The following is a 288,358-nucleotide window of genomic DNA, read 5'->3' as shown; positions in this document are numbered from 1 at the left end:
AATTTATTTAAATTTGATGAGGGAAATACTAGTGATCAAACCCCAGTTTCATGATATCACAATGTATCGATGGGCTGCATGGTGGTGTGGTGGTTAGCAGCACAGCCTCATAACAGTTGCTGGCTGGAGCTTCAGGTGGGGGAGGTTTGAACCTGGGGGTCGGTAGCTTTTCTATGTGGAGTTTGCATGTTCTCCTTGTGTATGCGTGGGTTCTCTCCAGGTACTCCAGCTTCCTCCCACCATCCAAAGACATGCATGTTGGGTTAACTGGTTACTCTAAATTCTGCCTAGGAGTGAAAGTGTGCGTGAATGGTTGTTTGCCTCTTTCTGTGTTGGCTCTGCGATGGACTGGTGACGGGTCCAAGGTGTACCCTGCCTCTCACCTGCTAAACGCTGGGATAGGCTCCAGCTTCTCCACAACCCTTAATGGACAAAGCGGTATAGATAATGAATGAATGAACAATGAATCGATTCAATGGATAATGATTCGATGTTAGCATATATAGCAAGTTTCATTTTGATTTGATTCAATTCAGAAGCCAGCAAAGGATGTGAGACCATATACCATTTATATCAAATCACACAAAGCAGCTATAATATGAAAATATATCATTTATGTAATAATTCATCATGATCAAACTTGTGATTTACTTCTCAGGTAAAACGCAGCTGCTTATGATTCAATAAGACACAATAAGATATTATACGATACCATACAGTGCAATGCAATACGATGCAAAACAATATTTTAGTGTCCCCACAAGGAAATTTGTCTTCGACTCAAATACTTTAACAATAGCTGCCTTGACAATATCAATACACCACATAATACAGTACAATAACACACTGTCACATACAACCATCCACACAGCAGAAATCCTGCAACATACTCATTCAGAGTAATAAATAAAAAGTAATAAAAAATAAATAAATAAACATTATACCTTTACATGACCCCCACAGCCCCAAAAGAAATATTGCACAAGCTATGTGGCCATAAAAGACATTATTCAAAATTTTGGTAGAAACAGTGAGAAATGACAAAAATTACAACAGGTTATGTGACGTAGAAATACCTGATTAACATCATTACTTAACGTGTTGGGACTTTCTCCATCTACTGAAAACCAGCCCCTACATGACAGCCAACATATTTCACAGTGTGTGTACAGTTACGTGTCACACCAGCATAAAAAAAATACATAAACAAAGGTAAAAGTCAATTTCTGGACTACAGAAGAATTTGCCAGTATTTTAACATCCCTCCTTGGTTTCTCCACCTCTCACCACAAGTGGGTTCCTGACATCGTTTCTTCTCATCCTTGTGTCAATACAATTCCCTTCCACTTGTCCTGCTCACCAACTTCTCTCCGCAGTGGCTTAGAAATTTTGATTGCTTGTTGTACTGTGACTTTCCCAGCCACTGCCTCATACTAACCCACACACACACTTTATCTATTGTACCCTCAGGTCCCTATCCTCCCTTGCTTTTTTTCTGACCATATACACCCCCCTCCTCCACCTGACTTCCTCTTGCTCTTCCTCTCCATCCTCTACTCACTTCAGTGCCTTTATGATCGGAGTGACAGGCTTTACAATATGTCGGTGCACATCTACCTCAACTTTAATATTTCAATATAATGCCAATGCAGGGGGCGTGTAAGACCTGAGGGATTGACTTGTGCCTGTTTTGTCTTTTTCTTCCACTCTGAGTCTCGTTCTCTCTCGTATGCCCTTTACAGCCGAGTCAAAAAGCTAAACAAACAACCACAACTGGTAATTATCATAGAGTAAACAGAGCAGAGTTGGATTTGTGTTTTGTCACAGCTAAGGACAATAAAGTCATCAACCCCGAAATCTGAGTTGTTTTTTAAACAGCTGAATAAAAAATAAAGGCAAGCAGTGAAGGAATGTTAAACATTTAACAGTTCTAAGAATTTCTAAGACCCTTTTAAAGGTTGAGTTTCAACTAGCCGATAATGAGCGAAGATGGATCAAGTGCAAAACGTCTAACAAACAATAAAAAATGCTAAGCTGAAAATGAGTTAACACATGAAGAAATGAAGATATACACTCACTAATTACTTCATTATGTTGTTCCTCCTTGCTACTACCAGGTTTTGCCTCCAAACTGTCCTTAATTTCTGGTGGCATAGATTCAACAACGATTTGGAAACCTTCCTTGTGGTCATAAAAGAATGGACTACACATTCTTCTCTGACCTCTGACACCAACAAGACATTTTGGTCCAGACAACTAACTAATTTTATGGTTAAAAGAAAAAAATATATATATTTAGGCTCAAAACTATGGTGTACACAATCTGATACTTGTTTTCGGTCCCCGGGTGGAAACAATGATAATACACTAATGTACTACAATAATTTTCGCATATCACACAAAAAAAGGTGAATATACAAAAACTATTTGTAATTGTTATTTACAGTTAGTTACAGGGCCAAATAAAGACCCCAGGTTAAAAAAAATGGACTTCTCAGCATTGTTTTTTTGGGACGGACTTTAAAGGGTTAAATCCTTCGATTCTGATGCTCAATTTGAACTTCAGCCAGCTTTAAATGCTACATGTTTAAATGCACTGAGTTGCTGCCATGTGATTTAGCTATGTGGTGTTACCAAGCAATTGAACTGGTGGACCTAATAATATGGTCAGTGAGTGTGTACATTATGTGGTGTAATGTTGCTTTTTGAGATTCTAAACTGCATCTTTCAATGCAGTATTTATGCTGGAGACATGGATTCTCTGATACCCATCATCTATCTGTAGCATAAGCAAATCTAGAGAAAAAAACAGAAACAGAAAAACAGTTAAATCTTATACTGGCATCCTAGACATGAAAAAATGAGATCATGTGTCAGGCAAATAAATAAAGATGTTTGCAGTAACCCAATAATGAGACATGCTGATGGAAGATAATGATGAAAAAGCAAATATGCTCTTTAGTCACGGTGCTTAGTCATCTATTGTAGATATCATCTGTTATCAGGAGTTTCCTCCAGGGGATTTAACCGCATTTAGCTCAAATATGCCTCAGAGAAATCCCTAATAAATTTTAATTCGCTTTGTTACTGACTTTAACTCAGATACCATTCTTGAAGATGAGCTTTGATATCATTTGTTAGCAGAAGTGAAAGTAGGCCTAACAGGTTATTTTCTCTATGAAATGCAGCCTTTAGAGGTGTTTTGTGTCCAATTTTCACTTGGCACTAAGGAGGACCTGTTCAATATTCAAGTTACACTTTGCATGCTAACATGCTCACTGTGATTGAACTAAAACCCTGATGTTTAGCTCTTGTAATGATTACAGTATTTAACTGTTTTGTTTGAGCAAATTGATATTTACTAATTAGCACTAAAGCACTAAATGAAAGATGCTGACGGAAATATAATGGATTCTGGGGGTCATCTTCAGGTGTCAACACTTTGGCTGAGTAACATCTATCTTCTTGCTTTTATTGGAACCTCTGTTTTAATTGATTTGCAAAATGTCTTTATTTAATGTTTATTTTTTTAATTGCTATATATGTTTAATTATTATGTCCTTTTATGTTGTTTTTATTTGGTAAAGCCCTTTCATTTGTTCCATAAAGTATCAAACAAGCTAAAATGTTGTATGTGCCTCAAAATGCATTTAATGAAGTGCTATATATTAAATATATGAAATCCATAAAATACAGTTCTATTTTCAGAATTGTTGCTAAAAGGTGACAACTAACGTTACAGATATATTTTTTCAATGGAGCCAGTTTTATATGTGTGAATAAGCAGTGTGTGAAATATGAGCTGACATGAGACTGGAGCAGTGGGGTTTCAGGGTTTGGTGGGTAACCCTCTGTTAATAAAGCAGATTCAAACTTTGGACAGTAGATTGCAGCAGCTACAAGATGAGTTGCACTTGTGTTATTTGGTATATTATTGGTCTTTCTGTGTGTTTACTCTGCAGCGTGACTAATGGTTAAAGTTTTTCTTTCTTTTGGGAGATGAAGGGCTTTTTGTGTTTGTAATACCAATTAGCTCTTTTTCACAGTTCATATCTTGTTTAATATTCCTTCAAATCAGTAAACAGAGTTGTGTTTTAAAATTGGAAAGGGCTCAAAGCTTTAATATAGGAGTTACCAGATATCTAGAATACATGTAAATCACACAAATTCTGACCAATGTTCATCCTGCTGGACATTGTAGTGACACATATTAATCAGCCGCCCCTCACTAACTTCTGTCTTATCTTGGCCACCCCACTAAATATTTCCTGGATACACCCCTGCCAGTCTGGTATAAATAAGGTGTGAGTATATGTCAGTGGTAAAGGGACAGATGGAAAGAGGAGCAGAACATATAAGAAAGATTCTGTCTCCAATATTAGAACGTAGCCTGAGGATAATGGACGGGACCTTGAATGGCTGCCCTTTGAATTCTTAATCCAGAAGACAAGAGGCCTGGATTAATCACTGAGGGAAGCTGCCTCAGTGACATGACAAGTTGATTTGATTTACATTAACAGGGGGACATGCACATTTACAGAAGTAAATAATACGTGTTCACATGAACAGACATCTCTGAAATGCATTGAACTGGCTGCATTAGCTGAGTAAATAAGTCCTTTTTAATTGTTAATTTGTCAGATATATAATCATATTAACACTTTCTTGCAAATAAGTGCTTTGTACTACTTAACATCAATTTCATGATATTTTGCCATCATCAAGGAGGACACGAGTGGCCTAAGAAACGGAGTCCTGGTCAGCATTAAAGACTAGTTGGCAATTTGTCCAAAGTGATAAGATGTAATTTTCAGGCTAAATATGTTCATTCAACATCTGAGAAAGGGGTGACCATAGCCAAGTTTAATGGTTAGCTCACATAAAAGTACTCAGAGACAGAAGATACAGAAAGACAGTATTTTATTTAGCTTCTGAACTTTTTCTGTGTAAACACTTTAATCACAGGTACTCATCTCTCACCACAGAGATGATCCCAGATGTATTTTCATCCATCCATTGTCTCTGCCTGCTTACCACATTGCAGGGTCATGAGAGATTTGAGGCTTTCATAGCTACTAGGTGAGCAGCTGGGTACACAGGGCAGGGTAATGGTACTGAGTTATTACAATTAATTGCTATAAATGTAAAATAACTTCTTAGAATTAAACTTATCTTGTTAATATTAATGTTTAGACAACGGTCAAACGGTTAAATTCCCTAGTATACATTATTGTGCTCCAGACTGGGTCAGGTCTGTTCTGTTTTAAGAATTTTAGAATAAAGACTTCTTTACTGTCAGCCTGCACAACATTTAGCTAAGACATTGTTGCTTCAGACATGCAGTAAGTCTTCTGTCTGTGGTTAACTCCAAAGCAGTAAGGTGATACCTTTGTCGCCTTCCCTTCAGTTCATCCAGACCTGGGCTTGATCAATGCTTTGGCTCTGTATAGACTGGGACCGGTGTTCTTAGGCGTCACTGCACTCATTTGTGTCGACTACACCCCCCCCCCCCCCCCCCCCCCCCCCCCCCAGAGACATCTTCTAAGAGAGTAATTACGATAGTTAAAAGACTCACTGGTTCCTGATAAGAACATGCTATATACTGTTTTGTGTTATTCAGTCCTTTGCCATCTTTTTTTCTCCACCCATCTCAGTTTCAGCAGTACTTTCTCTCCACTGTGTGTGACCTCTGTGACAAGATAAGCAGCAGCAAGATCACCATTCACTTTCACTCAGTTGTTAAGCGATCAAGCATCGAGATGACATCATTATGCACTGAAATATTAGCCGAGCCCGACACTATCTGCACAGTCCCACATTCCTGTCACTTCGCCATGGTCCCTTTTTGCATATTCATTTACGGTGTAATCTTCTTGACGTGTACCCGAGGGATCCAGGAGGATAACCTCAAGAGTTCATCTGTGCCTGTGTTTATCTGGGCTGCTGCATGGGGGTGGGTGTTGGGGTGCAGTGCGGGCGAGCCAGGGCTCAACTGGGTGTGTGCATACATGATTTATGTAGCTTATGCACAGAAGGCGAAGATAGAGATGACCTTCCTTGAGTCAAAGCTTTCTCAATATACAAGAAATGTCACACTACAACACGTAAGATGCACTGCTTTAGAAATGCAGTGTTATTCTTTTACTTATAAGTGCTTCTACTCCAAGAAAATGTCAGCAGGTCTATATATTAAAAAATGTCCATTTTGCTATCAGTCTGTAACATAAAAAGCTCTTGAAAAGTTTTACTTGCTGCTAAAGATGCAAAAGATTTTTAAGGATGTAGCAGCATCAATTCGTTCTAGATAAATATTAAAAACAGGATTATTACAGGATGAATGGTTACTGGGGTAGAACATATCACAGAATAAAGACATTTCTTTTATATGTTTCTCAGATCAAGATAAAAAAAAAGGGATCAAATCAAATCCCAAGTGCTTTATTAGATTTCTTCGAGGATGTCTGCAAGAGGTGAACAGTAATTATCTGCAGTAGTTGCTTACGGCACTTCCTAACCAGAGCAATTAAACTACACAAAGGCTTGTAATAGGGCTGACTATACCTGCAGTGTATGCATGTGTTTTGACAAAGTGAATGTGTTTCCAGTCGCTCCCTGTAGCATTTGAATTACTTTGACTATTTAAAGTAAAATTAACCGTGAGCTCTGTGATGAAGTTTAACCTCATACAGAAACAAGAGAACATGCAGGAAATGTTGCATTCAGGTACTGTAGTTGAGACCTTGTCCCAATTGGATCATAATGCACTGATTTACAATAACTGATTTGTGTTGTCTTTTATAACGACACAGATTACTGAAAAAACATGATGAACAGGTTTCAGATTGCTCTTTCTGTTCACACAAGCCAGCATATGACAATTACAGTAACCTGTTGGGCTACTTCACTTCACTGTCCTTGTGTTCCTTTATTTACATTTACCTGCATCTTTTTAAGCCTACTTAACCACACAATGATTTAATGTGAATGAGGACGACAGCTAAATGTAGATTAAAGCCTTCTTCTTTACTGACTGTTTAAAAGAAATATCTTCATAAAGAAGTAGGATTTTCCTTAAGGCGAAAGTAAATGCCCTTTTGTTTATACAATTAAATTAGTTATGCTGTATTAAATGCTATTGTTTATTTGACAGTTGTATCATGGCTGTCAAATACAGGCCATGTAAAGTGTCGACAAAGTGAAGACGCAGGCAGCATGTTTCCTCAGATAAGATGGCAGTGCGGAGGTAGTAGGTGACATGTTTATCCTTAATTTATGGGTGAAATGTGTGTCTGTGTATTTATTTATGTACCCTGCTGAGACACAGCTAGTGTTAGTGTCATTGTACTATGCATGGAGAGTGTGTGATTTTAGCTTTTTAGCTTAGTGACATTATCTCACCATACATATTCCACTTCAGGTTACCTTTTTTTCTGTTGTGATATCACCACCATTCTCCAGACAGCAGCATGTACAATGAGATTGCTGTAGAGGAGAGATGAGCTTGTGGGTTGGGCAAGGATGAAGATCAAACCCTCCAAATCTATCTGTCAATCAGGAAAGGAGTCAGAAGCGACAATACCACCTTTGCTGCAGTTGGCGAGGACATCCCATTGCTGGCAAGTCAACCCATCCGCAGCCTGGGTTGAACCTACACAGCACAGCTCTGTCTCACAGGCAGATGGAGGAGACAATGAGGAAGTAGCTTTCAGATGGCTTGACCAGGATAAATCAGTCAGCTCCCCAGTCAGTACAAAGTATGGTGTTACCAGTCCTTACTGTACCAGCAGTTGATGTGGGCTATGAAAGTGAGCAAAATCTTGTCCTCAGTGGTAAGCAAGATGGACGGGCTGGCAAACTCTTTCATCAGGAAGTAGCTGGGGCTGCCAAGATGTCTGTCAGACGTAGGCCTTTTCACTACAACTGCCACTGCAATCTAACAGCTTAGGATACAAGCAAGAGAAGGCTCGGTTGGTGCTAGGGCTGGGAATCCCCTGACCAGCTGGTGAGAGCAACAGGCACCCAAATAAGAACGTGAAGAAGTAGAAAGCCCAAAAAGAGGTTAACATGGGAATTGGAAGGCTGAAGCACCTCAAGGTGGTCGGCAGGCCTTGGGAGAAGCAAGACTCCCTTGTTCTGGTCAAAGGCTTCCAAAGAAGATCAAAGAGCCATGATGGTGGCAGAGGTGGCAAGAACTGAACAGAAACACCTTAACATCGAAGCAGTGTCCCAGGGCCAGCAAGGAAGCTGGACATCATGGGTATGTCTCACAAAAGCCCCTTTTTAACCGAGCTGGTTTCAGTGCTGGTTCGGCGCCAGAGCCTGCCTAAGCACCGGTTCTTTGGCTTCATGTAGGTTGTGTCAGCGGTTGGGGACAGGATTTCTCAGCCAACAGAAAAGCAGTGAAACACTAAATCATCATTTTCAAACCAGAGAAGATGTAAAAAGATTGTAAAAACAAACATCCAAAGAGGACATCCAGTGTTTCCTGGCATTGTGGTCATTCTCTGAAATTCAGCATAAACTGGAGGGGGCCAATCAGACAAAGGCTGCTTTCAGACATCTCAAGAAGAAGATGCTGCAGCAGGCTATGAAAGAACCATTAGCCAGCTAGTAAATTACTTTAAAAAGCTGAAAAAAATTTTAGGGACCATAAAATAGAACTGGAATGTAACAGCAACAAGCGATGCCTCTCTCAAAAAAACAACCCATATTTTGAATGATTAAATTCTGTTCTCAGAGATCACCCAGCGGACCAAACAACCTGGGCTTTGAACTCCACCACAGCTACGTCCATCCTCCTGCACCTTGTAGACGAGTCTATGGTGGAAACCAGAAACGCCACTGAACCAGGGGCTTTCTTGATCGATATGTTATGAATAGAGTGTGAATATATATGTACATTTCTTTGAGAGTATGATTCCTGTTCACTCAAATGTTTCAATGCAGGTGATCACAAAATGGTGTGTGGTGGGAAAGACTTCTAACTTTTTCCCTCCAAATTGCACCCAACAGGTGTAACCTATCTGGTTTATTGCAGATTGGGCAGCTTTATAGTTGGCTTGGTGTCCTTAGGGTGTGGCTTCTTCCCTTCTGGGGGTTGGTTTGCAGTGGACGTGGCTGGTCTTGTCAGAAGATCTTAATTTGCAGATCCACCATAAGTGTCATCGGGGTTACCCGTGTGTGTTACCTCAACTGCTTGCCTTTTCCGCGATATGGGATGCATAAGGGTGGGGCATCAGAAAGCTGGGAAAGAGCTGACTGAGAAAGCAGAGAAAGGCCGGTTCTGGCTGTGGCTAATGAGGAAGCATAAGGGGTGGGGGAGGAACAACATCTAGGGCTTCAGCAGGGCGTGGCAGGGAGAGATCTCTGCCGTCACTCCAACATCAGGAGACATACTTAGGTTAACTCCCTATACATTTTAATTTATAGGCTTTTCAATATTATTTTCAATTATAATTATTTAACAGCTTTTTTTATAATGATACTACATCAAAAGTAGAATCAGTTCCCAATGTGCTTTTTTGCATTGAGAAAAAAATTGCAAGTTGTGTGTGTGTGTGTGTGTGTGTGTGTGTATATATATATATTTAATCTGTGTGCGTGTAATCACCAAATCCCGGGATAACTTAGAGAACATAATGTGTTCTTTTAAGTTATCACGATATTGGGTGCAAAGTCTTTAGCTAGCTTCAAAGACGTAGTAGCAGACTGATACCTGTGGACATAAGAAACCTATCCTTTGATAACATAAAGAAAGGACCATGTGTCAGATGTCACACAGCAAGAATCACTTCTAGCAGTTTGGACAATTCCAGTGATGTGATGAGACCTAGCAATATAGTAACCATAGCAACCACAGAGAAGATGGGACACATGCACCATGTGGTCCATCTTCTCTTCCTCTGGAGCATCATCTGCAGCTGGATTAAACTCAATCTGACTCACCCTTACTAAGAGTAGTAAGTCACAATTACATGTTTAGTATGTTCGGTTTTTGTCTGCTGCAGATGTTTCCTGATGTTTTACAGAGTTGAAGTTGCACAAAATGAACGATTACCACTTTGGTTGAACTCTAGTTTCTCTAAGATGAACTTATGTAAACTTGTGCAGGTTAGTAGCTTACTGAGTGGAGTTTTTTGAGTGGCTAGAGCATGATGGAAACATCTACATTGTGCTGAGTGTTTGTTTTGTGTAAAATGTGATCCAATGATTTAAACGTCTCACACATAATGTTGCTGTTTAAGTTTTTTTTTTTTTTAATACTAGAGGGAAAACAAACATATTTTTAGTATCAACTGCACTAACAGAATTTCTTGATTGATGGTAGAAATCCTTAAACAGAAAGGCCTAAAAATGGTGCTTCATTAGATACTAGATTTGTAGCTTGACTTTTTCTGAAATGAATGTCATGGAAGACAAGATGGACGAACCCATACATTTTAATAAGACAAATAATAGAAACTTCAACAAACTCCAATAAAAGACAAAACTGAGTGATATAATAAATAAGCAAACTGCACATTTCACACCAAAAAATTGCAACTCAAAGTACTTTCCAAGGATAATAAAAACTGTATATGCCAGTTATGGGTCTATGTTTGCAAATGACTGTGGCAAATCTGCTTAATTATGAAACTAATTCATTTAAAAACAGTGTGAGGAAACAAACAGTTTGGATACCAAAACGAGCAGCAGCCAGCAGTTTTAATTAATGATGTGACAGCAAGTACTATCCCCTGTTGAGTGTCCTTGTGCAGCATCTGCATGCAGTTGTATGTTGCAGTGCATTGGGTGCTGTATTGGGTGTATTCATTTGACAGTGTAATATGAACATTCATTTGACCTTTCAAAAAAGAATGGCCATCTAAAATAAATTGTACAAGGAAAATAGGAAAAAAATTAAATAAATATGAATTTAAGAACTTACGTTTTTAAAATATCAAAACTCTTGAAGGGGCTCTTTGGACTCCCTCAAAAATATTTTTCATCTCAAGGAGTTTATCCAAATAAGAATCAATTTTATAATAATAATAATAATAATAATAAATAATAATAATGATTTCAAATTCTCAAAATAGACCTGAGTGTGTTGACCTCAAGAAACGACTGACTCACAACTGTTGCTGCTACTAGCTAATATAAGATGGAAATACCTGACAGGGGAATTTAGTTTGATGCTAAGACATGTTCCTGAAACCTTGTTGCTATTCCAAATGGCCTCTCATCCCTATTTATAAACTGCTGTCCTGCTGGCAGCACCTGCCCATGTCCACATACCACGTCAATTTAATAAGGCACGCATAAACAGCCTGCTATTATTCATCAGCGAGAGGCTAAGCACATGTAAGAATCTGTGTGATTTATATTCACAGTCACACTCTGACCCACAGGCTTTTATATAATTTTGGTGAAATGGGTCTGGGCAGCTTTGATCTCTGGCTTTTTACACCTCACTGCACATCACTTTGTTTAGAACTACCAGTTTAAAGCATCACACTGCAAACATTAAGGGTTAGTTAATTAATTACAACCTACACCTCTATTCAATTTCTGAATGTATGCCATCAAGAATTTCACATTAATTCACTGATGTGCTCACATTTATGATGCTGACAGTAAAATTTGGGATAAAAACCATTGTTTTCCAAACTGATGCTCAAATGTAAATCTTCACCAAGCTGATGCCTTCAGAGGTTTTGAAGTGAAGCTGTTATTTGTGAGACAAAAAACTGACAATACTTCACAAGGATCCTCTCTCTCCATAGCCTTAGCATTATTAAAAAGCCTCTAAGGCAGCATGTAGTCCAAAATGTGACAGACAAGTTCTCCTCTGAAACTATAGCTCTACTGATTGTTCCTTGATAGACAATTCAGCTCATTCTTCAGGTAATAAAATCTACCTTCCTCTGCCACGTAAAGCAGAGCTGTGATCATAGGCCAAGAGTTTGAATCGGTCCCAGAGCCTGCCAGCTGCCTGGGTTCAGCAGGATCAGATCACAAAAGCAGCTTTAAGGGCTTCAGACAGGAGTTTGACGTGTTCCCTGCACAAGAACTATGAGTCCAAGTTTTAAACCTAGTGATTTTAAGCAAACTGAGGAATTCTCAAAAACATGAGAGCTTTTATTTCTTAGCTGGTATTTCATTTCTACACAGCAATCTCCAGTAAGGGCAGAGAAAATCCACAATATTTCAGATGTCTGGAGCAGAGACAGAACAAAAAGGTGTAACATTATATGAAAATTAAAAACCAGTAAGGTTTCTGCCAGGTTACTTGTTTCTTGATCGAAGAGTTGCCACATTCTGTATTTTATTTTGCTGACTCATGACTCGTCTGCTCATCTTCTTCACCTTCATTAGCATTACTTTCTCATGTGTCTTGAATTTTGTTTCCTGCCATTATCTCACACCAGGCTTTAGTTGGTAGTTGCACACACCTGCACCATGTTGGTCATCACCTCCCAAAACATATATATATATATATATATATATATATATATATATATATATATATATATATATATATATATATATATATATATTACCACGTTTCCTTTGTTTAGTGTCAGACACTTGATGTTCTCTGATTTTCTATGCCAAGAAAAAATCTCTCTACTTTTGACCTATACTGTCTTTTTGGTTTATTTATTTATTTGTTTATTATTTAATAAAGTTATTTTTTGCCTCCTGTCATATTTATCTTGCAGTTGGGTCCCACTTCAACCAAGAATTTAATTCAACCACTTTTGACTTTATGCATGCTTACATCCTTTTTACCTATAGGTTAATGTTTTGAAGTGATATGACACTCATTAGTAGATACAAATTCTCACACAAAGGCAGCATAAAACAACACAATGAACCCAGTAGGAAAGAAATACAAAGGTGTTTTAAGCTCCACCAATTGAAATATCTATAACACCAACGTGGTTGTGCAACATAGTTCAGATGTAAGTTCATGCTCAGGATAACTTTTGAAAGTCGACATACTGCAGATGCATAATCAAGAATGATTTAATCTTTGAATTTGGAGAAATACTCAACAGTTCAGTTGCCAGATGTATCAAACTATCGTGGCCAAGCAGATGAAAACATGGAAGATGGAAGTCTAAAACTTCTTGGTTTGTGGATGGATGAAGTTGGAATTAAGACCTTTCAAGAGAAATCCTGCAAAGTTTCTGCTCCTGCAAGTATGCAGTCAGGTGTTTTTCTAGCATTGCTGTTATGTGTTTTTCATGTAAACAAACTGACCACTTGTTTTTCTCTGTCATGGCCCAGATCCTCTGTAGGTGCCCAGTCCGTCATATTCATCATAAATATTGCTGGGATGTCTTGTTGAATGAAGCAGAAACATTAGCTGTAGGTTTGTATCCCTCTGTGAGCTTTAATCTAGCCACAAAATAGCAGAAGCTAACAGAGGACTCTAACCGACTGAATTAAAGTGATTTATAAACAATTAACCAAGTGACTGCTGAAAAACTCTGGGAGGATTTGACCAGATTTCGTGACATATTTTTGTAATTTACTTAACCTTTTAATTCCTACTGCAGCGTAAAATACCACTTGCCATTCATACTATGGTACTTAAAGAGTTTACTTCCTCTCATTTTTTTTTTGACTTTACAAGAAAACCTGGAGTAATTTCGATCAGTTTCACAGTTTGACTAATTACAACAGACAAAAAACGTAAAGGATTTTCCAGCAATCAAGAACAAACTAATCACACACACTCTACAGTGAAATAACTTCACCACAATACATACACCAGAACATACATACATAGAACTAATGAGGTGGAATAAAAGCAGCTGTGTCAAAACATAACTGACTACATCTTATTTGCTGTCCAAATTTACCATGTTGTGCTTAAAAAAAAAAAAGACTTCTTCCTACATGCTCTACATGGAGAAAGGTGCATACAGTAAATATTAGATCAGGATTGCTGCACTCAGATTAAATCTGTGATGATGATGAGAACTTTCAAGGTTCTCCATGTGACCTGGTCCAGCTTCAGTTCTTGCTGTTGACTCATTTTGACTGGAATTTACAACAATTAAACAAGAGGACAGACTGTGTGCCACCCTGGAGTTATTCTGTTCTCATTTAAATGCCAACATGTGCATTTTTTCCCTCTTTTCTTTTACTGCTTTTAGTCATCCCACAAACATAAACTTAAAGGTTCACCTTTTAAATCATTACCGCATGAAATTCCTATTTTTGCTTCAATATTCCATCATTAATGCAGAGCTATTCATATTAAACCTACTATTTCTGTTCATGCTACATAGCTGTTTCCCTCAGAAGTCCATCCCCCAACAGCTTTGAGAATAAAGAACAATGGCATAAAGAATACAGCGAGGCTGTTGATGTATGCGAGTGAGAGAGGATTATCCATATAAACCGCTTTCTTCCAGCCATATTAAATCACCTGGCATTCTGTGGCCAGTTGCTTAAGCTCCTCACGGGGCTACAGGCAACTCATAATGGTATGAGCTCTCTGGCTGAAACCTCCAGTCTGACGGTCCTTTAATAGTCTGCAGGTTGACACTCAGAGGAACTCCAGCACTCACTTTGGAAAAGACACCTCAGTTGCCTCGATGAATGAGGGTGCGGCACATTATGAAAAAGCCTGCAGTGACATCTGAGCGAGGGGAAATCATATCATTTTAAATGAGATGTCAAGATTCATGTCAATGACATCTAAGATTGGAGAGCCCATGTTCTGTGGTAGAGCATGCAGGTTAGAGGAGTGCAAAATCTGGAATATGAACTGCTTTGTAGAGGTAAATCCCAAACTAGTTGCACTGAGTGGACATGTATCTTAAAATTTTATATTACAGTGATCATAACCTTAAGCAAAACCAATCCCACAGTGATGAGAAGGCAATTCTGCATTCAAGTCACTGGAAAGCATCAGAATGGCCTTTATTACTTGAGTCAGTGGCAATAAGAAAGCAGGAGAACTGTTAAAGCTGCTGCAACTAACATTAAGAGAAATGGAAGAAATCAAGCTGCTGCTCACCTAATTGCATGCAGAGATAGGCCGACAGTTCAGGAGCAAGGGCTGGAAATCCTGCAGGGATATTACCAGGCTGCATGCATCTCATGAGCAGGATCTATTTAATATCCTTTGGTGGAGAGAGGATTTGAAAGATGTGGGGCTCATCAACTACTTATTTTATTCATCAGACTTCTGCAGCACTTTTTCATTTTGGACTATAGAGAAACTTATTACCAAGGCTCTTGCTAAAGGCCACCTAGATTGCTGAAGTGAACGTCAGCAGTGGTTTGTCTATGCAAGCAGGAGAAGTGGAGCTAATACAAAAACTCACACAAGTGTAAAACATGCATACATGGATCCAGCTATATTTGTTGTATTTATGGTAGCTGCATACAGTAACAGAGAGTAAATTATACAAATTGCATATCTGGTTCACAGCTCTTTAGCCTTCAGGTGGCAGACCGACTGACCTTTGATCCCAAGTTGTGGAGCACAGCTTTCTGTTTTAAATCACTAGTGTGCACCCTTACAAGTTAGACAGATACAATTCTTTAACCAATAATATTTTTAGTAGATTTGAACTTTTCAGTGTGAGGATAGCCACAACACAGCCAGTGAATGTTCTCCACAGTAATAGTCATGTACAGTGCAAAAGGTTTATTTATTTATTTCTTTATTTATTTTTCAAAGTGAGATTGTGTAAACTATTAAAGTTGTCTTGAATCAGCTGTAAAAAAACACAAAAAAGAATGATCTATCATCCTTTTTTTCTTATTTCTTGGTTACTTTGTCAAGGTTCCTTTTTCATGAAAATATTTATTTTAATGTTTTTGGCATCTGGGACATTTTTTGTTCAGAATGCACCTCAGTTTCAATTAAGAACAGATGGTAAAATGTTGCAGTTGATGCTGCAATGCTGCATAATGAATATCAGTATGGAATCAAAACAAGTCAGATGAACATTACATACATTTCTGACTTGAAATTTTCAGGTTAGAAATGTATGTAATGCTGCTTTAATATCAGCCCCACATAAATTATTCAAAATTATCCAGGCTTTATTTTTTGTTGGTGCAACCACGGATCATTGATTCTGGTCCAAATAGATTTTTCAACATTTTAGGAAGATATTTTTAAATTAATGAAATTTAAATCCACTCATCTGCTGTTAATGAAGCTAATTCTCTTTCAGTAGCCACATGCTTCATTTTCTGCCATAACAACCTGGTGCCCCTGCTGTAAAACAACAAGAAATGCATCAGATTTTAAATTAACTGTTACATAGTTTGATATGTTTTGTCTTCAGGCAAGCATTGTCCTGAGACTTTCTGTTCTGTCATGATCAGGGACCTAATGGTCTCCAGAGCTCTTACCAGACAGCAGCTATTGTTTCTAGTTTACCTTTCCTCACCTCCATGTCTAAAACGTTGCCGCTATGCGACCCTGTAAAATTGATTCACCGCCCTTTTGCTGCTGCCTTTTTATCCCCGTCCAGATGAACAACAGCTGCAGCGGTGGCCAGTGGAGCTCGGAAATAAATTCCCTCCATTTAAAGATTATTGCTATCAGCATTGACTCAGTTCCTCGCCATGTAAAAGAATGCCACTGCCTGTCCCGATTAGAGCCCTATCTCACTAAGTTTTCATTCCAGGGCAATAAAATTTAATAAACTTAGCTGTCAGTCACTGGTTATATCCTATCCTGCTAAGAGAATGTGGAACTGGCAGTTTAAAGTTGGACAGATAAACAAGCTGTAATATTGCAGGTGTGGCTTATTAGGTGGCAGGTGTTGTGGCAAAGTTGTCCTGTGGAAAAGATTAATGTTTCCAGTGGTGCACAAGATTTTACTGGACTGTACGCCAACAACCACAGATAAAGTAAAACAAGTCATTTAATCATCTGGAATCATCACAGATGTCAAATTGCCATCTGTGGGTTTGTCAGATAGTCTGCTGATGGAGATCTGCTCAATTAAAGAACATTTATGAGGATTTACAGTAGAGATGTGAAACTTTATTGGCATTGATTCCCTTTTTTATTCACCTGTTTGACACAAACAGAAAAGAAAACTTCCTTTTTATTCAGATTTTATTGTCCCTCAATAAACTAAGACTCAAAATAAATGAAACCATAACATTTGAGACCACCACCAAGCAGCAACGTTTAAAAAGAACTTTGATATAACCAAAAAATTAATAATAATAATAATAATAAGGAGCAGACCACAAACCAGCCCTGCAATGGATCCGAAGGATGTGACCCCTTTGCAGTGCTGGTTTGTGGTCTGCTCCCATCTTGTTTGTATGTACTTTTTTTTTTTTTTTGCTTGGTTTTTATTAGACTCCATTTTTGCCCATATATGACCCATTTCAGATTTTTAATGACAGTCTGAACAGCACAAATATAATATTTTCAAACCCAACCCAGTCCATTTTAATATGTGGCACTAAATCGGATCCATATCTGCTGTTTTTCAGTGACCTCAGTCTGACATGGCAGGATTGAATATAAATAATAAACGGAGCTATATTGTATCATAATTTTCTCAGCTCTCGTTGTACAACTTCAGTATTTATTCACATGCAGGTCACTTCATTGGATCGACTGAGTCTGATGTCGGTCACATTAAAATTGTATTGTGAACAAATAGATGTAAAAATCAAATCTTAAAAAAAAATCTGAATTGGGTATTAAGACCTGTAGTGCATAGTAGCCTCTGACAGCTACATTTATATTTAAATCAGTATAACATTGCCTTTGTCATTTCCACTGGACTGGACCATATTGCCAAGCCTTTACGGTGTTGGGTTGTGTTTAAAATACATTTTTACTTAAATAACCAATTATGATGAGCCGTTCTTGAGTACAACAAACCTTAGTGTCTTTTTGGAAAAGTAAACATGTCAGTGAACAATATAAAGATGGGGGGTATAGTTGGATTTCTTATGCAAACCTAACCCCCATTTACCTTGAAATACTAACAGAATACTCATTAATCTGTCTCTGAGGTTGTTTTTTAAAACCAAAGAAGAGAAAATCAAAGACAAATATGTATGTCAGTGAATTGACCTGTGTCAAATGTTTCCATCTAAATCTGCACTGAAACTGGAACACGGGTTAGCATCCAGAAGTCTTAACTTGGGTTGAGCATTTGACATTTTGTCAAAGTGAAACACTTTCTCTGGGTTCACCAGGTTACACTGTGTGTAAAAGCTTTCTCTGATTACGTTCATAATCGCTTTTCTCTGGGTTGCATGGTTTCCTGAGTGCACGTACATGTACACAGTGACATGCGGTCAGGCTGCTGTCACACTCTGTACAGACTCACATGAGTAGTCGTGTCATGGGGCGTCTTCAAGAGACCGACTTTTCTGTGCAGGAAAGACTTGCAGGTCCAGTTATTTTACTGGGACACTCCAGAGATTCCAGCAAGTCTTCCAATCAAAACGACCAAATATGTTGTTTGATCATAACCTTAAAATATGACATAAAGCTGCATCCTTTTGAGAACCATCTTTACAAGAGATGAATGTTGTATGAGTGTTTAAACATCACAACAAACTTCACAAGTATTTTTCTTTGACAAGACACCGAGTTTGAGTTTGCATGTTCAAGACTGACATATAAGAACTCCTCTGAACTATGTTCAGTCCAATATACGCCGATTCTTAACTAACACTTTAGCCTAAACCTGGTTAGGTTTAGGCTATGATATCACTTGTAGAGTTACAGAACGATCAGTTTGAATACTTTCTTTTTACAAAACCACCTGCTTGTATTGTGGAGATGACACATTAGTTCTGCTAGCATGAAGTGGTGGTCAACCTAGCTCATTGTAGACAATAGTGTGTGTGTTTGCATTGTTTTGAACGGTGGCTGGGAAGTGCAAAACAACATTACATAGAGGTAAACATGGTTTCTATGATGTAAATGCAATTGTGAAAATGTAAAACTGTTTCAATTTACAAAACAAAAGTACAATGGAAACACAATTACAAAGATAGGTGTTTCACCAAAATCTGTGACCGTCAATATATGTGACCACAGGGGGCGATAATGTACATTTCTCTGCACCTTAGAAGACGAGCAAAATCTTGAGCACACTATGTATTGAAGTCTAAGTTCATTATAATGCAGATACAAGTCACATATTCGGGCTATCAGAAATGTTGACCTGTCACCCCCTTTAATCTGGACTCTTCTAACATAATGTGACCCTCACATAGCCAGGATCACAGAGGGCGTTTACATTTAATATAAACATGGTTTCTATGATGTAAATGTGTTGATATTGTTTTCACTTCCCAGCCACAGCAGTTTTGGTTTTTCCAGTCATTTAAAATGGTTGAGGTTACGCCAGGGTTCCTCATTGTTACAGCCAGTCATGCCACTCAGTCAGTCATGCCACTCACAGACAGTCACTCCATTCCATCCTCACTTCCCTGATCAACCACACCTGTTCCTGATCCGCTCATCAGCAATAAGCCAACCTGTCACACCTGTCTTCCTTTGTTTCTCCAGCCCTCATATACACCATCATTCCCTGTCGGACCTTAAACGTCACACCTTATGGACTCACTCCCTCTCCGTTCCCGGATTCCTCAACCCTACTACCTCCTCCAGTACCGGTACCAGTATGTTTATCTGCCGAGTACTATTCTGTAAATAAAACCTTGTTAACGCACCCTTGTCTCCCTGGAGACTATGTGTAACACCCATAAAGTAAAAAAAAAAAAAAAAAAAGAGAGAGAGAGAGAGAAAATGATTCAAGGATTTTATTAAAAGACATTAAGAAAAGTGGCTTGTGAACTTTCCATTAGGTTCAAGAGGAGCCAAGTCAAATCATGGCAGAGTTTGCAGCAATCACTTGATTAAAGGCTGTTTTAGAGCTTGCTTGTTGCAGCAGATCTTTTCAAATCTGGGTTGCAGTTGTGAGACGGCCACATTAAGTTCATTTTCAATGTCTAACTTTGATCTGTATTCTGTCTTGATTGAGGCCACAGCAGAAAAACCTTTCTGGCATAGGCATAGGTAGGATGTGGCGAAAGGAAGAAGGCCAGGCCAGGGTCTCTTATCTAGCAGTAGATGTTGAATCACAGGTGACATCAATGAACTGTTCCTCCTCTGATGTGCTGAGTTGACAGGTGTTGTATGGCGTTACATCTCAGCCAAATACATTGAGAAGCGCATTTATGAAACCAACAGCACGTTTCTTAATTGAGAGAGCGCACTGCTCTCTTCGCAGGAGTTTTTAAAAAATCGTGGGGCCGTGAACGCATCACAGCGAGCGTAAAACACGACATCCCCCCTCCCAACTCACCTGTACGCTCTGGAAAACTCGGCTCGTTCTCGCTGTTCGGTGGGTGTACTTGTCAGTTGGGGGCGGTAACTCTTCTAATTAGTCTGATTGGCAGGACTTTGAGCTCACATCCGGTGACAGCAGGACTTGACTTTATTTTTTTTAATTGCTCCAAGGTACAGAAACATTAACAAACATGACAGTTTAAACTGAAAATAAGTGAAACTCTTATGGGACCATCAGGAAGGTTTTAAATAACATAAAAATAAATAACATAAAAATAATACAGAGGTAAAGGTTGACATATATACACCAGGACAAGGACTCTGTATAAAAACAAAAGAAGAAGAGCAGGAATATGTGGCGTGGATTAAAAAAAAGTAGAGGAAGAAGAGGACAAAGCACATAATATAATACATAATATAATAATGCTAGTACATCTTGTGTTTTCTAGTCAGTATAAAATGGGTAATTAAGACCAAGCCAACTCTACTGGGCTGGGTGTGGATCAGAACGATTAGTAACACAATTTTACAAATCATGTAGACACATCTTGCCCAAACAGTGATCCATTTACTACCATTTATGGTTAAAGGTTAAAAGAAATGACCCATTAGCTTGAGATACAACCAAAGATATTAGTTTTTGACATATTCATTTAAAAACCAGCCATCCCTGTAGGAGGCTGGCTGACTTTGTGCAAAGGTGTTAAGATACAGAAATTATGCTTTTCAGCAAAGGTGTTTCATACATTTAACCTGCTGAAATTACATTACACTGCGCTGTAATTATTGGCTTCAACTTCCAAAGGCAAATAGTGTTTAAATATTACCTGTAGCATATTTAAATTCTGTATATTACACTGAAAATGGACAAAACAATGCAAAACACTGTAATTAACTCACTCCAATGGGTCAAAGTGCAGCAGATTTCTGTTTTGCAATAGAAATTTAATGTCAGTAAAACAAAGAATGTAATCTATTTTGGGTTCGGACCAGCCAAACAGACAGTTTAAAAGACGATTTGGATGCAGTTCAGTGTTTGGAGTGAAGACTGTCAGACATAAATCTCCCAGAGCTTTTCAAATGCAAAAAAGAAAAAAAGAAAAAAGAGCATTCTTGCCATGCAGGTCATTGTCAGAGAAGAGCCTTTTGTTGAAGACGCCCTTCCCAGGGGTAGCGTGCAATGCATGGCTCGCAGGAATCTCACTGAATGCAAAGAACAGAGGAATAAAAAGAAATGTAAGGCGGTATTTTCCTTTGTTAATAGGGCTGCTATTTCTGAAGACAGTCAAAAAGAAAAAAAAAAGGTCCTGCTTTGGTGATTTTAACATTGCATTTGTAACTGTGTTATCCGGCATGAATGTAACAGGGAGAGTACCAATTTTTGAATTGTAAAACTAACTATAAATAATACAATATTATTAGACAGGAGGTATAGAGAGTTAAAAGGGAAGCGCAGGGGCGAGGCAACAACATATATTGTATACTTCTTTATGGCATAGATCATAGGTTTCTTAACAAATTAGCAACAATAAATTGGAATTGCCCTCATAAACACAAAGGATTTACTATAGTTCGGTCTGCAAGGAATTAATCTAAAATCCATTAAACTAATATCAATCTTATGCTTCATTATATTTCCATTATTTCCAACATCTACATTTCTCATAGCCAGAAGTCTGCTATTACTTAACCTCTTTACTGTTGTATTACCTCTGGTTCCCGGTCCTAGTTTTTCCCTTGTAGAATCCTGAGTCTGTATTTTTTTATTCATTTGGAGTATTAATGCATCTGTTTCCTGCTGTGTCAGCACATTTCTTTATTTAGCAATAAATCCTCTGGTCTCATGTCCACCTGTCTCCTGCCTGGTCCTACATCCACACCCACACCGCACCCTGACAGATAATGACCTAGAATCATCTTGTACCTTTTATGTATGACTACTTTATACCTCAAGATGAGTTGGCAATTCAATGCAGCCACCAGCCTAACATGAAAAGCAGAAAAAATATTTTGGTTGCGATATTTTTTACACCACTTGTCAGTAATCCTTAAGTACAAATAGTCAGTCAATGAATGAAAGTAAATAAATTGATGGCTGTCATGCAGCACTCCATATTCCATCCCTCAGCATCAGCATAGACAAACAACCATTCACACACACACTCTCTCCTAGGGAGAATTTAGAATAACCAATTAACCTATCATGCATGTCTTTGGACGGTGGGAGGAAGCCGGAGAACCCGGAGAGAACCCATGCATACACGGGGAGAACATGCAAACTCCACACAGAAAGGCCACCACCCCCCAGGTTCGAACCTCCCCCCAGCCGAGGCTCAAACCGGCGACCTTCTTGCTGTGAGGCTGTGAGGCTGCGATGCTGCGATGCTAACCACCACACCACCGTGCAGCCCCTGTCAAACAGTGACATCTAGTAGGATAAATTTCAAACTTCAAGCAACTATTTGAAATATGTACCTATTTAAGATTAGGCTTAAAACCTTCCTTTTTGATAAAGCTTATAGTTAAGGCTGGCTTAGGTGACCCTTAGCTATATCTTTATACTGCCACAGCTTAGGCTGCTGGGGACCATCCCATGTTACAATTAACCCCTCCCTCCAATGTCATGTATAAATAAATTGCATTATCATCCTTTATTTGTGCTTCTCTTGTTATTTCTTAGTAGGTATCCCTGGTTTAGAAACATGGCCCTTGTTGACCCCTCTTTCTTGTCTTCTCCACCCACAACTGGTTAAGGGCCACCCTTAGTTCTGGTTCCACTGGAGACTTAGTCTTCCTTGTGCATGCTCAGGATGGGGAATTGATTGGTTCTATACCAATAAAGCTAAACTGTATTGGAATGAACTAAATCTCCCCCACTAACCTTCAAACTTTGCTTTTTGGTTTGTCACTTTTGGCTTCCTGTAAGACATGATGCAACATGACCATCCATTCATTCTCTACACCGCTTATTCCAATTCAGGGTCATGCAGGAGCTGGAGGCCATCTCAGCAATTAACAGGCATGAGTCAGGGTACAAGCAGGACAGGTTGACAGTAGTGCAACGTGACAGAGGGAGAAATAAGGCAACCAGCAGTGAATTTAAGTAAAAAAAATAATTTTTTTAACTAATGAAGACATTTATAATATTTTACTAAATTGATATCTATTTCTACCAGGAGTCTTCAGAAATTTTAGAAATTCAGACTTCAGAAAAAACCTTTAAATCATCTATTTCTATAAATGGCATCTTTAACGTGATACATTCCTTTAACTCCAACCTTTGGCACAGCCCATAAAGCTGCTACTTAAAGTTTCAGACAACTCTAAAGAAAACCATCAACACAAGCATTTTAAGGGACTCCAATATATTATCTCAGAAGCTATTTGGCTTTACCTCTTCCTGCATTGTGACCCTCGGTCACACACAAGGATCTCTTTACAGCTCACTTCACATTTCATCTGCGAGTCGGGTACATAAAACAGACCGTTACATGTGCTCTGTTTGCTGCAGCAACCGAGGCATAGAGACAGGAAATCATTGCCATCAAAACGACTCTGGCAAAGGTCAGTCAAATCAGGGAAATGAAATTAGTCACCTTGAAGAAAAGCAGAGACTCTGTCACACATGTGGACTACAGGACAGGAGGAGGATGCACTCACTAAGTACCACAGGGTGTTTACTTGCGGATGAGGCGTGTAATCAGGCCATTCATGTTTCTTTTTTAACATGACAATAAAAAGGGATTGAAATGACTAATATACCTGATCAGATGTATTTGGAGGAAGATACCATAACAGAGTACTAGAAAGAAAAATCAATCCATTAATTCTTTGTTGTGTTTCACACATCACTGTTGAGCTCCACAAGACATTTGGTTAAGCCTGCTTCTTAAACTTTAATACTCTGATTCAGCCTTTGCTGTCTCTCCTGTGCTTGTTCCAAAAAAATAAATACAAAAACGTCTTTGGAAATCAAGGCTGAATCGTAGATTTCTTTTTCAAACCTTTGCAATTTGCAATTGCTTTTCCATGACGTCCAAGCGATCACAGGAAACTACAGCAAGGATTGGAAAGGTCACGGCTGGCAAATTTATTTCTATTGTTGGAGACACACAGAAGCTGTTGGGTCTTTTCAGTGAAAGGATTCATTACTTGAATAATCCATTTGGCTGTTAGCGAGGTCTCATTATGTGAGGTAACAAAGGCTGCTGCCATATTCACTGAGTTATTCAGTGTTTGCACTTGTTGCACTGCAGGAGGTATGAAATAACACACAATAAAGTCAAATGCTAAAGAATTATACCTAAAATAACAAGTATATTTACAGTATATTGCTACTGATATTTAGTGTTTATGTCTGTGAAGTGATTAATAGCTTAAACTGCTCATTTCTTACATTTGTCATCAAGGTGACATAATAACTCAAACTTTGACAGTTATCACAAGTAGTTTATAGTATTATTTCTCCTCTTTTATAATACCAGTTGGTGTTATATTATTCATCATTAGAAAGCCTGATTAGTCACCTTTTACAAAGAGGCATAACTTGTAAGGATCGTGCTTCTGTAGAATCCGAAACACAGCTAAATGTGTGGGTAGTGTCTTCCCACATCATTTCCATGTATAATTTCATCCATTTTCAGGGGGCTTGTGGATTTGGAGGAATACCACCGGGAAGCAGTGGCAGGGTCAGTGTTGAGCATGATAGCTAACATTCAGCCAACAAAATGAACTAACTAAAGAAAAGGATGAGGAACAGGGAGAAAAAGAAGAATTCGATGAGGACAACAATTGTAAAGATGGTGGGAGCTTTAGAAGAAAAGCCGAGTTAGAATGTTGGGCGTGTTGGATGGCTGCAAACATCTTTATAGCAGTGTATTACCACCACCAACCGGTGTCTGAAACTGATGTCAAAACACAGAAGTACACTCTGAACTCAGCACTGCCCACTAGTGGAGGAATTGACCATGGCAACGTAAAAGACACGCGGAAGTATGAGAGCAGAGCAGACATACCTATGTAAAGACACAAAGGAGCATAAATGCACCTTAATCAGGCTTTTATATGAAGTTTAAAACAACGGGGTTTTACTTAAAACAAATTTGATGGAGATGTGGCTTCATCAGTTTGTCATCCAGGCACCAAAATTACAGATTGTTCAAAAAAAGACATCAGTCACTGGTTTGTGGATTATTGTTACACAGCCTTGATCTAGACATTTTTCCATTTTTAACTTGTGTTTTTTTATTCTTCTTTTCTTTCAAGCAAGAAACAAAAATATCAGACTACTAGAGTAACGACTAAGTTGTCCACATTCTTGCTTCCGATAACATGCATCAATAAAGATTACAAGAAAGAAAGAAGCAGGATAACCTGCTTCCCTGATGTTTTCTTCACATGTGAAAAATATTAAACTCAATCTAATTGTAGATGACATTCCTGAGACAGTTGTGTCACACAACTTGTGTGTGTTATCTTGGTAAAATCATAACACACTAAAAGTATAGGCTTTGGTGACAATTTCGTATAAAATTGCTGCTTTAAAATTTACCCTATACAATGTTTTCCACACCCATTGTACTTTTCTATTAATTTCTCTCATATGTATGCCTGAATACATGGTTAGGTTTATGACTCACTGACCACTTTATTGGCTAAACCTTGCAAGTACCTGTTTAAAACCCCTTTGTCTTCAAAAATGCCTTCATTCTTGGTGGCATATATTCAACAAGGTGTTGGAAACATTCCTCAGAGATTTTGTTCCATATTGACATGGCAGCATCACACAGTTGCTGCACATCCATGATGACAATCTCCCGTTCCACCACATCCCAAAGCTGATCTGTTGGATTGAGATCTGGTGACTGTGGAGGCCATTGGAGTAAACTCATTGTCATGTTCAAGAAAGCAGCTGGAGTTGATTTGAGCTTTCTGACATGATGCATGCTGGAAGTAGCCATGAGCAGAAATGTCAAGTTCCACGGTTTGAGGGTGACAAATAAAAAGCTCTATCTCTTCTTTGTTTCAACCTGGACCTCAGGACAAAAAGAAGCAACTGCAGACAGGATAGAAGGGATCGACTCCAACTTGACTAGAGGCTGTGGCAATAGTCAAGTCTCAATGGAATAAAAGCGTGAATAACCTTCTCAAAATCTGGGAAGGAAAGAAAAAACTTGACCTTAGAAAAGTTGAAAAAAACTGGTTCTGATCACAACATTTACTTGTTTGTCCAACAGAAAGAAGTGTCAAAAATAACCCCAAGGTTCTTTATAGCGGTGTTATTAAAAGGGCACAGGGGACCAAGATTAGTTTCCTGGATGACAGTCTAGAGGCCCAAACAACACAACTTTAGTTTTGTTTTCATTTAGTCTGAGAAAGTTTTGTGCCTCAAGGGATGGACATGGTCCTCAGGTAGGCAGTGGTATTTAAGCCATGTCACATTGGTACTAAGGGGCCCAAAGTGGGCCAAGAAAATATCCCCAACACCATTACACTATCAGTAGCCTGAACGGTTGATGCAAGGCAGGATGGATTCATGCTTTCATGTTTCCACCTAATTCTGAGCCTACCATCTGAATGTGGAGCTGAAATGGACCAGGAAACGTTTTCTGGGAGGTCTGATTATTATCAATTAAATTTATTTCAAAACAGAAGACAAAACACAAGATAAACAAATTATACAAATATGTATTTGTAATAATTTAACAGCCCAATTACTTAATAATTTCAAAATGGCTATGTTGAGTAAAAAAGCAAGCGCAAACATCTGCATTTTTTCTGTGCTATGGCCAGAGCTGCAGACAAGTCAACAAAAGCAGCTGACAGGCAAAACGAATTAATTTTAATGGATGTAATAATAGTAATAATTATTTTCGTTTAACAGAATAGTTTACTTGCGGAGAACATGACATTTCAGTGAAGAAGAGTTTTATGTTTTGGGTTCAAGTAAATGTGATTTCTCATTAAAAAAAAATAATGATGCCTGCGTATAACAGGCCAAACCTACTGCTTAATCACCAGACTGTGTGAAGAGAAAAGTTGTGGATAAAACTGTTTTCATTAAGGCTGGTGTGACAGATGAGTACACCCCAGAGAAGGAAGTAAAATTCAGAGTCTAGGTTAAGACAGGAATGCAAAGTGAAGCATTTTTTGGTGCTGTTTTCCTTTTTAAACTAATCACATCCCACTTCCCTGCACAATTTTCTCACCTACATCAGGATAGATCAACATCCACTTATCAGCTACCATTTGATAAAAACCAACATTCAGTTAGAAAACCTGATTCCCAAAGAACATCACGGAGCAAAAAAAATTCTGTTTATTTGTCCGTTATTCTCATGTTACATTATCTTACTGTATTCAATCAAATTCAACTCAGCTTTACTTTTCTAGCTTCAATTAACAACATCTCAAGGAACTTTTATTGTCTAATTTGATCCAATTCACTGTGTGCTCCAATTTAAACAAATCATATCATATGAGCAACAATAATTCAATTTATAATAAATTATTGATATAACCATTTCATTTAAAAATGGATGTATGTAAAGAAACCAACAGATCGCACAGAGCCTTGTTGTTGATTCAGTCCCTCATTCTGAGCATGCATGGGGCGACAGTTGAGAGGAAAAACTTCCTTTTAACAGAAAGAAAAAATACTGATAACTGTAAGCCAGGGATACCTAACAGTACCTGTATCATGGGACATCCCCCAGCAGCCTGAGCCTATGGCAGAGTAACTAAAGGGGTGACTAAGTGTCACAAAGCCAGTCCAGGTGTGTTGGAGCAGGGATACATTGAAAACCTGCAGGGCTGCAGCCCTTGTAAGACCGAACTGTGTAGCCCTGGTAGAGACAATATTTCGGAAAGTAATATGAGGTTTGTGATGAAGCTGCAGTTGCTTTGGTCATTCTATAAAATCGACCATGAAGAAATTTTTTAACCCATAAAGAGACAAAAGAAAAATCTAAAATGTGGATTTCTTTTACTAGACTGAAGAAAAAATAGAGCAAACTGATTTTACATGGACCCAGAAAACAGGCATAGAAAAAAAAATTAACATCGCCTGCCCTGCTCACCTTCAGCTGCAATATTTTTAAGAAGGAAAATGCCAGCATGAGTTCGCATTGATTTATTGCAAAAACAAAGGTTCACTGGGAGTGTGCTGAAGTCCTTGCTATAATTTACCTCCATGTTGTGCCGAAGCAATATTGAAAAACAAGGTGCTTGTTTGCCAGCAACATCTAACGGAAGGTTTTGTTATCATGCTGCAAATACAGGGAAAAAGAAACAAGAGAAGCTTAGCATCTTATTTACAGCTTATTAGCCAGATATAGTGAGGGCATGACTTAATTCACGCTGTGTGGCTGGCCATCTTGCCTGCATCCAGGGACCTCACTGCAGAATCCTGTCATCTTTTAACACATTATATGTCTTTGCACTTTTTTCCTGGCGATGTGGCAAACTCCTTACTGGCTCCCCAGGGATAGAGAATGACCAACTTTAACTAAGTATCCTGTTCAGTGGCCCAGAGTTGCTATTTAGGAATGTAGTGTAATGTCCCTTCTGGCACATACTGCCTCGCCAATTAGAGGTCAGAATGGAGGTACTTGTGCAGAGCAACACTCTGGATGGATGTTGTCATTGTTTAAGGATGCAGAGCAAAGCAAAAGAATAGGTACAGCTCACTGGAGGTGCAAGTCCAAGGCTTTTAGAATAGGTCACGTCTGAAAAGAAGCACCTAACCTACACACTCAATTCTGTTTGACAGGAAAAGACAAGTAAAATGTATCCTGCTGACATAACATTATTTCACCATTGTGCCAAAAAAAAAAAGGATTAAACAGGCAGCTACTGTGCTGATTCTTTATATATGAAAAGAAAATGTTTTAGGGTGAGAAATTTTGTTCACTGCTGTCTTGGAAATCTAAGGTCTACTCTCCTCATTAATTTGTATTGCCCTAGCACTTGTTTCTGATTCAGTTGAGAGGTTCACCAAGTTTATAGTAATTTAGGAATCCCACTGTAGGGGTTGAGTTATAGTTAAGTGTTGTACTCATCCTTCATTGTGACAGTGGTTTTTATTGTTTGGTGCAGAAAAAAAGAGACAAAATTAAGATTACTGAGCATTAAGGTAAGTTTATTTATATAGGACATTTCAAACATAAAGTAATTCAATGTGCTTCACATAATAGAACATATGGAGAAATACATACAATGCAGAAACAATTAAATCATGGTAAGACATCAGTGCACCAGGATTCACATGCAAGTGAACTGAGATCCCCAGTTTTCAAGTGGATCAGAGTTTGCATCCTTCTTCAGCAGACAGTGCGCATTTACACTGCTCCAAACAAACCATACCATATACAGAAACAGGGTTTGTTTAAACCGGACGAAACAGCACCATCGTAAATGCAGCCTATGTATTGTGTGTGGTTTCTATCTTTGTTCCATGAAAGAAGTTAAAAGCATGCTAATACCTAGCCAAAAATGGGCTAATCTAGTACATCATTTGCAGTAGATTGCCTCTCGCCTGCAAATTGCTGGGAAAGGCTCCAGCCTTTCCACAACCTTGAATTGGAATAAAGTCACATACTGTCACATCTATCAGATGCTCCGCAAGAAGCAGGAACTTTTTTCTTGTTCTGAGGCCATGAGAACAAAATTACATCAATTTGCTCTCGCAGACATGAATGGGGACAATTCTCAACACATCTGAGGTAGATGTTGTTAACGCAGAAAGAATGAAGCGGAAAGTTGTGGTTTCCACATTAACCCTGATGAGCGGCTGAATGGATAGTTTTAATGAACAGCTGTTCAAGGTCATGAGAAAGAATGTAAATGTAAACAACACATGGGATTTAAAGATACAGACACTGCCACATACACAACCCTATCCTGCAATGGACAAAGTTTCTCATTAAAAATTAAACAACCTGGTCAGCTGTTTAATGCATATAAAAACACAGGCATCCCCCCTGGAGAAATCCCTGCCTTGTCGCAGACAAAGCTTCTTGTGGAGTATGAAATGACTGGAGCAATATAAACCTTTTCTTGTTCTTGTGGCCTCAAGAACAAAAACAAACTTCTTGCTTCTTGGGGAATTTGTAAGAAGTGGTATAGAAAATGGATGGATGGATGGATGGATGGATGGATGGATGGATGGATGCATGGATGGATGGATGGATGGATGGATGCATGGATGGATGCATTGATGGATGGATGGATGGATGGATATATAGATGGATGGATGGATATATAGATGGATGGATGGATGGATGGATGGATGGATGCATGGATAGATGGATGCATGGATGCATGGATGCCTGGATGGATGCATGGATGCATGGATGCATGGATGCATGGATGGATGGATGGATGCATTGATGGATGGATGGATGGATGGATATATAGATAGATGGATGGATGGATGGATGCATGGATAGCGGATCATTAAATTTAGAGATGCTAGTTGCTTCTTAATGATAAGCTGCGGCTGAGACGACAGATGATCTGCTGAGCAGCTACATTTTTCCTGCTTGGTTGCTTGGATCAGGATACATCCCACTCTGTGATGAGTACATAGACTCTGTGGAGTGCACAATATTTAAAATTCTGGCCCTTATTGCACTGTAGCTTCTTTGTCTTGCTCTTAAAAAGTAAACTACAAAATATTTTCTTTTTATTGTTAGTACTTATTATAATATTGTTTAAATCTTTGTCATGATAATAAAAAAGATACAGATAATGAGGCTTTAATGTGATTTTGTTTGCGGAAATTTCTTGATTGACAGGTCTTCTTTCAATTTTGTTGTCCCCCCTCAATTAAGTGATGCTAAAGTTAGATTTTTACAGCTCCTTTAAACATCATTTCATCTGATTCTACTAATGTTTGGTCATTATATGATTGGACCAGATAGATTTGTGCCAAATCTGAAGTCCATTGGTGATGTTAGGGTAGCCAGGTGATTCCTTAGGTATAGAATTTACCCCTTTGAGGTCTTTACAAATGGCTAGAAGCATTGTATATTTTATTTTGTGATGTTTGTGGCTTATGATTGGTTTTCTGCCTCAGTTTGTATTATGTTGTTGATTTATGTATGTATAAAGCTATGCCAAATATGTTATAAATTCCGGCCACCAGATGGCAGTGTCACAGGAGTTCAACTCTTTCCGCGACACTTTGCCAGGAGCGGCTAGAGATGCATGGAGAGTGATTAATGGTGTTTTCTTTTATATGTTCTTCTGTGAATGTCCAGACCCCACTGCTGTATTTTCACGAACTTTTTATTGTTATTGCTCTTATTGTTTTGCCATCTCAGTGCAGCGTTGAGGTTGTCATTGACAATAAACCGCTGCAACAGAACCCCAGTAATTATGTCCTGTGAAGTAATGCTTTCCCTGGGCTACATTAGAGAGCAGTTTAAACTTAGCACATGAATGATTCAGTAAAGATCAGAATGTTAATATTATCTATTTATGTTTTTACACTTCATTTATATGAAATTAAAATGAGTCTCTCTAATTTTAATAAGCCTTGTGATAGCTGATCAAATCCACACTTGTCTATCAATTGAGACTCTGGCACTTATATCAATCATATGGGTGAACGTGGCACAAAATCCTTTATCTGTCCACTTAAGTTCTTTAATTTCACAATTCCATTTCAACCGGGGGAGGTTGTGGACAGATCAATGTGTGCAATTAGACACACAGAGCCCAGCAATTAGCAGTTGTGCTAATGTGCTTTAATGGATTTTCTGATTTAGTTGGAGGAAAGCAATACTGTACAGCTAAATCTCTCACCATCTGCCCTCAGTCAGCATCTCTCAGTGAAGTCGGGAAGGAGCAAAGCACATGGTGGAACAGCATTGTTTAGAAATGATCATATCTGCAGAAGAAAAGCATTATTTTATATTTAAACATGTTAAACTGCATTTTGCTTTTATAACAAAGAAGCAATTTGACTTTGAAGCAATCTTTCAATGAGTCAAAGCTTCAGCGTTGGCCATCTGTCTGTCACGAGGTGTATATAGCTCACTTGTGTCTACTAACCCTGCCAGTATGTGATTTCTGCTGAATACAAAAGGCACAGTGGGGACAGATACACTGCTGGACTGGGAATATACTTTAACTCATCACTCTCTGCAGGTGCATTGGTGAGGATACGAGTCAATATAATTCAATTTGAAGAAATCTGGTCAACATGGAGAACATTGCAACTGTAAAGAGAATCCACCACATCATGGTGCATTTTATCCAAACATTTCTAGTTTTTGTTTTTGTTTTTTTTTCAGTTATACTCTTACATCATCACAACTACACACCAACATGTTTTTGAAAGGGTCTCAAACAATATCCAATGTAGCTTTTCTAATCAATTTTTAATCAAAAAGCTTTCTAGTTTCTAATGAAACGTACAGACATTATTACTATAACCAAACTAATCACTTGAGTGGCAGTTTCGTTCTCAAATACTTATATTTCCCTTGTTTTTGATGTTGAGGAAGTGCACAGCTGAATCAACACAGCAATGTAAGGAAAACTCTGAAGGTTAAGAAAAAAAGTAAAGAATGAGTTGTAAAATTAGCTGGTAGCAAGTGAAGCACCCTTTAAAATAACTCTTCTCAGAAGTCTTGCAGCTGAGTTCTAGACTATGTAATGATGGGCTACCTCCTTCGTACTAGTGAATAGACTATTACGACAGGCGAATCATGAAGCAACAAAAGCACGAGTAATCACTCTAGTGCACTTGTTGATGCCATTGATCGGGTTTTGAGGTGATATGCCAGAGACAAAGATTCTTCAAAGGTTAGACCTAAATCTCTGAGAATGGGCTTCTGTGAGAATCCGAAATCACCTAATTGCTATTTAATTTCAGAGGTAACACTGTCATGTCGTAAAATGAAAGTTTCAGCAAGGTAATTGCTGCTTTTCAACAGCTGTTTCATGCTCGTTAGGCTGTTAATTAAGGAGAGCAACTAATGGACCACCCTCTGGGTTTTTTACTCTGGCCGCTCTGGATGTCCGGTGCCTGGCGGGGTTGGCGACTGGTGATCTTGGCCCGCCGGGGCCTGTGCCCTGTGAACGCATGGGGCTCTGGCTGGCGCTCTCCTCTGCCACGCTCTGAGTGGGACCGGGGTCGTCTTTGGTTTGGTGTGGCTTGGGTTTGTGCGCCGGGATTGCTGCTGATGACCCGGATCTCTGGGCTGCCCTAGTCTGCCTCTGGCCTCTGTGGAGGCGTGGTCGCACTCCTTCGCACTGATCACTCCTCATTCTTCATACTCTGCATGACACACTCAGTTGTCCAGTGGGTTTACACACTAAGAGATATTTTTGTTTTTTCTCGTGAGTGTATATCTGGTACTTCAGTTGTTGTTGTTGTGATAAGTTTGTGATATGTGTGTTTTTTTTTCTTCTTCTTTTTTATTATTTAAGAAATCTCAATGAGTGTCAGCTCTGTTCTTCTGTAAAAGCCGAGGAAATTTTCTGGTGTGTTTCTGTAAATGGGTAGCAGTCTGTTGTCCGATGTTAGGCTGGATTGAAGGGTCGTTGCCTTCTATCTGTTGTGTTTTTGTCTCCTCTTTCTTCTTTCTGCTTTCCCTTTTGCTACTTTTTGTTGTCTTCTTTTTTTCTGTCCCCTCTGGTCATGTCTAGCAAGAATACATAGAATAATAACTAAAAGTAAATAAATAACAGTAAATAAATAAATGAATCATTTTATCAAGAGGAGCCTTATATCCATAAACCTCCCCTTGGCAAACCAAATTTGTTCACCACAACACAGCCACCAGACCATCATTCAGCTTGCTATGATGCTGGACAGGACAGGTTTATAAAAAATAATAATAATCTTGCTGCATATATACTCTGGATTCACCTTCATTCAGCACCAGATCATTGTGAACCCACCTCTGTGCACCCAATTGAGATCTCTGGAGGATCTGTTAGGAACCCAGTTGATAACAATTCTCACATGCATATATACATACCCTAAAACACAGAACAGGTTCCCTTTATAGCTGTCATTTTCCTTGTGTATTTAAAGCACAATGACAAGCAGAGGTTTGATGTTTTTACCTTGAAGAGCCCTTTTTTAACACAGGTTTACTGACAAAGTTAATGAAGAGCAACACTCATTTATTTAGACTTGGCTATACCTTATGAGTGTGGTATAGTACTGTACAGTTTGAAGCAGATGTGGAAAAAAGTTATAAAGTAAAAGTGCTTTTACAAATAAGCTCTGTTTATAACTGCTCTGTGTTATCAACCTCAAAATCTGCATTGATGCTTTTAAGTTAACTTGGATCCATTTTTTTCAAGGACCTCAGCAGGTACATGTTATAAACATGTTTTAGTACAAACTGGATGTAGGTTGGCTCAATCCTTCTGTCTCTTCATTTAATCCCAGACATCCAACAATGTTTAGATCAGGGCTTTTGTGCAGACTACCCATCACTTCCAGGACTCCCTGCTCCTCTTTATTCTAAAGATAATTCGTAATGACGCTGATATGTTTGGAGTTGTTCCAAACCTTCCTGATAATATTCCATGATGGATAAGTACATGCTTATATTATTCTCAGCACTGCAGACACTATTAATCCTGAGCAAATCCCTCCATTTTCAGAAATGCTTCAATGTTTTCTGCAGATACATTATTGTGTTGTTCTTCAGCCATTCAGCCAACAAACTGCCCTTGCTACAGTCAAATATTTCAAATTTTGATATAAATCCACAACACCTGCTGCCACTTATTTGTACTCAGTTCTCATGTTTCTGTACTAAATGGCTATGCCCTTATTTATTTATTTATTGATTGATTGATTGATTGATTTAATTTGATTTACTTTGATATTATTTGTTTTTGTTGTTTTTTTTTTTTTGTTTGTTTGTTTGTTTTTTTTGCCAGACCACTTTTGGCCAGACTTCTCCAGACAGGTTTATGTCAGTTCTGAAGTGGTGGCACTGCTGGACATCTGGACAAGATACAGCCCATAATATTGGATGTTTCTCAGCATCATGCCTTAAAATCCAAGTCTGGTTTAAAATTTTTACCCATTTTGCTTTCTTAGTCCTTTTTGTTAGTTCTTTTGTTTGAGTAATTAGTAAACTAACTGTTAGGTTCTGGTTCTTTGTTGTTTAGTTTATTTGTTAGTATTTGTTAACCCTTGATGGAGATGGAGACAGGTTTGATTTGAAACAAGTGAAGCTTGATATGCCACTATAGATTACCTATCCCTGAATTTCCACACAATGTGTGTGGGGGGGATTGTCTGTTCCGATAAACCTTCCACTGTCAGGCAGTGATTAACAGGTATTCTCCTCCTCTGTTTTGCCTTGTGAAGAAGCAACGTACCTTAACAGAAAGTGAACACTGCCTTCTGGCCCTCTGAAAAAGCATTGATTTTTACTTTGCAGCACCCAAGGTCAGCGCGAAGAGCAAGCCGGGAGGATCTTATCACCTTAGAAGTACAGGCCTTCCTCCCAGTCTATTTACTAAAAGGAAAATAAACACAAATGAAGTTAAAAATAAAGCTGTCTGACTTACCATGACCTTAGCAAAATAATAAATGAGGCACTGTAAATGATGTGTGCTGCTTTAAATAAAAAGAAAACTGCACATGTTTGATATCACATATCTTTTCATGTAACTGTTTCTGTTGTGAGCAAAATATATTTGTATTTTTAGATGGTTCTGGGCCTTTAAGCTGTTTTTTTAGACCTCAAAACTCAGACTCAGACTTAAATATAGATTTGTTGAATCCCAATAAACACAAAATGAAAGACAACTTTATGATTACAATGTATAGTATGAGCCTTTATCCAAAATTCACCAGATTTCACAATCACAGCCCATTGTGCCACTTTAACTGACAACATATTCATTCACATTAAAAACAAGAGTAAGTGGCCTGTTAATTAATGACATCAGTAATCACTTATTGGTTTTTACAGTTTATGAAACTAAATGCAGAAGAAATCAGCTGGATAAAAAACTGTCATACAGGAGACTGAGAACAGAGAACATCATAAACACATGCAAGAATGATTTGCTAAGCCAAACTGGGAAAGTGTATATGACACAAATGATGTTGGCAAGGCCTATTATAATTTTCTTGGGATTTTCATAACATTGTGTAGTAAAAATTTTCCACTTCAATGATATACCAGAAAGCAAAAATATACAGATCGACTATGGATCACAAAATGCATGTGAAAAGAAAAATGCACTCTATAAAAAAATCATAAAACAGAGAACTAAAAATAAAGATAAAAAATATTAAGACGAGTTGATCAATACTAAAAATGCCAAAATACTAAGTAATAACAGAAACTATGATAAGGAATATGGGATATATTAAATGGCGTTATGAAAAATGGATCTAAAGTTACCCTCCATATTTAATGGAGGATACTGCTAAAAAAAAGTTAATTTGATTGATGCACCCAGTGTATTGTACTGTAGATCTTTAAAACATCATTCATACATCATCAATCATGACATTTTAATAGAAAAAAATGGAACGGTATGGGATTAGGGGGGTTGTATTTTACCGGGTGAGAAGTTATTTAAGGGACAGAAACTCATTTGTGAAATTGGGAGGAACTACATCGTTATTCTTGGACATTGCTTGCGGCGTCCCTCAGGGGTCCGTCTTGGGTCCAAAGTTGTTTATTTTATCTATTAATGATATCTGTAAGATCTCAGAAGTATTAAAATGTGTGTTTTTAACAGATTATGCAATTTTTTATTTTATTTTTTATTCTAGTGAGAACTTACATTAGTTGGGGAGAACTATAATGGTAGAAATGTTAAAAATAAAAAAGTAAAAAAGTGGTTTGATGGAAATAAATTATTGCCTAATTTAAATAAAACTAAAACAATGTAATTTGGTAATTATGAAAACACACAAGTACGGATATAGATAGATGGTGTCCATCTGGAAAGAGTTCATGAAAATAAGTTTCTGAGGTTAATAATTGATGATAAAATAAGGTTTAAATAAGGATAAAATAAGTTGGAAATCACACAAAAAACATGTACAACACAAATTGCCAAAGCATTTCAGTTCGTAGTGAAGAAAAACATGTAAATCACTCCACATTCTGTGTTGCTCACTGATGTTACCATGTTTAAATTACACTGCAGTAGTTTGGGAAAACACATAAAACTATTCTACAATAACATTACATACTTCAGAAATGAGCACTGGGAATAATTCACAACACCACTTATAGAGATCACAAAAAATCCACTATTCTTAAAATCTAAAATGTTGAAGTTTTATAATCTGGTTAACTTTCAAACAGTACAAATCATGTTTGAAGCAATTCACAACCTGCTCCCTAGTAGTATTCAAAAATGATTTTTTTCAGAGATGGTGGGTATAACTTAGGGAATTTTTTTAGTTTTTTTTTTTAAGTTAAATTTAAAACTTCTGTGTGCTCGTACAGCAATAAAAACCTTTTGTGTTTCTGTACGTGGAGTTAAGGAGATTTAATAAGCTCATGCTTCTTCCTTCTCCTTTTCGAATGTGGTGGTTAGCAATGTTCCATGAAATATGTAATAAATCCATGTAATATCCTAACATGTACAAAATAAACATTTTAAGGGGCTGCACGGTGGTTAGCACCGCAGCCTCACAGCAAGAAGGTTGCTGGTTCTGGCCTCGACTGAGGGGAGGTTCGAACTTTCTTTGTGGAGTTTGCATGTTCTCCCCATGTAGGCGTGGGTTCTCTCCAGGTAGTCCAGCTTCCTCCCACCGCCCAAAGACATGCATGTTCGGTTAATTGGTCACTCTACATTCTCCCTAGGTTGTTTGTCTCTGTGTTGGCCCTGCGATGGACTGGTGACCTGTCCAGGATGTACCCTGCCTCTCACCTGCTAAAACGATGGGACAGGCTCCAACTAAATAATAAATGAACAAAGTTTTAAAGGTCCCATATTATACACTTTATTCCCAATCTGAGACCATTCATTAATATCTAAATGAAATATTTCCGCCATGGTATGGACAAATCGACCCTCAGTTTGAGTGCAGCGGCTTCTCTTCACCTCCCTCTTTTTAGCAGCTTCAGAAATGGTGGGTGGAACCCTGGTGGAGCAGCTCAGCTGTTGGCTCCGCCCATCGCATCGCCCGTCATGAGGTGATTGACAGGTTAATTTTCAAGCTATCAGACTAATAAGGCCGAAACGATAAAATAACTGCCAGCTCTTACCTCTCCAGCTGTGTCACGGACAGTTGGTATTGAACCTGGCTTCAGCTTCAAACGGTTGGCGAAGCCTGCTTTCCATGCCCCCATGTTGTGGAAACAGTCCTCTTTGAAATGCTGGCCACAGACATGCAAAACCTTTGGAAGTTTTCCGGGTACATTTCCTCCAAAAATAAAATTAATCCACTCAGTCCTCGTGGGTTCAGTGGATGGAAGTAAAAAAACGTTTTCGTGTTCATTTATGCAGCCACAAACAGAACAGTGCTTCTGTCGCTTAGCCATGTCCGCTAACGAGGGTTGCCGAAGAGGGAAAAACACTGGGCGCTAGGTGATTTTTAGAGGGCGGGCTTTGAGAGCCGGTAGACGGGTCCATCGCTCTGTGGGGAGTGGTTATTGTCCCTTATGACGTCATAACGTACACGCTTTCAAACAAGCTCAATTCAGCGCTTACTTCCCTAGAGGTGGAGCAGGGGGGAGAGAGAGCGCCTGAAGGAGTTTCACACTTACGGGTCTCCTACACATGCGGGGGGACCAGTATGACTGTTCCAAAACCATTAAAAAGTGAATTTTGCATAATATGGGACCTTTAAGGTCAATACGAAATTTGACTGGATGAAGTGTTGATAAAAAAGGGGTGATGTGGGCTGTTCTGGGCAAAAGTCTGGCGGCAGAGTTCTGCGCTAACTGAAGGCTGAAGTAAAAGAAGTGAAAACAGAATTACAATAATCAATACAAGATGAGATAAAAGCCTGAATGATCATTTCAAGATCTGATTTTCACAACAATCTCCAAACTTTAGAGATAGTTCTCAAATAGTAAATGGTCTGTATTTATATAGCGCTTTTACCCACATTATACATCACATTCACACACCGATGGCGGAAGCTGCCATGCAAGGCGCTCAACCACGACCCATCAGGAGCAGTTTGGGGTTCGGTGTCTTGCTTAGGGACACCTAAGTTCTCCAGGCTAGGGTTGACCCGGCAACCCTTGGTTACAAGACAACCATTTTTCCCACTGAGCCATGCTATTCCCAAATGGTAAGAACTATTTTTGGTCAGCTGTCGGGAGTGGCCCCCCCAAAGACGTAGCTTGATCAAATACAACCCCAAAACCTCTGAGGCTGGTTTTAACAGACGAATCCTGAGCACCAAGATGGCTTTGGATCAAAAGAATGATCAGTTTCTGTTTTGTTTGATACAAACAGTTGTTTCCAAAACCTAACAGCAATTAAAATAGTTAAATCGAGTTAAATAGAATAGCAATGTTCTAGTCTTTTAGTTATACACTAACAATAAATCCTCATCTCCTACGTCTGCTTGCTTCCTGCCTCTTTCCCCTGCAATGGGTCCTTCCTCCACCCTCCACACACCCTGGCATAGGCCCTTTAACAATATTTAACATCTTTCTTCGATTTCCCAACAACTAGAAACAACTCTAACTTCCTAATCCTTGACATTTACATGTACAACTGAGCAAATTACACTAAATGTAATCTTCCTTGATCACGTGTATCTGCATATACTGTAGCTAACAGGCTTTTCCACTCTTCATCTGCCCTTTTTACCCATGCTCTGTGCTTGCTTTGTACCATAAGTGAATTATTTGCCTCTCAGAAACAGAAAAAAGCAGAACTGAATTTTTAGTGGATTGTAAATGGTCTGAGATCAGATCCGTGATCATCCATAACACTGTTTTGATTTCACTGTGGAAGAAGGAGCTGAAGTTACAGTCAATATAAATTTGAAAACATATAATTACATAAATACAGACCTAAGCTTAAACATGTATGATGTAACAAGTGGCATCACTAGTACACTAGCAGATGTACTATTTAGACTAAAACTAGATATATTCTGCATATTCACTTTTCAGCCAAACAGGTAGATTCCAAACATCTATTAAACATCTTTTAAATGTCAAATTTGCTCAGTGGGGATTTGCATAACATTTAAAAATAAAATCAACCAATCAGCACCTTTACATTACCAGCCTATAGATTCACAATACAGTTACTTTCAACACCCATATTGGCTATTCTACTGGGGCATCTTTGCAATGTCAATACTATCTACTTATCCAGCTCTTGGTTATGTTAAATGTCAAATTATTCTTCTAAAGACAAACTGATCAATACCAGTTTTCATCTGGTTATTTCATTTCTTTTTTATTTGTCTTTTGTTCTTATTTCCAAGGAGCGAGACTTCTTCAAAATTCTGGGATTTACAAGTCCAGTGTGTCCCATCAGATAACACCCATTGACAAAAAGACATTATTACCAGTTTGCAACCTGTACAGAGTCAGCATACCCCCACCCTGCTGCTGCCATAATGGCTGTCATATACAGGTTGTACTTAGTAATTTAATCTAATTGCAGTGTAATGTAACTGATACAAAGCATGAGGGAAGCAATTCTAGGGGGAGAGAGGCGTAATTAATGAGTTGATTACTGGCACTCTTGATTGACAGGTCTTAATCTTGTGAAGTAATTGGTAGGTGTTGTTGAGAGGTGTTGGGTGTGGGAATGATTTGTCTATGACATGTGGACTGTACACACAAGGTGAATGAAAACAGAAGGGGCTAAAAAAGCAGCTCCAGCCCTTGTTATAACTTTTCCACTGATAAGCGCTGGCGCACAGTGTCCATACAGTGAGATGCCAAAGCATGAAACAAGACCACACGTATTTGGGGGAAAAAGGCATCGAAATGGATCCATGCGTGAAACTGAATTTTGAATGAGAAGTTATGTTTGCTGTAAGGAAGGGGCAAATAAGGAGTTGAATAAGAGATTGAAAGTGTATCATGACACACTGGCATTCACAGATTCTAGCTCTTCCTCTTGAAGAGAGATATCAGAGTATCCTGGTATTGATCCTTGGGAACAGGGATCAATATGAAGCCATTGCACCTCAGTATGTGTTGCCCAGCAGCCTGCCTTCTTCTGAAATGGGTGATCATTACATCAAAATGGATAGCAACCTGCTTCTGCAAATTATGTGTATGCCCAGTGTGTGCATGCAGAAGGCTGCTGAGGTGGTGCCTGCATGCAGTTCTTGTAAGTTTAAATTGCATGCTTATTTATAGATATTATATGAGTATTTAAGGTGTGTCATTGTGTGTGTGTTTGCTGCAGAAGTGGCTGACAGGTCCCATAATCGTGACAGGATGCAGGTAGCTCCCATGAGGCTATGCATGCTGACAGCAGCTGGCCAAGAAAAAGATCAGCTGGCGCTGGACTTCCAGCACAAAGAACTCACACGGAGCTTCGCCTTCATCTCTCTCCCTCCATTTTCATATATGTTTACTTTATTCCCTCCGCCTTTCCTTGCAATTTATTTCAGCTTTTTATAATAATGTTTCTCCATTTTCTTACTAACAAATAATATAGAAACATTCATTCTTGTCATTGAGGACACACACATATAGATACCTTTCAGGGGCGCGACATCCTTAGGCATTCTACTTTACTTCCGCCATTTTGAGTACCAAACACCGGAAGGGAAAGAGGCTCAGTGTTCGGTATAGATGGATATTCCTCATTTTAATCAATGAGAATTAAAAAGATACAACGAAAAAAAATAGCTGTTATTGGATGCAATCCTTACGGAGTCACTGCAGAAGTTTTCCAACCGTTACCATCAACTGATAAGCTATCAGATTTTTCCTTTCACGACATTTATATCTACCTCATACACAACCCATCTTCGTACACAGGAGAAAGTCTGACAGCTTTCAAAAGTATGCTTATCGATATTTCACTGGCTGGGTCATTGACTCGAAAATATGGCATCTCAAAGACAAGAAGATCTTTTTGCTGAAAGGAAAGGTAAGTCGTGTTCTGGTGATCGACTTTATGTAAACAATAGCTAATTGTCTGTAGCTGTTAGCACTGCACAGGAGGAGGCTACAATATAAATAATCTACCGAATTATAGAGCAAGACTGATACGTGATGTAAGAGTGATGTTAAGGTCCTAAATTAACTATTTTAGAATTACAAGCGGTGGGTGAACAAGCATTGAAACTCACCTGATACTAAATGTACACTGCACAGACGGCTACTTGCAGTCGGCGTCTAGTTAGCCCTCCCGATCGCTAAAAGCCATCTCTGACAAGATTCTTTTTCCTTCAGTAATCGATAAAAAGATACATCTCGGTGTCCTTTCTTTTTGTCACACCCAACTGCACAGCACTTTGACGGCATCTCCGATGACCTGTGTGTTTCAGATACACAGTGCAGGCACTCAAAATGGCGGCGGCTAGAGTTCGAACGCAGTGGAATGCGTCTGTGATGTCAGCTGACACGTATGAATATGCAAAACACATGAAAAGAAAAGATTATTTTTGGAGTTTGAGTGAGGGAAGATGGGAAAAACTGTTTTTTTGTTTTGTTTTGTTTTTTTTCTTAAACAACTCTCATTGTCCAAAGCGAGTTTGCTTCTTTTTGTCCCGCCATGCTTGACAAGCTAATTATTTTACTGCTTGTCCCACAGTTTTTTTTAGCTTTCAGGATTATCTCTGGATTTATTTATGATAACATCTATCTGTGGCTTCCCAGAGTCCCTCTTAAATATTATGTGTGTTTAGATAATAGATGGACTGGTGTCTTGTTCAAGATAGCATGCGAAAAGAAAGTCTGTACTTTTTTGTAACTGTCTTATATGTACACTACCGTTCAAATGTTTGGGATCACTTCCCTATTGAATCCCATGGCAAAGTGACCCCAAACTTTTGAACGGTAGTGTATGTGGTGAATATGTTCTTAGTTTAATGGGATTTCCTTTTGTTTGTGTTATTTTTGACTGTTTTAATCAATCAAATCATGAAACTGATTGAAGTTGTTTCAGGGTTCCTCGTGAAGTCATAAAGAAGAGTCTTGTGAGCCTTTCATGAGGCTCAAGAGGACCTGAATCAAAGCAGAAATCCACAGCAGATTTAGTTGACTTATTATTTAGTTTTTCCATCATTATTTACATTTTGGTCAAATGGCATCGATGGCTGGGTTTCATTTGACGTCACAGCCACATCGCAAGGTGCACATCACATGAAATGGTGGTGAAACTGGCTCAACAGACCAAAGTGTGTATCGCTAGAAAATGTTTTGTTTTTTTTTGTCTGTTCCAATCATTCAAACCATAAATATTATCAAAGTTATTTTAAGGTTCCTTTTGAACAAACCAATAAAAAGATGTTGAGAAAGTAGCTTGTGAATGTGTTACGTTTGCAGTGTAAGTTAAAGGTTTGTAAGTCACTTTACTCCATTTGGTTGGGCTCCTTCTCTGTTTGCTTCTGCGTCGTTGTGACTAAATTAAAATTCATAAAGTGATAAAAGCCGTAGATGCTATGTTTTATTGTTGTTCCCAAGTAGGAAGTTGACAACATGTGAGATGAGCTAATTTTAACTTCAGTTAATGTTTTGCTTCATTCACCACAATGTCCTTGTAATCAGTGTCCTTGGTTTATTTTATTTTATTTTAATGATGGCCTAGGGATTTGATCTACTTTGCTTTATACAGCAATTGGTTAACTGAGACTGTTTTTAAATGTGCTTTATAAATAAATTTTACTTGACTTGACTTATCTTTGTCAAAGGCAACATGGCTGCTTCGAAGAATCTAGGCCATAATAAAGTGAAAAAGGCTAAAAAGGGTTTGTTTATGTTAAACAAATGCAGTAATGATGCTATAAAAACACCAACATGTGGACTTAGAGGAGCGGAAACAATGCAGGATTTGCCATGAAGAGTTTTAATACCAACTGTAACCCATCCACACACCAAAAATTTATAGGCTTCCAAAGTTTTCCACGATTACCATCTGCTTGGCCTTGTAGAAGCTTGTCTAAAGCAATAGATAGTTCCAGATAGGGCTGGGTTTAAAAAATCGATTCATCAATTTGAATGGATTCAAAATAAATAAATCCAATATTTATTCATAAAACTTGGAGACTGATTTTTTTATATCCTCTTTTTCAGTAACGTAACCCTACTCTCGAGAGAGTACCCAAAGGATTTAAGTGTTCGGTGTCTAAATATGAGAAAAGCCTCATCATTTGGTTTCTCTAACAGCTGTGCCTTGTTCTCTTGTATTTAAAGTATGATTTTTGTGTATGATGTTTGGCCCTGCAGGTAAGCAGCAACAGATTTGTCTGGCCATTAATACACCGACTTACCTGGAGAATAGAGGGAATCCACAGCAACCATCTCCCTGGGAAGTGCTTGTTGGCTGAGTTTGGTCTTGGCTGCAGCACTAAGCTTGAGAGGAGGAGCAGACAACCAACATATGCTTGTCTGCCTGTTCTACCTACACCTGCAAACCCTGCAGACAAGTGTTTAGAATCACAACCTGATGCTTTATTTCCACTTTGTCTAAGTCTGAATTTTAAGGCAGCTTTGATATTTGGCTCACTTATGGGTTTCAATGCATGCATGGATCATGTTTATTATTATGTTTGATTAAACATTTAGGAAAAAGATCTAGAAGGGAAAAGCAGCATTGAGCCAGTAAGGCCTTGCTTATTTTCCCCTGCTGCTTGCTGTTTCTATTACTCAAGCTAAAATCATATCGGTTCATGTAGAATTATTTCTTTAATACTTTTTTAAAAAACTAAATAATTAAATGCACATTTCTTCCCACAAGGATCTAGCGTTAAGCTAGCACTAGAAGCTAATTTAGAAAAAGCATCTAAATCTGCTGCTACACACAAATGATGTGTTTTTGGTTTGTTTCTTAGTTTTAACAAATTTTTTTCCCCCCCTTTTCTGTATCACACCAAATTGGCTTGAAAACAAGACACTACCCAGCAACTCACTTCACCACTGCTTCCATCTCTCGGTTTTCATCTTCGGGAAATGGGATACACTTCCCCCCTCATTTGTCCAGCGTCTTTTGCCAAAGATCTCTGAAACAGAGTGGAGAGAGTCCCCACGGGGGCGAGCTGAGCCTCAAGCAGCTGCGCTCTGCCTGCTGCAACGTTGGTTAATGCTCAGAAATGGTAATGGCCATGCTTTGTTTTGCAGTTGCAAGATGGAAACAGTAGATATAAACTAACTATAAACGACTGTTTTAATGAGAGTGAAATGCTCCAGGTAGTTGACTACTCTAGTTCTTTTTCTTTCATTGCTTTATCCCAACATGTTAAACCCTGGAAAAGGGAGAGTCACAAAAATACACCGTTATGGACAAGTCTGTAAAATGACTTTATAAGGCCTCGTCTTTGCCATTAAATATGACCCATGTAAGTTTTTCTGAAGCATACTGACATGTAGTGCTGAAATGATTCCTCAAGTAACATAAGAATCTTCAACAGATTTTCTTTCATGCTTCTTTCACCCTTTCTGCCCTATTGGCCCTTATAAGGCCTGAAAAAAATTACAGACAGTATCACCTACTATTAAAGAAAGAAAAACAATAAAACAGGACCGTGGTGTTTTTTTGTTTTTATTTATTTATTCATTTATTTTGTTTGTTTGTTTTATTTTCCAACTGCTTCTCAAAGTTTATACCCTTATGTTCATGCAAGCATTAATGTTTAGAAATTATTTTGTTGCTAAGGGTGATCTGTGTGCATTGCTAGCATGGTGTTAGCAATTCTTTGTTTTATTGCACTTTACTCAGACATAGAGTAGATGGATACTGTCTAAAGTTAGAGGCATTTCAGTCAAAAAAAAAAAAACTTGCTGCCAACTGTAAAACCGAATTAGCTTACCACAACAGCACACAGTCAATGCTACTGCATCTCAGCAGAAAGCAGTCAGTTTCCGCACAGTCTTTGAATGTGTCATACTAGCTTTTCAATGTAAATCTGGCCTGTTGGTTGTGATGGACAGTGGTAAAGAGCATGTTAGCTGAGGCTTGGGCTGGGTGGTATGGTGACTTTTATTTTTTTATTTACATATTTTTTTTTTACAGATATTCATTCAGGAGTGTTATTCAGTTACTCTGGCTCCATCTTCTTTCTCACTTTTGCTTTGTTCATCTCTCCCTTTATTCCCAAAATGTTTACTCCTAAAGTCAAGCAAAACAAAATCTAAAGAGGTATTGATGGTTATCATATTTAATTCAATTAAGTTTTATTTGTATTGCATCAATTCACAACAGTCATCTCAAGGCACTATACAGACATAATCAATTCAAGCCAACTCATTGCGATCAATTACAGAAATTACTAAACAAAATGTAAGAATTGTGAACACATGACAAAGAGGCAGAACTCCACATACATTATTCACTCCCCAAGTTATTATAAATCAAGTTATAATTTGTCTAATATTAAACAAAATTGTCATGACAAAATACCTAAACATACATGAGCAAGAAAAATATTATATAAGGTATATAAGGTATGGTTATAAGGTAGAGGGGGGGGGTGGTTCTCAGTGTAACAATGTGATATGCACCAAAATATAGTGTGACAAACGTGAGTGAATTTGCAGCTTAAAGAAAAGGTGGAGATGAGCTCAATTTCTGTCTAAATTCAATACATTTTCCCGTGAAAATTCGAATGTACCACCTTTTATGTGATAGTGAATGCATCCCATCAACACAACTTGGGTCCCTGTGGATTGTGGGAGTTGTGGTTTAATGTAACGTACGTTGCTGCTGATTTGTGTGAAGAAAACTACAAGTCCCAGATTTGACAACACGGAAGTAACAGCAAAACACCGCCAGGTTACAGAAAGCCTTTGCAGAGGAAAGATGTCTCATGCTGGGAAAAAGAGGAAATTGGACAAAAGTAGGCAGGACAGCCTCTATTTTGATAGTTATTCCGATGTGACTATCCACGAGGAGATGATAGCAGACCACGTCCGAACTAACACCTACCGGATGGCGATACTTAGAAACAGTGAATCAATTCGCGGGAAAGTTGTGCTGGATGTGGGTGCTGGCACCGGCGTTTTGAGCATGTTCTGTGCGCAAGCCGGTGCTAAGAAAGTGTACGCCGTGGAGGCCTGTTCGATAGCCGAACAGGCTGTGAAAATAGTGAAACACAACAATATGGAGGACAGAATCGAGGTCATTCGAGGAACAGTAGAGACTGTGAACCTCCCGGAGAAGGTGGAGGTGATAGTGAGCGAGTGGATGGGTTACGCTCTTCTGCACGAATCCATGCTCAATTCCGTGCTATACGCGCGCGACAAGTGGCTGAAACCCGGGGGCATTATTCTTCCAAGTAAAGCCGAACTCTACATCGCACCCATCTGCGACCCTGTGGCGGAGGACCGTTTACATTTCTGGTACACCGTCAAGGACCAGTATGGCGTCGACATGTCATGCATGTGCGATTTTGCCCGGAAATGCATCATGAACTCTGACATCACGGTCAACACGGTGACCGTGGAGGACGTGCTCTCCCACCCGGCTTGCTTCGCGGAGCTCGACCTCTACTCGGTCACCACGGAGGAGCTGCGGGCGGTGAAGGGTCACTTCAGGTGCGAGTCGTTCGGCTCAGCGGCCGTGAACGCCTTCTGTGTTTACTTCACGGTCACTTTCCCCTGCCCGGACAAACCGCAGGCGCTCGTGCTGTCCACGTCCCCGTTCAAACCAGAGACTCACTGGAAACAGGCGGTGCTGTACCTCGACTCTCCGATGGAAGTGGTGCAGGACACCCTGATAACCGGAGAGATTAACATGTATCCCTCGGAGGAAAGTGCCAGACATATATGCATCCATGTTGACTTCACTGTAGGAGAGCACAAGAGACAATCCAAGACTTTTTCCATCCCTGACTGGAGCTCAGATCCTCAACCTTAATGTGACACAACCAATTTACCATCATATTAAAATGAACTTGGACTGATGTCTGTTTATCATGATCATATTTAAGAAGTACAAGATCACATTAAGCCTCACCTGCAAAACTTACCTGAGCTGCAGCAGATATATGCAATGACTTAAGAGTCTTGACTCATTTCTATTGGCCAAGAAACTTTCAAACAAAAGCATCATAGTTACTACAGTTTGATGTGAATAAGTTGGAGTTTTTGTTGTTTTTATGTTTACTGTGCATAATAAACAGTTACTTGGAAGCTGAAATGTGCACCTGTAGCAGCATCTCTGGGATTTTTTTTCTTTTATCTTCATAGACACTACCAACCATCTCCAATGTGTCTGTTGGTTTTTAGTGACTATTTTTAATACATAATCTTGCAGTGCTGTTGGACATATTGCATTCGCATAGGAAGCAAATATGTGTGCAGTAATAAAGAGATTTATACAGTAGCTTAATGTGAATATTCTCAGACAGCCCACTGCAGCGACATGTCCACTCTATTATTACTGTAATATTCCATATACATGTGAATTTACACCATTTATTTATTGAAGAAACATGAAGTAAACAATGACATGTAATTCTTACTTACACAGATTTGATGGTTTTGGCACATACTGTCATTTCTGTGTCATCAAAGATTCAATCATTAGTGATTTATCTGATATTTTAAAATGTAGTTTTCAAGTAAATCTTTATGAAATAATACCATCAATAATTACACCTCTGTCTTTTAGCTGCTGGGAAAATAAGAATTACATAAGTTGGAAAAAAAAAATACCAGATAGTCAACTAAGGAGTAGCACAATCTGTTGAAAATCATTCTGCCACATGTTCAGTTTTATTTTTTTCTAATTATTCTATTAACTTACTTTGCATCTTGCCACAATTAATCTCTAAGTTGAAACACTTTTTTTACGCTCTTTAGAGCACCATCCCATATTGAATTGGTTTATTATTAATTAAAATAAAAACTATATTTTTTTAGTTGGCCATAGAGGCATATTTACAAATATATGACAAAATAAATGTAAACAAAATGTAAAAATATATAAGTATTTTATTACAGCCCACCTCTGAAAAAAAAAAAATCATGTTTTAACTGAAGGCTGGGATCATAATTTGATGTAATGTAGGAAAAAAAAAAATGGTGTTCAGCTATTTCTGTAGGTGTATTTTTCTTATGGAATATTGTGTTACCCGCAGGTCAAAGCAAGGACGACATGTTGATTAAACCTTTATGTAACAGAAGTAGATGCTGTGGACTCTGCTGGTTGTTTCGCTGAAATGAAGCTATTAGATGTTAAAAAAATCTTTTTTTTTTTTTTTTATGTGTGTCTTTAAAAAATCCAAAAGCAACGATTAAGCCTATAAAAGAGTAGATAGATAATTGAACTTTGTCCTTTTTTTAACCTTGTTATAAATGTATGCTTTAAAAAAACTACATTAAAAACACAAAACAAAAAAGAAGCGTGGTCCAGAAAAGTAAATTGATGCTTTTAAATTTTTTTTATATCATTGTCTTCTAATATTAATTTTATTAACATTTTATTTTTAGAAAAAAAGCAACACAAAAAAAACTCAAAAAGTGGATATATTGATGTCTTTTTCTTCCATTTTTTAAAATGTATGTCTTAAAAAATAATTTGACTACTAAAAAACTCCTTTTGCACTAAAATAAAAGATTTTCAAATGATTTTTTAACTTTATTATATACACCTCTTTTGGTTTGTTTTCTTTTTTTAAGAACGTCATATTGAAAAGTAAATGAAAATAAATGAAAAACAGCTCGCTTCAACTTCAAATTTCAGCTGATCCGCCTCTCTGACAGGATTTTTGGTTTTCATGGCATGTTCATCAGATTCGTTTAAAATGTTCTCATATTATAAAACATATAAGCTACAGTTAAAAACTACAAGTCCATGAACTGAGGACAGTGTTTGTTGGTTGGGGAAGAAGAATTCAGTTCATCGTGACATTGGGTATTTTCCCCTCTGAACTCCTCATTAATCGCCTGGTGTTAGTTTAACATTACATACATCTTTAATTTAATCTGTAGACACGATTTAAGACGTTCTAATAAATTGTTAATAGCATATTTCATCATGAACATGTTACTATAGGGGAAGCGGTGGATGAGGACACAGCTTATTGAACATAGAATGGAGGCGCATCATGTGTTGTATTTACTCCTAGATCTACAAGTATTATGCACTTTCTTTTATATTATTATATTATATTACAGTGTTCGTTCATGAAAGGGAAACAGAAGCTGTTTACTGTCTCGTACCATCCTGGTGGATGGTGTAGAACGTGTTGCATGAGATATTGGCTTGTGGTATCAGATGTTATCTCTAGTGACATGTATATATGGCTTCATGGTGTCAGAAGTTCACGGTTGCCTGGTTAGAAGCTGAGGTCACTCTTCATTGCAGGCTGTATTAAAATAGGTGGAGATTGTATCTATCCTTCAGCCTATCTTTGTCAGAAAGCTACAGAGAAGATCCTCGACTCTCCCCTTTCTATATCTCGAGTATCAGCTGCCATCAGGGACGAGGTTTGGAAAACGCCATTGTCATTTCAGTAGATTTAAAACTTGCTTATCTCTCTATGAAACAAGGATGGAGTCAGTATCAAACCTGGTGGTACAGTGGCCCTCAAGTAAAGACCATAACAAGAAAAGAAAAAGCACCGAAGCAGTTCAAGAAACAAAAATAAATCTTACAGAACACTGTATTTTATTTTTAGTGCAAATCCACACTTAGGTTCTGTTTCTAAGTTTCTGATGTGCTCCCGTCTCATCAGTCCCCCTTAAACAAAAATTCCCTGCAGCTTTCCTTTAGCTGATTCCCTCACCACCCACTAGGCATGACACCATATTAGGTTTATGGCTTCCAGCTTCTGTTTTGACAGAAAAGAGCTATTTCATTGCTAAACTTTAGACCAGGTTCCACGGTTGCTTATGTACCTTCCTAACTAAGTCAAATGGTATGGAAATAAGCAGGAAGCCCACATACGAGCCTTTCAAATTCTCAAAAGTATTGAGAAAATAAACTCCTTTATTTTATCCTTCAGCACAGAGCGCATCATTGTGTGAAGGAAAGGAGATTATTCCGCCCAACAGTTCCTTTCAGCCACAACTTTCTGGTCAGTAATGCTCAGTTATGTTTTTCCAGATGTACAAACTGTGACTGCTGTAAATAAATGTGAAGACAACATGTTTAACCTCTGTCTTTTTTTCTTATTTTGTTATGACAAATATTGATAAAGTTATATTCTTCTGTATATTAATGTACGATATGGCATCCACTTTATTAGGTCCACGTTGCTAGTGGAACTTAAGAACTGCCTTAACTCTTGGTGGCATAGATTCAACAAGGTGTTTGAAACATTCCTCAGAGGTTTTGCTCCATATTGACATGACAGCATCACACAGTTGCTGCAGGTTTGTCGGCTGCATCCATGATGAGAATCTCCCGTTCCACCACATCCCAAAGCTTCTCTATTGGATGGAGATCTGGTGACTGTGGAGGTCACTGGAGTCCAGGGAACTCATTGTCATGTTCTAGAAAGCAGTTGGAGATGATCTGAGCTTTGTGACGTGGTGGGTGCATTATCCTGCAGGAAGCAGCCATCAGAAGATGCTACACTGTGGTCATAAAGGGATGGACATGGTGAGCAACAATACTCAGGTAGGCTGTGGTGGTTAAAATGGGAAGAGAACATCCCCCACACCATTACACCAGCAGCAGCCTGAGCTGTTGATCCATGGCAGGATGGATCCACGTTTTCATGTTTCCACCAAATTCTGAGCCAACTATCTGAATGTGGAGCAGAAATGGAGACTCATCAGAACGTTTTTCCATCTTCTGTTGTCCAGTTTTGGTGAGACTGTTTGAATTGTAGCCTCACTTTTCTGTTCTTAGCTGACAGGAGGCACTGTGGCTCATCTGCTTCAAGGTTGGATATGTTGTGTTCAGAGACGGTATTCTGCATGTCTTGGTTAAAACAAGTGCATGTCTAAGTTCCTCCAGCCAGTCTGTCCATTCTTTTTTGAACTCTGACATCAACAGAACATTTTGATCCAGAAAACCGATATTTTCTCTTGTTCAAATCATTCTCTGTAAACCCTAAGAGGTCATTTCATTGACTATTTGATCTTACCCTTTAATCCCTTAAATCTGGACTACATGTGGCTTTTATTTATTTGTCAGAGCATAGAAAGTCATTTTAGGTCCATTTTTTAGGTGATGTATTTATGACTGTATTCTAGTTCTAACACTTCTCTAGACTTTGTTAACTTGTGTAACATCAGTAAATGTTTTTATTTCTCTGTTCTTAATGTTGATATGATTTTCTTTTACCTCCCCTGTAGCTGTTTTACTTAGGATGCAGTTTGAATAGAAATCTTATCCAAATTTCCAGTGTGAGACAATTTAGTGAATCTGAATTTCTATCTGTCTTTATCTCAAACGTCTTGAAATACCATGATCTAAGCTGTCTGAGGGTGAGTGAAACTGGTTCTTGCTCTGGTAAAATAAAGAATATATAGTGAGTCTACTGTTATCATTTTGTTGTGTAAGACACTTCTTTTTATTTCTTGGAGAAAAGCAAATCCATATAGTATCCCCTCAAATGAAATCCTTCTTTTGCTGCTGGCTTAATGTGCACCTGCATCAGCTCAATATCTCCTCAGTGTCCACAGGTGCATAAGAGAAAAAAAAAAAAGCCCTGAAGGCAGAACAAAGAAAGGTGTCCAGACAATGGAAATGTCAAATGCAGCCCAGGCAGCCACTGTTAAGTCAGAATCACACTCTTGCATGCGTGGCCACTCTCGGCTGGTAGATTCTAAACTAATTGTGATCCATTCCTGCCTAAAATGATTCAGAGACCATTAGAAACAAGTGTTGAGACTTGAAATGGGATTATTTGTGTTGTATCACAAAGCAATTTAGGAGCCAATCAATAGACTATGTGCTTAATCTAACCGATTTCAAGACTGTTTCACTCGCGAACAAGACTGGGAGGCAGCAGAGCACAGAAGTCATTGAACAGAGATCACAACATCTGCAGCTCTCTGGAGGTTTCTTCGTTAAGATGTTCAGATGAAGCAAACAGGGATATCATGCACTAGCTGTATTCATCCAGCTTTCTTTTCACTTTTCTATCCAGGTATGTATTTAAGTTTACTGTTGTTCTTAACGGACATTGTGTAGGAATTACTCCCATCTAACGCTGGAATTGTGTAACACATTCTAACGTATACCGCATTCTAGCCCCTCACTTTTTCAAACATGTATTGCAGCAACGGAAGCCGCCATGTGTCAAAAAGCCTCGACAACACAGATGAAAGCATGTCATCTGATAGTTAATAGAGAGTTCACTCAGGTGAAGAGGTTCATGATTTCATAAATATTTCTAACTGTGTCCCATCAAACTTGAGATATTGTTCCTCTGTGTAGAAGATGAGAATGGTTCTCACAGAGGGAACGGATCCCGATGGGAAAACTGGCCTCGATGGATAGCCTCGACACAGCACCAGATTTTAATCCTGCTTTACCGCAACTGAAAGCCAATGTTTACCGGCTTACCATGACTATGAAAGCCACTGAAACCATGTAAACATACACTTCTGTACCAACAAGGCTGGCATCTTTTAGCAGGATCTGCTGTTATGCTGTCTATGGTAACAAGTGAGTAAAGTTTATTTATAAAGCACTTTTTACAAATAAAAGTCAAAGTATGTACCTAAAATGGGCGCAATAAAACCACCTAAATTTATAAAATAAATAACAACCATCAACAAATCTTTCCCGAATAAAATAGTTTTCAACTGCTTTTTGAAAGAGTCCATGGAGTCAACCAAAGCCAGGTCTCCGTGAAGAGTTCTGCACTAACTGACGTCTGTTGAGAATCGTCTTATTGAAACAAGTGAAAACAGAATTACAATAATCAATACGAGATGAGATAAAAGAATGAATGATCAATTCAGGATCGGATTTTGATAATATTTCCTAACTTCATTGATAGTTCTCAAATGACAGAAACTATTTTTGGTCAGCCTTTGGGAATGACCCCCCCACAGACAGAACCTGATCAAGCACAACCCCAAGGTTTCTGAGGCTGTTTTTTTAGTAGACGAGTGCACGGCACCAAGATGGTTTTGGATTAAGAGAACAACACTATTCAACAAAACCCGAGTGAAAAAAGTTAGCTTTAGGCTAATTTAACCAGTACCGTTGACTTAAGACATATCTTATGTTGCCATGGTTGTTAAGTCACTTCCTCCACTAGAGGGCAGTGCTAAGTTCAGACTTCACTCCCACGAGCTGACATCAGTTTCAGACACCATTTGGCAGTAGTAATGCATCACTATATAAAGTTTTTTCCAACTGCCCAACACACCCTAAACACTCGAATATTGTCTTTCTTCAAAAGCTTTGTCAAACGAAACTGTCTGTCCATCTGCGTCGAGTGTAAATGGGCCTTTACTTGTTGAAGAGAAAGCTGGCAACTTCAGCATCCCTTTTAAAGTATTTCTCCTTCTTGAGCTCCTTCCACCTGAGGAAGGCTAACCCAATGTTGATCCTCCATTTTTGTCTCGCCTGGTCACGCTGTTTTCTAAGTGTCTTTTGTCGCTTTTTTTAGGATGGTGAAAATTGGCCCCCGTGCTGCTGCTGCAAATGTATGGTCCTGCATTTTTGTGAATAACAATTTAAAAGATTCTCCAACTTGCTGGGGTACTGAAACCTTTCTAGTTTATCTTCTCCTCCCGCATCTCAATCACTGTGAGCTGGCTTGCAGGGATTCTGCGCTGGTGCTATTTGACCCTTGCTGGCAGTTTCAGAATAGCAGACTGTCATGATACTTCCTTTACTGGCTTACCCGTCATATGTATGAACAAATCTAAAGTTCTTTCCTTATGAGAATGTGTCAGATCATTAACAGAGGTCATAATACACCAACGATAACACATATTTACATGCATCGATTTTGGCCAGTAAACATTAGAAAATGTTACATAATGTACCTTTGAATTTATGTTATTTCCCAAAACAAGTGTCCCTAACATGGTTTTTCTTTTGTTTGTTTTTCTATGACAGTCACTGTCTTGTCCTCCCACTCTCTTACCTATAGCACCATCGTCTCACAATTAAAGGAATAGTGCACCCAAATATGTGTTTTTTAGCTGCAAACAATACAGTACTATTACTTAATTGTGATGAAAAACACATATATTGTTGATATTTTTTATTTATTTTAAAACAAAATAAATTTGTAAATTATTTTTTGGGTAAAAAATGACTTGTATAGGGTAAAACCAGATTATGTTTTTCGTGACATAGAGAGGTTATCTAGTCACGAGAAAATAATAAAAAAGAAAAACACAGCCCCTCCCTCCAGATGCAAATAGATAGGTCCTCCCCCTGCAGGCATAGAAAGCCACGCCCACCAACGCATATGAAGGGATGTGAGCTTATATGGTGTAGATTTGCTCAGACTTCTATTCTTTCACAGAGCTTCTGCAATGGTACGGATTTGTGCTTCTGAGGGGTGTAAAAGAAATACTGGACTTTATTCTTTACCTGATGATCCTCTTCTGGCAACAGACAGCAGTTCAGATTGTACCAGCAGCAACTTCCAGCAGCACTTCCTGCAGCTGCCACAACCTGCCGCGAGTCTCCACAGCTTTCCAGAGCTGCTGGAGCTGCTGACAGGCCAGCGTGACAGCGCTAATGGCTCAGACTGATACAGTTTAGGACACCTTGTTCATGTGTAGCTGAGGTGATTCAGGAGGGGAAAAGTCTTCCACCTCAAAGACCGCTCTGTGGCGTAGCTGCTTTATGAATCTCGCTCTGCATCTTGCATGTGAGCTGAGCTGCTGTCTGTCTCTCCGCTTGCTAATCACCCCACACCTCCCACCCCAACCCTTGCAGTTTCAGGCATTTTTCAAATTCAGGAATGGGTGGAGTTACGCAAAAAATGGGGTGTGTAGTTACCCTTTAAGGCCTGTTTATGCTCGACCTGGCCTGGAAGACAGATATGCAGATGGACAGACAGTTTCGTCCATCTCCTACATCGTTTATGAACATAATTTAATTAGTTTTTGGGGGCCTTGCAGATACATCACATGACACAGCAAATGAAGCAGTACCACTGGAAACTGCAGGGGCAGTGTTGAGCAGTAAGCAAGATAAGTTTATTTGTATAACGCAGTTCAACATCAGGGTGATTCAAAGTATTTTACAGAGACATTGAAACATCATCACAGCAGAAAACAAGAAGCATAATTCACAGTTAAAAACAAAAGATAAAGGAAGGAGAAATAACATCAGATAAAAACATGATCAAGTTTAATAAAAATTAAACTTGTAGCATAGCATAGATTATAGTATAGCTAACATGCAACCAGCAAAAGCATCAAACCAGAGAAGAAGAAGAAGCAGCAGAAGAAGAAGACAACGACGAGTAAACAATTGTAGAGATGGTGGGCCACCATATGGCCGGAGCTTCTGAAGAAAGGCTGTTTCAGTGTGTCGGCCATGTTGAGATGTTGCTAACAACTTACCAGCAGTGCATTGCTACCACCAACCGTAAGTAAAGTAAATAAAGTCACACACTGGTTATACATGGAAGAGCAGAACGCTATAAGTATGTTCTACCAATCAGAGCACACAGCCTCATCCCTCAAGAATTCCAAGGTATCTCAAAAGTCTTACATCTCTACTTTTTTTCAGAGAAAGTTTGGTGGTGAGGGAAAGTTTTTAACCAGGTTATGTTGATGGAAAGGTATTTTTTAAAATCCCAGGTAAGTGAAGAGTCTATAGAAATGGGCAGTGTTTCTAAATTCTCGCTGGGAATGAACATGTCTCTGTGTGTTGGCCCTGCAATGGATTGGCGGCCTGTCTGGGATAGATATACAGACAGGTATAGATAGATGGATTATAACATATTAAAGTGGGCTGCATTTAACTGGACTTGTATTGAACTGACTTTTGTTGTAAATTGGCAACCTCATCTCAGCAGAAGATGGTTAAGTGGGAACATTTGTCCCACTACAATAGTAGTTTGACAATCCAGGCTTATTAACTGTATGATGAGGTTTTGTTTGAGTTATTTTGTGTACCCTAACCCTGTATAAATGAGTATTAAACCAGGTAGTCTGTGGCCAATCACAGTTTATGGTTTTCTTACCCACAATATGTAGTTTTTTCAGAACTCTGCTGCTTGAGTTTTCACTAAGATCAAGAAAGTGGTCCACTTCAGTCCAGCTCTGAGGTCTTTACACGGGCTGCCTGTCCGTCAGAGGATAGGCTTTAAAGTTTTGTAGCTGGTATATAAAGCTCTAAATGGTTTATTTCACATTAATTAATTTAAATACATCAGTGACATCTGGCATGTGTAGACATCATGACAATGCGAGCATTGATGTAAGGTTCTTTGTTGACCCCTCCTTCCTGTCTTCTCCACCCCCAACGTCAAAGCCGATGGCCTTTCCCGGTCCTGGTTCTGCAGGAGGTGTTACTTCATTTAAAAAGTATTTTACCTGTCCACTGAAGAAGCTTCAGTGTGAATGGATTACAGTGAATTGGATTTTATTTTTAAATATGTTTTAAGATTGTGAAGTAGTGCTATAGAAAGAAGTTCAAGTCAACTTTATTCGTGTAGCACCGATTCACAACAAAGTCATTTCAAGGCACTTCACTTACATTATCAATGCAAACCAGTTCATCTAAATTATTTCAAATTAGTGTTTGTACAAGCCAACTCATGAAAAATAATCGCCTTGTTAAGGAAAATAAAACTAAAGTGAAACATGATTTATGGTGTTACAGTCTTGAGAGAAAAAACTCAAATAATTTAATCATGACTGAATAAATTAAAGTTAGAATTTTGAACCAGTTATCTTGCATCGTTATTTCAGACTGGCTAAAACTCTTGTAAGACCGATGGAAAACTGCGATCTGCTTGTAATTCACCACTAATCTTCCTTTGAGACTCAAACAAGATCTCCCAGTGTCTGGTTTGTGGCTTTTCAGTGTGAGTTAGCCCAGCATCCGCTCCAGAGGTCATGTTTGTGGGTTGTGGCATTCTTCAGTTGGGTTCAGCCTGTCCTCTTGTTTCCAATTTTTTTACAGTTCATAGCAGAGAAACTGGCCTTTATTTTCCAGTGTTACAACCAGTGCTGCAAAGTCATTTTGGTTTCATCCGTGAAACTGGAAGACTTAACAGCATGTTTTTCTGGATGTGCCTTTTAACAGGCTCTGACTCTTGTCATTCTCTAAACTTATTGATTTCTAAGCATCACAGAGTTCTGACATAATAATCAATGATGATTTTCAGCATTTTTTTCTTTTACCTTACTCACTTTGAAGAGATGTCCAATGTGATGTAGTTAAAATGCAGATGCAAAAGTAACATCCCTAGTATTTGGCTTAGTTTGAAGACATTCAGTGTAAAAATAAACAATAATCGCCTCAAATTACAAATCAATGAAAAGCACCACTGCAGGAATGAGGTTTTCCATGCCTGTCCATGAGCTGTCAGTATTTGCCAGGACGGGAACACAGCGTACAGTCTCTCACATCTGTGTTGACCACAATCTGAGCCGTCTTGGCTTGTTTTACAAGGCTTCTATTTCTTTGAGGCATTTAAGGACAATATTTAGTTTGACACCTGTCTCAGCATCACTCCATTAATAAAAAAATATATATAAATAAATAAATAAGTACTATAGAAATGTGATTATTTTAAAAATCACTTTTCTAAATTCAGCTGAATTAAATCAAATGAAATGTTGTTTGGGATTAGAGTTCATTTTAAGAGTCCATTTCAGTCCTTTCAACATTTGTTTCTTGGATCTGATTTAGGCATTTATTTAGAAAATGGGAAATTTCTCAACCTTTTAAAAACCATAGATCCCCCTAATTGAGGGAATTTGAGACTTTGAGGACGTTCACTGTCTACACTAAAGCCTCTTTCATTTTTACATGTTGTACTGTGTTTTGATACAGATTTAGAGCTAGCCGCATCACTCTGAAGGTATATTCATACTCATCCTAAAAGTGTTTATTATTATTATTATTATTATTATTATTATTATTATTATTATTATTATTATTATTTAACCAAGTCTAAAACATTTTTTTTTTATTTGTACAAAGTGCTCAAATAGACTTTATTTTATTTTATTATGCATATGCAATTTTTGAGCAGAGGCCTAAAAAATAAGCACAGAAGTCAAAGGGTTAAAGTGTTTCCACAGCTTTTTTTCTCTCAGCTGCTGCTGAAATTTGACTGGACTTTAGTTGCAGGTGGTATCCAATCGTAGAATCTCATTCATCCTTCCATGGTAATCACACCATGAATAAGCTTATAGGATTCTATTCCCACAATAGGTTACAGTAAACAATATTTCTGTCAGCATATCCTGTGAGGACAAACTGGGAACATGTTATCGACAAAAGCTAATTTGGTAGAACAGCAGGCCAGACCGTTTGTCATCATTATCATTAGCGACGAGAACCGACCCATGGGCCGCCTGCTGAAGCCCAAAATAACTCCATCCCAGTGTACTGTTCGTCCTTATATTTGTTCCTCGACAGTAATAAAAGCCTACACTTATTTAAATGAGAAACAGTATTTATTCTGCCCCTGAGCTGAAAATCTCAGCAGAGAAAGCCACTGCTTATCAGAAATGCATCCAGTTGAAAGCACTGAGGCGTGACTCTATGGACGGACACACACACACACACACGCACAACACAACAAGGACAGATCTGGACGTCGCCTGTTAAGAAAGTAAATCCAAAATCACTCGCTGGAGCACGTAAATCTGAACGGGATGGCCCCGATTCGCAATCAGCCAGAGGCAGACGACTCTCAGCCTGCAAGCAAAGTACAAATCCACCAAACTCCACCTCCCCCGCCCACTAATCCATTTTCAATCATGCACTTTTTGGATTATACCTCTATGTAATTCTTCTCAGGTATTGTTTTATAACTTAATATAATATTTCAATTTAGGCGAGCTGGGTTATGGGTTTAAGACACGGTGCAGGATTGGATAAGCGGCAGAGGTCTGCGAGGAGCAGATTGGAGCCGAGTGTTAGTGGCAGGCTGAAAGAAGCGTGATAAACCTTTGACTCAAAGTGCAAATAGAGCAGGTGCATAAGAGGGGGAGACTGACCTGATTCAGTCTTTTGGAGGCAGCCATACTGAAATACCAACCTGGTGTTTGTCCTGAGTCACCTTCTGAGGGAAGTTTAAATGCTTTTCATTGTTAGAGACTGAAATTAGTTGACTTGCCTTTTGCATACTTTCACCAGTCCATTTCTCTCCTCACCTCTTTGAAAATGTTATCCCTTTCCAACATTGCGAATTCACAATTGTATTATAAATGTTTATTTTATTTAAAAAATACAGAAACCCTTCAGTGGCATTACATGGTAGCTGTTTTTATCCATAAATCCATTTTCTACTGCCTATCCCAGGTTGGGTCAAGAGGGCATGCAGCTAAAGCAGAGAAGCCCAGACTTCCCTCTCCCCAGCAACTTCTTCAAGCTCAGCCAAAAAGATCCAAAAGCATTACCAGGCCAGAAAGAGGCAATAAACACAGGGGATTCCTCCCAGTGCGACATGCTCAGAACACCTTACAAGGGAATCATCCATGAGCTGTTTATATTTATGAAAAATAATCTGAATAAACTGTTATTTTCACCAAAAAATCTAACTTTTTCCCAAACCTGATCACCCAAAATTCTACCAAAGTCTAAACATTCTATTCAACTTAAGATATAATGTTGCTGTTTACATCCACTTTCAGTCATTGTTTAGTTTGGCCTACTCATTTAGAACCATGTGATTAGGTTTAGGCATTTAGAACTACGTAGTTATGTTTAAGCATTTAGAACGACATGGTTAGGTGTAGGCTTTGAGAGCTATGTGGTAAACTTTAAGCATGTAGAACTAACTGGTTAGGGTCAACATATTATCCAGTTGTGTACTTCAAAAATAATATTTTGTAATGAATAAAGTACATTTTCCTATTTATTCCTGTTTGTACTTCGATTTTGTTCCTTTCCAACCTGATCTCAAAGTAGAATGTGTAATATTTACATTAGTCTACACCAATGATCCTCCCAGTGTGTTGCAGCAGGGAAACATCAAAAGTCTGTAGGAGAGTGGGCCTTGAGGACCTGAGTTGGGGATCCCTAATCTATACCACTAAATATCAAAGTCTGACAATGAATGCCAAAAAATGTACGACATTTACTGGCCAATTTCTTAGATACATATGTTCGACTGCTTGTTAACGCATATGTCTAATCAGCCAATCACACAGCATTTAGTCATGTAGACATGATGAAGACAACTTGCTGAAATTCAAACTGAGCATCAGAATGAGGAAGTAAGGGGATTTAAGTGCCTTTGAACGTGGCATGGTTGTTGGTCTGAGTATTTCAGAAGCTGTGGTATACTGGGAAAACTACACACAACCATCTCTAGGGATTACAGAGAATGGTCTGACAAAGAGAAAATATCCAGTGAGCAGCAGCTGTCTGGACCAAAACGAGAATGGGTAGACTGATTGGAGATTATAGAAAATGAACAGAAACTAAAATATACACTGGTTCCTAGCAATGTGTACAGAATTCTATTTCTGAACACAACACGTCCATCCTTGAAGCAGCTACAGCAGCAGAAGACCACACCGGGTGCCTCCTGTCAGCTAAGAACAGGAAACTAAGGCTACAATTCACACAGACTCACCAACACTGGACAACAGAAGATGGAAAAACTTTGCCTGGACGAATGAGTCTCCATTTTAGCTGACAGGGTCAGAATTAGGTGGAAACAACATGAAATCATGAATCCATCCTCCCGTGTATCAACGGTTCAGGCTGCTGGTGGTGTAATGGATATTTTCTGGCCTACTCTGGGCCCCTTAGTACCAGCTGATCATGATTTAAACACCACAGCCTACATAACTATTGTTGATGTCCATCTTTTTATGACCACAGTGTAGCATCTTCTGATGGCTACTTCTGGCAGGTAATGTCACAAAGCTCAAATCATCTCCAACTGCTTTCTTGAACATGACAATGAGTTCACTTGACTCCAATGGCCTCCACAGTTACCAGATCTCACTCCAGTAGAGCAGTTTTGGGATTTGGTGGAACGGAAAATTTGCATCATGGATGCAGCCGACAAACTTACAGCAACTGTGTGATGCTGTCATGTCAATATGGAACAAAATCTCTGAGGAATGTTTCCAACACCTTGTTGAATCTATGACACCAAGAATTAAGGCAATTCTGGAGGTAAAAGTGTCCAACTTGGTACTATCAAGGTTATGTCTCCTTACTCATTTCCCTTCAGACATGTCTTACTGTGTGATGATGTAGACATTCAGCTTCTAAGTATTTTAGTTGTTGGTTTGGCCACAAATGCTTTCAAGGAAGATGGAGGGATGGTTAGAGTCATTAGTCCATTGGTTCATACTGTAGAGCCGTGTTCAGGCTCTTACAGGTTACAACGGGCATACATAGTGGGTTAGGGTTAGGGGTTATGGATTGTGAAGTAGGTTAGGTGTTAGGTTTCCCATCATGCAGTGTGAATGCTCCCCTGTGCAACAGGCTAGGGACAGATGGCTGTAATTTCTGTGGTTTTTTTCTACCATCCTGTTCTCTCTCCACCACCTCAGTGAACAAACATTCTTCCAGCAACATTATCCTTCATTGAACAAGTGCAAAAATTCAATACCTCTGCGCTTGGCGTCTGCCAGACAAGGGATGTGTAAAAACAGCTTTATCCATCAATTTTCTAATAACCATCACACATGACAAGACGGGGGAAAAAAAGCAAGGTAACACACATCCATGGGGTTGAGATATTGGAAGAAGGGTGGCGACATGATCGTGGGTCTCTCATGTAAAGAGCCATCGGCTGAGTCTGTGGATGGTTGTGCTACATGTGGAGCGTCTGAATAAAAATCCTTCCCACATTCAGATAGTCTTTTATTCTTGTCGGTGACCTCTACACATCTAATTTGAATCAATTCTTCCTTCACATGTTAATATACACATATTTTCTATAACTGGTCAAGTACTTTTTATTGGTGCCTGAATTCATTTCTCTGTGCAAATGCAGACTGCTTAGTGTTTTTGGGCCTTGAAGGAAAGAAAAAAAGAGCTTAGCAGACTGAAGATGAGCTTCAGAAATGTATTGTGAGTGAACATTTTATGCTCCGTCATTGTATCCAGTCAATAAAGGGGAATTAAATGTGTTCTTTGGGAGCTCTCCACTGTGCTCTCCTCTTTCTTGTCGCTGAGTGAATTAGAAGAAGAGGCTCATGCCAGGCAGTGCCCTTGGGCTCAAAGAGGAGAGAGGGGGGGGCAAGAAGGTGTCTCCACAGCTGAAGTAGTTTTCACTCAATTTTATCACACAACTGAAGTTAAAGATTAGTTAAGTGCGATATGAACTCTTCCTGAAGTAAGCTGACTTTATTGGGGTTGATCGGGTTTATTGATTGATGCATGACTCAACCAGGACTCAGCTTTGTTTCTGACTCTCATACTGCTTTTGAAGTCCATTTTTTGTATGTAAAGGCTGAACAACTGACAAAATATTGGTGGTTTAATAAGCTCTACAACAGTGATCTCAAACACCAGTCCTCGGGGGCTACTGTGCTGCAGGTTTTAGATGTTTTTCTGATCAAACACACCTGATTCAAATTAAATGCACCCAACAGCTGCGGGATAGTGGCCATTGAGGCCCAAAGTTTGAGATCTCTGCACCACAATGATTTGCTTACCCTTTAACGACAAGATCTACCGCTGGAAAAAGTAAAATGTTCTGTTACTTTAATGGATTTTATTAACGCTTTGTGGAAATAAACCTGCCTGAGCCATCTTTACCTGGTTTGGGTATGTAATGCCAAAAATAAGTGTTTGTTGTCTCATTACTGTTTCAAATTTGACCATTTCACTACAGTTACTATACCATTAATAATCATCTCGCCCATGAATAAAAAAATAATTGATTCTTATTATTGATGTCAAAAGGAAAAGAAAAAAAGAAAAACAGAAAACAATATTTCTCTTGCTTTTTAGTTTGTGTGAACTTTGCAGGATTAAACCCACTAATGTGGTCAGGATGAACCATTCATCCACAAATATTGATAAAAGCTTCATATTTCTATAACTTTTAACAAGACTATCATCAACTTCAGTAGCTACTTACTAATATTCAAGCTGGTAAGACCCTCCATTTATCACGGCATATCATGAAAATGTGTTTTACATTATTTGGAACTGAAAATAATTGCAGTAAAACTTCCTACTAGCTTCGCAAGCTGAGGTGCTGCTGCAGCTCTTCCGCATATTTTAAAGTATTTGCATTTCTAAGGAATAATATGTCTATTTGTTGTAAAAGACTCTCAAGCCATTTAAAAAAATGTTTAAATGCTTTTTATATTCACAGTTAGACTCTGCTGGGTGCGGGCTCCAGCAAAGAATTAAACTTCAGGTGAAAGTCAATTGACAAAGACTCACCGCCTCATTGTGTCTGAGAACAGCGAGCGAGCACTTGGACTCTTCGGCGCTTGATTTTTACCAACTTTTTTTCCTTAAAACAATCCTAACATTTGAACTCTATAAAAGGACTTTTCAATCTTCTGTGCACCCTCCACCTGTGCGCGAAGTGACGCTGGAACCGGGAGCTCTCCTCCATTCTCCGGGAGCAACGCAGACAAGCCGGTTGCCTGCACGCCGAGTCTTCCGTGCCAGCGCCGCGCTAAGATGTCCCGTTTCAAAGCGGATTTATTCATCTTCAACAGGCTGCACGACTGGCCGTTTTTTGACGGGATGAAGCACTAAAAACCAAGGTGAGGTGGCCGATTTATTTTAATTTAATTCGTCTCCAAGTAGATAATGGAGCGCGCAAACTTTTAACGCTTCCTGCCACGCACGCCGAGTGGTCAAATTGTGCGTAGATTTAGGAAAAATAAAAAGATATATACTAATAATAATAATGAGGCTTTTTTTACGTTTAACTATGTGTGTCATCACCCTGTACGGCAATGCATTCTACCTTTCCTGTGCACCGATAGGTATACTAATAAAACATTTGGTATACGCAGAGGAAATCAGGCTGGAATGTTATTGTCTGTAGATTGTAGAGAAAAGCTGTTTAACGCGTTCCTTGAGCAAACGCGTGCATAAATCACTTGGGCACAGTGTGAGAAGGACACGTGGATGCGTTATGGGGCGCACAGGCTTAATTTCCATATCTAAATGAAACGAGTATGTCACGCTGTCGCGATTATCAAAAGAATAATCTCTGACGCGTAATTCCGTTTAAGACTGCCTTCATTTATTTCTTTTCTGATAATATCCTTGAAAAAAAATTGCACAGGAGACGGAGGGTGGGGTGGGGGATGCTCCTGGTCTTTAGAGACTGAACGAGGGACTTGGAGAGATTCAGTTATGTGGATGAGCTGTCAAAGCGCGCGCCAGGTGTCATGACCCGACTCTTCTCAGCATTTTTTTTGCTCTCACTGTGTGATAATCAGTGATTTGGGCGCATGGAAGCTCGTTTAAAGAGATGGAGAGAAAAAGATAATTCCACAAAGACGAAATTAAGACATTTATCCAATTTAACTCGAGAAAGTACACAAGAACGAGATTCCTGATGTTAAATGATGGTAGTCATGACATTCTCCTTATTTTATTGTCCAATTTTCGAACGACTGATTCTTTCTTTTACACTTTTCTGTCTTTAAACGACACATTTGTCAATCCATTAGTGTTATTAAAACAAACTTAAGGGATTTTAGAACATCTGGACTCCACTTAACATTTTTCTTTTAATATTACTGATATTAATTCGTTTTTTCCCCTTGGAGGCCACTAACCCGCCCATGTGTTGGGGATTTTTGACGCTAAAGGAGCTTCAACTCCTCCCTTCAGAGTTTGTCCCGAAAGAGGATGGAGCGTGTCTGCAGTGGGCTGGGTGGGTGGGTAGCTGGCGAAGTTGGACCTAAGCTGGAGGGGTGGAGTGGAAAGAGACCATAGGTGTGCATGCGTGTGTGTGTTTGAATGTGAGAGGTTGGGGGGAAACGAGCTGAGTGAGCGTCTCATCGCATAGAAGCTCGGAGCGCATTATCTTTCCCGTCATCTCCGTCTGGGCGGTTGGTGCTGCGCCGTGCCAGGGAGACTGTTAAGAGAAGATGCGTTGATGCGAGCGGATATTCTCAGCAGCCGAGACTAATTGGCGTGATTCATGTCCCCGTTGAGTGGCTGAGACCTATTCATAGCAGGGAAGGAGAGGAAAAGGGGAGTAAAGGAAATAGATCCGCACCCAGGAGTCTTTTGGAAATTATGGACTTCTGAACAGGACGAAAAAAGAGGATTGCACGCCTGCAGGTCAAAGTTTCTTTTTGCTGTTGTGGGTTTATTTTTCTTTCTTTGTTTCTTTTTTTTTCTTTCTTTCTTTTGCCGTGATGGAATGGCACACGGGGGAGAGAGGATGATGGACACATTGGCACCACAGCTCTTGTCCAAAAATCCTCCCGTTTCTAGCAGGCGCCGTGCTGAGCGAGCTCCTCAGGACGGTGATCAGTCATTGGTTTTGAAGAGGCAGGAAAATCCTGCTCTTTGATTGAAACGGGAGCGCAGGGGATGGTGCGCGCAGCTATTCCACAGAGACCAACGTGCGTGCTCATCACATTCCCGGTCAGAAGCAAGTCTTAAAGAGCTTCATTCCTTGAGTCATTTTCATTCCTCTTCTCTGAACTTGTTGAGTAGCTTTAAAAAACACAGCCGGGACAGGGGTGGAGTATACCCGGTCCAAGAGGGGCAACCAAGACATGTAAGTTTTCCCATTGTTGGTAAAGTTTGTGCTTCCACTCCTGGGTTAAAGTAGAAGTTTCTTGGCTTTGGGTTGGCTGCAGATAAAACAGCGTGTTGGCTTTATTTACCTTGTCTGCAAAATCTACTTGTGCAGCTTTAAAATAAAATATTCGGACTTGTTAACATGAAGAAATGAGGCTACCTCGAACGCATCCAAAAAGTCTTCCTGAGGTCGTTATTAGAGGCGCCCCCTTGTGGAAACGCTTTCTAAATCTCCTCCTACTGTAGCTATAAAGCCTAACTACATGTGTGAAATGCATCAGCCGATTGACCCGTGCCATTATACCAGCAGCAGGATGCAGTTAGATTTGTTTTGGCGCATGCTTTATGGAGCTTTCTATTCAGAAACCTGCTTGGTTTCAAGTCCAATGAGCTTGACCTCAGGCAGTCTGTAAAATCTGCATGATTTTACCTTGGCCTTGAACTGAATAATAAAACGATGCTTCTAGTGGTAACAAAAACAGGTTTGCTCCTGAGCTCAGGGTTAAGCCAAATACTAATTGAAAGATCAGTGTTCACATGTACAGAAAAACCAGATTATATGCACCATCGTAGAGCCAACATCTAGACTTGAAGTCCATCGTGGCATCTCCCAGTTTCAGTCACTGGAATTTCTTTTTGTGATTGGAGGTTGATCTATTTTTTTTTACTTGTGAAAAAACAGCCTGTTATCAAACCTTCACAACAATATTGTGAAATTTGGAGATCTGCCTACATTGATGTTTTCTCTTGGGACCAGAATGGATGTTTTGGAGCATTCAGACATGTCACTGAAGCTGCAGAAAAATGTGCCAGCAGCCTTTTAGGAAAAGTGTTTTTAATAATGCATAAAGTGTTCCTGTGTTGCATGAAGCATGCTTAGTGGCGAGGAGAGGGTGCCCTGTTTGCTGCTGAGCAGCCGACGCCTGGGGATGTTCAGTCGGGGTTGGAGGAGCAGCGGTTGAACGCTGAGACATACAGAGACCTGACATCCTGCAAGCTCACATGTGGCTTTTTAAGATCTGAATTCTAAATTTACTGTTTATCATGTCAGAGGTGAAAAACAAGCCAATTTTGCATCCTAATATTCCACCAACCTTTGAGCAGCACTTCACTGAATTCTCCTTGAATCAGCCCAACCTTCCTGACTCACAGCCACTTAACCAGCTGTCAAAGCTCCACACATTCGCTACCTGTCGTCATTATTAAAAGATCACAAGCCTGCCAATTGAAGGTGGCGTCCTTTTTCCGAGGTGGGGTGACAACCCGACTCAGAGACGAGCCCCAGGGATGCATTATAGGCATGCCTGGTGTTTTGTGGCGCCGCTGGCTGTCATGTTTGCAGGACCACAATCCTGCTCTCCGGATGTTTATTCATGAGGAGAGGAAGCAGTCCTATTGGCAGTTTGTTAACAGGAAAGATTAGGGATTCTGGAAAGGCAGGCAGAGAAATCTGAGGAGTGAATAGCAGACGAGAGGCCTTTTTTTTCTGAAGCCAGGCCAGATTCTATCTTTATCTATCTTTTATCTGTTTCTGACTGTCTGACCTCCCGTCTTCCTCCCTTTCTCTTTCCTGTACTCTTGCTTCTCTTTTACTCAGGCACTGGTTGGGAATATGAAACAGGTGGAGTCAGGAAAGATGAAAGCAGGAAGAGACAGGACAGGCGCAGGTTCAGATTTTGCCCTTGAAAGTGCATAAAATGTGTGAAATTAAAAATGAAAAGAGAGAAAGTAGTCTGAATTTGTAATTATTGCACCGTACACCAGCCTAAATGACTCCTTTAAATTTAAACTGAACTTTATGGCTCAATAATGTGACTCCCTGGAGAAGGTTTGAGAGAAATTAGGATGTGACATTTCAACGTGGTGCGTCCAGCGTGAGAAAAAATGGTGCTTTAGTTCACAGGGCTAAAAATGCAGTCTGGAGTGAGTCTAATGAGAAAACGCTGAGCCCACACAAAGCACTGCTCAAGAAAAAAAAAAATCAGATATAAATATGAGTAAAAAACAGGAAATGAACTTTAAATAAACAAAGAAGAGGGAGAGCCATGAAAAGAAAAACCCAAGGATGCGTTCCTTCATTATTTTCTTTGATGACATGTTTTACAAGCGAGTCCCACCGGTATCTGCAAGCCCCTCTTTTCTCCTGATTTGGATAAAACATGCAGTCATGCTCGAGTGGGCTCAGGGATGAAATAAAAGTGGACGCCAGGGGTTTCTCAAGTCTGGCTGCTGAGGTGAGCGGCGACCTCATTGGCCCCAGACAACCCCCTTCCCAGTTCCACCTGCTGTAAAAGATTCATGGGTTTAAATATAAAAACTTGCATGTTTCAGCACTGGGTTGCAGTCCTGGTCTGCAGTCTGTGCTTCAGAAGCATGAGTGTTTTTAAGTCAGAAACCTGCATAAATGCATCATATTTAGTACAAATTATTTTAAATCATAGCATACAGACTATTTGGGGGGTTTCTAATCCATGTTATTTCTGTCTTGTGTGGCATTTACTTTTTTCTCCACCCTTAAATCTCTGAAGTTGTTTTGTCTTCACATTCAGGATCTTGAAATGTTCTGTCTGTTCACCTCTGCAATCCAAATCTAAATGTACTTCATTTTCACACATGATGGAAGTATTTCTGTTTTTTTTTTTTATTTATTTTTTTTATCCTTCAACTTGCTTTTCTTCTATCATTTTGATAAAAGGTTGTTTTCTGTGTCATGGTGTCACAGCACTTTGTTCCACAATCCTGCTGCTTCCTTCTCGGATCTTTATATGCACTGCAGGTGGCCTCTCTGTTTCGAGGCTTGCCAGGGGTTCAGGCGTTGCTGTGAATCCTCTGAGGCTCTGCTCGCCAAGTCTTCTCTTGATTGTTGACAAGGAAACATACGCTGGAGACTCTTGACTTGATGTGCGGTTAGAAAGACATATTTTTTTTTTCGGCTCACGTGTGAGACCCGTGTTCTTTGGACTACCAACATGTTTTCAATTTATCCTTTTTAAAATGCACCCACCCGATGATTTTCACCAACCGACTAAGTCTTATTATCCTTTAGCTCTTAAATAATTCCAACTGAACAATTCATGACTGACATTAATGTAGTATCTATTATTTGATCACAAATGTGCAACTGTCTAATACTTTTTATGGATTACACACACATATATATATATATATATATATATTTTTGCCCCAAAATTCTTGTGGTTTATTACTTTGAAAATATATAAAAGGCATTTCTGTTCAAAAATAGCATCTTGTACCTTTATGGTTATTTTACTTCTATTCATGGTTTTATTTCCTCATGCTGGTGACTATGTGTGTAAAAGACTTAAGGTATCACTGATGTTTCTTCATATTGTAATGAAACTAAGAAATAGCAGCTCTGATTAATTAAAACATTCATAAATGTAAAAACAGAGAATGAGGCAGGAAAGGAGTCTGTCCAATTCTTAGGCGCTTCAAAGGGAATATTTAGTCTGAGCAGCTTTATTTTTTAATACACTAGTCTTCAGAAATTGTTCTCCAGGCTTCTTAAAGGACTTTCCAAAGTTCTTCTCTGGATGTTGGCTGCATTTGCTTCAGTAATGTTGAGGTCTGGGCTCTGGGGAAGATTCATCCCTCCATCAGACCTGTTGCCACTGATTTACAGTCCAGTTCTTGAGTCATGTGATACACCTCAGCCTTTTCTCCCTGTTTCTCTTCCTTAAGAATGGCTCTCCTTCCACAGAGACCATTTCTGACCAGGCTTCAGCCAGGTGTAGATTGATCAACACAGCATGCTGAGATAACTGTTACCGAATCACCTTGTTCGTGCTAAAAATCCTATTTTCTGCCTTACAAACTGTCTTATTGTTCATGTTTTTAAATGATAAAAAAAAAAAAAAAAAAAAAAAAAAAAAAGATGGGTCTTTGACGAGTTCCAAAACTCTACTCACAAAAAGTCTCCAAATTTCAGTGTTTAAGTATTAAACCACAACATGATTTTCTTCAACAAGCTGATTAACTGCAAAGAAAACCAAGACGATCTGAATCAACCTCTAAATGTTCTGGTTCAATGACCCGTTGTGTTTAAACCTCTTCATCATACTGTTCACATTTAGACATCATCAGACCAAAACACCAAACACATGACAAGTTATTGAGACATTGACATTTTTATGTGGTGGTATACTCACCACTGCTGTTAGCTTTTCTTTCAGTAAATACTTTTAGTTGAAGGAGTTACCGCAGCATGACTCTACTTTCATGATATCAGTGTAGCATCAATCAAATAAACTGTATAACTCACGAAGTAAACTGAGTAATGTTTGTGTTGACACAACTCAAGTTCATCCCTTTATGCTTTACTGACCTCTGGAAACTGTCAGGTGCAACAGTAGGACTGATAATGAGTAAAAAAGCAAAATTAAGTGAAACTTTGAGAGACCTTCCAAACGCTAGAAAACTATTGCTCAAGACAATTACAAAAGATTACAAGAAAGTCTGCCTCCTTGGGAACAAGCATAAAGAAACAAGGTGTTTGCACGAAACTGTGAATAACAGCTTTAAGAATGTTTAAATTGATGTATTTCAAGATGTACTCATTAAAAATGTAGATGAATATGTATAAATGACCAGGACAGCTGATGTACCTTATTAGCATTTTTGTGCACAATAATTGAAAGAAAGCCGATATTTTAAAGATTTAGTTTGTGCATCTGAGAGTCACCTTCCTTCACCTCCAACTACCTCCCGCTGTTCCTGAACGTGTTTATTACTCTGTGCTTACAATGCAATATAAATATATTCCTGTGCATGGAAGGATTTCATTTCCTGCAGCCTCGCCTCCTCTAATGTCCTCAGACCTTTATCGATGGCCTGCCCGAAAATCAACCTTTTTTCTTACTTAAAATGCACGTCCACACTTCATCCATCTGCTCTCCTTTTTCTCTCCTCCACCTCGTCTCCTCGGGGGCGATGGAGGAGGGAAAGGCTGCCGGGTCCAGGGTGGCGGAGAAGTAACAACCCTGCTTTTTTCTGATTGTATTGCTTGTTATCGAAGCACTTGCCACTGCTTGTTGTCTCATTACCCGCGACTTTACCCACAGGCTGCACTTTGAGCATGCATGCACACACTCAAGCACACTCCAACACACACACACACACATCCCGGCCATCTCCTTCGTCTCCTTCTTAACACGGTAATATTATGTCTCTTAATGGGAACAGGGAGCTCTGTGCCAAGAGTTCCTCTGGATAATTGGCTGCTTTCTCACCTGCTGACATCTCTGCCGTTGACATTCTTACATTTTACATTTAAGTCACTTCATTTCTTCTCTCCACCTTAACCTCTTCTTCCTGCCTCTGTCCTACAACTAACATTACTTGCACTTGCATTTTTCTTTCCTTTCTACAGATTCTACATTGTCGTTTTCGGCTAAATTCAATCCCACTTCGGATAATGGATGCTCATTCTCATTCATGTGATTCTTTTTCTCTTGCGCTTGAATAAATGCTGTGAAAGGTTTAAGGTATCTCACCTTTAACTTTCCCTGCACACCTTCTATTTTTCCATTAACATGATTAGATGTTTCCCCTCTAAGAGTGTTAGTATGCCAATGAGGTTCAGTCCCTGACCCGTGCTGCTCCCTAAGATCATGATTTCTATTCAGACAGGATGAAATGACTGAATGCCTTGGTGTGAGACATAGAAACAGCTGATATGTACTGCACTATTTTTGCTAGAAAGCACTGAATTTACACTTTGAGAGGAAAATAGGAATAGCCTCATTGCAACATGCCCATATGTACATGTGATAAAAATATAAATTCAGCTCTTTCTTGCTTTCTCACTCGTCATCAGCTCACATTAAGAGAAGGAAGTAATCGTTTCAGCCCTCATCAGGTCCCAGGTCATCTATTAGATGTGAATGAAATCCAGAATGTGTTTATATTTTGTCTTTCTCAGCTGCTTTTTATGCACCCTGATAGCTCTGATTACTTTTAAATCCCTAGTAGCTGATGCTACTGCCAGAATGAACTAATCCTGTGATAATTTGCACCATTTTAATATTTTTGCAATAGCACCAGTTACAGTGTGAACTCCTGAAGTCGAGGGCATACAAGCTGATTAAGTTGCCTGAAAATTTCCACACATCTGTCTCTGCTGACATCAGCTCTGATTTCCCATCTTTCGCTCTCAGTCAGGTTGATGTTTGATGGCAGAAAGCTTCCCATAACTCTTGCTTTGGCCTTGGCTACCTGCCTCGCTGCAGCTCACTGCTGCGATATCAACATGCTGGTTGCAGACAACCTCATTTAAAAGGTCAATTCTAAAACCAGATCTAAGAAGGTCAATGGGATAAGCAGCAGCAGTTAAAAAAAGTAATTTAACACAGATGTGTTTGAGCTGGCATTTCCAAAGCAAAATGTCTAGTTCAAGAGAGAAAAAAAAAGAAAAAAGCAAAAACAAGAGCACAACCCTCAGTGGTTTGGCAGTTATAAATGGAGATTTATCTCACATATACCGAGGGAAATAAATCACTGTGTGTGATTTACTGCTGTGGCTCCAACTGTGGGCCGATCCACCACTTAGACTGCTTTAACATTAAAGTGTTGTCACAACCTGGTTATAAAGGACGGTTTTAACCAAAATAAATAACTAAATAAATAAAAAAAAATAAAAAAAGAATGATTTTTTTTTCACTTTTTTGCTGATGAAAATCAAAGCCTTTGTAATTTGTCCTTCAGAGAGGATATACATTTTGTAATAATAATAATAATAATAATAATAATAGTGAACATAAAAGAATTATTATAATTTTATGAAATTATCATTTTAGAATTTATAATTTTCCCTTTGGAAATTAATAAATTATTCCCTCTTTTAATTTGGTGTTTTCTTCTATAATGGAATTTTATTTAAACCTGGTATTAAAATGAATAAAAATATTACCCCTTTAATCTGTTCTATGTATAAATAATATATTGATTTTCAAAAATACATAATTAAATGTATTTTATTAATCATTTTTTAATACTTCTGAGCTGCTGGTGTCATACCAGCAGCAGACACTCATGGAGGAATTCTGATAGCTAAGCTAGCAAAGCTAACAGCTACCCAGGGCTTCAGAAGAGAAAAGTGTCTGAAACAACTCAAACATCAAAAAATTCCATGGTGGTTCCATCAAAAATTATATTTAGTGATCCATACACCATGTGAATTCTCCTTCAAACACGTCTTTATTATGTTTCTATATTTTCTTAGCTGAAGATCATCTGTGTTTCAGCGCTGCCTGGACCATGTTAGATTGACAAAGTGTTACATGGTCACTGAAGTTGTTTTAGATGGTTAAAACAAACAGTAGTAGTTAATTTTGAATGAATGAATAAATGAATGTTGTCCACTGCAAGCAGAGCTAATTAAACATATTTCACACAACCCTACTTCACAAAAACACACCTAAAATGTCGCTTTACAATAGGCAACGTTAGCCTTCCTAGTCAGCTTCATTAACAACTTTTAAGCTGCAGCTTGGTAAATTTCATATGAAAAAAGTAACACATGCTAGTGTATATGCATATTTTTTGTGTCCATATCCTAAAGCTGCACTTTACAGATGAGGGCCGCAGCAAAAAAAAATATTAGGGCAGTTCAGTGTTTTGTCTATTTTACAGTGGTGAATCTGGGTTGTTTTTTTCTTTTTTCAGAAAGAGCAACAAATTATTAAACTGCATGTAAAAAGAACAAAACCTGTTAGAAAAATTATTAAAAAAATACAGGAACCTAAAATAAGATTTTTTAAAGTTATGAAGTTATCTGATAAAATCACCTTTCATCTGTGTGTTTGCTTGTATTTACATTAACAGCTTATGAGCAGCAGCTGCTGTGATTAGCAGATGGAAACAAGGAAAATATGATGATTTTGCCATTTTCATATTTCAACAAAAATGGGCACCATTTCTCAAACACATTAATTGTAAGTTGTTTCTTTTGAAAAAATATGGACCAGAAATGAAAAAGTTGCTTTAACGTCCATCCATCAAAATTAACAATCATACTGATTTACATTAACATGCTAATGAAATGTTAGCATGTTTGTGTTATTTCTGCTCTAATGAAAAAAACTAGCTGTTTTCTGCTGAGATGCTGTAGCTAACTATGTCCAGATGTTTTTTTTTTTCAGTTAAGAGAGAGTAAATTCAGTTTAACATGAAGAAACTTGTAAAAAAAAAAAAAAAAAGCTGTGAGAACAAACCTAAACTTCACCGTACCTCTACAAGAGGGGTTAAATTATGGAATTGCTGCAGTGAGGACATGAAAACATGTCAAACAAATTATATAATTAAAATATATTAAGGAGGCTCATTGAAAAGAATGTATATTGTGCATTATGGTTTATTACAGTTGGGGTATCATTACGGTGCATTATCGTTTGTGATTTGCTAAATATCCTGATGAAATGCTGTGAAAGTTTAATATGCAAGTTATTGTGGACAAAATGGTTAGAACAAAATAAATATTTCACTTCATCTTGTACCCTTTTCCAACGTTGAAAGCTTTTAAAGGAATATAAATATTCCTTTTTTTGATTGTAATTTTACTGTGAAATAAAATACAAATAAAAGCAATCTAATCTGCCACAATTATAACACAGTGGGTAAACATGTTGTGTGACACTGAATGTCTCTGCAACACATGATGTGCACTGAGAAAAAACATTTGTGTGGATTAAACAAAGAATTGGTGGAGATAATTTGCATGGAACATTTTTTTGAAATTGTTTTAATTTCAGCTCGAGTACAGTCTGCATACAACTGTATATCTGCAGGGTTGCCAGTTTGAAGAAATTATTTATAAGGGCTTATTAACACTAAATTATTCAATTTTTTTTATTAATTTAAATAGAATTCAGATTAGTGACTTTTTGAAAACTTCTGAAGAAAAAAAATAAATCTTTAGTTCTTCTTGACAAAATTCAAGTTCAACCTGGGGGACGTTTGTTCCAGACCAATTTCAGACCTCTGAAGCTCTACTGGACTCGGGTTTTCTGTGTTTTCTTGGTGGGATGCTTTAAGTCTTCATCTTGCTGTACAGCTAACCTTGAATCCAGCCTTAAATCCCGAGGCTTCAGAGAAAAGTTTGCTCTGTCCTGAATCCATCATTCCCTGCATCCTGACTGATCTCTCATACCATTCTCATAGAACCATGTTGCCACTACCATATTTGACTGTAGTCATTATAACGTGTTTCCTCTGAAAACAGTGATGGGAAATGTGCGCAAAGGAACCAGATCTTTAATTTATCAGATGAAAGACATTGTTATGGTGTCTTTTTTCACATCCCTGGCAGGCTGTCATGTGTATGTTTAGTGTCCAGCCTTTCAAACACTCTGATTGGTGGCGTGCTGCAGGTGACGGTTGTCTTTCTGTTTTGTTTCTCTAACTCAGATCTGTGCCTCAGTCTTATCACGCAGGTTTACAAATAATTCTTCCAATCTTTCTTGGTTTTAAGTATGACAAACACCATTAACTCTGAGACTTTGTGTCGAGAGGAATATGCCTTTATAACCATGCAGTGGTTGCAGAAGCATCTCAAAGACGTAAAAAAATAAATACTTCTGCTAAAGGGTAAATTCAGACTTTATTTTAATATATTAATAAAAAAAAAGGTCTGATAAACGTTTGGTCATCTCTGGGCATGAATGTATTGTATAGATGTGTTTGTGCATTATTTACCTTTCATTAATTGAGTGTTTTTCAGTGGTGGTGTGAAACACCTTGAGCAGCTTCTGTATGGAATCACACACAGATAAACTTAATTGGATCCTGTATTTCTTGTTATTGTGTCATGTAGAGATTAAAATATGCATTTGTTAAACACTGGATGGATAAGGCTGGATCATTGTAGATTGATACCACTGTGTGTGTTCATGGTATGAAAGCAGCAGGATCCAGTATACCCTGATGGTCTCGCTTACTGATTTTCTGTGTTTTGATGGACAACAAATACCAAGTTGGCACCTTTTTTTCGCACCCATCCTATTTTCTGTTCACACATCCACCTTTCCCCCCATGCAATGGGCCCAGCTAATGTTTTCTTAGTGTCGAGTTCTATTCCCATTAGGGAGGCTTACTCACCCTTCTTCTTCTTCTGTTTCTCTGCAGCCCCAGATCATCGTCCGGGACAAGGACCATGATTGACAGCCAGGCGAGCTGAGGAGACCTGCCACTCATCTTCCTATCAGCGTGTCAGAGGGCTATCTCATTCTCGCCTCCCCCCATCTTCCTCCTCCTTCCTCTTCCCTCCCTTAGTCCTCTCCTCTTATCTTCTCAATGGACCGGTAACCTCACCACCCCTCACAAATATCTACATCTCCAGAAACTTGTAAGAAAGCAGAAATAGAGAAATACATTACAACACTTCTTGGCTGAACCTTACTCCACCTGAAGGGAGTTTGACATGCCTCCTCACTCCATCTGAGTGGACGTAAGCTAAAGAAGAGCAATCCTGTATTTTTGCACCTTCAGAAGGAGACAAAGCTCCATTTAAAGGGGCTGAGAAAGGACCAGACATGCGTTTCCATTTTGTGCTGACGCTGCAGGCAGTTTGGACTTGTATTTGCCAGGCGGCCATGCAGCACTACCCTGCAGCTTGGGGCCACTATGATGTGTGCAAGTCCCAGCTTTACTCAGACGAGGGTTTAACCTGGGACTACATGGCGTGCCAACCGGAGGCAGCAGACATGACCCACTACCTGAAGGTTACCCTGGATCCCCCTAACATCACCTGTGGAGACCCTCCAGAGACATACTGTGCCCTGGTAAGTACACAAAAAGACACAAAAAAAAGTCAGTTTCCTTATCTGTTCCTTAGTTTTGTTTATCTTCTTGGCTCGTCCCGACCCCACAGCCATGACAGACACTCTCACAAGCCTGAGTGACTCAGATATGTTGTTGTGGCTGAAGAAATAGAAGTTTGTGCCCATTGACGTCATGCTCTGATGTTTAGAAAGCTGTCACTTTGTGTGAAGGGCAAACAGTCTGATGTGCAGTTGATGCTGCAGAAAACACCAGCGACTTACCAGTGAAGACATTTGGTTTTGTTTTAAATTAATTTATTAAACTTTGACGGTCACTGTGATATTTCAAAGACAAAATAAGGCCCAGAGCAGCTTTTCTCTTGAGCCGGTGTTTGTCTTTTAGTGGTGTTGGATGAGCAAGTGGCCTAAAAATCGAAGCAATTTCTGGGTGAAATAGTGCGCAGGTGGACTAAAAATACTACAACTTGTTTGAGAACTGAAGTGGAGCATTATTTTAAGAGCAAGTGCATGTGATGTTTTCGGTTTTTCTTACACTGATCAACACCTTTTATTTGGGCGGTGTGTGTTTATTTGGTTTTGTTTTCTATGTATAATGACGACCCATTTTACTTATCTTCATACCTCACTGGTCCCTATGGTCACATTGCATTATTCATACGTTCAGTTAAAATTTTTAACTGGATTCAGATGGTGAAGCCCATTTTTATTTGTCTGAGGTTTTAGTTTCCTGATAATCATGATGATCTTTTTTAAAATGTTACAGGTAGTTCATTGGGTACTATTGTGCCCTCAGCTGCAGAACTCCTGATAACTGCTCCATTAGCCTCTTTTGCTTTTGTTTGCTGTGTTTATTATCAGTCAGATTGGTTAATCTAATTTTAAAGAGATTTAATATATCAAGAGGATATATTTTTGGGGGAGGTTGTGTTTTGGGTACTTAGGATAAATCAGTGCCTTTATTTAAAATGGATAACAGTGTCAGTTTGAAGAAGTAGGCAAGAGTTCTGATAAAAGAGTTGGGCTAACGGCTGAGCTAAGCTAACATAACCAAAAAAGAGTAGAATAATGTAGAAAATTTTCTCCATTTAAAACAATTCAAACTTAAGAAAGTGTCACAATGTCAAAATACCATGCCATTGATGGCTGTTCACAATATTCTAATCTGCTGTGATACAAAATTCTATAGATCCAACCAGAAAACGTCAAGTATGAGACAGTAAAGGTAACAAAAAGCCTGGAAATGCCAGAAGGCATGCAATGATTTCAGCAACATTAACTTTCTTTTGTTAGAAAAGCAATGATACATGTTTAAAGTCACTATGAATCTATTCCCTCAAACCACTTGTCACCACCAACGTTTTAACATGTAACTGCTATAGAGGGTGAAATTTTTACCAAAGCATATTAGGTTAGGTAAATGAGACTGCATGTCTCAACGGGGACTAGCTCTATAAACAAAGGTTAAAAATTTGCCCTCTAATGGCTCCATTCCTACAAGCTGTTTGCTGAGCCCCCCAATTAGAAATCTGATTGGGGGGCTCAGCAAAACCTCTCTGGTTTTCAAAACTCGGTGCTCTGACTGCTGCTAAGACGCTGACTACCCATTATTACTTCACACATCCCTGCTTCAGCAGTACCAAAATATCGCTTTGACTATACCTGTCAGAACAGGACTTCTCCTTTAGTGCCATGACGTTTTAATAGGTTTATGAGTTATTGCTTATAAGGCACCTGTGTTCAGAGAAATCAACTCCAGCTGCAATTAGAAATTAGCTGTCACTGTCTTCTTTCAGTTTAACTTGTTTCAGTCACTGACTGTTACATCCTCATTTCACCAGTTTTCTTAAACTACTTGACTGTGTTTAGGAAAAGATGGTAAAACTTTCGGTCCTTTGATAAGGATTTGGAATCACATTAGTTAGAAACTGGTGTTAAAGATGTCCCTCCATGCTGATTTGTTACAGCAGGGAGTAAATTATTATTATAGATATGATGCTGTTAAAGATAATCTTATAAATCACAATTATATTCAGATAGATAGATAGATAGATAGATAGATAGATAGATAGATAGATAGATAGATAGATAGATAGATAGATAATAAAATATTAGTTTCATTCTTTTTCAAGGTTATCAACAATAACAGATGATAAATAATAAAATTCGTATTTTTTTGACAAATCCCATGATATCAGTTGTCATTTCAAGTGTTCTGATAGAAATATAGGTTTTTTTATTTGGTTAAACTTAGTTTCTTACATCCTTATAAGTGTGGTTCAGTATTGTAAAAAGTGTATTGTCATGCTATAAAACCCACACATAAACATGATTGAAATATAGTTGTTTTTCTTTTATGATGAGACACTTTTCCCTTGGTCTGTTAACTTGCTGCAGAATATTATGACGACTAAAAACTGATATTTTGTGTGATTATAATCTTGTAATATTAATTAGTCAGTTTGTCTAATTTTATCTGCTGTTTCTGCTAATTATATTGCAATCATGAAAACAAATTCCTGGAGGAGCTAAAAATAAAATGAGCACTAGATTCATATTAGGTCAAGTATTTAATTTGCAAATCGCTGTCTTCTTTATATCGGATCTTCTTCTCCTTGGATCTCACAGCTGGTCGCCTCCGATTAATGCTAAATGATGAATCCATTTTGGGCCTCTGTGTGTTACCAAGTCATCAAAGATTCTCTCAGAACAAATGCACTCTTCACCATCTTCAGGAGCTCTTTAGATAAATAGTGAAATGTTTCAGGAAAAGTTGCAACTTCAGGAGTATAAATAGACTGCCGCCATCAGCAGAAAGTCAGCTGAGAGGAGAGACGAGAGAACAGAGAGGGATTAACAAAACACACATGACAAAAACACAGCGAGAGAATGATCAGAGACGAGAGAAGGAGCACACATGAGGGAGAGGGAGACTCAGAGGACTCGGTGCAAAGCATATGATGACTGAAGAACTAATATCTCCAGTGTAGGGAGGGATGGAGGCTCTGAAATGTGAATAATTCAACATGTTTTGTAGCTAATGTGTTTTATTCATAGGACACATTATTCAGCACGACATCGCAGAGGCACTTCAGAAATATGCTGACTCCTGTGATCTGTTGACGTTAGGGTTGGCTGCAGTCTGGGAGGTCACTCTGAAGATGCAGTCACCTTCCATTTTCACTCTGTGTGACTTCAAAACCGCCAATTGATGGACGTTTGATGCATAAAATGTGTCATATTTGCCTTGTAGCAGCTGTGTTGTGGATAAACTGTTCGAATCCTGGATGAATAGCGGCCATCCGTGTCTGATTCTCCAGTGGTGGAATCCTATTTCAGGAAACACAGTTGAAACTGGGGTTATAATTGTTGTTGTCAGCCTTTTAACAGTCTGATGATCGCTTATTGGATTAGCAGGAGTTTGCACCGCGCTTCTGCCCTCACGTCTCCAACAGTCAATGTGATAGGAGAGCTTCAATTTAAACAGGCAGTGGTTCGCTTCGAAATAACCATTTCTTCTCCCCGTTGTGCTGTACTGATCACAAATCACACAAACATGAGGGAAACATGACCCCCGCCACTTACCACTGAGTCCAACTCTCTGCAATTGGTTTATTTTTATCCAGGCCGTAACATAGCTCCAAATCAACATCGAAACAATTATCATTGATATTTCAGCTACTCTGCCTGCCAGTGTGCTGCTGCAGTGCCAATAGTGGTTCGTATCATACGGCAGATCGTTGCAGATTCGGAGCAATTATCATTACTCTGCGTTATCGGAGAAATTCATCTTTCTGGTGATTGATTGTTGTGTTCACAGATGCGGGTGTGCTTTAAAGCCGAGTGTCTGCTTCCTGGAGTACCAAAGGTAACAGACACCAAAGAGCAGAGGGAGGCAGAGTGGGATGCAGCAGCTCGAGGGCATAGCGCTTATATGAGCATGGCTAGCTCAGGTTGCGGTCTTCATCCCAGGGTCACACAAAGGAAAACCACATCACACATGGCACACGCACACCTCTCTGCCTAGTAAAGACTTTTTATTCGCCTTCTAGCCCAGTGACCTTTTCAATAGCAATAAGCTGGCATTCTCTGAACTCGGGCACATGAATCTGCCATCATATGAGATTTCACTGTTCCCTCCAGTTAGACTCAGACTGGCCTTTAAAAACCTGGACAGCTCTCACAGCCACGACCAGCTGACAGCTGAGCTTGTGTGAGATGTAGGAATTAGTGTGTCACTGCCAAGGCATCTGTTTGTTTACTGGTTTGTGTGGAAAAATTTATATATGCTGGTTGAGGCACAGGTATGGAGTAAGGTAACTGTCAAAAAAGATGTCTTTGTATAAACGAGCATGCATGCATATTTATCTATTAAAATGTGTTCATTTTGTCTGATTTAAAAAGTTATAACTTCTAAAAGATTGCACATATGGAGTTGAATTTTACAGTTGTGGCTTATTCGTGATGAATGCTGACAATATTACTTTCAAAACTACATCACAAAATTCAAAGGTAAATTCAAGTGTGTATTCGTCTAAAGCCTGTTCAACTTCATTATTAAATCATTAAGACACAGAAAGAAATCAGGTAATACTAAACATTTCATGTATCTGTTTACAAGTTGGAAGTTTATTTAAATCATACTCTGAACTTCCTTCAATGTTAGTTTTGAGAATTGAACTAAAATATTACTGTTATCTTAAATGAGCAACCTAGACTAGTTTACTGCCCTGCATGGTTTGTATTTCCCTGTTGCAACGTACCTTATTCATATAAAAGGTCAACCCTAAAGCTGCCATGAAGTTCTGCAGATTCCTCTTCAGGACCTGTGACAAGGTGTTTTTGAAGCAGAGTAATGTGCTTATTACACATCTGAATGTTACCAAAGTTGTAGGAAGATCAGAGTATGATTTAAATGAATTACTCGAGTTGTATCTGCTTAACGTTAGCTGATTTTTTTTTCCATTTCTATCACTTTCTCAGTCTTCTCTGCTTTTTTAGCAGTCTAGGAACAGCATTGTGCCTGTCACTGTAAAAATTAATCATTAATAATCTGTATCTTATTATATAGACCTGAAAATATTATAAAGTTGACAGGTAAGTGACGTTATTCATCAAATGAATGGCTCGTTAACAGGCCTCTGCAGAACTGAATGACTTGCAGATGAGGGAATTCAGCCATTTGATTCAGATGTGTTGGAGCAGGGATACATCTAAAAGTTGCAGAATAGTAGAGCATGAGGACTTGGGCACCCCTGGTCTACTTCATAGATGACATCTGTGAGCCTCTAATGTAGCTGCGATAAAGAAACCGTGACTGTAAAACTGCACACTGCAACCAAATTCTCATAAATACACAAATTTTACTCATAATAAATGTAGATTTTTTTAAATGCGAGTATTAAGACAAATATGCATACATGTGCACTTGTACGTGCACAAGGCTTTTTTTTACATTTCTCTTACCCAACACATATGGCATTAAGCAGCTATGCTTGTGTGTGTGAAGCAGTTCTGGATTTGTATCTGTGCCATCGGTTGGCAGAAGTGCTGATAAATGCTGAAACCTGAGTCCTGGTAGGTTGGTGCATTTCATAGCCAATCAAATCTTAATAAGGATATAAAGGGTTTGTAAGGAAGTGGTGCATGTGGAAGCATGAAGCATCTTGTCATTCTTCAGATACAGTTTTAAATATATGTCACAATGATGGGATTGTTTTAGCTTATCCTTCTTTCACCTCAATAGTCATGCAGAAATGTTCTACAGTATATCATACAGTCATCACCAGAGTTCAGTAGAACTATTAAATGACTGTTTCTGCTTCAGGCCCAAAATTATGAAATTAAATGAAAAATACTTTATTTATCCCAGAGGGAAATTGCAAAATATCACCTTTATCACCTTTACTTAAGTGTTACATGATATATATCAGCTATAATAGAGGCTATTTTTTTCTTATTTTCTTTTTGCTCTGTGTAACTTAAATACTGACCTACTCGTTAAGTAAAAACTCACTAGTATCCCTCTGCATTGATAGGGGTTTTAGAATTCCGGAAAGGTAGAACTGTTTTGCAGTGACTCATATTGAATTCCAGTTAGACATTCATTGATGCAACAATAAACAACTAGAAAGTAAATATATGTATAGATTCACAAGCAGTGTTACAGCTCATATGACAGATAATGGATTAAAACAGTACAAAAATAAGAAAAACGTGAGGTAATTAGACGACTGCCTTCGGGTCTATTTCACTATGTAAACTGCCATTTAAGTCATGGCTTAAATTAGAAAAGTAAGTGAAACTATCTTAATTAATCTGACTTATAAAAACTTAATTTGATTTTGTCCAAGTTGTTGGAAAAGTGGAAGAAAATGCTCCTCAGTAATTATAATCGGGACACACCTTGATGCATCATCTCTAGCCTGTAAGATGAGCTTCACTGTGCTAATTTTTTAATGGGTTGCACCTGTGAAGGTGTGGATATTAGGCCTGCCTGGTGGGGAGGCATACACGGATTTCTACCAGCTTACAATGCTCATTTATTTTTCCCTTGATAAGGAATTTTTTGTCTTTTTTTTTTTTTTTTATTGTTAGCGATGTCTTGTAGAGTTTTTTTTAGAGTTTGGAGCTTTGTTTGGTTTATTTCTTTTACAAACAGTTTACAGCCCCCTTGATTAAATGAGTATTTCAGCTCTCTATAAGGTTTGGGACTTAACATGGCCAAGTACCAGAAACAACTGTGCAGATGCAACACATCCACTGGAGCATTTTCCCAGACAGATTAAGGTTAGTTCTAGATTTGAATGGCCTTTTGATGCAGTCTATAACAGAAATCTTCTTTCTCAGTCATAAAGTGAAATTGTTCTTATCTTTAAAAAAAGAAAAAAAAAAAAGTTTTACTGGACAAAAATCTGAGCTACTCCAGGATTAAACCTTACTGGATGCAGGTTTAACTTTGGGTGCAGTTCTAAAGCATATGTCTGGTGTTTTTGAAAAGTTGTTTTCTGTACCTTCCCAGATAGCAGACTTGTTTGGGTTGAATCCAGGCTATTTTTGGCACTTATAACTCACTTACAGCACCAGTAATTGTTCTGTGGACCAGATTCTTAGTTGCCAGCCTGGCCTGGATTCTGGCAAGTCTCCTGTGGGCCACATACGGTCCAGATGTCAGTTGTTGGCCTCAGCGTAGATTACAGTAAGCATTTGGGGGCCAGAAGTATAATATGGGAAGCCTGTCTGGGCATGGATTATGGCAACTTCCTTGTGCACCACATGTGGTTGTTATCTGGCTGAGTTTTGGCGGCTACACTCACATTTAGTCAACGCTGTAAGTCAAGGCCAAACTTGGGCCAAACAAAAATGTATTTGGGCCAAACATTTTGTGTTTTCTGTGTTACACTTCAGTTCAAACCACTTAGAAGCAGTAGTTCTCCTTCAAATCAACACGGATGCTCAGTTCTTGTGAACAGAACCAGTGGTCAGTGCCATCAGCTTAATATTTATCTTGTTTCAAGAACAAAGTCAGATCAACATATTTGATCACAGGGTAAAGTTTTTCTGCAGCCATTATTTCCCTCAAATTTCATTCTCCAGCTCCATGAAGACCAATTCCATGTTTTATAGGCAACCTCAGTTTTTCTAATTCAAATCAAAATTGTTTATTTTTATTTCAAGACTGAACAGCCCAGGTCTAAGCAATCTCTTTTTTATCTGACTTTCAGAAATCCATTTTTAAGTCTAGAACTAACTGTTCTAGATTAAGGCCTTTGTAAAGGATTGTTTGCACACTTACTTATGATGTTCATTGAGAGTCACAACTATATTTATGTACTGTCTACATGACAAAGATAATATTACCCTGAAGCACCAGACAGAGGCTGTTGTAAGCATGCAAGTCAGTGTTCCTGTCACCTATTATAGATTTACACTGTAGTATACAAATGTGACCTTTACCTAAAGCACATCCTGATTAGTAGTTTAAGTCAAAACGTTTTAACTCCCCATACATCCCCTATTACCACCCTTACATCATGTGCCGTCTCTCAACAAGCTCCTCACTGACATTTCCTTAAGAAATGAGTGTGCTGTCAGCAGCAATATGTCTCATTTCATATGGCAACACTGCTGTGTGAGGGCTAGACGAGGATGAAAGAGGCAGGAGAGATGGGAGGGTTTTATGCAGGGCTATAGTTTTGTCTAACGTTCTGTTTTAGAACCTTATTTGTAGTGTTTTGTGTGTGTGAAAGAGCAAGATATCAAAACACAAGCACAAACTTTATTATTCTGATCTGCCAAAAAGGTCGTATTCAAGGAGTGCTGCAACAATCAAACTGCACTGAATAACTAATCAGTCTTTCAATAGAATTGTTAAACATGAGAGGATTATGTCAGCATGATCCTTTTCATGTGTCATCTTACATCTTTGCCAGACCAAACAAAATCAAAGGTTTGAGATCCATAACTGAGGTAAAGGACATGAACCAAAACAATCTAAAAAAGAGGGAAAATGTGTTCAAAAGGCTTTTGTTTCTTTGTTTGATTAAATATGGCTATGTGGAGTCCGAAACAAAGGTGCAATTATTATTTTTGCATTAATCAAGGTGCAGCATTTGAGACTTTACTGATATATTTTCTTTTTTTCCACACATTTTTAATCTTTGCTAAAGGGAATTAAATCTCTTTTATGTAATTTAATTAGCTCAGTCAACAGTGCAAATGTGTGAAGTTGAAGTTGCATGCATGCTACAGTGTACATTCATGATTGTAGCTTATTTGATGGCTAACACTCTGTTTTATGGGTTGAGCACTTTTCATCTTCTTAGTGCCATAAAAAATGCTGTAGTATTTCAACAAGCTGAAAGCTGTAGTCACATTACCACTGTCGGAACCACTAAATATACAACACAGTGCTGTGATTCATCAAGAGGCAGAAACTTAAAACTTGTGCTCTTGTCATAATGTAATCAGATTTAATCTTATTTTTTCTTAAATTAAATTGAATTTGATGCATCATCAGACAGCAAGCTGTCACTGAGTTTAATCAGACTGATGAATAACAATTTTTTAACTAGACAGAAAGCTTCTACATCTACATTGCATCCCCAGTAACATTTCAAGGAATTTCAAGGTGTGGGAGCAAATTAAGCAAACATTTTGTATTTGGAGCACATGCCAATGTTACCACTGTAGACAGCTTTCTCTCCGTGGATTATGTCATACAATCATGTGAATTATTGGTCTCTGTTATTGTAGTAATTTTATCTCTTAAAACTTTAGGTCCTTAGCTGTTTTAGCACTAAACGTTGTTTGAAGTTCTTTTACTAAACTTGCTAAGCCAACCTTAGCTGAGCTATAGTAATTTTAGCACTAAATGTTTGAAGTTATACTACTAAACTTGCTAAGTCAACCTTAGCTGCTAGTACTAGCACTTTGAAGTTTTACTGCTAAGGTATCTAAGCCAACCTTAACTTAGCTTAGCTGTAGTAATTCTAGTACTAAAGCTTTTAGGTTCTACAGTTAAACTAGCTAAGCCAATTTTAGCATAATTTGCTAATGTACTAGTTTTAGAAGCAATCGCTTGTTTTCCTAAAAAAGTAGAAAAATTTTTACATCATTGTTCTTTTGTTCAGGTCTTCCCCATACCGTTATAGTTCCCTTTTAAACATTTAAAACATTTCAGCTTCTTATAAAAATAAAAAAAAACAAACAAACAAACAAACAAACAAAAAAAATGTTGCGCAATCCAGGGAATCATTGGGCAGTCAGAACACACCCAATGTCTTTCACATCATTCTAACACTGACAAATGGATAAGAAATTAATATAGACTGAGGAACAATATTACTTGTTTATATGCAATATTCTGACAAATAACTTAATCTTAATGTAATCCGATGTTGACTCTTGTCTTATGTCTTGCTGGGCTGAAAAAAAGGTCATGAAGTGTGGTTTCGAAGCTCTGGGACGCTGCAGGGGAATGACAGCTCCCTGCATAATGAATGTCAGTGTGCCATCAAAACAAGTCAGAGGCACTGAGTTTTAAACTCAGAAAGTTGTGTGGTGTTGCTTTAAAGAGAAAAAAAAAAGCAGTCTGGAGTTACTCATAATTAAAAAAACTTGGAAACTAGGGGACAAAGGCATAGATGGGTTTATGTCTACATGATGCAACCAAGATTGTCATATTCGACATAGGTTAACATGAATATTAATTAATCAAATATGATCTTATTTGCATTAAAGTAATCAGAAAATGACTTGACTCATGAAAATGATTATATTAAGGAGGACACACACCCTACACTTCCTGTTATTGGCATATTATGGCTTAGCTTTGCAGTCTGAGTGATGTTCAGCTGGTGTCTTCCGGTCTAATTTTGATTCACATTTGGAATTCATTAAGCTTTTGTGTGCATGTATATTGCTGAGTGAACAGGACCGTAGTTGTGTTAAACAGTACGAAGTAAAAGGGTCATAAAGGCTAAAGGACTTCTGTACATCTATTGACTGCTCCTTTGTGCAATACATATCACTGCTTACAGTAGTACATTGAGATCTGCAATGTAATTTTTTATTGATCATTTCAACATCTCTATTTTCACCTTCTATCATCATCAGAACATCATTATCATTGTGGAGTTTAGGTAAGAAGAGACTGCCTTTGTCTTTACTGACAATAGGAGGAACTATTTCTTCCTAGGGTGGATAAAGTTTTAAAAGTCAAGTCAGTGAAAAGTTGGTATGAAGACAACATCAGGGGCCTGACTACGATGCTGTGCAAGTGTGTGTGAATTGCCTATCTCACCTCCATCAATGCATTTGGTGCCGGCTCATCCTTTATGCTGCCGTAACAAGATAACAAGTGGCCCCGTGACTCCTGTCTCCAACAGACGTTTCTGATGGCGTTTTTTTCTGAAGTTGGGACCAAAATGGAGAGGAAAGCATGAATAATCGTAGAGGTGAATGCACTGGATCAGCAGAAAAAGAGATAATGTTTCATTTTGAGAAGCAAAAGCATTTAATTTCAGTTTCATTCAGTTTTGGTGTCCAGATATTGAAATGAAGAATTCCTTGAAAATTAGTATTGAACATAAGTCAAGGAAGGAACGATCTCTTGCAGCTCAGTTTCAGACTCAGAGCATCTCAAAGACCTTTGTTATTGACTATAAGTCACCCAGAAATATCACATTGTCTCAATGTTTAATGCGCATTGTGCTCACAGTGTCTGAGGACTCATGCATAATGTGAGGCAACCTCGTGAGCCTTTACAGTTTGACTTCTGTGACACAGGGATTTTTTTTTCCATCTCCCTTGTATTTAATTTGACAAAGGCTTCTTCTTTTTTTCTCTTCTTCTTTTACTCCTTTTCTCATCTATTGCTCAGTGGGCTCTAAATCCCTCATGCAGTAATGGGAGCTTTTGTTGCATTTCACAGTTCATCACTTGTGGAAAATTATGGTCTGGACCCACCCCCCCCCGATCCTTCTCCATTACCCCCTCCTGCCTCTCTACTGCTGCTGAATAGATGGAGATTCCGTTGTGAGACTACTGGCGGACTTTTAATTGCTCTTTAAAGCCTCTGAGGTGGATTTCCCCCTCAGAGCTCACATGGTTGAACACTGTTTTTCACAAAACCCCCTCTTCTCCACCCTCATACCTCTTTGGGACATGGATAACAAATGGCTCACATGCAAACCGACACAGACAAGCTTAGAGAGCCCAAAGCGCAGCATATGGAGGCATTCATATTTAGAGGCACTCGTGTTTTCATTTATTTGTGTTAGAGGTGTTTAACGTTAATTGCAGCAGATAAGCGGTGTGCTCTGAATAGATCAATCTCTGTGATCCCATCCCTCATTTTCATCCATAGTGGGGGGTCAGATCCTCTCTCTCTTTTACTTAAAAGCATCACGGCCTCTCATCCCTTATCAGCGTAAAAAATACTGTACCTGTTCTGGAGTGACTGGTGGGTGTGGTGTGTGTCTGCCACAACGTCTGGGGCAATTTGTGTCTGTTTGCATATAGCCACAATGCTTTCATGGATTCTGAACTGGTGTTTTAGATCTTAGTGTTTCTGATGACTCTTCACATCTATTTTAGGATTTGAGAGGCAGTATAGGATATATTCTTGTTGTGTTTAAAAAAAGATTCACAGTACAGTGTGCTGTATATCTAAAACATGTCAGGGTTGATTTTATTTTCACCCGTTTTGGTCTTTTAACACCATTAGGTCTGTCAACCAAGCGGCAATGCAACAAATACACCCTGATAGCTGTCTGAGAAAAAGCTAATTTTCTCAGTGACACTGACTGCACTGTTTGAATATGCATCCTTATTTTTTTAAATGGCATCTCTATGCAAAAATAGACCCTTTATAAAAGAAAAGTGTGTGTAAATGCAATGCAGTTGATGGGTGCAGAGGCAGAACTTAAGTAACACTTATTGACAATGTTAACCCATACATGACAACCCGACATGACATATTTGTCGCATACAGTTTCTAGGACATTTTGCTTCAATTTATGGCATAAACTTTGCTAAGAATCCTGTTGAACACAATCTAATACTTGTATTTTTTCCCCTAATAGATACCCCAAAGCAGAAAACCATATTGTGAAATTTTTGATATATCACATGGTAATAAATAGTAGATATGCCCCCCCAAAAATATATATATATATATATATTTTTTTTGGTACATTTTGTTACAGGGCCAAATAAAGATCTCATATTTAAAAAATTGGACTTTGGGCCTTAACGGGTTAAAGCAACTACATTTTTTATATATATATCTTTCTTTATATATTTTTCTTAAATTTCTTCTAACTTAAAGTCACTGGATTATGATGATATTGTGATAATTTGTTGCTGAAATGATGGTCTAGAAAGCTGCCAGTGGAGGCCAATGGACAAGCTTCCTTTGATGTCATGAAAGTATACAGTAGTTGAAGATAGCAAAATTGGATAGCAAAATTCTAATTGGACAGCTAACCTTAGTCTTTCTGCTTTGAAAACACATGGAAAAGGGTAATATCTCAAAGCCAAAGAAAATGCAGAGGTCTGGAAATGCAAGACCTTGACAAAAATATTAAATCATTAAAGGTCCCATATGATGCAAAACTCACTTTCTAAAGGGTCTCTAACAATCATATGTGTCCTCGTAGCCTGTGTATGAGACCCAAAAATGCGAAAATTCTGTCTCCACTCTCACTTGCTTGCTCCACTTTTTAGCAAATGTGTGCTGAAACGGGTGAGTCTGAGATCTTTCCCTTTGTGACCTCACAAAGAGAAATAACCACTGCCCCCGGTAGTGGATGCTGTCATTGACCCACCCCCTGGCTAACTGAGCCTGCCCTCTAAAATCACAGAGCAGATGCCAGCAAAAGCCGGATCCTCTCCCAGAGAGGGGCGTGCACAGGCACCACTCATGAACATTTAAAGGTTCAGACACAGAAACAGCCCGTTCTCTGTAAAGCTCACTAGAGCCGCATTTAGAATGGCTGAAATTAAGGATCAAGGCTGAATTTGGGGAAACACACTTTGAAAACAATGTTGTTGCATGAAATTTTGAAAAAATGTAGAATATGGGATCTTTAAGAATTTGATACCGACATAACTTTAATTCAATGATTATTTTCACTTTTTATCAACAAAATCTTAGTTTTAAATAATTAAGATTTAAATAAGTAAGTGGTGCATATTTTTTTAGAGGAAATAAACTTGCATTTTTATTGAGCAAGTCATCCGTCCTCCTTGTTTGAATCTGTACATGTAACCCTGACAGGCTCTTAATAATAATCCTGGATTACCCTGACTGACAGCTCCCAAAGCATAAGATCTGTTGTCTCTGGTCTAAACTGAGCAACTCTGAATCAATAGAAATGCTTTCAATGATGGAAACTGAATGCAGGACGATGAACTGCAGAGAGGTTTTTTTTTCTCTGTATATATCAGGTAGTTTCTTTCTGGCAAATATGAAAACAACTGAATCTAAGAGAAAAAGTCAAGTTTGTTAGGGACGCACAAAGAAAAAAAAAAGTCAGTGAGATGAGAGTCAGGGAGATGAGGCGCCACAGATGGAATTGTCTTCAAAGTATGGAGTCTGCAGTCTTTTAAAATGATATTACAGTCATAGAACATTTTTATCTTCTTGTGCACTCAGCTTGATCTGACACTGAGAAGTAATTTAACGTTTGCTGCCATGCATCATCTGGGATGACTACTCATTGATGGTTGTATTGCTGGTTCAGAAGGAACAGACAGCAAAACAAGCAAAATGAAGTAACATTTCTGTTGTGATCATCTATCAAACCCATACAAAGATATATATTCCTAAAAATTAGACATTAAAATGGCTCCCTTGTGCACTTCCTACACATGGCTGAGTTGCTTTGTAAGCTGGCATCTGCACCGCAGGGAGATCCGGAGTGGTCAGCGCACAAGACAAAGACCTGGAAAAAGTGCTTGCTTAATTAAAGAAAGGGAATAACCAGTGCAGCTATTTACACCTAACTGTGACATAAATCTGCAGTTATCGCACTGCTGAGACTGTGTTCTCCCCAATTTAGGAGGAACCCGAGAGCTTTTCCTTAATAAGCAGTCTTTCTGATTAAGCCGAGGCAAGAGTCTCTTTCTGTAGGAGAGGGGAAAAGACATGAGAGGCTGAATTTAACCGGAGGGAAGGTAGTTAGCAAAATGCCATCATGGTTATTGAGATGGTTAGCTTTTTATTATCCGGAGACGGTGCAGCAGGAACAATTAGGAAATTGGTTGTAGGGTTGTGGTGTGTGATTGACTTTGGCCTTAGGGTGCAAGGATGCAGACTTGTGGCATTTCAACCTATCCCCTCCTAAGCCATCTGCTCAGGCATTGCTGTCTTTCTCAGTCCACCGCTCCTCTAATTAGTAAGTTGTTTTATTTCCTGAAGCTGCTTAACTGGTTTTCATTCTTTTATATTTGGTCTCGCTGTCTGGGTTGCAAGGACCTACATTCAAACTATTTTCCACAAAGTGGCAGGCACTTTTCAGAGAAGTGTGATGTGACAAGGGTGCAGTGAGTAATCTTTTCATTATGTTAGCCAGGACAGTGAGTGATTGAGAAGCTTGGCATGAAATGCATCTGTCTGCACATCAGAGGCTCGAAATGAAATGATTTTGTTTGAGGTGCCAGGCAATGGCTGATACTCTGGGAAACACATGCTGTCAGGCTGAGGGCTCTCCCTCAGCGATGTTCAGCATGGCTTCAGACTCTTCCCCCTATTGTAAACAGAACAGCAATATGCCAAGTTGCAAACACAGTGGCAGGGAGGGTTGGCGTTTTGATATGAGCCTACTGTCTCCTCCTCACCCGAATCCCACTGGATCACATCAAAACCTTCATTATTTCTGTATTATTAGCTGGCTTGCTGTCTTGCCATCACTCTTACTGTTAACAAAAATATTAGAAAATACCAACAGACTGTTAGAGCAGTTCATAAAATCAATATCAGATTTTAACAGTAGAAACAGTTCTCTTGTGCTTTTCTTGTTTAGCATGGCATTTTGAGAGTGTAATTAGTTTACACTCTCATAACGGTTTAATCAGCATCCTGTACTACAGCATTATCCCTCCACCCCTTTATTCTTCTTGAGGATTTTGTGGCTTCTCAAAGAAGACATTAAACACTTGAGAACGAGGTCTGCTTTCATTTAGGAATGTTCACGTGCAACATAATTACCTCCTGCTGTTTCTAGAGGCTGTAATAACACCATAGCTTGTATTGAAGGGTATGATCAAGAAATCTATGTGATTGTTTCAGTTGGAAGACTCTTTGGTGGAAGACATCAAGTGTTGAAAGAAATATTTGCAGTACATTGTTCATGGCTTCTTTTCTTTGTGATTATTTTGTCACCTGTACACAAACCAATCACACAAGGTGGTGGCTCCATTGTGGTGTTGTTATGTTATAATCAAGGCATTTTACAGTACAAGGTAAAGGAGTAAGCACTTGCATTTTTAAGTAGGACCTTAACTGGGCATCCAACAATTTAAAGCCGCATTACTGAACTTTGGTGCCACTTAATGACGGCTAATTCAGGATCCAACTTGCATCCTATCTCTTCTCTGAGCTCCAGCAAAAGTGAGTCCATTGTTGAGTCATCTTTTTTTATCTCTTGTTCTGTCACTTTCTTTTTTGTTCTTTTCCATGTTCCTCTGATAATGTCCTCTGGGGTTTCTTTGCTGAATCAGCCATGGTGCACATTCAAAACAGCCAATGTGTTAATATCCAGTTGCTGGTGTATGACGTAGTGCCATAAATTAAAACGCAGCAGTCTCATGATGCCTTAGGCTTGAAAACATACACTGTGAAGTGTAACAACGGCTCCAGGAATGTGCATAATGTATATCAGTATGCCATCAAAACATGTCAGAAGCACAGTTTTAAGGTCAGAAACTGATATATATATATATGTATGTGCCAATAACTGTGTTCAAGACAAATTTATATATATCAGTCAACTATGTTTTAAACTTTGGATATCATTAAAATATTTTTCTTTTCTACAAACTTTTTTTATTATTGTTATTATTTATCTGTAATATTTTTAATCATGTGGTTTAACGTTAACTGTGTTAAATGTCCTCATCACTTAAGTTGTTAACTGGGCATCATTATTTTGAGTCATACATGTATCTCTTGAAACCACCATATCAGACATTTAGCAGCACTGATTCTAACACACAGAGCGGCTTTTAAAAGTTTGAACCCACTCAGTCTGTAATTCTGCTCTCATTTTCAATTTCTCTCCCCAACGACAGTTCAATTTAAGTCCCAGCTGAATAGAATACATCCTGCTAATAATCCTAATTAGCTCCTCTAATGTACTCGCCCCCCTGCTCCCTGTGGTCTGCAGCTGTGGTTGGAGCCACTTCCTCAACATTTCCTCTCTGACTGAAGACTTTTTACCTCAATTGAAATTGAAAGCAGTGCCGTTACTATTAAATGCTGTAGTTTTAACGCAATGTTCAATATTAAATCAAATTATCTGGCAACCAGATGTCCAAATACAGATCTCATAGACCATAAGACATAATTTTACTAAGATTTCTCAAAGCTAAGAGTAATTTTATCTCTAATCTCAAATTTGGGGGCATTGGAACAGGTACTTCTCTTCTCTTTAGACAAACTCTAAAGGGTTCTGAGTACAAGTGAGTAAATATTTCTAATATTTGGTGGAAAAAACACAAAGCTAGTGTTGCACAAAGCTTTTTTTAATAAAACAGTCATCCAAGAAGAGCAATGGACAAATTCAAACAATTTCACGACTGTGTTGTTGGCCAGTAGAAACAAACCAAACTAAAACAAACTCAAATTTGGGGGCGCTCACAGCTCAAATTACACCAGAGCTTTCAGAGGAGCCTTATCTTTGTGCATGCAACGCAACTTCGCATTTCATATGCACATGCATCTAAATGCACGTAGTGTGGTCATTAAATGATTATTACAAGGGCTGATTGTCCGACATAAAAAATGCAGGACATTTCTGCTTGTTGTGAGCCTAATCTGTCAGTCAGCAATGCTGCTGCACCTTGGCCACGCCCACCCCCAGACGTGCAGCGTGCACACAGACAAGCAGTTTATTCATTCATAGATGAATCATGGTGGTCGGAAGCGATGGAACGATATATGGACATATTTTAACTATAATCCTTTACAATTTCACTGGCAGACCAGGTCAAGTTGAGCATGTGTTCCTCATCCATTGCTCATATTTTCAGCATGTGTATGTTCAGGGTGGAGTATTGCACTTCAGAAAATTCTCAGAAATAAAGCCACATTTACCAAATAAGGATGTTGTTGCTCTTTGCTTTTTTGGGGTAATTGATTCCACAGTTAGCACTTTTTCTGTGCAATGCATAACCCTAAGTAGATAAGAAAGTATTTGCTGTTGGCTGGGAAACCTTTTACGTCTAAAAGTATTCCTTTTAATTTTCTAATTATTGATGAAAATAACCAAACAACAAGCACAATGTGTTGCTATGTTTAACTTATAGATCTGCTTTATTCTTGTGTGACATTTTTGTATGATGAAGAAGGGCATAAATTCATGAAAAAAGTTGAAATATAGAAATAAAAAGGTTTCTGCCTAACAGCAGTTAAGCATAGCCTGGCAGCATTGCATGCCTGTTGATGGGAAAGTCTTGGCTAAAGCTATAATGAATCTGGTTATTATGTAAAAGCATTGTTTTATGAATTGCAATACTTGTTATAACCCGTCAACCTTGATTCCACTTTTTAAAATCTATTATTGACCTAAATTAATTTGTTAAAAGACTAATACTTTTTTTTATTTGACTGAAACTAGACTAAAACATTTTTGAGTTTTCGTCGACTAAAACTAGACTAAAACTGAGATGCCTGTCAAAAACAACACTGCCGATCACCTGCGCTGTTTGGAAGATTTAATTAATTAAATTAATAAACACACAAAGCTAACAAATTAATACTATACTTTTCAAGTGGAAAATTGAATGTAACCTGAAAGTGGACTATTTTTAGGGCTCCCCCTTAATGTATCAGCTAGATGTCATTGGGTTCCTCTCCTCCTCCTTTCAGGGGGAGCCGAGCAGAAACATGTTTTCTTGGAGACATCCCTGAAATAAAACAAAGAGTAAAAACAAAGATATTTAAAATGGTTGCAGTGGATAAAATTTGGGGTAGTGATAATTTGTAAATGTTAACATGTAAAAATGCCTTGGGTGAAAATACTTTTGTGTAGCCTTGCGGAGCTATTAAAATATGTATTGCACAGTCATGGTAAGTACAGTTTAAGACCAAACTATTTTCTTTTTTAATCTACTTGTTAGTAAAATTAGTAATAAATTATAATTAGTGTCTAATGTTGTTGAGAGAAACATTTCAGTTAATCCATACACTACCTATTAACATCAATCAAGTTAACAGAAAAAAGAATGATCTTTGTTCATGAAATATTCTACATGATTAAATATTGTTAAATATTCTGCATCACACTTCTGCATGCGCAGTTAAATATTTGACGAGATCTGTTTTGTTTAAAATGTTATTTTGAGATAAAATGGAATTTTGAACAGCCACAAAAGATAAAATAAAGTAAATAAATTCTAATTTCCACCTTTCATCCTCATGTTCATGATATAACCGGGTAAAAGCTGGCCTCAAGCCCTTGATTCTTTGCAACTGACTCTTTTGAACCAAGTGCTTTGGGGAATAGATCACAGAAGCAAATGTATGTATGTAGGTGTGTGTGTGACTGTGCATCGTTGTGTATCCGGGTGCCATGTGGCACCGAGCGAGTCAGCTTTGCTCTGCCAAGAGATAAGAACACAGGGTAAGCCGCTCGCTGTGTCAGCCTACTGGATTCCACCTCCGAATAATCTTTGCTGGAGGTTATAGGTCTGCTTTATTTCTAATGTGATCATTTTAACCACACATGTTTACAAGAAAAACTTCTTCTAAAAATACATGAACAGTGACAATAGTCTTAAAACTATTAGAGCCAAAAAGGAAAAACATTAAATGCTTGATTTAAAAAAAGATCAGCTCTGGTGTGGGGTCAGGAGTATTTCTATGGTCTGATTGCATTGTACTTAATATTAACCACTTCAAATCGTCGTAGCACAATTATCAAGGCGATAGCATTTAATATCCTACTTCAGATCAGTTAGTAGTGTCATGAAATAAAGGGAGACTGGCTCTTAAAGTAAACGTGCTAGACTGTTGTGCTGACTGGATGCATTCCTTGTAGAAGGTTTCTGCCAATGAAATGTTGGCAGCAGTCAGCAAACAGGTCTGCTACAATAGGGCAGCGCCTGCTGAGAAGTGTAGGAGGAGGCTGGCATATGGCCGATGGCACTCACAGGCTTTTGCCTCACCAGCGCTTACCCTTGTTAGGCCGCCTTTTTAGCTTGACTCAAGTGTGCATAACTGAGATAATTCCATCCTGTAGTGGTTATTTGGGTTCTTATGTTGATAGGCAAAGGGGTCAGCAAGCTCACAATGTCATTCCATTCAATTACCGGATTTCCAGCAATAAAGCCTCAGATGTTTTTCAGTTTAAAGAAAATATTTTTCAGTAGTATTGACAAACATCCGATTTTATTAATGGGGGGAAAGGAAGAGTCCCAATTGAATAAATAAATGTGGCATTTACAAACTCCAGTTGATGCATAATGAAATGTAATAAAACATTTATAAAATCAGCAATAGAACTGATAGGTGAGGGTGCCAGGATTGGTTATAAAGGGAACATTCACCAAGAATCTTTTCAAGTGAAAGGTAAGTCTCTTAGAGAATCATTAGTTTGTAAAATAAATAAATAAATAAATAATGAAAGAAAATACATTCTCAATGCAAGATAAAAACAACTTTGTTCTTTCAGCATCTACAGAGCAAAATATTGTGAAAAGATTCAGGGAAACCTTAAAGACCAAAACCACCAATGCATGGTCATGACCTGTGGAACCCCCAGGCATTAGAAACCATCATGCCACCATAATCAGCCATGTGGTCACCCACATTGGTTCAGGAAGACCTTGGGAACCATTTTCACTAAGCACAGTCTACTGCTGCATCCAGAAATGCATCCTGGATCAGACTGTTGTTAAATTGTCCAGTTTATGGACTTTAATTTCTCCTGTGTATTCAATTGTATAATTACCACTGGGGTTGGGGGAATTGGACATGTGCTCCTCATCTTTAAAACTAAATTATTTATCCCTCACTTTTGCTGGTTCATTGCTTTCCTAACTTACTAACAGCTGTATAAAACATTAAGGTAATATTGCAGACATTACTCTGTATTTTAAGAAACACACTGCCAAACTCAATACAAGAACACACTGTAAACTCAAACTGCATGTGTATTTTTTATTTAGTTGTGTTCTGTTGTGTACTACAATACCTGCTGCTATGGCATATTGTTAGTGTTGGCTTCTAAAAGTTTGATTGTAAGAGATAAGACATGAGTTAATATTGGACTGACTTTTACTGGCTGAAGAGAACTCAGAAAAGACACAGGATGCAAGATGGATGCTGAATTAGCTATCATTAGGGGGTTTCAAAGTGCAAAGTTCAGTAGTGGGGCTATAAATCACTATGTGATATGATCTAATTTTGATCACTGGATACTTAGCTGAATTAAACTTGTATCATGGCAGAATATCAGCAAATATATCTTTATCCACTGAATAGATACATTGAATAGTAATCATATTGTGATTTACAATTTTCCTCAGCGGATAAATAAAGGATTTTCCTTTCATTTCAAACTTGTAATTTACACCCAATAATGGTGCCTAATTTTAACCACCTTCAGTCTTAAAACTGCTTTTAAATATCCATCCATCCATCAATCCATCCATCCATCCATCCATCCATCCATCCACCCATCCATCCATCCATCCATCCATCCACCCATCCATCCATCCATCCATCATCCATCTATCCCTCCATCCATTCATTCATCCATCCATCCATCCATCCATCTAGTCTCTCCAGCATGTCCTGGGTCTTCCCCGTGGTCTCCTCCCCGGTGACATGTACCCAGAACACCTCACCAGGGAGGCATCCTGACCAGATGCCCGAGCCACCTCATCCGGCTCCTCTCAAAGCGGAGGAGCAGCGGCTGTACTCTGAGCCCCTCCCGGATCACCAAGCTTCTCACCCGATCTCTAAGGGTCTCTTTCTCTGAACTTTAAGTATAAAAGTAGTAATAAAAAGCAAATGGTTCTCCCGCTCCATCCTTCCCTCACTTGTGAACAAGACCCATTCATTGTTTTTATTCATCATAGGGCTCTATTGAGCCACACTTTGTCTGGTCGCTCTTTAACATGCCAAACGTAAAGCATTTGTCAAAAATGGCAAACCCAAGTTTCTCTTTAACGACAATGTTTCCCCAAAGCAGTGGCAGCTGCTGCCACCTTCCATTGTTTACCCTTGTTATATAACTGATTTTGGCATTTTTATTTCTTACTTGCTTTACGTTGAATATTTAGCAGTGAAGGCATAAAGTCCTAGTATATATTTGACTGGCATCCACCAAACACATTCATCCCCCACCCCATCACCACCACCACCCTCAAATCCCTTTTGGACACCGCCTGGCTGCCTCCAGCATAACAATTGCAATCCCACCTGATAATGCCTCTTGTCACACTGACAGCTGTCATCAAGTCAGTCGTGTTCACTGTTTATTTTGCTTTTCAAATTAGCGAGTGGATATTCTCACAGTGGTCTTTGTTTTTTTTCCTTGTCTGAGAAGGGAAAATACACCCGCAGGGAATGAAACCAGGCAGCCAGTTGCGTTCGTGTTGCTGAAAACTGACAGTTGGATTTGATGTTTACTTCAACAATTATGCAAGTGTTGAGTGTTTTTTTCAGTTCGGATTTGTCTGGTAGACACTCGTGGTACTTAATCTCCTTTGTTTTGCACCGTACATGGTATAAACTCCCTGCTGTTGCATGTGAATTAATCTGGTTCATTATAGAAACAAAGCTCTCACTCTTATTCTGAAACACAACCAAGTTAGTTTTTGACAAGGCAGTGAGTATAGATATCAGAAATTTCTATTTTATGAGTAGAAGCATGCAATGTCTATTTTCTAAATTTAAATTGACATCTCTGTTTTGATTTCTGCTAAAAGAGGAGGTGTAATTTAGCCATTTCCAGTCAAATAATAAAAATAAAACAGCTGTTTAATATTTCAATCTAAGCTGATTTGTCACACAAGCTGCATTTTGTCATCTCAAAAGGCCTGCAGACCTCAGCTGCATGTAGATAAGCAAAAACAATCATTATGTAAAATTAGACTAGCATTATGGCAATGATTTAGGCTTATTGCAGGCCATAAAACACAGCTTAAGTGGAGCTTGTGAAGTAATCAGCTAATGTTCTGAAACCAACAAACCATAATTCTAAATCGGCTGACAGAGCTGGAGGGCAGAGTTGTGTCAATCCAAAGTCGCTTACCTCTCCAATAACACCCTCCCCACCCCCAATTCATTCCCACAGTAGCTGAAACTGCATCCATGTTGTGGTGCTAATTAAAGCTAAAAGGCTCCACAGTGTCATTGTGTCTCTTGATGGTGGTGCATGAGCCAAAGCTGGATTTTGGAAGAGAGTTGGTTATTTTTTTGTGAAACAGGCAGGGGTGAGGAACAGACCAGCCTGAATTATTGAAAACCAGCCCGACTGCTGATCTCATCCTTCCTCCTCCCCCGGTGGAGAAATCCTGCTGCGATAATGAAGTTAAAAACACCAGGCTTTTTCCTCTCAGTCTCTTTCTACCTAGAAATATTTTTTCTCCATCTGAAAACAATTGAACTCTCTTGATTGACATCATCTCCTTCAAGTTAAAGCTTTACTTAACTGTATGTGCAAAAATTGCACCTCAACTTCCTCTTCTTTTTTATTTTACTTTTTGTCTGCTTAGTTTTTTCTTAAGATCACATCAGAATTCCTCCCGAGCTCAAGCCCACAGCCTTATTGTTATCCAGCTGAACACCACACTATCCCTTGCAGAGGAGCCAAGGCTTTGAAATCCAATCAGGTCATCTCTCTGAGCTCTTAACCCTGCAAACCAAACAGAAGAAGTAACTCCTTTACTTACTTTATCAGGGCTCAAAATAAACTTTTTTGATCACCAGCCAATGTGGCTGGTAGATTCCTAACGTAACCAATAAATCAAATTTGAATGTATTTAATCATTATCTCAATGTTCTCCTTTCCAGCAAGGAATTAATACATTTGAAATTATCTATTACTTAAATAACAAGAAGAATTGTGGTTGTCCAACAGTTCGGAATATTTCAACAGAAGTCAAAGATGGATCAAAGTAAAAAAAAAAAGAAGAAAAGAAAAAGTAGAAATAGTGGTAAAAGGTTGTCTGCATCTAAAGGTTCATTCACACCAGGATAGACAGGTAGACTCGGTTTGATTGAGAAGGGAATTTAAAAAGATTTTCCATCTTCCTTTAGTTGGGTTTGCTTTTACATTTCACTTTACTCAAGTGGACCAAATCACCTGAACAACATCACGCAGTTAAAACAACTGCTCAGTTGGCCAGGAGTGAAAACAGTTTATTCACTGGAATATAAACAATGGCGGAACAAAACATTTATGCAGTCTTAGGGTTTGGGTTTGTACTTCGATGTTAAAACCTAATGCAGCTAACACAAGAATCTTTCCAGTTTGAGCGTTAGGAGAAGCAGCAAGCTATCAAGCATGTTGCGCATCATGTCACTTCCTCTCTTTGATTCACTGGATTGTCCATTTGCCTTCACACTGCAAGCGAACCAATGAAACTGAAACCTACAGTTTTTAAGAAGTTCAAATGCAGACCAGAAGTTCAAATGCATGTTTTACACTGCCTTAAATGGCATGTACTATCTGTGGAAGTGGACCAGGGTTCATTCAAAGCGGACCAAGTAGTGCCAGTATGAATGTGCTCTAAGAATTATAACATGCTTATTGGCAATACTATATGTGAGACTGTGACAAAATCCATGTTTGTCTCCTTCAACTAACATAGAACATGTACTATCGGAGAGGGTTTGTGGCATTGATCTGCATCAACCAGTAGATTTGTTTGTTTGTCACGACAAATATGAGAAACCATGTTATACATTTCCACTGGGAAAGTAGTAGTACTCCAGTAGTCAGACAAGGAAAAATGATGCATCAATAACCATTTTATGATTGCATCGTGGCTGCCTACGGATTCATACCCACACTAATTATCCACATTAACTAAATTGATATCACTTTGACAGTTTGTGATATTGGAAAATATTGAGTTGTTACCCATTGAATCAATATATTATCGTATTGTGAGCAAACTTTACAATTCTGTTCCACAGCAGTCCACAAACACATTTAATTAGAAGTTGTAACGTGACCACTAGTGTGCTCCACATAACTCCAGAAAAAATTCTCCATTCTGTACATCATCGTGAAAACTTTACCAAGTGTTCCCTTGCTTGAAAAGATAGAATACCAAAGTCAGCAGCTGCTTAGTTTGCAGGGTTTCAGCTTTCTTAACGGTTTACTATTTGCAAACTCTGCCTTGGTGCTTCATGTCAAACAAACTATTTGATACACTTGGTATCGTTTTTGCCGGGTTGGATGTCTGACTGTCTTGTCCACCTCAGGAAAACAACGCTGAACTAAAATGTATGGTTTAATTAACCATACCACTGGATCTCCCAGTAAAATTGATACTGACTATTTATAATTACATTTATACATAGCTCCAGCTGCTTGTTTATGTGGACTCCTTGATATTAAAGGTTTATTAATTCAGGTAGGCTGGCTGCCGCACTCCCATTAAGAAGTTAAAACTGCAAGGAGGTTTGGCAAGACTGTTTAGTCTTTCTGCCAACACACTCTCTCCCAGGGTTTTAGTCAGGAGCTGCAGGCAGGCCCATACTCTCACAGTGCACAGCCAGTACAACAAGACAGCTTTAATTGTGTGTCACTGCAAGTAGCCTCATGTGCTAACATGATTTTTGCAGATTAGAATTATATTACAACTCAAATTTTAAGTAAATTGTAGGTCATCAGCATTGAATGAAGATGTAAAGCCACCTGCTCAGTACTGAACACCTCTTTTATCCAATATCCCATTAATACATTGTTTATCAGGGTGAATAAGCTCCTAACTTATAGGTGAATTTTACAGTGCCTTCATTTTATCATCAAGTAATGGAGCATAAATATAACTGATACATAGAACTTTCAGAAACTCAAATTTTGAAGAAAAGACATGTTTATTTATAATTCATATAATAAATATTATTATAATAAAATGTGCCTTCAAAATGCGATGATGGATGGATGGATGGATGGATGGGCTTATTGCATGCTTATATTAAGTCTTACATGCTTAAACATGGTTTATTCTATCTAAATATTTTTTGCATGAGTTTATCAGTGACTGTACCTCTATGTTAGTTTTTTGTCTGCATTGGGGAGCTGAAGTAGGGGTTCAGTCATGGCTCCATCTGGACTCCCATGCTGGGACAGGACATGACCTTCCCCACACTGTTGACATGAATGTCAGAAATACTATTAACACAATACTTATTTGTATTAAACCGTTACTTATTCAAATCAGAGCAATACTATTGGCACGTTCCCATTAGGGCCCACTTAGCCCAGCCTGACACCACCCCTCCTGATTTGTAGGTGTTCCCATCAGGATTTTACTTCGGTGAGTAGATACATTTGAGTACCTACTCCGTCTGGGTTCTGATGGTGCGGAGCCAGGCTGAAAATTGTGACGTGACAAGATAACAGGCCACTATTGGCCTGAATTTAACAACATGGAATGAGTCATGAGATTGACTCCCAACCCTGCCGTCTTTAAAACCCCGAAGCCACGACTGTGGATAAAAACATTGGCAACAGCCGCAGCAGAGATGGCGTTTCAAAAACAGTCACCATGGTCCAAAACAGAGGCAAAGACCTTTTAGTGTTTGCTGGTCTACCAGAAATTCCAGAGCGAGCTGGAAAGCACAACTTGTAATGAGAAGGCGGAGTTGTTGTTCCATGTGTGTCACAAACAAATACTTGCTAAGACGACTCCGCCCACACTGAGTGCAGCCTCAATTGCCCTCTATTGTAATGGGAATAGTTGAAATCAGGTTGGTGTGGTGTCTGCAAAATTAAGGTAGGTCTAAGTGAGTAGTAGGAATGGGGCATTATTTTAAAAAGTAAAGAGTAATGGGCTCGACACATTGGAGGCAACCAACGACAGTGGTGGCAGCAGTGCTGTGCATCGCGCTCTAAGATCGCTTTTCTCCAAGAAATATTATTGGTTATGATATTGGTGGGGATTTTGACATTTTCAAACCAGCCCGTGATGTGACAAAGTATGACAGATAGAGAGTCAGAAGATTTAGCACAAATTGACAGAAATCTTGCAGTTTACTGTATAAATAAGAGACAACTCTGGGTTCATCCAAGTTTACAAAATAGGAAACAGCATCGTGAATATCATCATTTGATGGACCTCAAGGCTGATCTAGATAAATCCAGAGCCTACGTTAGGACTAATTCACTCTGGCGCCACACGGCTGCCTTTTATTAAGCTAAAATGATCTATTCTTCCATATTCAAAGTGTTTGCAGGCTGCGCTGTCTATCCTGCTCTCATTGGTCAGTCCATGAAGCCCCTCGCTGATTGGTTGTAGTGCCATGCGACAGCGACAAAATTGAACATTTTTCTATTTTCTTTTATCGTGTCACAAGCCCCGTGTGCACGTCTATGAGCGCAACATTTCACATGCACGAATGTCGCCTGTCGCTTGGCTGGAGGAGGACAGCGATTTTCGCCTCAATACGCAGGTTCCATAGGAAATGAATGGAGAAGGAGCGACGTCGCTTCCCGTGTGTCGAGCCCATAAAGCTGGGGGTTGGACTGGTAAAGAAGTGTCTCAGACCAAAGTTATACAAACATATTAATATATTGAATGTATAATGTTTATAGGTGACACACTGAAAATTGTGGCCTGCAGGAGGTTTGGTTTTCCTGGTCTTCCCGTGAGTTTATGAACCTTTTGAGATTCTCCAAGTCTGGAACTTTTACTTTGTGTTATCTGTAATTTTGTCTCTGCATTAGCAACAGCCATTTTCAGGTTTTCTACTCTGACTAAAATTTGTTGGCTTGTTATCACTGTGACTTCACACGTGAATTAAAAATTGTTTTCTAACTTAAATTTAAAAAAATGAAGTGATAATGTTTTATATCTAAAAGGTCTAAAGTTGGCTTCATATATGCATCATAAAGTTTTACCAGGAGGGAAACTCAGTCTGTTGATAATGCCACAAAATTAAATCTAGAAGAAAAGTTGAGTTTCAACAACTGACTTGTGTCTATACTTTTAAGTCATGAGTGTTTTTAAGTTCTAAGAAAGGAGGAAATGGGAGGTTTATAATGGGTAACACTATATTTACAATGGGAGGAAATGTAACTCTGAATTGTATTGACACTTCCTTAAAAAAGCTATTATGTCCTGCTTGTAGAAAGTGTTTGAGTGATGCATCACACTGACAAATAATCTGTTCAGGTAAAAGCAGTGAACTACTTTTACTTTTGTAGTCACATTAGAACCAAGAACTTTCCCCCTCAGCATCCATCGCCCTGCCTCTCCTCGCCACCAGCTCCTGCTCCCTTGCTGGTATTAAAAGTAGGCTAAGCAGAGGAGGCACAAAACAGTTTGTTACTGTTGTTGAAATGAAAGATAAAGGCTGAAGTCAAACAAGCGGCGGCAAGGCAGAGCCTCGTCACCAGTTTCCCAAGTTGCTTCTGAGAGCTGTTGAGGCGTTCGCTTCCTGCCATGTTCAGCATTATGACAGAGCATTTGTAACACCTCCGCCCATGGCTTCCACAACTCTGTCATGTCAGATGAAATCAAGCTTTTAGAGGGAAGGAAAGGAAAAGGTAATAGAAAGGGAGACAGGAGAGAGACTCATACAGGAATAAGAGCTAAATCTTTTTCTACTTGGCAAGGAGGCTTTTAGATGTTGCCAGGGCTGGAAACACGGGCCCAGCGCCCGGGTTTCATGATGTTTTGTTATAGCTGTCAGTCACAGGTGAAGCAGTCTAGCCTCGGCTCGTCTCACTGCTGCGAGGGTGGTGCAGAATGTGTGAACATGAAGCCAGGGGTAAAAATAAACAGAAAAGGCACCTTAAGTGCTGAAACTATGACCCTCAATTGAGTGTTTGGGAATTAAACAACACAGCTGTTCACAGATGTCATCCTGAAAGAAAAACAGCATTTTTGTGGTAGATTGATTCAGTTAGTATTGAAGTTGATGAGCAGATAAAAGAAAGAAAGAGGGCTTTGTTGGTGCTTGTGTCACTTAGAAGGAAACATTTTCAATATTCAAAGTGGAGTCTGTTATTTACTGGGCTGCTCCTCGGGGGTTAGTTTATACATTAAATCTCAGAAGTTTGATTTTTTTTTTTTTTTTTTTTGTGAAATAAAGTGGGATGTATCCATAAATACCTGCTATTTCTGACCTGAAAAGTAGGAGCCCAAGATGGCACCGCCTATGAAAAAGCGACAATAATAAATAGATTACCTGCACTAATGAATCAGTCACATACTGTATGCAACACAATCAAATCTCTACTAATGAACCCCTACCCGGTGTGAGTGTTTCACCCTAAAAGCTCAGCTAGATCACTAGATCGCTTATATTGTCAACAGTTTCTAAGGAACTGTAGTGTGTAACTCTGTGGGGTGAGTTGAGATGTAAAGTTTAACCTAGGTTATCTAAAAAGGTTTTTCCAGGCATTTATATCCCATCTAGGAAGTTTACAATCCAGTCACAAAATGTAATGTTTATTTAGAGACTCTATAGTAAATCCACAATGAGTGATCCATGATATTGCCATTATTTATCACATTTTCATCATAAAATAAGATTAATATCACTACTATGTTGCTAAGAGTCCTCTATTATGACAGAAATTATGATGAAGCCACTTCCTGTTTAGATTTCAACAGTTAAAATTGACAGTAATGTCACCGGGAGCAGCCTAGTGACAAGAAAACTACTTGGCCGTATAGAAAAAAAACAAAAAATTTGTTATTGCTCTATGACTGCAATGAAGACAAGAAGACATTTTTGTTGCAAAATGTGGCCAAAAATGAGCTGAGTTGTAATTGGTTTTGAAAGGATAGTCGGTAAATAGTTGGAGGAAAAAGTGTAAATGGTTTCTGTTGTGTGTTTGTCTCAGTGCAACTATTTTTTCTCCTGAAAGCCGAGACTTGAGAGAATGATGTGCAGATGAGAAAAGGCTTGGCCAAGTTCTGTTAAATTCTGTTTCACTTTTTTGGTTGGCCTTTATGGTGCTATATCTATTGATGCATTCATTTTACATGCCCTCACTTTGCTGATAATGTCAGTGGTTGGGATCTGTTGAATAGAGGGATGCATTATCATTGCATTTTTACTGAATTAGACAAAAATCTGGAGCGATCAGTTTTAATGTTAGCTAGCTGTAACTGCAGTGATGGAGTCCATGAATGTCGCTAAGGGAAAGATTAAAGAAGTATTTTACAAAGCGAGTTAATCGCACATTTGGAGAATTTTTTCCCTGTTGTAAAGACTTTTAATAAATTTAATGGCAGACAGAAAGAAACAAATTATCCCAGAAGGAAAACTGCAGTGTTGCAGTAAAGTAGTTTTTCTTTTTTTTCTTTTCTTTTTTTGAAAAAATAAACAAAACAATAATAGTTAATTAGAAGATATGCAAATAGAATATGAAAACAAGAAAACAGTCCTCCTCAGGACTTTACTGTAAAAACAGCTGTAATAATTACATCCAAAGCTCACTTCTGTTTACCCCTCTGAAAAAATAGCATAATGGAATAAGTTAGACGGTGAAATACAGTTTTCATTAAAGCATTTCTTTAAGTCAGTTGTACACTGATACCTAAAAATACATTACATTTATTTTTTCAATAACCAAACTTTTAAATCCCAGTTAAGTACAAGCTGTGCAGTGATTTAATACGAGGATAAAAAGAACCAAAATATTTTCCAAAGACATTTTTTTTTGTTTGTTTCACATGAAACAACATGAGGATTGTACGTGGGAACCTGGACATCTGTAGCTTTGTTGGTGTTTGCTGGAGCCTACACTTAAAAGTAATTAAATACATGAACTTATGCAAAGCTTTCATTTAGTTGCATTTGATTCCATTAATTAATGTCTCTCTATTTCTGATTGTACCAGCTAATTTATGACTCGGCTACAAATACTGTACGCATCTTTTAATGCCAAGCTATACACATATGAACCACCAACAAACGTGTCTGCCTGGAAGAGAACACTCTTGTGGTTAAAAGACTTCCCACTATACTCTTTAATGAGCAAACCTTCCTCAGAATCCAAAATATAAAGCAAAGTTTCTTGCACAGATTTAGTTTTGATTGCATGTAACTCTGTAGAGGTTCATAAATAGTTGAGCACCAAAATAGGACACGGAACTTGCAGTCAGCACTGTTCTTTTATTTTACAAACCCAGTCTACATATAAATAAATAAATAAATAAAAACTACTTCTAAAAGACTACACCCCCACAAACAAGAAAGGTAGATCCAGGTGGTATGACTCTATTCTGTGTCCTAGATCATATTGTACAGCATAAGAAGACTTTTCAGCAGATGTTGCTGCATTAAGAATTGGAGAACAAGTATAGGTGCTGGGGGTAATATTTCCAGGATGGCTGTCATTAAAAGTAGAATCACCTTAAATGTGGAACTTCTTAATGTTCCTAGAGCTCTGAAGTACCAGCAAGCTTTTCCTGCTGGACACACTTTAATAAGACATTTAGCCTTTAGTACAGGGCTACTCAATTTGGTCCTACTAGGGCCGCAGTCCTGCAGGTTTTCAATGTGTCCCTGCTCAAAAACACCTGACTCAAATTAAATGGATCCAACAGTGCATGAAGTTCTGCACCATGACTCAATTTTAGTGCAATAAACCTGCAGGCAGCTCCACGCTGCGATTTTAGCCATGATGTAGATGTGCAACAGGCAGATAATGAACTTGGCTATGATGTCATGTTTGACATGTGTAGATTGTATAATGACAGTACTTTTCGTATTTTAATGGTTTGCTATCTAAAGCAAAGAAATAATAAATGCTTGTTGTTGTGTCATTTGAGTGTATTTAAAAAATCAAACAAACAAAAAAAAGCTCTGCTAATTATTTTTATGCTATATTCTTATTGCTCAAAGCATGTGAGAAGTTCTGAATTTGCTTCTTTGATTTTAATTAAATTAAATTTAGATCTTGTGGTGGGTGTGGCTCCGGCTCAGCTGTGGGGATGAGGGGTGAGGCTGTGGTTCAGAGAGCGGGCAGATTGGTGCAGCTGTAATGCATCTCTAATCAAGATCTCTCTTTATCTGCAGTAGCGTGCTGAGGCCCGGGGGAAGAAGACAGAATAAAGATCAGACAGCCAGGCTGGCTGTCCTGGTCTGCCTTTCAAAACAACATAATAAAAACTTGTCAAACCAGGACTAAGCCTGTGTGGTCTTGACGTAGCAACACTGCTATAGCCATTTTATTTACATAGTTCAATATTGTGAGAAACAATTTATCAAATTACTATAGTTTTCATTCATTTTCTGTACTGCTTCGTCCAATTAAGGGTTGCAGGGAAGCTGGAGCCTAACCCAACAATTAACCGGCAAGAGGCAGAGAACTCCCTGGACAGGTCGCCAGTCCATCGCAGGGCCAACAGAATGACCAATTAACCTAACCTAGTCTTTGGATGGTGGGTGAAAGCCAGAGTACCCATAGAGAACCCACACATACATGGAGAGAAAATGCAAATGCCACACAGAACGGTCACTGTTCGAACCTCCCCCCAGCCCAGGCTTGAACCAGCAACCTTCTTGCTGTGCAAGAACCGTGCATTGCAGATATTGGAATACAATATTCCCACTGTGCCTTTATCAGAGTTTCAAGCTCAAAGAAACTTCTTAGAGGTTTCTTTCACTCCTGCCCTATTTATTTGGCATCTTCTGTTTGATTGCTTTGAATTTGGGTTTCGATTGCGGTCAATACTTTGTCATTGAAGTCTCAATCAATTCTCCAGCTTGCAAACAACTATGCCAATAGCATCATTATAAAAACAGCACAGCACAAAAAGAGTATCCTCAAAAGAGTATTTAACTGTGTTTTCCATGACAGAGTTTAGTTTTACAACCCTGACCATGTACAGTTGTGTTAAATGTTTAAACCTAACCTTATTCATTAACCTTTTAAAACTTGAGATCCACTAATTGGGGCACATTGAGAACAGATGGTGCCAAAAGGCAAAACATTGCCATTTTGGAGACCTCACCTGAACAATCTGTACTAAAACCTGTCTAATTTAGTTCTGCTTCACCTTATCAGAGTTGGCTATTGCAGAGATAATGTTCACATATTGTATCATCAATAGAGGTTTATCCCTTTGGAATGATTCAATGAATCATATTCTTCCAATAGTGTTATTACTACCAGTAACACACTACATCGCCAGGGACTCAAATCCTGCAGTGCCAGACCTGCTTAAGCCAGTACATGTCCAGGCCCGTCTGAAGTTTGCTAGAGAGCATCTGGATGATCCAGAAGAGGACTGGGAGAATGCCATATGGTCAGATGAAACCAAAATAAAACTTATTGGTAAAAACTCAACGTGCCGTGTTTGGAGGAGAAAGAATGTTGAGTTGCATCCAAAGAACACCAAAACTACTGTGAAGCATGGGGGTGGAAACATCATGCTTTGGGGCTGTTTTTCTGCAAAAGGACCAGGACAACTGATCCGTGTAAAGGAAAGAATGAATGGGGCTATGTATTGTGAGATTTTGAGTGAAAACCTCCTTCCATCAGCAAGGGCATTGAAGATGAAACATGGCCAGGTCTTTCAGCATGACAATGATCCCAAACACACCACCCAGGCGACGAAGGAGTGGCTTCATAAGAAGCATTTCAAGGTCCTGGAGTGGCCTAGCCAGCCTCCAGATCTCAACCTCATAGAAAATTTTTGGAGGGAGTTGAAAGTCTGTGTTGCCCAGTGACAGCCCCAAAACATCAGTGCTCTAGAGGGAATCTGCATGAAGGAATGGGCCAAATTAGCAGCAACAGTGTGTTCAAACCTTGTGAAGACTTACAGAAAGCGTCATTGTCATTGCCAACTAAGGGCATATAACAAAGTATTGAGATGAACTTTTGTTTTTGACCAAATACTTATTTTACTGAGGAATTTACCAATTAATTAATCAAAAATCAGAAAACGCAGTTTTCTGGATTTTTTTTTTCTTATTTTGTCTCTCATAGTTGAGGTATACCTATGATGAAAATTACAGGCCTCTCTCATCTTGCACAATTAGTGGCTGACTAAATACTTTTTTGCCCCACTGTATTCCCTCTCCAGTAACACACATACTGATATTTAGAAATCTTAACAAATCTCACATGTGTTCCCTTTAGTATGATTTTAAAAGTATTCAAATAGACCCTGTGGTTGCAGAGATGTACTCATGTCTTTATTGGTATGCAATGTATAAAACAGGCACAGGGTTCAACAGGGTTAATGTCACCCTAATTTTACTTTTAACTGCTAACCGTGACCATCAGCAGGTAGGAGGGAAGATGAAAACTGCAATGGCTTAAGAGGCAGGAATTTAATGTCACCCTCTTCTATCCCCCAAGAATTTTTATTGTAGTAAAGAGCCCAACATCATAACGCTACGACTGATTGCATATATTGCATATACATTGCAGGAATATAATTACATCATCATCAGCACATTAGGAACCATTAAAACAGTATAAAGGATTAAGAATTGTATAACTTTGTAATCTTCATTGTGAAGTTTCTACATATTTTGCTGCATACAGAAAATCTCTCCAGAGATCACATTGACCAGATTAAAACATGATTCTTTCATCATGAACAGCAAAAAACAATATCAAGTTAGAAAATATTCAGCTATAATTGTTGCTAGCATACGCTGAAATACTCTTTAGCATCTAAGTTTTGCATTAATGTAGGTTGACCAGATCTGAGTTGGTGATAAAGGAGGACGCTGTTGTGGGCATCCTGACTGTGTGGATAAATAAAAATGTATCCACATTCAAGGCAACTGCATTAGGATGACGATGCCTACTTTGCACTGATCCTTTGACATTTTTGTGGATTTTGAGCATTTTATACCTCTCAAAATGAGGACATGTTCTGGTAAAAGAGGAAGTTTTGGTCACATTTGGTGACTACATTAATAGGATATACAGCATCATTATTTCATATTCTGTAACTACAACAATGTGAATGCTACTCAGCCTGCAAGGTCTTTTACTGGTCGGTATTTCTTCTCTAAAGGCAGGCCTATAAGTTTCATTTAACGCCACTTACAGAACAAAACAACTTGACTGGTACTAGTGTTGCATTACAGCCCTAATATGCATATGCAGATTTAGAGTATGAAAATGAATAAATCAACATGAAAGCCTCCAGATAAAAGTAAATAAAACTCATGTGTCTTTTGGTACTCCTGTCCCCTTCAGAAGACAGCAGACTATCATATCCCTTTCATCCCCAAACCACATGAACACCTGCTGCTAACTGTACGAGTAACATCCTGAGGGAAGCTGTTGCTACCTTTCAGTAAAATATTGTTATTAAATATTTGCATTTATGATGAATTTTGCATTAAAATACATTGGTTTTACATTTCACCGTCCTTAGAGTATAAACAGTCTCTTCTCCCTCAGGTCTAAAAAATATATTAGCAGGTGTTCTTTTCTTTCAGCTATTTTAAGCCCCCCTCTTTTTTTATTTTTTTTTTTGGCCATTTAATGAGCTCGGCTTGCACGTGGAGATCACAAGTTCAACCACATCATCTTTACAGTGGGCTGCAGCCTGAATCTAATGTGGCCCTCCATATTTGCATGTGCATGTTCTAAGTACATGCACAAAAACATGCATGCGTGCTCACACAGTTCTCTGTGTGGCCTCATTAGTTTAAATCTCTTGGTTTAATTAATCACTAGTAGAGCTTAATTCATCTAATTTCAGCAGAGTGGAGTTGATTAGTGGAGCATTTCCCTCTGGCCGCGTTAAAGTTTTTGATTTCCTTCTTTTTTTTTTTTTTTTTTTATGTAATTTGTGATTCCTAACCCCTTCAGCCACTTCAATTTCTTCTCTCTCATCTTGTCTAATAACGGCTCATCAGAAGCTCAGCTGGCGGAGGACCCTTGACTTCCCTTAGAGAGTGGTGATTACAATGGCAGCAGTTTCTTGATGTTATTGTCGTGGAATCAAGTAGCTCCACTTGTGTTTCATTGTTCCTGGCTAGGTGTTCATTGAGTTTTTATTTTATAGACCAGTGGTTTCTTCTTTCCTTTTTTATGTGATGAGGAGGAGAGGTAGATAAGAGATAGGAGATAGATAGAATTTAATTTTTCAGTGTTTAGTTTATCTAATCAAATGTTTTAAAAGTGCTGTTTGTTGGAGATGTTTCATAAATGTTTTCTCAACAGAGAGATTTTACCATTTATCTGATTATGTTGGCAAGGGATACAATCTGTTTATAATAACAGTAATAATAACTAATAATCACAGGTGCAGCATGCAACAAAGTCAGAGGTTAATAACATAAAAATGTAATATATTATTAAAAAATGTTTCTATTGGTATCTAGTGACTTTACTAGATCAACTGTTATGTTTTAGTTCTCTTTGAAAGAGCCATTTATAATTACATGCCATGGGTCCACATATGTAGCAGCTGTCATATTTGTACCATCATTTTTACTACGGTGTCTCTGACTGGACAAACCACTCTGTGTGAAGTCAGCTTTAAAACTCGATAGGTGCTAGAGCACCATTTTGGATAATGAACACCATCAAAGAAGACAGTACACATGTGCACAGTTTTGAAGGAGTTACCTGTAGTGCAGTCATCGCTGAAAACATTTTTGTGCCTGGAAGAATTTTAGCCATTCATGGCCACCATCCATTCAAAACTGTTCTTGGCATTTGAGGTTATTTCTGTGCCCATCTTCACCTAGATGTGAGTAATTTTTAGACTCTACCTTTGAAGATGCGCAATGAAGATATGTTACGTAACTTTCTGATCATAACACTCTGCGTTCTGGACTCATTTAATGATACATTACATACATGGATTACTGTAATGGTCTTTTAACAGGACTTCCTAAAAAGAGCATTAAACATCTGCAGCTCATCCAGAACGCTGCTGCTAGAGTTTTAACCAGGACTAAGAGATCTGAACACATCACACCAGTTTTAAAATCTTTACACTGGCTTCCAGTCAGTCACAGAATAGATTTTAAAACCCTTCTGATCATTTACAAATCCCAGAATGGTTTAGGCCCAGAATACATCTGTGATATGTTCAGAGAATATAAACCTAGCAGAGCTCTTAGATCCAAAGACTCTGGTCAACTAGTCCAGACCAGAGTCCAGACTAAACATGGAGAAGCAGCATTTAGCTGTTATGCTGCAAACAAATGGAACAAACTGCCAGTGGAGATTAAACTTTCCCCAAATGTAGACATTTTTAAATCCAGGTTAAAAACTTTTCTTTTCTCATGCGCCTATGCATGAAATCTGCACGGTAACTTTTTTTTTTTTTTTTTTTTTTTTTTTAACTTATCTTGCTTTTAATCATTTTAATGTAATTTATTATTTTATTGTGATTATGTGTTGATTATGTGTTGATGCCTTTTACTATTCTAAATATCTGTAATGTCTTTGTTTTATGTAAAGCACTTTGAATTGTCCTGTACATGAAATGTGCTATACAAATAAACTGCCTTGCCTTGCCTTGCCTTGCCTTACAGTGACATCTATTATGTACATTTTCTTGAACTTTTTCTTCCAGGACGCTGTGTGACATTACAGCAGGGATTAATTTTATGTACATCGTTCCATGTTCTGTCATTAATACTACATCTTTAGTACTATATAACCACATATTTGGGGGGAGGGGCTACAATGAGCTAATTTTGTGATTGACTGTTTTCACAAAACACATGGTTTTCTCTAGAGAAATGAGATGTTATATAGGCAAAAATACATTTTCACTGAAATGTATTGCAACATAATTATAATGGAAGTTCAATATCTTCAACAGTCAAAATACAGTGGATATTAATGAAATTTAAAATTTGTAAAATTAAAACATTTTTTATTCAATCATAGATTTTTTCAACTAAGAATGAGAGTTAAATGTTATTAGTCTACCTGCTCTATTTATTTAATTATTGCTGTTCCTGATGGCAAAATATCATCCTATGGCAGAGGAAATTTACATTTAAAAGAAGTTCAGATCTGTGCATAGAGACATAAATTAAGAGGCCCCATGATAAATCCTTGGGGAACACCAATAAGGCTAAAAGAAAACAACAGCATTCATCTGCACAATAGTCTGGTTGCAAGCGAAGTAACGAGTTACAGCATTCAGTATTTAATGTATTCAGTCAGATTTTATTATTATAAATTTTTTTTTCATTTCTGTTGGAGACAGTTCACAAATTTTTTTTCTCTGAAAAAGGATTTTGACATTTTTGCCCAATGCAGAAGGGACACAATCTGTTCATTTTTCCTTGGAGATTAAAACATATAAAAAATACTTTCTTTCATTTTTGTGAATATTCCAAGCTGATTGTCATGTCTGTTCCTTTATGTGTGTGTATCTCTACTTTTTCCTTCAGTATTGTGACTTGCTTTCATAATGATTTTGTGTGTTTTAGTGTGTGTATCTGTGTGTGTTGCCCTTGCCTGTCAGTGTGTTTGAGTGTCGTGATCCTGTGAGCTGTGAGGGAGGAAAAGGCCCAAGCTCTTTCTCCCAGGAGTCATCTGCCAATCATTTTCTCAGATTCAGTGCTAAAAGAAAAAAAGAAAAGAAATGGGAGGAGGGGGACAGACAGAGAAAGAAGAATAAAGGGGGAAAAAGAAGAAGAAAGCCTCCCAGTAGAATGACTAAATAGACCTTCAGTGATCTAACAGAGAGGCCTGGAGCTGCATCCCAAATGTGCTCTATGCTGAATATCCACACCGGGAATGCTGAGCTTTGCCACACTATTGATTTTAATTATCCTTTTAAAAGCTCAGACTTTTAAGAAATGATTGAAATAAGAGAACCTGCAGACCAGTGAGGAAAATAGAAATAAATAATCCTGTGGATATGAAAGATGATAGGACTGATTGAATTTTTTTGACATCCTGACCAGTTCTCATACCGAGTTTTGAGATAATTACTAGCTTCTAAATTTAAACCTAGCCCTGGCCACTGCTGACCGAGTCACAGAAGCGCTCATTAACAGGAACAGTCTTGACGTTCTCGTGGTGGTCAGTCTGCAGATCCACTAATGAGCAGTGAAGCTTGATGACAGGAGCTTGATTGAAAAGGTTTCACTGAGGGAGAAGTTTAGGGGCCCTTATATGACTGTAAGAGCTCTCAGAGCTACTGGTAAATGCAGCTCTTCTTATTCATTAATAGCAGCAGGCCAGATGGGATTTGTCCTTTTGTCCTGATAGCATTTCTCTTTATTTTTCAGCTAGTTTAGGTGTCTGTCTGGCTGTAAAAAATCAAACCAGTTTAAATCAATTACTCAGCTTGAAATTTCATTTCTCATTTATGTTCATGAGTTGCTTTAGATGACCATGGTGCAAAGACACAGTTAAGATTGTTTGTCTAATTGTTCCAGCAAAATGATGTCTTCATACCAGCGGTCTAGTTTATAAATGTTTTTTTAATCATTTATTTATTTATCTATTTATTATTTGGTGCCATTTTGGCTTGTTATAAATTATTCTTCAGCATCCGCCAGCATTATCAAACAAATGTGGACAACAAACTGTCCACCAGCAAAATTCCAAACAAATTCCCAGCTGAATGTGATTTACAGCAGAGCTGTAAACGGGATTTTTTTTCCCACAATGTTTAAAGGGGGATTTATAAATGCACAGTGGTGATATTTAAATGCCTGAAGATATTTAGAATTGTAGCTACTCACACTCAGTATGTCCTCTAAGAAATGAAAAAAATCAAACTTAGAAAATAAATTTACACATGCACAAAATTACAAAAATGCACAAACGTTACACAATTTCTCTTACCTTCAACATCACAATTTTAATACTTCCATGTTCAAAAAGGGTTCTATGCAGAGAAATCATTAAGTGCACGTGTATGAATCACCTCGTATGCATGGACAAAACTGCACTGATGCAAAGATCAGTGTACAACTGCTCAAGGGGTTTTGAGAGTATTTGAACACTTCTGGGAGCCTCATAGCTTCATGTGTACATGGTGCATTTAAGTGCTGGTGAATAGCTGGGTCATCTAGATTTTCTTCTACATATATTTCAGTGTTGGAAAGCTTTCTATGCCAGAACAGTCTGGTTTTCCATAACTCGGTGCTCTGACTGCTGGTAAGACGCTGACTGCCCATTATTACTTCACACAACCCTGCTTCAGCAGTACCAAAATATCACTTTGACTATATCTGTCAGAACAGGTCTTTTCTTTTAGTGCCATGACGTTTTAATATGTTTATGAGTTATTGCTTATAAGGCACCCGTATTCAGAGGAATCAACTCCACATTAGTTACAAACTGGTGTTAGAGGTGTCCCTCCATGCTGATTGGTTACAGCAGGGATGAGTAAATTATAGGTATGATGCTGTTAAAGATAATCTTATAAATCACAATTATATTCAGATAAATAGATAGATAGATAGATAGATAGATACTTTCTGACTGAGAACAAACGTAATATAAATGATAAGAAGCTTTATGACACATCACACTCAGAAACATTTAGAAAAGAAAAAAATATCTTATGAAAGAACTACTGCAGTCTGCATCTGATTGAAAAAGGGAAGCTCTTAGATGAGTGGCCTTCGGATTCAGTAACTAAAAATACACAAGGCAAGTGCAGAGCACACTGATCAAAAAAGACTGCTTGCAAATAGAAAAAAAAATATGCTACAGGTATTGATCATAGAACAGAATTCATTAATAACTTAAGATGGAATTAAATGTCAAACAGAATTGAAATATAAACAATTCAACAAATAAAGCAGGAATAGCTAAAACCCTCACAGTAAAATCAGTAATCTGAGCAAAAGATTTATTCGGATGAGAGCAAGGCTGTTAGAACTGTGTGGGGATAATGACATCCTAAAAGTGTCACAAGCTTGAGACGTCCTCCATGTTTTCTAAAACTACTGAGTAAACCAGATGACCTGAAATGCTCCCACAGTCCCACCGCAGTTTGGCAGGACATATTATACTATTACATACTATTACACACTCCTCAAATACAACAATGCTGCTTCTACATTAGCATTTTTTTACTTTCTTTTTTGTTAGAACATATTTAGGGAGCTGAATCGTATATAAAAGCTATAACAAACTAGGCAACAACATTTAAACACAATATTGCACAAGCTGTATGAAAGATGAAGGATCAAGTTACAAATGTCATGCTCTAATTTGCCACAGCAGTAAATAACAAAAGGAATGGGAGAAAACTCAGGATTAAGCTTTGGACAAGATCCACTTTTAATGGTTTTGATGCTGCTAAGCTGCTGTTGGTTAAAATGACTGCATATAAGTTGAATCAGCTCTGCAGCTCTGCAGCTTGTTAGCTCCAGTATGCTAACACTAGCTGACGTGTTATGTTGCTTCACTGTTTCTGCTTACTTTGATATAATGCATATTGTGCGTATATGTGTTTTGTCAAAATACACCTGATTAACACTTTTATTATTGATTAATCTGTACTGTTATTATTTATTTTATGCATTGCTATTTTATTGTAAGTGGATTTAAATCTTTTAATTTGGATTTGTGAAGATGTTTTTAAATATTAACAAAGTGCACTGACAAAGACCCTGTAAAGATTTTACATGCCACTGTGCTGCAGTAAAATGGTCCATCCAACATTCCTTTACCACATTTTCACACTGAGTGCTATATATATATTTGTTATATTTCGGTTATTCTTTTGTGTTTTCCACCTTTTCCCCGAAGAGAACGACAAAGGATGTAGCTCTAATTTGTTAGGTAGGCTGATGAAAGCAGGTTGGGGTTTGTGTCCATGGGGAAGAAGCCAGAGGCGACTCCCTGTGCTAAGGTTAGGCTCTTAGCTCGGTCAAGGTGACAGTGATCCATGTCTCTCTCTGCAGGGTTTCTATGTCACATATGTAGCCCTATTATAACATTAAAAATACCAGCAAATGAGAATAAATAGAGGATAAGGTAGCAGTGGGAGTAGTTTGAGGAATATCTCAGTTTAAAGGTAAGGAGTGATGATATCGGTGACCTAGGTTTGTTTTAATGTATATGGAAATACTTGAATATCTTGAGTTTATCTGGAAGGACAGTTCGAGTGAGAGCTGCAGCAGACAGCAGATCAATTGTGCCCTGGTGTATTTGTTCAATGTTGAAATGTCATTTTAATAAAAGATGAATGACACATGAAAAAACACTGATCCATTCCTGTTTTGGTTCAGACGCCAATGCAAGCATCTAAAATGCAACTGATGGCACAAATACAATGAAACAAATCTACAGTGTACATGAAATTCGAGCAGTTAAAGATTCACAGTATGTTTTTTAACATAAATTATAGATAACTAAATTACATTAAAGAGAAAACTAAATAAACATGTTTAAAATGTGTATTTTTTGGAACTTACATTTAGACAATAAGGGTTTTCTCAGAATACACAACTTTCCAATAAAAAATGAGAACTATAGTCATTTTGTTGAATGAATAACTTCTCTTAACTTAAAATTAAATGCACCGTACTGTGCCAGTGTACATCACTGGAACATTCACCTGTCAAGCTTAACCATCTCTGTTAAAGCCATCAAACAACCCTTGCCTTTTAATGGGTGCACTTATTATATTAGTCTCACAGATATACCATTTCCTAAGCAGGGGACCTCGTCCTGTCCTCTAAAACATATCACAGCAGAGCTCAGTGGGGTGTACATTGGCATATAAAAAGATAATGGAATATAAAATTGTTTTTATATCATCTGAATGTGCAGAGGCCACGTGCTGAAGGCTCTTACTATTGTTTTAAGGCTCATGAATCGCCTAAATGGATGCCAGTGATCGCGAAGACTGCAACATGTTGATATTTGCACGTTCTCTCACCTCATAATCTACCATCAGCTGACTGGATCATCCACACTGGTGGTGTTTAAGATGGTTGAATGGTGTGTATAGATGATTTCATTATATCTCCCAGTAGTGCTGTAAAAGAAAGAACAAAAGTTGTTTGAGTCTTTGAGCTGTTGGTCTACAGTCTACCATGCCGAGGCTAATAAATAAGTAATTGGCAGAGTATCTGTCTCCCACTCGGGAGACCAGAGTTCAGTTCCTTCCTTAGGCAAGTCCCTTAACGCTTCTGCCACCGTAAGTTGTTTCATATAAAAGTGTCTGCTAAATGACTGATATGAAATATAGGCTAAAATGTGAATTCAATTAAATAGAAAAATGAAAAAAAACAACACATTAATCCCCTTGATGAAGTTCATATATTCATTGCATAATTGTGCATGTATTTGGCAGGTTTGCTCTTCTGCAACAGTCCTTATTGCAACATACATGAAGAAGCCTTTGACTAAAGATACTCCATTGCTATTTAAAGGGTGTGCAGTATAGCTGGGTTTCAACCACATGATTTTTTTTTTAAACTTCACTTTCTTGAACAAAGCAGTGGTTGAACCAAAATGGCTAAAGTTGTACAAGTGAAATACCAGTCAATAACCTCTTTGTGTGAGGATGGGGTCACTAAATTGAGCACCACTTTATGCTAGGCACAGCTTATGGGTCATATGTGACATCACCAGACACCAACCATTATATAGACCATTCTCAGTGATGTCACATTGTCACACTGCTATGATGAATGGTAAAATGCTAGCTCAGACCCTGCTTTCAATATAGAGTGACTTGCTGTTAACTCTTTCTCATCAAGTATTGCGCTAGCGGACATCTAAGCCAGTTTAGCACTTATGTGGTCGGGTCAGACAACCACATTTTGAAAAATGTGCGGTTGTTGGTGCATAAGACCTATATGATTTTCCAAAATCCTGGCCTACAAACCTCCAAAACCACTGACTGATGGAGATATTGCTACCTCATTTAGCTTAGCACTACATTTACAACTACCTAGTCAATTGACAGTCGCACTTCACAGAGGCAGAATAACACATTTGCACCGTGAGAAACGTAAGATTTTTTTGTGCATTTGCTGCTTCATATAAAACGTAATTTACATATAAACGTATTAACTAGCTGTCCTCCTGTTTATATAAGAACAATGTTTTTTGCTTCTATGTCTTATTTATATGATTACTGTAGGTTATAATTTCAATAAATTTATCCAGACATCCCTAATGAAAATAGCCAGAAACTTACCCCTGACGTGCTCGCTACACAGCTGAGAGCTCTCAGATGGCTTACAGTTATCTCATTTTATGAAAGCAGCCCATTAAACCCATCGTCCAGGGTCAACAGGCAGTCTGTAAAAGGAAATCCCATCTTTTAGATGTCGATTGGAACATCCAAAAGCACAGCACGAAGGTGCCATTATTTATTTATTTTACATAAAAGCTAGCTGTAGCATCTAATGTGGTAGCGATACGCCATCTTTGTGCAAGTCACATGATCAGTGATCAGTTACTTGAACTATGAGCTCTTGAGGCTCCAAAGCAGACCCCAGCACAAGCCCAACCATTTATCAATATAGATTTTCTTCTGCATATTACATAATTTAGTGCCTGTAAGGGTATAAGACTAAATTCATAGGCAGCATTTTTATCAAATCAAATCAAACTTTATTTATATAGCACTTTTCATGCAGGATTGCAGCACAAAGTGCTTCACATAATAAAATTGCAACAGTTTTTGCATCTTAAAAACCTAAGTCACAACAAAGTTTCAATCAAAGCACAAACACGCAGATAAAATAAAAAAAAAAATAAAAAAAGCACAATTCATTTCATGCATATTAAAACCAAAATAAGCCTTTGCACATCAAAAAATCCCCCCCCCCCGGACTCTTTAACTTCTGTCTCCAAGCTAAAAGCAGGTATAAAATATTAAAAGTAATAAATAAATAAATACCTGGCTTGATGCTGCTGTGAGGAAACGATGTTATTATGGGGATCCATCCACACCAGGAGCCAGCCTCCCCAAACAGGGCAGACCAGGGCCCACATTACAGCCATAAGGCTGCAGGTCGGGGCCCCAGCCAACCAGACAAGGGCAATCAATACAGCAACAACCCCCAGACCGATCAGGTAAAACCCCCGGCATGGAGGATCCCCATGAGGAAAACACTGGGGTTAAAACGAAAATTAAATTACCTTAAGAAACAGTAAGAACAGCTAAGATTGAATAAATAAATAAATGTATAAATAAATTAATAAATAAATAAGAAGCAATACAGTTTTACAGAAGTAAAATTATGTAAAATAAATAAATAAAGATCAAATAAAATTTGGTTGAAAGCTAAGCTAAAAAGGTAGGTCTTAAGCCTCTTTTTAAAAACATCAATGATCTCTGCAGCCCTGAGGTTCTCTGGCAGGCTATTCCACAGTCAAGGGCCATAACAATGGAAAGAGGCCTCGCCATATGTCCTGGTCCTCACCCTCAGAACAACTAATACACTGCTACCAGAGGACCTCAGGGTCCGCGAGGGTTCATAATTTAAAAGCAAGTTGGACAAATAAGAGGGCCCAAGACGATTAAAACATTTATAAACTACTAAAAGAACCTTAAAATCAATCCTGAAACGCACGGAGAGCCAATGCAGTGATTTTAAAACTGGTGTAATGTGTTCCCGCCCTTTAGTCCTCGTCAGAACTCGTGCCGCTGAGTTCTGAAGTAGCTGTAGGTTCGAAATTGACTTTTTGGGAAGACCAGAGAGCAGGGCGTTACAGTAATCTAATCTACTAAAAATAAAAGCATGCATCAGCACCTCCGTGCTGGCAAGAGAGAGAAATGGGCGGACTCTGGTGATGTTTTTAAGATGATAAAATCCAGTTTTTGTTATATATCTGATGTGTGGAGTAAAATCCAGCTCAGAGTTGAAAAGAACACCTAGGTTTCTTACACACTGAGAAGGATTAAAATTATGTAGTTTTGATAAAATGATCTCTCTCTTGCCCTCGGGACCGATAATTAAAACTTTAGTTTTGTCCTGATTGAGCTGTAAGAAGTTCTCTGCCATCCATGACTTAATATCTAAAATAAAGTTTAAAAGGACGTTAACTGGCTCCAGGTCATCAGGAGACACAGCGATGTAAAGCTGTGTGTCATCAGCATAGCTGTGAAAATAAATGCTGTGTCTCCTGATGACATCCCCAAGAGGTAACATATACAAATTAAAAAGTATTGGGCCTAAAATTGATCCTTTGGGGAACCCCACATTGGATTTTATGGATTCTTGAGGAGCATGTATCCATACTTACATAAAATAGGCGATCTGTGAGATAGGAGTAAAACCATTTTAGAACAGTGCCTGAGAGGCCCACCCAACTTCTGAGTCTGTCTAGTAAAATCTCATGATCAACTGTATCAAAGGCGGCACTAAGATCCAGTAAAACCAGGATAGAAAGTTTCTGTGAGTCTAAGTTAGATCTAAGATCATTAACAATTTTTAAAAGGGCCGTCTCGGTACTGTGGTCTTTCCTAAAACCAGACTGATATTTTTTTAAAATCTTGTGTTTATTAAAAAAACTCATGCAGTTGGATAAGAACAGCTTTTTCTGAAATGGTAAGTTGGATACAGGTCGGTAGTTATCAGGAATGTTCAGATCTAAATGACTCTTCTTCAGAAGGGGCCTCACCACCGCTGCTTTAAAGGCTGCAGGGAAGACACCCGTCTGAAGAGAGTAATTCACTATGTTTAAAAGCTCACACTCAAAGAAACCATAAAATGTTTTTAAAAGTGATGAGGGAATTGGGTCTAAAAGGCAGGTTGTTGGGTTTAGTTGGGAGAAAACTCGACCAAGCATCTTTGCATCAACCAGGACAAAACTCTCCAGTGTTTCCTCAGGTAAAAACTAAGCTTCAGGTCTGTTAAAATCAACATGTCGTTGAGATAAAAGACTGGATCTAATAATATTGATTTTACTTGTGAAGTGGTCTGCAAAGTCCTCGCATGCAGCGTCTGATGAAGGTATGGAGGACTTGTTAAAATCTGTGTTTATTAAAAGATCAATGGTTTTAAAAAGGAATTTTGGGTAATTTTTGTTATCTGTAATGAAGTTTGAATAGTAGAGTTTTCTACTATGCTAGGCTAAGCTAAATGACATGGTAGCAGTATTGTCTTCATAGGAAAACTCCATGTTTTACTTTGTTATGAGACATGTTTTTGTAAAAATCTATTATTATCTACTGCAAAAGTGGCAAGAGATCCTGAATTAGGGAGTGTGGGTTTGCGATTTCAGGTCTCCCTTTGGTTTGTTGACACGATGCAAACTGGACAACCTACGGTCAACCCTGAGCCATCTGAAAATATGTTTGTAATCCTTGTCAGGATTTGGCCAGGGTGTCTATTGCCTATGTAATCTGTCACACTGGCATGCAGTTTTCATTCCAGGTCCAGGTTAAGCTTTCCTTTCTGTCTCCACCACCCATCACCATCCAGTAAAAATGCTGGCATTGCTGGAGAGAGATGCAGAGGGTTTGAAATTGAGAGAGCACTGCCTCAATCAGGCTCCTGGATCAGGGTAAAGAAATCTATTGTGGAACACAAGGTCTCATTAATGCAGCAGGAATAGCTTTAGCCACCAACTCTCTGTGCTACACGCCTACACATATATTCACACACCTTTCTAATGAAAAAGAGGAATGAAGGCAGAGGAAAATTGAGAAAAGAGATTATGCTTTTTAAGGGGTTTCTGGGGGTTCAGCACAGGAATTACGGGAGGTGTGTGCATGCTGCAAGGTGCATTTTGCTCACCAATAAGATCAGGTGATTGTCAGATCAGTGATGAAATGAAGATAAACGATGGCCTTGTGAGTGACATCTCATGTGTACAGGATAAATGTTGCCTTATTTCGAGTCATGGTCACCATTTATAAGCAATTCTGGACAGTAAAGTGAATTAAAAATGTATCTAGTAATAAATTGATTGGGTTTGGCATTATGTGTCCGGGACCTTAAAACGATAGTTTTAATGTCACCTTTGTTGTAGGGATATCTAAATGTAGAATGTGGTCGTTAATTGTAATGAGTTTTTATCTGATAGTTATAAACAGCATTTTTAATTAGATTTTCACAGACATCACTTAAAGAGCAAAAGCAAGGGATAGTGAATGTATAAATTTAAAATGAGTTCTCTTATAGTAGAACAGTATCACTTTGTTTAAAACTGCAAAATGCAGATTTGGCATTAGATTATACAAGCTTGCTTTAAGCAGATCTGAATGTTTGATCCAAGCAGGTCTCCTGAGAATTTAGAAGTCATTTAACTTTTCTGGTAAAGCAACTCTTTAACTTTTCATCAACAACAGGAGTGTGGGGTCTCTGCCACCAAATGACAGTTATGATTGTTTTTTAATAATGTGCGGGTTGCATTTAATGTCCAACTATGTTTACACTTGCAAGCAGGATTTTACCTACAGAAGCCGACAGTGATCAGGCTTGTATGTTTTTTTAACACCATTTTCTCTTGATAACAGGGAAATTTATCTTGTTAATTTGCATGTCTCCATGCATGTCTTTGGGAGGAAGCTGGGAGAGAACCCATGCATACATGGGGAGAACATGCAAACTCCACATAGTTTTCCCCTAGAAACTTGGTTGCTGTTAATAGATAAGAATTATAAAAATAAGATATATTAAGTATGTACATTAATAAATTATACTGGATTTTATGTTGTGTGTTTGTGGTCTACTGGGAGAATCATAGACTTCTCCAAGCACTTCTTCACACTTTGGATGCAGGCTGGCTCTGAAGGAGCTCTGCAGGGATGTCAGTGTTTGCGGCAGAATAGAGCTGTACTTGGTTGCCTCAGTACAGCAACAAACACAGACGTCAGATTGAGCAACATCCATCACTGATTAATATGCCTGGTTTTACTTTTATCAAGTCTGACAAAGGCTGAAATTGTGACGTGCCTGACTGTTAAGTTTTACCATCAATCATTCACATAGTTACATATCTACACCATGACCATAGCCCCTCCTATCAGCTGTCATGGGGTCTGTTTTGATAGTTGAATTCAGGTGTCACACATTTACTTTTGAGCCCACTTGAATCATCTCATTATCTCAAAAAAAACCTAAACTTTGTTTTCTCGAGATGAGATAAATTATCCCATTATCACAAGAAAACCGTCCTCGTTATCTTGAGATAACGAAAAAATTAATTAAATAATTAAAAGAAAAATAGCTGATAACGGCCACTCACTGCTTCCGTACTTAACTTTCAAATTTAAGGAGTTTTTTTTTAAACCTAGCAAAGTGGCTTTGGTGCACATATAACCAAGGAAATGTCAAAGGAGAGGTAAATAGTGCCAGACGAAGCATAATGTGGTAAATTAGTGTTTAAGGTAATAGCTGATGGTCACGTGTGATTCAAAAGCTGGCTGTATATGTCACGATCGGTGGAAGGACCCAAGGAGGGGAACACACTGTGGGTTAGTGAGGAGTGTTTATTTACAATATCAGAATGTGCACGCAGGGAGATCCTGTAAGATGTGAAGCTGGCAGGCAGGGCGGAGAACAGGCTGGCAGGCAGGCAGGCAGGCAGGGTGAGGAGCAGGCAGGCAGGTAGCACCAGTCCGGTAGAAGATTCAGGATGAAGAGCTTCGAACAGAACAAGATCAAGGTTAGCATGCAAGATTCAGGATTTCAGACTTGGATTTGTGTTGAGCTGGTTACCACAAGAGTAGTACGATCCAGCGAAGACTAGACGTAGTCCAGGAGTCTTTATGCTTGTCTTCTAATGAGCCGGAATGTGCTGCAGCTGAGTAGCCCAGATTGAGAGCGCCGCCTCTCCTCCAGATTAGGTAAGGGGTGGAAGTCAGGCAGGATGCTGACAGTATATGCCATTATCCATCCATCCATTTTCTATATCGCTTAGACCACTTCAGGGTCAGAGGGAAGCTGGAGCCTGCCCAGGGTGCACCCTGCCTCGCACCAGCAATTAGCAGGCGAGATCTCAGGAGTTTTACTGGAGTCACAGCGCACTCCCGTTATCTCGGTCGTTAAATTTAAGCTGGTAATCTGCGCTGTTTAACATCTTTCCCTAGTCTTGGATCTGCGACAATATCAAACATGTTTGATATTATCGCGTGTCGAGGTGACGAAACACGATCAACAACCAATAGATGAGTTCTGACAAAACCAGAAACAGGAATCCCGACAGTCAGAACACCGGCAAAAACGGACGGAAAAAAAAAAAAAAACAAACAAGACGAACAAGAAGCGGTGATGAAACGTCGTCGGTGGACCGTCCAGAAAGAGGAACGGACAATTATTAAGAAGTAAACGTCTGCTGTGGATCATTTATGTGTTACAGTATAATGATCTAACAAATGAGAGAGGGATAGAAACTCATTCATCCCTCCAGATTCTGATGAGTCGGTGTAACACCTGGTGGAGATGCAAATCCACACTTAATAATGATGATGTGTTTTCCCTCCTGGAATGAAATTCTCCCCTTAGCCTAGTCTCAATCTGAGACTTAAAACTCTAAACATCTGTCTTTAGATGTGAGCTAATAGTTTTCTAGAGTCTTTTGCAAATCTTTTAAAAGTCTTTTGGTGTAAGCCCAGCTGCATGTGCAGAGGGCTCCCTGCAGTCACAGATTTTGATGGGTCACAGATTTTGGTGAAACACTTATGTTTGCAATTGTGTTTCGGTAAATTTGTAAAACACGTACACGTAAATGTAAAGTTGCTTTGTTGTTCGTAAGAGCTTTTTGGAATTGAACTTTTGTTTTGTAAATGTAAATATGGTTTCTATGATGTAAATGTGCATAGTAACAATGTAAAAGTGTTGCAGTAGATGTAAATTTGTACTGCAAAAATGTAATGCACTTTACACTTCCCGGCCACTGTATGGCATGTAGAGATTGTACATAGTTGGGGTTTCCTGAAAACATAACGTGTTAATAAAATTCTTCCAGGGGATAATCTCCTGTAATCACTCTGCATCAGTCTTTGTCACCGAGTTAAAGGCTGCATGTGTAAGTTTCATTTGAGCGCATGCAGCTTGTGTATCCAAACTAGATTCATGCTCTGAAATTGATTTGTAATCCTTTGCTGCAGCATCCAGACCACTACATGATTTGCTAAGTGAAGCTTAGGATTTAAAGGTTATTTGCTAATATGTTTTTTGCACTCACCAACATATTTGTCTTTGCATTTAATTCACTATGGGCATTATATATATATATATATATATATATATATATATAATGTGTGTGTGTGTGTGTGTGTGTAGATATCTACATTATCTACAGCACTTCGTCCATTAGGGATTGCGGGAAAGCAGGAGCCTAACCCATAATTTAGCAGGTGAGAGGCAGGATACACCCTGGACAGGTCACCAGTCCATCACAGGATCAGCACAGAGAGAGACAAGCAACCATTCATGGTAATACTCACTCCTAGGGAGACTTTAGAGTGACCAATTAACCTAACATGCATGTCATGGCACCAAGGTATAGGGCCCTATTATTTCTGTATTGCAAAAAAAAAGAAGAAAAAAAAAAGACATTAACAATGGAACTGGTTGCAATATTGTGGAATTTGCTTGTATGAGGTTGTGAGCTCCTTTTCCAACTAATCTAAGAGTTTTTACAGTCTAAGCGAAATGAACAAGAGAAGCAATACACAAATCAAAGGTATTCTGACTGCTGCGGCTACCTGACTGTATGACATCACCTGAACTGGTGGGACTCTATAATTTCAACTTTGGTGTTTCTGTTGGTCTCATAAAGTTCCACCCCTCAGTGTCTGGAAAAATCTGGAAAAACGTAAAATAGAGTATAATTATGTTGCTTTAATAATTCACCTTTTGCACAAACTGAACCTGCAACACAGAATGAACTGCTGCTTGGTACTCTTAATTTTTTACTCATCAAAATGACTAATTGTAGTTTATGTAGAGAATTGAATGGCTGTTTTAGACATTATGAACATTTAACTTCATGTGATATCTGTTCTTTAATACGGTTTCTGAATAGGGTTAAGACATATATCAAGAGAGGAAGCTTCCTTTTAGAAACTGGTTAATCTTGAAAGTTAAATATACTGCAGCAAGAAACTAAGAGCCATGGAGCAAAAGAAAAAAAAGGTATAAAATAGAAACGACGGAGCGTGGATTCAATTTGCGATCCAGGTTCCACCTGTAAGACATCTGTCACACAAACGGATCGTTTTGATTGGTGTGAGCCCATCTATCTTAGCTGGCTTGTCTGCAGCCAGTAAATTTATATTCCTGCAGGTCCCATCCTCCATCAGTGGGTACAGCATGGCTGGGCCAAGGCTGTCAGCCACCGTGGTTGTATCTTATTTTAAAACTAGACACACCTCAGTAACCCATTTGCTCTTCTCTTCTTATGAGTACATATCCTCAGATCTGCTTATCCTGGATTCCAGCTGCAGATTCTGGTGTGAAAATATTAAGCAATGGGGAAATTTTTTTTTCAAAAAAAGGTGAAAGGTTGATACACTCAGTGTTCGATGCTGCAACGCTGTTTGTAGCTGAATGAGATTCAACCAGACTATGTGGAGCTTCTTGATAGTGTGTGAAATTCACTGCCAACCATGTACTTATACCCCCCTACACACACACACACACACACACACACACCTGCAAATTTAGTCTTTGACATCATCTCATGGCATCCCTTTGCTAATAATCAGATTAAGCCTGTGTGTTTTGGGTGGGTCGGTGAGATCTCTATTAGCGCTGATTTGGCGTGACCTATCCACTCCAGAGGCCACAGCACTGGCTTTGTAATCTGCGGTGGCTGACTGCCTCCCTCCCTCCCCTTCCCTCCTCCTCCCTCCCCCTTCCTGGCCACTTATCATCACTCTGGGATTAATAGAAACATCTTTAGTAATTACAGAAATGCTGCTGTCGTTGCATCGGGTGCCGTCAATTGTTTTAATGTGTGCCAAACCATTAATTCGCCTGCAGAGGCCTCGGTGGTACCCTACAGTAAAACACAAAAATCTGCTATTGATTTTCACGAAGCCATATACTCAGCGTTTTATCTCCTCGCTCCTCTCCGGTAGACCGGTGTGGTTATTGATCTTCATAAAGGCAGTATTTTGTTGCTAAGCGAGAAGTGCAGGAGACACTAATGAAAGGTTTTAACCTGTGTGTTCGGCGGGGGTGGGGGTGTCACTGGACAAGCGGCCAGGGCTGCCAGCTGCTACACGCAGCAGATTTCCAGCTGCCCAGCCTCAGGGATCGATAGGGATGCATCTTTGTCTGATTACAGTGATGGGCTGGTGAGGTTAGCAGTTTGTGTGTGAGTAACCAGTGTGTGTTTTCTGTGGGTGTTACAGCAGTAGCTGACCTATGACTACTGCCTATTGAGACTTAAAGGAGCAAATAGGTTGACCACAGAGTTTTTGGTTAGAAATTATGTGTATCAAACTGGCTTACTGCAGTTTTAAGGTACCAATCTCAATCAGAGAATATGTTTACTTTAAAAACAATATAGACTCGACTATGCTTATATGGCACCTATTTGGGATCAGTGGGACAACCAAAAACACTTAGGTCTTTATTTTAGTTCAGGTAAGGTTTAGCAGAAAAAATAGCAGGTTCAGGCAGATTGGTAAATAATTAACGGATGCGTGCAGTGGGCTCTGATCACTTAAACCCTAGTCATCGGTCCACATTTCTCCAAAAAATACATAAACTGGGGAATGCAGTTCCTCTTATGCCATAGCAGATAAAAATATATTCCATAGCATATTACTTTCAAATCAACTCAGTCTACAGAGCGAGAGATTGTCAGCTTTGTGATTAAAGTGATAAGAAGTAGAGTTGGGTAGTAACACATTTCTAGTAATGCTGTTACTTTACTGTAATACATTACTCTTTAAATAAAGTTCAACTAAGTGCTGTTATGATTTGCAGGTGTATCCATTGAATGTTGTTTAGCACATTAGTTGTTATTCTTGTAAAATCTCTTCTCATGAGATTCCACTTTGGGGATGATAGAGATTTTTATTTTGTAACACTGGTAAACAACTGCAATTTTGCTGTTGTTTGCTAACAAGGATGGCAGTTATATTTTTTTCTTTAATTATTTGTTAAAAGATTTCCATCTCCTCCTGCATCTACTCATACCGCACCATCTTTACTTGAAATGAACTGGTCACGTGACCCTCTGGGTCACATCTGGAGATGTGTAAATGCGAAAAATGTGTTTTCAATACACTTTTGTGATATACTTCTATATCAACAGGTGTGAAAAACCACCTCATGAGAGCATAAAAACTTTTAAGCGTTATTTGAGTGTGTTTTTTAATTAGGTGTTTCCATTACCAGTTATTTTATTGTGATTTTTAGGTTTTATGCAATTCTATGAGTAATGGAAATGCACCTACTGTTACCATATGGTGCATTTGTCCATTACTAGCTAAATTAATATATTTCAATATATTTTGCAACAGCAAAAACTGTGTCATCAAAACCCAAACAAAAAGCATTTTACAGCTTTTGTAAAAAAGAAAAACCAAAGCAGAGAATCATCAGGAGCTCCTATGAGAAAGCAAACTTAGAAAAACATACCAGCAGTAAGAAGTGTACAAGAACATAAATGGACTTTTAAAGGACTAAGTGACCTCAACACAGGCATTAAAAGTTTATATCAGCTTGTGAATTTGTTGAATTTTCAATCATAAACAGTATCATAACACATAACACATTCTGCAAGTACATCATTCATTCACATCTTTTCATCAGTTTTATTCTGTAATATTTGCAACAACTGGATTTTTATTTCAGCTCTCATTGGTTATACAGGTGTGTTTTAAATGCACCGGAGGAACATTTCTGCATAGCTTAGTTTAAACAGTTTCTAATTGATATTAAAATTGTGTTGAACACATGTAGCAGCTGTTACAGTGGATTTTGGTGGAAGATATTCAATTCTAATAGAGTATCACACTGTATATTTACCCAAATTAAAAGGTAGAATAATCATAATGGCTAGGAGAAAAAAAAACTTAAAACCTTGTGTCAAGGTAAAGAAATAATCAATACAAAACTACATTCAGAATTTCCAAATATTTTGAACACAAGTTCAAATGAGAAATGCAGTAAATGACTTAAAATGTTCTCCACTCTCTGCCCAAATCTTTACATGTCCAACGTGTTCCTCATTTCTAACGAGATACGATAACACCGGTGACTGTTGTGCATGCCAAGGGTGTTTTTTAGACTGTATACAACCTCGGAGCACATGTAACTGTCTCCTCTGAGTTATCGCACATCTGTCTGTGTATTTTAGGGTGCGCCAGATGCTGCCGTTAATGGCACACCTCACCTCACACCATGAGATTGCGTACTATAAGCCAAGTGGAAATTTCCACAGCTAGTCTGCCTCCTTCCTGCACCGTCCCCTTGCAGTCCCTGCTGTCAAACGCTGAGAGACGCCTGTAAAGGGATTGTCCAGACAGGATATTAATGGGGCCCTCCAACGGTCAGAAGGCCTGACAAAGGCCTGTTTCATTGTCACCTTGTCTTGGAGGATGAGAAAAAGACTTGCAAAGCTTATTAACCAAACAGAGCTGTTCTCCCCCACCCTCTCCTCCCTCCATTTACCCGATCTGTGCATCACTGCTTCATTAGATGGTCTTACATCAGTCTCCTCTCCCTGTTTTCTCACCAAATCACCACGCTCACTTCTACACAGACACACGGGGTGACATATCCCACCTAATCAAGTAGTGGATTATCTTGTCCTGATAAATTGGAGCTTGTAGCACTTGAAAGGTCCTCTTGGAGGAGTACCTCCTCCCACTGACAGCAAGATTGAGCCCCCAGGGAGGAGGAGAGAGAACATTGCCTGGTAATGATTTGTGGTAAATCGGACAAATGTTTTCAGAAAGGCCTCTTTCGAGCGAGGGGATTGATGAATTTAAGTTGGTGAAGACACTCAAAACTACAAGTGAAATTCAAACTTGGGGGATAACCGATATGGGAATCTGTTTCTCTGCAGGTTAATGAAATAAATTAGAAGCTGGAAAGAAGGTAGTGATAAGAGGTTTTGGCAAGTTGTGTTCACATAGGGCACACTTTTGTGATTCAAACAATTGAGACTGGAAGTATTTTGAACATCATAATTTCAGCAAGGTGAATGACATGACATGATATTAGTAGCTACATATGACAGTGCAGTGGAGAGGGACAAAACACAGTAATATCAACTTAACTGAAGAGATTGCAGAGAGAAATGTGCAACACAAAGCTAAGTGGTTTCAAATATTCATACTGGAATGCACTCCAATGAGCATGTGCTCATTGCACCCACAGTCATGCAAAACCCAGGGCTGAAGAAATCTCTAAATACTTTCTTAATGACATGATTGCACTGTATAAAGATATGGTGTCCTTTATACTCAATCACTTCAAGGGATGACTTGATTTATGCCTGTTATTCCTACTCATTGCTTTTTTCTTCTCTCTTTTCTTTCCTTTTTTGTAGGAGAATCCCTACATGTGTAATAATGAATGTGATGCCAGCACTGAGGAGCTTGCGCATCCTCCAGAGCTCATGTTTGACATGGAAGGACGCAACCCCACAACCTTCTGGCAGTCCTCGTCCTGGAAGAAGTACCCAAAGCCCCTTTTAGTCAACATCACACTATCTTGGAACAAGACCATTGAGCTGACTGACGACATCATCATCACCTTTGAATCTGGCCGACCCGAGCAGATGGTCCTGGAGAAATCACTAGATTATGGACGTAGCTGGCAGCCATACCAGTTCTATGCCACTGACTGCCTGGATGCCTTTACCATGGAGCCCAAGACGGTGCAGGACCTAACTCAGCACACCCTGCTGGACATTATCTGCACTGAGGAGTATTCTCGAGGCTATGTGTGGAAGAATGACAAAACGGTGCGCTTTGAGATTAAGGACCGATTTGCTCTGTTTGCTGGGCCCCGGCTTCACAACATGGCTTCACTTTATGGACAGCTGGACACAACCAAGAACCTGAGGGACTTCTTTACCATTACCGATCTGAGAATCCGCTTGCTCCGGCCTGCCACAGGGGCAACAATGGTGGATGAAAGCAGCCTGTCTAGATACTTCTATGCCATTTCCGACATCAAAGTTCAGGGCAGGTAAGACAAAACCCAACATTAATTGCTTCCCATTGGTCTTTACCAAGTGGTCCTGTTCCCCGTTATTTCATTATAGCTGATAGGCTATGTGTTCTTTTTCTTTTATTATTGCACCATTACTATAAGAAAGCCCACTCTCAATCCCAATGTTCTAGCCAGTTAAAGACCAATATTCAACCTTATTTTTATCTTTTATATCTTTGATGAATAAAGTTGATGTAAATTCTCAGTCATCCAGAATCATAGTATTCCTAGGAATAAAGGCAACTGGACTCCTGTGTTTTGTTCTTGAATATGTTTCACCTTTAAGTTGAAAGGTTTCCTTTTCCAGTCCAGAAGTCAAGTTGCTGTTGTATTAGATTCCATGATGAAATTGTTATACATCAACTAGTCACTGTTTTGCACAACAACAGTTTGTATGAAAAACTTAAATCTTCAGATTCAGATTGGGCCATAATGCTGAAACTGCATTACTTAAAGTTACAAATCCCCTTCTCATTGTCTCTGATAAAGGTCTTTTCTCAGTGCTGGTCCTGTTAGATACCAGTGCCACAGTGTCTAATCACAGCATCAAAGACTGGAACTTGAACCACTGGAATTAAGGGCAGTGCTTTCTGCTGGTTTTAGACACATCTGTCTGATAGATATTCATTGGTATATAATGTGCCCTCTAAACATATCAGAGATAGTCATGCTGTTCCATTGGTTTCTAGACTTTGTCTCATCTTATTGCCTTCAAACATACTTTCATTGGCCAGTGATTGGGTGATACGACATTTATTTCGGTTGTTGTGTTGATGTGGCCTAGTTGTATGTATCCATCAAGACTGAGGAAACTAAAACTAAACTTGTGTTGAAAACACAAGGCTTAGATGTGGAATTTATGTGGAATTTTTGTGGAAATAAGTCATTTTCAAGAATGACTCTTCTTTAAATTCACACATTGAACATTTTTAAAACATTGTTATGTTGTGTTAAATATCACCAAGATCAAAAGCATCCTGTCCCACACCCTGTCCTACAGCAGTGCTGGAAAAGCAGTGCTGGAAAAGTTGTTCATGCTGACATCGCATCTATGCTTGGAGGACTTAGTCATTTTGTTGTACTTTTTGTTGCAATGACAAATAAAGTTCTATTCTATACTGTAATGCAGTTACAGCTAGATGCTGTCACCCTGCTGCCATATAGCTGACAGGTACTACAGAGAAACCAGACTGCTTTTGTTTTAGCCTTTATTCCTTTGATTCCCATTCAAATATTAGAATCTATGCTAGTCTTATATGGAGGGTGCCATCTTTTTTTTTTTTTTTTAAATATCTATTGCTGCATATCACCCAAAAAGAGGATTTCACTTCCAGAATAGGGAAAGCAGTGTCTGAACAGTACTATGTGAATAAAGTGTAGTTAAATTTTGGAGAGAGGGCACGGTCATCTAGTCATCCACAGATAGCTTCTAGCTCCCAGGCTAAGGAGCTCAATGACCACTACTTTTGATCCATAAAAGAAGAGAGGCAACTAAGCTCTACAAAATTTAGGGGTCAAGCAAAGTGGTAGGAACAATGGGACTGGGCCATAAATATATCTATATGTATGCCATGTGGACTCAGTGGTAGATGACCAGTTACTAAAACTAACCCGGAGCATCAGAATGGATGAACTCTGTGAATGGATGCTTTTACAGTTGTTCATTTAAAGATGATATATTAGACTGATACCTCTGTGGTTTTCTTAGTTTTATTGCAACTATAGTGCAGCTGTCCATTTGTGAGAAAAATGTGTTAACCATTAACAATTCTTTCCAATTAGGCAGCGGATCCATAATGCTGTGCAGAGTTCACCGGTTGTCAGCATGTCTTAATTAACCGAGCTGCTTACGGTTTGCTGAAGCACTGTATTTGCGACTGGAAATTTGCTCAGCTGTCTGTCAGCCTGTGGCAGACATCAGACGTAGCATTTCAACCATCAGGTCACCGCACGCTGTAATTAGTGTTTGATTTACAGAATCCACAGAGGGTCATATAACATGAAAACCAGACGGCGTAATGCTGTTAGCGGAAAGACTGACAAAAGCTTCCTCTGCTTCCAGACGCTACTACAAGAGTCACTGGGGCATACACTTAAGTGCATCTACTTTACACAGTGTGTTTTTTTTCTTAGTTTAATAGATGTAAATGTAGTTGTGGGGTTGAATGGATGAAGATTTAATTACTCTTGTTTTACTCTTCACACATGAGAGACTTGCAGCACAGAAGCACAGTAGCAGAGCACCATAGTAACCCGAGGAAATGGGTAGAAGTGTTGCAGTCGGGCTGCCAGACTGTGGTTGTGTCACAGTGTTCCTCGGATAAACTTGGGAAGATAACAAGTAGAAGTGCCTTGTTGAGTCATGGCGAATAGCAGTTACTCCCACAGATGTAGTTGCTTGCAAAACTAAACCAGGGCAAACATCATGTTGTCTCTCTCATCCTACACTGCCCAATACATAGTTTCAATGGAATAATGTGTTTGCTGCTGTGACATTATTTACATTAATATCATTGAAAGCCTTTAAGCTATTTAATGAATCTATAATTTGTTGATTTCCTTAATATGCCATTAAATCGAGCAGAACCACAAGACACATCACTTTAATGCACAGTTAATGGGCAGCTACCCTTGAGCACAAGAGGCTATGATAATGAATGCCTCACTCAGAAATTGAATTTTTGACTTTTCTTGTGATTGAGAAGGTCGTTCAGCAAAAAATAACTGGAGGGAATTTACCAACACAAAAGAGTTGGACGGGGCATCCATTCAACACACACTGGAATGAAAAGGGCTGTCATAAGTGCAGATTATTTATTCTATCTGACTAATCATGACCGAACTCATACATCCCTGTGGGGCTGTAGACTTGAGCAATGGCTTTGCAGCGCCATCGGACCACGGTCGTTTACCAGCCTGCTGCTTTTCCAGTGAGGCTCGCCTGAGAAATGTTTCCCGCTGTTTACTAAAGGTAACGCACAGTTCACCAATAATGAGATACATTCTGCACAGAGAGCCTTCTCTCTTTTCTTCCTCCCCCCCATGGAGAATGACTGCTCAGCCCCTTTCTCCATGCATCGCGTACGAGACGTAAGCTTCTTAACCCCGGAATACAGATGTGTGAGACTCTCTGAGAGATTTTGCAGGGCCAGCGAGGCTGAATCTGGCAGATTTCACTGCTCTGGACTGAACTAGCATCCGCCCGGATCAGCACTGAGAGTGGGCGTGGAGGGAAGTACAGTAGGGGAGCTTGCAGATTTTCTGCCCTTGCCACAACCGCATGAGAAACAAAGAAATTAACCTAGGCTTTAAACCAAAGTAGGTCAGGCTACTTCTTTTGGAGAAGAAGTACTTTTTGCATTGGTAACCTGCAGCTTAAGTTGTTGCGGGGAAGCCAGAAGTGTCATGCATGACTATTTTATTATGGTTGATTACAAAGGAGGACCAGACCGGAGGCACAGGGGAAAAAAATCAATGCCGAGAATTTAAAATTAAACCAGGCATGAAGCTGTGAGATGGATGTTGGTGATTTAAGTGAATTTGACACCCTCACTGTTTCATTGTATAAGCAGTGCTAAATGGTCGCGTAGAGAAAGACAGCTTGGGAAGTTTAGGGAGGGGTGGTTTCTAATGATCTGCCGTATAACTTTGGAATAATTACTCTAGCTTTTTTTTTATGCTTTACAGTAACTACAGCCTGCAGTTTCCCCACCTGTCTCTCCCTCTTCACTCGATCTCCCCCTCCTTTTCCCTCCTCCTGCCTGTGATCAATATAGTGTAATTAAAGCTGGAGGAGATTCAGGCTACTAAAGGATCTCTTTCTGGCTTTCTCGGTTCCCTGCTCCCCTTCCCCACCTTCTGGGCTCACTCCATTTCTCCTTTTCTCTGAAGGAGTTTGGGTCTCAGACTTGATATACACTTAAGAAAGACCTTGTCCCATGTGATTCCTGCACCACCACTGGGGAGATAAACACTGATCACACATCTGCACAAAACCCTGTTAAAGCAAAAATAAAATAAACTTGAAACACTGTAGGCAGAAGTTTACGTGCTTCTTGTTTTAATCAATGTAATAGTTTTTAAGTGCCAAAATCTAGCATGAAAATCTTTCCAGACTGAAAGTAGCTTCCCAATCTGGCAACGCACATTTGCTTTTTCTGCAAGTTCCAAACCCGTTAAGCCCATCAGTGCATGGAGTGTAATGTAAGCCTCACGTTGTGAATTATATTATCCAGCTTGCCTCTCTTCTGTTTACATAAACAAAACCTCAAATAGTCAAAGTTATTTTACCTATTTACTCTTGCTCCTGTGGGAGTTGGGATTCAATTTCCAAAGCATATATGTGACGAGGCGCATTATCATTGTAGTTCAGAAACAGCTTAGAGGTCAGCTCGACTGATGGAGGGGAGCTACTGTAATTCAGTCAGAAGGGGCAGAGAAAAAGTTTCTGCAAATCTATCACAGTCCTCATATTACAGATTAACATTTCCCTCTAATAATTAATAAAGCATTTCTAATTTTACCCATTTAATTATATTTAATTTCAATTAAACAAAATCAATGTTCAGTACATAACAAACCTGACAAACTGATCCAGACAACTTGCATCATTGGCCGACTGTAAAGGCTCAGTAATAATTGTTGGAAGGAAAAGGTTGGGTAATTTACAACATCCAAGATGACTAAAACAAAGGCAATATTGTTTAGTAAGCCTTTTTATTGCATCAAAGGATACTTTTTGTAATGCCAAAAAAAAAAACAAGTCCAAATATGGTGCATTCAGGCATTAGCAAAAATTTACTTAAATTAAGCCATGTCCCCACGGAGTTTAGGTTTACATTTTTTGGATGTGCAGTCTACATGGAAATAGTTTGGGAGCCCAAAAACACAAACCTTTGAAACCAGTTCCAAAAGTAAATAAATCTGTAAATGCAATGATTTCCTTTCAATGTGATGGAAGGAATGATACCATAGCCCAACTTCTCAAACCTGCATAAGGATTCCCCACCAACAGCTACAACAATGGCAATTTACAGTGTTGTGCCTGTGCTGAAGAAGCTACTACTACTACTACTACTACTAGCTTTAACAGCAAAATCTTCTGCCTTCCTACTACCAATGTGAGCAATAAGTAGCTACACACAACAGCAGACTACAGCATATGGTCCATGTTTTAGTTTTTGGTTTTGGCTCATTTCTGTGGTAACATTGGGGCTGGGATATACTTGCAGTGAATGCCAAGTGTACACATCAAAGTTCCGTTACGTTTTTGTATATACTTGCTGCAAACAACAGAAGCACGTCGTGCCCAAAACGCTCAATATACAGCAGGGAGTATACAGCACTTGGACTCTGAAATAGTGAAAAGGTCAATTTACTTGTCACATTGTATTTCCGGGGTATCGACCCTGAAAACACTTCCAATTTGTTGCCAACTGTTAAAGCACAAGTGTTTATCACTGTGCAACAGGGAGAAAAATATCATACAGATGCCAGTAGTTGTGGACAAGGTCCGAGAGACATTCTTCAAAACTATTGTGTTTGCCTCTGATCTGTCGACTTCCTGCTCTTGTTTGCATAGATTGCCATTAGCGTTCAAGTCAATATTGCAACTTGTGCATGTAACACGTTCTTGCGTGGCAACACAAGTGGCCTATGTGCCAAACGAATGCTGTAATTCATTTCCCAAGTTTTTCTTTCAGTTTTCTTTTGTCAATTTTCCTTCAAATATTGTGGTTTTTCTAAGTTAGAATTTTTCCTCTTTAAAGGAATATTTAATACCATACTAGTTTTCCTAATTGGAATTTTATTAATATTTAGAGAAGACGGAAAGGCTAGCCTAGTAATTGCTGCTAAGAAGAGGGACAACATGTTTGCCACCTAAAACTTAATCTAAAAAGTATGATAGATTTGATAGGCTTTTTACATCACTTTTTCTTCATCACTGGATTTTGTCAACTCAAATAAAAATCTGTGTTGTTTAGATGCCAGAAAATTTGCTTCAGTTTTCACTTTCCTGGGCAACTATTGGCTTTATTTGCCTGTTTCTTTTCCAATCCAAGATCAACTACTCCTAAGTAATTCACAGAACTTTAACTTTAAACAACCCTAAATATCCTTTTTGAGTTTGAATATTACTTCACAGTTACAAACAGATGCTGAACTAACAATATTAGATTACTGAGCAAAACTTAGTAGAATAAAAATGGCCTTTTAATGCTTTTGGATGTCCATTCAAAGCAAAACAGTGTTAATAAAACACAGTTACTGCACTACATTTTACAGTGATCAGCACAAAAATGGATTCACCTTAGATCTTGAAATTAAGATATTTCTCTTTTTTAAATGGTCATTTGTTTTACTGTAATGTGCTGAGTTATATCTGAAATTATGCTATGAATATTCTCACTTCCTACTGATTTCATACATGAGGTCAAGTCTATGCCTTTAAGACTTAATCCACCTATTTTAAGAAATGTTTTTTTTTCTTTTGATATATTTTAACTGTGAGTATTGCAGTGAAAATTATGTATCCTTGAATTCATATGTGTACTGCATTGTTATACTTGACTGAAGAGTATTTTTCATGCCACTATTATGTAAAATTCTTGGATAACATCCACATTATCACAATGTGTTGATGAACAAAAGTGAGAAACATGGAACCTTTTCATCTGAAGGAAGCAAAAATTTACCATCTGTTAGGGATTAGTCACTTCATTCCTCCAACAGTGCATAGGTTACACTATTGGTGCATTCTCATTTTCATGTAGTTCAGTGCATGTGTGCTTTGGATACAGCTGTTCCAACTACAGATCAGCAATTTGGTGAATGATGGCTCCATCTGAACCCTCCTAAGGGAGGAACAAACAAGAAGTCGATCCACTTTTTTTTCTCTCTTCCTCTCCCTCCACAGTGCTTGGCTTGCTCTTAGGCCTGCCTGTACCGGACAGATAATCTATTTGTGCTAATTTCATGGTTTTTGCTGCCCACTTCCCTCTTGAATAAGTCATTCTACTTGTCTACCCTCCTTAGTCTCCCTCTCTTTTTTTCTAGCTTTCTCTGTCTTTGTGCCTCCATAAGCATCTGTGTACCTTGCACTGTGCTGTACATTTCAGCCTTTTTTCTTTTTTTTCTCAATCAGGCCTCTGCATTGTGTGAGTGCCGTGTTTGTGGGTCAGCCAGAACAACTGTTCCAGAAAACTTGGACCATCTGTGAACATCCATGTCAGTTTGTAATCAAATGATCCAGGACTTTTATGTTAGGCAAAAATAGTTTAGAAGGATTTAAATAATCAAAAGTTTGATTTAATTTATTTTATTTAGATGTCAGCTCATGGCAGGTAAGTTTCCTCAGAGCTGACAAAGATCTCTATTTGCATTTTGTAATATAAAAAAATGTATCTTGTATCTAGTAAAAACATTCATTCACTGGTGAACTGGTTGCTGTGATGTGGTCATTCACTATGGTGTGTTACAGTTGTCTCACAATTCCGAGCTCCCGAGAGTAGATAAGGTCATTACCAGGTGAAAACTGGACAAAAGGGACGCCTCAGAGATAGCCAATTACCAACAATTATTCTGCATAAAACTAGAAAATCACAAACCAATTAGAAAAATGTACAAAAACACTAGCCAATTTTAGTGATAATGGTTGATAACACACAACGGACACGTATTAGAAAGAAGTGAAATAAAGACAAAAAGGAGTGCCGGTGGGACTAAGCACAGCCATTTTGAAATCTGGATTCTTGGGGTTCTCCGCAAGTTACAAATTACATTTGGAAAAACAAGGTCACTCAAAATCATTTGGACAACAATCTCAGAAGACAACTGGAGCACATTAGTACTCTGAAGCCACCAACACTGGTTTGTCATACTTGAAGAAGGCAGAACCTCTAAAAATTGAAAATTTTAAATCTTCTCCAGCAGCGACATGTGGTATGGATCGTTGTGATGTTGGAGGATAAAGCAATGTTCCAGGTCTAATTTAGCCGCGGAATGCTTTGGGTTTTCTTTTAACATATTCACGCATCCTTCTTTTTTGTGATTCTTTCTACCTTGAGGAGATTCCCAGTTCCAGACACTGAAGCACCTTCACAACATAATACTCCTGCCACCGTGTTTCACTGTGGGGATGGTGTTCTTCGGGATAAAGGTCTCTCTTTTTTCCAAACAAAAGCAATGCCTCTGTGGCCAAAGAGGTCTTTGCTTATATGCATAATTTTTATCCAGGTTATCCTCAGCATACTTGAGTTGGGCTTGAAAGCATCTTTTGTGAAGAAGTAGAGTTTTTCTTGGTCTTCAACATCGCAGTCCATTCCTGTGCAGAACTCTAGTGATCGTCTTCTTTGAAATTACAATTCCTGACTTGGCCAAGTCATTTTAGTGTCTTGCTGAATGTTCTGGGGTCTTAATCTCTATTTTTCTATGCAGGGTAATTGAAATCTTTCACATCCTAACTCTGCCAGGCTTGTTCTATACTGCGTGACTCCCTTTAAATTTCCTGATGATACTTTTTACTTCAGTTCTTGGAACCGCTGTGATACTCTCTCAATGATAGCTCAAACCCTCACTTAAGTTCATACAGTGCGTAAATTGAGAAATAACCCTTTGTCATGATTTTACAAGCTTCGAGGATGACAAAATGAAAGCACATCATTGCACAACAGTGATTTGTTATATGGCTCAGGATAGTAATAATCTAATATTAGTTGTCACGAATGGCGGGCGTCGGAGGAGGGGAGGACCCAATTGCAGGCAGTCAGGCAGGAGGCAGAATCGGTGCAGGTAAAAAAGGTTTATTTTTTGGATCCAAAACAGGATAAAACAGACTACGTAAACCAGAGGGAACAGGCATAAGTGAATGGTGAGGATCCAACCAGGAACAACAGAAAACCAGGGGTACTTATACACAGAGGGAGTAACAAGACACAGGTGAAGTGGATGACTAATCAGACCAGGTGAACTAAGAGGCAGGAACAGAAAACTACAACACACAAGGGAAAACTAACTAAACCTGACCAGAAATCCAAAAACATAAACACAAGCTGTGTCCCAATTCAGGGTCTGCATACTTCGAAGTGCGCAGACTACGTAGGCTACAGAGTGTCCTCCGTAGTCTACACACTTCGAAGTCTGCTTAACGTTCGTGAAATGGGACAGCCTACCTAGTCTACAAGAATTTCCCATAGCAACAACACAGGACGTTTAATCACTTAAACCTCAGAAATTACTCTTAGGAAACGTCAGTAGACGCTGAACACGGAGCGGCAACACCGACAGTTAAAAAAAAAAAAAAAAACGGTTTGAGGCTCTGTTGTTTTCCAGCCGGTACACACTTAATTAACCCCTTAAAAGTATCTGAATATCAAATATTACCGAATTTTAATGTCACCATTTAACAAACATGCTTTAAATGTACTTGGTTTTGTAACGTTTATACTAAAGTGTAGTTAAAAAAACGAACTTTTTTTTAAAATAAAACTTTATTTAAACTTAATAAGACTCTTGTGAGGTTGCTGATTCGCCACCGTCCTGTGCGCAACGAATTATGGGAGAAAAGAGGCCGCGAAGGATGCATCACAAGCATCCTTCGTTTGAGGCCAAACGAAGTGCGGATTCGAAGGGTGGATTCGGAGGGTCCTTCAAATTCTGTGAATTGGGACAGTACTTCGCGCACCGCGATGACGTATGTGGCCGACGAATCCGCACTTCGAAGTGTGCAGACCCTGAATTGGGACACACCTACAAAGTCCATAACCGTGACAATTAGTGGCCCAGGTCATTTTGGCTTTTCCTAAATTAGTTTGGCTATTGTTAAAATGACAATTATTATTATTATTTCATAGGAGGCCTTAAAAGTTTGACTTTAAGTTTATTTGATTTTGTTGTTATAGCACTGTATCTTAGGTAGTCTCATTTTAATCTGTCCCTGTCATGTCCTTTTTGTTTTAGAATTCAAAACTGAGGTCCACAAACCAATGATGTCATGGTAGCTATGGTAGCTACATCCATTTTTTCCAGTCGTATACCAATATAGTAGTACACAATGCATATTAAACTGTTTGTATTCAATGAGGGAGTGTTTTGATTTGACCTCCTATAGATCTTCATTTATTTCCTGACATATTCCAGCAACCAGCCATTGCTGCCTCTCCATTAGCACTGACTCTTTCTTCCTTCTTGAACAGCTACATCACCTGTCCATACCCTTCCTCCACCCCTGCAGCTTTGAACTTCCTCCCTTAGTGCATTTCTAGCTGACACCCTCCCTGCTTGAGTCTGCTGGGTTGAAGAGCTCAAAAGAATTTTTTTATCAGTTGTAGCTAAAACTTTTTTTCTGGCCCTGTTCTGATCTGCTGAAATAGCCTGCCTTACAAGGCTGTTGTTCACACAACAGAGCATGAGAATTCCTCTTTTTTTTCTGAGTTTGAAGAGACAACCTTCAGCTATACAAGAGCAGAAACAAGCAGACAAATAACTTTAATAAATTTAAACAAGCCTCAACATGAAGCCAAAGTGTCTTCGCTGTCTTATTAATATACATGTGTTGAGGATTTAGCCAAAAATGATCTCATCTAGAGCCAGATGTTGTGGGTGTGTTCTTGTGTGAATGGTTAATAAAAAAGCTATCACCCCTATCTAATTAAATGCCTATTTACAGCTGCAAAAACATCCCCAAGTAATAGTACATGTGGATCTGAGGTGGACTATTAGCAGCAATAGTTCGTTGTGCAAAATATTTAGAGCCACAGCTGCCTTTACAGAGTCAGTGCACATCCGATGGCAATATTAGACCATCGTCGCCATTTGTGTGACCTCTACGACAGTTGACCCAAATGGAGCATCTTTGTGGACAGGACAGAAATATTCTGTAAGTTGATGTCTCCTGTCAATCAAACATTGGTTTGAATGCTTAATTAGCTTATTTTAAGGAAAGGGGACACTTTATTATCAATGCTGCTGGCAACGCTTGTCAAAGGCAATGCCAGTCAACTGGTGGCTCAGGATACTATATTTCAGAGATTGCTATTAAATTATCTCCACAGGCAAAACTGTAACATTAATTCTAATCATTTAAATATATATATATATATGTATCTGCACAAAGCCTTAACCATTTTGTGGTTTATTCTAATTGGAATGTAAACATGCTAAATTAAGGTGGGGCCAGCATTTTAGGCAGCATTGAAGGTTGTTTATTTATACAACACAATTCCAGCAAATATGTTTTTTTTACAAACTAAAGTACAATGAAAACAAATAAAGTGCATGATGTAATAAAAAATAAAGACAATACAATAAGACATTTAAAAAGATTAAACTCAACTAAAATAAAAAAGACTAAGACAGTTTAGGTCAACTTGTTACAAAAGTCAGTTCATAAAAATGGGTCTTCAGAAGGGATTTAAAATGTTCCACTAATTCTGAAGATATATTATATAATAATATTTATATTATTTAAAGGCAGATTATTCCAGAGTTTGGGACCTGCCACAAAAAAGATTGTGTCACCTCGAGATTTAAGTTTAGTCCTCCAAATGGATAATATCAGTTGTGAACTGTTCCTCATGGTTTCTTCTGGAGCATGAATAATTAGGAGCTCAGATAAGTGAGAAAGAGATAGTAAGATTATAAATTGGATCCTGTAAGTAAGAGGAACCCAGTGTAGAGATGCCAACATGGTGGATATATGCTGCTTTCGTTTCGTACCAGTCAGCAGACGAGCAGCTCCATTTTGGACCAACTGATGACGATGGAGGGAGAACTGGTTTAAGTACAGAGAGTTGAGGTAGTCCAGTCTGCAAGTGATGAACAGGTGAATTACATGTTAAAAGACATTAACTGGATGGTATGGCTTTACCTTAGCTATCTGTCTCAGATGGAAAGAAAGCTGGACTGGACTACGGCACTCACCTGCGTAACCATTTTAAAGGAACCATTAAGATACATGTTGAGGTTTTAAAGATTTATCTTTCAATAAGAAAATAAATAACCCAGAGCGTTGTCAACATCTGGAATAACAGGGTTGCCGCTAATGACCATTTAAATTTTGTCAAAATTTAATTTGAAAACATTTAACGTCACAATGCGGTGACAGATCACACCAGGATAGTCGGGGGGACTCAATTTGATTGGGCAGGGAATTCAGAAAAATTTTGCAACTTCATTTTGTTTGGTTTGGTTTCATACTACACCTTACTCAACAGAACAAACTGCCTGAGTACTGTCATGAAGTCCCAACAACTGTTCACAAGCGGCAAATTTCTCTGAAACAACCACCAACCAGATAGAAAGAAGAAGAAAATACAGCTTATTGATTAACCCTGAATAAAAATGGCTTGTTCGAAAGTAAACAATGGAGCAACAATGAATTCATGCAGTCTTGGGGTTTCTGTTTTTACTTTGTGGTTAAACCTAATAGTTTTCTCAAAAAGCTGCCCAGTATGAGCAGCAGGAGAGGCAGCGATCTAACCAGCATGCCTATGTCGCGCTCTACATCATTTAGTCTCTTTGGTTCACTAGTTGTTTCGTATCCTTTTGCACTGTTGATGAACCACACCAGGGTTCAGCTGCAAGTGAACTGAGACCCCTGGTTTTCAAAATCTTAAAATTTTCTGCTAAAACAGGTTTTTATGGATAAGAGACTTGTTGTGGACCTTACTGATTTACCAAGACCATCTGCTTCTGGAGTACAGTATGGCTTAAAAGATAAATTTAGCAACTGGTCAGAAATAGGTTTTACTTAAACTACAGTTATGATTGTAGCCTAGAATGATATATGTGCATCATTCAAATCTCAGGAATCTTAGCTTTCCAATAGTGTATAACAGGTGAGTACTTGGTAGGTACAGTGAGTAAAATACATATTTATTTGGCACATCCTGCCCACTGAACATCTGGTACCAACAGGTTAGAGTGAACCAAACAGCTTTATAGTCTTTCCCAATATAGTGTTTCACAAGAAAGGCTCCAAAACTTTTTGCACTTTTACTTGCCTAAAATGCAAAAAGTCGCTGCAGCTTTGTACAATTCCTGTTAATAAATCAATAACTATGGGTTGTGATTCTACTGCATTTGAAACAAGTGGATTAATGTACAGATTTAAAAAATGAGGTTTAGCCATTTCGAAACATCATAGTCTTATAAGAAATATTACCAACATATATAGTTAAAAATAAAGCCTAGAACTCACCATCTCATTTTCCAATTAGTCACTGATGACAATACATTCCAGTTTAATCATTACTACCCACCAAAATCATTCAGTTTATCAGGTAAACATAAGTGGAGACAAATCAATGAAAATGTATTTTTGCTTGCATTTTTATCTTTTTGTTTAGGATATTCCTGAGAATTTCTCTTTGCTATTTTCTTAAGAAACATCGCAGCAAAACACAAATATCCTTAAGAGTCTTTATAATATTGAATGTTGTGATTTTGGCGCATGATGAAAAATCATGTAATTGCTGAATATGTCATTTTTGCCTAATTGTATGGTGGAAGCTACACAATTCAGTGACGCTTAAGAAGTTATACCTCCGGGTATTTTGATGGATTAAATAGTGCTAATCCTGACAAAACACTATTAAGAAAATGTCAGTAACATACAGACACAAGTTTATAGATAATGGGATTTTATTCTTATATAAAGCTTCCTATGCCTTTCATCAAAACAATGCAAGTTTCAGTTTGTGTTGTTTTGTTTCAGAAAAAAAAATTACTCAGAAAACAATACATTTTATCCTGATTGTTTGGCTGTAGAGGGCAAAACGGAGAGTTGAGTTACTGACAGAAGTTCTTCAAACTGTCTTATAAAGCCTCCTCTTTCTTCACCGAACACTCTCACATACAAATGACAGAATGAAAGCAGGATGGATTCTGACTGCTTAGTCCCTGTTTGCTGAACTGCCCCTTTTCCAAAGACAATCCAGCTTAAACGTATTGTACTTTCCTCTCATAAATCCCCTGCTATTTATTTTTAATATTCACAACACAAACAACAGAGGGTTTGCTTTGTGTTACTTCCTCTCTGAATGATGTTGCAGCTAAGGCAAAAGGTTGCCTATAGAAATCTCTGCAGGCATATTTGTTTGAGGAGACATGACTGGGTGAAAGCGGCAGGAGTTGTTTTTGAGATGGTGCTTCAAAATAATCCCTGATGAGGTAAAAAAAAAAAAAAAAAATCTCAATCAGAGGTCATTTGATTGTAAAACCCTGTTTCCACCAACGGGTATGCTTTATTTATTTATTTATTTATTTAGCATTTCTACAGGCACAAACTGGAAAGATGCAAGAATATGGTTCTTAACCCATTTTCCCTGAGGATCACCCTCATGCAACTGCATTCAGCAACAGCCTGCTGTCTCTTAACTGCTCCACAGACAGCCTGACGTAGTCTTTTGTCCCATTGTCCCATCAGTAATAAGACTCTCTGGAGGGGTGAGGAGAGGGAGGGGGACAGAGGAGGTTTGGGCAAAGAGTTATTAATTAGTGTGAAAGTAGTAAAGTAAGGCACACCTGTGGATTGAATAGACTAAAGCAGACTGATAATGAGATGTACATTGTTTTTCTACATGTTTTATTTTTTTGTGACATTTTTCATCATATTTATTGACTGGATTCCTGTCTTTTGGAGATTTTACTTCATTTCTTATTTTATTTTATTTATTTATTGTGTGATGTCCTTTTTATCATATCATCTTATTTTATCTTATCTTGTGCAACTACCATTATCCATGGACGCCACCAACCCCGTGCTGAAACTATACTTGGCTTTATGCTTTCATTAGCTTCTCACCACAAGTGATGCATTTTTACTAAGTCCTGAAATTTGATAAAACCGTTGTTAAAGTAAATATAAAAAATGGCCTTACTTTTGTTTCTTTTTTTTTCTCTCTCAATGGGGATGAATCATCTGTAAAGTCATGTTTCATAAATAAAATGGATCAAAATTATTCAAGGTTACAGGATAGACATGAACTACTCCACCATTATAGCTCCTCCTGCTCACTGACCTCACTAAACCCCACTATACATGGACAAAAAGTGATTGGATGCACAGGGTGTGGCCTACTAAGTAGCTTTTTCCATTCTTGACTAAGGATATATGTTTTAAAACTATCATGGGTTGAGGTGGCGGTAAGGACCCAAATGCAAGCAGAATAAAGATTTTAATTGCATGAACTAAAGAAACCAGAGGACACACAACGGTAACAGGACATGAAGACTATAGTGAACTGGCAGTATATAAGTTAAACCAAATGATGTATATACACAGGTGAACTGCATATATCAGACTCACTCTTTGTATAGTAATATTCCAACAGCATGATATTGTCCCCTTAAGTCCACGAGATTCTTGTTGTACTAGCCTACTAGACCTTGTTTATCTAGTTGACATTGGAGCTGGCATGGGTTCATATTTATGATTGTAGCTTACTTGAGGCATGATCTGACTGGGAATGGGACTCAAACCACGGATCTCCAGTTTAAACTAATATGCTTCTCAGTCAGAGGAAAGAGACCAGTCAGATACAGAACATGATTCATGACTCACACCTGGATCATCCTCATTCTCAGCAGGGAACTGGGTCATATTCTGCTCAAAAACTCAAAGGTTTTTTTTTAACTTTATATCCACATGTGACTGTGGATTTTGCATGTTTTAGGTAATTTGCCAACAACATAGCATTCTGTAATAAATACAATCCATTCAATGATCAATTATCCAGTAGCATTAATCCAAAAGTAAACTATTGATCTAGACAGTGCATTTGTAACTGCATAAAATAAAACAGGTTGAGCAGATTAATGGACAATCATGATTTTCTGTAGTCCATCTTTTATTCCAGCCTTTACCAATGGTCACAAGATTTGGGTAGTGCCATAAACAATTAATTGTGGAAACAAGCAACAGAAGGGAGCTTACTTTGGAGAGGTGGGGGAGCTCAGCTTAGTGATCAGCTGAGAAGTTCATACATTCAGGGAAGGCTATAGAGCTCCTGCTCCTTCCTATCGAAATGTGGTTCCAGCATCAGATTAGAAGGCCGCCGGTCAGCTCACGTTGGAGGTTTTCCAGAAACTTCTGACTGGTGCAGACTCAGGACTCGTTGGAGGGATTACCTGTATACAGTACATGCCTCCGGGTCTGGGAACACTTCAGTTATCCCTGGAAAACATGTACAGTGTCGCCGGGGAAAGGGATGTCTGGGTCTAATTATTGGATCTAATGCCTCTGCAACTCAATCTTGGTTGGGCAGAAGGAAATGGATGGATGAATGATGAATGTTAAAGGTACCGTTTATCAATATTTCCATTTAATTCTCCATCCTGAGCATGTGTGGACTGGTGGGCAACAGTGGAAAGAGAAAAATATCTTTTATGTGGATAAGAAATCCAGAAGAAACTGACTCACACAGGGCATTCCTCTGATTTTACAGGGTGAGATATACAAAAGGTATCAATAAACACAGGACTGGGGCAGGAAAAAAAAAAGAAACACAAGGTGGATGACAACAATAATGAATGACAGCACATTTAAACGAAAGCTATTAAAAAGAAGAATTTCATATTGAATTCCTCAAGGTTAAAGAAGCTGGTGTTGGTGTTACATGCAAGAAAACACAAATTCTACTAACCTTGTGTAAATGGTTCAAAACAATTCAATTCAAAGTTAAAATCAAGTACATTTAAAGATTTATGTACAAAAAAAAATCAAGTCTGATGTTAAACCTGCAGAAAATGTACAAGCACATCTTTCCCTATTTATTCCAGACTAGAGGTATCAAGCGAGTCCAGAGATTTGGAGAGCAAAGCGACAAGTGGCATAAAAGATTTTATCAGCAGAGCAGAGGACAGAAGGTGCCTCACCTCAACAAATCCCTTTTTTACTCTGAGGAATGAAGCAACACTTATTTTTCACTTTGGAAGATGAAGTTTATCCTTTAACTCGATACAGTATCACTTGTTTTGTTGAGTGCTGCATTGCTGATTTTGCAGATCTCGTTTTTTGCACATTGATTTCTTCCCCATTGAGTTTACCATTATTACTAGTCAGCAGAGACAACAAATTGAATATATGTCTCGGACTAGAACACTGCACCTCTGATGTGGCTCGCATGACAAGACAATTCATGCATCATCGGCGAACTGCACTGTGTATGGGATGTGGAGGCATGCACCATGAATAAGATCAGTTGTGTTTGTTGGGTGTATCGCCCTCAAGGCAATATCCATCCCATACTGTTTTCTATAAATCCAATTCTATTTCCAATGGATTTTATTCTAAAATTGTTACATGAATGTACAAAGCCTTGTTTTTCTATATGTGGGAGCCGCCATTGATATAATGCATTCTGGATCCAGTTTCCTTGACACTATTGATCACATCTCAAGCAATAATCATAACCGACATTCACCAGCCACTTTTTTAGGTACACCTTGCGTACTGAGCCAGACACCTTTTTGCCCTGAGAACTGCCTCAATTCTTGGTGACGTAGGTGTTGGAAACCTTTCTTAGAGGTTTTGCTCCATATTGACATAATAGCATCATATCATCTCCTGTTCCACCACATCCCAAAGGCACTCCACTGGATTGGGATTTAGTGAGTATGTAAATGATTTGAGTTTTGTGACATGGTGCATTATTCTGCTGGAAGTAAACAGAAGATGCTACACTGTGGTCATAAAGAGATGGACATGGTCAGAAACAATACTCAGGTGGGCTGTGGTTAAGCTATACCATGTTGGTACTAAGGTGCCCAAAGTGAGCTGAGAAAATATCCCCCACACTATCACACCAGCAGCAGCAGCTTGAACTATTGACAAGGAAGGATGTAGGTAACAGGTGAGTTTACGACAGGGATGGGTTGGCAGGCAGGCAATTAGACTGGTTAGCAGAAGCTCCGGGGTGGTGGGTCAGCAGCAAGGATCACTGAACAAGGGAAAAAGAACAGATTAGTGAACATGAGGAACAATGAGGAGGCTAAAGGTACTGAGGTGGCCTGATATTACCACGGGAGTGTGAGCAACGATCTGGTGAAGAGTGGTGATGAGACGGGAGTAGGATTTCGGACCAGTTGATGAGATGATGGAGATTAGCTGTGTCTGAAAAACCTGCTGCAGGAATCCACAGCCCCACCTGCTAAATAAACACACCCATGCACACCACATGCACACACTCCTGCCAAGAAATGTACATCCATGACAGCTGAAATTAAGATTTATCAGACCAGGCAACGTTTTTCCATCTTCTATTGTCCAGTTTAGGTGAGTCTGTGTGAATTGTAGCCTCAGTTTCTTGTTCTTAGCTGAGAGGAGTGGCACACAGTGTGATCATCTGCTGCTGAAGCCCATCTGCTTCAAGGTTGGATGTGTTGTGCATTTAGAGATGATATTCTGCATACCTTGGTTGGAACCAGTGCTTATTTAAGCTCCTGTTGCCTTTCTATCATCTTCAACTTGTCTACCCATTCTCCTCTAAGATCAACAAGACATTTTGGTCCAGATAACTGCTGCTCTCTGGATATTTTCTCTTTTTCAGACCATTCTTTGGAAAACACAGGAAATGGTTGTGTATGAAAATCACAGTAGATCAATATTTTCTGAAATACTCAAACCAACAACAATGCCACGTTCAAATTCACTTAAATCCTCTTTCTTCCTCATTCTGATGCTGAGGATAAACTTCATCCAGTCGTCTTGACCATGTCTACATGACTAAATGCATTGATAAGCATGTGATTTGCCGACCAGCAATTGAAAACCTAATAAAGTGGCCGGCGAGTGTATATGTCAACCCTCACACACAGAGACCAATAGCATACGAAGTATTTTTGACTTCTCGCACAATAAATATTTTAATACCCCCTAAAAACTCCTGTGATTAATGACTAAATGTTTACTGGTCTTACATTAAACTCATTACACTCACAATGAGCCATTTTCACATATAAATTCTCATAAAATACCTTTTTATCTTTAAGCTAGGTTCGCCAATTTTCTCTAACAGTGGTCTCGGGCGAAGAAAGTAGACATTTCAGAGGTATTTTTCTTTTATTCACTGTCAACGGAGCGCATTCAAAATTCATATGGCGACCCATTTCATTAATGGAGAAGTCTTTTTTTTTACGCGTCTCCTCCCCATCTTCTGTGCCTGCTTCCACCCTCATAATGGGCCCTCTTGTCAGGGTTTCATGACTTATTCCCTAATTGACCTCCCATTTATTTACACCCCCCTCACCTTCATATTGATGCTTCAGTCACAGGGTTGAAGGTGGGGGAGATGCTGGCAGTACTTGCATAGTGAATTGCATGTGGAGAGATATAAACCACTCAATCCAAGCATGTTTAAACACCCCTTGCTATAAATAATTACATATCATAAGCATGGAAATGTGGTTGTGGCCGCAGATTTAGAATTTAATGCTTAACACAGAGCTTAGCACAGAAATGATTTGGAGCCTTAATGTTGCTATAGCTTTTTGATCCTTTTTGCCTGATGATGGATGGTGTTCATTTCACTGTTGAAACTATTTTTCTGTTATGCTTTCTACCATCTGCCAGCAACTCTGCAAAATTTGGTTTTATTTGCACTGCATTAAATTCACCCTCCTCCTATTTTAGCCCTGTATCCCGAGAAGATCCATCTATATTGGATGAGTCATGACGCATTGGACGTCCAAAGCTAATATTCAGCACTGAAATATGCTGAACAGCAGCAAGTGAGTTGGATGTATACATGAGCTATAATTTTCTTTAAAGAAATAAATAAATAAATAAAAGCTAAAGGTGGGGATTAAACATTTTTGAAAGTGGACATTGTACAACAGGAACAAAACAGAAAATGAGTGAAAATAATTTTTTAATGGCTTGGCAGAAACAAGCTTGTTTGTGCAGTGGAGCAGTACAGTGGAACCAGAGCATGGAAGCCAATAAAAAGTGACAAGCTTAGTCATGATCTCATGACAGTAGTTAACACACATAAAGAGGTAACCATGGCAATAGCTTTGACCGAAGTGTTTTTAGATTATTGAAGAGTTTTGAAGACAGAGGTACAAGATCTGAAATGCCTAAAAGATTTAGCTATTCAATCATCAGTCGGGCCCCCCACCAACTCAGCCATATCAGCATGGGCGACATGAGAAGAGAGCCTTGTCCGTGAAGAAAACACCATATGGCTGTATTTCACTCTCACAAGCCGAAGCAGATATAGCATCTCTGACAGGAAGAGGTGTTGACAGCATCATAACAGTGTTACTGTTTGTCTAATTCACCTTGTGTGCACAGAAAACTACACAAAGCGACAATGCTGGTGTGGTAAGATCTTAAATGTCCCCAGGCGAGATATTTGATTCGGATTTGAAGACAACAGGGAGTGATGGATAAAAACTGCCTGAAAATGGGATCATGGAGTCTTAAAAAGAGATTCTGGGCAGGTTTTCTTTTGCGGAGGCCAATGAATGCAGACGCTCATTTTGTATGGCCATCTGATGGTACTTTAGCCTTCAAGCAGAACAGGATCCTACAATAGAACTGCAACTGACAAAGGAGAAGAAGAATACATCAAACAAAAAAAAAGTGCTGCATAGAATTTTTCCAGACCTTTGCTCCTTTATCAGGGTATTGTAACTTACTGGAGCACGATATATATGTCTCAGTGATGATTTGGGGTCATGGCTGACAGTTATGGTGGCTGTGATGTAATATGATGGCGATTAGAAGGTCTAGGAAGAGTTCAGTAATTGAACCTACGAAGTTTACAACAAAATATTTTAATTAGGAAACAGTAATTGGATCGTTTCTCGACCAATGTTTTGTTGACTGTCAACTACCAGTCAACTACCAACTACCAACTGATTTAGTCACTTGTTATTGGCATACAGCCAATAACAAGTGACTAAATCAGTTGGTTTCCTTTAGTACTTGAAATGTTTATAATGTACAGACAATAATTACCTGTGATTATCCTACAAGAGACTGTTTTAAGTTAAAATCCTTACGTTTTTACGACTAACTGGTATTAAGACACTGTTATAATGCAAAGTTTGTCTTAAAAGGAGTTCAGGAGTCAAAATAACCTCTTTACCTATCAGTTTCCTCACAGCCTCTGTTTTTAGTTGTTTTAGATTTATTTAGATTTTTGTCTTTTGATTTTGGGATTTTCATTTTCATTCATATTTTTGCATTTTCCATTTTTTTTCCAGTTTATTTCTGTTATTTTTTTTCCTCATACTCCGCATACATACAGAGGTTTAAGGTACTGATTGTCTTTCACATGTCTTAGTCACTTCCTCCCTCTACATATAAAACTAGTTTCTTTTCTCTCTTTCTCGCCACTGTTACCACCCATTATTTTCAGTCTTTTCCTTCCTTTTTGATACTTTTGGAGTTTTGCTTTGCAGATCTTTATTCAGTTCCTGCCCTGCCACACCTTTAATTTTGCAGCAGGGTTATTAAAGTCATCCTCTGTTTTTTTTTTTTTTTTTTTTTCTGGTTGCCTTCTTAGTGTTCCACACATCATGATAATGATATGCTTCTTAATTATTTTAATTAAGCAAAAAGGTACCATTGAAAGTTCATTCATATGAAAGCAATGGGGCAACTACTGTATATAAATTATGTCACAGGGTTTTCATATAGGGGATAATTGTAATACAACCAGAAAACACTTGGCTGTGGTTGCATTTATATCTGACATTTATTGACCTTCATATAAATTCAATTCTTTTCAATTAAATTCAGCATTATTTGTATAGTGTCATTCATAACAAAGTCTATTCAAGGCATTTTTAAAGTCCAGTCCAATCACAACCCAGTTCAATTCGGTTATATCAAATTAATCATATAATTCTCATAGTCAAACTTATAAAAGGTGTGTTCATATAAAGACAACTAATGAAAAAAAATAAGGAAATCATTATTTTCAGTCCCCCACCTTGAGCATACTCAAGGTAACTGTGGAGAGAGAGAGTGAGAGAAAAACAACTTCCTTTTAACAGGAAAAAATCCAGATGAACCAAAACCAAGAAGGGTGGTCGTCTGCCTTTATTGGTTGGGTGGAGAGGAGAGGAAAGAGTGGTAAATAAGCATCATAACCCTCCTGCTGGAGCTTAATGCATCATGGGACATATCCAATAGCCTCAGCCTAAAGCAACATGACTAAAAGGATGGCTAAGAGTCACCAAGCCAGCCCTAAATATATGCCTAATAAAAAAGGAACAGGTTAAGCCAAATCTTGACGGTCGAGAGGGTTTCTGCCTCCTAAATCCAAACTGGGAGCTAACTCCACCAAGAATGGCTTGATAACTAAAGCTTCTGTCTCCCATTCTACTTTAAGACGCTCTAGGAACCATAATCAAACCTGCAGTCTGACAGCAAAAATTTCTGTTGGGAAAATATGGAATAAAAAGAACTTTGATATAAAATGGAGCTTGGTCAGGAAGTTTTTTATGTGCGGATAATAATTAATTTATACTGGATTTAACAGGGAGCCAATGTAGAGATACAAGTGAATAAAAAATTATCAAGTTCAATGAAGTCTACACTACATTGTGTTTAAACAACTGATATCAGTGAGTCCCGACCAAGCATCCTCCCGTGCCAATCTATGAGTGGAAACTAGGGCTAGGCGATTAATCGATAAAATCAATAAATCAAATTTTCCATTTCTGGCGATTTATTTTTTATGAGAATCGGGATTTTTTTTTCCATAGTTAGTTAGCAGCAGACTTAGCCCTAGGAATTATTTCTGCAGTGGATCCTATATGATAAGGATCCAGATGGAAAGAAATCACAGATGCAGTTGTGTTGCATATTTCTATGTAAGAAATGAAGTAATTTATACGGTGGAAAAGTTATGACATATTATATGCTTTATTTTTGCTGGCATTCATTCGTATATATAAATAAATGTTTTTTATGAGTTTATTTATGTTTTGTAAAAGAAAAGGAAAAAAATCGATTAAAATCGGAAATCAGATTTGGTTATAAAAAATCGGAGATTTTATTTTTAGGTCATATCGCCCAGCATAGTGGAAACATGTCCTTTGCCTTCTTTGTGCCTTTTAACAACTGTATTTGTGCATAATATTAAATTGAATTTCCTCACTTGTCTGCATTCAACATTTGAAGGACATTGGTCATTCATGAGACTTGACAGCAAATAGCTAGAGAGCCTACAGCGCGCACCAAACCAATGAAAAAATGTTGACAGTTTCAGTCTCAAATAATTCTTGTTCTGAAACTTACATTAAACTGGCCATTTGGATGTTAAAGTAGCATGTTGAGCAGCTGGAAGTTGGCATGCAAGTTTGTAGAGATTAATATGGATAACTATTGCTCTTGTGCTACTGACAACATATGATAAAACTTTATTTTAGTAATGGCAGATATTGATGCTGTAGTTACATTCTGTCACAAAAAACTTAATTGTACAGCATCGAACTAGGATTCTCAAAGTGCCAAAATTGTGTTTTTTAGTTGGATGTTACTTTAGAGACCCAAATATGCTCTCAAGTCCAGCCAATTAGGAAAAATAATTCTGGTTATCACTATTAATCATGATCAGATAATTATGTCATGTCCACTGTTTCTCTCAATGTGCCCATGAGAATAAATGTTTCTTTCTTCTTTTTTTTTTCAAATTGACATTATCTCCCCACATTTTGGAGGCTTATCCCATCTACCTGCAGGATTTTGTTATTTAAGTACAAAAAATAGCAATTTTTTACATCTCGTATGTGTCATTAATCACCTTGACTCAACACAGCTCCAGAGATTTTATTCAGAGAAAACTCTACCAGGGGAATTTGTTATCAACAGAACATGAACACCGTAATCACCTAATGACCTTCGCCCTAAGCATGCCAGGAGTTAACCCCCCCACCCCGGGTATAACATTTTCTGTAATTACACCTGCTCTTTAGGTCCTACCCTGGCTTCAGATCATGGTCGCTAGTGGACGTTAGCAGGCAAAATGTGTGCTCCAGACATTGATATCAAATAACACAGAAGAGGGTTGCCAAGCTTTAACAGCTACTGACATTAGTAGACACCTACATGATAAGAAGACAATTAAAAAGTCTGTCTTATCTTTTGTTAGTCTTCCTGCTTTCCTGGCAGTTAATTCTGCAGTTACTCATCCCAGAGACCTCGTACCAAAATGTCAGATGAATAAAGAAGAAACGTGTGATTGTAAATGTGGCAGATCTTTCATGGTTCAACAGTAGACATGTTCACTCATGCACACATATATTGTATATCCACACACTCCATCACACACACACACAGAAGTCAAATACAGTCTAACCTCTTGCAGCCTGCAGACTAGTTACAGACCCAAACTAATCAATGCTACAGCATCTTTGGGGAGTCGCTATACTTTCGTTAGAAGGCTCCGAGCAGTAAAGCTCCTTATGAAATGACAAGATCATTTAATGTCACATTTTTACCTGGCCTCTCCTCCAAGTCTGCATGGTTCTCTATGCCCAGCAATGGAGCTCTCTCATGCCTCCACAGAGCAATTTCTGTCACTGGGTCTACAGCCAGTAGCCTTTAGCTGAAAGCAGTATCAGTGAGGCCCAGCCTGTCGATTCTATTGAGCTGGCTTGGCATGTCACAGGCAGTAAAGACCTCTTGATTGACTCCTGCTTGGATAGCATGTCCAACTGCATACATTAGTAATGCTGAGGGTTCAATAGATGGATAGCTGGGATAGATTGATACAGGCAGTCGGCACATTTACCTGAATGCATGGAATTGGAGAAGAACTAAACAAAGTCGGGTCAAGGAAAAAAAGCACTTTGTGACAATTTGCACTGTCTGGAAAATGCTTTATATTAGTACCACCAGAAACTGTAGTGGCAGTGTTGAGCAGTATAGCTGATGTGCTTATACATTTTATTCGAAAAATGTATAATATCCTTATGCCCTCCACTGCAGCCATGTATACTGTCTTCTGAAACCGACATTGGAACTCGGCAGTGAGCTCTGAACTCACTGCACTGCCCTCTGGCGGATGTATTTGCTAACATCCATACCAACGTAAAGGACGTTTGAAACAAATGTCCCTATTTACATACACAAAGGGAGCACAAATAAGTCTATAGACATATTAAAATTAATGTTATGGCATTTAAGTATTTCATGGTTTAGTTATTTTTCGCATTTAGGGTAAATTACACCAGCCCTTCCGATTCAAATCCTAGTTCATTTGCTCTGCAAGTTTGGGTAGGCGTAAATGCACAAACAAGTTAACCAAATGCACGAAGCAGACTACAATGCATAGGGCATTGTGGGCAAACACAACCATAACATATGTGCATGTAGGGAGATAGCTGGGAGAAATGGCTTACAGTTAGACATAGAAGAACATGGTAAAAGTTCAAATAAAAATATGGTCAACTCAAAACCGCTAGGATTAGATGTAGCTCCATGTTTTGCTCTTATATGGTGGAAACAGAAGTTTTCCAGTGGGTTTGAGTCCAAGTTTTAATTGGCAACCCAAGCATATCACTTCCAGTATTTCTTCTTGGACATAGAAATGAAGACATGCTGTGTAGCTTTCCAAATTGTAATGAAAGTGGTTGTTTGTTAGACCTGCACTTTCTGGCCTAAAATCACTTTCTACAACCTTCTGTGTGTGTTGTAAACTTCTTGTAAATGTATTTTCTGAACATCTCTGTAATTTAATTGGCTCTTTGTTATGATGTTAACTACAATTCTGATGTGGAAAAAAGGACTGGTTGAAGAAAGCTGCCATCATTTTTCTCACACCCTCCACCTTTCTCCAACTGCCTACTTTCAAGTGAGACAAGAAGGAAGGCTGTGGTGGACTGATTTTAATTAGAGAAAGGTTGGGGGGCCAAGATCTATCCATGGAGAGCTGCTGCTGTGATTTCACTCCTTGCACTTCCCACAATGCACTACAGCCCAGGTGGGGGAAAATAAGTAGAGAAAGCAATTAGCAGGTAATACGTTAGTAGGCCAGTTGATCTGTTTTAGCCACTACAGACAGCAGCTGCAAACTACATGTGAAAGGGAAAGATACAGATAATCCACATCGCCATAGAGGTTTGTGCATGTTTACTTTTTGGAAGATTAGAGAAATAAATCTTTTTTTTTTTTTTTTCTGTGTGCAGTTAACCATGACGCTGACAAGTTACCCATGCACACACCTCTAGACCTTTTTCTCCACCACTCCTCTGTTTCATCATACATAATTAAGCCATAGTATTTTCTGAACCAGCTGGCCCTCAATACTTCCCACACTCACTCTGCCTGCCTCTCATGTTACCCCCAGTGTGTTTTACAGACACCGAATGCAGACACACGCTAAAAAAAGTGCTTATTAACTGAATGTTTGACCCAATTGGCTTGAGTATTAAAACACCTGGGCGTTATATTGAAATTTAATAGCTTCACTTAGTTAACTCACTTAAGGACCATGTTGAGTTTAGTCGGCTCAATTTGTTGGGATCAGCAGCTTTGCACATCAGGGATGTTGTAGGCTTGGATTGAGGATAATTACAATTAATTAGAGGCTTACTTGGCGTTCATGCTGCTCTGAGCAAAATGGAGCAATAGATGGGAATGAACTTGGCTCAAAGAAATTATGTTCAGTGGCAATGGGAAGTTTTCAGATCTGTTTAGAATTTTTTCGTGCTGCTGTCTTCATACAATTTTTGGAGTGTGATGTAAATTAATTTTAAACATTAATAAGAATTTTTGTTTTTCTGGACTTCTTAATTCTATCATTGGTCTTTGTGATGCTTCTATGACTTCACTCGAGTTCCTTTCTATAGTTGATGATGTATGTCAAAGTGAAAATGGGACAAGGACAAAAGAGCTGCCTGTAAACTCACAACACAGGATTATTTTAAGGCACGGCTATCGAAAAGATGTAAAAGTTTTATGCAGCATCTTAAATAGCCAAAAACCTCAGTGGACAATATTATTGAAAAATGGAAAATGTTTGGAAAAACCAGTAGTCTTCTTTGGTCTAGGCAGTTGTTTTCTGCTGGCTAGCACCCTGTCATGTCACGAAAACCAAGAGGAATATGTATAAAAGGTTCAGGTTGAACCTGCTTTTTCAGAATTGCTTTAATTCTTTCGAGCATAGAGTCAATCTTGGAAACATTTCTCAGAGATTTTGGTTCATGTTGAATTACGGCTGAACAATTGCATCAAAATCACAATTTAAAACATGGCAATTACCAAATCTTACGGAGCAAAATTATTTATTATTATTACAATCTTTTCTACAATTAATTTTCATGTAATACTGTTCCTGATCCAGGTGTCAAACCAGCAGCGTCCACGGTTTTACAGCTCCACTCGCTTCAGTTGTAATTGGCATCTTTCATTCAGTCATTTAAACGTTATGTGACCGCTCTGACATGACGTCACATTTTCAAACGTCATAGCAAACTAATTTTCCATAAATGACTGAAATGTGGTGACAAAAACCACAGCAGACAGAAAACAGTCCAACTTCTGAAAATTTCCTGATGAAGTTAATAATGATGCCTTTACTCTTTTTAATATTTTTTTTTCATCAAACTGATTTATTTTATCTATTGAGATCTAACATTGAGAGATGTTGCCAAACTGTGTCAAAACCCCCATTTTGGAGAACTCACCTGGACCGTCTCACCCTGGATTAAAACCTCTAACCTCTAGGTGCTGCTTCTCTTTATCAGAGTTTGCGGAGATAATGTTCACATATTTTACTATGATCTGATAGAGGTTTAGAGCTGCATCATTCGTAAGGGTTTTTCATATTTATCCTGAAAATGGCAAGCCTTAAACTTTATTCATTTGTGCTATCTTCATTTATTCTTCACCAGAAACATGTATATTAATATTTCCACATCTTAAGAAATCTCACGTTTCCTTAACTAAAAAAAAAGACCTTGTTGTTGCTGAGATATATTCATTTCAAATTGGATATGCTATTTCTGAGCAGGCCTAAATAATAATAATAATTTTCCAAAACTATGCAGCTTAAGACACATCTGGAACATCCCATCCTTAATGTAACCCTAACCCTAACCCCTAGTGCCTGAAGTGACAAAAAAAAAAAGAAAAAGAAATGTATGATTACTTTTAAAAAAACACAGTTTTGTGTTGCATTGTTTTTGTTCGCTGTTGCTAACGTAGCCAGTCAGAAGGCAAAACCATTGTCTCCACCCCAGTATCAGTCAGAATCTCATTACTGCAGAGGTCATAAACAAACTGCTTCAGGTAAGTTAAGTCTCAGCGGGCCACAATGCTCCACCAGCACTTGGAGAAATAAGTTTTTACCCACCAATATCTCCTGTCACCCCAACGTTTCAAGGAGAACTTCAAACCTTTGTAAGATATAAAAATATGTTCCCTGCTCAGACTAAATAAAATCAAAACCTCAGTGAAAGTTTTTTTTATTATTATTATTTTTCTGCCACTGAAGCAATTTGAACCCAGAGCCTTGTGGGTAATTTTATGCATACATATTGAGACCTTTAACTCACCGGTGGCTGGCACCCTCAGTAATGCCTGGAGCAATATCACTTTGAGAGCACCGCACAGAAACAAAGACGCCTTAGTGGCATGAATATTCAATAACGGGAGTTGCTGGAGCAGAGTTTAAAAAGACGAACCGAGGTGACACAGAGCGAGTATGATGCGAGCACAGTTAGAGGGTCAAGAGAAGACGTACCAGTGTGAAAAGATGAAGATGCAACATTGGAAACCCTGGAGGAAATCTGCCATTGAAATGCTGATAAAATACTCATTTGTGAAGATGATGTTGGGGGTGCAGAGCTGAGGCAGCTTCCCCTGGCGTCCACATTCAGGAGCTGACAATGATTGGAAGCACAACAGTGCTGGTGGGTGTGAGACCCTGCAGGCCTCCCTGGCGGTCTCCATCATTTTGCCGACGGCGATATCATTTCTGGATGCTGATTAAAATGTTGCCAATGTTGAAAGTAGCTGAAGGTTAAACCACAAAGGGTCCATGTGAAGTTTTACTACATTGTACACACATACGTACACACATTCATAGAGAGTAAAAACCTGACTGAAAACACACTGATGGACCCGTATGGGAACTGATTCTGATCTAGCCTTGACTTTTATCTCCACATGAGCACTCTCTCAACTGATCCCACCACATCTCAGTGTTTAATATACACTCACTGGCTACTTTATTTGGTACACCTGTTCAGTTGCTAACAGCAACTCAATGCAGTAAATAATGTAGAACATGAGCATCAGAATGAGGAAGAAAGGGCGTTTATGTTGGTATGGTTGTTGGTCTGAGTATTTCAGAAACTGCTGATCTACTGGGATTTTCACACGTAACCAGGGTTTAAAGAGAATGGTCTAAAGAAGAGAAAATATCCAGTAAGCAGCAGTTGTCTGGACCAAAACAACCTGTTGATGTCAGAGGTCAGAGGAAAATTGGCAGACTGGTTGGAAATGATAGAAAGGCAACAGGAACTCAATAAGCACTGGTTTCAACCAAGGTTTGCAGAATTACAGAATAACATCTCTGAACACACAACACGTCCGATGGAGGAGATGGGCTTCAGGAGCAGAAGACCAGACCGGGTGCCTCCTGTCAGCTAAGAACAGGAAGCTGAGGCTACAATTCACACAGACTCACCAAAACTGGACAATAGAAGAGGGAAAAACATTGCCTAGTCTGATGAGTTTCCATTTCAGCTCTACATTCAGATGGTAGACTCAGAATTATGTGGAAACATCATAAAACATGTATCCATGGCCCCCTTAGTACCAAAATGGCATGGTTTAACCACCACAGCCTACCTGAGTATTATTGCTGACCATGTCCGTCCCTTTATGACCACAGTGTAGCATCTTCTGATGGCTGCTTCCTGCAGGATAATGCACCATGTCACAAAGCTCAGATCATCTCCAACTGCTTTCTTGAACATGGCAATGAGTTCCCTGGACTCCATTGTCACCAGATCTTAATCTAATACAGTATCTTTGGGATGTGGTGGAACGGGAGCATCAACAGTGTGATGCTGTCATGTTCATATGAAGCAAAACTTCTGAGGAAAGTTTCCAACACCCTGATAAATGTGTGCCACCAAGAATTAAGGCAGATCTGAAAGTAAAAGGGGTCTAACCTGGCAGTAACAAGATATACCTAATAATATGGATGGTGAGTCCATATTTTCCTGATCGCTGAAGATCAAATTCACTTTTACTAAATACTATAAGCAAATATCCTGAAAAATGTAAGTTTTTCTTTGTTTGGATGTAACCAGGCATAAATCACTAAATGTCACTGCAACCAGACGAATGTGGACAGTTAAAATAAACAGTTCTGTCTGTATTCATCTGTTTTTCATTCACGTAACTTTGATGTTATTGTTATGGATTGGTAAAAGATTTTTCTAAGCTGTGCAGAGTAAGCAGTAGCATTAGAAGTGATGCATGCAGCCTCAAACCCAATATATTTGCATCATTCTGGCTGCAGCTTTAGGATAGATTGTATTTCATCACATTTGAATCCTTTCAGCTGCACCATCAGATCCAGTTAAGGTCAACTTTCCCAGCTGAAACTTGAATGAATACTTAAATGAACTGAGAGCCATATTAGTAGTTTGTTTTGGTTCAGAGAGCAGAAACACCAAAGCCGATTACTCCACAAACTACATTTACTTTTCTAATTCCTTCAAACTATTTAATGGTTAGGAGTTAAAGAAACGTGCAGCATCGGAGACAGTTAATGATTTTTATTGCACAGGATCCAATTAGATTTTGAGTACTGTTTACGTTTAAATATATTACAGACCTAATGTAAAAGCATTGTGTAATAAATAAGATTATTCTTTGACTAAACCTTTAAACAATAGGTTTATTTTAAGGTTTCTGACCACCACATGTTCACTATTTTGTGTTAAAATGTTTCAGCAATCAATCTGGCACGCTGTTTTTTCCTGCAGCCCAGAAATTCTCTATATTTCTCTGAATACTTCATGCAGCATGACGCTCATAAATTAATTTAACAGATAGATACCCCCTCAAACTCATCTAGCTACAGCAGAAAATGAACCTGCTGAGGTTTTTGTTAAATGGAGGCTCTGGTGAACAGGATGTGAGTGAGGATTTAGTGCACCTTAAGGGAGTCCCTCTTTTCCAAACTGAAAATATGCCTCTGAGATCTCATCTCATTTTAATTTGTCACAGAGAAGGTAGCCGTGCTGTTGCTCCATGCTGCCCTCTGGCTAACTCACATCTATTCATCGTCTTGCAGAGCTACAAGCCTTTAAATGTCTTCATTCTGCAAGTGCTTGTTCCACAATTTAACTTAAGCTTGTTTTTTTCAGCCTACCTCTCACACTCCTTGGTCCTTTTTCCTTCCCCATCATCCTTCGCCTATCGGCTGTGACCATGTCACAATTATGCATCCTCCTGTGAGACAATTAAAACTGAGCTATCTCCCCGAGAGGAAGGGATTGAGGAAATAATGATGTTAGATTTGTTTGTGCAGTCGACTGTCTCCTTTGAACTAGCACCTCTTGAAGTAGTTGCTGTGTGTTCCAGTGCCACCTCTTGTCAAGGACGCTCTGCCTTTCAGCTACGTCGTGCAACAAAATAAATAAGCTGTCTGCATTTCACTGGGCGGTGAAAAAATTCCCCATGTTGATGTTGGTCGTCCTCTTTCATCTCCGTCCTGAACAACCCCCTCTCCTTCTTTGACAGGTGCAAGTGCAATCTTCACGCCAACAGCTGCGTGTATGACAAAGAGAAGCTGAGCTGCGAGTGCGAACACAACACCACCGGGCCCGACTGCGGCCGCTGCAAGAGGAACTACCAAGGGCGAGCATGGAGTGCTGGCTCCTACCTGCCCATCCCCAAGGGCACAGCTAATATCTGTGAGTACAAAGGCACCCATGAACACACATGTGCACACACACCGCACCATAATGGTGACTAATTACAAGGATGGCAGTGCAGAATTTAGGAAAGTTTTAACAGACAAGTGATGAAAGGCAGATTCCAATTAGTCAAGTCTTGTGTGTCATCTTGGAGAGTTTGAACAAGTTAAGAGGGCAATACTGTGCAGCGGTGTAAAAAACTCACAATCAGTTATGCTTACAAGATGTTACACTAAATTACAAAGTGTCAAAGCACATGTGACTTATATTAGAGCGTTTTAAAAGATAATATTTTGCTAGGCATGATAGTTGCATGTACAAAAAAACACAACGCAAAGTAAGTTGCAGCAGGTTGCCTCTGCCTGGCCTTTAGTTTCACTGCCATATTTCTGTCTTTTGCAAAACACCCACAGCATAAAATCATTTCTTTAGCTGAAAAGACCTAATTTAGTTCCCTCTATTTCCTTTTATTCAGCCAAGAAAGTGACTTGTAGACCTCATAAAATAAGCACTACTTCGGTGAAGCTTCTGACTCAGAGTCACTAATGGTAGACGTGGCATCATTAAACAGCATGAGCCCAAAATTTCAGTTTAAAAAACATCTGTAAAAAAGTCAGTTTGGATTTGTAAGCTGTTCTTTATCCATAACATTGTTGGTACTTGTGTGACCCATCACTGAAAAAGAGTAGCAGTTGGTCCTAATTAGCATCTATATTAATTCTGGAAATAGTTTGTACTTATGTGACATTAAATCCATCTTATTAAATCTGGATAACATGAAGTGGTGGTCAACTTAGCTCACTGTGGACCCAGGGCGTGTGTCATGAATGTGTTGCTGAATGCTGGGAAATGTAATAATATAGTGAGCCAAAGATCTTATGGAAAGATGTAAGAAAAGTTGCTTGTGAACCTTTGTTTGGAATCAAAAGGACCTACGTCAAAGCATGCCAAAGTTTCCAGTGATTATTTGGTTAAAGGTTTATAGTTGATCAGGGTCCTTTTCTGTTAGCTTCTGCTCTGCTGTAGCTAAATGTTAAGCTCATGAGATGATAAAAGCATAGCTGCTTTCTAGTTTTACTCCCCAAGATTCTGTTTGCTAAGCAAAAAGTCAACAACATATGATTTGAGCTAATTTTACCATAAGCTAATGTTTTTGCTCCATTTACCAGGATGTTCTTGCAATCATGATGAAGATGACACAGATTGGGCTGCTACAAAGAATCTAGGCCATGACAGAGTAAAAGTCAGCTGCAGTTTGTTTATATCAAACACACGTGGCAACGACACAATAAAAACACCAAATTGCTTTAATTGCAGGATCAGAATGAATGCAGGATTTGTTGTGAAACTGCTTTTACTCATCCACACATGAAGACGTTTTTGACTTTCAAGGTTTTCCATGTTTTTATCTGCTTGGTCATATAGAAGCACCTGAGTTCCAGAAATCAGAGAACTAAAGAGTCTTTCTCCACATCAAATGTTAAATCTTTTTTGGGTAACATAAAGATCTATGATAAGTCAACTTTATCGAGTATTTAGTGTCTGAATTCACACCTGAACTGTGAAAATACTCAGTTAACTGTAGCACTGACCCCCCGACAATATGCAGCACCACTGTGAATGTCACCCAAACCGTTTCCACTGTGGTACTGTTACATGTATATAAGCATCAACCACAGAACCTAAAAGATGTGCTGCTGTTTACAGACATCGCTAAACACAGCAAATAAAACTACTCTAATGTGTGCACTGATGTGCCTGATTTATGCATCACTAGGAATGTTGTTAAAACAGATGATCTATGGAAATGAAAAATCAAACCAAAGACCAGTATTGGCCAGTGTAGTTAAAACAAAACTATGCCAAATATCTGACAAAATAGAAATTTATTTGCTTTTGCAAAAGTTTGAAACTATTTCTTTACTATCTTTTGATAACTTAATGCATTTTATATTCCAGTGTGGATTGTTAATTATTTAAAAGCACTTTCTGACAGATGAATCGTAGTTTATGGATCCACTGATGTCTAACTAATTTTAAAAACAGAGTATTTCTGGGATCCCCAGATAAGATACCCTTACAATAACTGTGGTCTACGGTCTTACTTTGTTAGTCCAGATGTCCGTGCTGCTGTCTGTGATGGCAGATACAAGGTAATTAGGACTTGCCACCTCATTAATGGCAGTGCAACACACAAAATATAAACTACATGTTTAAAATGATTTTGTGTGTAAGCATGTTATTTGTATGAGCAAACCTTTATAAATAAGTAACAGGATTTTTAAAAAATATAAAACTGTCCTGGCATGTAGATTATTGTTTTCCCAGCGAATATAAGAATGTAAGAAAACTAGAATATAGGGTATGATGATCTCTTTTTTTTTTTTTTTTTTCCTTTCTCCTAAAATTATTGCTGTCTATTCTGTATTTTGTTCCCCGGGAGAAAAATAACATCTGCTCCTCCTGTGGTGCAAACAAAGCAAGGACACTGTGTCCGACTGAACTCTGCACATGCAGTAATAACGCCACTAAAGTGAAGAGCTGGAAGTGGAGAATGGATTTATTTACAGTATTAAACACATACACTCATTGGTCACTTTATTAGGCACACCAGATCAATTGTTTCTTAGCACAAATACTTAATCAGCCAATCCCACAGCAGCAACTCAATGCTTTTAGGCATGTCAGCACAGTCAAGAAGACATGCGGACGTTCAGAATCAGGAACAAAGGAGACTTAAGTGACTTTGAATGTGGCATGGTTGTTGTCCCAGACCAGCTGGAAACTACTGATCGACTGGGATTTTCACACACAACCATTTCGTTTACAGAGAATGATCCAAAAAAAGAAAAAGAAAAAGAAAATAGAAAATATCCTGGGTGAAACAGGAAAGTGAGGCTATAAAATAAGTAAGTTCCCCAAAACTGGTTAATAGAAGATGGAAAGACTTTGCCAGAATTGATGAGGATCCTTTTCACCTGCCACGTTCAGATGGCTGGGTCAGAAATGACCTTGCTGACAAGATAAACTTCACTGCTCTGTTGTGGTCACATGGTTGGTCTCAGGTGAGACCAGATGTTTTGGATCAATGTCTGGCATAGTCAGAGGCTTCAGCTGAATCTGTGTCATCTGCCTGCACTGAACCTTGAAGAAGTTTTGTTTGTGAGTTAATTGTGATAAAACAGAAATGTTGATGCCATTTTTTTTTTTATTTCAAACGTTTTAAGTAGATTTCTGATTTTATAAGTAAAATAGCATACTAGCTCATATGATGTGGAGAAATAGTTTTTTGTGTTTAATCCCACCATACTTTGAAGAACATTTTATTTTCACTTTTAATTTCACAAGTTTTAAAAGCACAGGGCCAAATGATGAAGAAAAACAGGTAAACAGCTTTGAACTTTGATTCCATAGTCATCTTTAATCCTTGAGTGCCCAGTACACCTGTTTGGTTATCTGTCACTTTGTGGAGAGCTAATTAAGCAGAGGGCAAAATAACAACCTACCTAGTATTACTACTGACCGTTTCTCTCCTTTCATGACCACGTCACAAATCTCAAATCATCTCTGGTTTCTTATATGTGACAATAAAGCATCTTTGGGATGTGGTGGAATGGGAGATTCTCATCATGGATGTGCAGCAACTGTGTGATGCTATCATGTCAATATTTAGCTAAATCTCTGAGCAATGTTTCCAACACCTTGTTGAATCTATGTCCCTAAGAATTGAAGCAGTTCTGAAGGCATGAGTGGGTCCAGTTAGCAGGGTGGACCAAAAAAAGGTGGCTGGTGGTTGTATGTAGCGCTCACCTGCAATTAGTGATTTTTATCTCTTAATATGTATGAAACAAAAGTCCCTACCATATAGTGAGTGACCTGTTCTGTCTGATCATGCGGTATCACCTGGATGCAGCTTCAGCAGCAGCCAGCGTTCCTCTTATGCACCAGCCTATACAAAATGATGAGCAGCAGGACTTTTAAGTTTCAGTGTGCTGGCATTCTCCTCAAAGCCCAACTTTTATCCGAGCCTGTCTCCTTATTGCATCCGCTGTGATTTCTGCCTCTCGTGGTGGTGCTCGAGGACTCTCGGCCGCCGGCCACTGATGACTTATTCTGCCTCCCTGAGGATCCACGTTATGAGACTTAGGGAGGGTTAGTGAAATAGCCATTCCCAGAGCCCAGATTGACAGCACATTATTAAAAAAGGTGACACACACAGGTGCTCATACAGATCTACACACATACTCCTTACAGCTTTCATGCACAAGGACACAAACACACAGCTAAAGTGATGAAAAACAGTCCTGCTAGAAAGTGCATTATTATACTTTGTCTTGGAGGAGGCAAAATCCATAATGTAATAATACTGCGAAAAATCTATTAGAATGCAAGGTTATCCTTCCTGAACAGAAAAGAAAACGCACAAGTCTGACAGAAAAATGCACCTTTTGCCACATTGTAATTATCCGAACTCTCCTTTCCTTACAGTGTTTTCTTCGAAAACCACTGAGCATATGGCATCTCCACAGACACAAATTCATCAAAGAGGAAAATGTAATTAAGCTTTAATTTCTTTTTACTATGCCCATCAAGTCGTCTGACGGGATAAGGAGGTCAATGAATCATCATCGGGAGGGGGTGTGGAGTCGGGGCTGTTGATACCTCGTCTCACAATGGCGCCGCATTTAGAACGCAGAAGAAGAACAAGATTTGAAGAGTGATGGGGAAAGAAATGGATGGTAAAGATGGAAGGAGGAGAAGTGGGCATCACTCTCTGTCACAGCTAACTTGGCCCTCTAGGAGGGGGGAAGGTGAGGGGGGCTGTGTTTCTCTCTCGCCCGCCCTCCTCTCATCCTCACTCATTCTTGTTTCCTTCCAGAAGGAGAGGGATCAGTTGGAGAATTAACCATGGCAGTTCATTTCACTGTCGGACTGAGGATGCTGAGGGGAACAGAAGTTGGCGGTGTAGGGGGGCAGCAGCTGCTGGCCTCTGAAAACTTTATTTTAGGCAGTAAAAATGTGTCCTGAATGTTCAGTGCACTGAACATGCTGTTGCTGGTAAAACAATCCATTATACTGCAGACTGTTTCTGTTGCACAGGCGTGCTGATTTCAATATTTTCCTTAGCAACCTTGCCTCCAGACTGATTCACAAGTGTATCACATTCTGCAGGAAATAGTTTAAAAATAGACATTGCAGTAATTCTCCAAATGAATCTAATGTCAAAGCCAAGAGTTATATTCAAGTTTTTATTATGCTGTCAAACAGAACGATTTGCAATTAAAAAAATATAAAATAATAAAAGAAAAATTACAGAGACATCACGTATAATTGTTCATTTGTGATTAATATCAGTATCATTATCAGTATCACTCAGCATAGGTTCTAGTGGTATAAATCTTAACTTTGGCACAGTATAACAATTTAATAGACTACGTTTTAATTCCTAATGACATTATAAATTCTGCCACAATATAATTCAACTATAATTCAGGACCCAGCAATTGATATGAAATTACATCACATGTTAGTTAAATATCTGACTGCATGTATCCAATCACATGATTTTTGCAAGCAAAGAAACCAAGATGGGTAATGTTGTTGTAGATGTGAGATGTTATCTGAGTATTTTAGATACAAGTTCATACACTAAATATGTTTAAAAAAAATAACTTTAGCTAAGCGATGGCGTTGATCCTTGCTCTAGATCTCAAGTTTGATCATGAAATGATATTCTTTTGTTTCAGTAGATGCTCGTTTGATACCATGACAAGATTTTGACATAATACAAAAAATATTCGGCTTGCACTACACTATTTAAAATCATACACACTACATGTCAAATTATAATGTCTACAAACAGCAATTTATTCAAGTTTTTTTATTTTTTATTTTTTTTTAACATGACATACAGAATGGGGCTCAGGCTGTTTATTTTAATGTACGATTGTTTATGTTGTAGTGATTTAGCATCATTAAACAATAGAAATGTTTAAATAAAATATAAATTGTAATAATCGATATAAAATACTAATTATTAATATCAATAATGAAGAACTCCGGCACCACCAAGCTTGTTGGATTTAATGGAAGCATGGAAAATCACTAGATTAATTAACTGAATAAATTAATTAATTCAAGTAAATCAAATCAGGCTTAAGAGTTCTTATTCAAAGGAGAAAAATCACAAACCACGACCAGTTAAAATAAATAAATATTTATTAAACTAGTCTAAAATGTGCATAATGTCAGAGGAATTTTTACAAAAGATGAGTGAAAAACAACACGGTAAATGCAAGTAATGTTCAGACCTGAATCTTATTGTAAGATGCAATGAAAAATTAAATAAGAAGTTAATTAACCTGTGATGTTAATTAAACTAATGTTTAAGAGGACGCCTGAAAAGGATTTCTGAATTCTACGAAGGCTAAAAATAAAGAATTTCATCTGTTTAAGCTGGAAGCTTACCTGAAATGCAAATTATTTCGCTATAACCAGCTCTGTCAGACGACCAACCACTTCTTAGCAGACAAGCAGGAAATGATACTGCCGATGTTCTGTCAGTTTAGCATACATTACGTTAATGCGCATGCGGGTTAAGGTTAGGGTTAGGTGCAGTCGTCACCTAAGTGTATGCTGATCTGACAATGTATGCTAAACTGACAGAACACTGGGACTAGTCCAGTTCCATTCGGACCTACTTGACCCACTTATGACTGCTGTGGTGACACCCCAGTGCACAGGTTGAAAGCCTGGACGGGTGGTTTGGATCCCAGCAGAGCTTTCAGGAAGGCCCGAAGATTTGTCACATGTGATGGTGCGCAGGTTTGGGTCTGAAGGTCAAGAGGTGGTAAAAATAGTGAAAAATGTCTGCTGTGTTATGGCTAAAAAGATCAAAAAGACCAGCTTTGATAAGTGTTACATCCCGTTATAGGGGTATGAGTGGGACGTAACACAAAAGACAGTCGCGGACAGTTGTAAAGTTGGAACATATCATTTTATTATGGAGGGAATAAAATAAAGGGGATAAAATAGGAAATTAACCGAGATCCAAGTGTTGGGGTTAGCGGAACTGCTGAAAAGAACAAACAAAAGTTAAATCAGAAATTATACACCAAACCCGCCAAGTAAACCATCTCAAATCCAACAAACAAAAAGGTGCTCTTAACTTGGCGTGACAACTAATTGGCAAAAGGGCAGCAGTCCCAATAAACTAAGTGTCAACACATATGGCCTGATCTAGCCCAACACAACACACCCAAACTTTAACACAAAAAGTGAATGAAGTGGCAGAACACACAAAAGGAAGTGCTGCTCAAAATCTAACCTGTGCCCAGAACGTTCCCCACTGGGAACACGAAGGTAAGCCCAACCTAAAAGGACTGTCAAACCGTCCCCCACTGGGAACTCAAACAGCCAGGACTCGTCCTGCTGCACACACAATAGCCCAACACACAAAAGGCTACCAACTAGCACAGCTAGTACACAAAACCGCACGCCACCATAAGTCTGCCCAAATGGTCGAAGGTGAGGGGAAGCAGCACCCGCAGTCTAGCTTCACCCACCGAATGTGAGGGGAGGCAGCCCACATGGCCCAGCCTCTCCCTTCCAAATGTGAGGGGAGGCAGCCCACACAGCCCAGCTTCTCCCTTCCAAATGTGAGGGGAGGCAGCCCACACAGCCCAGCTTCTCCCTTCCAAATGTGTGGGGAGGCAGCCCACACGGCCCAGCCTCTCCCTCCGAATGTGAGGGGAGGCAGCCCACACGGCCCAGCCTCTCCCTTCCGAATGTTCCCTGCAGCCGTCTTTTATTTCCTGGACTCCACTGAGCTGCAAGGTGATTGGCTGGTTGTAGAGCCAATCAGCAGGAAGGAGATTGATGGGCATCTGATCCAGCCAGTCCGAAGTGACATCGGGGTCCCGACCTTTCCATGCTGAGCGAGCCCCAGCTGTCGGCAATGATCAACCATCTCACATCCCTGGGGACGTAACAATGAGCAACAAAATGTAACTTTGTAAACTGGTGCTGAAGAATGAAAAGCCTGATTTAACCAGTTATCAAAAATCAATATACAAAAGGAGAAAAGCATAAACTAAAATGGAGTTTAAATAGTAAAAAAAAAACTAAAGAGGAGAAATAGTTTAGAATCAAAAGGCATGTGCAGGGCAGATCTTCTCTATCATGAGAAAATGCAGGCTCAAAAACTGAATCCCTCCATCTCTGAGACTTCTTACTCAAGAAACATCACGCAGGAGGGTTTTTTTGGAATCATCTCTCTGAATAGTTCTCTTCTACATCTCCACCTCTTGAGATTGAAGAGTGGCTGACTGTTTCAACCAATGGCGACTCTGTGAGCTGGTTCAGTGCTAAACCTTCTAATTGCAATAGTATCAGTTTAAACATTTGTTAAATACATCGGTACATTTTAATCTATTAAAGTCTTAAATGATGCATTGTTAAAACCATACATTGATACATATTGTATTGTTCACACAATTAAAGTAAAATTAATTTTATAAACATTAAACAGAGGAAGAAAAATATGGTGATTAAAGGTTCAGATCATAGATGAATCAAACTTGTCAATTAAACCTTGTACCAATGATGATGATTGTATGAATATAAATACATATATATATACAGCATATGGACAATATTTAAAATGGTATTGACACAATTTTTACTATCTTTTAACCAGTCCTGGCGGGGGGTTCACACCTGTGGTTGTTAGTTAGTCACATCGTGGAAGATTTGTGGGTGTGCAAAAGATTAGTTCAGAAACTTCCCAGATCCTAAACGTAACCTAAGAAGTACTCTCCAATCCGTGCTGGAGTGCTGACATGTTTCACCTGTGGAAGTGGATAGATAGATAGATAGATAGATATACCTATCTATATATGTGTTTGTGTACATAGATAGATAGATCAAATAAAATAATAAAAAATAATTCTCATTTTTTTCTCATCTTTTATATTAAAATCATTTATTTATAGTTAATGTAGTAAAAATGTGAAAGAGCTGCATTAAATCGGATTTAAGCTGCACTACATGTTGTTCTGGTGCATCTGTTTGCAGTTTGCCTTTGTGGTATTTAAAATAGTATCTTGTATTTTATTGATAATTTATGGTGCGTTTGAACTTGTACTATTTAAGAGGTCTTATCCTCATTAATCATTGAAAGATCTAATGTGCCCTTGCAAATGAATTAAAATAAAAAATAAAAAATAAATCTTGTGCCAACTTTTTGGAGAGGACAGAAAGAAGCTGGTAAAGCTTAGACCTATGTCTAAGTGGTGACATAAGCAGTAACGTTATATAAAGGAAGCCGGCCTTGCTCTAACATAAGTACTCAGTTGTTGAGGTGAATGATAGTTGTTATGGCAGCCATAGCAAGATATACCTACAGTCGCCTGCAGCTTCTGCCTATTAGTTCTCAGTACGATGTTTGCTTTAATCTCTTGTTTCATATTAAGACTGACATTAAAAACCCAATGTCTTTACTTCCAGTGTCAAAACTCTTTATCAGTCATAAGAGAGTAAAACAAATGTCCCTTTTTTCCTAACGATCCATAACACTCTTAAAAAAGTCTTTGTAAAGTGGCAGAATGAGTAGATTACCTTGTCAGGGCAGGATTAACAGACACTTGTTCAGATTTAGCCAAAGCCAGTCTCAGAGTGTATGGATCTCCTTTTGATCAAAGCAGTGAAGGGCATGAACATGCGCTGGGCTTCACTGGAGTGATTCATCCCCTGCATATGAAGAGTGAGCACACAGTCATCCTACTTTTGCATTCCTGATGGGGATGACGAGAAGCGCCGACAAATTGGGAGGTTACACACCACTATAATTTCAAATGGTTTTCAAAGAGCAGTTATGACCTGCTGCTGTCTTCTCATGAGTCAGTGCAAAGTTACCAGCAACCTTTCGTCCACATTGGAGATGTTGGCATTGGAAATATAACCAAACCCACACACATCCTTCACTCTTATTTACAAGGTACTTCACTTGATTTCTCTCTTTTCTCGTGTGAAGATCAAATCCCATCTACGTTATAACAGTGAGTTTCAGTCTTTCAGGCATGAACAAAATGACTGTAAATGGGTCTCAAACTTATGGTGCTTCTATGACTCGGGTTCAACAGAAACTAGCTTCAGAAATTTGTTGTTTTCATGATATCTGCTGTGTGTACTCACTAGCTAAAAATTTACCCTTACTTAAAGGGGTGTAAATCACAAAGTTACTCAAGATATGATATTACACTCACTAGCCACTTTATAAGATAATAATAATAATACTCAGACCAACAACCATGCAATGTTCAAAGTCACTTAAACCCCTTTTTTTCCCAGCATTGAGTTGCTGACATCTGATTGGCTGATTAGAGTGAAACTATTAAAGGTGCCAGGTGAGTGTAACTGTACAAATATGAAACATATTGTGCTTATTATGTTATTTTAACAATTCCAACAATGTCGATTGGACCTTCTTATTGCATGTCTCATTCCATCACCCTTAAAATTTCTTTCTTATCCGCATAAAACTGGCTGCTTTGTATTAAAAGTGAGGTTTTCTCATTACACTCACAGCACCATCATGATTTTAGTTGGTGCCATATGTTTATGCATCCACACAGGCTCTTCTTGCGTGCACACACCTATGCCCCCCCCCCCCCCAAGCCTGTATCTCACATACAACACCCACTCAGTTTATGCTTTCAGTCGTTTTTTTTTTCTACTGTTTTCATTCTAACACTGTTCTCTTACCTTCCTCCCTGTAAAACTTGTTGACTATTATTTTGCATCCCATCATTCTACCCCCTTTTTACCTTATTTCCATTCTCTTTCTTCTTCTTCCTCAGCCTCCGCCTGTTCTTGCACCATTTTTTTTTCTTTCCTCATGCTCATATTCTCCCTCTCTTCCCCACAACTCCCCCAACCACCCCAGAGACCAAGCTTGTTTACTCTTTCTCTTCCACATCTCGGCTCTGTGGAGCTGTGACGGTAATCTTTCTTTCAAATATTTGTTTCTTCCATCTTCAGTTTTCTTTTTTTGTTTTGTTTTGTTTTGTTTTGTTTTTTTTTAAACCTGCCTGTGCTGCTACCACCAACAAACACCTTCATTCTTTCCCCTCAAATCTTAAACTGTGCTTCTTCCAACTTAGCTTCTGGACACTTTAAGACTTGCCACCTTTAATTCAGATCTACACATTGAGACAGAGCCGGCGAGGCAAACCGTAATTTTGCTCCTGAGGAATCCAATCAGCTTGCACACTGTGTGCTTGTGTTTTGGCAGCCGTTGCCGCTGCTAACCAGTTAGCAATGCCTGTCACCATCACGGGGCTCTATATAGCCAAAGAGCTCCAGATGATGATGGATTGCTATAAAATGATGGCAGCCAGGGAAAGTAATTACCAACTTTGCCTGAGGTAGAATTTCAGCAGATAAGCCCCTTTCAGGAGCAGTCCAGCCAGCACCAAAGCAAACAGGTGAGATACACTGAAGGTCAGGGATGGATGGATGCTGACAGAAACAGTGTAATGACATCTGCAGTCATTCATTTTCAGCATGAATACAATGCAGCAGCTGAATGTTCTTGACAGTAGAATTAAGAAAGATTAAACGAACAATGTGTAAAAATCTTCAGAGTGGGAAAAAAAGACAGATGAGCCTGTTTGGGATGTAAACTGTTTTGTACATCTTTAATATCCATCAAAAACATTTAATTGCTGGTTTCTGAAAAGGGTGCTCCACATTGACATGATAGCATCACACAGTTGCTGCAGATTAGTCAGTTGCATCCATGATGAGAAACTCCTGTTCCACCACCTCCCTGAGATCTGGTGACTGTGGAGGCCATTGGAGTCCAATGAACTCATTGTCGTGTTCTAGAAAGCAGTTGGAGACGATCTGAGCTTTGTGACATGGTGGGTGCATTATCCTGCAGGAAGCAGCCATCAGAAGATGCTACACTGTAGTCATAAAGGGATGGACATGGTCAGCAACAATACTCAGGTAGGCTGTGGTGTTTAAACCAGGCCACGTTAGTACTACTGGGTCCAAGTGTGCCATGAACACCCCCCTAACCCCCCCCCCCCCCCCCCCCCAGCCTCAGTTTCCTGTTCTTAGCTGACAGGAGGCTCCCGGTGTGGTCTTCTGCTGCTGTAGCCCATCTGCTTCAAGGTTGGACATGTTGTGTGTTCAGAGATGCTGTTCTGCAGACCTTGGTTGGAACCAGTGCTTATTTGACTTCCTGTTGCTTTTCTATCCTCTCCAACCAGTCTGCTTATTTTCCTCTGACATCAACAAGTCATTGTTGTCTAGATATATTGGATATTTTCTCCTTTCCAGACCATTCTCTGTAAACCCTAGAAATGGTTGTGTTTGTAAATCTCAGTAAATCAGCTGTTTCTGAAATACTCAGACCAACAACCATGCCATGTTCAAAGTCACTTAAATCCCATTTCTTCCTCATCCTGATGCTCAGTTTGAACTTCAGTAGGTCGTCTTGACACTAAGGTTATTGAGCTGTTCCCATGTGATTGGCTGATTAAATATTTGTGTTAACCAGCAATTGAACAGGCAAACCTTATTAAAGTGGCTGGTGAGTGTGTATCGATTCAGTATAACATTTTAATGATTGTAGATATCTCAAATTCTGCCATGTTATGATTTTGATTCCATTTAATTCAGGGTCTATTAATTAATACAGGAGAATAACAATTTACCACAATCCCTTCCATTCCTATAAATCACAAGCTAAAATATCAACAATAAAACAATCAAATCAATCAAATTTTATTTATAAAGCACTTTATGACAACCCTAGTTGATCCAAGTGCTGGACAGAGATAAAAACAAGAATAGAAGCATATATATATATATATATATATAGATAGATAGATAGATAGATAGATAGATAGATAGATAGATAGATAGATAGATAGATAGATAGATAGATAGATATGAAAGGAACTGTCCTTTGTTCTGTTAGTTGTCTGGATAAATGTCCTTTATTACTTACATCTTACAAATAAATACTGTATCCACTTGATCAGTATTTTTATTTTGCATTGATACTTTCTGTTTATTAAAGATTAAATCGATGCGTCGATGTATTGCTTCACACCTAGTTTCTGTCAACTCGATCAGATCTATTTTTAAGAATCAATAAAAGGCTCTGAGCTCTTAAACCACACTGCTCTGGAAAAGTGAGATTTATTGAAGCTCAGCTGACCCCACACATAACTCGGGCTGCAGTTTATTTTAATGCTCCCATTAGAGTGTGCGTGTGTTACATGTGCACATATCATATTGGGTAAATCATACAGCCCTTGGAGATCATGTTCGCTGCCCAGCAGCAACACATAAAAATCAATGGAGCGCAGCGTCAACATAAGCAGCTCCTAATGCTCTTCCTGTGTGATAGGACTAAATTAGATTGCAGCCATAGCCTGTAATGGCATGGCCAGGCATGGGAAGGGGACTGAAATTGACGGTGATTGAAAATTAATCGAATGACCCAACATGGGATCCATGGATCTGCCCGGAGCCCACAGGTTGTTCATGAAGCAGTGAGTAATTGCGCTGACAGGCCTCTGGTGCTCCACAGCACGACCTGGAAGAAAAGGTTAAATTCCACTAAATGACAAAGAGTAACCTGACAAATGAAGAGTCATTTAGATGAACGCTTGTTTGTACAAGACCTGATTTATGTTTTAAGTCCATTATATTTGCATGAGGATGGGTGGAGATGTGTCAAAGCACACTGCAATGCATCATGAACGATAGAAGATTAACATAACAGATGCACTTTAAGAGGATACATTCAGTGATGCCTTATTCATAACGTGGGCATCATATCACTGTGCTGTCATGGATTTAACTCTTGTCATTTAACCACTCTCGCCTGTGATGCATCAGTCTGCTGCTGCTGTATGTTTTACATTAAGGGCAATTATCTGCAGCTAGAACAGTGCAGCACATTGGGAATAATTTCTCAGCATATATGCTGCAATGAACAATATCTCTGTTCAAACTGTGAACTTAAACTGTTTTGTGATGCACACTAATGAAAGTCTGTACTATAACTGCAAAAACAAGTCACTTCCCTTTCTCTCCTAAGTTTTATATTTATATCCCTTTCCATTTTAATGCAGTGGGTCCCTTGCTAATCTCCTAAACTAGATGGAGATAGCTCTGGTGTATTATTGCTCTGTCAGCTACTTAACCAGGCCCTTTTTAGCACTGCATTACAGAGTATATTTCTTCCCCAGTTAATCTTAAAGTCTGAGTAAAGCAAAAATACATTTTTATTCTGAGTTCAGCACATCACAGACAAATGTGTTATTAGTCAGGAAGCCAAACATGAATGATTAAAACAACCATCAAGTTGATGAAAGTTAGTGAGGGCATTTCCATACAACACCCAGACTGACAGGTCTCAGGTCAGATCAAACAGAGCCGAGCACATTTTAACATAAGCAAAGGGCTGAGATGTGAAGTCACAAATTTATGCTGCAGACATTAACCCTCAGAACCCTTTCGTCTTTTTTTCCCCACATTTTTTGCATTTCTGTGAGTGGGCTGCTTACATTAAACTGATCTACAAACACAGGCATAGCCAACCCATCTCAACAACAACCCAAGCATCCTACAAATAGCAACATGAATTGGCATAAATGAGCGGACCTGTTGATACTACCTGTCGATAGTCATAAGTAGGTGTTTTAATGACTCAACTAGCACTATTTTTATGTATGAACATGATAGTCTTTTTAAAAACAGACTGATAATTGGTATGCTTAAGCTTTAGGTTTTAATATTAAATTTAAATTTAGATTTGTATAAATGTTAATACATATATTCAAATATAGTAAGATGTGTTTTTTGGGTTCGGACCCTTTGATGTCTAAAGATTCAGTTCATTATTATATTGTTAATAATGCCTGACAGTTATATTCTACTGCAATCAGAGTGCAGATGAAATTATGAAGAAAATACCAAACAAAGAATCTATGGCACAATGACTAAAAAAATCTTTTAGCAAAAGTTTTCGTCCAGTTGGTGTTATAAGGCTCACATTCTCTTATTATTATTATTAGTGTTGTGGCACGTCATTTCAGTTCTTGTTCCGTGTGGCTGTTGGCAGGAATTACTTCCTGTATCGTTCATTGTTACAGCAGGCTTGAAGAAGCCTCTGACTGAACACTGCATTTTTACACTACATTTTTACCCTTTAGAATTAGATTTCCTAATTGTTGCCACAACCGCGTCTCCCAAACATTTATAAAGAACGTTTATTAAAGTGATGTGCAGGCTGGGAAAATTCATTATTACTCTGAAACAAATAACACAGATCACGAAAGCTGCTTTGTATGTCAGTTCTGGTTAAAATAAAACATTGTATGTTACTGTATGACATGCTAACAACTCCATCTCCCTCTGGAACAGGTTAATTTTATTATTTCACTGCATTTCTGTAATTCTGTTACAGCATTGAAAGGATGTATGTAAAGAAATATTTACTTTCCACAAGATGGTCTTCACTGTCCTGCTGCACCAGTGTTTAACAATGTGATTGTTGTTATCCTTGTCCTGTCCTTCCCATCTCGGGGTTAACATCTGCCCACCCCCTTGAGGTTTGAGATCCATTACTCTGTCTCCATATGTCAGCACAACCACCTGCACTTCACAGCTCTGAGACAGTTCACAGATTCAGCTTCTAAATACAACCAGCAGGCAGACATCAGAGGGAGAGTGACTGAATGACAGCAGTTTGATCAAAGTCCATGTACACAAACTCATGCACACACAGAAAAAAATCCTCATGTTTCCCCAGGAGAACTTGGAGATATTTTGTGACGACTCCATTAGATGAAAAGCCCCACCCAAAATCCTGCATATATGCCTCCTCAGCTGTAGGTGTGATAGAGAGTGGATAACATGAGAGATGTGAGAGAACCCTCTTTATTTCATCCCATCTCCTCCAGTTTAGGAGAAATGTGGGCACATGTCTTCTCTTGCCCAGTAAGCTTCCCTTCCCATGGAGAAAGGATGGTGGGGGGTGTTGTTTTTGTGGGCAGGCTGCCTCATTGAGGGGAGGTTGGTACAGCAAATAGAAGAGAGGGCTTCCATCCAAGGGGATGATTAGAAAAACTGGAGCTGGTGTCGGCCTCCTGAAAGGAATTTCCTCAGTAGGCGAATGCTGACCAAAAATGCACAGCTGGTATGTTCACACACTTTTTGAGGGACACAAATTCAAACTGAGAAAAAAGGGCACCGTCTGCGCTTCATGTCATCTGAAGCCGCCACAACTGTGAGCGCGTGAATTTCTGGTCCTAATTAAGACCCGAACCGAGATGTTGGTGGTTTGTTCAGATGGAGAAAAACGATCGGAGTGAGAAGCCTGTGAATATCTCCGTCTCTTCAGATCTGCAGCCAGCCAATGTCCTGGTGTGGGAGAGATCGGGTCACCATGGGGATGAGACAGACTGTATTATCTGCTCAGTGGCTGCCTGGCTCAAGAGATTGCAGGATGGCGGGACGGGCAGACAGGCAGCAGGATAAGACATGTCCTTCTTTGGTGTCAGAGGCAGAGTTTGCTGTATGTGATGCCATTTGATATGTGCAATTACGCCTCTGCTCATGAGAACACATTCTGAAGACAGTTGAGCAGGTTTTTCAGTGATATTGGTACTTTTTTGGGGGTGTGTGCCTTTTATCTGGGGAAGAAAGGGAGCACTGCCATCAAAAACAGGGACATCAGAGGAGAAAAAATGGTGAAAACCAAAGAAAACTATCATTATTCCTCCTCATACATCATGAATTACATTACTAGCAATGCTTTACATGTCATAAACATGTCTAAATGGTCATTCAAGTGTACACAATTCATTAGGATGCAAACAGTTGGTGTTGAATCTCAATCAGCTGTGACTGCATATTGGATGAAACATTTTGTAACTATTGCCTCAAAGTAAATGTTCTGCATCTATTTATGTTGTTTTGTTTTTTTCTTTTCTTCTGTTGCAGGTATTCCTAATAACATTGGTCCAGTTAGTAAGTAGAAAAAAAAAGAAAAAATTTGAATGCTTAATGCTTTGCTTTGCCTATTGTTCCACGCTTCATCATACATCTCTGACTGAAGTGCCAAGTGTTCATTTCTGATTTAAATCTTCCTGCAAAGAATCAATCAGCAATTGTTGACTAGCTGAAGACAAAATTGACACGATACAGGCATATTCATTTATTTCCCCCCAAGAGTCAGCTCAAGCAGATAGAATTTGTCTGGCTCTGCATACTCGAATGTCACTTGATTTTTGTTTTGTTTTGTTTTTTTTCTTTTTGTTTTTTTTCTTTTCTTTTTTTTAAACCTCCCTCTCTCACATGCATTATAAATAAATGGCATCTAGACTTTATTAAAGTGCCAAGACCTCTCAGGCAGTATAATGTCACAGGGGGTCATTTTAATATAAGCTTGGATGGTATTATCTTCGTCATCCAGCTGCCCCTGAGGAGGAGGAGGAGAAAGAAAAAAGGTGCCATGTCTCAGGTTACCGCTGCCTGGAAGGCTGCACGATGCAAGAACCATAGGGTGTATTGAACAAGTCAAAGTGCATTTACAGTTTTGGCTTAAGTCTGCTCAATCCTTTTTCTTTCCCTACGTCTTTGCAATCAACCTCTATCCCCAGGGCAGCAGACTAAAAATTCCCCTCTTTCTGGTTAATTTTGGGCTTTTTGTGGGGGAAAAAATGACAATTTAAAGATAATATACAGCAAATATTGAACTATTTCTTTGGATTAAATAGGGATGAGCTAACAAGTGTTACTAAGCTTAGGTCTTCTTAAGTACACATGAATGGGTAATATGTGCTTGTTTGTCATCATTTAAGAATAAGGATAACCACTGGGAAAGATTCCCACATCATCTTGTGACCGACTTAGGGTGGGAACAGATTGTACCCAGGTGGTTTGTAATCTGGCTTTAGCGGGATAGATTACACAGGAAGTGAATCCTGCTTTAAAGTCAAATGCTGTGTGATGAGTCAGAAATGGACATGTGGCCAAACCCTTCACTGCCTGCCTCTGTCATTACTTCTGCAGAAGTTATGCTTCCTCTCTATGCATGTCATGAGTAGAGCTTAGTGTATGTGTGTGTGTGTGTGTGTGTGTGTGTATGTGTGTGTGTGTGCATGCTCTTTCATACATGCTATATTCACATCAGTCCACTTCGTCCCATCTAAAATGCCAGGCCACACCATGTCTAACGGCTGTCCTCAACTTCTTTACAGGAAGAGTGTGCATGCTGATAAGTGTGTGAGCACATGTGTGTCTAAGAGAGAGTGTGTTTTCGGTGGGTTGGATGATGTAGAAAGGACACAAACCAAAGTCTTCACTTCTCATCCAGATTGGCCCACAGGGATTTAGATTTCTCGCGAGTGGCTGTCTTGTCGCAGCAGCCTTCCACAGAAACAACACTAAACACTCAATATGCTGACTGCTTCCTTTTTTAAGCACGCTGAAGAGGATAAGACTGTTTCCAATGCAAACACATATCAAGTTTATGTCTGCGTTATTAATAAAGTAAAAATAGAGAGGGGGGAAAGGTTATGATGTCCTTGAGGTTGTTTTAAAGGGCTGGAGGCGAAGCTTGTGTGGGGGGAAAGAAAGAGAAAGCCCTGCACTTTTCATGTTGTTGTTTGAAGGTAATTGAATTCCTTATTGACTTTTCTCAATTCTATTTCAAGTTTATTAAGCCAGGCAGAATTGCCTAATGCGGACCATTAAAGTGAAATTAATATTTTAGAAAACAATTCTGGCTCTGCAAGATTGCATTTCATTATAAGTATGGCATTGATTAAAATCCGTCACTACTCATTTAGCTCGCCTTACCTGAATGTTCCCCATAACAATTTAATTAATGGAACCCAGATGTGTATTATATCTAATCAATTGCCCACATGGAATAATTAAGAATGAACTTATTTTTCCAAGTACATCTTAAAAAATCTGAGTTTGGGGTTTTTGATATGTGATTCTAGTTTTCCTCCAAAAACTGCATTGCTTTGTATGGTTACCATAAAGTAATAGCTCATGTCTAAATAATTAGAGAAACAAGCAGATCAGGAAAAACAGGGAGCTTTAAACTTGTAAAATATATAATCTGAATTGGATCAATGTGTTTCCTTTTCTTAAAATCAAGTTTCGAAGAGCTATTACCTAGGAACCTGACTTTTACCTTCAGTAGATCTTGCAGTCATCACTGATGCAAGACTGCTCAACAGTTATTTAACATCCTTTTAAGAGATAAAACAAATTAAAGAAAATGAGTAGATGGCATTTTGTGCATTATAAGGCTTTCACTTTTTCTTCAAAGTTCAAACATCAATTTGTAGGTGAGGAATAGTATGTAACTTATTAAAAGAACTCTTAAAGTGTGTCAGACTTCAGGCTACAAAGATGAATGCATCAGGTTGGTTAAGTGTTTTTTGCCTTAAGCTGGATTTATTCTCACGTTATCTGCATGATGACGGTTACGGTCTCACCTCCACATTCTATGCATAGGTCCCAGGAGGCTCAAAGAGCACCTCTTTCAGATTTGACATGCACTCCTGTTTGCAGCGCGGTTATGCAGAAGTACTCTCTTAAGATCGGTAGGTTTGTGATTACATACTTCTGGATTTCTGGAGCTTCTTGCTGAATTTTTTTTGGTTACCATGGAAGAGAAACTGCAACACAAGTGCGTAGCCATTCGCTCAACTGCAAGAGCAGATTTCACCTGCATCATAAATACAGATTTATAATCAAATATCAGCTTACTCATATGAATGTCTAATTAACCTCTGATTAAAATGGGCAAAGGTTATGCTTTAGTGTACTATTCTTCTCCCAAAATAGTGGAATCCAGACATCAAAATGGGCAAATATGACACTAAATCTGTGTTTTGAAGTATTTTTGGATATTACACCTTAAATGGCATAGTAATAGACAAATGTAACATTGACTTTTTACAAAGAAGCCATCATACTCTATAATGGCAACAAATTTGCTGACTCATCTGCTAGCTTCCCACCAAAGCTAGCATAACCAAATCAACAACTGACATTCAGTGACTGCCTGCTTTTTGACACAGTCAGCTACAGTACATACCTTATGAGAGGTTTGTGAAAATCATGAAATTTTAATTTATTTGAAAATTTGCATATTTATTTCAAATTTATTTGAACTTCATATGTGGAAAAAGTGAAAGTCCTGATGCATGATAATATTCTGCCCAAGCAGTTTCAGAATCAATAACTCAGTTGTAAAAGTGCATTGCCACACCAAGCTCAGAGCTAATAGTATATTACCTTATTCCAGAATAATAAAATTGTTAAAAGCTAGATTAAAACATAACCTTTGAAAATTGCACTCTATGAGCAGTAATCATATTCTTCATTCAAACACAGAGTAAAAGGCTTCTAGCCAAGACACCCCTGGATGCTAATTGGCCAAGAATACATGATTCATGGAGTCGATTGTAAAAGGACAGATAGATCAAGTGAAGAGATGAAGTGCCACCATGAAGAAACTTATCCTTGTTTCTCCCTTTGCCTGAGTCCTCTCCATTTCCAACCGCAAAGTATTTCCCTGACACGGAAATACTGACTTGTATGTAATTATAAGGTTATGCTACCCACAGCAGTCTGTCATTCCAAGTACCAACACCTGCCATTATTTATTCATTGTTATTCCTCCACCAGAAATACACTGTAATTAGATATTGATTACATAGTCAATGTGATGAATTAAACAAAATGCCCTTTAACGTCTTCATTTGCTATACATAGTTTTGACTCCTTTGCATAAACCATGACTGAAATGTTAAGTTTTTCAGGGTTTTCTCATTTTTCTTCAGTTATTCCAGTCATCATTGCCATTGCCACCAACATATAGTTACACAGCAAGCCCATGGAAGTCACACAAATTACATACAATGTCGCTCTAATGTCTTTTTTAAGGGTATCTGGATGCTTTTTCTCTGCCCGTCCATGTCAGCCCTGACCCATTGTATTTGCTGTTTCCTGATTTACTGATTTGACGAATGTCAGACATGTTCGTGTCTCCAGTTGTTTGTGTCAACAACCACGTAGTCCCCCTTTAGACAGTCTGTTAAGTGCATCACACAAGGACACATGAATAACCCCTGGTTTCTCTCAATTGCACGCAGTTCGGCCGAATGTGTCATCTCTAGGTGTCGCTAACCGAAAAGAAGGTAGGCATCTAAGATTATGCAACAGTTGTTTTTCCACAGATTAACCTATTACAGGTTTTTGTATAATCTAAAACTGGCTCTTTGGTAGCCAAAAGGGTTTTTGAGTAGTATTTACTTACTACACCGGCTTCCAAATGAACCAAACGATATTCTCAGCCTGCTTTTTTTGCACATGATGGAGGCTTACTGTAAGTGGAGGCTTTTGTACTCACAGGGCACTCCTGTTGCAACATGGTTCTGTGCCATTCTTTATTCTGTCTTAACACCCAATGTGTGCACTGTGCATGTATACATAAACATGCCATTTTAATTAGGTTTAGAGCTTCCAGGGATGCTTTAGTTAGTATTGCCTAATCAGGAAGAAAAGCCAGAGAGATTTTATAGTGGTTTCATGCAGATGTTGGTCTCAACTCAGTTTAATTCATCATGCAGATTTGATGTCAATCCACCCTCCAAACGAGTAGCACACAACCACTCAGCTCTGTGTTTCCATGACCACAGTCAAGAACATAAAGTGTATGTGTTAAGACCTTATGTCAGCTAGTGCAAAAGCAGATCTTTGTTGTTTTTATTATTATTATTATTATTATTACTGATGTACTCACTACCAGCCATCTTCCGTAGTCTTGCTCCTGTGCACAAATTTCTAGAGTGAAACTTTTTTGGCTAGCTTCACCCAAGGTAGACCATAGCTTGTCAACGAACAGTTTCTGTCTGGGAAAAACATACACAGAGACCTCTAAATTATACAAAGCACTTGTTAATGAAATGAGGCGTAAATGAGGGATCATAATATTTCAGTTGTTCATTATCTAAGGCATTTGTAACAGATGCTGCTACTTGCAGCCAATTTCACTTGGCAATGTCACTCCTTATTTCCCAATGCCATCATTCATCATTATTGCATATGTTTCATTTTTACTATTTTTTTATTGGGCATGATGCCTTTTGTTCTTAATTCTTTAACATTACGTGCTATATTTACTTACTTTTTGTTTGTTTTGTTTTGTTTTGTTTTTTCTTCTTTTAATTTGTCTAGTAGCTCCTCAGGTTGCATTGTCCACTGCCCCTTCTGTCCACGTTGCAAACAGCAAGCGAGGTAGGAGCTCTGGAATTCATACATTGCCCCCCGAAGACACCCAAGCCTTTTTACCATGTGAACTGATGTTTCTGTTTACCTCTTCCCTCTGTGACCCAACACTGACACAGTGCTACAGCACTCTGTGCCCATATCTCCAGTTCAGTGCTGGACTGATGACTTTCATTGTAAGCCGCACATTGAGGGCTCATTCGTCTATGGAATAGTTTCCAAACACTATAAAAATCCCATGGAATCATTTCTTTTTCAGTGAAAATAAAGTGGGTGTTTCGGCTACAACTATTTTTGGGGGAACATGTTTCTGAGACTTTATATTCCCCATGCGTGCATGATTTATGACCTTACCCTATTTCTAGAAAGGAAAGATTATTTGTCTTCTGAGAGTACATCTACAAGAGTGAGCCACCTAATGTAGAAGACCAGAGCTCATACTCAGATAGGACTTGCTGATTTAGGTCAAAGGTATGGTGGACTCGGCTTTCTGCTCCTTTGTTTCCATCTCTCATCGGGTTGGCAGAGGCCAGACAGAGAGAAGTGACCTCAATGCAAATTCTTAATAACAGCAATCCCTTGGACGAAAGCCCCATCTGCTAACCACCCTATTCTGGTGCCTTGAGTATGCTGGAGTCCACGTAGTTGCCAGCAAGGCTTAAGGGTCACATCTGTCTGCGCTGTGACACATGGTGTCAGTGGTCACTCAGTGTGGCAGACTGATCCTTACTTTGAGAGTGCCACCAACCTTTCTGCCTCAGGGCGCCACTGCCACTGATTATCATAGACTGTAGCAGGTTCTGTCTTCCAGCTTCAACATAACACTGCATAGCATCACTATATGCTTTCCTACCTAAGTGACTACATTTAGGAAATGTTTGCTAAGTTTGGTCTTTACTGCAGCTCCTGTGGTTTTATTATTAAAGATTTTAAAGTAAAGGGCAATTAAAATTCTTAAAAATCCTCATTGAATTGTTACCTAAATGAAAAAAAGAGCTCAGTTAGAGAAAAACGTTTGAATTCCCCCCACACCAAGCAGTCAAAGAATCCATTTCATCCATGGTTTGACCTGCCCTACGCTTTGTGGTGTTCCAACTCTGTGCCATCATTTTGAAGCCTTCCTCGCCTATTGTTGTGGTGTGCTTGAAGTGATGTGACCTCTCTAAATCCTGCTAACAACATGCTAATTTTTGTGATGTGTGTTTCTAACTCTGGCTGTGCCTTTGCCAGACTAATCATGACTTACCCTACCAGTGTTTCCACCTCCAACATGCAGCATATCCATCTTTTTACCTCGCATGCCATGGCGCCCAGCTCAAACTTTTGCTAACCCCTCCTTTGTCGCAGTCGCAGCAGCAACATCTCTACCACGCCTCTTTCTTTGCCCCCCTTTCTCCCTTCTCTTCCCTTCACAATTCCTCTCTGTTTGCAAGACTGCGAATGCTTCGGCCACTCCAACCGATGCAGCTACATCGAGCTGCTAAACACCGTCATTTGCGTGAGCTGTAAGCACAACACTAGGGGCCAGCACTGCCAAGAATGCAAGCTGGGCTACTACCGCAATGCCTCAGCAGAACTGGACGATGAAAATGTGTGCATAGGTTAGTCCCCCACCCTATCCCCTTCACTGTCACCATGCTTTCACACTTTCTTCACCTTACCTTCTGTCTAGACTTCACAAAAGAGTAAATGTCCTTTCATCCTTCACAGTTGCTTCATCCATACACTGTCCTGTCCTCATATCCCTTAGTTGCCTTCCCCTTTTGCTTCTTCTGCTTTGGCACAACAGTGTCATTCACCTCATTTTCAGCATGTTTAACAGACAATGCTAATCAGTAAACTGTGGGCAGATACATTAATGTAATCCAAAATTGACTTTTAAGCCTTTTTTCCAAGCCATGGTGTTAATACCTAAAGCTGATCTCAGTTGAATTTCTTAAAGTTTGTTGCCAGCAAACTTTATTTGATGTTGTTGTAGCATGCTATATATTTTTGAGCAGCTAGCAAGGCTGCTAGTCTAGTCAATTTCAAGTAGTGTGTTGTAGTTTGTTGTAACTGTTAGCTTGAATGTTGAAGGAAAATAAAATGAAAGCATTGATTTAAAAAATATTTCAATATCTACAAAATATTGTGCATATAATGTAGTAAAAACACAACTCACATCCTCCTAAATGGATATTGTTGAGGTATACTTGTGTAAATTAAATGTATCATCCTGTTGTTAGCATTGATATAACCATGGTTTCGCTTGGCTCTTTTTAATTTTTATTTGTTTTTCTATCATTTCTATTAGCTAATGATCTCAGATTAGAATGTAAATTAAACCCATGGAAATCTTTGGAAAAACCTACTTGCTATGTCCCAAAATAACTAAAAGTCCCTAAAAACATGAAGATGCTAAACTATTTAGATTTGCTTTTTTGTATGCTAATACTTTTCCAGCAGCTATATCAAATTTGTCTCATTTGCTTCACACTTGATTCTGTGGCACCTTTGTAACAATAATGTCAATGAAAACAAGCTACTTTGACCCAGCATTTCTGATATTTTACTTATTTTGTATGCAGATATTCATAAATTGCTTTATTTATTTTTCTTGTGTGTAAAGATTGCATCTCTCATAGTTTCCTAAAGACTAATTTGGTTCCCGGTTGAACTCTTTTGCTTGTAAATCTAGTGTGACTTTACAGTGCTTGGTGTCAGGTGCATTTGTGAGTCTTGAGGGGAAAGTCTGAGAGGCAACAAGAATTCTGAGAGAAATGTTGCAAGGATGTCACACCGCCAGTGAGAGGTGCCAGGCAAGTGCATATGTCATATACATGAAATGGCCCCGGGAGTAGCAGCTGAAACCCGTCACTTGGTATTAAGAGTCACAGAGGCGTTACTGTGCGCCAAACTTGCCATCACCCTGCCTCTCGTTCCATGACCCCCCCAGTTTGTCACATGCCGTCGCCTCTCTCCTCTTGCCTGACCCCCGCATGTCACTCGGGTGCAGCCACGTGCATCACAGCCACAGAAGGTGCAATGTGATGGTCAGGAACTGTCAAAATAGGTGTCAGTTTGACTGCAGAGTGCTCCAGTTGCTGTTTAAAGCTAAAAGGTCAATTGAGCGTAGGACACCAGAAACACGACAGGTTATTTTTTTTCCTTGGCTATATTTAATTGGGCTGGAGATCATTTTTTGTTAACGATAACAAAGCATTAAGGATTATGAGGAGTTCCTCTAAAAGGGTAACAAAAAGAAGAATGAACAAGATTGGATAAAATACTACAACAATGCCCATTTCAATGTACTGTACTGTTCGCTCATTTCTTTAAACCTCATTGTTTCATATCATTCTCATCTTATATCTGCTTATCACATTTTCTGTCTTCTTTGTCCACCTTTTTCTGTCTCTATCTGTATGATTGACTCCAATTTTACAAGAGCATGTTCAGATAAGCATATTTTGTCCATCTTAGACCAAAGCTACTGATAATGCTTTGCATATTTGCTCATTGCATGCAATGTTCATGTGTGTTGGCTAAATTGGTTAGATATTAATTACAGATATGTTTCGATAGCTATAAAGTGTTCGTGCATCTAAAGCAAACTTCATTCCTTCTCATTCTATCTTCATTACAATTGAAATGGTAGCATTTTTTGTCTATTTGCAGTTATTTTTTATCAGTTAGAAATGATCATGCACCTTGTTGAGCTCATAGTAGAGCTCGAGGACTGCGGTTCATGCTGTGAGAATCCTAGACCTGTGGCGGGAAGTCAAAGCACCACCCTGTTCTCCAGCCTGTGTGTATATGTGTGTCTTGTTTTTCCAGAGTGTAATTGTAATCCCTTTGGCTCAGTCAGTGATCGCTGTAATGGCACAGGATTTTGTAAATGTAAGGAGGGCATTACAGGGCCCAAGTGTCAGGAGTGTCCACCCGGCTATTTGTGGGACGATGGCTGCAAATGTAAGTAGAACCACACCCCTTCCCCATGTAGCTCCCGACTCTTCTCCTCCCTCAGCTCTGTCTCTCTCTGCTTACCTTTCCTTTCTCCTTGTGTTTTCTTTCTCTGTGATTCCCGAGCTTTGGCTGGAGGAATGCGCCATACATGCGCAGGACTGACAAATACAAACCTAACACACAAGATGATCTACAATAACTCAATACACCCAATGCCATCTCCTTCATTACCTGATCCTGCAGTTGCCGTGACTGCATTACCAATGTAATACCAGCAGGTGCCCGTTGTGGCTCAAACAGAGAAAAAGCAATGGCATGGTAGAATGCATGCTGTGCTGTAACTCTGTTATCCAAGCGTGTCGCACACCAACAACACAACAGCTGAGTCAATATTGACTGCATGACAGGCCGCCTGTGATCCCCATTGCCAGTACACAACAGGACAATGTCATCCAACACTAACATTTTTTTAAAGGAGTATGCAGGTCATTTATTCCTACTTGTCATTTAAATCCCTTCAAGTGATTTTTTTCATAGCATGGCTATGTAGTCTTTTTCTCCAAATGTCACCAATTTTTCATTGTTTCATTCGAGTCAAACTTTTGTGACAAACCTTCAGGCAAGCAGAAGGAAACAAACACTTCAGTAAGGTGGATTTTAACTTTTCAAACTTAGATGATAAAAGTCTGATCTGCAGACACAAATTACATGATTTTTTTTATATATACATTTCTATTTCTTTGGATGCATGCTGAAAAGTTTTGTAAGCCTCCTAGTAAAGATTAACTATATCATTTTAAGTAATTCAATAAAAGGTCCTTAAATTCAACTAGTTGGAGGGAAAACCCCAAATGAAGAGGTTTTAGATGTCTACAGAATCATTGTAAATGATATACACAAAAACAGAACAGTAAATTGTCACAAAGGACCTACTTGTAATAGACCCCAATGTAGACAAATTGTCTCATAATTTATAAAATCAGTGAAACATTAAGCTTCTGTAATCATATTTGATATTCAGAAAGTAAACCACTTCAGTTACATAAGCTATTATGTGTTTTCTTAAATGATTAAATAATTCAAATATACCATACTAAAGAATATACTGTATTATATAATCAGTATTTGTTCTATTGTTGGTGTTCAGTCATATAACTTTTTCAGGCCCAAAGGCTTTTTATCAAGTGGTGGTCAAACAAGCTAAAAAGGCTAATGCTGTATAGAGAAGATGCAAGACATTGTCCAAGTATTTTCACAGTTCAGATGTAAGTGCACACACTAGATACCTTAAAAATATTGAGCTATGTTATGATATAGATTGATATGTGGATATATATGATTTAAGTTCTGGATTGGAGAAATACCAATCAATCTAGATCCCTGATATCTAGTCTCTAACATCTTCATGTGGGTAGCAGAAATGTGTTTTTATAGAATTGTTGCTATTTTTGTTTGGTGTAAATAAACAAGGAAGATAAATAAACAAAGAAACAAGGCTATCATGGCCTAGATTCTTTGAGTTCTGTCTATGGCATCTTCATCATATTGCGACTGAACAACTGAACAACCACTGTCTTGGTGGGTAAAACAAAAAAACAGCTACAGCTTTTTTCGCTGCATGAGCTTAAATTCAGCTGCAACATTGCAGAAACTAACAGAGAAGAACTCTAACCAGTTGAAGTAAAGAGATTTTCAAACCTTTAACCAAATGACCACTGCAAACTTTGAATGACTTAGCACCTTTTGGTTTTAACAAAAGATTCTCAAGACATCTCTTCATAAAATCCATGGCACACTCCCTTTTTTATGTTTTCATAAAGAACCCTGAAGTAACCTCGACCAGTTTCACAATATGACCCAAACAACCGAAAACAACACAAACGTAAAGCATTTTCCAGAGGTCAAGAACACCTTTTACCACACATATTCTGGTCTAAAATGAGCTAGCTTAACCATCAGTTCGTGCTACTTTCGAGCTGCTTGTGACATCACATTAATACCAACAATATTGGTTAAGCAGTTCAGGTTGGTCAGATCACCATCTTCCTGTAGGAAACCATGTTACACAGCAGACCCACAGTAGACCCATGGAACTCATTGTGTACATTACCCTGTTTTTTCATGGAGAAAAAATGGAGCTTTATCAAAAGTCAATTTTATTTCGGGTGAATGTTAAGAATCTTTAATGAGCTTTTTTTTTAGATGCCACTTTGTTTCAGGGAGTCTCTTTGCTGAACTGTGGTACTCAGTCATTATTAGCCTGTAACTCCATACATAAAGTAAAGCCTGGTGTATTGTGATTTTAATTCAGTGTACAATGAACAACTGGTTTATTATAGTAGTTTTGAAACAGATGGATCTTCATTAAAATGCATCGTTTTCAACTTCAACTTGCTGTTGGCTACTAATGTATTCAGTGTGTGCAGAGTAAACACTGACTGTCAGTATGCACATCTGTTTCTATGCAAAAGGACGTGAAGGGAAATGCAGGTATGTTTAATAATCCTTGCTCTTTTAGTTTAAATGCAATCCTCAAGCATTACTCGGTAAAAGTATATGCACAAAAGGGTGCTAAATGTACAGTACTGGGGGTGGAGGGGAGATATATTTCTATGCAGTACCAAGTTAAACAGATGGGAAATTAGGTACAGAAAATGCAGAGTGGATCAGTAATTTGACAGATTAGCCATTAGAAGCAGCAGTCAGAAAATCAAACAATGTGTGAAGCATTTTTATTAATTCCTCAAACTGTTTTTCTACTTTCAGTGTGATTCAAGGGGTTTATATAACGCTGCGACACTTAAAAGGGATGTAGTAGTTAATGGTTATGTTGTTCCAGCAAATATTTTAAAAGATGAATAAAAGAAATTTCTAGTAAGGTTTTACATATTAGGAAAATGTGTTTGGTAACACAATACCAAGGAGGAAAGACATCAGCAGTGATTTGTTTTTTACTTTAGAAAAAGTCATTTCTATACTAATTTGAGTCCATCATTCTATAGCTAGAAAGATAGTTGCCAATGTTCCCAGAGAAGCTGCAAAAGATCAAGAGGTACATCTCAGACTCCCTGGGCCTCAGCTTGTGTGTTAAATGTTAAGTTTATTACAATAAAATTAGAAAAAGACTGAAGACTAACGACAAGTGTGGCTGAATTTGTTTAATCCAACAGGACAATAATGAACACAGCAGCAAATATACAACAGAATTACTGAAAAAGAAAAGAATCAAGACATTGACATGATAAAAGTTCAGACTTCAAACTGAATAAAATGCTTTGGTGGGAAGAAAAATACAAAATTCATCCACAAAGACATCTGTGTGATATGGTTTGTCCACTTGCAGTTCACTTTCCTGTAAAAAAAAAAAAAAAAATGTCTAAAACTCCATTAAAATATCATGTTGCACGTGCACACACAAACATCAACACCGTCTCGTTCACTGACATTTCCAGAATCCATGAATATTTAAATATTTCTATTCAAACACTGAACGTCTTGGTGAACAAATCTTTTGAGCATGTGAGTCTGGAAACATACAGCCGTCCAACTTCTTCAGTTCATGCTGAGAAAAGAAAAACTTGGAAAATATATACACTTGGATTCCTTTTTACCTCCTTTACAGTAGGTGATCCTTTAGCATTTGGCAGCAATTAGATGTGGAATTTCTGTTTTTAGCCAAACACCAAAAGAGGCAGGTTGTTTAGAGAGGCAGGTTGTTTAGAGACAGCATCTGCATGCCCACAAAGGAAAATAAGAGAGGATATTATTTTCCATTTAGTTCTTGCAAAAGAATCACTATTTTACCCTTTGCTCTCATTTCAGCACAGCACTGAATGCATGGTATTATGAAGAAAAATGAATATCCTTGACTCTACCTAGATTTTTATTTTTTTCTTCTTTCTCTCTATTGTTGTTGATGTTTTACAAGCTCGATTAAAAAATCCTCCACTGTTCATACCATAACTTTGAAAGCCAGTTTCCAGGGAATTAGAAGGATTACTTCAACACTCAGCAGGCTACAAAAAGTGGAAAGTACAAATTTGGTGTCACACTGACGAACCAAAAATATCTTTCTGAAAAAAATATCGCTTCCTTAAGGAGCTTCTGCTTGTAAGGACCAACTCAGCTGGGAAACTTTTTAGTCTTGACCTTCTGTTGCATCTTTTGCTGCTGCAGTGTTTATGTTCACAGCTCAATCTGCATGCAGACAGAAGAACGCAATTAAATCCTAAATCTCTCCTCAAACACATCACTTTCCCAGACAGGCACACCTAGTTCATCGGTCCCCTCTTCAAATATTATCACTCATATCTAAAGCAAACGCAGCAAATCGTGTCATTTACTGCCTGTGCTGACTCTGTTTACTCTGTAATGTTGAATATAGTTAAAGTGGGAAGATTGAGAGATGATCAAGGTGCAGAGATTTAAAAAAAGATTCCCAACACTCCTCAGTTTCCTGGCTACAGTAGTGCTGCAGCACCTTTAATCTTATTGACCGTGCATCTCTGACACAACTTATTGATGCTTGTTTTAAAATAATCAATACTTGTGTTTCATGTTTGACTTTAGCTTTGCTTAATTGGCAAACGATGAAGCATTCTGCCTGAAGGGGATGAGCCATTACCTGAACTTTCCTTTGAAATCAGACCAACCTGCTTTGCAGTTTTAAGCATCACGTGGATTTCATTTTTAATGCAATGGGTCTTAAAGGAGAAATTCTCCTCTCAGTACACAACACATGATGAACATCAAGCCATTGAAATGAGGAGAAAATACACAATCTACACTCTATGGCCACTTTATAAGGTCCAGCTGACTTGTACCAGTTTGGATCAACAATGTGTTGAAAACATTCCTCGGAGATTTTGCTCCATATTAGTTTAGTATTTGGAGAAATCTAACCTTCATTCTTTTTTTTTCATCCAAGCCAAATGTAATGCAAATCAAAGGTTTCAGTGGATGTAAATCAGTATCCTGTTTAATTGCATTATAACATCAAGTGACAATAAAATACATGTTTCATATGTTTAAATTATTCGTTAAAACTCTGAATTAACAAACAGTTAATACCATGAGTGTCATGGTTTGCCGAATAGACTAAACTTTGCATATTTAAATTGGTGGTCTGTTATAAGCTGATGAGCTTGATTCTTGAAAGACCACCTATGAACACTGGCCCAAAGAGTAATATTAGTCAGTTATATGTGTTAAAATTGAATGAAATATTGATGTTAAATTACTCATTGCCCCTCAGTGTAGTGGTTTAATAGTTTAATTAAAAAGAATTTCTACCTTTAAAATATATTAATTATTCTTCTCTGATGTGTTCTTGTCATATAGTTTCCACATACAACTCTTCTTTACTTCACAGTCATTCTTTTCAGACTTATTTCCTCTCAAATTGCAGCCTGTGGTACCTGGTTTACCTTGAGCTGCTTCTGCTTTAACAAAGTGTTCCCACACTGATAATTGCACATCATTTCAAGTACATCTGTGGCAGATTCAGAGGACAGGAATACATAGCTGTTTAAAAAATCCTTTGCATCTTATCAAGAGAGCTAGAAAGATGAAGATGAATGAGATGAAAGGTCATAATGTGATGAAAGGAGTCTCTCCTGTGTACTGATCATATCAATGCCCTGTGATTGTTTAATTAATATGTCTGATGAGTCTTCCTTTTCATCTCAGAGGAGGCGGTCGAATCACCGAGTTTAACTGTTAAAAGCGGAGATTTTCCAGAGCATATAGATATTGTTGCTGTTTTGGCTCATTACTGTGGTTTTATTGGATATGAAACTTGTCAGTTTGGGAGAAAATAAAACAACATAGAGGCCAGAAGACTTATTTAGATCTAGTTGTGAATAGTAACTGTAATTTTCTGAGCCACACTGCAACTCCCTTTTCTCCAACAAAACACACAAATAGGAATTGACAGTCAATGTTTCAGAGCAAGGCTGCCATCAAAGCCCTATTTGGTTATTCCTGGTAGACGGCATGCATTCGGTCCTGAGTATTCGGAGAGATCTTATGCTTGTTATTGGGATATTTATGTCCCATAGAGTTTATAGATTGCTCACCACATTGTTTTGCACTCCCATAAAGCTGAAATGGGCAGAAGTGGTCCCCGTGTTTATCACTGTTTATTCGTCTCTGTTGGTTTATTAGTTTGTGCAGTGCTGCTTTGTTTGCCTCCAGCTTGCTTGACAGCTTGCCTCCACTGGGAATATAGTGGCCTCCGTATCCCAGCTCTAAATATACACCAATTTTCACCTAATGCTCAGTTTGTCTAAAGTCAGTGCTGTTTGGGAAAAGCCTGGCAGGCAGTAAAGATAGTTTGGATTTATTTGTAGAAACCCAGCAGGTTTAATGAGACTTTGAACAAATGGACATGGGTATTGTTATGCTGACTGCCGTGCTCTGAAATTTTAATATATATCGTGTCTAAATGACTGATGCTGTAGTGTTCAGGTGCATATCAAACCGTTATGGAAAGATTTGAAATGTTGTATGTATGTATGCATATATATATATATATATATATATATATATATATATACATATAAATTGTAAAAGGTATATTTACTACCACTAAGAGGTGCCAAAGCTTTATTTTTTTTAATTCTACACAGTGACTTTATTATGTTCGACTAGCAGATTTAATTATGAACCTTGTTTTTCAGACCAAGTTTCAGAATCTTTTGAAAAAAAAAATATATATTTTTTAGCATATTGCTTTACTACGGTGCCCGTTTGGTTACATTGGAGGAAAACATATTTAATTACATGGCAACGGATTACTGATATGTGCGAATAAGAATGAGTCACGACTAACATATACTTACCCAATATCCACATATTGTTTTCTTTTCAAACTGTGTGCCTTACGGCTCATTTATGCTCCCTTACAAACATAAATAGCGACGTCTGTTCCCTCATACTTCCATGCGTGTTTTGCTTTGCCGTGGTTGTTAAGTCAATTCCTCCAGTAGCGGGCAGTTTTAAGTTCACTCCTGCAAGCCAACGTCGGTTTTAGACGCTATTTTGCGGTGGTAATGTGTGGCTATAAAGTCGTTCCCAACGACCTAACACACCCTAAACACTTGCATGTAGTCTTTCTTTAAAAGCTTGCACAATATCTACAGTTGTGATCATTATCTTCATTCTTCTTGGGCTTGTTCTCCCATTCCTGATCCCCTTTTTCTTTTCTGGTTTGTTTATTTCGCTGGTAGCATGTCGGCTATTCTGCTCAGCACTGCCCCCGCCATTTCTGGTGGTATTGCTCTGTCTTCTGCATCAAGCAACAGCTGGCTAAACTCCTGAAGACAGACCAAGTGACGCAGAGAACGAGCGAAACTGTCTGTCCGCCTGCATATCCGTCTTCTGTGTTGAGCATAAATGGGCCTATTAACAACCAAATTGAGTGTGTCTCACTAATTATGACACTGTGCTTGATCACAAGAGATTGCAACATATCTTTGTAACAGATCATCTTATATAAAATTTGTAGTTTTTGGTAAACAAAGTGGGGGGGGCAGCCATTAAATGGCCTACCTGCTATTTCCAGTTTTTTTTTTTTTTTTTTTTTTTTTCATTTTAGCTAACTATCAGCTTATTGTCCCCTATCAGCTTGGTGACAGCATTACAATTAATTACAGGATTAAATTAAAATTCAGTTAAAGCTAAATTATCCACAACAAAAGCATGCAAATGCCACAAAAGAAGTTACCCATTATCTTGTGGTCACTATCCCTGAAAACTGATGCACAGCCACAACTTACTATATTTCCTAACTGTATCACCAGACGGGCTCCGTACTTTACAACATGTGTCATAGTCATTCTCTGCTGTGTCCTCACGGTTGAAATAGTTGTGCAACATTTTAAGAAATATGCTTATTTGATTTCTTGTGTAGCGTTTGATGAGGAGATTGACTTTATTTAGTGGAATAAACACGAAGGTAGCTTAATTGCATTTCCTTTTAAGTTGCTTCTAATGGCCAGAAAACTTTTAATAAGTATTCTATAAGTAATATAAGTATTCTATAAGTAATATAAGTATTCTCCACATGATAAAAGTAGTATCACAATTTGAGTGGAGTGAGAGTAGAAAAGTACAGATCTGTCGCATGTCAATGCCATTTGAAAAAGCCGGCCTTACCTTTAGTAGATTGTTTTTGTGGAATTCAAGTGTAATTTTACAAAACTAGCATCATCATGTGATCAAATCAACATACTTCTACAAAATCTGCTAACAGCAAGGAAACCAGTCAGGAAAATTTAGTCATTTTTGAGCATTTACTGTAAAATCGCAGCCTTTTTCAATCTGAATGAATGTGCTTTGTTCACATTTTGTCATAGTATGTCCAAATGTAAAAATCATCTGCACTCCAGCACCTCATCATTTACTGATTATGGCATCAAAAGATGTTTAGCTCATAGTTTGGGTTTTTATAACACAAACCTCCAATTGGACAGAGCCAGAGAAGCTGTATGACCCTGTTTCTAGTCTTTATTATTGTAAAATTTATCCTGGGTTCATGAAGCTGGTGAGTTACAAACCACAGATCCCAGAAGGATTTTCTAACCTTCATCAAGTACTTTTTGTGCCAGAATCCAACCAAGCAGGGAATTAACTTCAAAAAGAAGATGAAACTTAATGTTAAATAGTGGTTGCTATAGCAACTGATTGCAAGCCTCTGAGATGAGGAGAACTGAATTAACTCATCAAACTACATGCAAGATAATAACTAAGCATGTTTTAAAAAACTAATCTGTTTCAAATGTTGTTATTTTGTCTTAAAATGGGGGAACACTTTACCTGAAGTAAGCCTTAAAAATTTCATTCCATTAGAGCACTTGAAGTAAAGTGTCACCCATCATGTTTGTGTGTTAGACTCTGACTCCTCTCTCCTCTCTGAACATTGCTTCCACCACAGCCCGGGTGTGCGACAACGAGCTCCTGCGCTGCCAGAACGGCGGGGTGTGTGTTAACAACGTCCGCTGCAACTGTCCCGCGGCCTACACAGGCCTGCTGTGCGAGAAGCCCCGCTGTGAGTCGGAGCTGGGCGGCTGCAGGGGCCCAGATTCAGGCCAGGTCCCCCTGACGCCTCCGTCCTTCTCCAGTATGCTGACGCTGATGCTGCTGGGCTCCACACTGCTCAAAGAGGCCTCCTGCTGGCCCGCCATGCTCTGAACAGACCTCCTGCTTACTGGGAGTGACACGCCTCCCACCACCTTCACCTTAACCCTTCCGTGCCCCCACCCCCTCCCTTCCCATTCTCTCCAATCCTTTCAAATAATCAACAATCATTAAAAAAAAGATGAGCTTTCTGGACTGTAAGTACTGAGCTTCTCCGCTGCCAGACTCGATGATGATAAAGGGAATGTGCCAGAAAATTAGTGCAAAAACATTATATTTAATTTCAAAGAATATATAAGAAAAAAATTACATATACTTTAAAGAATTTAAATTATTATTAAAAGTATGAGTAACTGAGTGTCTGCCTGATAAGAAAGAACAGTGAATCCCTCCCCTCTTCCTCCCTCCCCCTCTAAGCCATACCAGGTACATGAGCTCCTTCCAGTTTGAGAAGGGATAACTCAAGATGACAGACTTGTTCACTTTCTCTCTTATTGCCACGGCAACAACAGCTGCAACCAATCAGCTCTAGCACGAGCCGACAGTGGCCGCGGATCCCCACGGGATGCTTCTGCGAGTTAATGTTTGCCGGACTGACGCTGATGATAAAAGAAAAGAAAAGGGGGAGGAAAAAAACAAACTAGGAACTGCCCCTGCTGAGCAGCAAAGATGAAGCTGTTAAGACTTTAATAGAGAGGTGAAAAGAATAAACAAACCAGGACGCATTCTTTGCTGTCAGTGCATTGTGGATAGAAGGAAATCTGTCCGGACTGCCACATTGTGACACAAACCCTCGCCCATGTTGATCCCTCTCAATCTTTCTGTCTCTCTCCTTTCGAGCTCTATCTCCTCCTCCCTCCTGTTCAGCCCTCCTTCCTCTGTCCCATTTCCGATCCTCACTTCGCTTCCACCTGTGCTTTCGTGAACGTTACTCTGTAAACCCTTGTTGGTTGAAAGATTCTTTTGTCCAATGTTAGTGATGCACATGTGTAAGAAGCCCCCTTCCCTTCCCTTCCCTCCTTCCCCCCTCCCTGGAAAAGATACTCCAGTAAATCTGTCTGATTCTTTTTCTATCTTAGAGCCGACTCGCTCCCTTTGATCACGGTCAGAGGATAGTTTTCACCTGAGCAGATGGCAAGAGTGTAGAAAACCATCAGTGTGTTTTTGCAAGTTCTTTCCTCTCCAGAGCAAACAGAGTAAAAGAGTCATGTAGTCCTTTTGTATCTCAGCAGAACTGTGATTGAAAAAAGGCAACCTTTAATGTATCTGTTTGAGACATCCAAATGCAGAAGCAGCAGTTTCCTTCTCTTTTTATTCTCATTTATTTCTATCCATTGCTGTTTTGTTGATTATTTTTAGTTGTGCAGTTGGTTTTCCTTTGTATTGGCAACGTGCTGGCATCAAAGAATATCAGTTTACATATACAGTATTAATAAAGTGTACTAAAATCCCACCAAAGGACATTATAAATGTTTTGTTCTTGCTTTATCACTTGAGAATTTAAGTGAATAAAAGTCTAAAAAACAAACTGTGTTGATTATTTATTAATGCTAATAAGTAGCTTGCAAAGCTACGTCAGCATCACTCTCAAGGTTTTCCTTTGTTTTTATATATTTATTAACTGTGCACTCTCATTAATTTTTCAGGCTTATTTTCTCTGTACCACATTTATTTATTTTTTATTTACTTGTTATTTATTTATTTATTTATTTATTTAATCCTTTGTTTTTCTATAAATTATGATTCAATTACTTGTTTTAATTTATTTTTAATTTATGTTTGTTTATCTGTTATAAATGAATTAATGTGTTTACTATTTGTTTATTTCAATGTTTAATTCTTTAGCTTTTATTTACAATTTTATCGGTAAATTGATTCTCTTTTTTCAATTCTATATGTATTTATTTAATGATTTATTTTACAGCAAATGTTTCTTAAACTTGCAGGTGAATAAAAATGTTTTTTTGTTTTTTTTGTTTTTTTTTCAGTACAGCTTTTGGAGACTAGATTTAGTAAAACAATTTTAAAATAATAAGACTACAGCATGTAATTGTTTTTACATACCTAATACTAAATGTGTGCAATGTTTTGCTGTATTTTTTTTATATATTTCTGCAGAAGTATAGATAGATGTGCAAATGTATAATTTTATTTATCTCTATACTTGTGATTTAAATAACTGGGCGCAAACTGTAAAGAAAAAAATGATTCATGCTGTTAAACAATATTGCCTTCATAATTTTGGTTGTTCTAAAGCTTTGGGAATTAGTGGACCAGCCTGATTACAAGGTTTCAGATCATACCGTGAGTCATTTATATTAAATTACAGAAGTCTTAGTTTGTGAGCTTTCTAAAAACCCTGGTACTTACCTCACAAGAGTCATCTCTATGTAACCTGTGAGGTTTACAAAGCCCTAACACATGTGACATAGATTTAACAAGGTGATGGAAACATTCCTAAGAGGTTTTCCTCCATATTGACATGACGGCATCACACAGTTGCTGCAGATTTGTCGGCTGCATCCATGATGAGAATCTCCCGTTCCACCACATCCCAAAGCTGCTCTATTGGATTGAGATCTGGTGACTGTGGAGTTCAGTGAACTCATTGACATGTTGAAGAAAGCAGTTGGAGATGATCTGAGTTTTGTGACATGGTGCATTATCCTGCAGGAAGTAGCCATCAGAAGATGCTACACTGTGGTCATAAAGGCATGGACATGGTCAGCAACAATACTCAGGTAGGCTGTGGTGGTTAAACCAGGACATGTTGGTACTAAGGGTCCCAAAGTGGGCCAAAAAAAAATATCCCTTCCACCACTAGCAGTCTGAAACATTGCTACAAGGCAGGATGGATCCATGCTTTCATGTTGTTTTCACCTTATTCTGAGCCTAGCATCAGAATGTGGAGCTGAAATGGAGACTCATCAGACCAGACAATGTTCTTTCCATCTTCTATTGTCCAGTGTTGGTGAGTCTGTGTGAATTGTAGCCTTGGTTTCCTGTTCTTAGCTGACAGGAGTGGCACCCAGTGTGGTCTTCTGCTGCTGTTTCTATCATCTCCAACCAGTCTGCCCATTCTCCTCTGACCTCTGACATCAACAAGACATTCTGGCCTAGACAACTACTGCTCACTGGATATTTTCTCTTTTCCAGACCATTTTCCGTAAACCCAGATGGTTGTGTGTGAAAATCCCAGTAGATCAGCAGTTCCAGGAATACTCAGACCAACACCCATGCTACGTTCAAGATCACTTAAATCCCATTTCTTCATTACTCTGATGCTCAGTTTGAACTTCAGCAAGAGCTCCTGCCATGTGATTGCTGGTTAAATATTTGTCTTAAGAAGCAATTAAAAAGGTGAACCTAATAAAGTGGCTGGTTCGTGTATTGTCAAAGGCACCATGTAAAATATATACACCCTGTGTTGGTTTGCACGGAGTCCGACATTCAACAGTTCATCTGTTATTCTGCTGAACTCAGTCCAGCCTTTGTTTTCTATTCAGAGGGAGAACAAGACCAAGAGCTCAGACCATTGATCATTCCACTAATGCCTCAATGAAAATAACAATAGATGCTGCTATATAGGCTTGTATATGCCAAATAAATTGAATGAAATAGTTCATTTTCTTGTTTGTGTCTGAGCCTGAGCCAAAGAATCCCTTCAAATCTCAAGATCAAATTCAATTCAAAACTTCCCATACTGAGAAATCCTCAGTATGCCTTAGTTTCCAACAAAGTAAAGTAAGAATCTTGTTTGAACTTTTCAAATTTCACAGACCAAATTAAAGTGTTGGAATTCACAAAGCAAAAGACAGAAAAAAAAAAGTTAACAAAATTTAACTTTTGTATTTGAGGTATTTTCATTCATTCCACAGTTTTGACAAGATCCTGCTGACAAGATTAAACAGCAGAAAGAAAACTGTTTAAGGACAGTATTTTTTTTTAAAAAAAGGATGCCCAAGCACTGCTGAATGTACGAGGAGATTCTAACTCCAGGGACAGCCTGATAAATTCAGTCAAAGTCACTTGTTTGTCAAGGTCTCCCACAGTGGCCCTAATTTTAACCACGTGTTCAGCCCAGGTGTCAATGCACCAAGCTGTGTGGAGAATTAAAATAGAGCTGATGTCGTTTGGGGAGAGGACTTCATCCTAGATATCTCACCTCTAGCAGCTGTTGGCTGACCCAGCCATGAAGCATCAGTGAGATACCTCGGAGCAACCCATCTCCTGACACTGGATTTTTTTCCACGTAATGTGTTTTGTGGTAATGACTGGCTAAAAGTGTTAAAAGGGACAGTGGATGTGTTAGCTTTTACATCTGACCTGTGGCTAACACTGTCTGGAATTTATCCAGGGGGAATTGGGGACTCAGCAAAGGCGCTGTAGCCATGAAGGCAATGGATGTGTCTTTTCAAATGTGCTGTAATGAGCTAGCATCCCACTGTCTTGTTGCAACCATCTGTACCTCTCAAAGGCCACGTCACACAGCAGGTAGGAGGCTTTTTCCTCAGATTCCTGCATGTAAAAGGAAAAGTGTCAAATGCAGTAATGCAAATTAGAAATTCAAAAGTTTTTGTAAGTTATCTTGGGGTAATGGTGCTATAGCATAGAGCAAAGAAGTGCATATACTTAAGGATCTTTTACAGTTAAGGACCATATGAAAATCAAGAAAATATTTCATGCTAAAAGTCACAGCAATAGGAGTTGCTAGCTCTATGGTACGCAACACTGGTACTCATTAGCTAGCTGTGTCCTCTGCATAGTTTCTTTAATCACTGTCCACTTGACTATACAAAGGTGGTATCAATCTTTTATGTGACTAGAAGCAGTTCAGTATGAAAAAACACTGAAGTATATTAATAAAATCCATCCATCCATCCATTTTTTGACACTTATCTTTACTAGGTCACACAGACAACAGCCTGAGCATACTGAGTCACAGATCTCTGAGCTCCTCACCTTTATCCCTAAGGGCTGGGACATACTTGCGTGCACGTCACCATACTGCACCGTCGATCTATATACTTGCTTCAGCACGATGCAGCCAAAACACTTGATACTGGAGGTCGCAATTGAGGGCAGTACACAACACTTGGACTATGAAAAAGTGAAAAGGCCAATCTGCCGGAACATTGTATTTCCACGGCATTTTGGCAACAACTGTTTACCAAACTGTTGCCAACTGTTAAGGCATGAGTGTTTGTCACTGTGTAACGGGGATCAAAAATAAAGAGGCCAGTAGGACCTCCAGTAGCGCTCTTAAAAACTATCCACCATTCTGTTGACCTCTGACCTCATATTCATGCTCTTATTTGCATGAGCACCTCTAGCATTCAAATCAAGATTGCAGCTCGAGCATATGACACGTTACCTCGCGTTGCCTACATCAAAGAGTGGCCTCACGTGCCTAGCATGCCAAGTGTACATTAGGAATGTGTGGCAGCCATGATTCATTCATTCAACAGCAATTCTATCTCAGCCCTAAGGGTGATCCCAGCTAGCCTTCAGAGGAAACTCATTTCCACTGCTTGTATTCATGAACTCATTCTTTTGATTACTACCTACAGCTCATGACCAAGGGTCAGGGTTGAAATGTAGGATAGAAAACAACAGCTTAGCTTTTTGACCCTGCTCTGTTCTCATCTTTGCTAGGTAATGCCACACGTCAAACGTCTCTTCCCTGTCTGTAATTCAGATGTTGATCTGTTAATATTCTGTAAGAGATTAAGTAAAAACAAGCCTAAGCAGACCTATTAGATCAGGTTAAGAAGTATTGACCTTGCCTAACACTATTATTCCTGCTATGGTTGTGATGTGTTTGTTTGCGCGATGATCAATGCTCTTATTGAACCACACACAGTACTTATTGATCAGCGCTTCTTTTTCCTTACAGTGTGGGCAGTGAGGGGAAGGAGCTTTTTTTTTTTTTCCATCGACTAGTTTTCTTCACATTGAAAGCAGAAATGCAGTACATCCATTAATGGACACCAAGCTGCAGCTCAGCAGGAAGCCCCCCGAGCAGAGCTTGACTCCAATTGCTTGACATTTTCCACATTTTTACTCCTTTTAGAAAAGGCTCTTTTGAGAAGATAAGATTTCTTTTTACTTAATGAATAGCATCCTTTGATGTAAATCAGAGTGGCTTAGCAGGTTACTTTTACTCCTTGACTAATTAATTGATACTTCCCAAACTCTATTTTTTAAGCCCAAGAAGGATTTCACACCAGTGTTACTTAAGCAATATGTTTTCTTTCTGGTTTTACATATGTTGGATTATTTTATTAAATGCAGCGTTTTGAGGCTAAGTTATAGGTTTGAAGTCAGAGGTTTGTCTCAGACAGCTTTTTATTGACACGTGCTGTATAGTCTGATGACATTCTTGCTTTCAAATATAAACAACTGCAATCGAGCAGCATTAAAAAGTTTATTATAAAACATGTTTTTTGTACTTTAAATATAATATCTGTAGATAAAGTTTGCACTGCTTCTGATGTAGTATCCCTTTTGAATGCTTTTGTCGTTATTTTTTTATTCATAAAGTGGCAGCACAGCTTGTTATGTCAGTCCTGGGCTCCATCATATCAGCAGAGACTGTGTGACAGCATATCAGACAAAGTGACTGAGAAGTGAGATTGATAGTAAATGTTGTTCATTATTACAGACATAATCCATCAGGCTTCCAACTTTTCCATACTTTTTCCAGTCCTCAAAGCCTTGACATTTCGATGTGTCTGTGCAAGGGGAAGTGTTTGAAATGTAAAGAGAGAAATCCCATAGTGGGTCAACACACTTGATGGATGTCAAATTTGGCTTTGATGGCAAGGAGAGGAAGAAGCGATAGGGAACTGACACCAGCCATGATCACATGGTCGGAGCAGGTTTGATGCAGCAGCCACAAGCTTCTCCACGATAGAAGCACCTGGAAAAAGCCAGTAAATAGCTGGAATAGCTGTAAATGGTAATCCAGTGAATTGACAGCTGAGCAGTAATCCTATTTGTACTGAGTCTGAGTTCCTAAAATGCCACAGTAATATCAAAGTTCATTCACAAAGTGGAAAGAAGAACACACTGGTGATTTGGTATCATGGTCAAGTGTGTCCCTAAAATGCATGGTGATAACATACGTGTGTGTGTGTATATATATATATATACATATATATATAAAACTCTCCCATTTCAACATATTGCACCCTGTCTGTTAGTTAGCTTCCAACCACTCCCCAGAAACCCTCCAATACCAAATAGTCTAAGTTTATTGAGTAAGATTGAGTGACTGATTGTATCAAATGTTTTTCTCAGCTCAATAAAGATTTTATCTGTATATTTTTTTCTGATCCAATGCATTAGTGATTTCTTCTGTTGATTCAGTTACTGCCATTTCAGGTGGTTGCATTTGTTCTGAAACCACTCTGACTTTGATTATCTAGTGTTTGGGAGACTACCAGCTTGGAATGTTAGAGGTTTTGCAGTATTATTTATAACTGTCTTAACAATGGTCATGTCAATATAACGGGAGTCAGTGGATAGCTTACTTTTGTATTTTAGGACAATATTTATCACCTCTTGTTCATTCATTGCAGAGAGAAAATTGGGATATGGATTCGTTTTAATAGTTTTATTACTTCAATGCTCTGGTCTGGAATTTCTGCAGCCAACTCTGGCCCAACATTTTATTTAAAAAAAAATGAAAAGCTGTTAACTATATTATGTTTAATTTTTTTTTTCAGTATGTCCCAAGTTCCTTTTTTGTTATTTTTAATTAACATATAATAATTTATTATACATTAGTTTCCTGCTAGTTTTTATTATGTCTGTTCATTTATTTCTGTAAATCTAATATATTTTTGTTCTGCTTCTTTGGTTTTTAACTGAATAAATAGTCATTTATAGATATTTAAAGAGCGATTTTTAGAGATCATTTTTTAAATTTCACAAGCATTTAATATTTTCTTAGTAAGCCAGGGCCTTCTTATTTTTCTTTTCATTGTATAGCAGGAAAATGTGTGTTATCCAAAGAACTGACTATATCTAAGAAATTACCATAACACACCATCCACATCTGATTCACTGATGACTGAACTTCAATCCTAGAGCATTAGATTACTGTTTAAGGTGTTACTAGTCTGCTCAGTTTAGTTCTTATTCGTTTTTACATCATCTCATATTATCTTTAAATTTTTTATATCAAACTGATCACACTTTTTCATATCAAAACAGAGTGAATTTAGGTAAGGGGTCAGTTATGTCACACAGAAACAGGCCACTGGTGATGCAATTTCCCATAATATTAGTAAAGATGTTATCAGTGATTGAGGGACTGTGGGATGTAAGTCTGCTTGGCTTAGTTATTGTTGGATGAATGGACGTACTGTACATTATGTCCAAGAAATCGTCTATAGTTTTCGGTTTAATTGGATTTAATAAGTCAATACAGAAATGACGAATGTACAGCAGGCCTGCATTTATAGCATGTCAAGGGTGCTGGATGAAGCTCACTGGTCATCGAAAATGACAGATTTCTTGATAGTTCCTTTTCTACACTCTATAAAAAAAAAAAAACATACCCATATTTAAGAACTAACCTTCCCACAATAAAAAACAATAATATAGTTGATTTGAATCAGATTCAATAGTAATGTAGCTGGATTAATGAAAAGGACTTAGGCAATAACTTCTACTTTATGTCCATTTGAGTCCAGCTGAGCATTTACAGTAGTGATTTGATCCCTAGATGCAATATTTATTAGTCTGACCTTTTTAAAAGCTTTGAATTTGTGTGTTTGGTTCAACTAGCATCTTTGTTTGCATTTCAAAACTCAGGTTATCACAGATGAAAAGTCAGTTGTTTAAATAACAATGTCACACTTTAAATTGTACTCTCATGTTAAAGTCACCAGTAAAGTAAATGAGTGGATGTCCAATTGCAGAGATTTGAAGTTACAGAATGTTTGCTATCTGTGTCACACTCCCCCCTGCAGTGTGTATAGTATCAGCCTGAGTACACACTGGCTGTTTTCCACACATGTGGTGTATGCTGTGGACAAATAGTGTGGGCAGCCACAGTGTGAACACTTAATACTAACACACAAAACAAATGCAGGGTCAAATAAAATCACAAAGCTCACATGATTGGAAAGAAATCCTTTTTTGTGTGTGCGTGTGTGTGTATCTTAAAAGTTGTCATCACCTGGTCTTTTCATGTATCTACTGTCCTCTCAGTGTCTTTAAATTTTTTTTTATAAAACTTATTAAACAAAAAAATCAAACATAGAGCTTGTTCTGACCCTTTGCTCATACCACAACTTTGTCTCGTGAGAGTTCATGTTTTGACTAATATTAATGAGGTGCGTGCTGATTGGCAGCAGGGAGGCCAGAGTCGGAAGGGGGGCTGGCCCAGTGCATGCATAGTGCATCCGACTCCAAAACATTAACAGCTTAGTGATGGTGAGTGAACCTGGCCGAGCAGCAGCTTACGGAATTCAGCCATTTACCTTTGAACCAGACTCCGAGCCTGAGAGTGAAGATACGGAGATGGTGGAAGAAGTACGTTTACAACAATATGTTTACAATAGAGATGGGATTTATGGCTCTTTGAAGTGAGCTGGATCTTGAGGAGCCATTCCTTTCAAAGAGCCATTCAAAAGACTGGCTCGTTCTCACAATATCTTACAAAATTTCACAATATATAAGAATGACAAACAATCAAACTATGTACCTATATAAAATCTACTATACAAGATTAAAAAATTATAGGAAAAATATAGATAAAAAAAGGATAAATTATTAAATAACATTTATTTTCATTTTACTCAACTGTACTACTTCTTATTTACTTATTTATTGATTTATTTATTCATTTAGTCATTTTTAGCAGGAAGGGGGGTGCGGTGGTGGGGCGGGTTGGGCTTGGCGTGTGTGTGTATACGTGTGTGCGTGACTGTGTGAAAGATTTCATTGAGTGTTTTTATTCTTATGTTTTTAATCATGTAAAGAACTTTGTGTTGCATATGGCATGAAAAGCGCTGTTAAAGTAAGCAGAAGTGTTGAAATTTTAAAGTTCTTCTTTTAAACTTGTGTAATGACTCTTGCCTGTCCTGTAGAAAACAGGATGTGGCTCTGCACGATAAAGGTTACGATAAGTTTGCTGTGTTTTTCCACTCTGACTGACTTGCTTCACTGGTTCATGTAATTTGCATAATCCGCATAATAAAAAGGCTGCACTGGGGTTGAGACTTTGGAGTTGACACCAGATACTCTCTGAGTGCTGAATCGCTGTCTCTCCCCATCGCAATGTTGAAAACCTCACACTGAGTTCTTTGTGTCTTATTTCATGATAGAAAAATACCCATCAAGCGCTGCATAAATAAAGTTTTATTTAATTTGATTTGATGAAGGCAGTGTCAAAAATTTGTATATAAAAAGAATGGCTCACAAATGAACGGCTTACAGCTGTGAATCGGTTCCCATCGTTCATTTAAAAGAGTCGTTCAAAAGAATCAATTTGTTCATGAACGTAACATCTCTTGTTTACAAAAATGTATGTGGCAGAGCACTTCACCCCACTCATAAAAAAGACAACACGAGGCTCATTTGTACATTGCATGGGGTTGCGATAATGCGTTAGCATTATCGTTAGCATTACCATTAGCGTTAGCATTAGCGTTAGCATTAGCGTTAGCATTAGCGTTAGCTGCGTCAGCTGTAAAGCATGGCTTTATTTCATTATATCATTATTTCATTCTACACCTAAAGCATGGAAGAGGGACTGGTTTATTCAAATAACCTCCCGTGATGATGATATCACAGGCGCAAATTAAAATTATGTGTTTGTGAGAGTTAACCCTTGTTGGGGGTTCTGCTGTGAACAAAGGGCCCAGACGGAAAAACTGAACCATCTTCAAAAGAAAGGCTTTCAGGGACGTTAACACTTCGGTCCAACACCAATACACGTTTTAACTTGAAAAAGTGCAATTTCCGGGTGATGATTCCTTTAAGTAGAAAACATTGCGTAATAAACAAGTTTATCAACATACTGTCACTCCGAGAGGATTTTATTTTAGCTAATTTACTGGTGCAACAAGTCCACAGATATCCTTTCCTGACCAGTTATCTGTTCAGTGCTGAGGATGTTGCACTAATAAAGATTGCATGAGTCCTGTCAGACATATACCACTCCTGTAGCCAGACACTTGATGTGCAAAACCACACTCTGACATGTGAAGCTTTAGTAACTTCGCTGATGTCTGAACTCACTCTTTGTTTGCTGTAATTTGGGAGTCAGTTATTGACATCTCCATGTCGTTAGGCAGTGCAAGCTAAATACTCCCCTCCTACACTTTCTTTTGTTTCTTTTTCATGCTTCTGAGGAAAATGACAAGCTTCATGGCTTCTGAGATTTAACTTCATTTGAAGTTTCTTTAAAGACGCAGGGCTGGAGGTCAGAGAATTAGCATTGTTTACATTCAAAGAGGTGTTTAAGTTCTTCTGTCTTTGATGTACATGCAGGTTGAAGAAGATGGCTGTAAAAAAAGAAACTATCTGAAGGAGAGAATGATGCTTCATGCAGCCTTCTATCTACAAACCAAGGCCAAGTTGGTTGTCTGTGCTGCCATTAGACAAGATTCCTGTATCTTCCTTTTATTGGGGGAACAAAAGAGCCTCTCTGGTGCTGTAAATGCAGTTTGCCTCACTGCTGGCATGTCTGCAGCTTTAATAAGGATGGAATAATCAGCCGTATTGTGATCTGGGCCTGCTAACAGATATATCTCTGCAAAGGCTCTGGCAGCGGCTCAAACAGAAGCAGTTTATTGGATAGTAAAGGCACGACGATGGCAAAGTCCCTCGGCTTGGCAACTGGACTGCTGGACAGCATTCAGGCTTTGGATAGCACAGTATGTTGTTTGGCCACCGAGCTGCAACAACCAGGGGAAAGCAAATGAAAACCTCCCTCTCTCCTTTACATGTTTTGTAATTACAGTGCCCTTGAGCATGCCTTAGTGGATATAATCTGACAACACCAGATAGCTTAAACAAATGAAGGGCAATGCCAAAAAAAAAAAAAAAGAAAATGAAAATGCCTCTGTGTACAGTATACAGATGTTAAAAATACAAGCAGGAAGCTCAGGTTTGAGACAGCAGTCATATGAGTGACATTTTTATCTTTGAAACATCTTTGATGCGAGGAGAAGATGTTTTATGTATTTTCTCATTATAGTTCTCTTCTGTTTTCCTGAGACTTGGTTCCATGCAGCTGAGGATCTTTCTGTCGCCTGGTTTCCACTGATGAGCGAATACATTCGGTAACCTAGATTGTCACCTAGGAGGTTCATTAGGAAGTAAAAAAAAAAAATAAACTTTTTGCTTTTGTGCCTCCCCAAGGACACAAACAGGTGTGAGTGAAGTAATTAAGCCTGGCTACATCTGAACTAAAATCCTTCATAAATGTCTGTACTTTGCTGCTATTTTAGTGACGATATATCTGTTTTGACCTTACTTACAGTCATTCCCTGCTTTTAAACCAGGATCGAACTAAAACTAGGTAATGATTGTTTGCTTGCATGCCTAAAATATCTGCCCATCTTCCTATTGTCTTCTTGACTGTTTAAATATTAATTCATGAAGACTTGAAATTGCTTGCCACCTGAAGCTAAACACAGAGAAAGAAAAATTACAACTTGTTTGTTTTTTTTAACTTCCATAACATTTCAACCAGTTGTAGCCCACAAGCATTTTGCCCAGATAGTGTATTCAGGAAAATTGATTGTTGACCAATCAATGCATAGCAGTAATGGTGATGTCCAGCAGGATGATGTCTGGAAACCCTGAAATAACACCTTCTGAACCATTTCCAATGTCAAAAACAAAACTCTGTTCCTAGATTTGAAAACAAAAATTATGCAAGATATGAACTTTGAAAATAGAACTGATTGTGGGTTTACTCTATAAACCAAAGACTATAGACCAGTTATCAAACAATAGTTGTTCCTGTAGCAGCTGGAATCTACAAACTGAAGTGTGGCTCTTATTTTAGGGGTGATAGACGGTTAGCCAACAAAAACTCAACTTTTTTTTTTTGTTGTTTTTTGTTATCAGTTCAGAAAACAGATTTGTATTTCATGAGAATATTCAACTACTTATGAAGCACTTTATCTAATACACAAGTGTAACCTCAAGGGCTTGCAGAGCAAAAAAGAACATGAAAGAAAACAGTGACAACAAAAAAGATCAAAAACTGAAAATAATAAAGGCTGCCTATCAATATTACTGATAATATAACAATGAAAGCAAGAAAACAGGCATTCACTTTGGTTCCCATTCTAATAAATGAGCTACCAATCAGAACTGGTGCTCTACATGTAAAAGACTATTGTCTTGTGATTTTAGGGATGGCCCTTTTTTACTTGTTAACATGAAACATGACTATATAAAACCATGTGGGTTTCACATGTGGTCTACATGGGTTTCAAATGGAAATTTACATTAGTTTCATATGTGACTTGACATGGGTTTTACATGAACATTTAGGTTACTTGGGTTCACATTACGTGTTTATCATGGGTTACACATGTCTGACATGTTTCACATGTGCAGAACCACATATAATCATATTAGAAATGTGGGCTTTTCTGTAGAGGTTGGCCTTCAAAGTCTGGGTCAGAATTCACCATATTACCAAATGGGTAAACGCAGAGTGAATCTTGAAATGCCACTGGCCAACAAAATTGATCTTTGAGCTCAATATCTATTTGATAATTGAATTATTTTTAAAACAGCCAACAGCATGGCTCAGGAGGAGATGATTTGGAGTGAGCTTTTAGTGGTCATCAGTAGTACTGCAATTTGAAGCACTTCCTCAATGACTGCATGACCAGTTCCTTGTGGCTTCATCCATCTTTTACATCCATACTATAGGAAACCATTTTAACCACTAGACTTTAATATGTAAGCATTTGATGTAAAACATGATAAATCAGACAAACACAGAAGTTCCACCTCATTTTCACTCCTTTTTACCAAACCTTGATGGCAGCATGTTTTAGTTTTTAAGGACAAATTGGCTAACAATGCATACTTGAGCAGTCTTGAAAAATAAATCGAAAGAAGAAAGTATTTGAACATGATACTTTAACACTCTGTATGCACTGCAATGGTACAAACCCATCCTAACTTAAAAGCTGGGCAACCTGCTGTTACAAAATCAGACTTGAACATCGATAATAAGCGTTTGAATTAAAATTTCCCCGTTTGGAAAATGCAAAGAAAAGAACTGACTGCTTAGCATGAAAGATTAAATAAACAAAACAAAACTGACAAATTACTCATTACCACTTGAAAGAGTTTTAATTTGGGGAGAAATAATAAGAGAATTTGCATATGACCTTGTGGAGCATGTTGGTATGTGACGGAAAGGTGCTTCTACTCGCAGGCATCTAATCAGACAGTTTGATTAAACCCGTGAAGACCCCCTGTTGCATAAGGGTGTGAGAGTTCACTCATTTAAAAATCACTTCTCACAGTAAATGAGTGTCAGTCAAGGTCTGAGGTGCACTACAAAAGGTATCGGTCATGCTGTCTTCTCATTAATCCTTCCACCGAGCTCATTTCCACCATTTCTTTGGGGACATTTTAGCCAGACATCAGGTTGTCAGTGCATTTCAAATGCTTTTGGTTTCACTCTTTTGCAGTACTTTTGCATAGAAAACTACTTTTAATGTCAAATGCTTTCAGCTTGTCTAAATAAATGCTAGGAAATTAAGAACTGGTTGATTGGAAGTATTCAGTGTCACAGTTTGGACTGGTAAACAGTGCACACAATATCTACTAATTAACTTCCCTGTCGGCCTCCTTTGTGCTCCCACTCCATGCCAGAGTCCAGCTTTTCTCAGCTCCACTGGTTTACTTCCCTCCTCTTCATCTGCTCTGTCTTCCTGCTTCCCTTACATTTTCTATCTTTTGTAATTTGGCCCAAGTTCATCTCGACACCTAACGGATTCGTCTGCAAAGTGAAAAATGACATTTTGGGTCGGGGACTTCAAGGATGGTCAAGTTAATGAATGGCCACCAGATGGCCCTTATTAGGCTAATGTGTTCCCCCTCTCTGCAGCCCCAGTTCTCGCCTGGGGACTTAACTTGCTGGCAGCATGTCTGTGTGGGTGTGTGTGTGGTGGTGCATATGTGTGTGTTGTTGAGTTAAATCAGGTTAACCTGGGAAGATGGAAGGATGCAGCATTTCCACTTTTACACCGATGCTCTGTGTTTTTGACGGGGTCAAATGTCAGTTGCCGTCCCGGTCATCCCAGTGCCCCGCTGACCTTCGGGCTTTCCCATCTGACAGCCTGACACCAGCAGCGCCTGCGCTCGCTCTGAAGTTTACATGCAAAAAACAGGATTCAGAGAATGAGCGGTGAAGCCCTTTCCCCTCCAGCCTGACAGCATGTTAATTGCCTAATTCGTAATCCCTGCTCATCAAAATGAATAATTGTTGTATTGCATACATCCACCACAAAGTCTCACCAAACACCAGAGTTGGGCTAAACATGGTAATTAATTGAGTTTAATTTATTAGATTAGCGCCAGTGTATCCTGCCACTTGTCCTTTGTGTTTCCTTAGGTGAATTTTGAAGCTATGAGGGATGCGAGCCAAGCTGTCAACTCTGTTTTAAATGAGCTTCGCTGTTAGCTGTTGGACATGTTGCTGGAGCTCTTGGCATCTTGCCTCAGTTGCTGCTATTATTCATTATAGAAAATCTTTTTTACAGAAATCTCTTGTCCTGTTTCTGAGCCAAATTTAATTAATGAAAGAAAGTTCAAAGTCTGGAGTTTTACTCAGTTCTTTAGCATTCTTCTTCATTTTTCACATTATGAAATATATGCTGAAGGCTGTAAAAAACTCTTGACATCAACATACAAGACACGTCTTTACCTTTTTTTTTAATTCTGTATTTATGTTGACTGACTTCCCTCTAATACTGAGCTACATTTGTACATATTATGAGTGCTTGTTAAAGGTTAGGCTTTTTTATTTAATTGAAAGGGACATATTATAGATTAATGAACACAAGTAAAAAATACAAAATGTAAATGTGCACGGAGTTAGCGTAGCCCCTAAATTCATCTGTTCCTTAGAAATTAGAAGTATTAAAATATACAATGATCAATATTACCATGGTTGTGTGTCAACTGTCACATTACCAAGCTTTGGGAAAGGCTGCTCATCCTAAAATGACACACTGGGGTGCCATCAGGATTCAAAACCAACCCAGAGCGCCTGGCCATGACAGGGACCAACTATACTTACTTTACCCTTAACACCTTGTTACAAATTTGCACTTACGGTCTATTATTTTATTATTTTTATTACCTGTTTGATATTTAATTTGTATTTTAATTTATTCCAGTCTTTTTTCCTTTGTTACATTTCTCCTTGGTTTTTAGACTATTTTTTGACTGTTATGAAAATATTACCTCATCTTCGATTTAATGCATGCAACACTTCTCAGGACAGGTCCATGTTTCCCACATTATAGCATCCCCTTTTCTTTTAATAACAGTTAAGCCATCAAAAGATGCAGAGGTTTGGCATTGTCTTGCTGAAATAAACAAAACGTTCCTTGAAAAATATGTTATCTGGATGGGAACATATGTTGCCTTAAAACATATATATGCCACTTTACCATAGATGATGCCTTTTTAGATGTGTAAGTTGCGAGTGGTTCCACATGCAGTCAGAGATGCAAGCTTTGAAATGAATGCTGATACCAAGCCAGAGAGTCATTCATGACTTTAAACTGTAATTATACTCGTCATATTGGTGACTGTGCAATCAAATGTCAACCAATGATTTCCAAAAGGAAATGTACATTCATCAGGTGTACAGGCATTTCTCCAGATATGTGGAATCTAGTTTCACAATTTGTGGATGAAGTTTTCTTAGAGACTCTGCTTCTTTGTGGAGCTCTTTTTGCAACAGACTAAAAAGCACCAACAAAGCACATTTTTTTCAAATTATCTATTAAAGTTTAATAAAACATTGATTTATTTCCAGTGTTTTGTGTTATGCTCTTTCTCTCTTTTTTCTTTCTTTCTCTCTTTCTTTCTTTCTTTCTTTCTTTCTTTCTTTCTTTATTTATTTATTTATTTATTTATGTTTTTTTATTTATTTATTTATTATTTGTTTATTTGTTTGTTTATTCCACTTAGTTTTTGGAGGTGACTATTAGACCTTGTACTTTTCATTTTGGACAAATTTTAATTTCATCCATATTTAAACAGTAACCAAATCAGCCTTTTACCTCCTGAAAATATATCTATAATAAGAGGACCAGTAATGATTTAGAAAACTCCATGTATTTTTTTTATTTTTTTATTTTTCTTTTTTTTTCAGTGACCTGACAACTTTTAGAGATTTTAACATGTTTCTCAAAGGAAATAATTAGTAAAACAACTGCAACTATGCGAGAATGCTGCTGCTCTAGTGCTTACAGAGACCAAAAACAGGCAACTTATCACTCTGATTCTCATATCTTAACACTGACTTCCTGCACCAAATAACTGATTTTAAAATTCTGTTGTACAAGGTGCTGGATGGTCCCATAACATATTTTTGATATGCTGAAACCATATGAACCACCAAGACTTGTTCATCTGGGTCAAGTTTATTTTCCATCTCAAAGTTAAACTTTAACAAGAAGAATTCACATTTTGTTTGTTTGCTCCTGATCTGAGACAAAGATCATGCTGATTCATTGTCTGATTAAAGGAACTTTATTATTGAGTATATTATTATTTATTATTTCTGTGCTTTTCATGTTGATAAGTTTAAATATCTGCTTTGAAAAATAGTCTGTGGAAGGATATGAATTAAGTTATTAAACCACCTTTATATATTGTTTACATGTTAATGTATAAATATTTACTTCAGTATTGCAACTTATGAAAGTAGGGCACTGATTTTATGATTAAAATAATATTTATTTTTTAAAAATGTTGATGTAGTGACCAGAAAAAAAAAAATGTGGTTATCAGTACTAACATTCAATGCAGCAGTATAGCTAAAAGATCTGTGAGTAACAAGTCAGCACATAAGCAAAATGTGTGCCTAGTTACCACAGCAGAGTAAATAGGGCAACAACATCATCATTATCCATCACACTGTAGATATAAAACTGTAATAAGGAAGGAGGGTGACCTCAGGCAGAGCCTGAAATTTCTCGTAGTGGCAGTGTTGTGCCATCGGTGGAGGTTGGAACATAACTGCTGACGCCATCACTATCCCAGGAATGACAAATGGGATCTGAATACATCTGGAGGTGCTTCAGGGAACACTGTAAAATGGGTACATTGCGAATGGCACGATTGCCAGTTGAGGTTAGGAAGAAAAGAGAGAGGAAAAGCAAAGAGTGAGCTAGACTTAAAGACCCTAAAATAGAAGCTCTGCCTACTACATCTCCATCATCCATCTGCCATGTGAGGTGTAGTCAGGGTCTGCATACATAGTGTGACAACCATCAACCACCTTCAACCACAGCAGTGCTTTAAGCTACTGAATCAGTGTAAAGTTCTGGCTGCACACTGGCTTTAAAGATGCTCTACATGCAGCCCCCACAAATTAATTCTCTATTCCCACATACTGTATATTGATGATGATGATGATGACTGTTGATTTTTTTTCAAAGAGAGGTTCAAGACCTGCCTTTTAGCTTAGCTTTTAATTAATTTATTTTTATTTGTTTATTTTATTTTATTTTATTTTATTATTATCTATGTATTTTACTTTTTGTGTGAATGAGAGGGCGGTACTAGGTGTGAGTTTTGTTTTATATTCTTTACATTATGTAAACTTTTTTTTTTTCATGTAAAGCACTTTGTGCTACTCGTTTAAAAAAAGGGGGTTTATAAATAAAATTTGATTGATATATTTCTCCAACAGATTGGTGGTTTTCTGAAATGAATATCAACATCACTTCTCATCTAATGACACCTTTAAATCCAGAACAGAAAATCACAAATTTATTTATTTTATTTTTTATGGATGGATGGATGGATGGATGGTTGGATAGTGACTCACTGTGTCCTGTTTTTTTTTTTTTTTTTTTTTTTTGTTTGTTTTTTGTTTTGTTTTGTTTTTTTTGGCAAAGAACAATCATCTCAACTTGACTTTACACTAGGTGTCCCTCAAGGTTCAGCTTTGTGACCATTTTTATTTAGTCTTTACAGAAATATCCTTCCAAATATTTGTTCAAATGTCAGTACACAATTATATGCTGATGATACAGTTCAGTTTACATATACCAACACAAAAACAAGGAGCCATAGAGCTGACAAAGGCAGTGTTACCCTTATCTAAATGACTTGAGAATTCTGGATTATACATAAATACTACTACCACTCTTCCCTGACCTGCCACCTTACAGTGTCCTGAAGATCCTAGGAGCTATGTTTGGGCTTTATGCCCCTGGTAGGGTCACCCATGGCAAACAAATCTCTAGGACAGGGACCAGACGAAGCGTATCTCCATAAACCCCTATGATGATTCAAATCAGTGGTTTCCGGTTTCCCCTTCCCGGAGATGTGGGTCACCGGGGCTCCCCTCTGGAGCCAGGCCTGGAGGTGGGGCACGGAGGCAAGAGCCTGGTGGCTGGGCCTTTGCCCATGGGGCCCGGTCAGGCTTAGCCTGAAAGAGTGGCTTTGTGTACTTGGAGAAGGCATTTGACCGTGTCCCCCAGGGGCTCCTGTGGAGGATGCTGCGGGAGTGTGGAGTGCCAGACCCCCTTGTATGAGCTGTCCGGTCCCTGTATGACCGGTGCCAGAGTTTGGTCTGCATTGCCATCAATAAATCAGGTTGGACTCTCTTGGAATGATTCACATCCAAGTGTGAAGCAGCTGGGATGAGAATCAGCACCTCCAAATCCATAATCCTCAGCCGGAAAAGGGTGGAGTGCTTTTTCTGGGTTGGGAATGAGGTCCTGCCCCAAGTGGAGGAGTTCACGTATCTCGGGGTCTTATTCACGAGTGAGGGAAGGATGGAGCAGGAGATCGACAGGTGGATCGGTGCGGCGTCTACAATGATGCGGATTCTGCATCGGTCTGTCATGGTGAAGAAAGAGCTGAGCCAAAAGGCAAAGCTCTCAATTTACTGGTTGATCTACATTCCCACCCTCACCTATGGTCACAAGCTATGGGTAGTAACTGAAAGAACGAGATCACAAATACAAGAGGCCGAAATGAGTTTTCTCCACAGGGTGGCTAGGCTCTCCCTTAGAGACAGGGTGAATAGGTCAGTGATCTGGGAGGGACACCTCCCTGGTGAGGTGTTCCAGGCACATCCCACTGGTGTAATGAGTAATCTCTAAAGTTCTCTAGATCTCTAAATTTAGCCACACACATACACAGAATAAAGGGTTGAACAGAGTATCATTTATTTAAACCAGGAGACTGGTGAGGGGAAAACGGGCTGCAGCCCAATAAGGAGTGGCGGAGAAATCCTGTGGGGCTGTGAGGTTAGAATCCCGAAAAGACTCCCGGTATTAATGTGCAGATCCACAAATCCAAAAAGGCATGTCATAAGGCAGGCAATGGTCAGACACAAAGAGGCAGAGAGAGGACTATTTATCAAGGGGCGGGCAAATCTCCGTGGTCGTTCTAGGCAGGGGTCAATATCCAGATAACATTTGGCAGGAAAAGTCCAGTGTGGATCAGACACGAGAGGTCCAGGGTATGTAACAGGGCTGACAACAAGAATCTGAAACAAGAGCAAAGCAGGGTCTTAACAAGTTAAGCAAGTTGACCTTCTGGCAGGGAAGCAGAGACTGGAGAGTGAATAAGTAGGGCGGGGAACAGGTGAGGAGAGGCAGTAATCAGGCTGCCCAGGTGGAGCAGATTAGACTGATGAAGAGCTGGAGGCTCAGCAGAACAGCAATCATGACAACGGGTAGGGAGGACCCAGGACATGCTGGAACAACTTCATCTCTCGGCTGGCCTGGGAACGCCTCAGGATACCCCCGGACGAGCTGATAAATGTGGCCGGGGTGAGGGAAGTCTGGGTTTCCCTGCTTAGGTGGCTGCCCCCGCAACCTGACCCCAAATAAGCGGCAGAAAATGGATGGATGGACATAAATACCAAAAAGACAGAATCAATGTTCTTTTCTGGCAAGCAAGCGCAGAGTGTGCAAGCATTTGTAATGCTGAATGGAAATAGCCTTTTGGTTTTCATTGTTATTCAAAATAGCAAACTAAATATTGCAGTCTACTAAATATGATAACATTCAAGAAGCAAATATGTGTTTCAGAAAATTGAAATGTCACTGCTTATCAGTCTTAATCAGTGCAGAGGCAACAATGGTAGCTTACCATACAGAGCTTAACTTCTGATCTCCTGCTAAAATTAACTGGACCCGTGTGAGTCTAACTTCCTGTATAAACTACTGAATTAGTGTAAAAAATTCCTTGTCTCCTGGATATGTGGAATTACCCCCGCTGTGATGAATTTCATATGAGCATGAACCCAGAAACCTGCCAGTTAAAATAAACATTATCTTCATTTGCTCCAAATTAAATGCTTGCAGATATTAACTTTTTAAACTTTCGCCCCAGGTTGCTTAAGGTAAAAAAAAATAAAAGACTTCGTAAGCTGTTAACAACAGTAACTTCACAGCAGTGCCTCAAGGCAATATCACATTTACAGAGGGGAAAATATTAAAATCTGTTACACTGTATTTTTTGTGGCGCCGAATGAAATGCAGAATTCTGTTGTGTTGAAAAAGGTACCACGTTCTTTCTTTTCTTTATTTACAACCTTGTCCTGTCCAGCATCACAAGCTGAAAGATGGTCTGGCTGCCATGTTCCTCCCAACAAATTTGCTTTACAAAGGGGAAGCTTAGTAGATAAAAAAAAATCTTTGTAGATATAAGGCTCCCCATGACCCTTACTGTTTTTAATTTGATTATTGCTAAATTACATGTCAATGCTGGACCTGGCAGCTGGAACAAGGGAAGGGGGAGAATGAGAAGAAAAAAAGGGAGACAAAGATAAAAAAAAAAAGAGCAGCAACAACTCTACAACCAGACAACCAGCTGCTAAAGAAACTTGACAGAAAACATCTGACAGCCTGTGTAGGAAAACAAATCATCAGGCAAACTAAGGAAAACATGAAGAATACCAGCAAGAAGTCTATGAAAATATAACTATAGCTATTGGCAATTAAACCTGCAGGAACCAAGTTCAAACTATGACATTTACTCTGTTAATTAACAACATGGAGAAACGAAAACAATAAATCTGAAGACCTTTGGTGCAATGTGGATTTCAGCTCACCACAACCTCCTCTCTCAAATCAAAACTGTCCTCTCAGGAAAGATGAATTTCTAAACCTTTTCAGAAGTAGAAATAAAATTGGATCAATTACCATAAATGATGACGTAATGTCCAAAATTTTTGTCAAGAACCACAGCCTTGACTCAGAAACCTGACAAAGGATTGGTTTTCTCCTTTGTGATTGTTTGCAGCACTTTTGTTTTTGTTTGTGAGTCTTCCTGCCTTTTTTGTTTCAGCAAGTGACAGGCAGCTGCAATGATCAGATTACTGGCAGAATATTTTGCTCCCCTACCATGTAAAACTCAGAGGCTGCTGTTAGAGTATATTTCAGGTCTGTTTACTTGTACTTGTAAGGTGTTGCTCAGTCAACTTTGCAGCTTTTGGCTGAATCTGAGTTGAAAAGGTTACATCTCTGCCCATGTCTGTCACACCTTCAAAGAGCTAGGGCATTACGCCACCTCCATATGTTTTATACATGCATTCTGTTCAGACTTTTATCTGCCCATGGTTCAGGTACTGACTGGTTTCTGTTTCAGTATTAATTTTAACAGCAAATTTTCATTTCTCATGAATTAACGTCACAATTTAATCATCTGAATAATGTTTTTGTTGAGTTTAAATCAACTAAATGAAATTATCTGAAGATATTCAACTTCGTGAATAAGTATAAGGGTAATGCATTGCACTTATCCTTAATTTTCATTTTTCTGAAGTCATTATTTACACATCTACTAACTACAATTGTTGATTTGCATCTCAGAACAATGTTTCATTTACTTATTAGTTACAACATCTGTGGATATTAAAGTTTGCTGCCTTGCAAAAGCAGCCGTTGCTCATAAACTAATGTTAGCTTTAGCATGCTAATCTTGGATTCATAATAGCATGTGTGCAAATATTGCCTCAAATTAATTTTTACTCAGCACAGCTTATGAAACATTTTATTTTGCTTTATATCAAATATGAAATATAATCATATGTCTGCTTGTCTTTCTCAAAGGTTTTGACATTTGGTCGCATTAGTTTTCTTTGGAGTACATCGGAGCTAACTGTAACGTAGATTTCAGTATTTTGTTCCAGGATTCTTTGACAAGTAGACATAGATGTTACAGCTGGCAAATTCCATTTACCATGAAAGGATCCTGCCATTATCCATTATCAGTCAGGATGACCTAATTGTAGATTTACCTAAAACTGCTCCAGCTTACTTTCTCTCTGGATTTGTTTAGTATTTGCAGTCAGCGTTTGACCTGTTCTGTTGCATTTGCCCAAATCCTCCTTTGATCGTGGTGCTGCTTCCCATAAACAGCATCTAAATGCAAGCATCACAGTTGAAATGATAGTACAGCAGGTTAAATTTCATTTAACCTTATTAGTATTGGTGAGGAAATGTTCAGAGAACAGCCCACAGCTGTCCATGAAATCGAACATTTCACCACTGACTCCTGAAAATGTGAAGTATTAGACATTTAAAGAGCATCAATAAACCATTTAAAAAGTTAAAAGAGAAAGTCTTTTTTGTAAGGCAAGGCAAGGCAGTTTATTTGTATAGCACATTTCATGTACAGGACAATTCAAAGTGCTTTACATAAAACAAAGACATTACAGATATTTAGAATAGTAAAAGGCATCAACACATAATCAACACATAATCACAATAAAATAATAAATTACATTAAAATGATTAAAAGCAAGATAAGTTAAAAAAAAGTTACCGTGCAGATTTCATGCATAGGCACATGAGAAAAGAAAAGTTTTTAACCTGGATTTAAAAATGTCTACATTTGGGGAAAGTTTAATCTCCACTGGCAGTTTGTTCCATTTGTTTGCAGCATAACAGCTAAATGCTGCTTCTCCATGTTTAGTCTGGACTCTGGCCTGGACTAGTTGACCAGAGTCTTTGGATCTAAGAGCTCTGCTAGGTTTATATTCTCTGAACATATCACAGATGTATTCTGGGCCTAAACCATTCTGGGATTTGTAAATGATCAGAAGGGTTTTAAAATCTATTCTGTGACTGACTGGAAGCCAGTGTAAAGATTTCAAAACTGGTGTGATGTGTTCAGATCTCTTAGTCCTGGTTAAAACTCTAGCAGCAGCGTTTTGGATGAGCTGCAGATGTTTAATGCTCTTTTTAGGAAGTCCTGTTAAAAGACCATTACAGTAATCCAGTCTACTGGAGATGAATGCATGGATGAGTTTCTCTTGGTCTTTCTGGGAGACTAAACTTTTAATTCTGTTGATGTTTCTGAGCTGGTAAAAAGCTGTCTTAGTGACAGCTTTGATATGGCTGCTGAAAGTCAGATCTGAGTCTATCAACACTCCCAGGTTACGAACTTGGTTGGTAATTTTAAGAGCCCGAGTCTCCAGGTGTTTGCCAATGCTGACCCTCTTCTCTTTGCTACCAAACAGAATAATCTCAGTTTTGTCTTCATTTAATTGTAGGAAATTCTCCCTCATCCAGGTGTTTATTTGCTCCAGACACTGACACAATAAGTCTATTGGACTGCAGTCATCTGGTGACAGAGACACATAAAGTTGTGAATCATCTGCATAACTTTGATAACTAATGCTATAGTTTTGTAATATTTTACCCAAAGGGAGCATATACAAGTTGAACAGAAGAGGTCCAAGGACTGACCCCTGGGGGACTCCACAAGTCATGGCCACTCGCTCGGATTCATAGCTGCCGATCGTAACAAAATAACTCCGGCCTTCTAAATAGGACCTGAACCAGTTAAGGACCGCTCCAGAAAGTCCAACCCAGTTTTCCAGCCTGTGCAACAGGATTCTGTGATCTACAGTATCAAACGCAGCACTGAGATCCAACAGAACCAGGACTGATACTTGACCAGAATCGGTATTCAACCTAATGTCATTTAACACTTTGACCAGAGCTGTTTCAGTGCTGTGATGAGGTCGGAAGCCGGACTGAAATTTATCAAGATTTCCACTTTCATTTAAAAAGTCATGAAGCTGGTGAAATACAACTTTTTCAATAATCTTGGAAATAAAAGAGAGGTTAGAGACAGGTCTATAGTTGTTCATTATAGAGGCGTCTAGAGTCCTTTTCTTTAGGAGTGGCTTAATAGCAGCTATCTTTAGTGACTTGGGAAAAATGCCTGATGCCAGCGAGCTGTTAACTATCAGTAGGAGATCACTTTCTACTGAGGTAAAAACTGTTTGTAATACAATATACACTCACTGGTCATTTTAAGATGTCCACTTCACTATTACCGGGTTGGACCCCCTTTTTCCTTTTGAAATAAATTAATTCTTGCTGTCATAGATTCAACAAGGTGTTGGAAACATTACTCAAGTTTTGCTCCATATTGATATGATAGCGTCACACAGTTGCTGCAGATTTGTTGGTGTAATGCAGTAATTGCACTACAAAGTGCTTTACATTAAAACAGCAGCAACAAAAATCTTATACCTAAGAGTCCCTCAAACTACAAACCACCAAGTCATGCCCACATACACATACATGACATGGGCGTGCCTGTGGGCACTTTCCTAACCGTTGCCAATCGTAATGGGGGAAATAATACATTGGAATTAAAACAACATTTTAAGCTGAGGAAATTAAGCTGAGGAAAACAAAATAAAACAAAGGTGAAAATAATATACAATAAGAAAAATTTAAAAAAGACTCAATAATAAGACACTAGAAACATCACAAAGAATAAGATTGTATAAAAGACCATTAAAATGGAATAAAAAATGCTCTTTAAATCTGACTCATTAAAAAATGTAAATACAGAATCATTAATGTCAGAATGTGTTGAAAAAGTGAATACTGAATAAACTGGTAAAACACAATCACAAAATAATATAAAAGCCGGATTTATTATAAGAGAGTTTGAGAGAAATAAATGTAAGTGGCACACTAATTATGAATACACACTTTACACCAAAGGTAAGTCTTAAGTCTACTTTTAAACATGTCAACACTCGTCTGGAAGACAAGGACCATTAAAAACTAAAAGTTGCCTCTCCATATGTTTCTGTGCCCACATTAGGAATAAACAAGAGACCTGAGGGTCCGGGAGGCTCATAAACTAAATGCAAGTTAGATAAAAGCTCAGAAATAAAACCCTTAAGAGCTTTAAAAGCTAATAAAAGTATGTAAAAATAAATTCTGTGTCATTCTATTGTGAAACCACTAGAACAAAAATCTAGTTCACAATGGTGAAAAAAAGAAAAAATAAGTAATCATACAAACGGTTGATGCATTATATCTTCATGCATTTTTGCTTCCAGACAAATGTATTCTATCTACAGAGTATGACTAGGTCACAGGTGTGACGTACACACACACTCCCAGCTGTTCTCCTTTTATCTCTCTTCATGCATTGAAATACACAAGGTGAGATCACACTCAGGTATTTCTGTGCTGCACAGGCTGAATCTAAGTCCTTCAAAGCTCATCTATGCATGACGTTTGCTATAAAGATGTTTCTGTTGAGCCGGTGTATTTCAGTGCATTTACATTTCAGTTCACATGCTTCTAAGCTCTCTCAGAAACACCTTCAAGCATTTAGTCTATATGAAAGGAGTTGAATGTGTTAAATATTACAAGTTTACAGTGGCAAATAAATGCTGCAGTGAGCCAAATTAAATTGTGCATTTTAACTGCTTTGTAATGCTAATTGTTATTGAAGGCAATGTTTGTGCCACCATCTGTTGTGTATGTGCGTATGTGTGTGGGGGGACACACATTACAGCTTGCATGTGTGAAAAAAAAAGGCTGCTGAAGATAACTGCAACTCTGAAAAGTGAGCTAAAGTATGCCAAAGAGTATTTTATGCCTTTGCCAGCTTGGAAATGTTGTTTCTGAGCTGTGCCATGCCACGCCACATGCATGGTAGACATAGGTTCCTTTGAATCTGTGCTACGTGAATATAGAAATACTTTAAATAATTAAGCTGGAGGCGACAATTACGTTGCTGCACCCTGTAAGGAGAGATGCTCAGAGGAGCCGAGTGGACAAGTGTTGTTTTTTTTTTTGTTTTTTTTTTTATATGAGGGTGGGCCGTCAGAGTGTGGTCTATAGACAGCACCTCAGTGTTTATGCAGGGATGCCAGTCTCCAGGAAAACAGCAGAAAGCTGCTTGATATTTGCACACAGTAGCCATACTGTCTGGCGATGGTGATGGGTCCCTCATGGCCCCAAAAGACTGCAATAAACCCAGAGAAAACATGGGGGAAGAGACTGAGGGAAAAGATGTGGCTAATATGGAAGGCAGTTGAAAATGTCTGAACTTGGCAAAGTTGATTTGAGATTTTTGGAGGAAAAAAATGACAGAAGGGAAAGTAAGGAAATAGCTGCAGTGCTAAACTGAAGCAAATTTAGAAATAATTACGCATGCAGGCTATTTTAAGTCTGTAGTGCTCACTGTGCCTTATGCTGTGAATAATTGCAGCATAATTTGCTCATGTTATGACATCAGGATTTGCATTCAGTCTTTAGGTCTTTTTTTTCCAAAGATTTTCTAAAGATAAAAAAACATGTACATATTTACTTGAACCTATAATATGGCTTAATACATTCTCTGTGTGAAAAATGGTTAGTAAAAGATTTTTACTCGCTATTAACTTTACAAATCTACCATCCAAATTGTGATCACAAAAGTTTGTTTAGAGCCCAATGTGGCCAGGGGCAGAGCTAGAGGGGGGACCAGGGTGCCATTGGCCACCTCTAAAATCTGATTGGACACCCCAAGTCCCACCTCAGGTGTTTGATAGAGCACTAGAAGAGGAAGACAGAAACAGAGAAGACAGAGTCTTCAAGTACCACTACTAATTTTATGTAAGGCTTTCAACCTGATGTTAGCACAAAATTATGCAGCAGTGCTAATCTAATTGCATGCTAGCACTAAATTAGTTTTAAAATAATGTGGAGAAAACATGTCATATTTAGTTTTAAGTGAGTGTATTTAACGACTACACATCAGCTCAGGCAATCAAAATTTTCACATTAGAGCTTAAAATAAACTAAGATCCTCAAATAGTACCTCAGAACCCTGGTTACTTATTAATGGCTAATCTAAAACTACATGATCCAGTTTATTAGGACAGGAGGCTAGCAAGGCTGCTAGTTGATTATAAGGAAGGCCACAACATTAAAATGTGGAGAAATATATAATAAACAGTCTGATTTTGTATGTCAAAATAAAAGAATGTGGAGAAAGGGAGATGTTTCAGACTTGTTTTGTAAAGAGGAAGGACACAGATCAAGCTGAGACAGACCCCAGTCCTAACAGCTCCCATCATGAAGTTAGCCACATGAGGATCCAGTCTACCACTAGCAGTAAACCAGAAGTAGGGATAGGTGTATCCATATGCTGTATACCCCATGGATGTATAGTCTAAAAATGCTCCCCTCTCCGGTGTCTTCACATCTGTTTTCAGCTGCTGCCGGTTCAGTAATCATTTTCCTCAGTTGTTGCAGCACTCTGTCTCGCCATATAACTTTTAATAAATTTATCAATTTTTTATTTATTTATTTATTTATTTTGTTTGTTTGTTTAAATAAGACGTCAATGCATTTTTGGAGCATTATCATAAATGGCCAAGCTAGCACTCAAGCTAGCTACAGCAGCTGAATACTGCAATGCTTAACATGGTTACCTAACAACAACAAGGCCCCCCTCTGCTGGAACCGCGAGTTCTCTTCCCACACCTAAAAGCATTGGCTGCATGATGGACATGCCACCTGATCATCCTGCAAGTCCGTCATGGTCATGGTTGGAGTCCCTCAGCTCCCTGAGCTTTTTAGTGACAACTGATTTACTGGACTGATAAAGGATTCCTTCCACCCAGTCCTTTACCAGGTTCATGTGCATCTGGGTCATGTGTGTCTTGATGTCTACAACAGCCTTTTGACACTCGAGTACAGGGCATATCCCTCCTCCTCCTAAACTGCCAGTGACCAGTGAATTTAGGAGGTTGTGCTCCTGAACATTTGTGGTCTGGTGAACATTCAGCAGGCGTAATTAATCTGCCCTTATTACAATAAGGATGCAGACCTCTCCCAAGTCATTGTAATTTTTTATTTATTTGCCAATGATTGTGGGCCATATTTTTGAGTTAGAAGCTTTAATGGCAAAATTATCCTTATCTCAGCTTAGTAAAGAATTCTTTTAAAAAAATTCTTGGATCCAGGCAGTAATTCTGATCACCTCCAAAATCTAATTAGGTGTCCCTCATTCCAGTTGTTAGATTTCCTGAAAATTTAATCTAAATCCGTCCATAACGTCTTAAGTTATGAACATAACTTTTTTTTTAGTTCTGTCTATCTGACTGAGGGCAAACAAACTAACGGCGTCGAAAACATGACCTCCGCTTTGGTAGAGGTAATAACATTATTATTACAATTAGATATTACAGTAACTAAAAACATGATGAAACAGGATGACTTTTGATGCTTCTTCTGCATGCTGTAATGTTTTAATAATACTTTAAATGAAGCACTTTGAATTATCTTGTGCATGAAATGCACTATACTAATAAAATTGTTTTACCTTGCTTTACCTTGTTTTGCCTCAGCCACTGTGTGCTGTATTAAATTTATAGATTACACATATTTTACTTTTAATCAGCGTATTATTTAACTTTGTGTTCACTGATCAAAAATCTCAACATGCATGGAGTTCTTTAAATCTGGCAGCTTTGAGAAGGACGTAACAGTGCTTGTGACCTCTTTTGCCTACTTGTGTTTGGACAATGTGCTTGTTTTAAATGTTTTCTCAACTATTTTGCTTTTATTTGAATGAAATAATTAGCTGCTACATGAGTAATTTCTGTCAGAGCTGGTAAACTCATTTTCTGGGTGCAATATTTTATGCTATAACTTATTAAATACTGCTAAATGCATTTAATCAACTTGTTTAATTTTTAGCGACATTTCAGTAAATTACAGGACTCAGTTCACCCCGAGGTGCCGAGTTAAGCTTAAACATATCCGTCAGCAAACTGGCAAATTTTCAAAGCTACCAGTGGCATTCATGAATCACTAAACCAACAATGGTGAATTTCTGGCCATGAAATCATACACTGTGCTGATTCTGTTGCACGGCCAGAGTTCAAAAATGTACTTTGATGCATGGAGCCCTGTGATCAGAGCCACAGCACCTTCCACACCAGCTTTCATACCATCGTTCCATCAGTGTCGACTCCACAGAAAATCTTTGCTCACCAACAAGAGTCTCATATCAGACACAACCACAGTGGGCCGGAAAGTTGAGCCCAATTGAGGAAGGAGCTGATGTCACCCAGCCATCTGTCACACTGGTGGTCCAGCCTCAGCTGGAAGTATATAGTGACTTACAGACTGGCCAGGCCAAGGCAAGCCTGCCTGGTGGGCATTTCAAACGCCCCTTCAGTGCCAAGAGCACTGATTGTTCCATCCCTGCACCACTGTTCCTTTTCAGAGTCCAAGCTTCAGTCTAACTTCAGCAACGGCAGGTAACGAGGTAGCAGATGGCAAGGGAGACCACCACCCACACATGGGCACACACACAAATACACAAGACCTGATTCAGAACATTTTTACAGAGAAGCTGGAGCAAGCGTCAGCATATGCTCTGTGTCTTTTACACACTTACCGTGTCCTCAACACATGTACAACTACATGCTGCATGTTTTTACACACCCACAGTATACAGCTAGCTTTCATGTCTTTTTCTAATTAATCCTACTATATATAAATATCGGGTTAAGTTAGTTCATTATCAGCATGATCGCAGCAACAAGACTCACTGCTTATCCCCACATTCATTCACACTTATTAGCCAATAAGCTAGTGAGAAACAACACCCCACTGACTGCAGGTTATTTAAGTCCTGTGGAGGAAAGAGCAACAAAACACTACAGTAAGCTGCATAATTTGAACCCTAATTTAAAAGAAAGTCACTTCTGGTAATGTGTTTATGGTGTGTGTAAAAGGTAGTTTCAATGGTCTTGTTGAGAGAATGTATGGATGTCCCTGGAAAAGATGTGTCTTGTCTTGAAGGCAGCATAATATTGCTCCAAATACTCTGTGTATTATCTGCAGTAATGCAATCAACAAGAGTGTGTCACAAACCCATGCTATCACAGAACCTGCCCCCCCCCCACCACACTATTTGTGGTGCCATATAATGCTGACAATCACGTGTTTGAAATGATAAAAAGGTTCTTTTTTTTTTTTTTTGTAAATATATTTAAATAAAAACACTACATGTTATCTACATCACAACGTATATCAAATAGAAGCAGTTTAGATTCACCAATCAACAATAAAGCAGTACAGGAAATCTCAGCAGATTAAAAGCAGCGTATATCTTTATTTATAAGCTATTTACATCATTTACAGTATGATACAGCAACAATACAGGGTTCTGCTACACAGTCAGGATTGCACGGTTTTAGTTAGGCCACAGCGGTTGGTACCGTGGTTATGAGACATAACATGGAGCGCACAGTAAGCAAACATCTTTGGCTTCATTGGGAAAACAAACAGATGTGGAGCAGTGGATGCAAAGTTGTGTGAAGAGGAAATAAGTGGATCTGTACGATGTGATTTCCCTGAACCTGAAGAGATGCTTTTTCCCCACTCAGCATATGATGAAATAATAATGGAAAGAGAAAATTCAGATCCATTCTCTAATTGGCGTATTAATTTAAGGTAATGTTGAATTTTCTTCAAAGGTACAGACCGCTTCTCCCTCCTCTTTCCATTATGTTGAATCTCCTCCTGCCAACATTCAGCAGCAGCAGCAGCGGCGGCAAAGCTCACAGTCCTCAGAGGGTGAGGAACAGAATACAGAGAGAAACCGAGAAGACGGAGAGTGGTTGAGAGACGGATGAGGAAAGAAGGCAGTACAGAGAGAGAAGTGACACGGTGAGATAGAGACGGGATCCGACAGAAAGATGAATGCAGAGGGGTCGCTGAGGTGAGGAGATGGTGTAATGATTAGATCACAGATACCCTTGAGCCTTCCACCCATCCCTCCTCTGCAAAATAAATAAATTTTAAAAAATCTGAAAGCGTACTGGGAGGAGAGGGAGGTCTGCAGTTGTAAATGGCCCCGCTGTCAGAGTTCGTCTGAGAGGAGGAAGAGCAGGAGTGGATTACTGGAGTCTGCGATTAGAGCCCACTCTGACTCCTCCTCCTACGATGGGAAAAAGGTGTTGGATTGTGTTTGTGCCTCTTCTTGCACCAATCTTTCCTAAGGAACTTATACATGTAATATTTTACATTTGAGATGCAGAGAGGAAAAAATGTAATCTTAAAAGGTCTTCAATAACCATCAAGTTTCTGAAACGGTTGAAATTTTAAATGAAAGTCAGAAACATTTCCAGTCATACCATTGTATATTCCCAGTTTAACAAGATAGTCACAGTCCTCAAATATCATCCCTGTCCTAATCAGATGATGTAATCTCCAAACTAAAACAAGCCAAGAATGATTGCACTTAGATGAAGACCTGTTTAAGATGCTGCCATCTAGTGGTCATGTAATGACACTGCAGATGGGCTGAAACTGGGGAAATACTTTTCTTCAGTCCAGAAGTTGAACTATACAACTGACTGATCAAATCTGGTGGGTCATTAACCATCCTCAAATATAATGGCTCCATTAAGTCGGCTCAGATGCATATCTTTACATGAAAACCTTATTTAAGCCTCTGCATGTCTTCCAGTAGCATCACTACAGTTGAAGTTAACCACCATAGCTTTCTTAATTTCAATGTTGATGAGTAAGAACAATGGAAATGTGGTGAGAAGGCAACTTCAGGACACAAAGTAGTAAAAGAAAGCAGTCATTCATATTGTTTACCTTCATTTTTGCCCATTATGTGAACATAAATCAGAATGAACATGTATTAAGCAAATCTCCAATTACAGTCTGTCTAATTAGCCATAGAAGAGTTTTTAGTCTGACCCCAGTGATTCAAGCTGGATCTTCTTTCTTTTTCTATTACTGCTAAAAATGTGGTAGTGTTGTGCAGGTATGTCCTGTAAAGGTGGGAAAATCCTCTTTAACTGTGGATCAAGGAGACTTTGTGCAGGTTGAAAGGCAGAGAAGAGGAGCAGCTGGAAAGCTGATTCCAGACCCAATTTGTAAATGTAAATGTTTTGGTCAATTTACTTCCATTAAAAAAGAAACAAGTGTTTAGTGAAACTACTGGCCTGTAAGATGATGGATCAGATGAAGCAGGTTTTTGTGCATCATCTGAAGAAAATATAGATGAAGTACAAATCTTGGTTCACAGCCTCTCATGAACAAACAGCCAATCGCTCCCCAACAAGCGGCTAATGCCTCCAATAGGATAAAACCTGAGCGAATGGGCGCTTGTTGACAGAGCTGCCACCGATAAGGGCGTCGGATCGCTCACAGCCAAGACAAGCGAAAACATGAGAGGCTGGGCCGGAGATAAAGGATGTCGGAGGTGGGAGGAAAACAGGAACAGCAGCGATCAATTGCTGGCGAGTTGCAGCGATGCTATCCGACACCATCCCTCTCTTCCATCTCCAGTAAGAGTGTGTGTGGTGATAATAATCTGAACGGGAGGAAAGGTGGGTGGTGTGTGTATATGTGTGTGAATCTAGGTCATCAAGTCATCAATAACCGCTCGCGTTTGTGGAGCAAACACACAGGCAAGGTCAAAACTGACTGAAATCCCTTTAGAGTGAGACGGGGGATGAAAAAGAAAAAAAAAAGCTTTGCAGCCTTTGCAGCGAAGGTCCCTGCAGCTCTCACATGACTGTATTCCCACACGGAGCAGCGGATGAGAGTTGATGGATGAATGGATGGATAGATGAGTGCATGAATGGAAGAGCGGCATTTAAGTATTCGCTTGTGACAGTTCTGGCGACGGCTGACTTGGCAGGCAGAAACAGGTGGGAGTTTAGAGGGGGGGTGCTGTGGCTGGCTGCGGCAGAAAGGAAGCGAGGGATGAATTATGGATGGAAGGATGAAGTCAGGAAGGGAGAAAGGGAAATGTGTGGTGAGCGCTTGGTCCCTGCTGACAGTCAAGCTGCTTGTTGGTGGAGTTGCTCGGCCACAGTCAACCAGAAACGTGAGGGCATCTCTGCATCTGCAGCCTGACGTAGACCGTTTCTCTACCAAAGGCCACGGGGCGCCGTGGAAATGAGTGAAGCACCTGCAGCCATGCAGACGTTCACTGTTATGTTCTCAGTTTACTCAGTCCACTGCTGCCATTCTTCTTTCATCAGACTCTTCTTTGTTTGTTTGGGATTGTTCACTCCTCTCCCTCTTCCACGTATGTGGATGGAAACCAGCCGACCTGTGGGTGACAAAATTAAAATGTTCAGGACAAGAAATGGACATCTCAAGCAAAAATAATATTATTCAACCACTTTCCAACTAACAGGTGTTCTGTGTTTGCCAACAAAATGCATGCTGTTGTTTCTCCATTTAGTCTCGTGAGTTCATTAGCTGCGAACGCGCAGAGTTGATGCTCCGTCATGCCTTTGGTCTGCAGCACAGCTGGCGCTCATTTCCAGCTCTGTCCATGAATCTGCGATGATAGACTCACGAAATCTTCAGACAGTTTCTTCGGTCTTTTGATGATGGTTTTTCTTGTTGGGACTCTAAACTCAGGCTAAACAAATACCATCAAACTTCCAAAGGCTTCAACAAAGCTGATGAGAAGCGTGTGCTTAGCTAACATCTTTCAGTCTGCCATTTGCTCTTCACATCTAACATCAAACTGATTTGTGGCTGGACCTTCTACTAGGTGCTGTTTATAGTTATAGTCGACTTGACTCGACGTGCTTGCATGCTTGGAGGAGGTTACACCGGACTGCTGCTGGGCATGGTTTTTGGCTTTGCATGTTTCTACTATTTTAGAATAGAATAGAAATACTTTATTAATCCCTTTGGAGAGTCCTCAGGGAAAATTTTACCCCATTAGAGTTGAATCTTACAGCTCTCCACTCTAAATAAAGTAATAACGTGCAATTTAATATCAAACATATTATTAACAAATAATAAGATAAATAATAATAAAAACACAATATGAAAATAAATACATAAATATGAGTGAATAAAAGCAAATAAATAAAATATATTAGGTGGATTAAAAATAAAAGAACAAAGGCCAGAAGTGGTTTGTTGCAAATTTGTGACAGCAGACATCAAATCGTGAATATACCAGTCACATCTGTCCTAAACTGCCTTCAGGAAGAAAAATGCTGGAGGGCTAATAACGGTTAGAAAATATTATCTTTAGCTTCACAAATTCCTCGGGACATTTTAAAACTTTGTAGGGATATTATCATTGAATTTTTAGACCCAGGCCTAAATCATTTCAAGACACTTGGATACCTTTCATAGCTATATATTCAAATAAAATACAATCTTGTGGCTGTAACCAAATTTAATCTTTTATTCTAAATTTCATTGAGTTGATACAATGCTGTAATCCCAGGAAAGTGGTTTTCATTGACAGACTCAGCTGTTTAGCTCAGCAAGTAGAACCAGTTGTTTTTATGGGCTGTTGGTCTTAAAGAGAGACTAACAGCCCTCCACAGACTCCTTTCTCAAGGCTTAGTTTTTCACAAGAGCACCATCAACACCCACATCCGGCTCAGTAAAAGAAAAACGCAAACACTCACACACTCCAAGACACCTCCAAGCTAAAATGCAATGGATGTGAGTGGGAGTCTGTATATATTCCACATTTCTCAGTGTTTAGGACACGGATTTTCTCACAAATAAGTGTGTGTGTGATTTTATTTTAGAGCACTGTTGGCATATGTAGCAAACATTAACAGATTTAAGGATAAATAAGAATACCAGAATGATGGGAGAAGAGAAAAAAAGTATTTTATTTTGTTTGATTTAATATTATGATTATTATTAGACTTACTGTTATCAGTGTTATACTTTTTTCCATCATTATTTCTGATTTTCTACCACACACACGCCTTTACTTCTTTATTTCCTTCATCTTAAACATTATATGTATCCTTATTTTTTCATTGACCTTGTATATATCAGTTTGTTGTGTTTGTTTCTCTTGGTATGTTTGTATCACTTCACTAGAGCCTAATGATTAATAAATATCTTTCTGAATGACAAACAATGTAGAATCTTCTTTACAAGCGCATGTACAAAAATACTGAGTAAATAAGCCACCCAATGACACTTCAGTGCATTTTCAATCGCGAAGGAAAAAAGTAAATCAGACTAAACGTCTCCTATCATTTTCAGGACGCCACTCACCCTGCCGTTGACCTCGCCCCTCCACCAGCCGTTGGCACCAGACTTTGTGTAGATCTTGACCAAGTCTCCTTCCTGCAGCGACAACTCCCGGGTGTCACGGGAACTGAAGTCGTACCGCGCTATCGCTACACCAATCACTTTGGGAGTAAAAACTGAAAAAAGAAAAAAAAGAAACAGGAGGATGTGAAAAACAAAATAAAGTTTTAAAATCTGCACATTCATACAGACATGAACACACACATCCTCACTGCACCAAACTTTGATATATAACATTTAAAATACTTAAATTCATTTTGTCTTTTAAACTAAATTGATTTTAGTTTATGCTAATGCTAATAAAGCCGCAGCACTTCCTGTTGGTTGCTGTGGATCAGACAGTGACGGATAGTTCACACATTATAAAAGTAAAAATCTGAGGAGAAGGTTTTATGGTGCAACCAGAAAACACTGAACTGATTTGTAGACATATAAATATACTGATGAGATGATTTTGAGTTACATGTTTTTATATTGCTTGTATTCAACCATGTGAATTTTGCAGGCTCGTGTACTTGCTGTGAACAAAGTGGTAGACAAACAAAGGAGGATGTGAGACGTCAGAGTCTTCAAATCTTAAAGGCGATCACACGCAGTGGATACTAGATAAAGTTGAACTATGTGATGTCGTATATACTTATATGTTATCTAAGAAAGAGTCTGATTTCTGCTCCTGTGTGTTTGCATTTTTGGTGTTTTTAGAACATTACTGATGCACGTGTTTAGTGTAAACTATCCATGACGGCCTAGATTCTTCATAGCAGCCCAGTCTGGGTTGTTTTTATCATAAAGATTGCTAAGACATCCTGGTGAATGAAGCAATGCATTAGCACATGTTGCTGTTGACTTCTTGATTAACAACTGAAACTTGATGAGTAAAATAAAAAAAAGAGCTAAAGCTTTTATGGCTTTGTGAGCTTTAGTTTAGCCACAACAAAGCAGAAGCTATATGAGAAGGACCCGAACTAACTGAAGTAAAGTGATTTTTTGCTAACTTTTAACTAAGCAATCACTGCAAACTAACATGATTGGACTCAGCTTCTTTTGATTCCAATGAAAAGTTCACAAGCTGCCTTTTTCTCTGTGTACATAAAACCCTTCATTTTTTATGATTTCATGAGGGACTCTGAAGTAACCTCAACCAGTTTGACAATTTGAATGATTGGAACAGCCCAAAAAAACACACCCAAAAAGCATTTTCCAGCGATCAAGAAAATATTCACCACACACTCTACCGTATGTACAGCTCTACAGTATACAGTAAGCTAGAGTCGAATGTGACGTCATGTGAATACAAGCAATTCATATAATATCATTACTCCTAAAACAGTATACATTCTGAACCAACTCAACATCTTTTCCAGCACGAATCTTTTCCAGACTCTGTGCAGCTGTGAGTTTGTGGGTTTTGGTTGAAGAATTCCAGCTCAGGTGTTCTGACAGCAGTGTGCGTGAGATTAGATGTCTCCTGTCGAGGAGACGGCAGTGTGAGAGACAGATGTGGAGCAGGTAAGCTAGTTACCAGTCCTCCATCCCACCCTGCCGGCTCTCTTCTTTCCAGACACCGACTGCTGGGTCGGCCTGGGCTGAGCTGACAGGTGGAAATGGAATGTCAGACCTCTACAACCCGGCCGTGGGGGATAGAATATCTAATATAAAGGAGCTCTGTGTGTTTGGATTCTTCCAACTTCACTTTGACTGGCAGACCCACATGCACACACACCAGAAAACATCGCCCACACCTCTTTTCTCTCAACATGACTTCTCACACACAGGCATTCACGTGCAAAAACTATCTCTACATTACATGCAACAGTAAAAATAAATAATCCCTGCTTTCCACACAGGATGATAAATGTGCACACAACAGTGTAAGAGTGAGGATGATGTGATGGAAAGCTGAAAGATGAAAGAGGTAAAAGCTGAGATTCATGCAATGATGTGAGAGCACCGAGCTGCAGCCGGCATGCTAAGCAGCCTTCAACATGAAAGGAAAGCGAGACAGAAACTGAGAGTTGAGAGAGACAGATGGAGAGAAGTGATACCTGTACCTGACCAGAAGGGAGCAGAGGAAGGAGGCACAAAGCTGTAGCCGGCAGGAGTTACAAGAGAGAGGCCGCAGAGCAATGGAGCTATGGCAGGACAGGCCAGGCAGGGAGCGGAAGGATGCGAGGGGAGTGGTGGAAAGGAGAGAGAGAGAAGAAAAGGGAGAATAAAAATATATTTTCAAAAATCCAAAATCTTTTTTTTTTTTTTTTCCAGGAGGTACAAAGAACACAGCCACTGTTTAAACTAATGACAGACACTGGAGGAGAGCTGATGCCTGGCGGTTCATCCACAAAACCACGAGCAGCAGCTCCCCTACTCATCTTCACTTCATTAAGTTGTGTCCTTAACAGCATTTACTCTGTTTGGCCTGAAGTGGGTAGTTTAATTAGAAAGTTTTTAACTCAAACAAGCAGGATTAAATCTTTAATTGTAACCACTGAGAACTGCCGTAGGTTTAATAAAAATAGAAAGCATCTGATAGAAGTAATTTTATGTATATATGTGTGTGATTTTTATTTAACTTCCAACTGGAAAACACAAGGATTCTCTTTTTAGTCTTTTTAATTCCTGTCAATGTTCTCAGGTTTGCATGTTTAATAACTTTGTCACAACACAAGTAAAACCAATTTGACACATTTTTCTTTCCAAAACATTCTGCTTTACCTATGACGATAATTAAAGTCCCCTTTGTTAGCATGCGGGGGAATAGAGCCGCTTTCAGATGCTCATTGCTCTTGCAGAAGCCAGTTTTGACGTAACTAAATGTCTCCATGGTTTCGTGTTAACACGTTGTGGGAGCAGCAACAGCTGCAGATAGAGGATTTAGCTTTGACTACACATTTGCCGCTTGTATTGTGTCTTAAAAATGTGGTTTTTTTTTTAAATGCTGAAAACCGTAAAATCTTTAGACGTTTTTAACTTGTCTATGGCGCTAAAGTGTTGCTAGTGTTTCGGCATTTTAGGGAAAGCCACAGGTTTACAAAGGTTTTTCTTTTGTGTTTGAATTTCAACAAAAATATACTTAATACGTCAGGAACATGAATTACAGAACACACAACAAAACCAGTCAAGGCAGCTGTCCTTCCTGGTTCTGATGAAGGTTTTTCCTCCCTCTTAAACGAATGTTTATCCTTTTCACTGCCACTCTGTCTATGCTGAGGATGGGCGACTGAATGGAAGAAAAGATTTGATGCTGACCTTTGCTTTCCATAGCTAGGCTAATTTTTCTTTTTTTAGAAATTGGTTCATATGAAAACGGCTTTTAAAATTCGGCTAATGTGGATCACATAATAGATTTGTTTTAATTGGATTCCAATCAAACAATAATGAATTGGAGTTAATCCGACTGTATCTGTAAAAGTGTCTTAAGATGTTAACTGGTACTGTACAAATAAAGCTTTAGTGGATGAATTATAAAATTTGTACTTCTTTCTTTATAATGTATCTATGTGATATTCAATTATTAGATACTCATTACTCAATGGACTTACCTTCTTACAAATAAGAAGAATAATTTGAACCCAATTTGACCAAAAAAGACAAGGAGGGTTTAAAACAGGGGTGTCCTCAAGATCTACTATCGAGCAACTTTTAGATGCACGCCTTCTCTAACACGCCTGAAGAACCAGACGTGGGCACCCCTGTTTTAGAAGCTTAAAATTTTGTATATGAGCACACACATTTATAAAAAATAAAAATAAAATAAAAAAAAAAGAATAAAAATCTGTTTTAATCATTTTCATTGTAACAAATAGTTTTCAGTCTACATAGGAAGTTACACAGAACCCTCATTTAAAAGATATGTCTTCCACAACCACCCATTAAGGATAATACACCATCTCAGCAAGTCAGCCTCGATAAGCTACTACCACTCCACTGGTTTCTGATGGTACTTAATGTGGTGGAACCGCCAAGTGGAAGTACGGGAAAGAAGTAGCAAGCAGTTTGGGGGCCTGATGTGTCATGCTTGGAAACCTTAAACAAAATGGTGTTGGTTGTGTTTTTATACCAAACATAGACAAAGCCAGTACATGTGGGCTCCAGGGAAGAAAAAGGTTAAAGGCCAACAGTGAGAGTCCTTTGCTAAGGTTTGCTTCCTGCTTTCCATCCATCTTTTATATTCACTTTATCCTTCAGTGGGTTACGAAGGTCAGGAGTAAGCTAACAATGAGTGAAAGGCAGGGTGGACCATGGACAGGCTCAGTCCATCACAAAACAGCTACTCTCATCTGTAGTGCTGAGTAGGCATTTTTCTTTAATTATTTACAAAAGTAGTCGTTCAGCTGTAATAAAGCCACAAAGAAAAGACAGAAGACAGAGACACGATTGGTATGAAGTCATGTACACCACATACATGAAGTAGAAGATGAATTTTCATCCATACTGGAACTGGACAAATTTGATAGAATCTAGAATAATTTGTGTAAACAAACCATGTTCTACTAAGATTCGGTCATTTTTTATGGTTTTGATGAAGCATGGGTTAGGGTTAGCACCCTTTTCCTCCTCCACCCATTTGTTCTTTTTATCTGTGCTAAATTTATGTTTCCTAACATCTTTTTGTAAACAACATTTCTTACCTAGCCATTTAAAACCTGATGTCCCCCCATTGGGGGAGGTTGAAAACAGCCAAACTGTGCCAAAATGGCCATTTTGGAGACCTTGTCTGAACTGTCTGAAGCAGAACAAAATTAGAGGTTTTATTTCACTTTTTCAGAGCCGACTTTTGCAAAGATAATGTTCACATGCCGTAGTATTTGATGGAAGTTTACTGTAGAGCTACAGCTGCATTACACATTACAAAGTCGTGTGTGTTGTACAGATGTCTTTTTTCCAGAGCCAAAGACAAATTTCTATTTCAAGGATGAAATGGACAATAACGTGGTCTGAGCCTGAAGGGATATTCATATTCATCCTGAAAATATTACATATACAATATACAAAGGAATGATCTCCTCCCGTGGGCTCACCACCTGCAGGAGGGGCCATAGGGGTCGGGTGCAGTTTGAGCTGGGCGGCTGCCAGAGGTGGGGACCCTGACGGTGCTTGAGAGGAGGGTTCGTCGGATAGTTGAACTCGGATTGAGGAGGAGCAGTGTGGTTTTCGTCCCGGCCGTGGAACAGTGGACCAGCTCTACACCCTCTTCAGGGTCTTTGAGGGGGCATGGGAGTTTGCCCAACCAATCTACATGTGCTTTGTGGACTTGAAGAAGGTATTCGACCATGTCCCCCGGGCACTCCTGTCGGGGGATACTCCGGGAGTATAGAGTGCCTGACCCGCTTGTATAAGCTGTCCGGTCCCTGTACGACTAGTGTCAGAGTTTGGTCCGCATTGCCGGCAGTAAATCAGAATCGTTTCCAGTGCGGGTTTTCTCCGCAAGGTGGCCGGGCTTTGTCTTAGAGATCGGATGAGAAGCTCGGTGATCCGGGAGGGGCTCAGAGTAGAGCCGCTGCTCCTCCACATCGAGAGGAGCCAGATGAGGTGGCTCGGGCATCTGGTTAGGATGCCTCCTGGACGCCTCCCTGGTGAGGTGTTCCAGGCACGTCCCACCGGAAAGAGGCCCCGGGGAAGACCTAGGACTGGACTACATCTCTCGGCTGGCCTGGGAATGCCTCGGGATCCCTCCGGATAAGCTGGTGAATGTGGCCGGTGAGACGGAAGTCTGGGTTTCCCTGCTTAGGCAGCTGCCCCCGCGACCCGACTCCGAATAAGCGGCAGAAAATGGATGGATGGATGGATGGATGGATGGATGGATGGATGAATGGATGGATGGACAAAGGAATGATGCTCAATATGTTTTTTCCTAGTAATATGCTTGTATAATCTCTGTCTTTCTTTTACTTTTTAAAAATAGGTTAATGTTTTAACTAAAATTCAATTTAAAAAAGGAAAAGAAATGTATTTGATAGAAGCTACTGTAAGTAATGTTTGAATGTGGATCCACTAAAATATTTTAGAACATAAACAGTACAAGCAGTGGGTTGACATTCAGGCAGGATGATTGTTCCTGCTCCTCTTAATGTCCTTCTTTTGGTTATTTTTTATCATTGGATCATTTGTTTGAAACAACCAAAAATTGTTTATTAGGAGTTTATTTATTACACTAAATCATTTATGTACAGATTAACTATTGACCAGGCATTACATCAGGATCAGAGCTTTCAAGCCGAGTCTTTAAAGGGTGACCCTTCTCTTCTTTTAAACACTAAACTCCCAGCAGTCACTGAAACAAACGCCAAAGGCTTTTTGGAAAATGCTGCTCTTAACAATGAAGAGCAAGTTAACTGGTGGAGATTATTAATATGCTGTAAGGGGAACAGAGCTTTAGTCTCTTTTTTAATGAATTATAATCAAGGCACTGAGAGACAACTCAAAAGCCCCTAATGGTGTCTGAGTACGTATAATAAGAAGAGAGATTGCCCTCCACTTCAAACAGCCACCAAAACACCAGCTGCATTTCACAGACTTCATTCTTTCACATCTTGACGTGACAGACACAGAATACAGACATGCACATACAGTATGCTCCATCAGAGCGAAGACGAGCGTTAGTGTTCCTCACATGCTGCCAGCCGAGGGTTTTTATGTGCAAACTAAACACTGCTGTTGGTAAAAACTTGCACAAAGCTGTCCAAAGAGCAGAAAACAAACCAAGGACGTTAATTAGGAGTTTTCCAGCAGAGCTCTGTGAAGATGGGATTCAGAACAGGAGTCAACAGGAGTCTGTAAAACAGAAGACCCCCGTTGGAAAAAGATAAATTTGCACTGAAGCTGTCTCAGAACCACAGAGCAAACAAACATCCTAGTGCAATTTTTTCATGTTTTTAGTGCCTAAAACATGATGTAAGCAAGCTGATGTAATCCCATTCAGTCACTGCAGGAATTCATGATGTGGTGGTCACAACTATCAACACAAATTCAGCCAACCCTCATAAATTCTGCATGTCTTCGCAAGTTTCTCAAATCATTGCAACTTTATTTCAACTTTAACAAACTGTGTTACTCCTTCACGCTAGGTGATACACGTACGTCATGAGCTTTATTTCCTTTTCTGATTATGAACATGCAGATACATGTGTCGCTTATAACGTCTAAAATCACTGTTATTGCATAACACTTTGTATGAAAGTGCAGGTAAGCTCTTTTGTGGTACTGGAAAATTGAGGTGGAACACAAAGAAAAGTCGTCTATTGACAAACATTTTTCTACAGCAAAAATAAAAACGGCAGAAAGTCGGAAATGTGCGAACAAACAAGACAAACCACTCAGAATAGTTTTTTTTTTTTCTTCCATTTTCCTGTTTTCTTTCTTGCTTGCTCTTAGTTGCTCATAAGTTGCAGCTTGGAGGGCGACCTCTCTGCCAAATGGTAAAAACCATCGGTGTCGCCAGACCCCGTTTACTGCGGCACATGCCCCAGTATAAATGCTACGATTAACTTTCGAAAATAAATATTTATCATACATTAATTCTGATAATTCAGACGGGGAAAGATATATATTTCAATTCAAATGCGTAGCAAGAGCGTTAACTCCAAATAGAGGAAACAGCTCATGTCACCGTGCACGAGCAGCAGGTCAACCACACACACATGCAGCTCTTCCATGTGTCGGGAAAGCGGTGAGCGCGCTTTCCGCACAAAAATTCTCATAAAGGACATAAAATAATATTTTCATACCAAAGAAAAGCGGACTTCTGACGTCAGCAGAGAGAAATAACACGTATTTGTTGGTTTTCATTCAGGGTGCCAAATCTTTTGAATTGCTTCAAATTTTAATTAAGATTTTAATAATTTCTTAAGAGAGAAAAAAAATCCAATAGCTTCTAAATCAAGTGACCCAGTCACAGCTGAACTGAAGCAGATGACCATCCAAACAAGACACAACTTTTCCTGACTTTCTTAAAGCTGAGTCACAGTCAAGTGATTGACCACATTGTGGAACTGAAAAATAGGCAGTACACTTTAATGCTAAAAAAATTAAACAAACTGTTCAGAAAGAGTTAAACTATCATCCTGAAAACTAGTTAATAACCATTACTGTGGAATGTGTATAAAGTTCTGACTTGCCATCGTTTGTTATGGCATTTATGCTTTTGCTGCCATGTTGAAAGTGTTCATGTTTGGTAAATATGTTCTTACACTCCTTAATATCTCAGTATTTCCATAGGAATGTGGCAGTGGCACATAGCAGTGTGTGTGTGTGTATGGGAGACGGAGGATATGTGATAGGGGGCCTGTGCCCCAGTACAGCTTTATGCCTAGCAACACCCCTGGTGAAAACTTCTCCCGGAGAGCTTTATTTTAATAAAGAATATTGGAACATCAACGTTTGAATTTTCAAGAAATGATTTGAAATACACTAACGATGCAATTTTTGATGCAACTTTTCACAAAAGCTGCTGTAAAATCAGATATTTTAGTTTGTAACAATCAGAAAAATGCTTTGAAATCCTGGAAGGACGAGGAGATGAGCTAACGGGCCAAGATAGATGGCTGTTCTCCCTGAATTTGTCCTCTCCACAGTCGCCTTGTGCATGCTCAGGATGGGAGATTTGATGCCAACCAATTTATTATTTTTTTTATGAATAAACAGTTATCATAAATTTGGAAAATATAATCAATTTGCTTCTATTACAATCAAATTAAACTTTAGAAGTGCTTGATATGACCGTCATGAATTTATTTATAAAAATAAAGTTGATTTCATTAAATTTTCCTTCACAGATGTGAAGCTTACACTTCATTTCTTAGATTTGTGCTTCAGTTTTGGATGCTGCCGACTGCTTACTGACTGATTTCGCAGTCTTATTCCCACCACATACCATTAGCCAATCCAATGAAAGACAGAATAAAAGTGATTGATCCTGAAAATCAAGGACACAAAATTAAATTTTTCTTTCTTTTTTTTGGTCTTTTCACTCCTTCAAAAGCATCTTTCATCTTGTCTCCATACTACAAAATCCACTTTGTTACAGAAATGCCTACATTCACTTCTCAGCTGGCAGTTTGACAATGATTTGCTGTTTCATCTGCTGCTTCACTTCAGAACATCATCTCATTAAAACCTCAGCTCCCAGTAACACAAACCCCACACCTGTTAACTTCCAAATCACAGAGGAAAACATTTTCACTGTAAACTGAGCTTCATATCGTTCAGCTCTGATAGATAAAAAGCTGCGAGGAATCAGGTGAGCAGCAGTTAAGACCGACACAGTCTCAGAGTTAAACAGGTACAGCATCCAAATGCATAAATAATCACCAGTTTGTTTCTGAGTTCTGGTACAACTTTTTTTCTCCTTTTAAATACAAAAGAACATTTATTATCATATTAGTTCAAGTCATACCACAAATTACTTGTGGAGAATTTAAAGTTTCAATAATAATGAATTTTCTTATTGTTAGCACAACAGAGGCTTGTCGTAGAAAACACTGATGTTTATGTAGGAATGACCAGATAAAAGTCTGAACGGCCACATGTGTATAAAACAAGAGTTGTAACTTCATCCTGCAGTGAAATTTGTCCTTTTTTTCCCTTTTTTAATTAAATCATATATTAATTAAAACCAATAGCTGTTGCTAACAATAGCAAAATCATAAGCTAATATTTAATATAAGTAAAAACAAAAATGACTAATATTATCATTTGAATCAGATATTTAGACTTTAAGTCAGATTATAAAATTCAATAACAAATAAATATCCAGCAACTATTAGTTCCCTATTACATTATATTCCAGCTTAAATTAGTAAACTTAAATAAATAAATAATGAACCAGAACCTAAATGAACATTAAAAAAATAAAAAACTATTTGAAAACTACGTTCATGTGGTATTTAAACGTTCTAAGACGGCAGCCGTCAACGCCTACGTACGTTTTCTTGATGGTTGTGGCTAAATAAGTTTAGAACCAGTTCCCTAACTGGTTCTTTCTTTATGAGGTGCAGTTCAATTCATTTTTGCATTTATTAAAGAAAAAAAAACAATGTGTGGTTCATGTTAAAAGACTTGTCGTTTTTCTTGTTTCATTACTTTTTACTGCTTCTTAATAAAAAAAATATTCCCTATGTGATTACTTAATCTCTGGAATTATCAATACCCTAAATGATGGTTTGCTAACTGGGACTGAAAGCTGCTCCTGGTTTTCATGAAAACAAAAGCAGTTTACTAACAAAGCGTTTCTCCTCAGCACCACTAGTGATGAAAACCTGTAGAAGACATCTTTAATGAATTCAACACATGGAGATAAACCTAAACTTTAATGCGTTAAAAGAACCAGTCTGCGTCATATTTAGCCAAGTCTTATAAAAGTAATCAGCCACCATCATTTCTGCTTTAAATCCTGTCCCACCAAAACAGAGCAAATACACAATCTAGTTTTAGTAGTACCACAGTTTGTGTGTTTAGTGGATTTCTGCTAGTATTTGTAAGTCTTGGTCTACTCACTGTTGCCGCCTGATCGGTTCAGGCGGTGTACAGCAGCATTCTCTGGTTCTCGGTAAGGAAACTGCAGCGTAGTGTCCAGACTCTTAAAACCTTCCCTCAGAGAGTGGTGTTTGTAATACTCGATCAGCTCCTGAACACACAGACACACAAACCAATCAACAAGCACGTATACACTCATTTCCATTTATTTCTCTTTGAAATCAGTTTGTAGAAACCCCAAATATTTCAATTACATTACACTTTTTTAATTATTTGTTGTTGCGTATTACCACAGCCCCAGTGATTTATTATTACCTTTCAATCTACTAACATATAGAAAATCTTATTCAAGGAAGAAATCTTTTCAATATGCACTGGGCGTATGGACTATGATGATAAAGCCTTCGGGCCAGTATAAACACGGCTTTTATCTGGGCTTTTTTTGTACACATTGCTAAAATAAAATTCAGGTTTTGACACTTCATTAAGTGAGCAGGATGATTTATTTATGAATTGCAGTGGTGAGAAAAAAAAACCAGAATGAAAAGACTTACTAATATGCTCTTGAACTTCTTGTTCTCTGCAATGTAGTAGTAGCCCTCCTTGGTCAGGATCTTTATGTGCTTCACGTCGTTGTTGTACCTGTGGGCCATTGAATAAGTTATGAGTGTAATTTCCCTCTCTGATCACCACCATCGATCGGTGGCCGGCCTCTGGCCCCTTGCGGAGAGTCGGGCCATTCCTCTAATGCACAGACTCCCAAAGGTTTGTGACACCAGAATGATGGGTGGTCTGGAGCAAACGTGTGCATATGTAACTGCTTGCTGAAGCCGTGTGCATGTGTTTGCATCAACAAGGTGGATGACGGGGGTCTGTGGCTGCAGGAAAAACTACTTTGACCTGAGAGGGAGTACACAAATGCATGATGGCTGTTGTTCACGGTGCTGCACTGTCAGCAAGAATTAGCTTTGTTCCTGCTTTAACCAGCAGTTTGGTTGCAACTTCTGTATTAGAGGCAGGATGCCAAAGGTAGCAACTTCTGGTGATTTAAATTTAACACGCAAATTCAAAATAACCAGAAACCAACCAAAACGTGAACCTCAGTATTAGTTTTTGGGGATTTAAAATGACATATATAAGGGTTTTAATTATGTTTTTGCATAATTATATTGTGTCCAACTTAAGATTTCCACACTTTTTGTTGTACAGTCACTACATGAAATGTTCTCTAACTAGAGCGCCACTGTGCTGCAAATGAGCTAAAACCAGTCAAATATATGTTCTTTTAAAGGTTGTTTAGTTTTTTCTTTGTGTGTTTCTATTTCTAAAAATAACAATTAGTCTATTTTTATTGGTTACATGACACATTTAGCTGATCCAAAATGCTAATGAGAATTAACAGCAGAGATCATATTTCTCCAGTTTTATTTTCTTTTCATCAGCTCCCTGTTTAAAATTCTTCTTCTCACATATGAAGCTTTTAGTGACTATGATCCATTGGATCCTAAAGATCTCAGAGTTCCAGATCTTCCCAACAAAGCACTTCACTCTCAGGCTGCAGGTTTAGAAGTAGAATGGGAGGCAGAACCTTCAGTTTCAGGCCCCTCTCTGAGGAACCAGCTCCCAGTTGGGGTTCAGGAAGTAGACACGCTCTCTATCTAGGTTTCAAATTTTCCATTTAAATAACTTCTTAAGTTAGGGGCTGGTTCGGTGACCCACTGCCATCCCTATATTTATGTTGCTATATGCTCAAGGTGCTGAGGGACGTCCCATGATGCACCAACATTTTCTCAGCTCTCTGTATTCAGTTACACATATGCATGCTCATCATAGCTGCCTCGCATAATTTGTGTTTCTTTGAAGCCGATACTCAGAAATCACGTTAAAACATGCTTTAATTCCTCATTGCCAAGACTAAAACTGAACAGTTATTGTGGATTTTAGGTCACATCATACAGAAGCTTGGACTTGGCACAGCTAGGAGTTACACCTGGTCAATAATGTGGTTTGGTAAAAGACTAACAGTGTTTCCACAGACAAGCAAAGAAACATCATGCAACAGAGGAACAATAAAATCTGACGGCTGTCATCAGGCAGACCTCAAAACAAGCTAAATATTTCAACCTTGTCTATAGAGTGGATTAAGAATTTAAAGCTAAGATAAGCAGGAAAAGTAAAAAGCATGACTGTTAGGGCTGAACTGCAGTGCAGGGAGTTGACACCAATAATAAAAGTAGCACTTTCTGCAGGATTTTCCAATAAAAAGGGACGAGCTGATTGTAGCAGGCTCTCCTGTAAACGACCTGTTAGAGGGCAAAGATCTCCAACAGCCATGTGTGATTAAACAGGGTATCTGCAGCTCGTCACAGCTCTAATTTCTTGGTTAATACGTGTTTAAAACAGAAGTGCAAAAAGTCGATCAGGATTATTCCTGCTGCAGGAAAACCTGAATCACATAGATGGAAAACATGCTTGGGCAGAACCTTAAAAGATTTTATGGAATTTCTAGTTGCTGTAATTCATTCATTAAACAGATTTAAACACATTCATTTTGTGTGATTAACTAACAATGACCTGAGGGCAGACTTACTTTATGCTGATTGCGTACTCTGTAAACTCTTTGCTGCGATGCCGGACCAGGTAGGTGCTGTTGACCCTGTTGATGAGTTCTGCTTCGGCCTGGAACCGCTCCAAGGGACCTGCAAACCTGCAGCAGCCAAGCAGCCAAGAGGAAATCAAGACTCATCATGTGCATTAATGCCACTGGACTTCCTGACTGTAAGTGGTGAAAATCACCTCTTACAGTCAGGTGTGAATAAACACGTCAGCCTTCTGAGCTCAGAAACAAAAAGTCTTGTTTTGTGAACATACCAAAGTTGGGAGGAGTAATCGACAGGCTTTACCTGCAACACAGAGTAAACATGGACATGAAGATCTCGGATATCAGGGAACACACTGCAGTGACATCAGAAATGTTTTTAAGCTGATATTGTGCCCTTTTGTAACAGTTGCTATTAAAACTGTACAACCTAAATAAAAGAGCTGAGCACTCCTGTTATCTTTACAGCAGTGAGAGACGTGATAACAGTGTGTTATCTTCTGACGCAGTAGGACAGTCTGAATTCCAGTTTATCAAATGGGACACGTGGGACGAGCAAAAACAAGCAGCTGACACTATTTTTACTTCGGCTCCTCAGTTTACATCCTAAAATGTAAAACAATGTGACACTGTGTAAAATGTAAAGCTCATAGTTTGTACTCAGTGTAAGAGAAAAAATATTAAACATGAAGAATTTCAAATGTTATTTTAAAAATCGATCCAATTATTCTAAATTTATGAGATAATCTTACAAAAAACACATAATTGAGTCAATGAGTTAACATCACTAAAAGAGTCATAAAAAGAAAAAAAAAGTCTAAAAGAAAATTTCTTAAAGAAAAAAAAAACTTCAAAAAAATCTTAAAATTTAGCAAAGAAAATTAATAAATAAAATTAAATTGCTTCTGAATGAACCAATTTTACAATAAAAATCTGTTGAGTTTCTAATGTCTCAGATTGTTTCACAAATAAAAAATCTGTTCAGTTATTAAGAAATAATGTTTTTATTACAAAAAAAAGTTTAAAAAAATGAGGAAAATCTGTCAGATGTTTTCTTATTCTTCTTTGAAAACTTATCTATTTTAGAAAAAAAAACTATTTGGTATTTCTGAGAAAGAAAAAAAAACAAATAAAAAATCTGTTTTTTCTTAAAATAATATAAAAAAATTAAGAGAGTTTTCTGAGCTTTTTTAATTTGAGTGAACTTTTTGAATAAAAATGATCTTTTTCTTTTCAAAGTGAATGCAGTCCACCTCTTACTATGCCTTAAAGGATCATTTTGTTCCTTGCTTGTCATTGATAAACATATTAATGTTCTAACTCATAACAATGATCCAATTTCCTTCTTCCCAGAACATGAACACCCTGCAGGGCTGTTCTGCTTCTGCCAGGTAAACATTGAACCACTTGTCGGAAATCTCCAACTATGTCCACGAGCTGCTTCTACAGGTGGAAACATGCTGCAGGAGCGGAAGGAAAGTTCAGCTTACACATGGACAAGGCCTCACAGCGTCGCTCGGAAAGAAGCCGATGTCTTTGGTGGACAGGATCCTGCCCTGAAAGCACACATAGAAAACTGTGTTTATGTTTGTCTCCATGATTCAGGAACTGTTAGCTTGCTTGTTGAATTGATTCCTGGCAGAGAGAGAGGAAGAGGATGAGTTCCTTCTTCCTCCCATGATGCCGGGAAACACAGTCCACATAAACATTCTGCTTTGCGTTTTACATGCTGTATTCTGATGTTTCTCCTTTGCGATCCCTGCCACTGTAGCACAATTAAGTTTGGTTTACTGGTCTCTGTCACTCCCCACCTCCCACATCCCAGTCCTCATCGCCTCCTCCCATTGTGACATATTTACTGGAGAGTTTGCAGCCAACAGCTGGAGATGCTGCAGAACATACATCAGCTGATTAATGGCAGATCTCAGACCTCCTCCCCAATAAGATTTTAATGCTTCTGATGGTTTTACATGTGCATTAACTGTCTGAGATGATTTATATGTTGCATTCTGGTGAATAACAGTTTTTATGGGACATTTCAGACACAAAGATTCTCTCTGAGGTGATGTTTAGATGCTCATCCCCTCCCTGCATTCTGCTGCGTCTTCGCCAAGACTCCGATAACGACTACAGCTGCTAACACCGACAAAGCTAACAGATGGTTGCTACTGAATGAAATTAAATTACAGTGATCGATTTTTATTTGTCACACACCCCAGAACAGAACAGAAATGATTATGGACTGCTGGCTGCAGAGGAGATGGATATTGAATGTTTGCTAACTGCAAAGCTGTGGCTGCCTCCACTGAAGCTTTCACACCCAGTTAATTGAATTCTTTATCTATTTCAGCTCTTCTTTATAAAGTGTCCTGAGATATGGATTCCTCATCGTAGCTCTGATTATGGGACAATCAGGTTAAATATCCAGCTGTTTGGCCTCCAGGTAAAATTCCTGTCTAGTGTTTATAACTTTTATTCAGCTTCTCTTGCACATAATTACAACTGACAACAAGTCACTAGCAAACAGCTTCACGTGTTTACAAACCAAAAACTGCACGCATAAAAAAATACACAAATTCAGTGTGTGGACATTTAATATGCTAAAACAGTGCAGGATTACGGAAGCCCAAATATGCCAAAATTATTCAGTCATTTAGAAATACATTAATTATTTAAAATTAAAAAAAATTAAAACTAATGATTACTCATTCGGGTACTGAATTCATTAATAAATGCATGATTTATTACTTACATTAATTTAATCATTCATTAACACACGTAAAATATATTTAAGTAATACATGAATTAATTTGATGAATTTGTATAATAATAAATATATCTAACTGGTGAATGCATTATCAATTTAACAAATATATATAATAATTAAAATAATAATTATACATAAATAATAAATCAATTAAAGATTAATCAAATAATTTCTTTGTAGATTGATTCATGCATTTTTATATTATCTATTCATTGAATATAAATCTATTTTTTTCTGCAAGCTTCTTAAATCTGCAAGTACTTATTTTTATATTTATTTACTGTTTGATAATAAGGTGAGTTGAAAGTAAAAAACAAGATGACAAATAAAATTTTATAAAATGTAGATTTGTTAAATTAATTTGAATTCATGAATTTATTTCTGATTGTGGCAGTTTTCGTCCTGCATACTGTGTCTGTCTGTAGGTTTGCTTTTCCTTTCCCAAATGTTACAGTATTTGGACTGAAAGCAGGGGAAATTAGAGATTTAAGTCCTGCATATTCTACTTGTTTTTGTTTCAGGAAAGGATGTGATGAAGTGCGGTCTGACCTGCCACCAGGGGCAGTGAAGGTCTGCGCAGATTAACTCAATGATGTCGCCCGTCTGTATGTTGAGCGCTGGACCAGAAGTGGGGCTCGGCACGCCAAAGTAGTTCCTGATCGCCAGCATCTTGGGCAGACCTGTGAGAGCGACAGCATTAGTGCCCGTACAACATCTCCGTAATGAACTTCACATGAATATTAATGATGTGGTGTAATAAAGGAAGAGTTTTGGAAGAATTTTATTTTTTCTAACTTCAGTTGAGTTTAAAAACATCCGAATTATCTCCTGGACTTCTACAGAACTCTCTCTCTGGGTATCTGGGTATCTCAGGCTCTGGTCTAAAAGAGGATGTTTGCATGATGTACACTACCGTTCAAAAGTTTGGGGTCACTTTGCCATGGGATTCAATAGGGAAGTGACCCCAAACTTTTGAAAGGTAGTGTAGATGCATCTTTGCTTCGCTAAACCATTAATGGCCCACATCGCAGCTAGTGATAAGACAGCATGCACATGTGCACATGTCTAAAAATCACTTGGACCCATTATTAATTTTCACATTAGAGATAAGCAACAGTGCACTCTGCTGCATGGCTGCTTATTGAGAGCTCTGCGTAGATAAAAAAGATAACAAGGAGCCAGTTTTCTTTACTTATTAACAGCCTGAAGAAAAGTCCAATCAGAGTCTGGGACCAGCTAAAATATAGTTATATATATTTTTTCTCAGTTTACTACTTGGAAATAGTCTGTATGCAAGCAGCAAGCGTGTGTGAACGTTCAAAGATTGAAAACCGTTTTAATCAAGCTGATTTTGCTTGTTGGAATCATTTCAGTCAGCATTTCATCACCAATTTGATCCAACATTCCAGTGTGAATTTGTTGAAACTGATGTCTAATTTCCCGTAATGAAGCACCCACTCATGCCAAAAACAATAAACTCCTCTCACGCGCAATAAAAAGAACTCTGCGTAACTTCATTTGATGCATTATGGGAAGATACTTTTACCTTTGCAGACTATGAGGGGAAATTTCAAGTGACAACATGTAGGAGGAGGTAAAGCTAAAAGCAAATAAGGCGAAGTCAACAACATGGTACTGAGAGCTAATACATCTCTATCTGCTGTGCTTCTCCTGCAGAATCTGTTCCAGTGCTGTGAAACTGTGGCTGGCAGCCTGACATGTGCCATCTCGCCTGAAAAGGACTTCTAAAGACACAGGGCCGTGGAGAATCAAGTCTCCAGGGCATGAATTGCATTCCTATCCACACAAGGACGAGCCGTGTGTTTGTGCACCTTTTGAAAATAGACAAAAGAAAGAAGCGTTGAAATAATATGAAACGCTGGGGCAATCAAATGCCTATTGATTTTAATGCGTCTTCAGTCAGAAATCATTTTCTGCAGCATAATGGATGGAGGGGTGGAAAAATGAGTGTTGAAGCCCGGCTTATAAGCAATTAAAGGCCCCTGGTGCAGTGTAGCTAAACACACACACGTTACCCTGCAGAAGGCAGAGAGAGAGACTACTGACATGTTTACTTTATATGCCCAGTTATTTGTGCATTTGTGTGTTGTTTATATTTTCTTACATATTTATCACTACACTGCAAAAGCAACCCCAACCTTCTCCACAGGGGTCCACATCCTGCACTCCTCTCTGATGACATGCCTGCAACAGCTGAAGCTAACCTGTCACCGACCCTGCTAACAACTTGTTTCATAACACTCTTTTTCATGGCTGATCTTGTTTTCACGATGTCTGGAGAGCAGAAGGAAAAAATTACAATAATAAATCAATCTTATTATTATACTAAAGAACCTTAAAAGGGAATTGGTGCAGAAATAAGAGACTTAACGCTGAATTTATTTGATTTACTGCAAGGTCGTTTTTCAACAAATAATCAGAACAATTGTTTTGATTTGGTTCCCAAAATCTGAAGAGTTATAACTTAAATATTACCAAAGTTTCTCTGGAAGCAAGGATTTTGTCTTTAATGACAAAAAAAAAAAAAATTTAATTCTTAAAATCAAATCACTGTGATTAGATTTTTTTGTTCTATTTCATTATAGGAAAGTTGTTTACTGGCCAAAATCAATGTCTGTATGTAAATATGTGTCATCATTGGTGTATTATAACCTCTACTAATGATCTGACACGTTCTAGCAAGCGAAGAATTTTACACATATTGATTTTGTTTACACATATGACGGGTAAGCCGGTAGGGAAGCACCATGACAGTCTACTATCTTGAAATTACAGCCGCCGGCAAAGGACAAATAACACCAAGGTGGAATCCCTGTGAGCCAGCACACAGTGACTGAGATACGGGAGGAGAAGATAAACGAGAGCGGCTTACTAACCCAGCAGTTGAAAAATCTGTGAAATTGTTATTTACAAAAATGCACGACGATGCATATGCAGCAGCAGCATGGGCGTTGTTTTACCATCGCTAAGAAAGCGAAAAAAAGACACTTAGAGATGGTAACGTGACCAGACGATACAAAAAAGGAGGATCAACATTGGGCTAGCTTTCCCCAAATGAAATGGAGCTCAATAAGGAAAAAGATTTTGAAAGGGAAGCTAAAGTTGCCAGCTTTCTCCTCGACAAGTAAGTCAACGGTACTGCCTAAATTAGCCGAAAAGCTAACTTTTTAAATTCGCTTTTGTTAGATGGTGTTGCTCATTACAATAGGCAGCATAACAGCAGATTCTGCTAAAATACGCCAGACTTGTTGGTACAGAAGTGTATGTTCACATGGTTTCAGTCATTTTCATAGTTGCAGTAAACACCTGCTTTCAGTCGCGGTAAATCTAGACTAAAAGCCGGTGGGGAGGCTTTATAAGCTGGTTTTTACTGTGACAAAAAGCCGGTGTTGTGTTAAGGCCAGTTCCCCGTCCATTCCGTCCGTGAGAACCATTCTTCCTTCTAAACACACAGGATCCATATCTGACAGTTTGATTGGACACAGTTTGCAATATTTATGAAATCATGAACCTCTTCACTTGAATGAACACTCTATTAACAGATGACATGCTTTCATCGGTGTTGTCAAGGCTTTTTGATACATGGCGGTTACCGTTGTTGCAATGCGTGTTTGAGAAAGTTGGACGCTAGAATACACTTTACATTAGAATGTGATACACGACTCCTGTGTTAATTCCTACACAATGTCCCTTTAAGTCAGTATGCAGCTGTCTCAATATTTCTGCATTTTAAACTATTTCCAACTCAAAATAATTAATGGAAAGAAATAAAATTTCTCTTTTTTATTGTAGTGTTAGTTTTTATTGTGACAAAATATATTTTAACTATTATTAAGTATTTAATGGATAGATTAATAACATAAAGCTAATTTGATAGAACACTATCAACTTACAAATATCAATAATTAGTTTTTTTCTGAAAAAAAGTTATTTATTTATTTATTTTAATTTTATGTAACTATAAGGCGCTGATGAGCAATAAACAACTTGTGTCTAAAGGTTGCAAGCCAAAATGAAGTGAGCTGTCCTGCAGATATAAACAGATGAGACTAGAAGATGAAGTAAAGTGTGCAGGGAGTGTTCAGTTTTAAAATTTTCTCACCTGGATCTCGATTCCGACCCTGTAAAAGCACACAAAGACACTTAGAAACATGCAGCTGCACTTTTTTTCCCTTAAATTAACACAAACATGTGAGGTTACAAGCTTCATCAGTTTTTTTCATTTGCAAGTGCAAACTAATCAATGCTGCAAGTTAAACAGGCTTTAAGTTAAACAAGCTGCGAGTTAAACAAGCTGCAAGCAGCACAATGAGAAAGCTGCCGAGAGAAATGCATATATTCTTATATCTACTTTCATAAATAATATACATGTAAAGTTTGTGTGTGCATTGCATCAGAACAGTTCATCTAAGACTTTATGTGGCACTTTAAGCTCTCGTTAGCTCATGTGCAGCATTTGACTCCAGGAGAGCCCGGTCTTATTTGCAGCTTGCTTTAAAACACTGTACTGATAAAACACAGAAGCTGTACAGACAACTCGTTGTGAATCTCCAAAAAACATTGTTGTTTCTGGCATCACACATCGCTGCAACTCAATTGGAGTCTCCTTGGCAGGAAGCTGCAGAGGAGAGCGGGCTTCAAAGTGCAGCGAAGCTTTGGAGAGGAGACGCAGACAGCACACACACATCAACACGGACACACACAGATACACGGAGGCAGCTCACCTGAGTTCTGACGGAGCCGGGATCTGAAAGAAGTTTGAGAACAGGCATGGTGAATGACGGGTTAGCGGGTGCACGCAAACACTTGCACACACTCATCGGTACAAGGCAACACTCCCTCATTAGTGGAAAAAGGCGGACGGCCGTGTCTAACCACGATTCGTTCTGTTTTGCTGCGTTGCCACTACCTGACAGCAGGGATAGAGGAGGTAACGAGGCAGGTGGAGAGGGAGGGGGGAGGAGGGCGGACCTGTGGTTTTTGCTCCATCGCTTCCTTTTCACCAGCTCCCTTAGGGACGGATTACAACACCCCCACCACCACCACCACACACACGCACACACAATTGTACACCTATGGGCACATAAACACGCCCCTGTACCTGTGCAAACAGAACAATTACATAAACACACACACATACACGCTAGCTGGCAGAGAGCCACAAAAACATAAACACACACACACACACTTCTCAGCGGGCCCGTTGTTACTAACCTGAACCTTGACCTGATGTGCAGACAGACAACTGATAACAGAGATAAATGCTGCTAAACTATGTCTTAATGTTCCTTCACACACACAAAAAGAACACAAACAGGTATAACTTCTGTGAAGCTGCAGTTCTGTTTGTACAAGAATCCGTCTGCTGCCTTGTAAAAATCTACTCATGATTTTTTTAACACTGAAAAATGAAACACTAAGGCCAAATAAAAAGTAAATACATGAATCAAGTCATTAAAGTTAAAAAATCTTTATATCCTTGTTTGAGTCTGCAGTCGAGCTAAATGAACATCCACAAACCTGCCAAATATAGATTAAAATGAATTTTGGTGGGTATAAATAGCTAATTAATGGCCAGATTGGGAGGAAGTGAATAAAGCAAATCTCTGTGTTGCCTGAAAAAAGTGCAACTTAATAAGAATGTAGATTAAGTGATGTAAAAACAATTTTCAGAAAAAAATGTCTAAAAAGACATTACCAAAGTAAATGAATAGATGCTCTACAATTAAAAAGCTTAAAAAAAGGAAATGCCTTAAAGTGATTCATACAAAATTGCTTTTGAGGTTATGAGCAACTAGTATTTTACAAAAAAAAAAAAGAAAAAGAAAATCTAATCTACACAAAAGTAATATATTAGAAAAAAAAAGCATTTAATTGTTAGGGCTAAAAATATCACAATGAAGACTGTGAAGGAATATTAATGTTGGACAGCTAAAATTCTCATCTAAAACAAGACTACTTAAACTTTGACAGATTTCTGTACTATAAAAAATTGGCATCCTGTCTCTTCTCTGAGCTCTCTCCAGCGAGTAAAAGTCAGTCCGTTGCTGACTGTTGTCTCTTCTCTTGCTCTGCCCTTCCTCTCTTTCTTTTCCTTGCTTCCTCCAATAATGTCCTCTTGGGTTTCTTTACTGCATCAGCCATGTTGTGCTTTCAAAACACCCAGTGTGCTGATATCCAGTTGCAAGTGTGCATGTGCGACATAAAGCAAAACCTGTCTGTCATGATGCTCCAGGCTGGAAAAAAGTTGTAAAGTAAAGTTGTTCAGCCACAGGACACTGCAGGGTAACAATGGCTTCAGGAATGTGCATAATGAATCTAAGTGTGCCATTATGTTTGCAGTCATGTAGTGTTGCTTAAAAGAAACATGTATGATAAAATGCATTTAGTTGCACATATTATCTGGCTTTTTATTCTTAGAGAAAATCTTTAATAGGCTGGTAACTAGCCCTGGTTACAGCATTTGTTATTGATGCATGCCACCAACAGCTGTTGACTGTGGAGTAATGAGAAGGAAATTCAGGCGAACTTCGACGTCGGTGTCACCCCAGAATCATTCAGTAGCACACCGTTCCCAGGTGGGTCTAGCAGTGGCATTATTGCATCTGTGGCCTGAAAGTGCTATGACAGATTCCGGGTCCAACAGGAGCTGGCAGCTTGCAGAAGGGAATACAAACACACACTGGTACACGGTGTACAGGCGGTAACAGCTACAGATATTGTGCTGGGTTTTAGAGCCTTTAAGAAAAAAAACTTCCTCAAGCTTAAATTGTAAAGACATTTTTTCTTTCCACCTCTTTATGCTCTTTGCAACACACACTCCCTCTTATAAATACACATAGGCTTGCAGAGGACATGCTAAGCTGGTTTCTGAAGTTTTCCCTCCGTCATCCAGCTCAGAGCTGTCAGTTCGCCTGCACAGAGAGCTGACTGACAGATAAACAACAGGGGCATCATAAAAAAAAAGTCTGGAGTTTTATAAAAACTCCTCTGTAAAACTACTTTTCCACTTTTGGGATGAGCATAGCGACAGATGGTGGCACTTTGAAGTGTCACAAGCACCCAGGGAACCTTTCTTTAACACTGATCGAAAGCTTGGATGACCTCAGTTTGTTGAAATAACGACGGGTATAAAGTTCTTATCTAGTTAGAACAATTCCCAAAAAGCCACTTCTTTTGTTCCACGTCCCCTTTATACTGTCACTGCGTAGATTTTTGTTTTACACCACACTGAAACAAATCTTCCATATTTGTCTCAAGACATTCATACAGGAGGTTTTATGTGCGTCTGTGTGACGCCTGTCATCGTGTTTATGTTCTGCTATAAAACCGCAACTTGTACTTGCACAATTAGATTTATGGTCTCTCCAAAAGACAGTTTGTTCAGTAGCTGCTTGATAAGTTTGTTGCAGACTGAGGTTGTGCAGTGAAGGTACCTGTTTTTCCGCAGGAGCCAAAGCGACCTAGGCATTCCTTGTGGGCGCCCAAACCACATTTGGAGCAAAAGTAGCCCTGGTTAAAGATGCCCCTGCAGACATGAGAACAACAAAAGTCATTATTAACAACGCGGTGAGCAACACATGTGACATAACTACCATAAAACAGCATGTACAGAGTAAATTTATCATGTGTGAAGCTGGACTGGACATGATTACAGCATGGTCCACTCTGATGGCTGCGGTGATGTTTCCAGTGATATCAGGACAGTTGCAACCAAAAACAAAGCTACAGTCTTTTAGTTTGCAGAATCAAGTGCCACTTTTTTTTTAAACCTTTATTTATAAAGTTAGTCCCGTTGAGACACGCAGTTTCTTCAAACTGCTTAGCTTGTATCCACATGATAAGTGCAGGAAAAGAACCTTGAAATCCTGCAAAATGAGTCCAATTGAATGTTTTTTTCTTTGCTTGCTTTTGAGGCTCTTATTAAAATGCCATATAAAAGTAGAGGCTTTTCCGCAGCTAAGTCTATTTAACCTCTTTATTGTTGTTTCTTTCACAGTTAACATGCATATAATATTTTCATGTGGTGCTTTGGATCAGTGAGAACTCTCACACAGTCTTATTTACCGCTCAAGTATTTAATTAGTGTTTGAGTGGAAACACTATTAAATATATTTACAGTGGTGATTGGAGCTTTGGAAACCTTTCATTTTCTATATTTCTACACAAACTACTTTAACAAAGAACAGATTTTTATTTAATTTCAGAGCACTAACCAGACAACTGAGCTTGAGTATTTCATCAAGAGTCAAAGGAAAAGCATCACTAAATATAAAATGACTGAATAAAAAGACACCATGAGCAACACCTGAGTAACCTGAAAAAACTCAGGATCAATAAAAAGAAAAGAATATGACAACAAATAGCCTGACATGTCAGAGCATCTCACACTGTTATGGATCGAGATAATTCTATATTCATTTATAGAAGATAAATGAGGAGATGATGTTCAGTTCAGTTCAAACAAACATGCATATTATCCATTTATCCTGTCAGCCCTCAGACTGACCATGTGTCAACAAATTAAATTTAGACCTATTTTTAAAAGATATAAGAAGATGAACAACAACACCTGATAGATCAGATTGTTGTTATTCATTAACCCTTTAAGACCCAATCCATAAGGAATGGTAAGAAAATCCCAATTTTTTTTTAATATGAGGTCTTTATTTGGCCCTTTAATGAAATGTAACAAAATAATTAACAAAACTTTTTGGAGGGATATTTACTACTTATTACCATGTGATATGTCAAAATTAATATAGTGTAGTTGTCTGCAAAGTTTTTACCACAAAGTGATGCAACATGTTTCAGAAACTGTATGTATCAAATATGTAAACAGAACTGAAGCAAACATTTACTAATTCAACAGAAACAAAGAGACTCGGTAGCAGCCAGGTGCTGCTAATCAATGTACTTGTTTTGGCATTAATGTGTTAATGCTGTGGTATTAAGACAAAATGCAAAGAAGGAAAGACGTCAGCATTGATCTTAGGGAAGCATTTCTTGTCAAACTCCGGTCTTCGAGGGCCGCTTACCTGCAGGTTTTTGGGTTGTTTCCCGACCCAACACCAGATTCAAACCAAATGGCTCCAATAGATTGTTGTCAAGTTCTGCACAAAGACTAATTAACCCTCTGATGAATAGGGTTCACTACAGTGGACATAAAGGCCGTTTTCTAGTATGTAAGTGATATATTTTTTACATTAGCCACTTCACTGGACATTAGTGAGTCATCCAATACACTGCCACTCACTGAAGAATAAATAAATATATTATAAAATGTCACACATACATTTTAATTATTAAGTTTGCCAGTGATAAACAGGACAAAAAATGAAGAATTTATATTTCAATAAAATATTTATGTTTATAAATGTGACAGCATATTATTTTATAATTATCTTATAGTATAGATAACAATAAATGAACAAGCCAAAAAGTCAAATAATATTAGAAATAAAGAAAGGCATCACTGTACATGTCTGTGGAAGTAAAATATTGTATGTACTTTGTTCAGATGCAAAGCTGCATCTGAACAAAGTACAGGACTTCAGGAACAATGTGATTTGGATAGACGAGAACAAAGTGGAGATGTTTGGTCAAAATGCACAGCAGCATCTTTGGAGAAAACCAAACACATCATATGTCTTGGAAGGGATAAAATATTTCACTTTCTGCAGTGTGTAATACCCTTAATCCAAAGGTTTCTGGAGAAAAAATTATTGTGTTAAGTGCAAGGCCGCAAGCCAAAGCCAGACAGTCACGATCTGTGTTCCCTCAGGAGGCACTGCATCAAAAACTGTAATTCTTCATCAAGCGCTACACTAAGGAGTGATGTTCAACAAAAGCCACTTTAACAAAAGATTTCTTTGTTGAACATTTTAATCTGGTGGAAGTGGAATTAACGTCCCTAGAGTTAAATGGATACAACAGGATTCCAGACACAGCAGCAAATCTACTCCAGAACGAAAACAAAAGAATCACGGTGTTACAATGATCCGGTCCACACCACAACCTGATTAAAATACTGTGGTGGGACCTTAAGAGACATAAAATAGTGTGTTGTTGTTCTCTTCAGGTTGGATTTTCTTCATTTAGTCTCTTCATAAGAACAAACTTGATGCATTTGAAATGTTTAGTAGGAGCCAGATAAGAAGCTGAATTTCCTCTTCAGTGTCTTTCAAATGAAATGCATTCATGAATCTCCACTAAATGAAGAGCTCATAGTGAATTATCTTAATGGAACACTACAGAACTGATTATAATTAAAGTTAAGCAGATATAATAAAAAAAAGGTGGTGCCTTGGCTATTCTTCATTTTTGTTTCTTTTCCTATCATCTACAAATGTAGGTGAGTTAACTGCTTGGCTCTGTGTATTCACACTGTCCCTCTTCCCCACCCATCGCCTTGAAAAAGAACTGAAGTGTGACAGACATTTTTCTTCTCCAGCTTCAGTGGGTGAAACCACTCAAGTCATTCCTGCCACGAGAAAGGCCGCCAGGTGCACTCCTTTGGGTGTTGATACCATTCAGCAAATTCAAAAGGAACTTTGTGCAACTAAAGGACACATGCAGAAGAAGAAGAAAGGACTAAAGGCAAAGTGAGGAATAGACTGTTAGGATACACTGGAGGGGAACGTGGAGAGCCGAGGCCTTTTTAAAGGACTCCTGACAGCTGTTTGAAGGTAGAGTTTTTGTTTGACAAAGCCCTTATAAAGGTTTTTGTGCTGCTTCTGCTGTGGATGTATGTATGAATAATGACTTCTCTCTTACCTCAGCAGCATGTGGCAGGAATTGCAGGAGGTGATTCTGTCAAAAGTGTGCATTCGAAACTCATGGAAGTTGTTAGTCGCATTCTCAGGACGAATGTTTGATCTAAATAAGAGGAAACACAAAACAGCAATTAAAACCCTCAAAGAAAGAAGAATTTCACACAAAACCAGACCAATTCTAATTCACAACAAGCTTTTAGTTTAAAATCACCCACTTTGGGTCCACAACATGCTATGTACAATGACTAGATAATGGCTGATGTCCTAGAAGTTACAGAATGAGAATAACTTTGTGCTTGTTGGTCAGTTTGTTTCAGTTTCTAAACTGCTGTGTTCTTTGATGAAACCATCAGTTTTAGAACAAAAAACAACACTTTTTTCCTCGTGTAATTGCAGCAGACAAACTCTTCCTCGGCTGCAGGAACATTTCACTGATACGCTTCTTTGAAGTGGGAAGAAGGGAATTGCAAGCAGACAGGCAAGGTCTGCACCAAGTGAACACAAGAGGGTTTCTCAGCCCCCTGGGACATAGCTGCACACAAATGTGTGTGTGTGTGTGTGTGTGTGTGCAATGTGGAGGAAGGCAAGGGAAAAACGAGCACAGAAAGAATCAAATTATTCAGCTTTTTGTTTGTCAACATTTAAAAGATGCCTCCTTTGTTTTTAGTGTTACAGAAGCCAGGCAACATCCTTTAGCTTTTTTTTTTTTTTTTTTTTTTGCTTTTATATGCACAGAGGTTGCCTTGGAAACTGAAATAATTAGTCCATGTACAGAGCTACTACCTGGTCTTTGGAACATTATATAGGAGCAAGGCCACAATGAAGAAAGTTTTCAAAGATTGTTTGATAAGGGTTTTTCTGTGGTTTTCACCACTGTAGTTGATTTTACTGGTTAAAAATACAAGAAAGGGAGTTCACTTTGTGATTAAGATAATTGTCCTAAAAAATACTGAGCATGACGTATTAAAGCAGGTTTAAACACGAATGCCGCAGGTCTTTCAGCTCCACCGGTGTGCACTCCACTCGCAAAGAGCATAGATGAACAGAAGATCTTCAGTTTTTCAACAAATATGAAAGAAAGTACAAACCCAGTTTTTAAAAAAAGTTGAAACGCTGTGTCAAATGTAAATAAAAAGTGAAATCTCACAAACCCATATTTTATTCCAAATAAAACACAGAACCTGAGACATTTTATCAGTTCATGGAAAATAATAGCTCATTTTGAATATGATGGAAGCAACAAGTCTAAAAGAAGTTGGGACTCGGCCAACAAAAGGTGGTACAAGTAAAAAAAAAGGTAAAAAAGGTCAGTTCAGCAGCTGGACTCTTCTCCTGTGAAGCCATGCTGCTGTGATGGATGCAGCATGTGGTTCAGCATTGTCTTGCTAAAATTTGCAAAGCCTTCCCTGAAAGAGACGTATCGATGGGAGCAGACGTTGCTGAAAAACCTCCATTTACGTTTCAGCATTGATGGAGCTTCACAGATAGATGGGCACTAATTCAACCCCATACCATCAGAGATGCAGGCTTTTCAGCTGATAACAAGCTGGAGGCTCCCTCACATGGAGCTTTAACCTGCAATTGTAGATCTCAGGGTGAACTGTGCTCACAGACAGTAATTTCTAGAAGTGTTCCTGAGCCCATGGATTGATTTCCAGTAGACAGTCATTTCTGTTTTTGATGCAGTGCTGCCTGTGAACCTGAAGATCACAGGCACCCAAGTGCACCTTTGACCTTCAGTCTTGTCCCTAGTGCACAGAGATTTCTTCTTATATGAAATGCTCCTTTTATACCCAGTAATGTTACTGGCCTGTTACCAACAAACCTTATTAAGTGCCAAATGCTCTGCCAGTTGACATTTTTATTTGGGCCCGTTACTTTTCCAGCCTTTTGTTGCCCTTTTTCAACTTTTTAGAGATGTGTTGCTGCCATCAAATTGAAAATCAGTTAATATTTTCCATGAAATGGTAATATGTTGTTTATGATCTATTGGCTTTTTTCTGAAATGCAGAATTTTATCCATCTCCATGGTAAACTATCTGTTTCTTCTCTTAATTCCTGATGTTTCCTTGTCTGATGAAAGGGCAAATTTACTGTCGTGCTTTCTAAAATCCAGAAAATTCTTTTTTTTTTTTTTGGGGCAATTTACAGTAATAGAAAAAGATGAGTAAGTCATATTTTATGTATATTATTGTTATTTAGACATTTTTTATCAAAACAGAAACTTAGACTCTGCTCCTCACATCATGGAACCAAAGACCTGTTTGATGTTGCCTAGCAACACCAGTAACTTGGGCTCTGTCCACGGGCAGGTTAAGATGTTTTTAAACAAAGATCAGTGTGTATATTTTCAGTCCTCAGTTTGTGTAATGATGATTGTGATTGGAAGTGTTCTGGATTTATTGGTGTCAGCGGTATTTTCACGTCATCTGAACACGCCACCTCCACCGCTGTGTGAATCTGAAACACAAACTTTCTTTGTGGTTCTTCAAGCATTTGCATTTCATGTCACTATTTGGTTCAGTTCTTAGAATTTCTGACTTTAGGGTCATACAATATGACTGTATTTAAAATCTTAAGTAGATCAAGTGTTTTTTCTGCTGTTTACGCACTAATTTACATTGATTTTCTGTTACTTGTTTCCTGTACCCAGAGTTGTGCGGGAACCTGCCTCTCGTTAAGGCAAATAGCAAGCCGTGGGCGGTTAAAAAAAAAAAAAGAGAGCGAGCAACTTTCACAGATCAGCTATTCAGAAGTGATGTAGGAGCAGGTGATTGTCTGGCAACACCTCTGTTCTTGCAGTCATGAGACAAGCTCTTCTCAGGCTCACATCAACACCTTAGCTTAATCTTTACTTTCTCTCTTTTATTTTCTCTTCTTTTCTCAGGTTGGGCCTCTTTATATTTAAATGTTGGAGCTAGAGAGACTACCGCTTCTTCACTGGCTTCTACGTCAGAATTTAGAGACTAAAAATAAACCCAGGGTGATCAGAGGGCCTGTTTTTGGTTAATAGTATAATTCTGATGCAGGGCAAGAAAACAAAACCAAAAAACAGCCAACAGGCTAAATAAAATGTTCCAATGTTCAAATGTTGTTGGAGCATAACCAAATTTTATTCTGCATTCATTCTTCTGCTAATTTCTTTTATTATTTTTGTTCTGTGATGTTGGGTTGTCTGTTAGCAAAACAACTCAAAAAGTTATGGATGGATTTTGATTAAAATTTCAAGAAATGTTTGAAATTGAATGAATGAACATGTAATTACATTTTGGGGGTGAGCCGGATCACTGTCTGGATCCAAGAATTTATTTAAAGGATTCTTTACTATTGGGTAATAGGGATCATTTTAAAGCTTCTGACTCAGCAGATAATGCAGAGAAAAAAAAGGATGGCTGATAGTCTTGGATCTCCACATGACGTACACTGGTGTCATTTGAAACTGGAGGAACGAGTTCATCTGTTAGTTGAACTTGGATCCAGTTCAGGGTGAAGACTGGTCAATGCAGTTTGACAACAAACAGCTGAAAGATCAATTAAATTTAGCTCTCGAAGTACAATGTTTAGTGTCAGTGCAGCTTACTCATCCCTGCGTCAGTCATGTCATCCTGAAATCATTACCTAAACCAACTTGACTAACAGAATGAGCACCGTGTTGTGTTTTGATTTTGTGCCCAAACGAAACCAGACGAAGAAAACACTGTTATCACACTGCACACACAGAGGCAGAAAATACACACTCACATGGCCATGCCAAACTGCTCCAACCACTTCTTTTTCAGCTCTTTGGTTTTGAAGAAAAATTCAAAGCCGCTCTGGCCCTGGTTGTGAGTGAGGTAGAATCCGTGGGACCACTGCAACAGAGAAAAAAAAAACACAATATTTGAAACGGAAAACACAGCGATGTGGTAAAAAATACCGAGAGGGGGGTGGTGGAGACAAAGAGGTCCAAAACGAAAGGATAGGGGAAAGCAAACACAAAGACTGAGAGGGGCTGGAGGGCAGAAGAACTGACAGACAGAGGCAAAACACTGATTAAGAATAAGCGGGTGGAGATAGCTGTGCCACATAGCTGCTGGGCATCAGACAGCATGCACAGACCCCAGCAGTGAGTAAGCCTGCAAGCAGCAACTATCATCCTTTTCAAAGAAAGAATATTGGTTCATTAGCTTCTGTTTCCAAACATATTTGTTTTCTTTTCCTCAGATGACATTACTAAAGAGATGCTTGTGGGATGAACTTTCTGTGGCTGCTAGATGTGGTTTTGAACTTGAAGCATTCAGCTCTGAAGGCTGAAACCAGCCGAGCTCAAAGAAGAGCAGACGTACAGTTTCCAATTTGCAGAGAAGAGGATTTTTTTTTCTTTTATAAAAACCCAAGAGGATCTTGACAAATTTTAAAAATGCTGTTTTACCACCTCATCACTGATGGTAGCATGGCTGACTTTTATGAGAATTCAAACACAACATCGACAAACTTTAAGCAAAGAAATTAAGCATTCATTTAAAATAATCTTTTTATTTTATTTTTATGTTTTGGGTTTTTCTTGCATTTGTTTTTTGCATATTTTTAACTTACCTTCTACAATAAACATTGCATCATTTATGGAGAACTTTGTAGTGTTGGATTATTTTACGAGTTCTATGAAAAACACTGAATGGTATGTGTCATTGAACGATCTCATCTACCACCTGAACGTAAACTACTACATTTCCGTATGGACATGGCCCAAAATCATCCAACATTTTACAGTTAATGTATCTGTTTACTAGGTGGGTAGTTTATATACCCATTACACAGAAAATTGCATTGGTACAGCTAACGACAGTATTGCTTGAACTTTAAACTAAAACTTTAAAATTATGAAAGATGATTATTTTTCACAATTCCTCAACTTTATTTCATTACAAGGGTTCTCTTTTCATTTATTATTATGATTTGTTTGTATATGATTATAAAATCTTACTATTAAGATTTTTTTAAACTATAATTCACTATTAAAAACAAACTAAAAGCAAAATTGATTTTGATAATTATTAGCATCACCAGCTTGCCCATTTCACTAATAAGTGAGAAGATTGTTGTTGTCGCACAATAACATTTATTAATATATATATATATATATATATATATATATATATATATATATATATATAAATATATGTTAATAATTTAAAAACTCTCTGAGCCACCACCCAGATTACCAAACCTCACCCTATCTCTAATGAAGGAGCCCGGCTACGCTGTGGAGGAAACTTTCATTCACAATCTTGATCTTTCGACCAGTAAAGTTCGCCTTTGGGCTCAGCTCCTTCCAGACCGATGCGGAGTCAGATGCCACACCAATCCGCCTGTTGACCTCCTGCTCCATCCTTCCCTCACTCGCGAACAAGACCCCAAGATACCCATTCCCTACCCGGAGAGGACACTCCACCTCCACCTTGGCTGCAGGACGTTTTCAGTTGTATGAGAAGTTCCAAAATATTTATGCATAATTTTAGATGAATACGCCTGCATGTACTTTTCAAAAGAAACAACTACAATGTAACTGTCTGTAAAACCAAAACTACCAGCTCAAAGAAATAAGCACCAGCATGTGCAGTAGTTGGTCGCAGGTGGCCTGAATATTAATGTTGCTTTACTGATTAAGCCTCTTATTGCCGCCATTGTTATCTCTATCTTCTCTAACGTAAATATGTCATCAGACAAACTGCATCATATCCTGCATGTCAGAAGGAAATGAGCCTGAGTTTGGCAGCAGCATTCAGAAAAGCTCATATGAGTATGAGCCTAATAACGTTTGCTATTTACAGCATCATTATTACCCAAATCACTGTTTCCCAGCACGCCTTGAATATCATTCCTCATTATGATTGGCAATATTTTTCCCAACTTGGCACTTAGTATTCACTGTGTGTGTGCGCAGCGAGGCCCAAAGCGAGGTTTAATGATAACACCATCTGGGAGGAGGCAGACCGCTCAGACACTGTTTCAGGGTGATGATGGAAAATAACGAAGAGAATGTAAAACACGTAGAAACAAGCAGGTACCAAATCATTTGACTCTTTTTGTGTTAATTAATTTGCCGTTTATGTTATGAGCCTTAGAGGTTTTTACCGCGTCGCTCATTTTGGGTGCACGTTGGAGGATTCAGAGCTCAGAAGGCAGCAGTGGCAGCTGGAGATGTTGTTACAAATGCTGATAAAACACTGTCAACAAGCAAGTTAACTTCAGTTTCATTTGGTTTTATGAAGCTGCGTTTGTCTGATGAATTGTTATGGCTGCTCATTATGCAGACATTGTACTGTTAATTAGTTTGTCAGGAGTCCAGCAGGGTTTCTGAGCTTTGCTGACTCAGTCATGAAGACAGGATAATGAGCTTGAAAGCTTAGGACTCACCTCCATTAAGGCAGGAGGTGCTTGTTTAGTTCTTTTTACTACAACAGCATATTAATAAGAATGTTTTGTTATTATTTCATCACTCTGAAAAGGTGTAAATGAAAGCAACGGTGAAAGTGAAGCCCAGAATGTTGACTACTCAGCATCCAGCTGAAATCAAATGCCATCAGCTACTTTAAAATCAGTTAATTGAAGCTTTTGAGTAGAACATGAAATCTCTATATAAATTAGCTAAAGACGTATTTTCATTATGACTAAGAGCAAAAACTGAAACACGTACCAGATTTGTACCTTAAAAAAAACACGTCTTTTTCTTTCTTAAGCTATTTCTGTTTCTGTGTTCATGTTTTCTGTGTAGCATATTAATAAGTACTTGTTGACTGTCAAGGTTTTGAGTATAGAGCTCCCTATTAGTGTCTCAGGTGACTGTTTTCAAGGGAAATCCTCAGCTTATTCCGGAGAGCTGAGCTCCCCTTTGCTCCCTTGTAATTCGAATTCTGCCACCAAGAATCTTTTAGTTAAAATAACACTCTTCCCAAATCTAAGGCTACAGTGATGTAATTTATAGATCAGCCTCTAAAACACAATAATTTACTACCCTGCCGTTCACTTTATTACCAAAGCCTCTTTTAACACTCACCATAATACCTTTTCTTCATATTTAATTTCCATAACATCAGCTGTTCTCTTCATTAACCTGCTCCACCCCAAAGCCTACCATTGGTGGTTCTCCTTTTAGTTCTTTTACAACACTCTCGTCTTGGTAACTGCTTTAAGCTTTTTTTACTCCTCTTACAAGTCACGTTACACCCTGTTTTAAGTTGGGATGATACTTTATTTTTTATGTATATGTACATATTTTTTTGTTTACTGGTTTTTTTTTTTTGTTTTTTGTTTTTTTTTTGTTTCTTGGGGAGAAATTTGTTCTCAACTGACTAAATTGGTTAAATAGAGCTTTTTTTTAAAGAAATTCTATAGTATTTCAACACTGAGATAATATCTCTGATGCCACATTCCTGTTAAAATATTAAGATGAAAGATTATACACACACACCGCTTAAATTCATTTATCTAAATATACTGTATGCATGTGTGATAACACCAACATCAACATCTTTAACATCTTCACAACACACAACAAGCACTCAACCGAATAATAAAGACTCAAAGCTGCTGATAAAACAACTTTACATGGAATTTACCAAAAAATATTATCTAGTGCACTGACTAACTTCTGCTGAGATCTGATGACCCAATTCCATGTATTTCGGTTTCTGTTCTGCTTAGAATCGGCTTCATTTCTCGCTCTGTTTTCTTTTCTCTGCAGTTGGTTTAATGCCTTTGTTCTCCTCAGCATACCCGACCCTATCTGAGCTTCCACCTCATCATCTGTTCTGGTCCTCATTAACTCATCTGCAGCCACCGTGTCCCTCAGTTTTCTCACTACCTTGTCAGATCCTTGCTGTAATCACTGGTGTCAGCTCAGCCTTGTCAGCTTCATGTTTATTTAGTTTGTTCTGCTGGGATTTCCAGCTTCTGTACTGCTTTTGGTTTTGTTTTTCTAAAATAAAATTTATTAGTTTACCTCACAGGTACTCTGCCTATTTTCCCCCACGTTTAGATGCTTTTCTGAGTAAATGGGTGGGCAAATCGATGCCACCAGACTGTTTCATCTGTACGCCCTGCATCACGTTTGATTTCAAACCCTGTATATTACCAGTGGTCTCACTGTAAAAAAATAAATGTGAGCAACATGTCTGTGTTTATGGGAAGTGCATCAGTCAGCTTCTTGTACAGTGTGCAACTTATTAAAGTATAAACACTTATAGATGTGACAACAAACTGCCATATCCTCTCCCTGGATAATCCTGTTAAGTGTGTCATTTGACGGCCCCACCACGACTTTGAGTTTGTGTTGCAGGTGGTTATTGGTGATCAGTGGCACGAGTCACACCTGGGCCCGACATGCTCTGCCTTCTATTTACGAGCTTCACCAGGCTTGGCCTGGGAGATCACCTCGGCTCTGTGCAAGCAGCTTGTTTGGTTTTGCTCGGCTGGTTTGGTTTGTGTTTCACATATATTTCCATACATTCATGCACCGCTTATTTGTTGCAGTCATTGAGCCGGGCTGCAACAAGCGGGGGGGTTGGCGCTGTTGATTGCCTTGGTGTAGGTTGCACTGCAGCTTATTGATGGCGGCTGCAGACTGCCACGGAGTGGTTTGTAGTGATTTGTGTCCATGCTTGGTTGTAACTTGTTTTGATGCAACAGTCAGAGTTGCATTGTCCTAACAGTCATGCATGTACATTAGAGGGTAAAGACGACAGGTTGGGAAGCACTGCTAAAGAAACAGAATGAAAAAAGCTGTGGGCAAAAAAGATTAAATAAATAAATAATCTCTCTGAACTGTTAACCACAAATCTACCAGCATTCATTAATTCAAGATGATCCGTTGGCCTGGAAATGGATGTATCAGCTCATTACTGAACAAACTAAGGACTCATCTTTAATGCAACCAATGAACTGAAGTAACAACGACCGGATAAGTCCTGACCTTTCGGTTGTCCTTGTCGGATGTGGGGTTGTTGGTGATCTTGAAGAGGTGCAAGTCGATCACTTCTTTCATTTCATAGTTATCTCCTCGCCGTTTGCAAACGATCACCGCGGCATCGAACAGGAACATGTGCCTGCAGAACAAAAAAGTGACATTAAAATGTGATTTATCTCAAATGTTTGGGGCAACCAGTGGAACTATTTGAGGCTCCCCCATACAGAAGCTGAAGTATTTCAATGCAGCCAGCCTGGATTTCAGTCCTGGCCTGCAGCTTTTTGTTACACATCACCTTTAACTGAATGAAACACATTAGCATGTTAAAGAGCAGCAAGTGCTCATAGGTGGTGTAAATTGCTGGCCAATGATAAACTATCAACTCTTCTGCTCATTTTATTACTCAAAACATTTTTATTTAAAAATATTTCATTCTGTGTGTGTTTAAAATGATCAAATGAGTTCAACACAGCTTTGGATGTGTAGCGTTCACAAAGCTGAGAGAACGTCTGGGTCAAGCCACTGGTCTCAGCTGAAAATAAATCTAGCCACTTGTCATCTGTCCGTTTTTGTTCTGGAATCGAATTATACATTCATTTGGATTATGGGCAATAATGTTTTGAGGGTTTTATTTTTTATCTTGCTTTTAATCATTTTAATGTAATTTATTATTTTATTGTGATTATGTGTTGATTATGTGTTGATGCCTTTTACTATTTCTAAATATCTGTAATATCTTTGTTTTATGTAAAGCACTTTGAATTGTCCTGTACATGAAATGTGCTATACAAATAAACTGCCTTGCCTTGCCTAATGATAAATATTTTTTTATGATGGAGTGAATGTGTCTGTGCAGGTCTATGAAATGACACTATTTATAAATCCCAACATGTTAGAGTTTCTGCTTTATGTTCTTTATATAACCGTTGTGATACTGTATCACGCCAACAAACACATTTACCTATAAGACAGAGCAACATAATTTGCATACATTAAAAATGTATTTTTCAGATTAATTAGTTTTATATTTATTATTTTATTAAATTATATTACTGCGTTTTATTTAATATATTTTAATTTATTTAATTTTTTTTTTTCATTGTGGCATAAATATACTGTATTTTCCCTCTTTTCACTTCATTTCATATCTATAAAATGAGTAAATAAGTGAATAAGCTCCTATGCAACAGAAAGCTTGTGAATGTTGGTGACATGGTTTGGTAAACACATTTCTGAAGAAGGTTAATCTGGATTAACGAAACAGGATCAGAATGGTAAACCTGCAGTAAGGATTCCTGCATGAAGATTAGATTTCATTCCCTCGTATCAACACAACTTTATCTGCATTTCTGTTAGTTCAACTATGGAGATTCTGCAGAAAAAAAAGCCAGAAACATCAGACGGACTGGTTGTCGTGCAACCAGCCATTACTTGATCTTGTGCAGAGCAGAAAGGGTTACGTTTCAGCAGCACTCAGGTCTCAGCTAATGTCTATTCTGGCAGCTTTCCAACAAAAACACCTGATTCTGGTTTAACGTGACTCGGTCACTCAACCAGACAGACATCTCACCTGTCCTGTTTAGCCCGCTTGTCTACTGTGGCCACCCGTACCTCCCCGTCACCTTTCGGTCTCCCGTAGTTACTCAGAGGCTGATTCTATAAAAGAAGAAGGAACTGAAAGTTGCGTTTTGATCCAACAGCATCAGCACCTTATTATTCATAGCAAACACTCACCAGGTTCTCTATGGATCTCTGATACTGATCTATTTCTCGCAGCGTCTCATTGTCCCTTTTGACTTCATTAACGTACTGAGCCAAGTCCTGCACACATCAGAAAACAATAAAGTCTCTTTTGATTTCAGAAAGTGCAAAATGAGGATTTGAATCTGTTGAAGGATTTTTTTTGCTGACGCGAGTTGTGCAGTCATTTCTAAATCTGTGATGCGGTGCTACCAGAAGGAACGTGACTAAAGATTTTAAGAGTTTCCTGCTTTGCTAGATAGTTGTCACACTTACAGATTGAAGAGGATTTAAAAACAAAGCATTCAATGGAAAACATATTTATTTACATTTAATTTAAAAGATGAGGCATTTTTACATTATTTTACAAATATCAGTTTTTTTTTTCCATATACTCTAAAGGAACTGTTATTTTTTGATGTTAAACCAGTATTATTGTTTTCAATATTACTACTGTGTGAAACCTTGGAGCTATTTTGGATCAGATCTGTCCTTTAACTCACTTATAAAACCGGTTTCTAAAACCATTATCTTTTTCTACATAATATTGTAAAAACTTAAGAAGATCCTGTCTTGAAGTGATGCAGAAAAACTAGTCCATGCAGTTATTATTTTAATTGCTTATTACTGTTGGATCCCGAAAATGCTCCAAAATTAATCCACTGATCCAAAATGCTGATATAAGATATATTTCTCCTGTTTTATCTTCTCTTCATCAGCTCCCTGTTAAATCTAATGTGGAATTTAAGATTCTTCTCCTCACATATAAAACTCTTTTTACTGAGCTTCATTGGATTTGAAACATCTCTTTAGTGATGCTGTTGTAGGCTTAGGCTGCTGGGGGACGTCCCATGATGCACTGGGCTCCTCTGTGCTCTCTCCATGTATAAACATGACATTGTTGTCATTAATTTCCACTTCTCTTTTTATTTCCCAGCAGGTCTCCCTGGCTTAAGGTTATGGAGCTTGTTTACCCCTCTTTCCTGTCCTCTCCACTCCTAACTGGTCCAAGCAGATGGCAATCCATCTTTTTCTGGTTCTGCTGATTTTTCATTCCAGTAAAAAAAGGATTTTTTTTTCTTTATTGTCACCCGCCACCCTGTGCATGCTCAGGATGAGGGAATGAATTAAAGAGAAGATTTGATGCAATTCATTGATTTCTTTAGCTAGGCTTTTTTTAAATGAATTGGTTTGTGTGAAGACAGTTATTATAAATTAAACTAATCCATTTTATGATCTACACTAGTCCAAACTGGATTATAATTGGACTACAATGCCTTGGACTGTGTCCGTAAGGGTGCCTTGAGATGATGACTTAGTTGTGAATTGGCACTGTATAAATAAAGCTGGATTAAATTTAACCGAACAGTATATCAATATTTATGGTTATCGATAAGCACTTTCACTATCATAAAAGACTGCTTGGCCTGCAATAAACAACCGACTATAAACCTTTTTCATACTGAAGACTTTGATGTGAAACATCAGAATCACAGGTGTATTAATCAGAGTTGTATTTCACTTAGAAGTTTTGCTCTTGTACGTGCTCTTCGACTAAGTTACTGTTAGTCATATAGTTATTGCAATATTCAACATTACTGCGGGTTTTTCCAATGTAAAAATAATGCAGCCCTCGTTTTAGTCCATTTTGCAACCTTGGAGTGTTTTTCTAGTCTGTCTTTGTTACTGAATCCTACTTTACGTGACATTTTAATGCCACATGAACACATGTGAGTGCACAGAAATGATGATAAATTATGTGCAAAGACGACAAAATGGACAAAATGATGACATACCTTCATGGCATCTAATGCAGTTCGTAGATTACTCTTGTCAGTGGCATCGTGAGTGTGTTTCACCAGCTCCTATTGGACAGGTACGAGTCACCCACATACAAAAGACAGAAAATGGAATAAATCAGCAGACAGATGCATGAAAATATCCAGGACTGTGTTCTCCTGCTGCAAACACACAGTGGAGCTACATGCACCATGTGAACTTCAGGCCTTGCCTGGAGATATGAAATGAAAAAGTCTGCTGCAAGAACAACCTTGTCCTGAAATAAATCAGATACCACATATGTGTATCTTAGTGTGAGTGTGTGTGTGTGTGGACTCATCGGTTCAAGGTGTGTGTGTGTGTGTGTGCACAAGTGTGTATCTGAAATTACTTTCCAATGCAGCACTGCAGTGTAAACAAGTCATCTCAGACCTCAGCAGTGAAGGAAAAAGGACGTATGCCACGGATGCATGAGGCCCCACACACACTTATACACACTCGGAGCTGCTAAGGGAGATTTACTGTATACATCTTCTTGGCATTGCTTAAATCCCCGGTGTCAGTCAAGCTCAACCTGGGCATTATTATCACCAGCAGGACGGCAGAGGCCAATTTATCAAGCTTCGCTCCCATCTCCACACATCCACCGGGATACAGGGGAAGGGAGTGGTCCCGCTGAAAGCGGGGGCCATAAACGACCGACTCATTTAGGGAATCATGTTGCTGCGAGTTCAGGAGGAAGAGAAATGACGAGCGCAGGCGAAGAAAAAGAAGGAGCAAAAGATTGATGACCAAAAGAGAAAAAAAAGTGGGGGTGGGGGGATGGGAAAAGGAGAGAAGGTTGGAGAGAGAGGGGAAGTGACGAGATATTAGCTGCAGAGATTCTGGCTGTCACCGTGTGAGAAAGTAACCCAGCAGATGCTTTATTCGCTGCAGTTAGCTTTCACCAAGCTGTCCCGCAGGGATCTGGGCTCCTGTCGACACCAAAGATTCACTTTGTTCCTACAAGTTTCTTTTCTCTTTGTATTTATTTATGTTTAACTTTTGCAGGTACATCAGCATCATATGTAAACATTAAAGAATTCAACATTAAGTTAATTATGACATGAACGGCATTACAAAAACAAAGCTTAATCTCAGGAAAAGAAGCTACACAGACTAAGAAATGCCTTGAAATAAATCCAATTCTCATCTTATGCGGCAGTTTAACACACCTCCTCAAATTCAAGGTAGAAACAAATCAAATGTGAAGTTTTTCCAATCTCCCATTTAAATTATTTGCCATTTGTCTTTTGATTCTGAAACGTTTAATTTATTTAGAAAAATATATATTTTCTTTATCCTTAAAATGAAATCCTACTCAAACGAAGAGTTTACATCTTCTGCTTTGTTTAATAATGCACAGATAGTAAAAATTTATTCTAAAAATTTAAATTAAAGGAAAGGCTTTAAATATTATCACATTTTCCTTCACTGGTAGTCAAACCAAATAGGACCATTCATTTCTAAAATGATTTAAGATGCATCTATTTTCTTTATTTATTTATTTCTAATATCATTCTGCCAAGATGTTCATCTTCTTCCTCATTTTTTTTAAATGTATTTATTTTTATTAATTCATTTCTATATTTATCTGTTTATTTTTGTTTCACATGGACAGCTTGTTTCAGTGTTTGGATATGTAGTAGTGTTTTTTTTTATATGAATACTTTCACCAGATATTGATGATATTTTGCTGTTTTAATACTTTACATGTTTCTTTAATATAAGAATTTTTAAAAAGTCCACATGGGTCATTTTTTCACTGTGACAGCCCTCATATTCTCAACACTTAAAAAACGCTTCTTCTCTGTGTTTATCCATCTATCCATGTGTTTGTCTTTCTCTCTCTGCTGCTCTCTCCTTCATTCCTCACTCCACTTTATCTACTCTTCCTCTCTCTGCCTCCCTGATTGTCTCCATTGCATGACAATTATTTAAACTCAGCAAAGAGGAGCGAAACGTGGTCAATGCTGCCTCTAGTGGACAAATGGGGTAGTGATAGTGAGGGTTTAATGGAGCCTTTGTTGAATGAAAAACCTCTTTTATTTGACTGTCATTCACTAAGAGTCATCTTTAAAGCTAATTAAATTTCTGTCTGTTACAGTGTAATCTAATATGACTGTAACTGACATCCTCTACAGCCAAACACTGAGTGATTTGTTGGAATACGACTGATGGATAAATATAGACAGTTTAATTACACAAGTGACACAGTGGAGAGAAAAAAAATCTACTTTCATACAGAGGAAAACACAGCTTAATGAAATCCTGATATAAGCACTTTCAAATGTCACTATATCATTTAAAAATAATGTTGTAAATCATGTTAAAAAATATAATATCCATAGCATCAACCTAAAGGATTTTAGATGTACAGCATCACACACCAACTACAAGGTGGCCACATAGCAGAGACAGGATAGAAAAAGCTGTAATAGCGTACCTGCAGGAGGAGATGATATTTCAAGACCCGCTGCATAGGAACCACCAGTAGATCTCTCAAAGTGAACTTGCCGTAGTTGGCTCTTTTTGAACATTCCTGTACAAAGGCAAGGAATCAATAGTGTGTGCATTATGTATAAACGCTACTGAGAATACAGTTTTCACTGTCTTCCAGGAAAAAAGGGACTTTCATTTTACTTTTTGCACCATCTACAAACAGGAGCAGCGTAAAAGCATATTGAAGCCTTTTAGTAATCTACGCTGTCAGCTGCATTAGCTCCTGCAATGCCTCATGCGCTCACTTGAGGGCATTCTCTAACCACTCTGAAGCTCTGCTGAACATCTGTCACTGCTACACTAAATAATTATTTATTTGTAATCAACTGAAAGAAGCCATGAAACTTTTTACCTCTAGCTTCATGCGTACATCCTCTCTGTTTTTGCAGATGTCATCAAGGGTGGCAATGGCTGTCTCCACATGGCTGCAATATTTCCCATAGATCAACAACCTAAAGAAACAAAAGGTCAAAAAGATCAGAGGCCAACACTTTTCTGAAAAAAAAAAAAATAAAATAAATAATGAAAAATTAAGCAATACCTCTCTTTGAAAGTAATGAAGATCTGGTAAAGGTTCTGGGCACTTCTATGGTGAACTGAGTCTTGGATTTCCTGCAGTAAACACTTGTGAACTTTAACCAGTTCCTGCAGAACAAAAGACAACCATCAGTGTCGATCATCCATTCCTCTTGTTTTTATTTAGCTCTGCAATTCACAGTGATTTCACCTGTAAATTAAAATGTTGATCATTTTCTCAAGAAATTCAACATGTATGGGAATGATTTGAAAAAAAATGGCTCACCAGTTACCACTTATTTGTTTTGAAAAAAAAAGTGCCTTAACTCAAACACTATGTAATGATAATTTCTTAGCCAGGCTATATTTTAACATTTATATTTTACCACAGGTCTACCTGAACAATGTGATTGTTGGCGTGCAATTTGTGCCTTTTATTTATTCTTAGGAAAATAAATACTAGCTAATTAAAATGCAAAATTAACAATAAAATGAGGAAGTAGAAGCCTGCTAGTGTTAGCATTGTTTGTATTGACAAATCAGTATGTTGACCTTAGCATTTAGCTTGATACCTCTGTTCTGCTGGACAGCCAAAACACACCTAGAATTGCTACAACATTAAAGTAAGAATATTTGTAGTTGAAAGAATGAAAATATTTCCATGAATTTTTGTACCCTTTATTTCTAGTAAGAAAACACTAGTGAATTAAAATGTAAGTGTAACAAATACGTTGTTTATTATTAAGACGTTAGCAGGTGGATGCTAGCATTGAGCTTGAAGAACTGCTGTTCTGTTGGAAAGCCAATGTTCCACAACAGCTACAACATTGCAGTTAGAATATTTGTACATATTGCAATTAACAACATTAACAATAAACACATACAATTTAAACTTCCTAGCACTTGGAGTGTTAGCATTGTTTTTACAGTATTGGCACATTAGCATATGGACATTAGCATTTAGCTAACACACCCAGAAAAACTACAAACTTAAAAGACATATTTTAAAACGACAGATTTATCTGTAGTCATCAGATCAAAATAATGAGATTATTAATTCTAGTTATTATTGTTCACTCAAATTGACCACATAGAAAGAAGATGACTCACCGGAACATTTACAAACACCTTCTCAATCTCAGTCATGGATAAAAACATGGTGAGAGGCATCATAAAGTGCTGTGGGAGACAGACAGAGAGAGAATGAAGAATGAAGCTCGTTTCTCTAGAGTAAAAGTGGGAAAGTCATCTTGCGTGAGCTGCTATTATACTGCGGGGCCAAGTTGCAAAAAGCTGCAGTAAGCAGAAACAATGAGGGCTGTCTGGGTCACGACAATAATCTCATTTTCAGAGTTTGCAATTTAATGATTTCTTCTCAGAAAAACTCCCACTACATAGTCAACATCGCATCTCAAAGGAGCGGGCGAGGGCAAACTAAATTCCACCATCCACCTCATATCAAAAGTCATCTACTGGGACGCTCCGCTGGGAAATCAGGCGAGGGCTTTTTGCAGACATGAACATACACAAGAGGGAGAAGACAAGTAGCTGTGGCCCTAACGTTTGGAAATGGCAGGCCTCCCACAGTTCTGTAAAAGTGCAGGGGTAAGGTGTAAAGCCTCCACAAGAAAAGGGTTTCCTTGAAAACTCTGGTCTTTTAGGACCCTTTGTCGTGTGTTGGGATCACTCATTGTACTAATTTCACAGACGGAAACACATTCTCATTTCTTTCCAGTTGCTATTGTGCATGCATTACATCCTTTGACTACAGTTCTCCAGGAAAGGTTTACTTTCTCAGTGGTTCAGTTTAATGCACTCGATAAAAGAAGTACAACCTCATCAAATTTAGATATTTACAAACCTGATACTAAAGTTATTGATAGCCTTTGCAATGAACGCAACTGGGAAGAAATGTGAATGTCCCTGGTTTCATTCAGGACAAATATGCAAATCATTATCTTATACCAAGTAGGCTCAGTAAGATCTTCCCTAAAATACCAAACTTTTGTGTTAAATGTAGGAAGAAGAAAATGAGCACCATAATGAGTTTGTTTCTTTCTTACAAAACTAACAAAATTTAGAAAATCAGGCAATCAGTCACTGCTCCCAAGCCAGAGGCAGAACATGTGCCATCACTGTGTCCACTCGGAGAAGACCATGGCACACTTTTCTTTAATCAGTCCTAAAAACCTGAATGTGATCATTTGCCATCTGAAATCCAACACTTGCTTTCTTGACGCCCTGCCAACAGGGTTTTTCAGGAATGTTTCAGGATGCATGGCCTCAGATATTTTACAGATTGTAAAAATGTCCCTGCTTTCAGGCGTCTTTACTCAGACAGTAAAAACAGCCATCATCAAAAAACTGCATTTCAGCTCTACACAACTGCCTGACACTAAATAACTGTTTTGATGTCTACCACTCGGGTTTTCAGCCACACCACACCACTGAGTCAGCTCTAGCTAGTGTCTTAAATGACATCTGCTAGAGCACAGATAGTGGAAACATGTCAGTCCTGGTTCTACTGGATCTCAGTGCTGCTTTTGACACAGTTGACCATAACATCTTACTAGACCGGCTGAGAAACTGGTTAGGACTATCTGACACTGCAGTTAATTGATTTAAAAGTCCTGTTTAAAAGACAGGGACTACTTTGTGTCTATAGGTAACTATAAGTCTGAGCGAACTAAAATAACCTGTTCCCCAAGGCTCCATCTTGGGCCCACTGCTGTTCAATGTGTACATGCTCCCACATGCTCAGATTATGAAAAACAACCAATTATGTTACCATAACTATGCTGATGACACACAGATCTACATAACCATCTCACCAGGACAGTACAGTCTGATCCAAACACTGATCAAATGCATTATTATTTTGTGGATGGGCTGTAACATTGTGTTCCCACACATAAGTAAGCAATAAAATACATTTCTTTCCAAAGTTCTCAGACAGACTCCTTAGAAATGATGTTTATTTACTTCAGTATTACAAAAAGTGACCTTGAACATTAAACAGAAAATAAGACTACAAATTAGTTTATTTTAAGAAAACAGAGTTAGCATTTTTGAAGGTGTATCTCTAAGTACTTAAAAAGACAGTACAGAGTGAAAATCAAATAATCAGACAGCATAAAGTTGTGTGACGCCGTCTTTACAGGTGGGTCTGTACATACCTTCTCTATAGACTCCAGGGTCTCAGTGTATTTCTCCTCTGTCTGCTTAATCTCTGTTAGACAGCAACTCCTGATGTCAGTCTCAGCCTGCTTCTGGAATGACTACAGACACACATATACACAAACACACACACACACACACAAAAAGGCCAGTTACTATGGGCCCACACTGTGGGCTGTCTGCCAATTAAAAGAGAACATCAGATGTTTTTTGACTGAACAAATGGGCAAAAACATGAGAAATTTCACTACATTTGTTATTATGCTTTTCAAACAGTAGCAAGAAAATATAACCAATGAGTTTAATCTAGCAGAGGAAATTAATAGAAATATAACATAGAAAGCATCGATATCACATAAGCTCAACAGAGAAAAATATTCATTAAGAGTTTTTCTTGGGTTTTAAGAAATTTTAAAAATGTTGAAACAGTGGAGATATGATTCTTTGTTTAGCTACAAAACCATGTTAGATGCTAATGCTAGTTTTGTTGTATTATCTATGTGCATCTTCAACGTGCTACAGCTGCTAGCATTACAGATAATGGATTTACCGCTAAATTTGAATGTGTGTGCTAATTCTTTACAAAGCTTTATGCATAAAAAACCAAATGCATTTTTAAAAAGACCTAAACAACCTTTTTGTGACATTTTGAGATTGATCTATCAAAGAGAAGATAACAATCCCTTGTCAAACAAGCTAAAATGAAGCTAAGAGCTACTTAGCTTAACCTGTAATGTCAGCATTAAGGCAAAAAAAGCAGGAAATTGAAGAAATGGGTCAGCTGAACTTTTAATGCTACTATTGTGGCATCAAACGTATGTTGTAACTTGTGTATTTAGCCTCTAACTATGGAAAAAGGAGGTTAGTTAAAATTAAAGTTTTGTGAGAATGAGAGAAGTTACACAGACAGAAGAACACAAACCGGAGGAGGGATGGCTTCTGTCTTCATCAGGTCCTCATAGATCTCTCCACCGTCTTCATCATCGTACACGCAGTCATACAGATCCTCCTCATCCTCTACCCCATTCTCACTGCAGCACACATAAAAGATTAGGCCATACTCATGAAGTTTCGTGTCACACTGCTGTTTGATCCTGAGCATGACAGTAAGTGGTGAAGTTTTTTTAATCTTCATAGGAAACACATGAAAGGAGCACAACTGGCTCGGGCTTTGCAAATCTGGCTAACCCTTCTCATATTTTGATTTACTCAGAAAAAGTAGCCTAACTAAACTAATAACACACAAACAATACAGTAATGAAACTGTATTTATTACTGTACTGTACATTTATTGTAATTACATAAACAGCATGTATGTCTCTAAGTTGCACAAAAGGGAAAGTTGTATTTTTCTTATTGTCTAAATTCAATATGGTGATTTTTGTTTTCACAACACAGAAAAGTTGCATCCAAATAGACATGCCTGATTTTAACTAAAAATCTGTTATTAATGTTAGTCAAATCCTAATGTAATACCCAACATGTATTTTTAACGCTTTGTTAAACACTGCATTAAAAAGAAATCATCAAAAAGACCATTGCTAAATTACTTCAACTTATGTTATTATTGCTACGTTACTATTATTGATTTCTATTGATAATACTGTGATTATCATAGTTATAATTCTTGCTATATTATTCTTATTCTCATTATTATCTTAAAAAGATTAATGTACCAGCTAAGGAAAGGTTATTAATATTTAGAGGTAAGGAAACAATATCTATTTAATTATTTAACAATTCCAGGATGGAATACAAGTGTTCTGGAAAGTGTGGCCAATTGTAATGAGAATTAATTCCAGATGCAAAACTGTTTACAACAAATGTTGAGGGCTGGCTTAAAGAAAACCAAAGTTGTGTCTATAAATCTTTGTATTTTGATGGGGGTTTTGTAGGGTGTTATGGTTGGTGGTATGTAGTGCTGGTTTTGGGGTATCTATTATAGAGTACTGTGTAATGTTTGTCATTTTAAGGGCTTGTTGTGGTGACTGTATAATTGTATTTTACTAAGTCCTGATGTAGTTTTAGCATTTACATGTAGAAGATGTCAAAACAACTGAATATCCAGGTCTAAATAAGGACAACAGTTGAAAATTATTAATAGCAACACATCAGTTAAATTATTTGTATTCAAATTATATTGATCTAATCCATATTTACATAAAATTCCACTCTATTATATTCTAAACAGAAGAGATGCAGTACCAGTAAAAAGTTTGGATGCTTTCCCGTTAAATTCAATTGTAGGTGTTGTCCAAAACTGTGACTGGTTGTGTGTATGTATATGTATTCGTTATATCTCAATCATCCTCTTGCTGTTTTCTCCTTCTTTGTTAAATTAAATGAGTTTTGACGATTTGAATACATTCTGGTATTTCTCTTTTTGTTTTTATTACAAGGGGTAGACGTCAATTATCTCTACATATGTTTGATATTAAAACACCTCATTTAAAACTGATGTGCAGAACTTTGCTCTTCACTAAAAAACATTCTGATCTTAAACACCTTGACTCGTCAGATAAGATGGCTTCTTCGGGTCACATCAGCTGTTCTCAGTGTAAGCAGATCCTTGCTGTGTGCCATGTGAAGAGGCCTGCCTCTGTACACCGAGCAGATGGGCTCTGTTCTGTTCTGTTCAGCGACATCCAGACTCCCACATCAAACCTCCCATCCTGCTGCTGTCACCCTGCTGTTTACCTCTGTCACTACCAGTGAGCTGCTTCCTGTTAACAGTGACACACTAAGGCCTCTCCACTGACTTCACTTGCAACATATCCCACAAATCTCTGCCATTAAAGTGAGAAGTGACTCATTGTTATTGGTTTATGCCAAGATTGATGCAGGTAAATGTATCTCAGTGATGTAATCTGCATTAACAAAAAGGTAGCTTCACTCACAACAGTGCTGTAAAAGAGAGTGGAAACATAACGGCTCAAACATGAGTTTAAATTGACAACTGGTGCAAAAAAACTAGACTAGACTACATTACTGTCAGAAATCTATAATAAAAGGGCCACATTCTGTTTTACTGCTTCTGCATTTGGATACAGGATTTTGTGGGAGTAGTGATTGCAGTGAGAATTATGCAATGTTATGTAACTATTTTGTTCCTTCAACCTTAAAAGTGGAAAATATTCTGACTTTGTTCATGCAAAAGATCCGTTTCAGTTGACCTGGTTGGTTATTTTTTAAAACATGAAAATCTGTCCTTATAAACAAACACTTTAATGAGTGTGATGAAGGGAGCTCGAACAATAAATGATTCAACCACGGTCCCACGCAACTTGTGGTTAAGTGAGAAAAGAGTGGGGCAAAAAGGTGGCCGCCTTCCAGCCAACGCCCAGGGAACAAATGACTCATTAATCTACAAGGACGGAAAAGAAGGAAAACTGGAGAATAAACAGCAAAAATGTGTCTGTATAACAGAAAATAAGAATGTAATTCACATGTGCAGGGAAAAGGGGAAAACATACTCAATTAGGTCCTCCAGGTGGTTGTAGATGTCTTCATCTTCAACACTCTCCTCTGTAGGAAAAGGCCTATAAAAGATAAACAGACATGTTGATATAACTTCATCACAAGACACAATCTTTATATGTTTTTAACATACCTGAATCCAACTTCCTGTGCAATGGCTGTGTGGGAAAGTTTGGATAGTGTGTCCATAACCTGAAACAGAAAAATAAGAATAAAATATCTCATCTCTGTTTTTGACATCAGAAATCAAACCTGAGGGGAAAAGAGGTGAAGCTGCATTTCTGAGTACAGCCACAAGAGGGCAGCATTTTCTAAAACTTCACCGACATGTTTGAGAGCTAATACATGTTATATTTCTTTGCACATTCTAAATAATCTAGTAAAAACAAACAAAGAATATATGTTAATATATTATATAAATACAGGTTGACATCCACAAAGGGCAAATATCACATACTCTGAGGCGTTGGATAATAAATCCATTAAACAAGAAAACAGAAAAATAACAGCATCATGTGACCTGATCAGTAATTGATCAGGCTCTGAAGTATACCACGTGCCCTCCTTAGACGGCACAGATAGTATGACACATAATTTCACGCTGGTGTGCTCAGGCCTGCCGGTGCCCTTGACCTTCTCTGTGCACGCCTTTGTGAATCCACCTCCTGAGTCTATCTTCATTTATCGTAGCTGAAACACATCATGGAGGTCTG

At 38.5% G+C, this 288,358-nt stretch overlaps 3 protein-coding genes across 11 annotated transcripts in view; 2 read left to right on the top strand and 1 right to left on the bottom strand.

Annotated features, from left to right (window-relative positions):
* Nucleotides 1-47,151: 47,151 nt before the first annotated feature.
* prmt6 (protein arginine methyltransferase 6) lies at nt 47,152-48,739 on the top strand. Its single transcript, XM_041969099.1, has one exon. It carries the CDS (start codon nt 47,216-47,218, stop codon nt 48,269-48,271), a length of 1,056 nt encoding a protein of 351 aa, XP_041825033.1. The 5' UTR covers nt 47,152-47,215; the 3' UTR covers nt 48,272-48,739.
* Nucleotides 48,740-64,957: 16,218 nt separating this feature from the next.
* Nucleotides 64,958-203,837, top strand: ntng1a (netrin g1a). Of its 8 annotated transcripts, none has more exons than XM_041968685.1 (8): nt 64,958-65,178; nt 77,327-77,982; nt 134,256-134,899; nt 166,647-166,819; nt 183,854-183,880; nt 190,600-190,767; nt 192,983-193,117; nt 202,047-203,837. In XM_041968685.1, exons 2-8 carry the CDS (start codon nt 77,734-77,736, stop codon nt 202,301-202,303), a joined length of 1,653 nt encoding a protein of 550 aa, XP_041824619.1. In that variant the 5' UTR covers nt 64,958-65,178; nt 77,327-77,733; the 3' UTR covers nt 202,304-203,837. The 8 variants fall into 8 exon arrangements, with proteins under 8 accessions (XP_041824619.1, XP_041824620.1, XP_041824618.1 ...); XM_041968686.1 differs by lacking the exon at nt 64,958-65,178 and adding an exon at nt 66,363-67,163 and having other exon boundaries at nt 193,010-193,117; XM_041968684.1 differs by lacking the exon at nt 64,958-65,178 and adding an exon at nt 66,363-67,163.
* A 30,036-nt stretch (nt 203,838-233,873) lies between these two features.
* Nucleotides 233,874-288,358, bottom strand: part of LOC121628876 (guanine nucleotide exchange factor VAV3) — a 106,257-nt gene continuing 51,772 nt past the window's right edge. The window contains exons 3-28 of one of the 2 annotated variants that reach the window (XM_041968253.1): nt 287,779-287,837; nt 287,642-287,707; nt 285,091-285,199; nt 284,168-284,269; nt 282,102-282,170; nt 281,017-281,120; nt 280,828-280,927; nt 280,420-280,515; nt 277,952-278,020; nt 276,150-276,236; nt 275,986-276,071; nt 274,422-274,554; nt 269,213-269,322; nt 265,473-265,574; nt 262,133-262,224; nt 259,421-259,443; nt 258,799-258,817; nt 255,225-255,355; nt 253,399-253,464; nt 252,181-252,212; nt 251,900-252,016; nt 249,864-249,951; nt 249,331-249,460; nt 240,891-240,971; nt 238,804-238,955; nt 233,874-236,860 (exon numbers count right to left, since the gene is read on the bottom strand). In XM_041968253.1, coding sequence (XP_041824187.1) covers nt 236,816-236,860; nt 238,804-238,955; nt 240,891-240,971; nt 249,331-249,460; nt 249,864-249,951; nt 251,900-252,016; nt 252,181-252,212; nt 253,399-253,464; nt 255,225-255,355; nt 258,799-258,817; nt 259,421-259,443; nt 262,133-262,224; nt 265,473-265,574; nt 269,213-269,322; nt 274,422-274,554; nt 275,986-276,071; nt 276,150-276,236; nt 277,952-278,020; nt 280,420-280,515; nt 280,828-280,927; nt 281,017-281,120; nt 282,102-282,170; nt 284,168-284,269; nt 285,091-285,199; nt 287,642-287,707; nt 287,779-287,837 — 2,268 coding nt within the window. In that variant the 3' untranslated portion in view covers nt 233,874-236,815. The remainder of the gene's footprint in view (nt 236,861-238,803; nt 238,956-240,890; nt 240,972-249,330; nt 249,461-249,863; nt 249,952-251,899; nt 252,017-252,180; nt 252,213-253,398; nt 253,465-255,224; nt 255,356-258,798; nt 258,818-259,420; nt 259,444-262,132; nt 262,225-265,472; nt 265,575-269,212; nt 269,323-274,421; nt 274,555-275,985; nt 276,072-276,149; nt 276,237-277,951; nt 278,021-280,419; nt 280,516-280,827; nt 280,928-281,016; nt 281,121-282,101; nt 282,171-284,167; nt 284,270-285,090; nt 285,200-287,641; nt 287,708-287,778; nt 287,838-288,358) is intronic. The other variant, XM_041968254.1, reaches the window with a different exon arrangement.

This window comes from Melanotaenia boesemani, chromosome 18 (assembly GCF_017639745.1).
Source record: "Melanotaenia boesemani isolate fMelBoe1 chromosome 18, fMelBoe1.pri, whole genome shotgun sequence".
Taxonomy (NCBI): domain Eukaryota; kingdom Metazoa; phylum Chordata; class Actinopteri; order Atheriniformes; family Melanotaeniidae; genus Melanotaenia; species Melanotaenia boesemani.
This window is presented reverse-complemented; position numbering and strand designations above follow the sequence as displayed.

Coding starts and splice junctions, on each gene's coding strand:
- prmt6 (XM_041969099.1), top strand. CDS start 47,216: ATGTCTCATGCTGGGAAAAAGAGGAAATTGGACAAAAGTAGGCAGGAC.
- ntng1a (XM_041968685.1), top strand. CDS start 77,734: ATGCGTTTCCATTTTGTGCTGACGCTGCAGGCAGTTTGGACTTGTATT. Junction 134,900..166,646: donor GACATCAAAGTTCAGGGCAG/GTAAGACAAAAC, acceptor CTTCTTTGACAG/GTGCAAGTGCAATCTTCACG. Junction 193,118..202,046: donor GTGGGACGATGGCTGCAAAT/GTAAGTAGAACC, acceptor CTTCCACCACAG/CCCGGGTGTGCGACAACGAG.